Raw genomic sequence first — 257,517 nt, forward strand, 5'->3', positions numbered from 1 at the left:
TGATACTTTTTATACATGTCGTCCTACTCCAAGCTGTATAGGCTGAGAGCCAACTACCAATTAAGTAAATCAGGCGATGTGCATCTCTGTAATGAGGAGGGGTGCGGTGTAATGACATCAACACCCTATATAAGGTGTGTTTAATTATTAGGCAACTTCTATTCCTTTGGTAAAATGGGTCAGAAGAGAGATGTGACGGGCTCTGAAAAGTCCATATTGTGCGATGTCTTGCAGAGGGATGCAGCAGTCTTGAAATTGCCAAACTTTTGAAGCGTGATCACCGAACAATCAAGCGTTTCATGGCAAATAGCCAACAGGGTCGCAAGAAGCAAAATAGGCACAAAATAACTCCCTATGAATTGAGGAAAATCAAGCGTGAAGCTGCCAAGATGCCATTTGCCACCAGTTTGGCCATATTTCAGAGCTGCAACGTTACTGGAGTATCAAAAAGCACAAGGTATGCCGTACTCAGGGACATGGCCAAGGTAAGGAAGGCTGAAAACCACCACCTCTGACCAAGAAACAGAAGATAAAACGTCAAGACTGGGCCAAGAAATATCTTAAGACTGATTTAGCAAAGGTTTTATGGACTGATGAAATGAGAGTGACTCTTGATGGGCAGATGGATGGGCCAGAGGCTGGATCAGTAAAGGGCAGAGAGCTCCACTCAGACTCAGACGCCAGCAAGGTGGAGGTGGGGTACTGGTATGGGCTGGTATCATCAAAGATCAACTTGTAGGACCTTTCGTGTTGAGGATGGAGTGAAGCTCAACTCCCAGACCTACTGCCAGCTTCTGGAAGACAACTTCTTCACGCAGTGGTACAGGAAGAAGTCGGTATCGTTCAAGAAAAACATTATTTTCATGCGGGACAATGCTCCATCACATGCATCCAACTACTCCACAGCGTGGCTGGCCAGTAAAGGTCTAAAAGATGAAAAATAATGACATGGCCCCCTTGTTCACCTGATCTGAGCCCCATAGAGAACCTGTGGTCCCTCATAAAATGTGAGCTCTACAGGGAGGGAAAACAGTCCACCTCTGGGAGCAGTGTCTGGAGGCTGTGGTGGCTGCTGCACACAATGTTGAGCGTAAACAGATCAAGCAATGACAGAATCTATGGATGGTCGGCTGCTGAGTGTCATCATAAAGAAAGGGGGTGATATTGGGCACTCATTTTTGGGGGTTTTGTTTTTGCATGTCAGAAATGTTTATTTCTAAATTTTGTGCAGTTATATTGGTTTACCTGGTGACAATAAACAAGTGAGATGGGAATAGATTTGGTTTTTATTAAGTTGCCTAATAATTCTGCACAGTAATAGTTACCTGCACAAACAGATGTCCTCCTAAGATAGCCAAATCTAAAAAAAACCCACTCCAACTTCCAAAAATATTAAGCTTTGACATTCATGAGTCTTTTGGGTTGATTGAGAACTGTTGATCAATAATAAAAAAAATCCTCTAAAATACAAGTTGCCTAATAATCCTGCACACAGTGTACAGCACCAGAACCAAAAGCAATACCAAAATACATCACTAGCACCCAGTGGCGTAACTAGAGTTTGATGGGCCCCGATGCAAAGTTCAGATCTGGGCCCCCCTCCACATACACCGACACTTGGGGTACAGGATAATGACACTGACACTTGGCTCTTACCCTCAGCACCCAGATTTCCCATGATCTGAAATCCCTCTATCAGCACCCAGCTTTCTTATGTTCTGATATCCATCTTGTCCTCGGCACCCAGCTTCCCCATGCTTTGCTATACATCTTTCCCTCAGCACTCAGCTTTCCTATATCAGAGCATGAGAAAGCTGGGTGCTGAGAGATGTATAGCAGAGCATGGGAAAGCTGGGTGCTGAGGGAAAGAGCCTTTTTCCCCTCAGCACAAAACGTTCCCATCCCCTGATTGTATCTTTGTCCCCCCTCGTATATAGTTCTCCAAACACAATAATGGCCCCCACATAGCCTTCCATATAGTGTAAAGGGTCCCACATAACCCTTCATATATTAGAATGCAGCTCCATAGTTCTCCATGTATTATAATTCACCCCATAGTACATAATATATAATACTGCCCCACATAGTCCTCCATATATTATACTGCACCCCCATAGTTCTCCATATAGTATAATGCACCCCCATAATCCTCCATGTATAATATGCACCCAGCCCTCCATGTATAATAATGCAGCCAGCCTCCCCAGTCCCTTCAATTATTATAATTAATTTCTCATAGTTCTCCATATATTATACTACACCACATAGTCCTCCATATATAATATGCACCCAGCCCTCCATGTATAATAATGCAGCCAGCCTCCCCAGTCCTCCATGTATAATAATGCAGCCAGCCTCTCCAGGCCTCCATGTATAATAATGCAGCCAGCCTCTCCATGCCTCTATGTATAATAATGCAGCCAGCCTCCCCAGGCCTCCATGTATAATAATGCAGCCAGCCTCCCCAGGCCTCCATGTATAATAATGCAGCCAGCCTCCCTAGGCCACCAAGTATAATAATGCAGCCAGTCTCCCCAGGCCAACAAGTATAATAATGCAGCCAGCCTCCCCAGGCCTCCATGTATAATAATGCAGCCTGCCTCCATGTATAATATAGCAGCAAGCCTCCATGTATAATAATGCAGCCTCTCCAGGCCTCCATGTATAATAATGCAGCCTCTCCAGTCCTCCATGTATAATAATGCAGCCTCTCCAGGCCTCCATTTATAATAATGCAGCCTCTCCAGACCTCCATGTATAATAATGCAGCCTCCAAAGGCCTCCATGTATAATAATGCAGCCTCCCAAGGCCTCCATGTATAATAATGCAGCCTCCCCAGGCCTCCATGTATAATAATGCAGCCTCCCCAGGCCTGCATGTATAATAATGCAGCCTCCATGTAAAATAATGCAGCCTCCCCAAGCCTCTGACCACCGTGTACCCTCTCTCTTCACGTCTCCTCGTTCCCCCGCCGCTGCTCGTCCTCGCCGCTGCTCTGTCCTCGCCGCTGTTCGTTCCCCCGCCGCTGCTCGTCCTCCCCGCTGCTCTGTCCTCGCCGCTCTCCTCGTTCCCCCGCCGCCGCTCGTCCTCCCCGCTGCTCGTTCTCCCGGTGTTGCGGTTGGCGTCCTCCCGTCCTGCACTCTGTGCATTTAGCACAACAGTCGCACGGGAGTGACGTCACGGCGCAGGTACAGGGTTAGAATGATGATGCATAGCGCGGCAGCGCTATGCTTCATCATTACTGTGCGCGGTGCTGGGGGAGCCGCTGCAGCCGCTGACACCAGGCAGGGGGCTCCGGTTCTGCGGCTGACACCAGGCAGGGGGTCCCGATGCCGCGGCTGACACCAGGCAGGGGGGCCCGGTGTCGGCGGCGGCACCGGTTCAAATAGCAGCCGCGTGGTCTGCGGCAGAACAGCGCAGCTCCTCTCTCACTGACAGGAGCTGGCTGCTGATCTGCCTGGCGGGCGCCGGGCCCCTAACCTCCCGGGCCCGGTCATAATGACGACCGCGGTAGTTACGCCCCTGCTAGCACCCTCATCAGTAAACGAATATATCACCAGAACCACCAATACATGACTACAGTACCAAATTTACTACAACAATATATTGTAATGTCACATCCCCATATACATTTGTATCACATGAATTAACAACTCCCAGTATGTCCTTAACAATTGTAAGAAGATGCTGGGAGTTATCAGTATTTATGAAGCATTGAGTATCACAAACATACATTTACATCCAGGTACCTTGTAGGTGACATCTTCTCTGATCGGAGTCATCTTATTCTTTCTTCTCCATCTTGTCCAGACGTCATGATGACTTTTCACATCCACAGCTCCTCTCTGCAGACTTCCCGGGCCTTCTGCAGCACATCTCAACATTATGCCCTTATAAATAAATAGCAGAATGATTATAATGCTCCTAAATATAAATATATGACCTACGCTGTGCGCCTGAATAAATAATTGCCACTCACTGTGCTCCCTGCATAAAATGACCCACACAATGTCCCTCTTATGGTACATGGCCTCTTCTTTCAGTTCTGGGCCCCCTCGTCACACCGTCCTGTACATTGTGTCCCCACTATACTTCCAAATGTCTATACTGTGCCCCCTCCTCACACACCCCCTCCTGAGCTGTACCCTCACAATGTCCCCATGCTATCCCCTCTCTATACTGCCCTCACCCTCAGTATCAAAATCACTATAGTGCAACTCAATCTCACATTCCCCCTCCTCAGCATACTGTGTCCTCCATACTGTGCCCTCACACTGCCCACCATGCTGCCCCTTCTCTATACTGCCTACCTCCTTCACTATACAGTCACTATACCGCACCACAGTCTCACATTCCCCCTCCTCAGCATACTGTGCCCTCCATACTGTGCCCTCACACTGGCCACCATGCTGCCCCTTCTCTATACTGCCTACCTCCTTCACTATACAGTCACTATACCGCACCACAGTCTCACATTCCCCCTCCTCAGCATACTGTGCCCTCCATACTGTGCCCTCACACTGGCCACCATGCTGCCCCTCCTCTATACTGCCTACCTCCTTCACTATACAGTCACTATACTGTACCACCATCTCACATTCCCCCTCCTCAGCATACTGTGCCCTCCATACTGTGCCCTCACACTGCCCACCATGCTGCCCCTCCTCTATACTGCTTATCCCACCCCCCACTACCCACTCTCTATACTATGCCCCTCACACTTTTCTCCACCAATACTCTCAACTTACAATATTCTCCCACCATACTGCTGCCTCACTTTTTAATGGTGCCCCCCTGATTACTGTGCAGGGGCAAATATGATGCATGCCCCCCAAAGGTACGCTCCTGTACAGTGTACAGGAGAATACATGACTGGTACACAATATACTGTGATACAGACACCAGATGTTATACAATATACACATTATTATATACCATCTGATGTGTGTACATAGTATATCACACTACTCTGTACACTGGATGTGGTATATCATGTACACAGATATACAATGCCCTGCACTGATCACACCTGGATCTACAGGACAGGATGTAACATATTCTATATGTAATATGGGCCATATAGTGTAATGTGTGCTGCAGGCTCAGATGTGACCAGTGCAGGATCTGGGTAGTGATGTCTCTGCTGGAGCTCAGTGTGAGTTATTGCAGGGGAGGGATGAGGCCGATGACCCGGCACTGACAGCCCGACCTGATCTGCAGCAGAGCACACTCCTGCAATATCTCACACTGATAGCAGAGTGGCCGCTGACACTATGGAACCGGTCTGGTGTTATCAGCGGCGTCTGCTCCCTCCTCACTGCAGTCTCCTGCCTGGCCGGCACCATGATTAATGACCTCATACTTACGGGATCCACTGAGACCTCCGGTCCTCCCACAAGCTCCTCTACGGCAGGAAGAAGCAGCAGCAGGTGCGCGGTGACGTCATCCTGGCAGACGCAGCCCACACAGCGTGCAGTGGGCGTGTCTGCAGCACAGTGATGGCCGGGATTGAAATACCTTAAAGGTACAGTGCGGTCTTGAACCACTGCGGCATTAATAAAATGGCGGACACACAGATGGTGGTGGGGGCCCCCTCAGAGGCTCTTGTGGTGGGGGCCCCTGGGCTGAAGCCCCGTCTGCCCCGCCTATAATCCGACCCTGGGTAAGGGCATGCCTAATCAGGAGAACTACTGTAGAGGAAGCTCTGCTCACTGGTATATAGGTGCTCAGAGGTAATAATAGATAAAATTAGTGAGTAACCTCAGCACTCTAAATCTCCCAGACTAAGTCAGTAAGTCACAACGGATAGTAATGCAAAATCACTCTTTATTGGTCCGTATTAAGAAAATTTTTTTTTCATAAGCATATATGTTTTTGTCCAAAACAAGTTACAAATGACGTTTCGGCCTGAGCCTTCGTCAGATTGGACTTATCTGCATGTAATCATGAAAAATGACAATAATCAGTATCACATAAGAGTGAGAGAACAATAACATAAACTCGAACAATGTAGAGGTACAATTGGGATGCAGCAAAAAAATTGCAACACAGCAAGAAATGAAACACATGATACAAATGTCATAATACAGTACAAGGACAATATAGTAATGACAAATATGGGGTCAGAGTAGACTTAGACAGCTCTGGTACGAAAGAGATGTCAATCATAAAGTAACATGTGCAGTAGGTGTAGAGCTACACTATGCATGGCAGAGCTAATGGGTAGACCGACCATAGAAAAAGTAGAGAAAAAGTGGAGAAAAAGTGGAGAATAAGTGGAACATAAGAGGAGAAAAAGTGGAGAAAAAGTGGAGAAAAAAGTGGAGAAAAAGTGGAGAAAAAGTGGAGAAAAAGTGGAGATTAAGAGGAGAAAAAGTGGAGAAAAAAGTGGAGAAAAAGTGGAGAAAAAGTGGAGCATAAGTGGAGAAAAAGTGGAGACAAAGTGGAGAAAAAGTGGAGACAAAGTGGAGAAAAAGTGGAGAAAAAGTGGAGAAAAAGTGGAGCATAAGAGGAGAAAAAGTGGAGAAAAAGTGGAGAAAAAGTGGAGCATAAGAGGAGAAAAAGTGGAGAAAAAGTGGAGAAAAAGTGGAGCATAAGAGGAGAAAAAGTGGAGATTAAGAGGAGAAAAAGTGGAGCATAAGAGGAGAAAAAGTGGAGAAAAAGTGGAGAAAAAGTGGAGAAAAAGTGGAGCATAAGAGGAGAAAAAGTGGAGATTAAGAGGAGAAAAAGTGGAGAAAAAGTGGAGAAAAAGTGGAGAAAAAGTGGAGCATAAGAGGAGAAAAAGTGGAGAAAAAGTGGAGAAAAAGTGGAGAAAAAGTGGAGATTAAGAGGAGAAAAAGTGGAGCATAAGAGGAGAAAAAGTGGAGAAAAAAGTGGAGAAAAAGTGGAGAAAGTGGAGAAAAAAATGGAGAAAAAGTGGAGAAAAAGTGGAGAAAAAGTGGAGAATAAGAGGAGAAAAAGTGGAGAAAAAGTGGAGAAAAAGTGGAGAATAAGAGGAGAAAAAGTGGAGAATAAGTGGAGAAAAAAATGGAGAAAAAGTGGAGAAAAAGTGGAGAAAAAGTGGAGCATAAGAGGAGAAAAAGTGGAGAAAAAGTGGAGAAAAAGTGGAGAAAAAGTGGAGCATAAGAGGAGAAAAAGTGGAGAAAAAAGTGGAGAAAAAGTGGAGAAAAAGTGGAGCATAAGAGGAGAAAAAGTGGAGAAAAAGTGGAGCATAAGAGGAGAAAAAGTGGAGAAAAAGTGGAGAAAAAGTGGAGAAAAAGTGGAGCATAAGAGGAGAAAAAGTGGAGAAAAAGTGGAGAAAAAAGTGGAGAAAAAGTGGAGAAAAAGTGGAGAAAAAGTGGAGATTAAGAGGAGAAAAAGTGGAGAAAAAGTGGAGAAAAAGTGGAGCATAAGAGGAGAAAAAGTGGAGAAAAAAGTGGAGAAAACGTGGAGAAAACGTGGAGAAAAAGTGGAGAAAAAGTGGAGAAAAAGTGGAGCATAAGAGGAGAAAAAGTGGAGAAAAAAGTGGAGAAAAAGTGGAGAAAAAGTGGAGAAAAAGTGGAGAAAAAGTGGAGCATAAGAGGAGAAAAAGTGGAGAAAAAAGTGGAGAAAACGTGGAGAAAAAGTGGAGAAAAAGTGGAGAAAAAGTGGAGCATAAGAGGAGAAAAAGTGGAGATTAAGAGGAGAAAAAGTGGAGAAAAAGTGGAGAAAAAGTGGAGAAAAAGTGGAGAAAAAGTGGAGCATAAGAGGAGAAAAAGTGGAGAAAAAGTGGAGATTAAGAGGAGAAAAAGTGGAGCATAAGAGGAGAAAAAGTGGAGAAAAAAGTGGAGAAAAAGTGGAGAAAGTGGAGAAAAAAATGGAGAAAAAGTGGAGAAAAAGTGGAGAAAAAGTGGAGAATAAGAGGAGAAAAAGTGGAGAAAAAGTGGAGAATAAGAGGAGAAAAAGTGGAGAATAAGTGGAGAAAAAAATGGAGAAAAAGTGGAGAAAAAGTGGAGAAAAAGTGGAGAAAAAGTGGAGCATAAGAGGAGAAAAAGTGGAGAAAAAGTGGAGAAAAAGTGGAGAAAAAGTGGAGCATAAGAGGAGAAAAAGTGGAGAAAAAAGTGGAGCATAAGAGGAGAAAAAAGTGGAGCATAAGAGGAGAAAAAGTGGAGAAAAAGTGGAGAAAAAGTGGAGCATAAGAGGAGAAAAAGTGGAGAAAAAGTGGAGAAAAAGTGGAGCATAAGAGGAGAAAAAGTGGAGAAAAAGTGGAGAAAAAAGTGGAGAAAAAGTGGAGAAAAAGTGGAGAAAAAGTGGAGAAAAAGTGGAGATTAAGAGGAGAAAAAGTGGAGAAAAAGTGGAGAAAAAGTGGAGCATAAGAGGAGAAAAAGTGGAGAAAAAAGTGGAGAAAACGTGGAGAAAACGTGGAGAAAAAGTGGAGAAAAAGTGGAGAAAAAGTGGAGCATAAGAGGAGAAAAAGTGGAGAAAAAAGTGGAGAAAAAAGTGGAGAAAAAGTGGAGAAAAAGTGGAGCATAAGAGGAGAAAAAGTGGAGGAAAAAGTGGAGAAAAAGTGGAGCATAAGAGGAGAAAAAGTGGAGAAAAAGTGGAGAAAAAGTGGAGCATAAGAGGAGAAAAAGTGGAGAAAAAGTGGAGATTAAGAGGAGAAAAAGTGGAGCATAAGAGGAGAAAAAGTGGAGAAAAAAGTGGAGAAAAAGTGGAAAAAGTGGAGAAAAAAATGGAGAAAAAGTGGAGAAAAAGTGGAGAAAAAGTGGAGAATAAGAGGAGAAAAAGTGGAGAAAAAGTGGAGAAAAAGTGGAGAATAAGAGGAGAAAAAGTGGAGAATAAGTGGAGAAAAAAATGGAGAAAAAGTGGAGAGAAAGTGGAGAAAAAAATGGAGAAAAAGTGGAACACCCTTTGGTACCTTTCATGTGGCACTAAGGGGTGCTTAGCTTTGTATTTAGCCAAAAAAATGAAAAAAAAAATGACATAGGGTTCCCCCTAGTTTTGTAGCCAGCTAGGGTAAAGCAGACGGCTGCAGCCTGCAGACCACAGCTGGCAACCTCACCTTGGCTGGTAATCCAAAACTGAGGGCACCCCACGCTGTTATTTTAAATTAAATAAATAATTAAAAAAAAAAACACGTAGGGGTCCCCCAAAATTGGATCACCAGCCAAGGTAAAGCAGACAGCTGGGGCCTGATATTCTCAGACTAGGGAGGTCCATGGTTATTGGAATCTCCCCAGCCTAAAAATAGCAGGCCGCAGCCGCCCCAGAAGTGGCGCATCCATTAGATGCGCCAATCCTGGTGCTTCGCCCCAGCTCATCCCGCGCCCTGGTGCGGTGGCAAACGGGGTAATATTTGGGGTTAATACCAGATGTGTAATGTCACCTGGCATCAAGCCCTGGGGTTGGTGAGGTCAGGCGTCTATCAGATACCCGACATCACCAACCCAGTCAGTAATAAAAAAAAAATACACGACAAACACATTTTTATTTGAAAAAACACTCCCCAAAACATTCCCTCTTTAACCAATTTATTAGATTGAAAAACAAATCCAGGTCTGGTGTAATCCAAGGGGTTGCCATGACGATGCACACTGTCCCAGTCAATGAAGAGCAGGATGTTCCCCATTGGCTGGGAGAGCAGTGCAGTGACCTGAGCTAACATCAATGGGTCAGCCCAGGTCACTGCAGGGGGGTGACAAGTGCTGCTGTCAGTGAGGTACATTACCTGCGCTGATCTCCAGCACACTGACAGCCCCTGTCACTGAGGTCAATGACCGGCGCCTTCACATCAAGTATCGCGAGAGGTCCGTGACGTCACCGCCAGTGTCAGTCTCGGGTCGGAAGCGATAGGTGATGTGACAAGCGGCGGCCATGGAGGACAGTGACAGCGCTGAGGTCGGGATGGCGGGACTTCATCACCGCAGGTAAGCCGAGCGAGCGAGCGAGCGGGCGGGCGGGCGGGGGGGGGGGGGGTGGGTGTGTGTGTGTGTGTGTGTTTGTGTATGTGTATGTATGTGTACATGCCGCGGGCAGGAGGGGGTGGAGCGAGCTGAGCGGGAAAGTTTGGGCTTCCTGCACGTAACTAAGATAAACATCGGGTTACTAACCAAAGCGCTTTGCTTGGATACCCGATGTTTATCTTGGTTACCAGCTTGTGGCAGGCTGCCAGCGATGGCTCCTGCTCACTGTAGCTGTAAAAAGCCCTGCTTTTTGCTGCTAGAACCGTTCTCGAACGTATCTAGAACTATCGAGCTTTTAGCAAAAAGCTCGAGTTCTAGTTCGATCTCGAACAGCCCAAAAATCACTCGAGCCTAGAACTGGAGAACCACGAACCACGAACCGCGCTCAACTCTAGTGGACGGCCTGAGTGGAATAGGGTCGCCCACTTGGGGGTTGGTTAAGGGGGGGTCAGGAGTGTCAGGAGGAGTTCAGTGTAGTGTTGGAGGAGAGAGAGAGAGAGGAGGTCAGGAGCCGGGCTCCTTGGTTACTAGGTAGCAGATGTTGGTCTGGGCCTGGTAGGAGCTGGACCCTGGTCACAGGAGATCGTGACAGGGGGCACGGACTGTCGAGGAGGACAGCTGGTGGCCTTGTGCTATCACCGGGCAGGGGCCAGGGCACGACGGGGTACGTGGACCCTAGGTTAGGGAGTAGCTTCAGGCGTCCTGACAATTTACCCAATGAGGACGGAGCCTTCAAGATCCGTTCTCCACCCGCTCCAAAATTGGGGTACTAGCGCAAAGAGAGGGATAGCACTTTCCACTACACGGTCCAGAAAATCCAAAGCGTGAACCCTGAGAGCAAGCTCACCCAGTTAGCCACACTGGGGAGCGGGACCCGATTAGTTTCAGACTAAAGGGACCAACTAGAAGACAAGGTGCCACGGAGAAAGGTCACAGGCTAACAGGCAACACCAACAGAAACGGGACCCAGGCGTGCTTCCCCCTCAACGGCAGTGGTGTCCAGAACTGTGGTTTCCTACAGTTGTCGGTGTCAGCGTAAATTGGACTGAGTACGCAATTGACCCTTACCTCCTGTCACAAACCACCGGGGGGGTCACTCAGAAATCCCCCGCGCTGGCTACCAGTACGTCACAATCGGGGGGTAACAAGTGGGGGTCACCCCTCCTTTATACCTCCCGACCGACAGACAGAGCACGTGACGCGCTCTCTAGCGCCCCTCTTATAGTCAGGCCAATTATGGAATTGCCCGACCATAAGCAAGGAGGCCGCTATACTACTTATGCCGATTATTGAAGGGTCCCCGGTGAGAGTAAGGTATATATTCCCCCGACCTCCGCGGGCGGAATATATAAAACCTCCCCGAATCTCACTGGCCTCCCCACAATAATCCTTGGCACAAACTCGCTGCCACCAACCGCTTCACGGTAACTATTAGCCGAACACACGGACGTGGGATTCAAGATCGAGATAACAGAACAGCCCAAGATTAATTATATAATTTAATCAGCCTAAAGCACACTAGAAACTACAATATATACAATAGGGAATCTACAGAATATACATATGTCAGAGTACAGTTACAGTCAAAGCATGGGTTACAAACAGGCATACACAGTTCCAGCAGTTACCTTGTTGCGTCTGGCCACAGGGGGGCGCTGTACCCAGGTTTCTAGGATCCTTCCCACAGATGTTTCCTACACGTGCCCCCAGCGAAAAGAACCCTGGAAAATGGCCGAAGTAGGGTTATCAACCTGGGCAAATCCAGGTCCCCTCCTACCTTAGTGACCTCAGAGGGAGCACTGCTCCACCCCTGGCTTGAGTTATGGACAATCCACAACATGGAATATGGGCCATAACTTTGCCTGGGAGCGTCGTAGGCGGACGCCAATGCTCTCATTGTGACAGTTATGAATTTAGCTACAGAACGAGGGGACTCATGACCTGCCTGCCAGTTCCCCATTGGCTGATATCACGCCTGGGGCATTTCCCAATGTCCTGCTCCCATAAAAAGGGTGTGCCGGCATCGTCCGCATGCGGAGACACCATTTTTATGGTTGCCGTATTTATCGGAAATATGGCTTGCGAGATATGAACCATTTTTTACTGGAGTCGTTCTGTCTGCTAGTTCCATAGCCTTGCTAATGAGATACAACTCTTGTTACAGGGTGACGGCAGGGAGTCATCCTGTGTCCATTGTTCCCACACCACCTCATCTCCATATCACAGGAGATGGCCATGGGATTTGTTGCTAAACCAGTTGTGTGAAGGAAAGGGGGGGTGACACCAGGAGAGGGCTTCCTGACATACTTGAATATCATGATTTATCGTCATATCTCCGGATTTACCTCACACCTCCCCCCTTTTGAGGGCGCTAGGGGGCAGCACACTCCGGTGTTCCCCCGTGCGCCCGTCCGCGACCTCTCCTTGTCGGGACAGCCCGTCTGCGTTACCGTGGTCACGGCCCCTTTTGTGGCGAATGGTGAAGTTGTATTGCTGGAGCGCAAGGCTCCATCGCAACAATCGCCCATTCGTCCCAGAGACGGTGTGCAACCAGCTGAGGGGATTGTGGTCCGTCTCCACGATGAAGTGGCGCCCGTATAGATAGGGTTGCAGACGCTGCAGGGCCCACACTATGGCCAGGCACTCCTTCTCCATTGTGGAATAGGCCACTTCCCTCGGTAACAGCTTCCGGCTCAGGTACAAGACTGGGTGCTCTTGGCTCGCAGAGTCCACCTGGCTGAGCACCGCACCGAGGCCGAAGTCACTGGCGTCGGTCTGTACTACAAACGGCCGCGTGAAGTCGGCTGCCTGTAGCACGGGCGGGCTGGACAGGGCGTCCTTTAGGGCCCGGAAGGCTGTCTCGCAGTCCATTGTCCAATCGACTGCAGAGGGCAGCTTCTTCTTGGTGAGGTCCGTCAAGGGCTTTGCCAGGCTACTATAGCATGGAACAAACCTCCTATAGTACCCAGCGGTCCCCAAGAAGGACATCACCTGCTTCTTGGTCCTGGGGGTGGGCCAGGATGCGATGGCCTCCACTTTCTCAGGCTCGGGCTTCAGTGTTCTCCCGCCTACCCGGTGACCGAGGTACTGGACCTCGCTCATGGCCAGCTGACACTTTCCCGGCTTGATGGTCAAACCTGCCCGGTGGATCCGCCTGAGCACCTGTGCTAGATGCTCTAGGTGGTCCTCCCAGGTGGGACTGAAGACGGCAATGTCATCTAGGTACGCGGCCGCGTACCCTTCAAGTCCCTTGAGCAGGGTGTTGACCATCCGCTGGAAAGTGGCAGGGGCATTCCTCATCCCGAATGGCATCACCGTGGACTCGTATAGTCCAAATGGGGTAATAAAGGCAGAGCGTTCCCTGGCCTTGCGAGTCAGGGGGATCTGCCAATATCCCCGGCTCAGATCCATGATGGTCAGGTACTGAGCCCCGGCCAACTGATCGAGCAGGTCATCGATGCGTGGCATTGGGTACGCATCGGCGACCGTGACAGCATTGAGCCCCCTGTAGTCCACGCAGAACCGAGTGGTTCGGTCCTTCTTAGGGACGAGGACTACAGGCGAGGCCCAAGCGCTGTTGGATGCCTGGATCACCCCCAGCTTCAGCATCTCGTCAATCTCCTGGCGCATGTGTTGCTGCACCTCCAGGGAGACCCGATATGCTGAACGCCGGATCGGGGGATGATCCCCAGTGTCCACGTGATGGACAGCCAAGTCAGTCCTTCCGGGCTGGTTGGTAAACAACCCCCGGAAGGGGTGTAGGGTGGCCCACAGCTGGGACCGTTGGTCCTCCAAGAGCTGGTGGCCAACCTCCACATCCTCAATGGATCCGCCTGCCCTAACCTGGGCTAGCATATCCAAGAGGGTTTCCGCTTCTCCCTCCTCGGGCAGGTTGCACACGGGGAGCGCACATGCCTCCCGCTCATGATGTGCCTTCATCATGTTCACATGGAAGGGCTTCCGCCTTCCACGGGCAGGGTCCAGGGTGACCAGGTACGTTACAGGGTTGAGCTGCTGGTACACGAGGTATGGGCCTTCCCAGGCTGCCTGAAGCTTGTCCTGTGGTACGGGGACCAGTACCCACACCTTTTGACCCACTTGGTAGGTCCTCTCACAAGCGTTCTGGTCGTACCAACGCTTCTGATCGGCCTGGGCTTGAGCCATATTGTCGTGTACCAGTTGCGTCAAGGCCTGCATTTTGTCCCGGAAGCGCATGACATACTCGATAACCGACACTCCAGGGGTGGCCAAATCCCCTTCCCAAGCCTCTTTCACCAGAGCCAGGGGGCCCCGCACACGTCGCCCGTACAGGAGCTCAAACGGTGAGAATCCTGTTGAGGCCTGTGGAACCTCCCGGTAAGCAAATAACAGGCGTGGGAGATACCGCTCCCAGTCACGCCCATGGGAGTCGACCAACATCTTAAGCATCTGCTTTAAGGTGCCATTGAACCGCTCGCACAGGCCATTAGTCTGTGGATGGTACGGGCTGGCCACCAGATGTCGCACCTGGACTTGCTTACAGAGGGCCTCCATCAGCTGGGACATGAATTGGGTCCCCCGGTCAGTGAGCATTTCCTGGGGAAAACCCACTCGGGAGAAAATCTCCAGCAATGCGGTGGCCACCTTGTCAGCCCGAATGGACGACAAGGCCACTGCTTCTGGGTACCGGGTGGCATAGTCCACTACCGTCAGTAGGAAGCGTTTCCCGGAGCTGCTGGGGATGGCCAGCGGGCCGACCAGATCCACAGCCACCCTCCTGAAAGGCTCATCGATGATTGGCAGAGATACTAGTGGGGCTTTGGGGCGTGGCCCCGCCTTCCCCACTCTCTGACAGGTTTCACACGAACGGCAGTAGGCAGCCACATCGGCCCCCATTTTTGGCCAGTAGAAATGCTGGTTTAACCTGGCCTTGGTCTTAGCGATCCCTAGGTGTCCGGCCATCGGAATCTCATGTGCGATCCGCAACAACTCCGTCCGGAACGGATAGGGTACCACCAACTGTCGGTCCCTGGGCCACGCCTCCGGTGAACCCTGCTGGACCGTGGCCCGGTACAGCCGTCCTTGGTCCCAGACCACTCGCTCCGGGTCCGAGTCCGAGGGAGGCTGTGCCGCCTGCTCCTTAAGAGCTTTCAGGCTGTCGTCAGCTTCTAACGCTGCCTGAAACCCCTGACTAGATGTGGCCAGAATCGACGAGACTGTCACATCTTCAGTCAGTACCCCGGGACCTGTGTCCTGGCCTCCACCTGACTCGGCTGCCACTTGGTCAGAAGGGGAAGAGCTATCGGACCTCCGGGAGGCCCCTTGGCTTCCAGCACTCCCACTGCGGGTGACAGCGGCCACAGCCGCTGCGACCGTGGGTCGTGCCTGCTCCTCCTCCGTTCCTGACCAAGTCGCCGGTTCAGGCAGACCTACCTGGCTTCCTGACACCCCGGTTGTGGGGGAACCATGCACCGAGATCTTACCTGGGAGCACTTCCGCTCCTGGACCGGCCCCAATCTCACCTGCCTGTTCCCCTCCTGCAGCAACAGAACCCCGCTGTGAAATCTCTGGGGACCCCACATTTGCTGTGGTAGCCCCCACCCCACACACTGGTCCTCCCCCTGCAGCACCCTGCTCTCTGCTTATCCCTGCAGAGGGCAACAGATCCCAGCTCACAGGCTGGTTACTTGTAGAGGCATTGTCACACCTTTCTCTGACCCCCTCCCCTCCTGTCACAGCTGCAGCTGCGTGTGTGTCTATGGTGTCTGTGCAAGCAGAAATATCAGAGTTCACTCCCTCCTCCCTTACATCATTCATAGATAACACATTAACATTGTCAGGAGTCATGTCAGTACTGGCTGAAGGTTCAGCCCTTGGGGGGGGCCCAAACTGGGAGGTTATCTGCCCCAAATCTGTCCCAAGTAGCACGTTTGCAGGGATCCGATCAGTTACCCCCACCTCCCTCACCCCCCGCCCTGCGCCCCAGTCCACATAAATGTCAGCAACAGGCAGCGCCGGGTCAGTGCCTCCAATCCCGGAGACAGCGAGGGTTTTTCCAGGGATCAAGTCTTGGGGGGACACCATCTCAGGCCGCACCAGAGTCACCTCCGAGGCGCTGTCTCGCAGTCCTATGGTCACAGACCGGCCGACGGTGACAGGTTGGAAGCTGTCCAGGGACCTACCACCACCCCCACCCACACAATACACCTTGGGCGGCCCTTGGGACGGGGACGGAGCCGGGGCCTTGGGACGCTGAGGGCACATGGCCTTGAAGTGTCCAGGTAGGTTGCACTGGTGGCACCGTCTTGGTTCCGCCACGGGCCTGGAGAGGGGAGTTGAGGGGGACACCCCCTGCAGTCTAGGGGCAGGTGGGGCAGTCGCCGAATTCATCTTACCCCCTCTCCAGGTGCTGCTGGTGGCCGCTCTCCTGGCCTCAGGGGCCCGGTTGTTGGTGTAGTCATCGGCAAGGGCAGCTGTAGCCGTGGACCCCTTTGGCTTCTGGTCTCGGATGAACTGGCGGAGATCCTCAGGGCAGTTCCACAAGAGTTGCTCCGTGATGAACAAGTCCAGGATCTCCGGTCCGGTGGAAAGCTGCAGGCCTTGGGTCCAGTGGTCGGCAGCTCGGGCAAGTGCCCGCCGGTGGTCAGCCCAGGAGTCCTTTGGTCCCTTCTGTAGGCTCCGGAACTTCTTGCGGTAGGACTCTGGAGTGAGGTTGTACTGTTGGATCAGGGCCCGCTTGATGGTGTCGTAGCCCTGATCTGCCTCAGCAGGCAAGTCCCCAAGGATATCCAGGGCCTTACCCCTTAAACGGGGGGTCAGGTATTTGGCCCACTGGTCCTTGTCCAGATGGTGCTGCAAGCAAGTCCGTTCAAAAGCAGTCAAGAAAGAGTCCAAGTCTCCATCCTTCTCCAGCACTGGGAAGTCCTCAACACGGACCTTTGGAAGTTTGGTGTCTCGAAGGTCACATGTGGCTGATGAGGGCCGGAGCTGAGCTAGCTGCAGCTGGTAGTCACGGTCTGCCTGTCGCTCTCGCTCTTCACGCGCTGCCTGCCGCTCTCGCTCCGCAGCCTCACGCTCTGCGTGCCGCTCCGCAGCCTCAGCGTCACGCGCTGCCTGCCGCTCTGCCAGGAGTTCCTTGTAGCCCTTCTGGTCTCCAGCCTGGAGAAGGGCCATAGCCATTTGAAGAAGGCTATCCGAGCCTCCCAGGCTCGGTGGAATGGCACGTGGTGATCTGCGGCACGCTGCAGAGCTAGGCGATTCACTGTCCCTTTCAGAGCGGAGGGCTGGCATCTGGCTCGTTGAGGAACCTTGGGTGAGCTCCTCCTCATCTTGTCCAGCAGTGCCAGGTTGCGCAATGTCCTCGGCAGAACGGTTTTCTGGCGTCGAGCTCCTGGAGGACTCGTGGGCAACCTCCTCATTGCTGTCCACAGCACCGTCCTCCCTCTCTTCGGCTCCTGCCTTAGCATTGGCCAGTTGCATAGCTCTGCTCCTGGTGCCATCAGCCATTCTTGCAGACTTTTGGTCACTGACACAGAACTGACACCTGATGCCTCCACACACCTTACAGTATCTGCACTCTGACACTCTAGTGTTGAGCTAGTCTGAAGACCCCAGCAGCCACAGCTGCTGCAGGCAGTCTTTAGTGTCTGGGAGTATGGGTCTCACACTCACACACACTATTATCTCGATCCCACCGCTATGCCACCAATATGTCACAAACCACCGGGGGGGTCACTCAGAAATCCCCCGCGCTGGCTACCAGTACGTCACAATCGGGGGGTAACAAGTGGGGGTCACCCCTCCTTTATACCTCCCGACCGACAGACAGAGCACGTGACGCGCTCTCTAGCGCCCCTCTTATAGTCAGGCCAATTATGGAATTGCCCGACCATAAGCAAGGAGGCCGCTATACTACTTATGCCGATTATTGAAGGGTCCCCGGTGAGAGTAAGGTATATATTCCCCCGACCTCCGCGGGCGGAATATATAAAACCTCCCCGAATCTCACTGGCCTCCCCACAATAATCCTTGGCACAAACTCGCTGCCACCAACCGCTTCACGGTAACTATTAGCCGAACACACGGACGTGGGATTCAAGATCGAGATAACAGAACAGCCCAAGATTAATTATATAATTTAATCAGCCTAAAGCACACTAGAAACTACAATATATACAATAGGGAATCTACAGAATATACATATGTCAGAGTACAGTTACAGTCAAAGCATGGGTTACAAACAGGCATACACAGTTCCAGCAGTTACCTTGTTGCGTCTGGCCACAGGGGGGCGCTGTACCCAGGTTTCTAGGATCCTTCCCACAGATGTTTCCTACACGTGCCCCCAGCGAAAAGAACCCTGGAAAATGGCCGAAGTAGGGTTATCAACCTGGGCAAATCCAGGTCCCCTCCTACCTTAGTGACCTCAGAGGGAGCACTGCTCCACCCCTGGCTTGAGTTATGGACAATCCACAACATGGAATATGGGCCATAACTTTGCCTGGGAGCGTCGTAGGCGGACGCCAATGCTCTCATTGTGACAGTTATGAATTTAGCTACAGAACGAGGGGACTCATGACCTGCCTGCCAGTTCCCCATTGGCTGATATCACGCCTGGGGCATTTCCCAATGTCCTGCTCCCATAAAAAGGGTGTGCCGGCATCGTCCGCATGCGGAGACACCATTTTTATGGTTGCCGTATTTATCGGAAATATGGCTTGCGAGATATGAACCATTTTTTACTGGAGTCGTTCTGTCTGCTAGTTCCATAGCCTTGCTAATGAGATACAACTCTTGTTACAGGGTGACGGCAGGGAGTCATCCTGTGTCCATTGTTCCCACACCACCTCATCTCCATATCACAGGAGATGGCCATGGGATTTGTTGCTAAACCAGTTGTGTGAAGGAAAGGGGGGGTGACACCAGGAGAGGGCTTCCTGACATACTTGAATATCATGATTTATCGTCATATCTCCGGATTTACCTCACACCTCCCCAACGGCATGTCCCAGTCACCATCACCGAGTCCCGGGGCATCCCCCCTACCCGTGGAGGGGTTAAACACCTGGCTGCCCACACCATCGCCACCGGGTACTCCCACTCGCAGCGGTGGTACTTCACCTTACTACACACCACGGGTGGCGTCACAAACTTTCAACACCATCCCCTGTACATAATCCCCTCCTTAGTTTGAGGAGCCGCACGACCCCCCCTGGGTCCGGAGCCCTCTCGAGCCACCGTGGATCCGGATCCGAGTAGCCCAGCTGCTGACGCGGGGGCGACACATGTGCCCTCAGCCTTCATCCATGCCTGTACACAGGTTGTTTCCAGAGCTGAAGAGCTTTTGGAAGAAAACAACCTTTTTTTTTTTTCAAATCCTGAATAACCCCCTTCAAGGAGAATCTGTCGTCAGGTTTTTGCAATTTAATCTGAGAGCAGCATAATATAGGGTCAGAGATCCTGATTCCTGCAATGTGTCACTTACTGGGCTGCTTAGTGTAATTTTGATAAAAAATAGTTTATCAGCAGGAGATTATCACTAAAGGACCAGTAAACCTGCTGCCGTATAGTCCATCATATTCATGAGTTCTATATAACCCCACTCCCACCACTGATTGGCTGCTTTCTGTCTAGGCAGAGTGTACATAGAAAGCTGCCAATCAGTGGTGTGGGCAGGGTTATACAGAGTTCAGCTTTAGAGAACTGCTAGATCTGCAGCAGATTAACAGGGATTTTATAAAAACTACAATGAGCAGCCTAGTAAGTGACACATTGCTGGAAGCAGGGTTTCTGCAACCTACATCAGTGCAGAAAAGGTAGCAAAAAACCTGGTTATATTCCCTTTATGACCATTCTGCTTTTTTATTGTGTCATTTTATTATTTTTTACTTTCTAGTTTGGCGGCCAGGATATAAATCTTTCTTCTGTTCTAGGAGTATCACTATTCCCACAGCCGAGATCAAAGGACTCGTTCAGTCTGTGAGTAAAGGTCAGCGAAAGACCTTGTTTGTAAAATATGTAACAAGTGGATTATTTGCAGAGGTTCCAGTTAAATGTCACTCACATTTCAAGGTGACATTTTTTCAAGAAAAGCGTTATTCATTATGGCTACAGGAGCAATTTTGTACAGTGAGTCACAGCCAACTGTATACACAGCACTGACATTTACAGGACCTAGCCCAAGTTTGGAGACCCCAAGTAAGAACTTTGCAATAACATAACGTGCAAATACCACAAATGATAAGCAAATCAATGCTGGGTTCTGTTTCTTTACAGAGAAGTTTCCCTCAGAGAGCGAGCAGTAGGACATGGAAAAAATGAGAGTGGCCCTTTAAGGACATGGCTTACATGCTTTATTAAAGGGATCCTGCATGAGCACTTTATATCTCAAACTAATGGCATGTACAGTCAGGGCCAGAAATATTTGGACAGTGACACAAGTTTTGTTATTTTAGCTGTTTAGAAAAACATGTTCAGAAATACAATTATATATATATAATATGGGCTGAAAGTGCACACTCCCAGCTGCAATATGAGAGTTTTCACATCCAAATCGGAGAAAGGGTTTAGGAATCATAGCTCTGTAATGCGTAGCCTCCTCTTTTTCAAGGGACCAAAAGTAATTGGACAAGGGACTCTAAGGGCTGCAATTAACTCTGAAGGCATCTCCCTCGTTAACCTGTAATCAATGAAGTAGTTAAAAGGTCTGGGGTTGATTACAGGTGTGTGGTTTTGCATTTGGAAGCTGTTGCTGTGACCAGACAACATGCGGTCTAAGGAACTCTCAATTGAGGTGAAGCAGAACATCCTGAGGCTGAAAAAAAAGAAAAAATCCATCAGAGGGATAGCAGACATGCTTGGAGTAGCAAAATCAACAGTCGGGTACATTCTGAGAAAAAAAGGAATTGACTGGTGAGCTTGGGAACTCAAAAAGGCCTGGGCGTCCACGGATGACAACAGTGGTGGATGATCGCCGCATACTTTCTTTGGTGAAGAAGAACCCATTCACAACATCAACTGAAGTCCAGAACACTCTCAGTGAAGTAGGTGTATCTGTCTCTAAGTCAACAGTAAAGAGAAGACTCCATGAAAGTAAATACAAAGGGTTCACATCTAGATGCAAACCATTCATCAATTCCAAAAATAGACAGGCCAGAGTTAAATTTGCTGAAAAACACCTCATGAAGCCAGCTCAGTTCTGGAAAAGTATTCTATGGACAGATGAGACAAAGATCAACCTGTACCAGAATGATGGGAAGAAAAAAGTTTGGAGAAGAAAGGGAACGGCACATGATCCAAGGCACACCACATCCTCTGTAAAACATGGTGGAGGCAACGTGATGGCATGGGCATGCATGGCTTTCAATGGCACTGGGTCACTTGTGTTTATTGATGACATAACAGCAGACAAGAGTAGCCGGATGAATTCTGAAGTGTACCGGGATATACTTTCAGCCCAGATTCAGCCAAATGCCGCAAAGTTGATTGGACGGCGCTTCATAGTACAGATGGACAATGACCCCAAGCATACAGCCAAAGCTACCCAGGAGTTCATGAGTGCAAAAAAGTGGACCATTCTGCAATGGCCAAGTCAATCACCAGATCTTAACCCAATTGAGCATGCATTTCACTTGCTCAAATCCAGACTTAAGACGGAAAGACCCACAAACAAGCAAGACCTGAAGGCTGCGGCTGTAAAGGCCTGGCAAAGCATTAAGAAGGAGGAAACCCAGCGTTTGGTGATGTCCATGGGTTCCAGACTTAAGGCAGTAATTGCCCCCAAAGGATTCGCAACAAAATATTGAAAATAAAAATATTTTGTTTGGGTTTGGTTTATTTGTCCAATTACTTTTGACCTCCTAAAATGTGGAGTGTTTGTAAAGAAATGTGTACAATTCCTACAATTTCTATCAGATATTTTTGTTCAAACCTTCAAATTAAACGTTACAATCTGCACTTGAATTCTGTTGTAGAGGTTTCATTTCAAATCCAATGTGGTGGCATGCAGAGCCCAACTCGCGAAAATTGTGTCACTGTCCAAATATTTCTGGACCTAACTGTATGTACAGGAGCATCCATACCTTGATTTTAGAATTCAGCTTTGGCATTTCTCAGCAATCCAGCACTGAAATGTAATGCAAATTGCCACAAGTGCTCCCGGGTGAGACATTGCACTTGCAGCTCTCCCCTGCCTCCTCCTGTGTCAGACTGACAGGTCTGAATGGATTTTGAGAAGCGGATATGCTGCACTGCTGGCATCTCATCAGAGAGAGAAGTCAAAAACACAATACTAAAGCAGATAATGCCATTTTAATTTCTATGGGTCTTAACCCCTTCATGAACTTTGTGTGAATATTTATGTCATATGTCGTGTCTCTTGCTTTGATGCGGGCTCGCATGCCGAGCCTGCATCTTTCCCTGCACATGGTGGCTGATCTGATCAGCTGACGTGCAGTTAACAGCCATGTGGTAGGGAGGAAAATCAGAGATTTGCCTGCGGCTGTTAACCAGTTAAATCCCACTGTTAGCAGGATTTAACACGCACTGGCGGGGGGAGGGGGGGTACAGCTGCAACATTGCAATAAAATACAATAAGAAGCGATCAAAACATCGATCTACCCAAAAATAGTAGTGAAAATTCAGGGCACAAAGATTGCCACTAGGCTCTATTGGCCCTCTAGTTGCCATTGGATCGGTCCTGGTGTAGGTCCAGTGCTCCTGGTCGATCATGTGCAGTGCATTCTCTCCCAGCTGGCATCCTGCACCCATAGCTCGGCCTCCACCTCTGAAGGTGGCTTTACACGCTACGATATTGCTAGCAATTTCTAGCAATATCGAGCGTGTAAGCACCCGCCCCCGTCGCCCATGTGATATTGTGTGATCGCTGCCGCTGCGAACATTATCGCTACGGCAGCATCACACGCACTTACCTGGTCGTCGTCGTCGCTGTGTCCGCCGAACAATCCCTCCCTCAAGGGGGAGGGACGTTCGGCGTCACTGCGACATCACCGCGACGTCACTAAGCGGCCGGCCAATCAAAGTGGAGGGGCGGAGATGAGCGGGACGTAGCATCCCGCCCACCTTCTTCCTTCCGCATTGTGGCCGGCGGCAGGTAAGGAGACGTTCCTCGCTCCTGCGGTGTCACACATAGCGATGTGTGCTGCCGCATGAGCCATGAACAACATGGATAAACAACCCTTACCGATTTTTGAGTTTGGGACGACCTCTCCATGGTGAACGATTTTCACCATTTTTGAGGTGGCTTAAGGCCGCTGTTAAGTGTCACACACTGCGATATCGTTAATGACGCCGGATGTGCGTCACTAACAACGTGACCCCGACGACAAAACATTAACGATATTGTAGCGTGTAAAGCCCCCTTGAGAGTGTGTTCTACCTGTAAAATTCACACTATATTTCTGTCTGCTCCTGTACAGTACTCTGCCAGCCTGATTTTATCTTCTGCGATTTACATCAGCATAGCTGCCTGTGTATTTTTACATTACTGCTCTGTTAACTGGTTTACAGCACAGCTGAATTGTTCTGCACTCAGCTAAGCTGACTTTGATGCTTGCAGTAGACAGCTCAGTACTGTGAAACTGCAAATGTCTCTCTGTTCATGCATAGGGCAGAAGATAATCTTTTGTAATATGCATCAACAGAGCACTATTTGCAGTTTCATATCCTGATCTGCCAGCAGCAGGCAACAAACACAACTCAACTCTGCACTGTCTCCTACAAGAACAGTGCATAGGAATTGAGGTCTGAGAGAAGCCAGCTAACAATTATGTAAAACCACACAGGCAGTTATACTGATGTAGATGCCAGAAGATACAATCCTTAGAACAGCAAAATCAGTGGAAACGTCAGCTGAATACTAAATGTGAGTTTAATTGGTTTATCACCACCAGAATCACTTATAAGTCATACAAAGCCACACCAAACAAATACACATGTAGAGCTTCAAACAGAATACAGTTTGTGTTCTTTTATTATATCAATGATATTCACATTTAACAAATATAATTAGAAATCAATTGTCAAACCTGGATCGATGGGACTCCCGGCAAGTGACGCAACACAATGGAACAGCAGGGAAATAATAAAATGGAAAGCCCTGGTGCTAGGGAGAGGTTCACCTCTTAACACTCACCTGAGTCTGATCCCTGAACTCCCTCACATCCGTAGACGGGTCCTTCCCCTGTCTGCGGTTACTTGCCTAAGCCCTTGCTGGCCCGAAACTCACCCTGACTAGGAAGGTAAGACAAACAGGTAGGGAAAGACACATCAAAAAGCACTCCACAGCTTCTTCAGCAGGAACTTCTCAGCTGCAATAGAAGCAAAACCTCAGCTTCTCCAAAGACCGGCTCCTTCAAAGTGGACAGCATAGATATGAGTTATAACTAGCATAGGGAGGAGTAAGGACTGGATACTTACAGCAGAAGTAGCTGCAGCTGAGGTTACAACTACCTGTTAGATCACAGCAGGATAGAAAGGAACCTGAACCTATTCAGCACCAGATTGAATTAAATATGCTCCAACTCAGGACAAAAGGCGAAAAGGCACTAAAAGAATCTACGATCAACTATACGCTGTGACCCTCTGATCCCAGATCCCCCCGAGATCACATCAGACCGCGCCACACTCATGACATCTATATAGAGAACACTCCACAGATAAGTCTTGGAATACATTCCCATCTCAATTGCTGAAAATGGATAATAGATGGAACACTTATAATCTTTGTTAGATAGCTTTTTCCATTCATTGGTAAATCCAAAATGGTATTAAGTCAGCTGCGTGATACGGAGCGAGCTAAGGAGACATCGTAAAGGCAGACTGGCATATAGACACACCTGCGACCTTTCAGGGCAGACCCCTTTTTAAAGCAACTCAGCAATAGTGCATTATTATGTTATGGGGGCAAATTATTCTATAAGGGGGTATAATTACTTTATGAGATGGTACTTTATTGATGGGTTCAGCTGACATTGGTCTAATGTGAATGGAGGCCTTTAGATAATGCAAGTGATATCGTGTGGCATGCGTCAGGTATTAAGGCTGTAATAAATTAGTAGTGTTGCCTGATTAGATTACAAAGACAATGCAGGGGATACCATATGATTAGGATACTGAGGCAGTGCAACGGATGTAGTGTGGCATAGTGAGAACAGTGAGACAGTAGATGAGGTATTTAGTACCATGTAACAGATTAGATTTTGTCATGGTGAGGTTATAAGTTATTACAGTACAGTAATCCAACCACTCACAGGTGACATTCTTTCATTTTTCATGTGTCTTTTTTACTATCTGCTTTACTAGCAGCAAAGCCTTCTGTCCAAGTGCCTACAATGTACCATTCCATTAATCTCCGAGGTAAGCGACCACGTCAACCATTATCTATATAATAACAGGCTGGAAAATGGAATGAACAAAATAAACAGACACCAAAGCCTTTTTAAGATGGACGTCATTTATTGGTAATTTCTTAAAGAGAATCAGTCAGCAGGATTTAGCACTATAAAGTAAAGCCATGGCCATAATGGTGCTGTGATGCTAATTAAACTGATACCTGTGGTGAAGGAATCCAACCTGTGGTTGTTGAATAACCTTCCTCTAAGGTTGTTTTCTGATGATGTCTTCTGTGCATTCGTGTGCATCGGGGCAGGAGTTGGGGGTAGGGTCTTATGCTTCTCCACCCCTTCGCTGTTTCTTATACAGGTCACTGATTACTCAGTGAGCTGCCTGCTTTTTGAAATTCCACTCTGCCGCCATCATTCGGGTGAACGGTGCATGTGCAGATCAAGATCTCAGCTAAATGAGTCCTTCACTAAGGGGTGCTTCACACACAGCGAGATCGCTGCTGAGATCGCTGCTGAGTCACGGTTTTTGTGACGCAGCAGTGACCTCATTAGCGATCTCGCTGTGTGTGACACTGAGCAGCGATCTGGCCCCTGATGTGAGATCGCTGCTCGTTACACACAGCCCTGGTTCATTTTTTTATTGTTGCTCTCCCGCTGATAAGCACACATCACTGTGTGTGACAGCGAGAGAGCAACAATCCTGAATGTGCAGGGAGCAGGAGCCGGCGTCTGACAGCCTGCGGTAAGCTGTAACCAAGGTAAACATCGGGTAACCAAGGTGGTTACCCGATATTTACCTTCGTTACCAGCCTCCGCCGCTCTCACGCTGCCAGCGCCGGCTCCCAGCTCTCTGCACATGTGGCTGCAGTACACATCTGGTAATTAACCCGATGTGTACTGTAGCTAGGAGTGCAGGGAGCCAGCGCTAAGCAGTGTGCGTGGCTCTCTGCATATGTAGCTGCAGTACACATCGGGTAATTAACCCGATGTGTACTGTAGCTAGGAGAGCAGGGAGCCAGCGCTCAGTGTGCGCGGCTCCCTGCTCTCTGCACATGTTGCAGCACAGCGACGCGTGTCGTTATGATCGCTGCTTCGGCTGCTGTGTTTGACAGCTAAGCAGCGATCATAACAGCGACTTACAAGGTCGCTGTTACGTCACAGAAAATGGTGACGTAACAGCGACGCCGTTGTCGCTGTCGCTTAGTGTGAACCCAGCTTAAGCCAAAATCTCAATCTGCCTCCGGCAACATTTTAATGAAGACCGTCTGTGGAATCACACTGTGCATGCGCCATCCACCCCAATGACAGCGGTGGCATGCAAAACAATAATGCTAGAGACACTACCCAAGTGTGTCCTATATTGTGCACAGCACAATAAAAGTACAATCTTTTGTGCCTCACACAATAGTAGTGATCTTCTTAGTACCCCACAATAGTAACTGTGCTCCTCTTGGTGCCCCACATTGTAATAATGACCACCATTGCTTCTCTTAAAAATTAATAATGATACCTTAGACAGTAAAACTGCTCCATTGTACACCCTAAAAACAAATAATTCCCACTGTGCCCTCTTTTAAAGAAATAATCTTCTGAGTACCCTCTTAAACAGGAATAACGCCTCCTTAAGTAATATTGCCTCTTAAGGCCCCTTTACACACTGAGACTTTCAGCGATCCCACCAGCGATCCCAACCTGGCCGGGATCGCTACAAAGTCTCTGGTGAGCTGTCAAACAGGCCGACCTGGCCAACGACGCAACAGCGATCCGGACCTACAGAACGACCTAGCTAGTCATTGGGGACGTTGTAAAGCAGCTTTTTGAAAGGGAAGTTGCTAACAAAGTCGCTGTAAAGTCCCCTTTACACAATGAGACTTTCTAGCGATCATGCTGCACAGCGGGAAACAAAGGACCAAAGAATGGTCCTGAACGATTTGTAGAGATCAGCAACTTCACAGCAGGGTCCAGGTCGCTGATGTGTTTCACACACTGCAATGTCGCTGGGGAGGTCGCTATTACGTCACAAAACCGGTGACGTTACAGCGATGTCGTTTGCGATGTTGCAGTGTGTAAAGGTGGCTTAAGTGTCTGCAAAAAGTTATAATGCCTCCTATGTGTCCTCTCAACAAAGAATAAAGTCCCAAGTGCCCGATTAGGTTACATTGCCCCCAATTTAGTCATAGATGGCAAAAAGTAATAAGGCATTGAGTGTTCAATTAACAATCAATGTTTTGAGTCCAGGCCAAAAAGTAATAATGCCCCAAATTCCCTAAAAGTAATTGTACCCCAAATGGCTGTTTTAAAGGATTAAATGATTGAGGGAAATAAAAAAATAAAACTCATCTAACCCTTTATCCCAGGGGTGGGGAACCTCCGGCCCGTGGGCCGCATGCGGCCCGCCATGACCTTTTCTGTGGCCCGCAGGCAGATTTCCGGGGGCGGCAGTGCTACGGCCGCTGCCGCGGTATTACTGGTTGCCGGCCCTTTAAATCTCCACATGCGCTGCTTGCGCACACCAATGAGCGCTCTCGGAGGCAGGTGCCAGCGTGCTCAGGACTTACTTTGTGGGCGGGTATCGCTCTCCGATTCTGTCCCACATCACCTTTACCGCCTCCAGCATTATGCCGCCCACTCTCCAGCAATTGTGTGCCGCTCGCTGCACGGCGCTGTGTGCCGCCCGCTCCCCGCCCCTTCTCCGGTGCAGGATGCCCCCTCCACTGCTGTGTGCAGTTCCAAGTGCTGTGTGCAGCCTCCAGTCTCCTCCTAGTGATGTCTGTGCCCCCCCTTAGTGATGTCTGTGTGCCCCCCCTTAGTGATGTCTGATTGCCCCCCCTTAGCGAGATGTGTGTGCCCCCCTCACTGAGGTCTGTGTGCCCCCCCTTAGTGATGTCTGTGTGTCCCCCTTAGTGATGTCTGTGTGCCCCCCCCCCATTAGTGATGCCTGTACCCCCCTAGTGAGGCTTGTGGCTCCCTAGTAATGCCTGTGCCCTCCTAGTGATGTCCATGCCCCCCTAGTGCTCTCTGTGTCGCCTTAGTGATGTCTGTGCCCCCCCAGTGCCATCTGTGCCCCACAGCAATGCTTATGCCTCCCAGTGAACTAGTAATGTCTGCTCCCCAGCCCCTCTTGTCATGTATATGCCCCCAGCATCTCTTGTTATTTATATGCTCCCAGACCCTCCTGTCATGGATATGCAGCAGCATCTCCTGTGATGTGTATGCCCCAACCCCTCCTCTGATATATACATCACATTGGAGATGCTAGGAGCATATACATCCCAAGAGGGGATGGGGCATATACATCACACTGGAAATGTTGTGGCCATACATATCACAGGAAAGGCTGGGGGCATATACATCACAGAAAGGGCTGGGGAATATACATCATGGGAGGGGCTGGGCGTATAGATCTCACAGGTGAGGCTGGGCGCATATACTTCACAGGAGGGGCTGGGCACATACTGTATACATCAAAGGAGAGGCTGAAAGCATATACATCACAGGAGGGGGCTGGGGGCATATACAAGTCCTTAGACCCTCGTGTGATGTATGTGTCCCCAGTGTCTCCAGTGATGTAGGTGTCTCTTGTGATGTACAGTATATCCAGCAGTCCCAGCGTCTCCTATGTGATGTATATCCAGCAGTCCCAGCGTCTCCTATGTGATGTTGTAGACTGTGAGCCCTAGCGGGCAGGGACCGCTCTCCTCCTGTACCTGTCTGTGTCTTGTAATGTTTATGATTATTGTACTTGTCCCTATTATGTATACGCCTTTCACATGTAAAGCGCCATGGAATTGATGGCGCTATAATAATAAATAATAATAATAAGTATATACAGCAGTCCCAGCGTCTCTTATGTGATGTATATGCCAACAGCCCCTTCAGTCATGTATGTGTCTCCTGTGATTTATATACTCCTGTCCCTGTGTCTGTTGTGTGATGTATATAGTCTACCAATCTTATTATCACAAAGACTTGCCTGCGCTCCAGACCGTGACAAACTTGGAAAAGAGAGAAACAATATAAGTATCGCCGAACATCACAGTCGCACAAAACAGAAGCAGCTCTGGCCACCACAATAGGGGTGAGTTAATTAACTGTTTGATCAAATATAGCCTGTTCATTTTCACACTGATAATTTTGTGCGTCCCCCGAAGGTTGGCAGAAATTTCCAAATGGCCCCCGGCAGTAAAAAGGTTCCCCACCCCTGCTTTATCCCGACCAACCTTGTTCTTTTCCATACTGCTGTCCTTGTGAAGTGGGGAGGTGGTTGTGCACCCGTGCTGGAATACCGTCATGTGCGGTGATTCAGTATCCTCATATGTAAAGACCTATTTACATGGAATTATTTTTAATCCATTGATTTTTTATTATTATTATTATTATTATTATTATAGTGCCATTTATTCCATGGCGCTTTACATGTGAAAGGGGTATACATAATAAGGACAAGTACAATAATCATAAACAATACAAGGCACAGACAGGTACAGGAGGAGAGAGGTCCCTGCCCTGCCTGAGGACTCACAGTCTAGAGAAGATGGGCGAGAATACAGTAGTGAGGGTGGAGGTGGTCATGCGGTGCTATATCAAACTGAGGGTTACGGCAGGTTGAAGGCTTGTCGAAAGAGGTAGGTCTTCAGATTCCTTTTGAAGCTTGTCAAGGTAGGCGAGAGTCTGATATGTTGTGGCAGAGCATTCCAGAGTATGGGGGAAGCACGGGAGAAATCTTGGATCCGATGGTGGGAAGAGGAGATGAGAGGAGGGTAGAGAAGGAGATCTTGTGAGGATTGAAGGCTACGTGCAGGTAGGTACCGGGAGACTAGGTCACAGATGTAGGGAGGAGACAGGTTGTGGATGGTTTTGTAGGTCATGGTTAGGGTTTGGAACTGGAGTCATTGGGCAATGGGAAGCCAGCAAAGGGATTGGCAGAGAGGAGAGGTCGGGGAGTAGCGGGGGGACAGGTGGATTAGTCGGGCAGCATAGTTTAGAATAGATTGTAGGGGTGCGAGACTGTTAGAAGGGAGGCCACAGAGCGGGAGGTTGCAATAATCCAGGCGGGCAATAATAAGGGCATGCACTAGGGTTTTACATTGATAAATCAATAAAGCAGAGCAGTTTCTTCGCTTGGGACATCGGACAGTCTACCTAATTATGGATCTCATGAGGTGCATGTACTGTATAACTTTTGGATTGCTGGAAACACTGGATTCTTTACCTTCTAAGACATTTGGTCTTTACATAGGGAATCAGTGGAGCAAGGCAATATGTTCTTGAATTTGAGCACTTGATAAAAATTTGTTCCTAAATTATCCAAAAATAAAAACTGCATATTGTAAAAAACACAATTGGAATTCCTTTATTTTTACCCTCTTTCACAATATAAAGTGCAACACTGAAGCACTATGGAACCGTACAATTAATTTCCAGAAAACAGAACAGAGCAATTTTTTTTTCCCCACCCCAAAACATACACTATTGTACCCTTTTATCTCTGCAGACATCAGTGGCAGTGATTAGAAAATCATTCAATTTATGCTCCATGTATAATTTTATGCCCTTTTATTTCTTTGTCTTTTTTTTCTCAGTCCTCTGCCAAAGTACCATGACTTCATTGACTAAAATGGAGTCCATCGGAAGTGATTCGAGACCTTAACCAAGACCTTCATGTCTGTGATGTACAAAGTTCTTGATTTTGTTATGACCAAATATCATTGCTGTATCCTCTTGTTTTCTTCAGAAAGTTTAAGTATAAAAAAGTAAAGGTTCTGCCAAAAATTTCCTTTGAGGGAGTTTCCTGGTAGTTATTAAGGTATATCCAAAATAAAGTGCTTTGGCATTAAGATGTAACCCGTGTGCAGGTCATTATTTTTAAAAAATACATTCACAGGAAAAAAAAACAAAAAACTTGTACTAAGAAAAAAAAATCCAAAATTATTTTGTATCCTCTATACTCAAGTAATTCACATCTGATAGAAAAAAAAATCACCCCCAAAATATATATATAGTATATGGTTCTGTATTTTATGAGTACCATGACATTTCGGCAAACAGCTACTTTATTTGAACTTCCTTCTCCCAGCCAAGGATCTTAAGGGGAGGGATCCTTCAATCCATTCGTTTGGGGTCATCATCATTTCCTGCCATAAGGCCACCTCTTCCTGGGTAGAGTCCATCCAGTCCACAGCAATCCCATAACTGTACCCTTAATACAGAACATAACAAAGACTGATTAGATAACACAAATTACTACCTATAATCAAAATACATAATAAAGTAGTGGAAAAATATCAGATCTACAGGCGCGAAGGGAGAGATGGAACCAGGATCTGCACCATGGTGGTCTGTACCGCACTGTGACTATCCACGCTATCACCAGCCTTTACTTTGAATGAATGGCAAGATATGTCAGTAGTGTAGGTGTGCAATGTCATATAGAATAACAAACTCCATTATGACAATGAGAGATTTATCACTCAGGCAGCAATAGCGCCCCCTTTTCACCGACGTGCATTGCACCCTAGGCAGATGTCAGTTTTTGATCTATTTGCGTTTATCACGTCTTTTACCTGAACCAAGTCCAAGTCTTATTCCTCCGAGGAAATGATTGCTGAGTTTTTCATGATCCCAGACTGTCAACTCCACACATGCATCTTTTAGGTCCTCAGTGTGGAAGCCATCGTACACAATGGTGTGGTTGAATACCGGGTTTGAATCTTTTTTAATGACGCGCGTCTTTTGGTAACTCTTCTTGCTGGTATCAGGTAAGACGTAGCTACAAAGGGAATGAAAACATTGATTTTTTTTTTTAATAAATTAACTTTTTAAATCTTCCTTCATAAAGAGCTTTATATATTGTTAATTTACAGTAATGACTATTTGTGAAAAAGTGTAGATACAGAGTATATGCTCAAAACGTCTCAGGTACTGATCAATCATCATATACTGTTGTATATTTTAACAAAACAATGTTGATAAACTAAAGTTAAAAGGAATCTGCCTGCAGGTTTTTCCCATGTAATCTGATAGCAGCATAATGTTAGGGCAGAGAGGCCGATTCCAGCGATGTATCACTTTCTGGGCTTTTTTCTAGTTATTTGTTTCAATAAAAGTGTGTTATCAGAAGGACTAGTTGTCTCATGCCATGTAGTCCTTCTGCTCTGTATAACCCAGTCCTTATCACTGATTGGTAGCTTTCTTCCAATCAGTGGTGTGGGCAGGTTTATACAGAGTTTAGTATTCAGAGAACTAGTAGATCTGCAGCGAATAAAACCTTCATTTTATAAAAATGACAGCAAGCAGCCCAATAAGTGACACATTGCTGGAATCAGGGTCTTTGCACTTACATCATACTGCTCTCAGATTACATAGCAAAAACCTGGTGACAGATTCCCTTTAAAAAGTAGTGGGTAATAGATAAGAACTATCGGTTAAGGCTTATGTACACTGTTGTATTACAGATCTATACAACTTCATTTTTAAGAGTTTTTGGAGTATGACACAGCTCTACATATACAAATAGTCTCTTTACAGAGAGAAAAGACTGGAACTCTAGTGTCACCCACTGGATGTAGCAATTGTCAAAGTCGATACTGATCATTTGATGAGCCTTGCCACATGACTTTGGACCAACGAGGTTTCTTATCCTAAGCAGGAGAATTGGTTTGGCTGGGTGAGAGGCCTCTGACAGAGGTAAAGATTTTCCTTGTATAAAAAGCTTAGTTGCTGTAGGAAGACTACTAATGTCATATAATGCAAGTCTTTGAATTTTAAACGTCAAATAACCTTGTTAGAGAGGAACAGACAGGAGAAACCTTACCATTTTAACTACCTATCAGAAGCCTCTCATCCAGCCAAACCAGTATTCTAGCAAACACCATATGGGGTACTTCACACGCTGCGACATCGCTACCAATATATCGTCGGGGTCACGTCATTAGTGACGCATATCCGGTGCCGGTAGCAACATCGCAGTGTGTAACACTAATGAGTGATGATCAACGATCACAAAATCGTTCCAAAACAGTGATCAATCACACGTCGTTCATTTCCTCAATATCGATGCTGCAACCGGTACGATGTTGTTCGTCGTTCCTGCGGCAGCACACATCGCTATGTGTGACACCGCGGAAGCGATGAACATCTCCTTACCTGCGTCCACTGGCAATGAGGAAGGAAGGAGGTGGGCGGGATGTTACATCCTGCTCATCTCCGCCCCTCCGCTTCTATTGGCCGGCCGCTTAGTGACGCGGCAGTGACGTCGCTATGACGCCGAACGCCCCTCCCCCTTGAAGGAGGGATTGTTCGGCGGTCACAGCGACGTCGCCGCACAGGTATGTGCGTGTGACACTGCTGTAGTGATAATGTTCGCTACGGCAGCGATCACACAATATCGCACACACGACGGGGGAGGGTGCTATTGCGTGCAATATCGCTAGCAATTGCTAGCGAAGTCGCAGCGTGTAAAGTACCCCTTAAGCGGGCTTTACACGCTACGACACCGCTCAAGTGATCTTGTTGGGGTCACGGAATTTGTGACGCACATCCGGTTGCTTTAGCAATGTCGTTGCGTGTGACACCTATGAGCGATTTTGCATCGTCGCAAAAACGTGCAAAATCGCTCATCGGTGACATGGGGGTCCATTCTCAAATATCGTTACTGCAGCAGTAACGAAGTTGTTCCTCGTTCCTGCGGCAGCACACATCGCTCCGTGTGACACCACAGGAACAAGGAACCTCTCCTTACCTGCCTCCCGGCCACAATGTGGAGGGAAGGAGGTGGGCGGGATGTTCGTCCCGCTCATCTCCGCCCCTCTGCTTCTATTGGGCGGCAGTTCAGTGACGCTGCTGTGATGTCGCTGTGATGCTGAACGAACCGCCCCCTTAGAAAGGAGGCGGTTCGCCGGTCACAGCGACGTCGCAGTGCAGGTAAGTAGTGTGACGGGTCCGGGCAATGTTGTGCGACATGGGCAGCGATTTGCCCGTGTCGCACAACCGATGGGGGCGGGTACGCACGTTGGCGATATCGGTCACGATATCGCAGCGTGTAAAGCGGCCTTTAGTCTTCAAATAGAGTTTGTGGCTTGCCTTTTTATATTAAGTCATGTGGCGAGGCTCATTAAAGGGTCAATGTTGATTTTTAGAATTGCTACATCCAATAGGTGACACTAGAGTCCCTGTCCTCTTTCGCTCTTAGGCGACACGGGGATTACTGCAAGTGCTCGCATGACGCTCGCAGTACAGCGGGAGCCGAGTGTCATGCTAGTGTCATGCGACTGTGGTCCGATCGTATGATCAGACCACAGTTGTGAAGGGGAGGGCCAGCGCTACGGAGGAGAGAGAGGGATTTATCTCCCTATCTCCTCTGTTGCCGGCTGATGCGAGAATCGTACTGCTCTAGCGTTACACCCGTAGCATGCTGCGACTGTTTTCTCAGTCCGATTAGGACTGAGAAAATAATCTTTCAGGAGAGCTGCCCCATAGAGTAATATTGGTCTGAGTGGAACATGATTTTTTATCGCATTCCACTCGCTCCGCATTACTCGCTGTATGTGCTGACCCTTAGGAAGCTATTTGCAGATTCATAATCCCAGGTGGGCATTGTGTGGCTTATACGTCTTTTTAAGATAACGGGACAAGCTCCAAAAGGAGAGACTTTACTCCTTACACAGATCTATATAGAATGTGCCACATCACGTAAGCATTTGACATGTACCACACCATTCCTCAGAACATGGAGTCTCCGAGTCCATATTGAGGAGCTGAAGGAACGCTATCTATATTTGCACAAGCTCTGCTATGTGCATGAGGCAGTACATTGAGGGTTTTGGTAATGCTATATTGTCACCAATTGGCAAGTCTTTAACTAAAACAGAGTGTCCTTTGTTTTGCTAAAAGATGGCATGGTCTTTAAGTCACACAAGTCATTTATAAATGTTTTTGCCATTTTTTTAAATACAGCTGGTCATAGGTAGGAACATCTGCTCCCTATAGTGGCCTACATAGCACAGGAGCAAGGATCATGTCGACGTCCCTAGAAAAGATGGTGATTGGTCTAAGGACATTCATACAAAGAGTGAACGCCTTTACTCAGCTCTACTACGATCATATGTTATACTATTTAATATACCACCTATATTAATAAAGATAATGTCACAAATCACAGCGAACCCCACACATACAGCGATGTTCTTCCCATAGCAGAGCTATAGGTGCACAGCACTCTGCTTTTTCCCTAAGCAAATACTCACCACTTCACAAATGAGTCAACCCCAGAAGGTCTAAGTTGTGGTAAATCTTTAGTATCTTTCACCCAGATATGGACTTCTCCTGAGGCCGGATGCTTTGGACCTGAAGAATAAATAAATTTTTTCAACCTTTTTGTATGATGGACCACGGTGTATATCAGATTCTCCTGCTCTATAACATGCCGCCCATAGATTTCCTAGCATTTTCAAGCTGACAAGATACAGTGCCTACAAGTAGTATTCAACCCCCTGCAGATTTAGCAGGTTTACACATTCGGAATTAACTTGCCATTGTGACATTTGGACTGTAGATCAGCCTGGAAGTGTGAAATGCACTGCAGCAAAAAAGAATGTTATTTTTTTTTTTAAATTGTGAAAAGTTTATTCAGAGGGTCATTTATTATTCAACCCCTCAAACCACCAGAATTCTGTTTGGTTCCCCTAAAGTATTAAGAAGTATTTCAAAAACAAAGAACAATGAGCTTCGCATGTTTGGATTAATTATCTCTTTTTCCAGCCTTTTCTGACTAATTAAGACCCTCCCCAAACTTGTGAACAGCACTCATACTTTGTCAACATGGGAAAGACAAAAGGAGCATTCCAAGGCCATCAGAGACAAGATCGTGGAGGGTCACAAGGCTGGCAAGGGGTACAAAACCCTTTCCAAGGAATTGGGCCTACCTGTCTCCCTTGTTGGGAGCATCATCCGGAAGTGGAAGGCTTATGGAACTACTGTTACCCTTCCACGGCCTGGACAGCCTTTGAAAGTTTCCACCCGTGCCGAGGCCATGCTTGTCCGAAGAGTCAAGGCTAACCCAAGGACAACAAGGAAGGAGCTCCGGGAAGATCTCATGGCAGTGGGGACATTGGTTTCAGTCAATACCATAAGTAACGTACTCCACCGCAATGGTCTCCGTTCCAGACGAGCCCGTAAGGTACCTTTACTTTCAAAGCGTCATGTCAAGGCTCGTCTACAGTTTGCTCATGATCACTTGGAGGACTCTGAGACAGACTGGTTCAAGGTTCTCTGGTCTGATGAGACCAGGATCGAGATCTTTGGTGCCAACCACACACGTGACGTTTGGAGACTGGATGGCACTGCATACGACCCCAAGAATACCATCCCTACAGTCAAGCATGGTGGTGGCAGCATCATGCTGTGGGGCTGTTTCTCAGCCAAGGGGCCTGGCCATCTGGTCCGCATCCATGGGAAGATGGATAGCACGGCCTACCTGGAGATTTTGGCCAAGAACCTCCGCTCCTCCATCAAGGATCTTAAGATGGGTCGTCATTTCATCTTCCAACAAGACAACGACCCAAAGCACACAGCCAAGAAAACCAAGGCCTGGTTCAAGAGGGAAAAAATCAAGGTGTTGCAGTGGCCTAGTCAGTCTCCTGACCTTAACCCAATTGAAAACTTGTGGAAGGAGCTCAAGACTAAAGTCCACATGAGACACCCAAAGAACCTAGATAACTTGGAGAAGATCTGCATGGAGGAGTGGGCCAAGATAACTCCAGAGACCTGTGTCGGCCTGATCAGGTCTTATAAAAGACGATTATTAGCTGTAATTGCAAACAAGGGTTATTCCACAAAATATTAAACCTAGGGGTTGAATAATAATTGACCCACACTTTTATGTTGAAAATGTATTAAAATTTAACTGAGCAACATAACTTGTTGGTTTGTAAGATTTATGCATCTGTTAATAAATCCTGCTCTTGTTTGAAGTTTGCAGGCTCTAACTTATTTGCATCTTATCCAACCTGCTAAATCTGCAGGGGGTTGAATACTACTTGTAGGCACTGTATTATGATGCAGCTTATGTGCGGTTATGAATCCTTATTATTGATGAGTGGATCATTCAAAATTACAATTCATCTGTTTGTGCCGTTTTCCTTGGGTTTTTAACGTCCCTTATTATGTTTTGGGGTCTTACCAGATCCCTGAGCATAACAACTATGATATGTAAAAAATATTAAAAAATCTTCATACTCCGCTCACCTCTCTGGCACCTCTGCTCCTCACCGCCACCTGTCAGGTCTTTGTCACGTTCTCGGATCAGCATTTGTAATGCTGAAATCCATGGGTCCTCGGTTGCTAGACTGAGGCTTCTGCGTTTGCTAGGCCTGGGAGAGCTCTGGGCATGCAAAGGTGGTGTCGAACATTGTGACATCATGGTTGAGGCGCATGTGCAGGGCCTACCTTTGCGGGCATGTTTGCAGAACCCTTCTTGGCCTAGCAATCTTGAAAGTCTTGGCATAGTGGCAAACTCCCCGGGAGTTTCAGTGATGCCGAATACACGACAAGGACTGGAAGGGTGGCAGTAAATAGCGGAGGTGCCAGAGAGCAAGTATAAGGTTTCTTTTCATTTTCTAACATTTTTATAGTCTTTTATGGTTCAGAAAATGGAACCAGTAGTTGCAATTTTGCTGAATCTGAGCAGAAGCAAATTTTTGTAAAATTTGGGTATAACTCAATTCCACTCAATTTTTTTTGCTCATCTCTAAACCTTATGTTATGTCCATTTTTCCTCCGGCAGCACAGGTGTCACATGGATCACACACTGATGTGATCCATGTGACATCAGTGGGACACGTACTGGAGAAAACACGTGTCTTTGAAATAAAAAGATTTTCTATATTCACCTGTATCCAGCGCTGTTTTCTTCGGCTCTGCTGTCTCCTTCTTCTGACCCCCGCTTATTATGCTCATTGAATATTCACTGCACCTCAGACTTGGAAACAGGAGCATCGCCGCCGGGGACAGCATCGCCGGTGACAGGTGAGTATCCAGCAAGCAGTGTGTGTGCAGTGACGTCCAGGAGGTCATCCGAGTTCCCAGTGTACTCTGATGAACCCGTTAAGTCACCGTCGTGACAAACGCTGTAGCGTAGGTGTCGTGGGGGTGTCATCAGGAGGTCATCACAAGTCACTGGTATCTCCGATGACCTCCTGGACGTCACTGCACACACAATGCTTACTGGATACTCACCTCTCACTGGCGATGCTGTCCCCGATGCTATCTGTGGCGATGCTGTTCCCGGCGCTGTCCCTGGCGATGCTCCTGCTTCCAGGATCGAGGTGCAGTGAATATTCAATGAGCATAATTAGCGGGAGTCAGAAGCAGGAGACAGCAGTGCTGGATACAGGTGAATATAGAAAATATTTTAATTACAAAGACACATGTTTTCTCCCGTACGTGTCACACTGATGTCACACGTATGCAAACACAGATGTCACACGCGTGACACACGTATGAAAATACCCGTGTGTTTGACTTGTACCTGATTAAACACGGACGTCTGAAACCGGCCTTACTGTATTTACAAGCATAATTAACTGTATATGACAGTAAAAAATAGTCGCGCTACACGTTTGGCGCGCACATAATATGCAGTTTAAAAGGGGTTTTCCCTTTTGCACCTTTTCAGCTGCTTCTCGCAGAGTCCACCATGAGAAGTCCAGTTTGGTTGTCATACATGCACAGTATAGCTAGTTAGTGGCCAAACAGAGAATGGAGCTGCAACATAAACATCTATATATATAATTGCCTTATTCTGTCTGTCTGTCTGTCTTGCTCCAAAAGTCTGTCGTTACCGTGACAAGCGTCTCATTGGCCGCTCGCCTCGGCTCCGCCCACCCCGCACGGATTGGCCGCTCGCCCAGGCTCTGCCCCCCCACGGATTGGCGTCTTGCCCCGGCCCCCTGCACGCATTGGCAACTCTGCCACGCTCCGCCCCCCTCACGCATTGCACGCTCGCTCTGGCCCTGCCACCCGCACGCATTCCCCGAACCGACATGGAGCCCCGACTCCCAGGTGAGTGCTGTACCCCCGGGAGCCCACACCAGCGTACGCCGGCAACCCAGCCGACACATACCCTTGCATTGCTGGGGTTGCCGGCGTACGCTGGTGTGGGCTCCCGTGCGTGCGGGGGGCGGGGTACGCTGGTAACCATGGTACACATCGGGTAATATTGTGTAGCATGGTTACCAGCGTATGCCGGCTCCCTGCCCATTCAGATCGTTGGTCTCCCGCTGTCACACGCTGATGCGTGCTGCACAGCAGGAGACCAACAAGTGACCCAGCACTGTCTCTTTGAATACTTACGTGATGTGTACCATGCTTACTAGCATACCCCGACTCCCAGCACACGTACGCTGATAACAATGATACACATCAGGTAACTATGAAAACCACTTTGCATAGTTGCCCCCCTCGGCCACGCCCCCCGCTCGGCCACGCCCCCATGCTCGGCCACGCCCCCATGATTGCCTCCCCTCGGCCACGCCCCCCACACGCTGCCCCCTTGGCCAAGCCCCCACACTCTGCCCCCTCGGCCACGCCCCCACACACTCGGCCACCCCTCCCCGCTCGGCCACATCTGTCCCACTTGGCCACGCCCCCACACACATTGGGCCCCTATACACCTCCCCCCAGGACTACTCCACCTATCAGACACCTCTCCTCCAGGACTACTCCCCCTATTATACTCCCCTTTCCCAGGACTACTTCTCCTATTATCCTCCTCTCTCCCCAAGGACTACTCCTCCTATTATACTCCTCTCTCTCCAGGACTACTCCTCCTATTATACTCCTCACCTCCAGGACTACTTCTCCTATTATCCTCCTTTCACTCCAGGACTACTCCTCCTATTATACTCCTCACCTCCAGGACTACTCCTCCTATAATACTCCTCTCCCCCAGGACTACTCCTCCTATTACACTCCTCTCCCCCAGGACTACTCCTCCTATTATACTCCTCTCCCCCCAGGACTGCTCCTCCTATTATCCTCCTTTCTCCCCAGGACTACTCCTCCTATTATCCTCCTCTCCCCCCAGGACTACTCCTCCTATTATACTCCTCTCCCCCAGGACTCCTCCTCCTATTATACTCCTCTCCCCCCAGGACTCCTCCTCCTATTATCCTCCTCTCTCCCCAGGACTACTCCACCTATTATCCTCCTCTCCCCCCAGGACTACTCCCCCTATTATACTCCTCACCTCCAGGATGACTACTCCTATTATCCTCCTCTCCCCCCAGGACTATTCCTCCTATTATTCTCCTCTCCCCCCAGGACTATTCCTACTATTATACTCCTCTCCCTCCAGGACTACTCCTCCAACACACACACACACTGCACAAAACATACCTCCCCCCAAAACACACACACACACCCACACAAACCGTGCAACACATACAGCACCACACACACACAACGCTGCAGACACACAGCGCTCCACAAACACAACACACACAACGCAACACACAGCACCACACACACACAATACTGCAGACACACAGCGCTCTACAAACAACGCAACACACAAACAACACCGCTCTCACACACCCCCACCCAGACAACACCCAGAACATTTACAGTGCCCTACACAAATACTTGGCAACTACAGACAACATCTATATATAAATAACAAAAATCATACAGTAATTACACAATAAATTCTAGAATACCCGATGCGTTAGAATCGGGCCACCTTCTAGTAGGTTATAAACATCATAAGCTTGAACAACCCCTTTAACTAGTATAACACTGTGCAGACCAAGAAGAAAAACATCCTTCATGATCACATATATGTTTTACGAGGGGCTGCTGATAAGTATTTGGCTTTACCCAGAAAGAAACGAGATAAGATGATGAAACTTTACAATTATTCCACATACTCTCCACTGACGTCAACACAATTCTTACATCGGTATTCCAAGTTCTGTAAGCCTAGCAAAAAGAAGGATTTCGGCTGTGCCTCAAACCAGGCATTCGTAGCAGCCATGGCATCAGAAATCTTGTGAAATTTGGTACCCTTGAGGTGTTTCTTCAGGTTTGGAAACAGATGATAGTCGGAGGGAGCTAGATCTGGTGAATAAGGTAGGTGGTCAGCCAGCTGGAAGCCTAGCTCTGCCAGTTTTGCCGTGGTCGCTTGTGCAGTGTGAGCAGAGGCGTTGTCTTGCAGGAACAAGATTTCTTTTGGACAGCTTGCCGCGTCTTTTGGCCTTCAGAGCTGCCTTCAATTGGTCCAAAAGTTCAATGTTATACTTTGCATTGATAGTGGAACCCTTTTGAAGGTAGTCCACTAGCAGCATGTCCTTCTTATCTCAGAATACAGACGCTATCACCTTAGTGGCTCATTTTTGTACCCTGAACGTCTTTGGATGAGGAGAACCACTGTGCCTCCACTCTTTTTTTTGACTGCTACTTGTTTTCAGGGTCATACAAATAAATCCAGGTCTCATCCATAATGACCAGTAGATCCAGGAAGTTCTTATCAGTCCGGAAACGCTGACAAATGGACAGGGAAGTTTTCACTCGCATGCTTCTCTGATCTGTTGTCAAATATTTGGGAACCCACTTTGCAGATAGCTTCCTCATGTCCAAATGTTCATGGATAATGACACAAACACGTTCACGGGAAATCCCCATGATGTCTGCTATTGCTTTAGCTGTAATTCGTTGATTCTCCAGTATGAAATTGTGCACAGCATCGACGATCTCCGGAACAACAACCACTCTCGGTCGTCCAAGACGTTCCTCATCATTGGTGCTGAAGTGGCCTGTTTTAAATTTGGCAATCCAGTTCTTAACTGTGAAATATGAAGAGCATTGATCCCCCAATGCCTGCGACATATCACCATGAATATCATTCACGAACTTTCCTTGCAGAAGCAAGAATTTTATCTCTCCTCTGCTCTCAGTTGCTGTGAATATCGCATTAGACTCCGCCATTTTGATTTCCCACGTGCATAGAACACTGTTGCCATAAGCAACAAACACAAAATTTTAAAAACATATATATGACACATAAGGCTTTCATGTAATGAAACATTTGTTACTATAGAAACAAAAAAGATCACAAAGCCAAAAACTTATCAGCAGCCCCTCATATTTATCATGTCTAAGAGATGCTAATAAGCTCAAGAAAAGTCTTTGTTGGAGCTGAAACTGTGAAACGTGTGTGAATGCCAGCTTCTAATCTATTTTGAATATTTACTTATTCAGTACAGATAGTGGGAGTGTTTTGTATTTAATGAATGTTTTCATTTACGCAGACCTATGGTTCATTTAGGCAAACCAGCTGACAATCATCCAACCAATAAGCAAAATGTTCATTTTTTGGGTGATTGTATCGTTATGCCGGCATAAAAATTATCACCATCGGCAGCACATCACCAGGTGTAAACAGGGCATATGATGCCCACAACCGTATGCTATAAGGGGAAGGAATGACCCAATAAATGATTGCTCTGTTCCTATTGGTTTTCATCAGCTTGTGCACATAGTAAGGTAACTGAGCGCTGATCTACTTGTATATAGTCCATTGTTGCTCATTAAATCAAGATTGGTCTGTCTAATTGGGCTGATAGCCAATACCCTTAAACTAAAAAAATAAAACACTACCTATATAGTATCTTACCGAGACTTCCTGGAGGAATATACCTAATGGATAAATTCATAACTCCAAGATGATCCACACCATTCATTGCAGATAGACTCTGAAGTAAAAGCATAACACCACCATTAAATATTGTAACAGTATTCTGCATATACAGTATGTCCACCTACCCCACAGAGGATCGTTTCTACAGCGCACTTATGAAAATGGTACCACCTTATTAATATGTCAACATGTGATGAAAATGATTTGTTGCACTTTTGCAATATTTTTGCATTACATTATTGTGACTTCTCCGCAGTGTCGTGATGGACTACATTTTTTTGTAATTGGCACATAGTTATATTGCTGTCTTACAAAATATCTGGCTCAGATTATTTTCATTGGCCTCCACTAGGAGGTGCACCTATAATATCAGGTCTATTACATGGAAGCACAGTGAAACTTTCTATGGGCAAGAGTAACCATGATAGATTTGGCATCTCAAATCCTCACATCTGAAGGAGAAAAAAAAAGCTCCTTCTTCACCATACAGGCTTCTCCACCATACAGGTTGAGCGGTGCCGGTCACAAAGAGCATAGACGACAAACAAAGAATGTGAGAAATGTAGGACTAGGACAATTGGGGTTTGGTGATCTCTGAAGAAATGACCGCACTCAATATCCAGAAAGACGTCAAACCACATAAAAGACAATGGTCTAAGGGCCGTTAAATCATCCCAACTCATCCCGACAGTGTAAGTTGGGAAGGAGAGGAATGGGCATTATCCTTTTGGTCTCATTAGTGATCCCTATGGTGTCATGCCAGGGCCTACTCTGCTCTCCGCATTGAAAATAAACACACGCTCATGTACTTTCACACTTCTTACAAGGGACCTGTACACTTAAGTACCATACAGTGTGCCAACTATGTGGTGTACGATCTGTGGTAGAATGCTTACGTACCCGCGGCTTTAGGGTATACCAGTTAGGCTTTGTATTACTCCAATCCCAACTGGTCAGGTCAATCTCTAACTCTCCGAGAAAACTGTTCCTGCCAAGTGGGTCGTTGTGCCAGACAGAGAGATTAAGTTTCTGAATCAGTAACACCATTTTTTCAATTTTGTACTAGAATGGCAAAAAAACAAAGCATTTAATGTGTTAGCTATCAAAGATTATGGAAAATTTTATATAGTATAGCTTAATCAATAAATTAGGAATGCAGCTAGGGTGAGATGGCAGGGCACGTGTCTGAGATGGTGGTGTGGATATGGGATACATGTAAACCATGGCACTTTGATAAAGAGCTAAGACAACAAAACTTAAAGCCGATTGGTCACCACATTTCTCATTACAAACGGCATATACTATTACATGAATATCTAGAGCCCGATGAACTTGGTGTGGTTACCTTAAAAATCCATTTCAAAATGGCTGTAAAATCATGATAATAAATTAATAATTTTCTGAGTCCAATTGTAGAGTGAGAATGCCCACTTATCTCACTGTATTCAGTCTGTGGCCACACAGCCTGACTGACCGCTGCAGCTTGTACTGAACAGTGTGAGATCTCAGCAGATAGGAGGGACACTGAGTAGTTGTCAATGCATTTAGGAGTGCAAAGACTGAGTTTAAACTTTAAAAAAGGTTGTACATGTCAAGCTGCCACCAGGGGGAGCCGGAGCTCTGCAGCAGAAGACACTACATGGAGCAACAAGAAACAGGAAGTAGATACACAATGTGTGCTCGTACACTGCCTCACAGCACAGCTGGGGAGCAGAGCTGCGGGGCGTGCGAGGAATGGTCAGCCGGGCCGGGTCAAGCACAGTACAGGCAGAAGGAGGACTGGAGGAAAGAGCAGAAGCTGAGTTGAGGTCAGGCCGAGGTCAGTACCAGAGGAAGCAACCGAGTGGGGAGGTAGGAGAGAGGACAGAGGAATGGGGGGGGGGGGCGACTAGGGGACGGAACACAGACAGGGCACGGGGGGACAGGCACAGACGGATCAGGATAACACTTACAGGACCAGTAATCACAGGCAAAGCAGTGCTAAGCTTACAGTCGGCGCTGGTTCACTGGAGATGTCAGTTTTTAAACCATCCACGCTCTGGACGTGAGGCCCGGGAGAAGACTCTGCCCCCTAGCCATGTGGACGGGGAGGCGGAACCATGACAGTACAGCCATTCTGAGGTTCATTTTTAATGAAAGCACAATGGCATCATGAGGTATAAGAGATCAATTTAATAATATATATAGCCTTTATTGGGAAATCTGGTGACAAATCCACTTAAATCTTTGCATCAGGAGAAGGAAAACTTATGAACAGTGAGTGAGAATGTCACCATTGATGTTGTTACATGTTAAAAGAAATAATGACATGGATAAAACATTAAATAGTGAATTTCTAACTGATATAAAACCAATTAGATTGAGCTAATAGAGTGAAGGTGAAAGGATTGAAAACCTAATAGAGTTGGTGCAAAATGATTTGCACAACCTGATACACCAGCCATGTCAGTAATCTGTGGCCTCCAGACAGGATCATTGAGAACCACCTACCTGCAGCATCTGTGGTTCCTCTTATTACCGTGTTTCCCCAAAAATAAGACAGGTGTTTATATTATTTTCTGCTCTGAAAAAAAGCGATAGGGCTTATTTTCAGGGGATGTCTTATATTTGCCTGCTGTATTAATGCCCGAGGATTGCCCCACAATACTCATTATCTCTCCTGAGCTGACAGGGACAGGTGTGCAACAATACATGCTGTCACTCTCAGATCAGGAGTGCCACCACTGATTATTTCGGCGCCGGCTAATTAAGTGAATGCATATTCACCCTCTTCCCCACCCAGAATCTCATCCTCTGATGTGAACTCTGCAAGGTATCACTGTACCAGGATCACATCGCAATCCTTGGTGGCTCTACTGAGTTCAGAGTCACAGCTGCATAGACATATGTGGCGCCCCTGACCTGGTCAGGCACCACTGAGTACTGCACCCATGCTGGGGGCAGTACAATACAGGTAATCCAGAAGGCTGACCGAGGTGTGGTTACATAGGCACATAGTAACCAGGTCTCCCACTTTGACCTTTGAAGGGACCCCTGGGGAATCCAGGAGGGGGCGTGGCCTCCATCTCCACTCAAGGGGTGTGGTAGAGAGCCTGGTTGCTAAGGTGCGGAGGCAGGCACAGAGGGGAGGAAGTAGTGAGCGAGTCTGAAGTGAAGCTCAGGGAGAGCAGTCGCAAGGAGGAGACCTGGAGGCTGTCACTAGTCAGTCACCGCAGGTGCAGGGGGGAGAACGGTCACCTGGGAGTGCCTCCCGAAATCCACCCAAGGCTGGAGTGCAAAGGGGTGGCTGAGTACGGGGACTGCCAGGAGAGGACCAGGCCACACGGGGTTACAGGTCCCCAGTGCAGGGTCCCATTCAGTTGGCCTGCCAAACCTGCAGGTGGGGGTACTTCATACCCTCCACCATAACACCACAGAGTCCGGAGCCACGTAGCAACGAGATGCCCATAGTTCACAAGAGACAAGCAGCCGAAGTGACCTAGTCCAGGCTACAAGCAGACGGGCCGAAAAGGGGGAGAACAGGCTGAAGCAACTTCCCTGGGTGACCCCGTAGGACTACAAGTCTGGGTCACCACAAAAACACAAGGGCTAGGAAGGCGAGTCAGTAGCCACCCTCACAAGTCAGCCTGAAGGAATTCCTGGTTCCGCCTGGTTATCACAGCTTCGCCCGGGTTACTCACCCCCTGCCATCTGAAAGTGAGTAAAAACCCTGAAAGACATTCTTGCTGTGCGTGTGAGTCATTCTGCGACCTGTGATACCACACACCCAAACTGGGCCCTGGGGGCCAGCCTCACTCTTGGGAGGCCACTACATCTAACTGCATTCAACATCAGCCCCAGGCGTCCCCTAATCTGCAGTGGCGGTCGCCCTGACCGCAATACCGAGAGTAGTTTCATGAATCCTATAGAAGTCAACCTACCTGTGACCAGAAGGACCCAGGATGCGCCGTCCCTGAAGACCCTTAGACGACCTGAAGGTAATGGGGCGGCACACATACATGCTGTCACTCTCAGATCAGGAGTGCCACCGATGATTGCGATGAGCAAGCGCCGGCTAATTAAGTGAATGAATATTCACCCTCCTCACTCGTAATCCTGCCTACTGCTCTGAGTCCTGCATTGCATCCGCACTCTGCCTGTTGTTTTACCGGTACTGCCAGCCCGAGGATTGCATCTCAATCATAGGTGATTCTACTGAGCTGAGAGTGACAGCTGCATAAACATGCTGTCACTCTTATGGTCTGGCGCTATGTCATTATTGCTTATGAAACATCACACCAAGATGATCAATCAAAAAAAGAGCCATGGATACTCGCAGACAGGAGGTGGTTCTCAAAGCTCCCATCTAGCTGCCACAGACTACTGACATGACTGATGGACCGGGTCCTGGAAATTGACATGCACTGACTCTACTGACACTATTTTTTTTCTTTGAGATTGCTCTATACTCCCAGCATCACAGTATGTCATAACACAACCTATGGGTATGAAGGAACATGGGACGCATGTCAGAAAAAAACCATAACAGATTTTAGCATTTCCCAACTGACGCAATATAAAGCAAATGGAATGACATACCCTTAAAACTTCATTATAAATTGGATTGGTCGTCTTTCTTTTGACGGACGTTTTCCTCTTTCCCATCCTCGCCTTATCTGGTAGTAAATAAGTCTTGACATACCTAGTACAATTTTATTACATTCCAGTTAATACCATAATTGTCAATATTACTGAGAATTATATTATTTTTTGTTTTTTTTTCAAATAAATGACAGGAGAATATATTTCTAATAGAGGATAATTAAATGGAACACAAGACTATGGAAAGTAATCAACGTCAGGTTTACTGCTGTAATGTGTGAGTGAAATAAAGAAATCATGGCTTGCTATCACACATTTTGCACATTTGCATTTCCAAGTGGAAATTGGCCGTGCACTGGAATCCATCCAAGCATACAATATTCCTTAACATCTTCATACTTGTTATATACTCATTCTAGTTGAAAAAATAAAACAGAGACTGCTTCACTGAGATTCTAAACAGCAATTTTTATTTCCTGTGAAGTGGAATATAAATGAAATATTCATGTAGAATAAGCGCAGACACAAATCTACAAAGAATATCTGCATTTCAATAGTGTTTCGTTGGTGTAATTTTCTATTTTGTCCAGATGCTTTATATAACCAGGTTTACGGATACTTCCTGTTCCTTGCTATAAACTTCATATAAAAGAAAGCAGAAGTGATAATAGCAAACAACGCCACACTGACAGGTATCCGATACAAAGCTTTCATTGTCTCTGCCACAATCATCTCATACTTGGAAAGTCCCAGTTCAACAAAGATATAATTAGCATAAAAAGAATTAACTATGGGATTTATATTGTAGATACATAAAGGGGGATATTCTTTGGATATTCATGATTAGTGGACGGACCGAGACTGTAAAAGTCCGGATCCACGTGGTTTCAAGTGTACCTGAGTGCCGGGCCTGGAAATCTCAGGGAATTCCGGGTATTGATCCAGCACTCGGGTAATACAAAATATAAAGGAAAAATAAAGGAAAGAATTCTAAAGCAAGCGGCACTATACTTACCGAGGCTCCAACAGGCTATAACTGATCCTGCAGCTGCTCATTCACTTCCAGGGCCGCGCATTAGCCTTCATGCATATGTACTGCTTTCCCTGCCCATTGTCACCTGTGATTGGTTGGTTGGTCAGACGTGCCCCCACGCTGAGTGACAGCATCTGACTGCTTCCAATCACAGACACTAATTGTGGTAAGTATAGCCTCAGTGAGTACAGTGCGCTTGTTCCTATCCCCCTATACCTTCTACCACCACTTTTAATCTCCGAATTTTGGTCCTCATAGACTTATATGGGAACCGGCATCTGGTCAGATAACCGGCATCAATCCTGGGCTGGAACCGGATTTTTTTTTAATCCGGTTAGGTCCGCTGATCCCGGTTATCTGCGAGTCTGCCATCATTATTCATGATCAATCTTGTTGGGCAATGAAACGATTAGCAAATGGTTTCGTTTATTTTTATTAGTTTAAAGGGAATGTACCATCAAAACAATTACACATTGTTTAAATCGGGTTTTGTGTTATTTTTTTGTTTTAAATGTTAAAAAAAAAAAAAATTATATATATATATATATATATATATATATATATATATATATCCTGCTATTCTCACACTGGCCACTGTAGTTATCTTAGTCTCATACCTCTTGTTTATTAAGGAAAACATTTCAGAGATCTCATTATCATCAGAGGCAGTATTACAATGATGGATAACACCTCTATGCAGAGCTGATAATACAGGATTCACCAATCATATTAGGTGATATAACCGCTCGCCATGCTCCCCATGACTTATGCAGTAAAAAAAATAATCGTGGCTTTTTCACATGCAATCGGGGCTATTTTAGACTCATATTTCCAGTCTCATTATCAACACAGATAGGATTACAAATAAAGTTAGCAACCCCACATCCCACAGATAAGACAGGCTTCAGCATTTACAATGGATGATGTCATAGCTGACAGTACTCGCCTTCACAGTGAATTTTGCACACACTCATTAGATGTTTCAATACAATAGTTAGGGGTACTTTGCACACTACGACATCGCAAGCCGATTGCTGCGATGCCGAGCGCGATAGCCCCTGTCGCACATGCGATATCTTGTGATAGCTGCCGTAGCGAAAATTATCGCTACGGCAGCTTCACATGCACTCACCTGCCCTGCGACGTCGCTCTGGCCGGCGACCCACCTTCTTCCTAAGGGGGCGGGTCATGCGGCGTCACAGCGACATCAAACGGCAGGCGGCCAATAGAAGCAGAGGGGCGGAGATGAGCGGGACGTAAACATCCCGCCCACCTCCTTCCTTCCTCATTGCAGCCGGGACGCAGGTAATGTTCCTCGCTCCTGCGGCTTCACACACAGCGATGTGTGCTGCCGCAGGAACGAGGAACAACATCGTAATATCGGTCCTCCCAAAATTATGGAAATGACCGACGCTACACCGATGATAGGATTTTGACGCTTTTGCGCTCATTAATCGTATCAAAAAGAATTTACACACTACGATGTCAACAGCGACGCCAGATGTGCGTCACTTTCGATTTGACCCCACCGACATCGCACCTGCGATGTCGTAGTGTGCAAAGTACCCCTTAGAGTCTGAGTCACACTATTGCTGCTAATATACATGTGTGGTTTCTTGAAAGATCAGGCAGTACAGCTGTACAAGTCTAGAATAGTCTCAATAGATACTGTACAAAAAAATAAAAAATTATATATACATATATATTGTGAGGTAGCGACCACCAATGTGGTAAATGGTCGCTATATGTCAAAGTGGAGAAGGTACCTGCGATATTAAACTGAAGCGGTTGCTATGGGACTTGTAGTTCCACAAAGGCTTCTTTCTGCATATAAGGGTCAGGTTCCCTTTAATAATCCCAGTGTGCTGTGCAGGTCTGGAGAATCACAAACCTCCACCAGTGGGTGTGTCCAGTCTGATTTAGCAGGCTGTCAGTGAGTGTGAAGCAGTGTGTGGAGCAGCCCTGCATGAGGAGCAGCCTCAGGCAGGTAAAGAGGCTGCTATTCTCAGAGAGGTTGGAGCCTTTGGAAGGAACCTGCCTAAGGAAGCGTGGGTTGCCTTCAACCTTCTGGAACTGAGTGTGTGGAGGCTGAGGGAGCTCCACACTGACACTTGTAGTGTCCAAACCTGAGCGGGCGGTCCGCTACAAAGACTGACCAGTAATCCGTGTCTCCTGGGGAGACAGACATACCTTCAATATGGACATTTAAATGGACTTGAAGCCCACGGTATGTGAAGGTGTTTAGATTACCTTTTCCTTTAAGCCAGGAGAGTCTTCATGGTGTTTTGGAAGTGCAGTTTATGTTGGTTACTAATAAACTGCTGCATTTTTGAGAAAGACTGTGTTGCCTGTGTATGCCTAGGCTACCCTGCACCGCTGCAAGTGAGTGGAACCCCCCCAGGTTGCGGGGTGCAACCTTACAATATATAATGTGTGTGTATATATATATATATATATATATATATATATATATATATATATATATATATATATATATATATATATATACATATATACTGTATATACACACACTAACAAAAAGTTAGGGATGCTTGGTTTTCAGGTAAAACTTATGGAAAATGTAAAAAGTTCATGCTACAGTGACATTTTACATTAATAGTTGGGCACTTAAGTAGAAACATGCAATGGTGATTTTCTCATCTCATATCATTTGATGAAAAAAAACGATTTTGATTACATGAAGCACTGTCGTCCATGAAGATTAAATTAGGCCTGTGTTGTTCATACAGAGGCACAATGACCGGATTAATGATGTTATTCAAGTAGTAGGAGCTGTCACTGCACCATTCTAGACACACCTGCCCACGCTGTAACAGCAGAACCACCAAAGGCTCGTCTGGTGACAACAGTGGCTGATGCATAGCACTATTCTTGATGTATCCAACATCGTTGGCGGTGTTCATTTCTCCTCAGCGTGAATCGACTTTCATCAGTTAACAGCACTGAGGCCCACTGGTCCCTCATCCAGCAAGATGATGACGCCCGTTCTTGGTGGAGTGGTCAGGTACTCTTGCAGGTCTTCTAGCACGCAGACTACGATGATGTAAATGGTTTTGAATGGTCTGACGTGACACTTCATGCCTCTCACGTTCGTTAAATGTGGCTAGAGTTTTGTGGCATTCATCATCTGGTTCCGAAAGGCATTGTTCACAATCAAGTGTGGGATGTGGCCAAGGACATCCACTTCTGTTCCTTTCAGTGACTCTTCCAGTCTCTCTGTATTTCTGTTGCCACCTGCTGGTGATACTATGTGACACTCTAAGCCAGTGTTTCTCAACTCCAGTCCTCAAGACCCACTCATGTTTTCAGGTTTTCCTTAATCAGGTTTTCAGGATTTCCTTAATGTTGCACAGGTGATGGAATTATTCCCTGTCTAACATTGAGGAAAACCTGAAAACATGATCTGTTGGTGGGTCCTGAGGACTGGAGTTGAGAAACACTGCTCTAAGCTCAGTGGCCACTTCCGTCTGAGAACATCCTCCTTGAAGTCTCGCAATGGCAAGGTACTACTGATCAATTATTAGGTGTCGTCTTGGTGTCACGATGTCAAAATGTGAACAGCATAAAGATGACAACTGATAAATGCCAATTGTAACTGAACTCTGAAATGTATTGGGTGATTTATGGATAAAACACCTGTTGTGAATTTTTAAGAGAACATCAAGTTGTGCAAAATGTACCGAAACACTGAACAGTTGGATATGTGCATTCATAAGTTCACATGAAAACGTTAGAAGACATTTTAGGATCATCCTGAAATTTCACCTGAAATACATGTATGTGATATATACAGTATATATAAATATATATATATACACATATACTGTATCTAATATATAAAGCTGAATGTGTGTATGTATGTATGCGTGTATGTATGTCCAGGATCGGCATCTGCACCGTCGCAGCTACAGCCACAAAATTTTGAACACTCACACGTCTGGACCCAGAGAGCGTCATAGGCTATGTTGTGAGGCAAAATTTTAACCCCGTGCATTCCAATTTACCAATCAATTTTGCCCCTATCTACATAATGGGGAAAAAGTGAAACAAAAAGTGTATCCGCACCGTTGCATTTACAATCACAAAATTTTGCACAGACACCTCATGTGACCTAGGGAACGTCGTAGACTATGTTTTGACAGGAAAATTTAACCCCGCGCTTTACAGTTACTCTCCAAAAAACATGCCTCCATTAAAGTAAATGGAGCCTGGAACTACAGGTTATTAGTAGGAGCTGTGATTGGTTGCTATAGGAACTAAAGACATTCATAATATAAGAAGCTTATATGCGAGGTAATAAGATGTCGGTGGGGAGATGGATAGAGAGAGACAGACAGAGAGACAGACAGAGACAGACAGGGAAAGAGACAGACAGGGAAAGAGACAGACCTGGAAAGAAACAGACCTGGAAAGAAACAGACCTGGAAAGAAACAGACCTGGAAAGAAACAGACCTGGAAAGAAACAGACCTGGAAAGAAACAGACCTGGAAAGAAACAGACCTGGAAAGAAACAGACCTGGAAAGAAACAGACCTGGAAAGAAACAGACCTGGAAAGAAACAGATGGGGAAAGAGACAGACAGACATGCAGACAGGGACAGAGACAGACAGACAGGGAAGGAGGAGACAGCCAGAGACAGACAAAGATAGATGGGGAAAGACACAGACCTTGATAAAGACAGACGGGGAAAAAGACAGAGAAATAGAGACCGACAAGGAAAGATACAGACCGAGACAGGCAGACAGGGAAAAAGACAGACAAGAAAAGACACAGACAAAGAGACGGGGAGACAGACCTGGGAAAGAGACAGATGGGGAAAGAAACAGAGAGATAGAGACAGACAAAAAAAGAGGCAGACAGAGACAGGCAGACGGGGAAAGAGACAGACGGAGCACATTACTTGGCCAATTTAATAAATCTGTGTGGAATATCTGTGGTGTTGAAATACAGTCATATAAAAAAGTTTGGGTACCCCTATTAATGTTAACCTTTTTTCTTTATAACAATTTGGGTTTTTGAAACAGCTATTTCAGTTTCATATATCTAATAACTGATGGACTGAGTAATATTTCTGGATTGAAATGAGGTTTATTGTACTAACAGAAAACGTGCAATCCGCATTTAAACAAAATTTGACCGGTGCAAAAGTATGGGCACCCTTATCAATTTCTTGATTTGAACACTCCTAACTACTTTTTCCTGATTTACTAAAGCACTAAATTGGTTTTGTAACCTCATTGAGCTTTGAACTTCATAGGCAGGTATATCCAATCATGAGAAAAGGTATTTAAGGTGGCCACTTGCAAGTTGTTCTCCTATTTGAATCTCCTATGAAGAGTGGCATCATGGGCTCCTCAAAACAACTCTCAAATGATCTGAAAACTAAGATTATTCAACATAGTTGTTCAGGGGAAGGATACAAAAAGTTGTCTCAGAGATTTAAACTGTCAGTTTCCACTGTGAGGAACATAGTAAGGAAATGGAAGAACACAAGTACAGTTCTTGTTAAGCCCAGAAGTGGCAGGCCAAGAAAAATATCAGAAAGGCAGAGAAGAAGAATGGTGAGAATAGTCAAGGACAATCCACAGACCACCTCCAAAGACCTGCAGCATCATCTTGCTGCAGATGATGTCACTGTGCATCGGTCAACAATACAGCGCACGTTGCACAAGGAGAAGCTGTATAGGACAGTGATGCGAAAGAAGCCGTTTCTCCAAGCACGCCACAAACAGAGTCGCCTGAGGTATGCAAAGCACATTTGGACAAGCCAGTTACATTTTGGAAGAAGGTCCTGTGGACTGATGAAACAAAGATTGTGTTGTTTGGTCATACAAAAAGGCGTTATGCATGGAGGCAAAAAAACACGGCATTCCAAGAAAAGCACTTACTACCCACAGTAAAATTTGGTGGAGGTTCCATCATGCTTTGGGGCTGTGTGGCCAATGCCGGCACCGGGAATCTTGTTAAAGTTGAGGGTCGCATGAATTAAACTCAGTATCAGCAGATTCTTGACAATGATGTGCAAGAATCAGTGTCGAAGTTAAGGTTACGCAGGGAATGGATATTTCAGCAAGACAATGATCCAAAAACACCGCTCCAAATCTACTCAGGCATTCATGCAGAGGAACAATTACAATGTTCTGGAATGGCCATCCCAGTCCCCAGACCTGAATATCATTGAAAATCTGTGGGATGATTTGAAGCGTGCTGTCAATGCTCGGCGACCATCAAACTTAACTGAGCTGGAATTGTTTTGTAAACAGGAATGGTCAAATATACCTTCATCCAGGATCCAGGAACTCATTAAAAGCTACAGGAAGCGACTAGAGGCTGTTATTTTTGCAAAAGGAGGATCTACAAAATATTAATGTCACTTTTATGTTGAGGTGCCCATACTTTTGCACCGGTCAAATTTTGTTTATATGCGGATTGCACATATTCTGTTTGTACAATCAACCTCATTTCAATCCAGAAATATTACTCAGTCCATCAGTTATTAGATATATGAAACTGAAATAGCTGTTGCAAAAACCCAAATTGTTATAAAGAAAAAAGGTTAACATTAATAGGGGTGCCCAAAACGTTTTCATATGACTGTATATGTTGTGAAATGCTTCTATTAGCTTAGTTTTTGCCTTTTAATAATTACATTTCTATTTGTTTTGTGTTTTTTGTGTGCAGAATAAATTTTTGTTAATACATTCCATTTTGTTAACAACAGTTATTAACCCGGGTGGAGCCAGGTAGTACAGCTAGTATATATATATATATATATATATATATATATATATATATATATATATGCAAAAAGGAGGGGAGCCAGCACTGCCTATGAGTGCATGCAACAATGAGAAAGTAAAAAGTGTAATATTCACAAATTCATTCCTACTGTGACAATTCAATGAGATTTTTGGCAAATAATTGATGAATGATTTGAGCCCCCCTGCCCCGTCACGGCAAATCTCTATAAGGGGGGTCCCTACACTATATTTATAATTTATATACGTACCCTAAGGTCTCGTGTAATGCGCAGGACCGTATAAGAACATCACCTACCTGAGAAGTGTCAGAACCGCTCCCATGCTGCAAGGGCTGACAACTGCGAGTAAAAGGGCAGTCCAGGTGCCAGCGTGTGTGGCAGAACCACACACACCAGCACAATGTCAGAACTGGCCCCCACAGTGTCAGACCAGCAAACATGGATGAAGGGCGGAACAGCCCTAGGCAGGTGGTGCTTAAGTAATAATGCCTATGGAACAGGAGGCGGAGGCTGTGTGTGAACAGGCACCAACATAAATTTTGATGGTAACAGAAGGAATTTGCAAACCACACTGGGTGTGCAGTATATATACACACACACACACACAAATATAGAATATATACACATATACACACACGCGCACACACATTATATATATATATAATATATATATATATATATATATATATATATATATATATATATATACACACACACACTTTTTTATTATTATTTTCTATTGGAGGTCATGATATGATAAAAACCCCCACAAATTAAAGAGAAAACAAGAATAACATAAAAACCTGATGGAAACAGCTACATTTTCTGATAACACATTCCTTTTAATGAGAAACTATCATCTGAAAATGACTGATCGTTTCAATCAAGTTATGTTAAATGTTTGAGGTTTTTTCCAATAATGTTTTACATGTCACAATCTACTAAAAATAAAAAAAATGAAATCTTGCAATTTTATTACTGGACACTGAGGCTTTTTTAGACTGTACCTTCCTATAGTTTCAAGAAATAACACCCCTACATTAGAAAGAATGAACAGACTGTGGCCCTATGTTTTGTTTTAAAGCATCTAATGAATGTGTACAAAGGTCATTGTGAAGGGAGGGGGAGAGGGTCAGCTGTAACATCACCTATTGAGATTGGTGGATCCTGTATCATCAGCTATGTATAGACATGTTACCTGTCATTGTGCTCCTGCCTATAATGATAAGCTGAAAACTCTTCCTGAAAAAACAGGAACTATAAGTCTACAAGAGCCCCCCATTGGCCAGTGTGAAATCTCAAAGATTACCAATTTTATTTCTTTAACCCCTTCACCCCCGGGCAATTTTGCATTTTTAATTTTTTGCTCTTCTTCTTCCGAGAGCTGTAACTTTTTTATTTTTCTGTCAATCTTGCCATATAAGGGCTTGATTTTTGCGGGACGAGTTTTACTTTTAAATGAAACCATGCGTTTTACAGTGTACTGGAAAATGGCAATAAAATTTCTCTTGATTCATATGTTCATGGCAGTAATGCAGATTCCATTTTTCACATTTTCACTCTTACATATAGCTATTGGATTTTTCAAGTCAGTATTCACACAGCAGTTTCTGCTATTTCATGTATTCCCCTTACATAGTCACTGGTGTGCATACCTTATCTCCCCATAGTGATGTTTTTTTTAGGTTTTTGCACCCAGTTCGGACTTAGAATGGTGTTCCAAACATTATTCCTATTTGTTAGTATTTTTTCGTTTGTGAACCCTCCCCAACCACACCTATTGCCAATCCATATCATACGCATAAATAGCCTGGGTCTCAGCTTCCCATACACGGTAAGTTTTTTAACTGCATGAGAGGACACACACAAGCTAGGGACCCCAACGTAGAGAAATACTTTGGCGTAGTGTTGGGGCTCTATTGCATTGATCAATTCAGTAGCTAAATTTCTCTTGATTCATATGTTCATGGCAGTAATGCAGATTCCATTTTTCACATTTTCACTCTTACATATAGCTATTGGATTTTTCAAGTCAGTATTCACACAGCAGTTTCTGCTATTTCATGTATTCCCCTTACATAGTCACTGGTGTGCATACCTTATCTCCCCATAGCTTATTTTTTGTGTCTCGAGCTGACGTTTTTAATGGTACCATTTTTGGGCAGATGCTACGTTTTGATTGTCTGCTATTATATTTTGCGGGATTTTTTTTTTTATTTTACTAGTCCCTCTAGGGGACTATAAGGATCAGCAGTCTGATCGCTGAATAATTTCTGTTGATCAGAGCTGCACAGCTTTGATCAGCAGAAATGCTGTGTTCCTGTTAGAGCTGCTGGTGTGCCGGCTGTTACAGGAAATATGTCATGATAGCGACAGGAGTCATCACATGACCCGTCGCTACTAGGCAACCATTGTCTCCCCGTGATCGCATCACGGGGCCTCCAATGGTGGTGGGGAAAGGTAATTTCCTGCCGCGGCCATTTAAATTGCGCTGTCACATTTTGACAGCATGATCTAAGGGGTTAACAAGCCCAGGTGAATCGCGGATCCACCGTCACCTGTTAGCCGCCCATGTCTGCCATTCAATTCAGCAGACATGTGCAGGGATCGCTGCCGGCTCACCGCAGCAGCCAGTGGTGATTACCCCTTCAGGATTTAGGATGTACCGGTACTACCTCGGTCGTGAATGGGTTAATATAAATCATAGTCTAAAAAAAAATAAGACAATTGGAACACTTGACCATGGTACAATACATGGAACACAAAATCCTGATTTAAATGTCAGGTCATTTTCTGATGACATTTCCTGTAAAGCCATAAGTAGATTGCTTCATGCTATCACTGCACTTGTGTAAAACTAGAGAGAGTGTTACCCACAATAAACTGTTCCCAGCAATTATAATTACACATAATGCCTCTGTGTTTTTGTTTTTTTTTTCTGTTGGCACTGTCCGCGATGATCTTACTTTTGGCACTGTTATAAAAAAAATTAGCTTCTCTTAAAAGTAGACTGTTTGTACTTTGATGTGACAACAGTTGTCAAACAGGTTTCTCATGTGCTTGAAATATCCAATGTCTGATAATAGACATTTTCCCCTTTGTCGCTACCGATGAGCTCATAAGAAAGCTATACAATACATTGTTCTAGTTTAGGTATATATGACCTAGTCCAACCACTTGTATATATGTATAGCATGCGATTCTGAATTGTATGCGTGCACAAATTCACATTATCCTAGGATAATGTGCTGAATTAAATCATCCTAATTTTGAAAAGAAAGGAGATCAATTACACAAGCCGACTGCGGCCTCTAAACAACTACAGATCAGCAAAATCCAAGCCGATCGGTGGTCTTTAATAACTTGTGTAGACAGGATGATGAAAGTTCTATGCTCACAGATAGGTAGGTCTTATGACAGTATGACCACGGATAGCCTTTTGTACTCTTTAGCAACATCATATCCAGTGGTCATTACTCTGTTGCAAGGCTATGGGCCCAATACCATTGGCTTTTCATTAAATGCTAAATCCAGCAGATAAAAAGTACATGTAAGCTGTGAAAACCAGAAAATCACTTAAAGTACAAAAAGATAGACCGTATTTTTCGCTTTATAAGACGCACCTGATTATAAGACGCACCCCCAAATTTGGTGAAGGAAAAGAGAAAAATGTTTTTTTTTTAATGTTAAATGGGGTCCGTCTTATAATGCCAGTGTCCATCTCACAAATCATATAGGGTATATGTCCCTCATAGCCCCCCATCCTAAAATTAGCCCCCTTAATCTGCATATGGCCCCCTTATATTGAATATAGCCCCCTTGTGCTGGCACACGTCCCCCAGTGATGCCACATGTCTCCTATTGCTGGCACACGCCCCCTATTGATGGCACACGTCCCCTCTTTATGGCACACGTCCCCTCTTTATGGCACACGTCCTCCTGTGCTGGCACATGTCCCCTACTGCTGGCACAAGTCTCCTACAGCTGGCACAAGTCTCCTATAGATGGCACAGGTCTCCTACAGCTGGCACAGGTCTCCTATGGATGGCACATGTCCCCCTGTGCTGCCCATGGCCCCCCATTGGAAGGCACATATCACCCTGTGCTGTCCATGGCCCCCTATGGATGGCACATGTCCCCCTGTGCTGCCCAGGCCCCCTATGGATGGCACACATCCCCTTGTGCTGCCCATGGCCCCTATGGATGGCACACATCCCCTTGTGCTGCCCATGGCCCCTATGGATGGCACACGTCCCCCTGTGCTTCCCATGGCCCCCTATGGATGACACCCGTCCCCCTGTGCTGCCCATAGCCCCCTATGGATGGCATACGTCTCCCTGTGCTTGATATGGTGCCTATGGATGGCACACGTCCCCCTGTGCTGCCTATGGCCCCCTATGGATGGCACACGCCCCCCTGTGCTTGATATGGTGCCTATGGATGGCACACGTCCCCCTGTGCTGCCCATGGCCCCCTATGGATGGCACACGTCCCCTTGTGCTGCCTATGGCCCCCCTATGGATGGCACATGTCCCCCTGTGTTTAATATGGCCCCCATGCTGCTGCCCATAGTAAAATAAAAAACTCTTTCCTTACCTTCTCCAGCGCTGTCCTCCCTCGTGTGTCCCTCCGTGCTGCTGAGCTCCTGCACTTCCTGGTTCTCGGTGCCGGTCATGTGATCGGCACATCAGAGTTACATCATCTCTGCGTGCCTGATCACAGCGGCAGCAGGGAGACCGGGAGGGACACGCTGGAGGAGGTAAGTAAAGAGTTTTTTATTTTACTATGGGCAGCAGCATGGAGGCCATAACTAACACAGTGGGGGGGGGGCATGTGCCATCAAAGGGGGGCGCAGGCACATATAATATGCGCCGCTCCTCCAACCCATCACTGCGTTGCGGTTTCAGCACCACGGTGATGGACAGCAGCAGTGCATATTACATGAGTGGGAGCAGGAGATCTCCCGCTGCCTCCTGCAGCCTTCACAAGCCTCCACCAGCCTGCCTCAGCCTCCAGCGCTGCCCCCACCTCCCCTGGGCCCAAAGTATATTCAGATTATAAGCCCCACCACCTACTTTCCCCCAAAATTTGGGGCAACAAAAGTGCGTCTTATAAAGCGAAAAATACGGTACATTCTTTTCATATAGAAGAGCATCACCACTTTACGTATTACTGCATTGCAGGTTAATTCAGAGATCAGATATACTTGGTGTGGATGAAATACCCAGGAAAGACACAACACAATGTATATATGCAAAATAGTAAAACTGTAATACTAACGGATCCGATCGTCCTTTCTTCTCATCCACCACAGCCAGGTCCTTACACTGAGCCACGAAGATTTGGAATTCACGGTTTTTCTCATCATAATCTAAAGAAAACTGAACTGTTCCCTGAGCATCTACACTCCCAAAATCTCCGCTGTACACGCTGAGGACACTGTTACTGACCTGTAAGAAGAAAATAGGTTCAAATATATTTTAGACATAATTAATACTAGCAGTGGACATAATGGTTCTAATGAAAGCTAAAAATGCAGGTGTGAAATGTATATATCCCAATATATCACCCTCCTCGTTCTTGCACCTATGGGGACTCAGGGAGCTTAGATAAGCTGCTAGTTAGTCAGGTGCATATTTAAACATACTTTTTAGAGTAATTGTCATCTTAATATTTATTTAATTAATGATTATTGTTGTATCTGCTACTTTCACCTGTGTAATTAGTCTTTAAAGGGGTATTTCCATCTTCAAGATCCTATGCCAATATGTAGTAGGTGTAATAATAATAATATTAGCAAACACCTCCAATTAGAAATGTAGTACAGGTCTCCTAATATAGTCGTGCATTAACCTCATGTGCAGGGCATTGCAACTTAGGTATCCATGGTTACGACCATGACCAACTAACTAACTAACTATATGAGTGGATGTAGCCATGAATATCTAAGCCACAATGCCCTGCACATGAGGTAAGATGCACGATTACATCAGGAGAACTATACTACATTTCTAATTGGAGGTATTTGTTATTATTATTATTATTATTACACCTACTACATATTAGGATAGGATCTTTGTGATGGGAATACCCCTTTAACTTTAATTTCAAATGTAAAGTTTGTAAAATATCTGTATTCAGTGCAACCTTTCCCATTACTGAAATAGAAGATGGGAGCTAAAAGTAGACCCAGACATTCTGCTGCAAATTCTCCTGTACAGCAACGGTCCGCTGCTTGTTCTCCATAGAACTTCTTAAGCACCAACTGTCATCTCCTGTGTCACTAATGGAAAAATCTGTGTTCACTCAAGACAGATTTTACCTGTTAATTGAGAATCTAGAGAATGATCAGTCCAGGAGGACAACAAAGATACTGTGAGGTAAATCCTGGGATATGAAGAGGAATTATGACTAGAAGTCATAATTGCTCTCATCACTCCCTGGCAGTGCCCCCCCCCTCCCTTCTTGTTCTCAAATGTCCAGCATCTGTGAAGGTGTCACATCCCACTTACACCTCCAACAGCCATCTCCTCTGATATGGAGATGAGATGATGTGAGGACAATGGACCCAGGATGACTCCCTGCCGTCACCCTGTAACAAGAGTTGTATCTCATTAGCAAGGCTTGGAAGTAGCCAGACAGAACGACTCCAGTAAAAAATGGTTCATATCTCGCAAGCCATATCTCCGATAAATATGGCAACCATAAAAATGGTGTTTGCGCAGGCGGACGATGCTGGCACACCTTTTTTTATGGAAGGGGGAGCTTGGGAAATACCCCAGGCGTGATATCAGCCATATGGGAACTCGTAGACAGGTCATGAGTCCCCTCGTTCTGTAGCTAAATTCATAACTGTCACAATGAGAGCATTGGCGTCTGCCTACGACGCTCCCAGGCAAAGTTATGGCCAATATCCCCTTTGCTGGATAATTCTGATCCATGCAGGGGGAGTGGCAGTGCTTCCCTGTGAGGTCACTAAGGTAGGAGGGGACCTGGATCTGCCCAGGTTGATAACCCTACTTCGGCCATTTTCCAGTGTTCTTCTGCTCGGGGGCCTGGTTGGGAAAGACCTGTGAGGGAGTTCCTGGAAACCTGGTCTACAGCGCCCCCCTGTGGCCAGACGCACAAGGTAACTGATTGAACTGTGTATGCCTGTTTGTAAACCATGCTTTATCTGTAACTGTACTCTGACATATGTATATTCTGTAGATTCCCTATTGTATATATTGTAGTTCTAGTGTGCTTTAGGCTGATTAAATTATATAATTAATCTTGGGCTGTTCTGTTATCTCGATCTAGAATCCCACGTCTGTGTGTTCGGCTAATAGTTACCGTAAATCGGTTGGTGGCAGCGAATTGTGCCAAGGATTATTGTGGGGAGGCCAGTGAGATTCGGGGAGATTTTATATATTCTGCCCGCGGAGGTCGGGGGAATATATACCTTACTCTCACCGGGGACCCTGCAATAATCGGCATAAGTAGTATAGCGGCCTCCTTGCTTATTGTCGGGCAATTCCATAATTGGCCTGACTATAAGAGGGGCGCTAGAGAGCGCGTCATGTGCTCTGTCTGTCGGGAGGTATAAAGGAGGGGTGACACCCCCTTGCTACCCCCCGATTGTGACGTACTGGTAGCCAGCGCGGGGGATTTCTGAGTGACCCCCCCGGTGGTTCGTGACATATTGGTGGCATAGCGGTGGGATCGAGATAATAGTGTGTGTGAGTGTGAGACCCATACTCCCAGACACTAAAGACTGCCTGCAGCAGCTGTGGCTGCTGGGGTCTTCAGACTAGCTCAACACTAGAGTGTCAGAGTGCAGATACTGTAAGGTGTGTGGAGGCATCAGGTGTCAGTTCTGTGTCAGTGACCAAAAGTCTGCAAGAATGGCTGATGGCACCAGGAGCAGAGCTATGCAACTGGCCAATGCTAAAGCAGGAGCCGAAGAGAGGGAGGACGGTGCTGTGGGCAGTAATGAGGAGGTTGCCCACGAGTCCTCCAGGAGCTCGACGCCAGAAAACAGCTCCGCAGAGGACATTGCACAACCGGGCACTGCTGGACAAGAGGAGGAGCAGCTCACCCAAGGGTCCTCAACGAGCCAGATGCCAGCCCTCCGCTCTGCAATGGACAGTGAATCACCAGGCTCCGCAGCGGGCCGCAGATCACCACGTGCCATTCCACCGAGCCTGGGAGGCTCGGATAGCCTTCTTCAAATGGCTATGGCCCTTCTCCAGGCTGGAGACCAGGAGGGCTACAAGGGACTCCTGGCAGAGCACAGGGCAGAGCGGCAGGCAGCGCGTGATGCTGAGGCTGCGGAGCGGCAAGCAGTGCGTGAGGCTGCGGAGCGGCAAGCAGCGCGTGAAGAGCGAGAGCGAGAGCGACAGGCAGAGCGTGACTACCAGCTGCAGCTAGCTCAGCTCCGGCCCTCATCAGCCACACGTGACCTTCAAGACACCAAACTTCCAAAGGTCCGTGTTGAGGACTTCCCAGTGCTGGAGAAGGATGGAGACTTGGACTCTTTCTTGACTGCTTTTGAACGGACTTGCTTGCAGCACCATCTGGACAAGGACCAGTGGGCCAAATACCTGACCCCCCGTTTAAGGGGTAAGGCCCTGGAAATCCTTGGGGACTTGCCTGCTGAGGCAGATCAGGGCTACGACACCATCAAGCGGGCCCTGATCCAACAGTACAACCTCACTCCAGAGTCCTACCGCAAGAAGTTCCGGAGCCTACAGAAGGGACCAAAGGACTCCTGGGCTGACCACCGGCGGGCACTTGCCCGAGCTGCCGACCACTGGACCCAAGGCCTGCAGCTTTCCACCGGACCGGAGATCCTGGACTTGTTCATCACGGAGCAACTCTTGTGGAACTGCCCTGAGGATCTCCGCCAGTTCATCCGAGACCAGAAGCCAAAGGGGTCCACGGCTACAGCTGCCCTTGCCGATGACTACACCAACAACCGGGCTCCTGAGGCCAGGAGAGCAGCCACCAGCAGCACCTGGAGAGGGGGTAAGATGAACTCTGCGACTGCCCCACCTGCCCCTAGACTGCAGGGGGTGTCCCCCTCAACTCCCCTCTCCAGGCCCGTGGCGGAACCAAGACGGTGCCACCAGTGCAACCTACCTGGACACTTCAAGGCCATGTGCCCTCAGCGTCCCAAGGCCCCGGCTCCGTCCCCGTCCCAAGGGCCGCCCAAGGTGTATTGTGTGGGTGGGGGTGGTGGTAGGTCCCTGGACAGCTTCCAACCTGTCACCGTCGGCCGGTCTGTGACCATAGGACTGCGAGACAGCGCCTCGGAGGTGACTCTGGTGCGGCCTGAGATGGTGTCCCCCCAAGACTTGATCCCTGGAAAAACCCTCGCTGTCTCCGGGATTGGAGGCACTGACCCGGCGCTGCCTGTTGCTGACATTTATGTGGACTGGGGCGCAGGGCGAGGGGTGAGGGAGGTGGGGGTAACTGATCGGATCCCTGCAAACGTGCTACTTGGGACAGATTTGGGGCAAATAACCTCCCAGTTTGGCCCCGCCCCAAAGGCTGAACCTTCAGCCAGTGCTGACGTGCCTCCGGACAATGTTAATGTGTTATCTATGAATGATGTAAGGGAGGAGGGAGTGAACTCTGATATTTCTGCTTGCATAGACACCATAGACACACACTCAGCTGCAGCTGTGACAGGGGAGGGGGTCAGAGAAAGGTGTGACCATGCCTCTACAAGTAACCAGCCTGTGAGCTGGGATCTGTTGCCCTCTGCAGGGATAAGCAGAGAGCAGGGTGCTGCAGGGGGAGGACCAGTGTGTGGGGTGGGGGCTACCACAGAAAATGTGGGGTCCCCAGAGATTTCACAGCGGGGTTCTGTTGCTGCAGAGGGGGAACAGGCAGGTGAGATTGGGGCCGGTCCAGGAGCGGAAGTGCTCCCAGGTAAGATCTCGGTGCAGGGTTCCCCCACAACCGGGGTGTCAGGAAGCCAGGTAGGTCTGCCTGAACCGGCGACTTGGTCAGGAACGGAGGAGGAGCAGGCACGACCCACGGTCGCAGCGGCTGTGGCCGCTGTCACCCGCAGTGGGAGTGCTGGAAGCCAAGGGGCCTCCCGGAGGTCCGATAGCTCTTCCCCTTCTGACCAAGTGGCAGCCGAGTCAGGTGGAGGCCAGGACACAGGTCCCGGGGTACTGACCGAAGATGTGACAGTCTCGTCGATTCTGGCCACATCTGGTCAGGGGTTTCAGGCAGCGTTAGAAGCTGACGACAGCCTGAAAGCTCTAAAGGAGCAGGCGGCACAGCCTCCCTCGGACTCGGACCCGGAGCGAGTGGTCTGGGACCAAGGACGGCTGTACCGGGCCACGGTCCAGCAGGGTTCACCGGAGGCGTGGCCCAGGGACCGACAGTTGGTGGTACCCTATCCGTTCCGGACGGAGTTGTTGCGGATCGCACATGAGATTCCGATGGCCGGACACCTAGGGATCGCTAAGACCAAGGCCAGGTTAAACCAGCATTTCTACTGGCCAAAAATGGGGGCCGATGTGGCTGCCTACTGCCGTTCGTGTGAAACCTGTCAGAGAGTGGGGAAGGCGGGGCCACACCCCAAAGCCCCACTAGTATCTCTGCCAATCATCGATGAGCCTTTCAGGAGGGTGGCTGTGGATCTGGTCGGCCCGCTGGCCATCCCCAGCAGCTCCGGGAAACGCTTCATACTGACGGTAGTGGACTATGCCACCCGGTACCCAGAAGCAGTGGCCTTGTCGTCCATTCGGGCTGACAAGGTGGCCACCGCATTGCTGGAGATTTTCTCCCGAGTGGGTTTTCCCCAGGAAATGCTCACTGACCGGGGGACCCAATTCATATCCCAGCTGATGGAGACCCTCTGTAAGCAAGTCCAGGTGCGACATCTGGTGGCCAGCCCGTACCATCCACAGACTAATGGCCTGTGCGAGCGGTTCAATGGCACCTTAAAGCAGATGCTTAAGATGTTGGTCGACTCCCATGGGCGTGACTGGGAGCGGTATCTCCCACACCTGTTATTTGCTTACCGGGAGGTTCCACAGGCCTCAACAGGATTCTCACCGTTTGAGCTCCTGTACGGGCGACGTGTGCGGGGCCCCCTGGCTCTGGTGAAAGAGGCTTGGGAAGGGGATTTGGCCACCCCTGGAGTGTCGGTTATCGAGTATGTCATGCGCTTCCGGGACAAAATGCAGGCCTTGACGCAACTGGTACACGACAATATGGCTCAAGCCCAGGCCGATCAGAAGCGTTGGTACGACCAGAACGCTTGTGAGAGGACCTACCAAGTGGGTCAAAAGGTGTGGGTACTGGTCCCCGTACCACAGGACAAGCTTCAGGCAGCCTGGGAAGGCCCATACCTCGTGTACCAGCAGCTCAACCCTGTAACGTACCTGGTCACCCTGGACCCTGCCCGTGGAAGGCGGAAGCCCTTCCATGTGAACATGATGAAGGCACATCATGAGCGGGAGGCATGTGCACTCCCTGTGTGCAACCTGCCCGAGGAGGGAGAAGCGGAAACCCTCTTGGATATGCTAGCCCAGGTTAGGGCGGGCGGATCCATTGAGGATGTGGAGGTTGGCCACCAGCTCTTGGAGGACCAACGGTCCCAGCTGTGGGCCACCCTACACTTCTTCCGGGGGTTGTTTACCAACCAGCCCGGAAGGACTGACTTGGCTGTCCATCACGTGGACACTGGGGATCATCCCCCGATCCGGCGTTCAGCATATCGGGTCTCCCTGGAGGTGCAGCAACACATGCGCCAGGAGATTGACGAGATGCTGGAGCTGGGGGTGATCCAGGCATCCAACAGCGCTTGGGCCTCGCCTGTAGTCCTCGTCCCTAAGAAGGACCGAACCACTCGGTTCTGCGTGGACTACAGGGGGCTCAATGCTGTCACGGTCGCCGATGCGTACCCAATGCCACGCATCGATGACCTGCTCGATCAGTTGGCCGGGGCTCAGTACCTGACCATCATGGACCTGAGCCGGGGATATTGGCAGATCCCCCTGACTCGCAAGGCCAGGGAACGCTCTGCCTTTATTACCCCATTTGGACTGTACGAGTCCACGGTGATGCCATTCGGGATGAGGAATGCCCCTGCCACTTTCCAGCGGATGGTCAACACCCTGCTCAAGGGACTTGAAGGGTACGCGGCCGCGTACCTGGATGACATTGCCGTCTTCAGTCCCACCTGGGGGGACCACCTAGAGCATCTAGCACAGGTGCTCAGGCGGATCCACCGGGCAGGTTTGACCATCAAGCCGGGAAAGTGTCAGCTGGCCATGAGCGAGGTCCAGTACCTCGGTCACCGGGTAGGTGGGGGAACGCTGAAGCCCGAGCCTGAGAAAGTGGAGGCCATCGCATCCTGGCCCACCCCCAGGACCAAGAAGCAGGTGATGTCCTTCTTGGGGACCGCTGGGTACTATAGGAGGTTTGTTCCATGCTATAGTAGCCTGGCAAAGCCCTTGACGGACCTCACCAAGAAGAAGCTGCCCTCTGCAGTCGATTGGACAGTGGACTGCGAGACAGCCTTCCGGGCCCTAAAGGACGCCCTGTCCAGCCCGCCCGTGCTACAGGCAGCCGACTTCACGCGGCCGTTTGTAGTACAGACCGACGCCAGTGACTTCGGCCTCGGTGCGGTGCTCAGCCAGGTGGACTCTGCGAGCCAAGAGCACCCAGTCTTGTACCTGAGCAGGAAGCTGTTACCAAGGGAAGTGGCCTATTCCACGATGGAGAAGGAGTGCCTGGCCATAGTGTGGGCCCTGCAGCGTCTGCAACCCTATCTATACGGGCGCCACTTCATCGTGGAGACGGACCACAATCCCCTCAGCTGGTTGCACACCGTCTCTGGGACGAATGGGCGATTGTTGCGATGGAGCCTTGCGCTCCAGCAATACGACTTCACCATTCGCCACAAAAGGGGCCGTGACCACGGTAACGCAGACGGGCTGTCCCGACAAGGAGAGGTCGCGGACGGGCGCACGGGGGAACACCGGAGTGTGCTGCCCCCTAGCGCCCTCAAAAGGGGGGAGGTGTGAGGTAAATCCTGGGATATGAAGAGGAATTATGACTAGAAGTCATAATTGCTCTCATCACTCCCTGGCAGTGCCTCCCCCCTCCCTTCTTGTTCTCAAATGTCCAGCATCTGTGAAGGTGTCACATCCCACTTACACCTCCAACAGCCATCTCCTCTGATATGGAGATGAGATGATGTGAGGACAATGGACCCAGGATGACTCCCTGCCGTCACCCTGTAACAAGAGTTGTATCTCATTAGCAAGGCTTGGAAGTAGCCAGACAGAACGACTCCAGTAAAAAATGGTTCATATCTCGCAAGCCATATCTCCGATAAATATGGCAACCATAAAAATGGTGTTTGCGCAGGCGGACGATGCTGGCACACCTTTTTTATGGAAGGGGGAGCTTGGGAAATACCCCAGGCGTGATATCAGCCATATGGGAACTCGTAGACAGGTCATGAGTCCCCTCGTTCTGTAGCTAAATTCATAACTGTCACAATGAGAGCATTGGCGTCTGCCTACGACGCTCCCAGGCAAAGTTATGGCCAATATCCCCTTTGCTGGATAATTCTGATCCATGCAGGGGGAGTGGCAGTGCTTCCCTGTGAGGTCACTAAGGTAGGAGGGGACCTGGATCTGCCCAGGTTGATAACCCTACTTCGGCCATTTTCCAGTGTTCTTCTGCTCGGGGGCCTGGTTGGGAAAGACCTGTGAGGGAGTTCCTGGAAACCTGGTCTACAGCGCCCCCCTGTGGCCAGACGCACAAGGTAACTGATTGAACTGTGTATGCCTGTTTGTAAACCATGCTTTATCTGTAACTGTACTCTGACATATGTATATTCTGTAGATTCCCTATTGTATATATTGTAGTTCTAGTGTGCTTTAGGCTGATTAAATTATATAATTAATCTTGGGCTGTTCTGTTATCTCGATCTAGAATCCCACGTCTGTGTGTTCGGCTAATAGTTACCGTAAATCGGTTGGTGGCAGCGAATTGTGCCAAGGATTATTGTGGGGAGGCCAGTGAGATTCGGGGAGATTTTATATATTCCGCCCGCGGAGGTCGGGGGAATATATACCTTACTCTCACCGGGGACCCTGCAATAATCGGCATAAGTAGTATAGCGGCCTCCTTGCTTATTGTCGGGCAATTCCATAATTGGCCTGACTATAAGAGGGGCGCTAGAGAGCGCGTCATGTGCTCTGTCTGTCGGGAGGTATAAAGGAGGGGTGACACCCCCTTGCTACCCCCCGATTGTGACGTACTGGTAGCCAGCGCGGGGGATTTCTGAGTGACCCCCCCGGTGGTTCGTGACAGATACCTTTAATAAAGTATATTAAAGTTTCTTATTTTCATGCGTACTATTGTTTTGTGAGGACAAGGTTTTACATTGATGAAACTTTGCTTTAAGAACATTTAGAACGTAGCTATTAGCTATAGTAAGGTAATCTAGGAGCAGCAGCAACTTTTCCTGGTAATAACCGCTTTGCCTGGTAAGGATGTAGAATGTAGAGCTGTCATGATCAGGATCAACAGCAAAGTAGGGGATGTTTTGTTAAAGAAGCCCTCTAATGTTTTTTTTCTACTTAATCTGTCTATGTCATGTAGTGTATGTGTATTAATATACTCCCCTTCCATCCCCTTCTCCAGGATCCAACGCCGTTATGCTCCTCTTCTCAGAGACATTACTCTTCATTCTATCCAGCCCACTCTTTACTCTATGCATCAACCAGAAGATTTCTACAATGTAAGTCTATGTAGCCTTGTTTTCAGGCTACATAGACTTGTATTGTAAAAACCACTTCCGGGTCACGCTGAGCGGAGTGTGACCTATAGAGTCTGCAGAGGTGGTGACGTCACTGAGAAGAGGAGCAGAACGATACTAGGTGAGTAGATTAATACATTCACACTACATTACATGCACCTATGCACAGATTTGGTAAAAAATAAAGTCTTCATAGCAGACCTTCCTTTAGGCAAACCCATTAATAAATGTGTTTCCTGACCATGCTTACTTTGATGAATGTGAATGAAGAACTATGTACATAAAATTAAATATGTGACAGACAATATTGTATTGGGCCCTGCTGTTGTTAATCCTCTTTTAATGACCTTGTGTACAGAACAGAATGTGAAGAGTCAGTTTTTCCTGATGACACAAAACAAAATAGAATAAGTAAGACTTGTCAAGCTTGTTTAGCCGGGGAAAAGATATTTTACTGGTAATCTTTGACGTAGTCTAATATATAAAGCTGAGTGTATATGTGTGTATGTCCGCTAAAGGAATCCGCACCGTCACATTTACAATCACGACATTTTGCACAGACACCTCAATTGACTCAGGAAACGTCATAGACTTTGTTTTGAGGGGAATATTTAACCCTGCGCTTTACAGTTATTCGACCAAAAAGACTGCATACATTAAAGTCAATAGATCTGGGAGCTACAGGTCATTAATAGGAGCTGTGATTGGTTGCTATAGGCAACTAAGGACATTCTTAGTATAAGAAGCTTATGTGTGTGGTAATATGATTACAGTAGAGAAACGGATAGAGAGAGACAGCGAGAGGCAGACAGAAAAAAACAGCGAGAGGGAGACAGAGAGAAACATAAATACAGACAGAGATAGACGGATAGAGAGCCAAACATAGAGAGACAGAGGGACACAGACATACAGAGAGGGAAATAGAGAGAGATAGACAGATATAGAAATGGAGAGAGACAGAGGGAGATGGATAGAGAGACAGAGAGACAGCAAGACAGAAAAAGAGAGAGAGAGAAGCAGACAGGGAAAGAGACACAGAGAGAGAGACACACAGAGAGAGAGAGGCAGATAGGGAGAGAGACAGACAGGAAAACAGACAAAAAAGATAGAGAGGGACAGAGAGAGACACAGCGAGATGGATAGAGAAAGAGACAGACAGACACAGACAGAGAGACAGAAAGATAGAGAGAGACAGTTACTATCCCGGGCAACGTTGGGTACTAGAGCTAGTAATATTATAAAGTTCAACATAAAGAACTGGCATCTGTATGGAACGTAGATCGATTCTGTTAAAAAAAACAAAACAACACAATGTGGCTTAGACAGCACCAGAAATGGTAGACACATACTGCCTCCTTATGCAACAGTCAAACAATCCAGGTTACTGTCTGGACATGAATCGCAAAAGGTAAAATAAAAGTTACTCAACATTTATAAAAAAAAAACAAAACAAAACAAAACAAGATTTTTTTGAGATCCAACATACACCACCTACCAGTTTACTAAGTGTGCTCTAGCATTACAGTGTGGTTACTGAAAAATGTGGAATTTACAACCCTGAGGTTTAGACAGTTCTCTTGCGTATTGGTATTGGATGCAGGAATAAAGGGGTTTTACTGGTCTTCTTTATTTGTTTGCACTGGAAAAGGATGCATGGAAAAAAAGACGGTATAGTTATTCCCAAAATCTGCCCTCCTCTCTAGCACAGCCACTCCAACCATGGAAGTGATCATGTCTCGACCAACCGTTATCTGACTACCATGGCCGCTGATCGGCTTCAGGGTTAGGGCATCATCTCTACTGGTCTGGTGGAGATAGACAAAGTGGCAGCACTGGAACAGAAGCTGGATTCTGGAGGCAAGTACCACATGTCTTCTTATTTTCCTTTATAAGCATTCCTTCCAATTGCTAACATTTAAAAGGCAGGAAAACTCCTTTAAGTTAAAAGGGAAGGTGAATTATATTTAATTTATGTAGCAAAAATCATCTAAATACCTTCATTGGTTCTGGAGATTATTATCTTTACAACTCCTGGAACCCACAGTAATCTGGAGAATGAAAAAGCCACAGTGGCCAGTGCTCCTGGCCCCCAGATCTGCGGGGTACTGTAGCCAGGCGTTATGTGGAGTAGCATGCTGGCACTGATGACTTACAGCACTGGGGTCCTGGGTTTGAGTCTGATTGAAGGGAACATCTGTATGCTCATACCACGTTTGCTTTGGTTTCTTCCAACACTCTAATAGGATGCTTTGTCAATTAGATTGCAAGCTTCAATAGGACCAAGATAATAATACCCATCCCTATCACAAAGAGCATATTCCATCATTAAAGGGGTTTTCCCAAGAAGAATGTTAATTTCAATGTTGATTTTAATCAATATATCATATAATAATAATAATAATATACAGTTAGATGTGTTCAAAAAAACATGTTCCTATGCTGAGATGTTATATATGTGTCCCTGCTATGTACTGTGTAATGGCCGTGTCTGACTGTACAAGAACATGGTCTGATAATACCACAGGCAGGGGAGGAAGCAAAACAGAACATACAGATAACTCAGCACGGGATCATACCTGATTCTTTTTGTGAGGTAAAACATTTCCCTGCCTGTTCTTAAAAAATATTTTACCTCATAGAAAGAATAATTTGCAATACCAAACTATAATATCTGTATAGTTTTTTACTTCCTTCCTGGCCCAGAAGATGTGGAATGATCAGACCATGTCCCTGTACGGCTAGATACGGCCATTACACAGCACATAGCAGGAACACATACATAAGATTATCTCAGCACAGGAACATTTTTCTTAAACACATCCAATTGTATAAATTATCATTATTCTAAGATCTATTAAATAAAATCAACTTTAAAATGAACATTTTTTGTGGGAAAACCCTTTAAGCCTCAATCAAGAGAAGAAAGGAGGGAGGCACTTCACAGTGAGATTTTGCAGTTTTAATAACTTTTTGTAAACAGGTTACAAAATGTAAGGGGAGAGGGGAGTGCAGGCACACCGGATAACGGCCGTTTCGCACTAAGGCAAAGTGCTTCCACAGGTCCTTTAAGCCTCAGTTTACCCTTGTAAGGAAGCATGGGAAACGTATGGAGTGAAAGAGCAAACATATCCACGCCTACTTTCTCAATTCTATTGATTCGATGGTCCAGTACATGGTCCCTACATGCTCATTACATGTCTGGCAGCAGTACCTTACTGCCCTTTAGCATGTCCAATGTGTATTAGACATAATCACCGTTCATTTCTAAGGGAAATACATGAATTGGAAAGTTTAACCAAAAAAGTTTTATATGAATTGGAAAGTGCTGCAGATTATGTTGACAGTACTACACGGGAAAAAAAAAAAGATAGAACCCCCAGTAACATAGATTATTATTGAGCTGTGCTGATAATTCGGACACATTCCATCTGGACAGACATTGGTTGAGCTGGTTTTGGTAAGACACTTACAGAAGATACTGATGCCATATCTGAGGAGTTACTGCCACTGCTAAGGGTCTTCCGGTGTCTTTTAAAGTTAAAGCTGACTTCTGAGGCCGTGTCAGATTCAGTCTAAAACCAAAAAACGACAGAAGAAACATTACAGATAAATTACAAAAATAAGTGAATGATAAATAAAAATATAATGATGATGGCCACATTATGTACTGTGCTTGCCCTTACCTCTGAATGCAGGGCTGGAGTGGATTTGCTCAGCTCCTTGGCACGGTCCGGCTCCAGAAGTTGGTGACTTAACGTGTTCGGTTTGTTATATGCTTAGAGAAACACAAAAAAAAAAGGAAAGAATAGTGAGAAACAAAAAGGATACATCAAAATATATCAAATTGGCAACAAGTAATTCTGATGTGACCTTAGTTGTGTCTTAATCCATGGTCACACCACATTTGTTCTCCTCTTTTCTGTACAAGATCTTCTAAGACTGACGACAGTGTAAAAAATTGGTTTGATTGTTATCCAGAAAAGCGGGACAATTTTTTTCTCACTTGTGATCCTTGTGACGTCCGTTTTTTACAATAGCAATAATTGATTATTTACAGGAGTATCTACTATTCTAAGCAACAGAATTTCAATGTATTAATAAAGATGATAAAGATGCTATATTGTGGCATCTGATTTTTTTTCCTCGCACCCATAGACTTGAGTCTCATCAAATTTCCGAGGCAAATCGCACCATACTGCAATTTTTGTACACAGACAGATTCGGTCAATGAAAAAATAATTAACCTATCATTGAAAAATATTAAATAAAAAATCAGATAGCAGCTTTGCCTTTCTGTTCATTCCACTGCAGCGCATGGAAAACCTGCACCGAGAATATAACCGCAGCATGGAAGCTTGTTGACTACAGAGAAGCAAACAGCTAATAAAAAGTATCCTCTGAAGAATAACGCCAGCCATTTTCCAACTAAGTTTACAGTTGGTTATAATATAATAATATTTATTAATTTATATAGCGCTGTTAATTCCACAACACTTTACATACAATGGCAACACTGTCCCCATTGGGGCTCACAATCTAGGATCCCTGTGACCATGTTTCTGTTGTAGTGTGAGAGGAATCTGGAGTACCCGGAGGAAACCCACACAAACACGGGGAGAACATACAAACTCCTTGCAGATAGTGTCCTTAGTGGGATTTGAATCCAGGACTCCAGCGCTGCAAGGCTGCAGTGCTAACCACTGAGCCACCGTGTTGAGACATCTACAATAGAAATGTATATATCTTATGGTGATATGAGGTTACATGGAACTGTGACTTCACCCAATGTCCTAATAAAAGAGATGGCAGCACTTCTTCTCATTACTTTCCTTAGCTTGGAATAAGGATAGTCATTAACTTCAATAGAGAGATAGGACTTCAAAGTTCAATATAGGGCTGCATTTTTATCACAGATGAAAACCCATTGGCAGCGGTCCCTGAGAATCTGCCACCACAGCTTATTTTTAATGAAAGTGGAAGTTACCAGTGTGAGACATGTAGCTGAAGAGAGCCGACTGTCAGCCATTACATGTCTCACACTAGTAACGCTCCCTTTAAATTAAAATAAGCTCTTGGGTCAGATTCTACAGGAGATCAGTGTCCGGTTTATCTATCCTAATAGCTTATTTACAGATAAAGAAAAATGTGGATTTCTCTGGAATAAGTTATTGTATCAAGGTATTATTTTATTCAGCTTCATGTGACCTGTACGCCCGTATAGGCGGCTTAAGAGGGTTGCTCCTACTGATGGATTCCCTTTAACCATTTCATGATATCCGTAGTACACATTCGGCGCAAGTCAGAAGCAGGCTCACTGGGTAAGCCTGTTCCATACTCGGCAGGTGATAGCTGTGTATTATAACCAGGACTGGCCCCTAACAATCAGGGCTGGAGTGGAGCTCTGCCCACAATTATTAAGCTTTTAAATCATGCTGTCAAGCTCTAACACTTGCATTTAACACACTCCGGCATGGGGTCACGCCATGTTAAGTTCCAATCAGCGCACCCAAGACGTGATCATGGGTCGCTGATGTGGTGCAGCACAGCACGGGGTCTGTTGAAGAGCTCTGTGCTTTTCATCCCAGCGCTCCTTTGAAACTCTCCCTGTGACTGGGCTTCAAAGGAGACTAACTTTCACCATATCAAGCTATGGCATTGCGGTATACAGTGCAAGAGATCAGACATTCACAGGTTATAGTCCCCTAAGGGGTCTATTAGAAACAGTGAAAAGTAAAACAAAAACATTTTAGAAATATGAAAAAAATCTTAATTAGTTCAAACTACACCCATTTTTTCCAATTAAAAATAAAGATAAAATAAAAAAATACACAAAAAAAGTCTGATATATGAAAAAATAAAAATAACCTGATTAGCAAACACTGTAAATAAAAATTTCAAGAACACCAAAATTACGTTTTTTTGTTGCTGCAATATCACAAAAATAGCTGTAACAAGTGGTCAAAACGTCTTTTTTTTATCCCAAAATGGTATTAATAAAAACGTTGTCTAGCGATGCGAAATATAAACCATCACACAGCTCCATTGGCTGAAAAATAAAGATTTTACAGGTCTTGGACAATGGCAACACAACTCCCCAAATTTTGGGGGGCAAAACTCTTGTTTTTTTCATCACTGAAATAATAAAAAATGGACGTTTGGGATTGCCAAGATGGTACAGATGAGGAGAGACTTAATTGCAAGGTCAATTTTGCTACAAAATGTACACCGTAAAAAAAACTCCCAAAAACTCCATATCAATATTGTGTGTTTTACAATTTCTCAGAATTTTTTTTTTCTCTTAATTTCCAGTGCATCATGTGGTAAAATCAATGGTGTCAATCAGAAGTACAACTCGTCCAGCAAATAAAAAGAAGCCCTCATATATCTATGTGGATAGAAAAATAAAAAAGTTATGACTCTGGGAAGAAGGGGAGGAAAAACAAAAACACAAAAATTAAAATTGTCTCCTTCTTGAAGGGGTTAGTATAGTAAAATATATCGGATAGCGCACTTTATGCATTTCTTTTTCACTCTGTTGTCATCTATGTTTTTTAACTCTTCAATATCAAATAGATTAGAGTTAAAGGTGAACAACAATGGGTTATTATACCCTTTTTTTGCCACTTTTGGCAAAATTAGACTAGCACCTTGGAAAACACATCCAAATCCAAAGAGCTCCAGCGTGAACTAGGACATGTGCTTATGGATGCAGAACATTTTTCCATGCTGTTTGCATCAGTGTCTGCCCCTTCTCAAGCTGTCAACAGTTTTCTATAAAAGAACAAAGACCACGATGAAGTCTATTTTACACTCGACTCCACGACTTGTATCAGGAAAAGGATGTGGACGAACAAACAGAACATTTGTAAAGCAGAGTCAACATTATGGACTGAACGCTTGGTTTCCTAGGTACACGGAGAAAAGAGTGCTCTGACTGTGCTGTAATCATCGGTAACTGGCCTTTAAATGGACAATACACAAAAAAAGCTCAAAGCCGATCTGCAACACAACCGACATAGCTACTTTTGATCCTTGAAACACTCACTTTCTGTGGTTGTATAAATGTTCACCATGCTTCGTGCGTTGCTAACGCTGCTGGTCTTTGATGCGGTCACATCTTCAGGAGAACCATCAGCGCTCTGGTCTACAGAAGAAACCGAATACGTATCAGGTTCATGATCAGCATTAGATATCATTTGTTACTAGCTTAAAGAGGGCATACCACCAGTATTTTCACGTATAAACTAAAACCAGTGCTATACTGGCGCTATCATGCTGATTCTAAATATACATTTAGTTGTGAGATCAGATGTATAGTTTCTGAAATATAGGCAAGTAAAGTTTGTGAAATGCACTGTTATTTGATGAGAGGTGCAACAGAATATCTAATAGGTGGGTCGGGTTTTGCTAGGTATTACTGTCGCTCTCTGCTGCCTGTCCTTCCTCCCCCTTGTCCCTCCTCCCTCCTTCCTCCCCCTGTAATAACAGAGACAGGGGGAGGAAGGCCAGGCAGCAGACAGGGGCGGGAATAACTAGCAAAACCCAACCCACCTATTAGATATTGTGCAGCACCTATCAATCAGATAACAGTGCATTTCACAAACTTTACTTGCTTATATTTCAGAAAGTTTACATCCGATCTCACAACTAAAGGTATGTATAGAATTCAGCATGATAGCATCAGTATAGCACTGGCTTTAGTTTATATATGAAAATCCTGGTGGTTGGTTCTCTTTAAAGAGAAAATACAGGCAAAACTACCGTAATATGATAAAAAAAGGTAAAATGTATTACTGTTCCAGCATTGTATCTATTAAATAGTAATTAGTAGTTGTTATTTTAATGCCACATTTTCCCCACATCAGGAACATGTCAGCCATATCTAGTTACCAACAAGATTATGGGTGTTTTTTTGGGGACACTTTATGACTTCATAAAGAAATAACCAACACTCATCGTCCGAGGCATTAAACATTTCTTGAAATTTAGTTATTTTTGTTAGATTTTTATGTTGAGTGGTTTTCTGGACTCAGGTGATCAGTGGCACACCGTTGATCGCTCAAAATCAAGCAGTCCAAAAACTACGGCAATTAGTCCAAAAACTATGGATGACATCACAAGAGGGTTTCTGTATGAGAAGATGCTGTGAGAAAAGACGGGTTTCAGTTCTTTGCCGTGACATCACAGGTGGGTTTAGTCTGGTATTTTGGGGTAACAAGCTGTGAAAAAGTCTGAGGCTGCGAGATAACCTCCTGAGACATCACATCACTGTTTCCTCAGGTAAGTGATGTAATATTAAGTATTTCATTCATGAAAGCTTTTTTGACATCACAATGGGTGGGTTTCAGTCTAATCAACTGTGATATCACAAGGGGTTATTTTTTGTATACGTGACAGATTTATTTAGCTTTTTATCTAAAAGATATTCTTAATTGTTTTTGTATATCAGACCATCTGTTCTAGAACCTGATAGAAATGCCACATTGTCAATCTGGACTTAGTAGATAGTCCTAAAGTCTTTGAAAAGTTGCCAATTTTTGTGGGCAGCACAAAGTAGAGCACACATTTTCAAGCCAGTGTGAATGAGCTCTGCCAAAATGGGAGGAATTAGGACAGGACAGTGGCTTGACCACATACAGTACACCCATCAAATTCATGAAAAGTAGAAGCTTTTATATTCCAGAAATGCTACTCCAGTCACTGAGTGAAGGTCCATTTCTGGTGTAGGGCACAAAGGCACACGCCACTTAGGTGAGATGCCAAATTCATTATGTGGCGGGCACCTCTCAATGAATGTGGCATCTTCTACTATTGCAAAACTGGCATAGTGCAATTGTGAACTACGGTGGTCTTGTTGAATGGGTTGTTTTATCTTTAAGACAAAGGGAGAAAAATAGCAATTATTTCTACCAAACCCCCCCCCCAAAAATCCATCTTCCTCTTTATTACATTCCAGAGGTTTTCAATGGGGTTCAGGTCTGGAGATTGGGCTGACCATGACAGGGTTTTGATGTGGTGGTCCTTCATCCACACATTGATTGACCTAGCTGTGTGGCATGGCGCATTGTCCTGCTGGAAAAACCAGTTCTCAGAGTTGGGGGAACATTGCCTGAGCAGAAGGAAGCAACTGTTTTTCCAGGATAACCTTGTATGCGGCTTGAGTCATATGTGCTTTTGCAAAGTTTAATATGCCCACTTCCAGCCTTGCTGAAGGATCCCCAGATCATCACCGATCCTCCACCAAATTTCACAGTGGGTGCAAGACACTGTGGTTTGTACGCCTCTTCAGCTCTCTGTCTAATCATTAGACGACCATGTGTTGGGCAAAGCTGAAAATTAGACTCATCAGAGAAGATTATCTTACTCCATTCCTCTATGGTCCAATCCTTATGGTCTTTGGCAAACTTTAGCCTGGCTCTTCTTTGCTTCTCATTGATGAAAGGCTTTATTTCTAGCTTTATATGACTTGAGCCCTTCCTTAGGAAGCCTGTTACGAACTGTTCTTGCCGTGCACTTCACCACAGCTGCCATTTGCCATTCCTTTTGTAGGTCAGTGTCATGGCCAGCCCATTCTCCAGACCTGAACTCCATTGAAATCCTCTGGAATGTAAGCAAGAGGAAGATGGATTGTCACAAGCAATCAAACAAAGAACTGCTTACACTTTTGCACCAGGAGTGGCATAAGGTCACCCAAAACCAGTGTGAAAGACTGGTAGAAAGCAGCCAAAACGCATGAAAGCTGTGATAAAAATCATGGTTATTCAACAAAATACTGATATCTGAACTTTTCCTGAGTTAAAACATTAGTATTGTTGTTTCTAAATGATTATGAACTTGTTTTCTTTGCATTATTTGAGGTCTGAAAGCAATGCATTTTTTTGTTATTTTGAAATTCTCTCATTTTCAATAAATAAATAGAAAATGTATTGCTTGGAAATTCGGAGACATGTTGTCAGTAGTTTATAGAATAAAAGAACAATTTACACTTTACTCAAAAATATACCATTAAAGAGAAAAATCAGAAGAACTGAAATTTTTGCCAGAGCTGTATACTCACACACTAAATATATAGTTTTTGGTTTGATATCAATTAAGACATGAAATAACCAATGTTTAAAGTAAAACTATTGATGAACAACAAAAACAGTAATACCGTTTTCAGTTTCCAATGGTGCATGTCCCGTCATGTCTTCATTCTTGGGTTTCTTGGGTTTATGGTCTGTACCACCTTGTTCTTCATCAGAGGACACCGTATCAATTAAAATCTGAACCCTGCTAAAAAGTGACTCTGCTACTTCTGGTTTGCTTTGTGGAACAATGATTTCCTCCACAGAGTCTGTTACTTCTGGCACAGAAATGGGTGCCTGCTTGTCTTTTGGCGAAGAGGAAGTCTCCTTGGTGACTGAAGAAGCTCTAACTGGAAGCTTTGACTTCTTAGAAGAGCGGCTAACTCCACTATTGTCCTCACTATGCGACGTTGTCCCGTTACTTTCCGATACAGAGACACTTCTAGAATTAGATGAACCCTTGCTTTTGGCATAGGTTGATCTTGGTATTGAAGATGGAGTTTTTCGATGTGGAACTACATGGACCATTTCATCTTCGCTGGAGGACACAACTTGGGGTCTTTGTGAGAAGTGCTTCAATCGATGTGCATACTCCGGCAGAGACTTCTCCTCGATATTAACTTTTGTGGTGGATTGCACAGGAACAGAGTGATTTGGCTTTGCAGGAGACTCATCTAAATTCTTTGCATCTTCTGCTTCTTGCTCTAAATGGCTGTGACTTGCATTCCCTGAATTCCCGACTCCCTTTTCCCAAAACTTTCTTAAAGACTTAAATTGGTCTTTGTCTAGCATGGGCTCTTGGTCTCCTTGCAGCTCTTTCATTGAATGAACTTCAAAGTTTGCATTTGTTTTGACGTTTTTAGGCAAATCTATTTCGGGTGAGGATAATCCTGACTGTGCTGTTTCTGTCTTCTTGGAACTGACGCATGAATGATTCAATTGTGGTGAAATGTCAGTCTTTAATGCTTCCCTGCTTGTGCTTCTTTTGACTGGTATCTTACTTGGACTTTTACTTTCTTCTTTTGGACTTTTTTCAGAAGATATTTTTCTGGCAAGAGGTGTAGGTTTTGATACTGAATTTTTATTTCGTGCATTGCCCTCTTGCAAATTACTTCCATCTTCACCTGTGAAATTAAAAAATAATACATACTCACAAAACTAACACAATTTCACAAAGTAAAACATATCTTATTTCATGAAGAATACATAAAAAAAATTAACCACTTAATATTGCCATAAAGAATATAAGGGGAAGTATTTCACACAATTACAAATGAAAATTGGGTGGCAATTGGAAATCGTGGTGTGCACTTGGCCAGCCCAACTGTTAATCTGACGCATTTATAGAATAGCTAGGCATCAAGATAAAGCAGAGTAGAAGCTAAAGGAACTAATTTGATTAACTCTCTGCAATCACATTTTAAGACCTGTTTCACACGTCCGCGTAAAACACTCATATTTCACGGTCCGTGGTGAAAGTGCTTACCTGTGTGCATGTGTCTATGTGTGTTCTACGTGTACTGTCCCTTGTGCTATCCGTGTGACATCCAAATAGCACATGGACAGCATGAGCTGGTATACTTATCTGTTCCCAGCGCTGCTGTTACTTCCAGGTCCGCGGTCAGTGTAGTGAATATGCATGAGCTTAATGAATGGGCACGAAAGTAACAGCAGCTCTGGAGACAGGTAAGTATAAAAAAAAATCTTTATTTTTATGTCATCTGTATTTTCTCGGGTATGTGTCACACTGATCACATCAGTGCGCGGTCTGTGTGACACTTGCGCTGCCGAAGAAAAATGTACATGTCGCTGTGGGAAGCACATGGATTTGCATGTGGTCCACACAGACCATGTGAAACTCAAGACGTGTGCGCAAACCCATTGAATTTAATGGGTCTTTGTGAGTCCGTGTCTCCGGTATGTGTTAAAATGGACGTCATACGTACCGGAAACACGGACGTGTGAAAGAGGGCTAAGAAAGTACCAGTTACATTGTTCTTTAAGTTTTCACTTGTCCTACCTGCTCTTGCTACAATGAAATGCCTTACAAGAGTAAACAAATATGATGGCCAATTATATATTTTTATCCACTATTGCCACTCATAAATTTCTCTAGCATTATATATGTGGGTATACATGTATGTATATATGAGTATATATTCATACCTTTACATTGTGTGGATTCAGCTTACTATTTTTAACATGTATCTACTGACATTTTCTCAATAAAATGTATGATTTTTTCATAGTTATTGTTTGGTCATAGTCATGCTTTTTGTATATGTTATTCTCTGCATACTGAGCGGTGAAGAAGCTGCTCCTCTATGACTGAAAGCCGAAGGCTACCAGAAGTAATAAACTTCATTACCTCCCGGCAGCGGGGCTCTCATTGTGGCAGCTGCACAACTTTAGAACACTAATAACCTACACATCTACAGATTAATAACAGTTTTTTACTTGACAAGTTTCTTTTAAGATAAAATCAGGAAACTGTTAAAAGACTGTGAAACAAGAGGATGCAGGATAATGGGTCCTGTACATAATAAACTCAAGTCAGCTGAATATGCCAACAATCTAATGTGTATGGAGGCCTCCCGACTCTCCTTTGACAGAAGACATCTTCCACAAAAAACACAGGAGCATTCAGCCGGACAAAGTGTTCCTGTGTATGAAGCAGTCGGAAAAGATGGCTGCCGGTTGATCGATGTGTTGACTGACTGCTAGTTAATGTGTATGGGGTTCTTAAGGATCTTTATTCCTACAGCTATAAGCTAGAAGTGTTGTAGGGTCTTTCTTTCACCCTCGTCAGAAGATAATATGCACTCAGGATTGATAGGAGACTGTGTGTTACACTTGTGTTCTTCATAGGGCATGTACGAAATAGCCATAGCCAAAATCATAATAACCATAGTAAGCAGATAATCTCTATATAATGCATATAATACATACAATACACGTTACCTTGTTCTGGAAAGTTTCTCGTCTTAGAAGATGACGATAGGCCTCTATTAGTTACAGCATCTGGTGTTTTATTGTCATTTACGGTTCTCTGTAAAAAAAAGTTTTACAAATATTGGCTGTACAGGTAGCAGACACTTGTGTGGCTAACATTTCCTGGGACCTTATAATGTGGATAATTTCTATTATGAAAATTGGAAAAGTTTGAAGGGGTTTTCCAGAATTACACAAACTTTGCTATTGTTCCAAAAACAGCACCACTCCTGTTACCAGAATATGTATTGTTTTGAAGTTCCACCCGTGGAGTTCCAACAGTGCTGCCCAAAATCAATACAGGCATTAATCAGAGGCAAGTGTGGAGCTGTTTCTTGTAGAAAGCCGCCTTTGTTTTCTTAGGCAGTGTTCACATTCTGCACTACAAAAGCAAAATCACGCCACCTGCAGCAGTGAAGGAACTGAAGAGTTTGCAGGTTATACCTTACTCATCGATTGCTACAGGTGGGTGTAGCTGGTGGTCACATATGGCACCCGCATTGTGGAACCCTGAGGGGCACTAACCCTAGAATTGAACAGCTCCTGCATTACTTTTTTTTTACAGGCACTAGCATTGGAGGGGACAAATAAAAGGAGGCAAATTGGTGATACCTGGAACACAAATGGAAGACTATCATTTTTTACCTTTTCGACTATTATATGGGTCAAGACACAATTAAGGAAGAGGATGATCATGATAACTGAAATGATTGTTTTAGCTGTTTGTTTTGTTCTTTTCCATAAGATGTATAGACATCTATGTACATCTCGTCTGTAAGACTCGAGAATGTAGTTTCTATAAGCAGGTTGTGATCCTTACTGCCCAAGGATCCTATCATGGTAAGCAGCATTTTATACCTGAATGTTTTACACACCTCTAGCATAACGCATGGTTTGCCTTCAGAATGGTGCGACACTGGTCCTTTCCAATTATACTATCCAAGCAGAATTACCCATAAATCCAAACACATTTGTCCCATAATTACTTGCCTTTTCTGGTACATAATGAGAGGATGATTCAGGTTCTGAAGAGGAGTCTATCCTGAGCTCAGGCACCCTGGCAGTCCGATCATTATTACTGTCAATGGCACTGAAAATGATAAAAGATGAAAGATGTGTAGTGGCCCTGTCCAGATTGTGTCTGTTTTTTTAAGTACATTCTCTTATATGTAATATTATGCTATATGTTATAAGTAAAGCATTTTTCATTTGTTGTGTTCTAGCACCATCTACTGGTGAAAACTGTAAGAATCTGAAGTGTTCATTGGGTGTTATCCTATTGGCCAGTTATTGGTCACATGGCTCAACAGGTGGAGCTATTCTCCAGCCTCTGTCGGAAAAGAACTGGTTCTGGCTGAGTCTCCTCTGAGGGAAGACATTATGTGGAGAATCTCTTCACCACAAGACTCCTGCTAGGCCAAGGCCTAGAAATTCATCATTTCCTGACTTTTACAGCCAATATGCTGAAGGCTTCCTATCATGAATCCTCACTGGCCAGATATACATCTCTTCAGACAGTACTGCTTACTGAATATATACCAGACCCTACTGCATGCAGATTGGGGAAGTTTGAGGGTCTCCCGCCCCACTGCAATATTATTGGTTTTCATGCCATTGTCCACGCACTGGGCAACTATCTACATTTGCTTACATGTACTGCACGTGTCTGAACTAGTGACATTAGTGAAATTAACCCCAGTGAAATTAACCCCAGGACTCCAGGTCTGTACAATCTTATTATATCTACCCTCTAAGCTCCAAGAGACTCTGAACCTGCTTCTAAAGGCATACCAGTATAAAATCTGAAGCAAATCGTGCTCTTAAAGCTACAGAACCCTAATTACACTTCAGTATTCAACACCAAGCTATATTTGCCGTGGCCTAGCCACAAAAGACCGTGAAACATACAGTATATTCCGTGTTGTTTTCCTTTGTTCCTGCTGTATTAAAGCAACTGTTATCCCCAAGACCGTGTCTGTGAACTGTCCATCAGCTGTGGATACTGTGTGGGGGTGGATAGCAGGGAACATCAGGGCCTTGTAGACCACCCAGGGAACACGGCCCCTGCACCCTTGTGCCAGAACAGCAACTGTGACATATAGAACATTTGAGGTCCTCTGTCCCTGGGCCCTTACAAAGGTCGAATTTTGGCGTCACGAACAGGATTCGAACCTGTGCGGGGAAACATGGTCCTAATCCTTGTTTACACAAGACCCCAATTTGTGGGAAGGTAAAGAATATAAATCTGTGGTAAATGACACTACGTGTTCCTCGGCCTAAGGATCACCTTGTCGGTTTAACCCTGCAAGGTTATTACTGGATTGCAATACTGGTAGAAAATGTTTTACATACTCCATTGTAAAACTTGTCTAAAGTCATATGAGATAACCATTAACAAATATTTCACCCACCATGACTATATTACTAGCATTGGATTTGTATTCCCACCAGTATCTGCTCAAATTCAAAAGTTTACAGTAAAATCCCTTCCCCATACTGTCACTCCTTGCATTCCTGTGATGAAAAAGCATGGTGCTCAGTAGTACAGAGGTACAGCACGCCCACCGAACTAGCTCCCTGATCTCTGGTTTTATTAGATATTGGTAATCTAGATCAACTGTGTGGCACTACAGGTATGAAAGCAACTCTATAGTATCTATTCCCTTGGATCAAATGGGTTGTCCCATGAAGTAATGAGAGAAGATGTCTCATGAAATGTCATACAGTGTATTTCCCTGTCTAAAGTCGAAATGTCCAGCTGGCGAGGTTTCCACTGTCAAAAACATCTATGACTCTAACCCTAATCATGCACGACTCCGACCTTAACCCTAATCATGTGCGGCTCCTTAACCCTAATCATGCGCGGCTCCTTAACCCTACTCATGCACGGCGGCTCTAACTTGAATGGTATAGGTTTCTAATATGAGTGGAATATGGTTCCCTAATCTGAATGGTATACGGTTCCCTAATCTAAATGGTATATGTGCCGCCCAGGCACAGACTGGGGTGCTCGGATCTGGGGTGGTCGTGGCTCGAGGGGTCTGGACCAGGGCTCTGCACTCACTCCGATCCTTGAAAGGGGGATTATTTACAGGGGAGAAGTTTGTGACGCCACCTGTGGGTTGCGGTAATGGGAGTATCGCCGCTGCTGGAAGGAGTACCGGGGCAGATGGTGTGGGGCAGCAAGGTGTCAGTCCCTCCGCAGGTAGGGAAGTCCCCGGACTCTGGGATTTTTGGTGGATGCTGGGGAGCGCAGGGTGCAGGGGAACAGAGTACTCACTGTGGGTAGTCGTGGTGCAGGATAAGGATTATAAAGTAGACACTCACACTGAAGGTAAACCAAAGTCTCTGTGCATCACAGTCACTACGGGGAGGCCCATCCAGGTGTCCGCTCCCACGTGGTAATCCGGAGCCCACCTCCGTGCAAAATTTAGTTGTCTGTTGTGGCCCTTTGGCTTGAAGCTGTTAGGGCCCCGCTCACTATATTTAGTGTAGCTGTGCTCTTGATGGCTGGCACTTGGGATTTTAGTGGGCCGCTTTACTGGAAAGCCCCATCCCCCGTGGTGTGATGTCGCCTTCAATCTCTGAGCTCTTAGGGAAGTTCGTGGAGATACTCTCCCTCCCAGGTTAATTATCAGGACGTTGAATCGGTTCCTGACCTAGGGTCCAGTACCCCGTCGTGCTCGGTACCGGTCAGTTCTTTGGGTTCCTGGTGCCGACAGTCCCCCTAGACTATGTCAGTCGCACCCTTTCCAAGGTCACTGCTATCGGTCCCCGACTCCTCTGGTCCCGGACCACTGTCTGCGACCCAACCTCGGTCTAGCTCCCCGGGAGCTACCACTCCAGCTGCTCACTCTTTGAAGGCTCTCACTCAACTCTTCTCTCACTTTGAGAGCTGACTCTAAACTGACTTCCTCCCTCCCACTAGTCTGCCTGACCCCTAGGTGGGTGGCCCTATTCCAGCTTGACCAACCCACTGATGTGTCTGACAAGTCATGATGTGAGGTGTGATTGGGATTTGTGGTGCTGATGGTAGTGACACCGTTTTCTTAGGAACCTGGAACCATGGGGAGTAGGTCCTGTACCCTGGGTAAGGATTGCAGTTCCCTTTGGCACCCTGATATACTCAGGAGCGCCACATATACCGTTCTCTAATCTGAATGGTATACGGTTCCCTAATCTGAATGGCATGCGACTCTAACTTGAATTATATACAGTTCCCTAATCTGATTGGTGTGTGGCTCTAACTGGAATCGCGCGGCTCTAACTGGAATCGCATGGCGTGGCTCTAACCAGAATCACAAGGCTCTAAATGGAATCATCTGAGGTTCTAACCTGAATTGTCTAACCTGAATTGTCTGTAATTTAACAAGAACCATCTGCTGCCCAACCCCTTTCAATCACAAAGAAAAAAAAAAGATCATGTTTAAGGCTAGGTTCACACTTCCGTTAACTTGTATCAGTCACAATCCGCTGCTCTGGTAAACAACGGAATCCGTTTAGCGGATTCCGTTGTTCCCATAGACTTGTATGAGCGGCGGATTGTGACTGATGATTCTGCGTTGCACCCTCCGCCCGACTGATCAGTCGTGGAACGACTGACCGCCGGGCGGGAGGAACGCAGCCTGTAACGTTTTTTGAGCAGTGCAATCCGTCGGATTTCGCTGCGCATGCTCTCTCTGGCTCCCTGCACACGTCACCAGCTTTGCTTGGTTACCCGATATTTACCCTGGTTACGGTGCAGGGAGCCAGCGCTAAGCGGTGTACGCCAGTAACCAAGGTAAATATCGGGTAACCAAGGTAAACATCGGGTGCTTTGCTTTACCCGATATTTAGTCTGGTTACGTGTGCAGGGAGCAGACACTTCCCCGCTCGGCCCCGCCCCCTCCCCCACTCCGCACATGTACACACACACACTCACACACACTCACCTGTCCCCAGCCCTGCAGACCGCAGCACTGCCACTGACATCCTCAGCGCCTGGCCCCACTCGGCTCCTCCCCCTCCCGCACTCCGCATGTGTGCACTCACACACACACACACACACACACACACACTCACCTTTCCCCAGCCATGAAGACCGCAGCACTGCCACTGACATCCTCAGCGCCTGGCTCCGCCCCCTGCTCGGCTCCGCCCCCTCCCGCACTCCGCATGTGTACACTCACTCACACACACACTCACTCACAACACTTACTCACACACTCACCTGTCCCCAGCCATGCAGACCGCAGCACTGCCACTGACATCCTCAGCGCTCGGCTACCCCCCCCCGCTCGGCTCCGCCCCCTCCCACACACAACGGAGTCCGAAAATGACTGATACAAAATAACGGAAGTGTGAACTTAGCCTAAAATGGTCATCCTGCTTCTATCTAACGTGTAAAGCAGACACCATGTTTACTTCTCATTTTAGAGAATTGTAATTCCCAAAATATTTTGCAAAGCTGTGAAAGTTGCTAATAAATACCTTATATATCAGAATAATTTGGTCCCAGAAGTTTCAGAGCTACTGTGCTGGACTTTGTTAATTTTTGCATCTTTATGTGAAATTACCTTTGCTGTTCCTGAGAGTCGTACTCCACACGTGTGGATAGATTCAATATGGCTTCTTTAAAATTCTCTCCTTTCCCATTCTTTACACCTAATTGTAAAATAAAATATGGATGACATGGTAATAATTGAATTCTAGTATAATGTAGAATGAAAAGAAAGTAATATTTTTTAAATACAGATTGATGCACAAACATTTCATGAATCGCTCATGGATACAGCAATATAAGTGTCTACTCTGAGGGTCTCAAGTGTATCAGTTATGTACAGTACAGACCAAAAGTTTGGACACACCTTCTCATCTCTAGAACAACTGTTAAGAGGAGACTTTGTGCAGCAGGCCTTCATGGTAAAATAGCTGCTAGGAAACCACTGCTAAGGACAGGTAACAAGCAGAAGAGACTTGTTTGGGCTAAAGAACACAAGGAATGGACATTAGACCAGTGGAAATCTGTGCTTTGGTCTGATGAGTCCAAATTTGAGATCTTTGGATCTAACCACCGTGTCTTTGTACAAAAGGTGAATGGATGGACTCTACATGCCTGGTTCCCACCGTGAAGCATGGAGGAGGAGGTGTGATGGTGTGGGGGTGCTTTGCTGGTGACACTGTTGGGGATTTATTCAAAATTGAAGGCATATAAAACCAGCATGGCTACCAGAGCATCTTGCAGCGGTATGCTATTCCATCCGGTTTGCGTTTAGTTGGACCATCATTTATTTTTCAACAGGACAATGACCCCAAACACACCTCCAGGCTGTGTAAGGGCTGTTTGACTAAGAAGGAGAGTGATGGGGTGCTACGCCAGATGACCTGGTCTCCATAGTCACCAGACCTGAACCCAATCGAGATGGTTTGGGGTGAGCTGGACCACAGAGTGAAGGCAAAAGGGCCAACAAGTGCTAAGCATCTCTGGGAACTCCTTCAAGACTGTTGGAAAACGATTTCCGGTGACTACCTCTTAAATCTCATCAAGAGAATGCCAAGAGTGTGCAAAGCAGTAATCAAAGCAAAAGGTGGCTACTTTGAAGAACCTAGAATATAAGACATATTTTCAGTTGTTTCACACTTTTTTGTTAATTATTTTATTCCACATGTGTTAATTCATAGTTTTGATGCCTTCAATGTGAATCTACAATTTTCAGTGTTCTGAAAATAAAGAAAACTCTTTGAAAGAGAAGGTGTGTCCAAACTTTTGGTATCTAAACAATTACAAACCATAAGGATGGCTGCACGGAGCTTAACCCCTTAACGAATGCTGATATGTCTTTTCACAAGGGTAAAAGAAAAAATGGACCATACAATTTGTTGAACAATTTCTTCTGCATACACCAATACCCCATATGTAGTGGAAAACTACTTTGTGGGCGCACGGCAGGGTTCATAATGGAAAGAGCGCTATATGAATTTTGGAACGCCATTTAGGCTGGAAAACATTGCAGACGCCATATCAAATTTGAAGAGCCCTTGACATAGCAAAACAGCAGAAACCCCCACAAGGGACACCATTTTGGAAACTACACCTCTCGAGGAACTTATCTAGGGGTGTAATGAGCATTTTTCACCAACAAGCGAGTCACAGAATTGTATTACATTGTATTACATTTTTCCACTAAAATGTTGTTTTGGCCCCAAGTTGTTAATTTTGAAAAGTGGTAATAGGAGAAAACAAAAGGTACAATTTGTTATGCAATTTCTCCTGAGCATACCCATATATGGTCGAAAATTACTTTTCAGACAAAGTGCAAAGGTCAGAATGGAAGGAGTGCTATATTGCAGAGCAGATTTTGCAAGGGTGCCATGTCATATTGGCAGAGCCCCTGAGGTACCAGAACAGCAGAATCCCCACAAGTGACAACATTTTCCAAACTATACCCCTCAATTAATCTAAGGGTGCAGTGAGCATGTTGACACCACATGTGCCTCACAGAGGTTTATATCACTATAATGTTATTTAGCTCCAAGTGTTACATTTTTATAATGGCCAATAGAAAATAAATAGACCACACATTTTCTTGTGCACTTTCTCCTAAGTGCAACAATACCCACTATGTAAATCGGGAACTACTTTTGAGGCACAGTGAAACCCTCAGAAGGGAAGGAGTGAGATATTATAGTGCAGATTTTGTTGTTATGGTTTACGGTATGGATGCCTTGTTACATTGGCAGAGCCCCTGAGGTGTCAGAACAGCTGAACCCCCATAAGTTTCACCTTTTTACAAAACTCGCCCCCCTTGATGAATTTATATATTGGTACAGTGATCATATTAATACCACAGGTGTGTCACATAATTTTACATCATTGGGTGATGATGAAAAAAATTATTACATTTTTACCACAAAAAATGTTTTAGCCCCAGATTTTACATTCTCACATGTGAAAATGGGTAACAATGGAACCAAAATGTGTCATACAATTTCTGCTGAGCATGGAAATACACCATAGGTACACAACTGCTTAACCACTCAGCGAGATGTGCAAGGGAGGCAATTTGATCCTTGGAGCACAGATTATCCTAGAATAGACTCCCTATACAGAACCTCTAAGTGCCAGAAGGGAAGGATCACCCCTCAAGTGACCCCCATTTTGGAAATGACAGCTGTCTGTGAATTTAGCCAGTGTAGTGGCTATGTTGACTCGATGGATGGTTCCCAAAAACAAACAGTAAGGGATAATGGCAAGTGAAACTTGTAAATCTGTAATTGTACTGCCCAGACATTGTAGTGCCCATAGATTGTGCCCAGCTCACACTCCTGGAGTCATATACCTAGTAAATTAAAAGGGCTCTCCTCACTACAGAAATGCAAAACATTTGGATGCTAGATATGGTTTAGGCACACTATGGTGCTCAGAAGGAGAGGGGCATTGAGATTTGGGAGGGCAGATTTTGCTGGATTTGTTTTTTGGGGGGAGCCATGGCACTTTTCCAAAGCCTTTGGGTTACGTACGACGTGGAAGCATTATCCATTTCTATTGACAGATGACAGACTTGAGTGGAGTTTTTTTTGTGTGTGTGTGTAATGAGTTGAACTTTTTACATAACATTTTGGATCACATTTATCCTGTGCTCTACGCTGAGCACTCACTTTAGGATTCACATATAAATCTCAGAATGACGTGATTCAGATGAACCTCCAAAGGATCCATTCACTATAATTCTTTAATGAGACAGCAGAGGAAGGCCATGTGCGCACGTTAGCTTTTTGCATACATTTACGCAGCACTTTGCACTGCAGCGTAAACGCATGCATTGTGCGTCCCCAGCAAACTATGTAACTTGTGCAAATTCCATGAGCACGTTGCGTTTTAGAACGCAGCGATTTGCATGCTGAAATTTGTGGCCGAAACGCTGCGTTCTAAAAAGCAATATGTCACTTCTTTTGTGCATTTCGGATGCTTTTCCCACTCTGTATGGCAGAGCAAGCATCCAGAACGCATGAATTCTGCATCCATTCCGCATTCCAAAACGCAGCTTTTCGGCTGTGCTTTGAAACGCACATGCAGTGACAAAACGCTGCCGTATATTTGACAACCAGAACGCAGACGTGTGCACATTGCCTTACTCTGCACTCCATCAGGCCACAGTTCAAAGATGTCTGTCTTTTTAGAAGTGCACAAAATTGTTGGTGATTGCAATTTTATTAACTCTTAAAAAGATGGGCACAGCTGGACTATAGGCCAGTGTTATGTCGCGGACTGGGGAAGGTCCGATGTCAGGCCAAACACACAACTTAAAAGGGGTAACCCCACGACAAACAAGGGGTACACTAGGGACACTAACAGTGAGCTCTACCGCTAGTGGAAGGAAGATGGACACCTCCTCCACTTACCTGCCACTATACCCTGCACTCCTAGCCAGTCCTTACAAAGGTTCCTCACCTGTCGCCGAGAAGGAACTTGAAGGCCTGAATAAGCCTACAATAGTCCTGGCTAGTGAGTGGGCAGATAAGGGACGCTAGCAGCACCACTGCACTAAAACAACACACCAGGAAAGGAAGAGAGACAGGGGGAAAACACTACAATAAACTGCTGTAGTCAGCGCCAAGACTGCAGCCACCATAGCAACTTCAGCACAGGGTTACAGCAGCTCCTTCCACCTCAAGGATCAGCATCCAAATGGCAAAGAATAACCGGCACCCTCTGCTGATAGCAGAAGGTATATAAGGAGACTGGGAGTGGTCCCAAACCGGTAACATCTGATCAGATTCAGAAGCTGCTGTAAAGCAACCTAACATTAACCCTATGACTGGAAGAGGAAAGGGAATCCATTTAACATTGAGAGTCTAGCATGGAAATTACTCAAGTCCTGAATCTGTCACTATTTTTATAATGCAGAGAGACAGGCGTGACAGCCAGAGACAGTCCATAGTGTCTTCATCTGCCTCATTATAGTGAATGTGCAGCCGGGGATTCCATCTGAATCACAAATTTCAGTGATTTGCATGTAAACTGTGGTGTAAGCGTTCAGCAATAATAGAGGTTAGATACATTTTTTCATTGAATGTCTGATTTCTATTTTAATACTATGCGCCTGTAAGTGTGTGAACGGAGCCCTATGCAAGCCACTAGTGTGCAATTTTACCATCAAGCAATCACCCCCTCCATATTCTGGAGTTGTGTGAGTGATTTACTCCTATTGCACCTGTCATATTTCCATCTATTGGGGGTCTGGTTGCACCCTGTTAGTGCATTAGTGTTTCTTGGCCTGAGCAGTTCGTCACTGCCTTATCCTGCTGTGACTATTTTAATAAGCAAATTATTGCAAAAATGCAGATTTACTGATCCATACAACCAATGTTTGCTACTAATTACTTGACATCAGTCTCACTTCAGCTGATGTGTGATATGGGAAATAAAGCACATGCTCACAAAATTATTACTTATGCAGCAGATTCCTATCACATATGTGGTTATTGGTCTTTATTTCTGATTTTGTAAGCAGACATATGTATATATATATATATATATATATATATATATATATATATATATATATATATATATATATATATATATACACAGTCAGGGCCAGAAATATTTGGACAGTGACACAAGTTTTGTTATTTTAGCTGTTTACAAAAACATGTTCAGAAATACAATTATATATATAATATGGGCTGAAAGTGCACACTCCCAGCTGCAATATGAGAGTTTTCACATCCAAATCGGAGAAAGGGTTTAGGAATCATAGCTCTGTAATGCATAGCCTCCTCTTTTTCAAGGGACCAAAAGTAATTGGACAAGGGACTCTAAGGGCTGCAATTAACTCTGAAGGCATCTCCCTCGTTAACCTGTAATCAATGAAGTAGTTAAAAGGTCTGGGGTTGATTACAGGTGTGTGGTTTTGCATTTGGAAGCTGTTGCTGTGACCAGACAACATGCGGTCTAAGGAACTCTCAATTGAGGTGAAGCAGAACATCCTGAGGCTGAAAAAAAAGAAAAAATCCATCAGAGAGATAGCAGACATGCTTGGAGTAGCAAAATCAACAGTCGGGTACATTCTGAGAAAAAAGGAATTGACTGGTGAGCTTGGGAACTCAAAAAGGCCTGGGCGTCCACGGATGACAACAGTGGTGGATGATCGCCGCATACTTTCTTTGGTGAAGAAGAACCCGTTCACAACATCAACTGAAGTCCAGAACACTCTCAGTGAAGTAGGTGTATCTGTCTCTAAGTCAACAGTAAAGAGAAGACTCCATGAAAGTAAATACAAAGGGTTCACATCTAGATGCAAACCATTCATCAATTCCAAAAATAGACAGGCCAGAGTTAAATTTGCTGAAAAACACCTCATGAAGCCAGCTCAGTTCTGGAAAAGTATTCTATGGACAGATGAGACAAAGATCAACCTGTACCAGAATGATGGGAAGAAAAAAGTTTGGAGAAGAAAGGGAACGGCACATAATCCAAGGCACACCACATCCTCTGTAAAACATGGTGGAGGCAACGTGATGGAATGGGCATGCATGGCTTTCAATGGCACTGGGTCACTTGTGTTTATTGATGACATAACAGCAGACAAGAGTAGCCGGATGAATTCTGAAGTGTACCGGGATATACTTTCAGCCCAGATTCAGCCAAATGCCGCAAAGTTGATCGGACGGCGCTTCATAGTACAGATGGACAATGACCCCAAGCATACAGCCAAAGCTACCCAGGAGTTCATGAGTGCAAAAAAGTGGAACATTCTGCAATGGCCAAGTCAATCACCAGATCTTAACCCAATTGAGCATGCATTTCACTTGCTCAAATCCAGACTTAAGACGGAAAGACCCACAAACAAGCAAGACCTGAAGGCTGCGGCTGTAAAGGCCTGGCAAAACATTAAGAAGGAGGAAACCCAGCGTTTGGTGATGTCCATGGGTTCCAGACTTAAGGCAGTGATTGCCTCCAAAGGATTCGCAACAAAATATTGAAAATAAAAATATTTTGTTTGGGTTTGGTTTATTTGTCCAATTACTTTTGACCTCCTAAAATGTGGAGTGTTTGTAAAGAAATGTGTACAATTCCTACAATTTCTATCAGATATTTTTGTTCAAACCTTCAAATTAAACGTTACAATCTGCACTTGAATTCTGTTGTAGAGGTTTCATTTCAAATCCAATGTGGTGGCATGCAGAGCCCAACTCGCGAAAATTGTGTCACTGTCCAAATATTTCTGGACCTAACTGTATATATATATATATATATATATATATATATATATAAAAAATAATATATATATATTCAATAAAGACAAGAAGGACAGACCCGTTGAAGCACCAGTATAGGGTGCGAAACGGCCGTCGTCTGACGTGCTGTCCCGTCTCACTCCCTCCCCGGTTTGCCTACAGCATGTTAACTAGCACATGTGAATAAAATACCCACCTCTTGCACAGCAACTATCGGTGAGTGCTCACAAGCCTGTCACAAATCTAATGTTATTTATTTATCTTACTCACTTAGGCCCCCTTCACATGTGTAGAGAAACACTGACGTTTTGCACGGCCGTGTTGAAGGTGCGTATCACTATCGTGTGCCGTGATTTTGGCACACAGGTGTCTTCCGTGTGCTATCTGTGATGGCACACGTGTGTTCTCCATGTGCTATCTGTGAAAGCACACGGAGAGCAGGAACTTTTTACTCACCTGTCCCTGGCGCTGCTGTCTCAGTCACTGCTGATTCTGGGTCCGCAGTGCAGTGAATATTCATGAGCATAATTAGCTGGCCCGGAAGCAAGTGACACTTGTGCCGAAGGCAGCAGCGCTGGAGACAGGCGAGAATAGAAAATAATTCTATTTCAAAGACGTGTTTTCTCCGATATGTGTCACATCAGTGTGTGGTCCGTGTGACATCAGTGCTGCCGATGAAACACGGACTTGGCTCCGTGCGGAATATATGGACACAGATGAAAATGGGTGAAAACGGGAGAAAACACAGATGTGTGAGAAGACCCATTGATTTTAATGGGAATGTGTATGTCAGTGTCTCTGGTACGTATGAAAACGGAGATCATATGTACTGGAATCACGAACGTGTGAAGGGGGCCTTATATAGCGGCATTATATCCACAGCGCTTTACAGATACACACAAATTCCTAATGGCAGTGCCTAGATACATTGAATTCCATGCTACCTTTTATGTACAGAAAATCTGAAGTTTCTTTTGCTGCTTTTAGTCGGAGGCATAGGCTTCTTGATCAGTTTATTGCATCCTTGCCTGTGCATATTTGCAAAACTATCAAAAACATGTAATAAGTGACAAAATGCAAAATGCAGATATTTACCATGAGCATACAGAATATTTTTCACTGCGGCACGGCAGAAATATTATGCCTTATGGGTTAAAATGTCATCAGCTTGTCAGCCTGATAGCACTGAAGCTAATCCTCTCCAGGACTTTGGGTTAACAACTTCCTGGTTAGTTACAAAAGTCACCTGATATGGACAAACATAGGAGGAGGCTAACAAACAGAATAGAGCAGCCGGTACTGTTTATACTGGCACAGGCCCAGTGCGAACTGGGAACCAGAAAGGAATACAAACTAAAACTGGTACTTCCTTGTGACAATGTTTTTGAGGGCATGAAATTGATGGTTATATGGCAATAGTCATATAGCCCTAAAGGGAATCTGTCATCAGGTTTTTGCTCCCCCATCTGAGAGCAGCATAATGTAGAGACACAGACCCTGATTCCAGCCATGTGTCACTTACTGAGCGGTTTGCTGTCATTTTGATACAATTAGTCTTTTTTCTGCTGGAGATCTAGCAGTTATAGAGCTTATGAATATGCTGGACTACCTGGCAGCATGTCAAGTAGTCCTGTAATGATAATCTACTGCTGATTAATCAGTGATCTATCACAACTACACTAAGCAGCCCAGTAAGTGAGACATCGCTGAAATCAGGGTCTATGTCTCTATATTATGCTGCTCTCAGATTAGGTGTTAAAAATCTGCTGACAGATTCCCTTTAAATAAACTCTAAATCTAAAAACAAACAAATAATATACTAAAAAGGTACACAAACCATGGTAGCTATCTTCTAGCAGGTAATAGGGTTACTTCTCAGATTTAATCCCCCTTCCAAAAACAGTATATACCCCATTTGTAGGGCTGCGTCCTTTTACTGGCAAATAAGTTTAGAGGGAATCTGCCATCAGGTGTTTGCCACTAATGTCAGAGCAGTATAACAGACAGATAGAAACCCTCATTCCATCAATGTGTCACTTACTGGACTGCGTGCTGTATTTTTTAAAAGTCACAGTTTTATCAGCAGGAGATTATCACTAGAGGACTAGTAAACCTGCTGCCATACAGTCCTCCCTATTCATAAGCTCTGTATAACCCCGCCTCCCAACACTGATTGGCTGTTTTCTGACTATTCACAGTGTACATAGAAAGCAGCCAATCAGAGGTGTAGGCAGGGTTATACAGAGCTCAGCAATGGAGAACTGCTAGATCAGTAGCAGAGAAAACAATCATTTTATCAATAATACAAAACACAGCCTAGCAAGTCATACAACACTGGAATCAGGGTCTCTGCCTCTACATTATGCTGCTCTCAGGTGGGGTAGCATCAACCAGGTGACAGATTCCCTTTAAAAGGGGCATAAAAACCTCAGGAGCTTCATACTTCATAGTTGGTGGCTCTTTTATATATTTCAGCTTTTGCACTGGAGACTAGGAGCTTAATTTTTTTTTCTCCAAAATCCCTTTAATATATCTTTACGGTTTATATTGGATCTCCGGATCTCTGTATGTAAACAAAGTTTTAATATTGGTATCAGGCCTTCTGATGGATTGATCACTATTTATAGCAAAACATCCAAGGGTCCATGAAAGCCCCAATGATACTGTCATGCAGGGTTGGGATTAAAATTTGTAACAACAGGTTCTCTATAAACCCCGCCCATTTGAAAACCACACCCATTTTGTTAGCCACACCCATTACATAACTACACCCATTCTGTAACCACAACCATTCTGTAACCACACCCATTGTCACGCACTTTCCTCAACCAAAAAATCCAAGTAATTTAAAGTAAAATCTCTTTCCCCTTCTTCTCCTCCTCTACCGTCACTCTCTTGTCCAGCACCAGCTGTTCCAGTCACGGTCAGTCATATTGTATTAAACGTTTTTTCTACAATTCTTAAAAATGATTACTAAAGGAGCCCTGCTAATCTTGGAATGGACGACCTTCCCCATACAGATCTCATCTCATGTGGCTGCTTTTCCAGTGCAGATCCATTCCCATTATGGCAACTTTCCCCTGCAGATCCCATCCCATTATGACCTCTTTCCCCTGCAGATCCCATTATGGCCCCTTTCCCCTGCAGATCCCATCCCATTATAGCCCGTTTCCCCTGCAGATCCATTCCCATTATGGCAACTTTCCCCTGCAGGTCCCATCCCATTATGGCCCTTTTCCCCTACAGATCCCATCCCATTATGGCCATTTCCCCCTGCAGATCCAATCCCATTATGGCCTCTTTCCCTTGCAGATCTCATCCCATTATGGCCCCTTTCCCCTGCAGATCCCATCCCATTATGGTCTCTTTCCCCTGCAGATCCCATACCATTATGGCCCCTTTCCCCTGCAGATCCCATCCCATTATAGCCCCTTTCCCCTGCAGATCCCATACCATTATGGCCAGTTTCCCCTGCAGATCCCATCCCATTATAGCCCCTTTCCCCTGCAGATCCCATCCCATTATGGCCCCTTTCCCCTGCAGATCCCATCCCATTATGGCCCTTTTCCCCTGCAGATCCCATCCCATTATGGCCCCTTTCCCCTGCAGATCCCATGCCATTATGGCCTCTTTCCTCTGAAGATCCCATCCCATTATGGCCCCTTTCCCCTGCAGATACCATCCCATTATGACCTCTACAGGCACACGGACGCTGGCAGGCGGCAGCAGGATGAGCAACCTCACCACGCTGCTGTGACCTCTGCAGCATCAGCGCGTCGCTGCACGCCAGGTCAGGGAGCAGACAGGCTACACTGAACCCGGAAATGCAGCGCGTACGGAGGTACGGGGATTCATTTGTGTTAGTGTCTTAAAGACACTAACACAAGTGAATACAGGGAACCGGATCGCCGGAGCCTTTTCCTGCCGGTTCGGGGAACGGGCTGCTATTTTAACAACCGATTGTCCGAACAGGACAGAACCGGCTGAATACCACCCCTGCGTACAGCAGTATACACATACATATAAACATCTACAGTCATGGCCAAAAGTTTTGAGAATGACACCAAAATTATATTTTCACATGATCTGTTGCCCTCTGGTTTTTAATTGTGTTTGATGTTTATATCATATACAGAAATATAATTGCAATCATATTATGAGTACCAAAAGGTTATATTGACAGAATGAGTTAATGCAGCAAGTCAATATTTGCAGTGTTGACCCTTCCTCTTCAGGACCTCTGCAATTCTCCCTGGGATGCTCTCAATCAACTTCTGGATCAAATCCTGACTGATAGCTGTCCATTCTAGCATAAGCAATGCTTGCATTTTGCCAGAATTTGTTGGTTTTTGTTTGTCCACCCGTCTCTTGATGATTGCCCACAAGTTCTCAATGGGATTAAGATCTGGGGAGTTTCCAGGCCATGGACCCAAAATCTCTATGTTTTGTTCCATGAGCCATTTAGTGATCACCTTTGCTTTATGGCAAGGTGCTCCATCATGCTGGAAAAGGCATTGTTGGGTGCCAAACTGCTCTTGGACAGTTGGGAGAAGTTGTTCTTGGAGGACATTCTGGTACCATTCTTTATTCATGGCTGTGTTTTTAGGCAAGACTGTGAGTGAGCCGATTCCCTTGGCTGAGAAGCAACCCCACACATGAATCGTTTCAGGATGCTTAACAGTTGGCATGAGACAAGACTGGTGGTAGCGCTCACCTCTTCTTCTCCTAATAAGCTGTTTTCCAGATGTCCCAAACAATCGAAAAGGGGATTCATCTGAGAAAATTACTTTGCCCCAGTCCTTAGCAGTCCACTCCCTGTACCTTTTGCAGAATATCAGTCGGTCCCTGATGTTTTTTCTGGAGAGAAGTAGCTTCTTTGCTGCCCTCCTTGAAACCAGGCCTTGCTCAAGCAGTCTCCGCCTCACAGTGCGTGCAGAAGCACTCACACCAGCCTGCTGCCATTGCTGAGCTAGCTCAGCACTGCTGGTAGTCCGATCCCACAGCTGAAACAGTTTTAAGATACGGTCCTGGCGTTTGCTGGTCCTTCTTGGGCACCCTGGAGCCTTTTTGGCAACAATGGAAGCTCTCTCCTTGAAGTTCTTGATGATGCGATAGATTGTTGACTGAGGTGCAATCTTTGTAGCTGCGATACTCTTCCCTGTTAGGCCATTTTTGTGCAGAGCAATGATGGCTGCACGTGTTTCTTTAGAGATAACTGTGGTTAACTGAAGTGAAACAATGATACCAAGCACCAGAATCCTTTTAAAGTGTCCAGTGGTGTCATTCTTACTTAATCATGACTGATTGATCGCCAGCCCTGTCCTCATCAACACCTACACCTGTGTTAATGGAACAATCACTAAAACAATGTTAGCTGCACTTTTTAAGGCAGGAATGCAATGATGTTGAAATGTGTTTTGGGGGTTAAAGTTCATTTTCTTAGCCAATATTGACTTTGCAAGTAATTGCTGTTAAGCTGATCACTCTTTATAACATTCTGGAGTATATGCAAATTGCCATTAGAAAAACTTAAGCAGTAGACTTTGTAAAAATTAATATTTGTAGCATTCTCAAAACGTTTGGCCATGACTGTACACACAGCATACAGCCATATACACATACATATACACACAGACAACTACACACACCGTACAGCTATATACACATACATGTATACAGATAAAGTCACATAGAAGCGTATACCTATTTGAAAACATTCACAAACATATAATCATACACACACATGTAGACAGACACAATCCTATACACACACATACTGGGGGGCTTTTACTGTTGATGATGGGGGACGCTTCTTCTCTTATCTACCATGCGGCCCACAGACTTGTTTGATGGTAAATTCCAGTGTGGTAAAGGACCTGTGCTGATCTCATTCCCATGTAATCAAAAGGGGCGGGGCCTCAGTCAACACAGCTGATGTCAGAAAGAAACTCTAGGCTATGTGCGCACTAGGCGTTTTTTTGCGGCATTTTTGCACGTTTTTCGGGAGCGTTTTTGGGCTCAAAACTGCATGACTTTGCTTCCCCAACAAAGTCTATGACTTTTCATTTTTGCTGTCCGCACACATCTTTTTTTTTCAGCTGCGTTTTTGAGCTAAAAAAAAAATGGACATGTCAATTCTTTCCTGCGTTTTACTGTTTTTCACCCATGCAATGCATTGGAAAAACACAGCAAAACGCAGTGATCAAAAACACAGCAAAACGCAGCAAAAAACACACCAAAACTCAGTAAAAATGCATGCGTTTTTTTCCGGTGCGTTTTTGCCACGGGTGCGTTTTCTTGCATTTTTGTGCGTTTTTACGGCCAAAAACGCAGCGTCAAAAAAACGCTGTGCGCGCACATAGCCTAAGTCGTCCTGGAGTTGTTTATAAGTGAAGCGAGGGTCTGAGGTAAGATCTCCAGATGGGGGGGGGCGAAGCCTGCATGATTATAGTGGACGGGAGGAAGCATGGCCGCGCCCACTAACAAAGCCGGTCACACCCACTACCCAGGCAGGTCCTCTAGCCACTGGGATGTAGCAACTGATGTGGCTGGATGGAGGCAGCGTGCGCTGCAGGAAGCCATTATAACACACATGGCCGCGCACTGTGAACTGCGTGCGGCCGTGTCTCCTGTACAATGCAGCCAGTCAGCACTGTCTGCGCCTGTAATGTGTCAGTGTGCCCGGCCACATCACAGTACAGGAGACACGGCCGCGCGCAATTCAGTGTGCGAGGTCATGTGTGTTATAATGACATTATGCAGCAGGCGGCCGGCCCTGTACAACAGCTGGGAGAGCAGCCCAGGGAGCAATTGCCCGCCTGCCTCCCGGAGAGAGAACCGGATTGCACCTCTGGGATCTTCCCGGTTAGGGAAATGGGCTCCTATTTTAACAACAGGTTCCACCGAACCAGGGAGAACCGGCTGAATGCCACCCCTGCTGTTATGTGTTCTCACATCTGCGCTATTATATCATTTATATATCTATCCATCTATCATCTATTATCTATCATCTTTCTATTTATCATCTCTATCATCTATTATCTATCATCTTTCTATCTATCCATCATCTATCTACCCATCTATCTATCTATCCATCTATCTATCCATCTATGTATCTATCTATCATCTATGTATTTATCTATCTATCTATCTATCATCTATGTATCTATCATCTATCTATTCATCTATCTATCCCTTCTATCTATCTATCTATCTATCTATCTATCCCTCCTATCTATCTATCTATCTATCATTTATCTATTATTTATCTATCCATTTATCATTTATCTATCATTTATCTATCCATCTAGCAGTTTCATGCAGTCTTCATGTTGTTTGGTTTGTACGTTTTATTTTGCTAGCACTAGTAATTGTCAGATCGGCTGTACACATTGTTGGTTGTACACATCGGTTGACCTGTTAAGTATAAAACTTATCTTTTCAATGTTTCTCTTATTTACACATTTTCTGTGTTAAAAAAAAACAACTAAAATAAGTAATGCTTGGTTAAATGAGAAAAATTATCTTTTTGTTTTTTGGACACTTTTCGTTCTATTGGATGCGCCGTACCTTCGCCAGCCGGACAGCTTAGTCTGCACAAATAATCTGGCTGCCAAAAAAACAGAACTCAAAAGTAAACTTGACGGAGCGCATTATAATTCAATATCCAAGATTCATCATCATCTGACTGACACTGAAGCTGCAGTATCTGCCTATATGGCTATGATCTGAGGCTTTGCCTCTCTTATCCGTCAGCTGAATCTTCTACTGCAGTCAGTGAGTCTGAGCCACCGGACCGGGGACAACCCTGCCCGTTACATAAGGTGCTTATGGCACCAGCGTGGATGAGTGTCCAAAGCAATAATTTCTTAGATTTCCCAATTTGTTTTCTGAGATTTGTGATGTGAAAATATAATGGAATTCACAAACTAATGTCAGTTTCTGGTTAAAAAACTGTGTTTTGAAAAACGTAATATTTTTGCTATTTCTACTTTTTGTTCTTTTCAGATCACTCACTATATTTTAAGGGAATCTGTCAATAGGATCAACCTTCTAAAGCCATGTGTATGGGCATGTAGGTCATAGGAAGCTGAATAAAGTGATACCTTGATATCTGCGATCCAATGTCTTATTCCAGATAAATCAATGCTTTCTTATATGTAAATGAGCTTTCAATCAATAGGTTGGACATAGGTCTCCCAAGAGTCTGCCTCAAGAGCTTATTTTAAATGAAAGGATGCATTACCAGTGTGAGACATGTAGATCAGGAGAGCAGACTGATAGTCATTACATGTCTCACAATAGTAATTTCCTGTCGTTTACAATAAGCTCTTAAGACAGACTCTCAGAGAGATCTACGTACGGTCCATAGCTCATGTAGATGGCTTAGGAAGATTGAGTCTACAACAGATTCCATTTGAAAATTTGATTTAAAGGTGGGCAATGTTTATAGGAGGGGTGTGGCCTATACAGACCAACATATTCACCATAGTTTATCCCAGAAATTGGCATAAATGTATAGTGCATATTTATGCATTCAATGAGCAGTCATAGATTTCTGTGTCGAATGCATGGATAGGCAAAAATGCATGGAATTTAGAATGACATTTGCACCTTTTCATAAGTTTGCTGTATTTTACTCCAACATACATGGTTTAAAGGGAACCTGTCAGTCGATTCATGTTGCCCACAGTTAGGGCACAGCCAGACTGCACAACTGCAGCCAGGTATGTTTTTTCTCAGAAACACTACGGCATTTCAGAGAAGATATAGCTTGAAGACCCGTCTGGGAATCATAGACAGAGAGGAGACTAGCCCTCCTCAGCCCTGGCTTCTCCCTTCACTGCTCTAGGTGATTGACAGTCCTCTGTGTGCATTTATCGGGAGAGACCTGTTAAAAATGTAGAGCATGGAGACGTCAGCTGTAAGTGTCACTGTACTAGTCAGGTCTCTCCCTATAGTTCCCGGCTGGATCCTCAAACTATAGCTTCTCTTAAACACCGAAGCATTTCAGACAAAAATAAAGATTTGTTTGCTCTCACTGTACACTCTTGTAGCCTTCAATGGGGTCACAGGAACCATGGATAAATATGTTGCCACATTGAGGCTGCCACTAAGAATACATCTTTAAAAAAAAAAACCCTGATACCTCCTCTCCAGACAATTGGGAAACCAATACCCAGTTATTCAGTTAGTGCAAAATCCATATGTGGAGCATAATGGGACTGAGCTATCCACGAGGGAGGAAGCCGGATGCTTCTGAAACGCGCGTCGGGAACCAGTTCAGTTCATTGAAAGTGAGAACAGCACCCTAGCAGGACATTATGAAGGAAGAAGTTGGGGTATAGCCTGTACCAGGACTTTAGCAAGCTCCACTTCAGCAATCTGGTATCTGGATCTACTATTACTTCATTGGCAAATGCACTCATCAAACTATCATTATTTTTCAAGTGCGACACAAACCAGCTGAGCGCCCCATCACGGAGGAAGACTGGTACACTTTCCAAGCCAACTACACTGTAATCACCTGATATCGACTCCGAGTGCTTCACTGCCACGTAGACAGATTTGTCAAGAGGAGTATAATGACAGAACAGGGGCTCCTAGGCTGGCCATCAGACTTTAGACCCTGCGATGTCCCTTATCTCAGAGGTAGGCACGATGGTAGCCAGGTCTGAGCTCCCAGTGGGACCCTGACTCCTATCCAAGCCCTGATTCTACTCCCCCCACCCTGGGAGCGAGCCGTAGAACCAGTAACAATACCCCATAGAAAAGATCCTAACAAGGGAGAATGAAAACTTGCATACACTGCACGCAAACAGAAAGGAGAGACTATATGTGTACTAGGGAATAAAGAAAATGGAAGGCAATAAACGCACAACAGGGGAACTTCCACACCACTCCAAATAGCAACTACAGATTACCATGAACTGGATAACTCAAAAAATTAGGATCGCTGAAGCTATCTCTGGCGATCCCCTAGCACACTCTCCAGCCTTAAATAGGAAGAGGCCAGCTGTGGATGGTAATCAGCAGCCTGGCTCTCAGAAGAGTTGCACACTGCTCCAAATGGATTAACTCCTGCATGGCTGGGAGCAGTGAAAACAACTCAGCCGATGCTCAGCAGATTGCCTGTCAGACTCTGCAATGTGAACAGGGTCTGATGCCGTTGTTCTAATCTGCAAATGCGGATCTGGACAGCGCATGACAGTATCTTACTGATTAAATGGAAGCAGCAGCATGGACTATCACTGCTAACATCAAAGGTGCATGAGGAGTCACCACATTTATTACAGTGTACCAACGTGCTTTTGTCATTTTCATCAACCAACAAAACAGATCTTCTGGTGGATGTAGCTTTTGGAAAAACTTAACTACAATCAGGAATAACGCACGCTTATATCTGAGCCATAGCCACTGGCCGGGGCATCACTCAGTATCTTCAGCTGACGGACAGAGCACCTTTTTTAGTCTAGTATAAAGTATATTTTAAAGTCAATGGAATTTCTGTTGTAAACTATACTGTGGCTGTATATTTATATATTATCCATAAAGCTATTTATTTCAAGCAAGGATTGGAGATTACTGTAATCTGAAAACTTTATATTAGCAAGGAATTAAATAATTATTATTATTAATTGAAATAATTATAGAGGACTTCGTGCTAATTTTTCATTTGTATTAAATGTTTAGAATAGTTCAAACCAGAATATCAGGAATAATCAATTAAAACATATGTTTTCAAGAAAATAAATTCCAAAACCCTGACACTACAATGTTACTTACTTTGATTTGAATTCCGCTTCCTCCGAATTGATGCTCTAAGTAAGTCAGAGCCTTGCAAATCCTCCTTGAAGCGTCGAGACTTCACATCGTGGAACCATTCTCCAGTCACAAATTTTTTCTTTTTATCATCTTTCAAAGATCCCTGAAGACGTCTAAATGAGGAAAAAAAATGTTGTATCCAACAGTATCCATCATATCAATATCTGTTGATGCATTTACTTTCTTCTACATTTACCAAAATTAACATTTTGTACAATAATATCAACATAAAAGTGGAATTTGAAGTGTACACTTCCCAAAAAAGTAGCGTTATATGACAGATATATAGGAGGAAGATAACAGTAATATGGGCAAACAAAACACTTTATGATCTAATTTTTTCCTTGGTCTTTACCATTGATCTGTTATTTGATAATAAAGATGATAACAGAGAGTAGTAGAAAAAGGGTTTTCAACACCGCGCCAATGACCCAATCGGATTCAGAAGGAGATTAATGCTTCTTTATTTTCATGCACAGGTCAACGCGTTTCAGGAGTCTAAGCTCCCTTCATCAGGACACAGGCAAAAGATCATCAGATCAAATTATTTGATAATAAAGCAGAGAAACTGACAAGTGTCCAACGTAAAGGCTTCTATACACATTGAACGACTTAACGTAGAGTGTTGGAATGATCGTTTTAGTTTCAGCTCAGATCGTCATTGTTTGAACTGAAGTCGGATGTGTGTCTTTTTTGGCTGAAAGATGGACTAGAGATGTCACTCAAAGAAAGATTGCGCATCCACGACCCATCATTTGTTGAAAGATTATTCATTTGTCACACGATTTTACTGAGCACGTATGGCAAGGATGGGCAACTACAATGGCCAATATGGACTAAAATGTATACGACTCTTGATTATTCTTTAAATAACTGTTTTTTTAAACATCCGTTCAATCAGCAACACATGTTAATCGAATGTGTATGGGGCTTTTACTGTCCTGAATTAAGATGAGGAGGGATGGTTAACATCTGATGAACAATGGAATAATCCAACTTCACGTTTCCATAAAAACACAGCTTTAATGAAAAACTTTTTTAAAATACAAAGAATATTTTTCTTGTAATAAAGATAAGCCACAAAAGTATACTATCTCTGGGTCAGGAAAAATCTAAAGGTTCTGTAAACCGCACACCAGATGCGTTTTGAGCACATGGCTCTTAGCACCCTTCTTATGTTACTTCCCTGGTCATCTTCCTGTGCTGACTTCTCACCTGCTTGTCCCGCGCCTACGCACACAGTGTCCTGAGCTGGTGTCCGCAGACCCTACGGGGTGGCTTGAAGCTCTGTCCCTTGGCCCTCTATGGTCACCTTCCAACAGATTCGTGTGAAAAGTTGGCTTCGGTACTTGCAGTTTCCTTAGCCTCCGGTTTTACTAGCTGAGCACGTTGGTTATTCTCCTCTAGTCTAGGGATCGGATCCCCGTCTGCGGCCAAGTCCCTCCACTCAAATATGTCGTATGTAGAACGAGACCACGGATGTATGCGCACTTCCCGTGGGCTCTAGTACCCCTTCTCTCTTGTGCCTGGGCCGAGCTGCACCAGCTCCAGACCACAGGTCTTCACTCCTCCACTGCTCCTTCTCGACTGTCTCACTTTCCACAGGCTGCTGCCACTAACTAGACTCCACCCCCCAGCGGCCGATATTACCCTGGTCTGATGCAGTGTTACTGAGTGAGAGTGTCTGTGTTTTGTGTATACTGGTGGATTACCTCTTCCTTACCCAGGGATGGGATACCACACCTCTGGCTGAGATGCAGTACCTCTTTGGCGACTGAAGCCTCAGGGGCGACACATGCCCATGGTCTTCTAAAAACAGTAGTGATAGCCATACACACAGTGCCTTTGCAAGACAATAACACAAAGCCAAGGGGATATTTATTTTAAGTGTCTCCTCTTACTTATCGTGGCGTAATCCTGCCTGTCTAGGCTTCAGTAGTGTATTGCCTCTTCTTTTAAAAGTGGGATCACTCTTTAATTAGTCTGAATACAAATAGGTGTAAAAAAAAACTGCTCCAAAGACAAGCTCAGTTTTCCAGCATTCTCACTGATCAGCTGATTGGAGAGGCCGCAGCCATTGTCATGTTCCCATCATTGTTTATCCCACACAGCACTGTGCATTTTGTAGTGGCTGTGCCTGGTACTGCAGCTCACACATTCAATGTATAGGACAGCTGCAATACTACCCATAGTTGGTACACTACACTCTGAAGGTTTTTTGTGAGGGGTGCACCATGCCACTAGAACAGGGTTTTACAAAAGATCCAAAGGTAATCAACATCAAACCTTTATTTTGCCCAACACATGATGATCAAAATTAGAGAACAGCAATGACTGTAGCACAGAGAAAGATTATAACTAAATTTTCTGAAGGTAACAACAGTCACCAATCAGTAGGACGTGTACAGGCCTTTGCTTTGAATGACTTCAGCACATCTGCGGCCACAGGACATAACTAGTCTCTTACATTGCTCTGGTGTGATTTTGATCCACTCTTCTTCCAGTCTCTTGCATAGTTCTTTGACTGTTGTGGGTTTCTTGGCCATAACTTTGTCACCAAGGATTTTCTAGAGGTTTTCAATTGGATTTAGATCAGGACTTTGGGCTGGCCGTTTCATTGTTTCAATGTTTTCTGTTTCAATGAACTGCTTTACCAGTTTTGCTGTGTGACAGGGGACATTGTCCTGCATGAAAATTGCTGGCTGATTGAATCATGAGCGCAAGGTAAGGAACCACATGGTGTTGAAGAAGGTTCTGATACACACTGGCATTCACTCTGCCATGTAGCTGTATGATTCAACTTCTGCTACAGAAAACATTCCCCAAACCATGACACTTCCACCACCACCTTTCAATTACTTCTTATCAAACTTTGGGTTCAGTCTTTTCCCAGTTTGTTGATGAACACAATGTTTCCCATCAGACCCAAATAGATTAAACTTGCTTTCATTTCATCACTAAAATGACCTGTAGACCACTTCTCTGTCCACACAACATGCTTCTCACCAAAGGTGAGTCTAGCCTTTTGATTCTTTCTGATAATGGGAGGTTGGTCACTGCAGAGTGGGCTTTCAGTCCAAATGCTCTTAAACGTCATAACACTGTATGAAGAGACAGATCCTTACCCTGTTCAGTGCTGAACTGCCAAGCAATTCAAGCTGCAGTTGTTGCAACGATTACTCATGGAGCTTCTCCGCATTATCCTGTCCTCTTTTGCATTTGTATTTCGAAGGCAACCATCCTTTTTGGGGAACTTGAAAGAGTTTGTGATGTTGTAAAGATGCAATGTTCTTGAAATCACAGACTTGGAACAACCAAATTCTCATGCTATGGCTGACAGGGCCAACCCTTTGGTCTTCATCTGGAGAACCTTCTGCTGGAGGGTTTTAGTCACTTTGGAACGGTACACCATTTTTTCAAAGTCACTGCAAACTGGAACGTTATGCTGCCAGTTAAATAGAGTTTGCCAGATAATTAAGGAAATTAGTACCAGATGTCAGATTAACACCAATAACTTGCAGGTATATGAAAGTGTTCTCTAATTTTGATCAGTATTCTTTTTCATTTATCTCATTTACATTTTTATTATGTACTTTTGAAATAAGCTTAAAATACTGTGAGTTTACTCATGTTAGGATATAATCACATAGGACTACACAATGACCACAACATTTAGGAAATTGTGTGTTGTTCTCTAATTTTGATCTCCAGTGTATGTACATAACTATGCCAGGTACACAATAGAGGGGATGTGTCGATTGCCAGAGTGCCACGGTCTCTTCCTTTAGCAGATTGGTGGGAGTGCAAGTAAAGGTCCAGTCACACTAAGCAACTTACCAGCGATCCCAACAACGATAGGGAGCGCTGGTAAGTTGCTAGGAGGTTGCTGGTGAGATGTCACACTGCAACGCTCCAGCGATCCCACCAGCAACCTGACCTGGCAGGGATCGCTGGAGCGTGGCTACACAAGTTGCTGGTGAGCTCACCAGCAACCAGTGACAAGCCCCCAGCGCCGCGTGGAAGATGCTGCGCTTGGTAACTAAGGTAAATATCGGGTAACCAACCCGATATTTACCTTGGTTACCACCGCACGGAGCTACACGTGCAGAGAGCAGGGAGCAGCGCACACTGAGCGCTGGCTCCCTGCTCTCCTAGTTACAGCACACATCAGGTTAATTACAGGATGTGTGCTGCAGCTACATGTGCACAGAGCAGGGAGCAGCGCACACTGCTTAGCGCTGGCTCCTTGCTCTCCTAGTTACAGCACACATGGGGTTAATTTCCCGATGTGTGCTGTAGCTACATGTGCACAGAGCAGGGAGCAGCGCACACTGCTTAGCGCTGGCTCCCTGCTCTCCAAGCTACAGCACACATGGGGTTAATTTCCCGATGTGTGCTGTAGCTACATGTGCACAGAGCAGGAGCCGGCACTGACAGTGAGAGCGGCGGAGGCTGGTATCAAAGGTAAATATCGGGTAACCAAGGACAGGGCTTCTTGGTTACCCGATGTTTACATTGGTTACCAGCCTCCGCAGAAGCCGGCTCCTGCTGCCTGCACATTTAGTTGTTGCTGTCTCGCTGTCACACACAGCGATCTGTGCTTCACAGCAGGACAGCAACAACTAAAAAATGGCCCAGGACATTCAGCAACAACCAACGACCTCACAGCAGGGGCCAGGTTGTTGCTGGATGTCACACACAGCAACATCGCTAGCAACGTCACAAAAGTTGTTCGTTAGCAGCGATGTTGCTAGCGATGTTGCTTAGTGTGACGGGGCCTTTAGACTCCACTTATCTGATATTGATAACATGTACAGTGCCTACAAGTAGTATTCAACCCCCTGCAGATTTAGCAGGTTTACACATTCGGAATTAACTTGGCATTGTGACATTTGGACTGTAGATCAGCCTGGAAGTGTGAAATGCACTGCAGCAAAAAAGAATGTTATTTCTTTTTTTTTAAATTGTGAAAAGTTTATTCAGACGGTCATTTATTATTCAACCCCTCAAACCACAAGAATTCTGTTTGGTTCCTCTAAAGTATTAAGAAGTATTTCAGGCACAAAGAACAATGAGCTTCACATGTTTGGATTAATTATCTCTTTTTCCAGCCTTTTCTGACTAATTAAGACCCTCCCCAAACTTGTGAACAGCACTCATACTTGGTCAACATGGGAAAGACAAAGGAGCATTCCAAGGCCATCAGAGACAAGATCGTGGAGGGTCACAAGGCTGGCAAGGGGTACAAAACCCTTTCCAAGGAGTTGGGCCTACCTGTCTCCACTGTTGGGAGCATCATCCGGAAGTGGAAGGCTTATGGAACTACTGTTAGCCTTCCACGGCCTGGACAGCCTTTGAAAGTTTCCACCCGTGCCGAGGCCAGGCTTGTCCGAAGAGTCAAGGCTAACCCAAGGACAACAAGGAAGGAGCTCCGGGAAGATCTCATGGCAGTGGGGACATTGGTTTCAGTCAATACCATAAGTAACGTACTCCACCGCAATGGTCTCCGTTCCAGATGAGCCCGTAAGGTACCTTTACTTTCAAAGTGTCATGTCAAGGCTCGTCTACAGTTTGCTCATGATCACTTGGAGGACTCTGAGACAGACTGGTTCAAGGTTCTCTGGTCTGATGAGACCAAGATCGAGATCTTTGGTGCCAACCACACACGTGACGTTTGGAGACTGGATGGCACTGCATACGACCCCAAGAATACCATCCCTACAGTCAAGCATGGTGGTGGCAGCATCATGCTGTGGGGCTGTTTCTCAGCCAAGGGGCCTGGCCATCTGGTCCGCATCCATGGGAAGATGGATAGCACGGCCTACGTGGAGATTTTGGCCAAGAACTTCCGCTCCTCCATCAAGGATCTTAAGATGGGTCGTCATTTCATCTTCCAACAAGACAACGACCCAAAGCACAAAGCCAAGAAAACCAAGGCCTGGTTCAAGAGGGAAAAAATCAAGGTGTTGCAGTGGCCTAGTCAGTCTCCTGACCTTAACCCAATTGAAAACTTGTGGAAGGAGCTCAAGATTAAAGTCCACATGAGACACCCAAAGAACCTAGATAACTTGGAGAAGATCTGCATGGAGGAGTGGGCCAAGATAACTCCAGAGACCTGTGCCGGCCTGATCAGGTCTTATAAAAGACGATTATTAGCTGTAATTGCAAACAAGGGTTATTCCACAAAATATTAAACCTAGGGGTTGAATAATAATTGACCCACACTTTTATGGTGAAAATTTATTAAAATTTAACTGAGCAACATAACTTGTTGGTTTGTAAGATTTATGCATCTGTTAATAAATCCTGCTCTTGCTTGAAGTTTGCAGGCTCTAACTTATTTGCATCTTATCAAACCTGCTAAATCTGCAGGGGGTTGAATACTACTTGTAGGCACTGTATGTGCTATTCCATATTCACCTGGTTAAAGAGAACTTGACAGCTGATTCAATCTGCTCGAACCACAGGCATAATGATTCAGACACTGGATGCGGCGTTCCAAAGAAAACATATGACTGATGACCATGCATTTCGGATGACTAGTCCATGAGGTGGATATACAGTGGCTTCTCTTTATTCAACTCCTCATGATTGACAGATTTCTCCTAATACACAGTCAGTCATGGGAAGCGGGGTGGGGAAAAGCCACCATGGACTAGCCTCTTGGACAAGTCATCTGAGATGCATCGGTCCTGGCTAGCTTTTTAAAGTATGTCGGTGTGTGATTCATACTGGCCGTAGGTCTGTCAGCATGAAACATATCATAGGTTCCATTTAAAGGAAACCTGTCATGAAAAAAAATTCTATTAACCTGCAGATTATTAACGTTGTGATGCCATGCAGCTGTAAGACTAAGAGCCCCACCGCTATGGTAAATGATCTTTATTCTTCCTGGCAGCTCAGGCTATCAGTCATAGGGGTGCAGCCAGCACAAATTTAGTCACCGTGCAGTGCATAAAGAATGGGGCTACAAATGCTCTCTCGGCACTGACTGACAGCCGGCTCAGCACTGATGCTATACTGTGATGTTGGAAATGTGCATGTCTAGCAAAGGCACAAAGTGATGATAGCATGTTCTCTTTCAATATAGAGCAGTACATCTGTGACTTCATGATACATCAATGAAATGTAGACCCCTGATACCAACAGCACTCATGCAGCTCCACATAAGGACACTGCCACCACCAAGTTTTACTGTAGGCACTATGCATTTTTCTAAATTAATTTGTCTAAATGCCTGGTGCATACAGTGAAACATGGTGGCAGTGCCCTTTTGCAGGACTGCATGATGCGGCTGGTGTTGGGGAGCTACATTTCATTGGTGGCATTATAAATTTACAGATGTACCGCTCTATGCTAAAAGAGAAGATGATACTATCACTCCATGCCTTTGTTAGATGTGCATAATAATTGAAAACACAAATCTATTGCATTTTTGAAGAAGAATAGGGTGCAAGTGATTCAGTGGCCAAGTATATCTCCTGATTTGAATCCAATCCAACACTTCTCAGGAATTCTGATGAGACAAATTGTCATCACTCTCCATACAGCATCCAGGCTCTAAAATAGATTGTTCTCATTGAATCATAGAATGATAGAGTTGGAAGGCACCTCAAGGGCCATCGGGTCCAACTCCCTGCGAGTGCATGTTTTCTAATTCTTGAAGAATGGAAAAGGATAGATGTTGTAATAGGTCCCCAACTTCTTGATCCCATTCCTAGAAGACTTAAGGCTGCTTTACACGCAGCGACATCGTCGCTCGTGAAAGCACCCACCCCCGTCGTTTGTGCGTCACAGGCATATCGTTGCCCGTGGCGCATAATATCGCTAGTGCCCGTCACACTACTTACCTTCCTAACGATGTTGCTGTGGGCGATGAACAGCCTCCTTTCTAAGGGGGCGGTTCGTGCGGCGTCACAGTGACGTCACACGGCAGGCGTCCATTGGAAGGGCGGAGAGAAGACGCATGAAAGTCACGCCACCTCGTTGCTGGCTGGACACAGGTACGGTGTTGTTCGTCGTTCCTGAAATGTCACACATAGCGATGTGTGCTGCCTCAGGAACGACGAACAACAAGTGTCCCGAACCAGCAACGATTTTATGGAAATTAACAACGTATCAACGATAAGGTGAGTATTTTTGATTGTTAGCAGTCGCTCGTACATGTCACACGCAACAACGTCGCTAACGAGGCCGAATGTGCGTCACGAATTCCGTGACCCCAACGACATCTCGTTAGCGATATCGTTGCGTGTAATGGGGCCTTTAGTCCTGCCTTATAAATCATGGAGGGCATACAAAATACTAGATGTAGTAGTTTTTGATGTGGGGTGTATTCAGGGTTGTCAACCAAAATTTCCAGGACAGTCTGTAAAAATGAAGCACTTTTTTTCCCTGTCCATAAAATAAATTTAAGGTGTCCGTGATTATTTTGGAGATGAAGGAACTTATACAGATTAATCGGACTTTAGTTCTCATTTTACAGTTCACAGTGAATGCAGTTAATGTTTTCATTTCAGAATTATGGGCTGTAGACGAATATCACTTATAATCAATGATTTTGAATGTTTGTCCAATCTGTCTGTAAAATAATATCTGTCTGTTGATTTATTTTTTTTTTAAACTGTCCAGAAAAAATAATGAGTCAAGTTGGTAACCCTGGGTGTATTCATTTTTGATTCAACTAATTTGAGTAAAAATGTACATTTTTTTTAAAAGTTATATTATTAACCTTACTTTCATTTTATGGGTTTAAAAAATGTTGTAAGAAACAGCCTTGTCAAAATTTCTGAAATTGTTCCTGAGCAGGCGTATACCTGGAAAATGCAAAATTAGAAAGCTAAACCCACCCTAAAACTATAGATATCGCTTGTTTAGTTTACATTTCCAAGGCACACACTTGGGGTACTGCAGGATATAATGTGCAATAACACAAATACTGTCTATGAGTCTGTACGGTCTACAAATTCTACATCCAGGGTTTGTTTTTACTTTTTTTACATTTTAGAAGACTATTTCAAAATAACTACTTAAGGATATTCTGCAATAATTACTTTACTGTACATACAAGTGAAGATAAGGAAGTTTATTAAAAGCAATAGACATTTTAGAGCCTACGACATTATAGTATATGTTTCTGCTTACGCCCTTGTTGACCGATAAAGGGTTAAATCTATTAATTTTAAGCAAGTATTACAGGATATGATGTGTGGTTTTATGATGATTTGTTGCACCCTGGGTCAGTATCTATGGTAGGGTCCTACCTGATGCGGTCACTGTCCTTCTTCTGCAGGTCAGCATCTCTTTGCAGGACTTTCATGAGCTTGTCATACTCCTCATCTGTCAAGAAGCTGAGGTCCAGCATGGTGCCTGAGCTGTTCTTCATTGCAAATAGAACAGAAACTTCTAGTTAAAATAAAGCTGGTAAAGTTTAACCATGGAGGCACCAGAAGTAAGGATGACTTCGCCTGGAAGAATGGAGTTAGCAGGAGCGGAACATGTGGAAATTTGGCAGCTTCATCTTCTCAATTTAGCTGCTATCCAAAAGTAATGAAGGTTAATTTCCATCCACTTTCCCCAGCGCAGTCACTGTGTTTCCAAGGAACGCGCGCAGACTACAGTGGTCCCCATTGTCTGTAGTAATAGGGTTTAGGGTCCATTTCAGATGTCACAATTTTTCCTATGAAGAAAAGAAGAATTGTAAACTGGACTGGTTACAGCTCGGAGAAAATATTCCTTCTAGATTTAGATGATCATGACATACGGCGAGGAGTGAATGTGTACTATGGGGGCGGAGGATATTTATTCCTCGGAACACGTTCCAAAGAAAGCGACAGAGCTTGACTTATTCCAGTGGTGCAGGCAAATTCTGCCAAGGTAACAGTATGCGGTGATATCAGCCCTGTAAAGTAAGGGCACGGGAAAAGCAAACACCGGACGGCCAGGGCGTGCTGATTACGAAAAAAAATAACTGTGTAAACATGGAGCATAGAGCTTGTGGCTAGAACAAAGCCGAGGTCATTTGTCAAATTCCAAGGTTACCTGGAACTTTTGTTGGGAAAGTGATCTCAAGTAGACTCGGGAAGCCAGTATGGGCACACGTTACCTGTCCATATGTTCTCCGCGGATCTCGAGAGCAGAAATAGACTGCGGATGGGAGTGTCTACCTGTCCTACCACTTTCCTTTACCATTCTGCACACCAATAATTCCAGTAACCCTTTTACTCATCTCATCGTCCCCTGGGGACAGAAATATATTGTGAAACCACCCTTTGTGGACACACTGTAGTGACAATCGCTGTGTTAGTATAGATTCCTGACCTAGCCAGCCCAGTTTCCTTAAAGCTATAGTGAACAATTGCTGGAAAGGAGCCAGCAGTGCCTGTTATTGGAGCCTGGTATGGAAAAGGTTACATAAATAGAACTATTTCACCTTCTTGTCTTTAGCGCTTCACAACATGCATACAAGTATCAGGGCGTATTGTGATCCATTTACAGCTCCCCATTGTCCACGGGCGGCTACATTGTTTCCCTAACAAAACCTCAAGTCTTATTTACATTTGTTGTGCAGTTGGATGTAATTTATTGTTCCCTGTTATCAGCGATTTCATGCAGGGGATAGCTTGATTGTAATGGTTGTCTTAAATGACATGAATTCTAATGACTGATTGCTCCAGTGATAATTGCTTTTCCCCCATTTATTTCCAATTCTGGCAACCTCCATATATGTGAACCCTTAGGCTATGTTCACACAGGGCTTTTTTGGTAATTTTTTTTTTCCTGACCTAAAACTGATCTTGTGGCAGGAAATCTCCTTTCAGTCATCTGCGTTTTTAGTGCGTTTTTCATGCGTTTTTTTTAGTGGCGTTTTTGCTGCAGATTTGCTGCTTTTTTCCTACAAAATAGGTTGTATCAATGAAAAAAATGCAGCAAATCTGTAGTAAAGAATTGACATGCTCACTTTCCGTTTATGCGTTTTTGTTTTTTGCTCCTTTTCTTCCGAGCGCTGTAACTTTTTTATTTTTCCGTCAATCTTGCCATATGAGGGCTTGTTTTTTGCGTGACGAGTTGTACTTTTAAATGAAACCATAGGTTTTACCATATATTGTACTGGAAAACAGCAAAAAAATTCCAAGTGTGGAAAAACTGCAAAAAAAGTGTGATCGCACAATAGTTTTTGGGATGTTTTATTCACCGTATTCACTATATGGTAAAACTGATGTATCTATGTGATGCCTCAGGTCGGTGCGAGTTTGTAGACACCAAACATGTATAGGTTTACTTGTATCTAAGGGGTTAAATAAAAATCACAAGTTTGTCCAATAAAAGTGGCGCACGTTTTGCGCCATTTTCCGAAACACGTAGCATTCTCATTTTTCGGGATCTATGGCTCAGTGATGGCTTATTTTTTGCGTCTCAAGCTAACATTTTTAATGGTACCATTTTTGCGCAGATGCTACGTTTTGATCGCCTGTTATTGCATTTTGCGTAAAACATGCGGCGACCAAAAAACGTAATTTTGGCGTTTGGAATTTTGTTGCCACTACGCCGTTTACCAATCAGATTAATTGATTTTATATTTTGATAGATCGGCATTTCTGAAAGCGGCGATACCAAATATGTGTATATTTATTTATTTTTTAACCCTTTAATTTTCAATGGGATGAAAGGGGGGTGATTTGAACTTTTAGGTGTTTTTTTTTACTTTTTTTTATTTATATTCAGCAATCCGATCGCTATTATCTATCTGCTGATCACAGCTATACAGCTGTAAACAGCAGATACAGTCACTTCCGGTTTCCCTCTGCTCCGTGCCGAGGAAAAACGAAAGTGAAACTTCGTAACTGCAGGCGTCATCACATGACCCTGTGCTACGATAGCAACCACCGAATGTCACGTGATCACTCACGTGACTTTCGGTGGGGGCGGCGGTAAGTAAAAAACATGGCCGCGCGCATATAGATCTCGCTGCCAGACTTTGGCAGCGAGATGTAAGGGGTTAAATGTTGCGAGTGGAAGCGATTCCACTCGCAACATGCAGGCACACATGTCAGCTGTTGAAAACAGCTGATATGTGTGCAGACAGCCGCCGCCTGCCTGCGGCAGGGGGCGGGGCTTAACGGGACACGATCCTTAACGGATAGATCCGTCCAAGGTCGTGAAGGGGTTAAAAACCTGACCAAAAACACAGGTATTTGACAAAACAGTCAGGAAAAAAACCTGATGTATTTTTGTGTGTGTGTGCATGAGATTTCAGAAATCTCATAGACTTTGCTGGGACTGTAAAAAGTAGCTTTTTATTAGCATGGATTTGCATAAAACCAAAGCAAATCTGCAGCTAAAAAACGCAGCAAAAACTTACCAAAAAAGCCCTGTGTGAACATAGCCTTAGGCTCCCACACACGTTAGACTGGTGCCAGCTGAACCTGCTGATATTGATGGGTTCGGCCGACTGTCTAAGGGTATGTGCAGACGCTGCAGATTTGGTGCAGAAATATTCTGCATGAAATCTATACCTTGTGGCAGTAAAATGCACTAAAAAACGCACAGAAAAATGCATGCTTTTTTGTTGCGCTTTTTTTCCAGGCGTATTTTAATTAAGTCAATGGCTGGAAGGGCTAAAAAACATAGAAAAAAAAACGCCCCAACAATTGACATTCTATCTATTTTTTCTGCACCAAATCAGCAATGAAAAAAAAAACAAGTGTGCACAGCACTTCAGAAATCTCATAGACTTTGCTTGCTTCAAGATTGTCATGCAGATTTTGGTGCAGATTTCTCAAAAAACGCATGGAAAACTACATAAAAAATGCACTGTGTGCACATAACCTAATGTGTACAGGAGCGACGACCAATTGTTCGGGAGAAGTGTCTATCACCCATGTCCGATTGTTGATTGCCATCAGCCGACAAGTCAGTCGGCAGCTTTTGTTGCACGAGGACAATAAATGAAGTGCATGTGAATGTATACAAAGTGCAGCTCAGACCTTTTAGTTTTAATGGAAGGCGGCTATATTTAACTGTAATACATGAACTATATCTAAGGGTACCGTCTCACTAAACGACATACCAGCAATTTCGACCACGATATGACCTGGTCAGGATCGCCGGTGCGTCGCTACATGGTCGCTGGTGAACTGTCAATCAGGCAGATCACACCAGCGACCAGTGACCAGCCGCCAGCCAGCAACGACTCATGGAAACGATGCTGCGCTTGGTAACGAAGGTAAATATCGGGTAACTAAGCAAAATGCTTTGCTTAGTTACCCGATATTTACCCTGGTTACTAGAGCACACCGCTTAGTGCTGGCTCCCTGCACTCGTAGCTAGGGTACACATTGGGTTACTAAGAAAAGAGCTTCACTTAGTTACCCGATGTGTACTCAGGCTACGTGTGCAGGGAGCCAGAACTGGCAGCCTGAGAGCGGCGTACGCTAGTAACCAAAGTAAATATCGGGTAACCAAGCAAAGCGCTTCGCTTAGTTATCTGATGTGTACCTTGGTTACCAGCGTCCGCAGCTTCCAGACGCCGGCTCCCTGCTCCTTGCACATTCAGATCGTTGCTCTCTCGCTGTCAAACACAGCGATGTGTGCTTCACAGCGGGAGAGCACCGTCCAAAAAAATGAACCAGAGCAGTGTGTAACGGGCAGCGATTTCACAGCAGGGGCCAGGTCGCTGCTTAGTGTCACACACAGCGAGATTGCTGATGAGGTCACTGGTACGTCACAAAACCTGTGACTGAGCAGCGATCTCGCTATGTGAGAAGTAACCCTAAGGTAGCTACAGGTACACATTAAATTGGCTATAGTTCAGTCTACCTTGTTGGTTTAATTTCTCCAAAATGAGAAAAAAAGCCAGAAGTCACTTTAAAAACTTGAAGCCAGTTTTAAATCTTAGATATAAAATGTTAAAGGGCCACTTTTGACTTTTAGGATTGCTACTTCCAATAGGAGGTATAAAATGCAAAGTACAAAAAAATGTTCCTGTACTATGCAGACACTGCTCACAAATCCTTTAATACACCACATGTGTATTTTAAATATTTGACAAGTGCCAATTGTTTGCTTCAAAAGGTGTAGGCTATTGGCATTACATCTGTTACCTACTGGAAAAATAAAAAACAAAATACAAATTACTAAATTTAACTATGTTGATGCCCGCATTGCCAACACCAAGTGCGCACTTCACTGTAACCTTCCAGAAAACCAAACCACTCTACTTTAAACATGAAATGGGTGTTCCAATATTCTGCAGAGAATGCACATACAGCTCTGGCAAAAATTAAGAGACTACTGCAAAATTTTCAGTTTTTCAGATTTTTTTCTTTACAGGTATATTTTTGAGCAAAATGTAAATTGTTCATTTATTTAATAAACCACTGACAACATGTCTCCGAATTTCCAAGCAATACATTTTGTATTTATTTTCTGAAAATGAGAAATGGTCAAAATAACAAAAAAAATGCATTGCTTTTAGACCTCAAGTAATGCAAAGAAAACAAGTTTACAATCATTTAGAAAAAAACAATACTAATGTTTCAACTCAGGAAGAGTTCAGAAATCAATATTTTGTGGAATAACCATGATTTTAATCACAGCTTTCATGCGTCTTGGTATGCTTTCCATCAGTCTTTCACACCTTATTGGTGGCGGATTGGTGATGATCTGGGGATGTTTCAGCAAGGCTGGAATTGGGCAGATTAAACTTTGCAAAGGACGTATGAATCAAGCCGCATACAAGGTTATCCTGGAAAACAATTGCTTCCTTCTGCTCAGGCAATGTTCCCAAACTCTGAGGACTGTTTTTTCCAGCAGGACAATGTGCCATGAAACACAGCTAGGTCAATCAATGTGTGGATGAAGGACCACCACATCAAAACCCTGTCATGGTCAGCCCAATCTCCAGACCTGAACCCCATTGAAAACCTCTGGAATGTAATCAAGAGAAAGATGGCTAGTCACAAGCCATCAAATAAAGAAGAACTGCTTACATTTTTGCACCAAGAGTGGTGTAAGATCACCTAAAAACAGTGTGAAAGACTGGTGGAAAGCATGCCAAGACACAGTTATTCCACAAAATATTGATTTCTGAACTCTTCCTGAGTTAAAATATTAGTATTGTTATCTCTAAATGATTATGAACCTGTTTTCTTTGCTTTATTTGAGGTCTGAAAGTAATGCATTGTTTTGTTATTTTGACCATTTCTCATTTTCAGAAAATAAATACAAAATTTATTGCTTGGAAATTCGGAGACATTGTCAGTAGTTTATAGAATAAAAGAACAATTTACATTTTACTCAAACATATACCTATAAAGAGAAAAATCAGAAAAACTGAAAATTTTGCACTGGTCTCTTAATTTTTGCCAGAGCTGTATTGTATATATTATAACCCCAGCCTATCTTAGAAAACTTCTCTAGCCCATCCACTGTGCATTCACGTGAATGGGGATCTGTGTGCCTAAGATAGCCAGAAGTGGCACTATGCAGTAGTGTAACCTCAAATTCATTTTACCCAATGCAACATATCCAACAGGGCCCCCATCTATCGTGTTTCCCCCCAAAAAAGACCTACTGTTACGGGGGGCTGTCTGATAATAACCGAAAGGAGTATCAGACAGTCAGGGTCCACCGTGCAAAGACTTTGCTGCAGACTATGGCAGAGTGCAATACCTCTGTTAACTCACAGAAGGATATAATAAGAAAGTAAAGCAATTCCTCCCTTACTTGGAGGGTGTGTGGAATGATCTCTGTTAATAATCACAGAGACAAAGGCAATGTGTGCGAAATGGCACCTACCTAGGTCCGCTCTTCTAGTGGTGCAAAAGAGACGAACAGCAGCGTAAGCCGCACAAAGCTCCTACCTGCGTTCGCTCCACTAGTGTGCGAGGACACGAACCACTAGATATGGCACCTGCCTAGGTCCGCTCTTCTAGTGGTGCAAAAGAGACGAACAGCAGCGTAAGCCGCACAAAGCTCCTACCTCTGTTCGCTCCCCTAGTGTGCGAGGATACGAACAACTGCCAGACGCAGTATAAGGAACGTTACCCTAGCGGCAACGTCCACCTACGAGTAGAATCACAAGGCCCAGCCAGACCATGTGCCTCAGGCACCTGCCTATGTCCGCTCCCCTAAGAGGTAAGGATACGGACAGCAGCCGAAGCTGTAAGGTATAAGAACGCTACCCTGCCGGTAGCGCTCACCTAGCATAGACAGAGGAATGCCTAGAGGAACGCGCACAGAGCGTCTACTCATATGCATGAACCAAGAGGACTGAGCACCATGCGGCGTGTGTCAGGGTCTTATATAGACTCTGTGCCTCATTCAAGATGGAGGACACCAGAGCCAATCCGCTGCCAGAACGACAGGAGTGACGTCATGCTGGCCTATCACCGAGCAAGACGTCACAAGCACATGACCAGTGACCAATCGGCATAGAAGGTGCCAGAGACATGTGACCTCGTGTCAGCGATGATGTCACCCGCACATGTGCAATGGCTCCAAGATTGGACTTAGTCTCCAGCGCTCGCACATGTGCAGTAGCAAGAAATCTGGACATAGTCTCCAGTGCTCGCAGCAACCGTAACACCTACCCTTAAAATAAGCCCTAAAATGATTTTACTGGATTTTTAGAGTGTGCTTGAATTAAAAGCCCTACTCCAAAAATAAGCTTTAGTTACCGTCAGGACCGGCATTAGGGGGGAGTCAAACTGAGCAATTTCTCAGGGCCCCACTTTCCTAGGGACCCCAACATCTGTATTCCAAGGTTAAGTTTGTTTAGGGACCTTTGGTGACTTCACAGTCATGTGACCATGATGTAACCAAAGGTCTCTTAATTGCAGGAGTATAAAACAGCTGATCTGGAGACAGGCTGGTATGCAGGACTGGCATTAGGGGGAAGGAAGTTCAAACTGGGCAATTTCACAGGGCTCCCATTCTCCTAGGGCCCCCAGCATTTCTAGCCTGATATGGTAAGACTGCTTAAGGACCTTTCTGACATTACGGTCATGTGACCATGTTATCACCAAAGATCTCTTAATTGCACGAGTCTAAGGTCATGTGCGCACTTTGCGTTCAATTCCGCAGCGTGTAAGTCACTGCCTGTGCGTCTCAGAACGCAGCCGAAAAAGCTGCGTTCTGAGACGCATTCGGCAGAACACAACGTGCGCACATTCCTGGAGAATTCATGCATTATGGATGCTCTCTCTGCCATAGACAGAGGGGGAAAATCATCCAGAACGCACATTTTTGACAGTGCGGTCCCACATGTCTCTGCAGCATCCCCATAGACTTGCAGCAGAGCCGAGTGGGACCGCACTGTCAAAAAGAGCATGGCTGGCTGCGACACAGTGCCGCGCGATCAGAATGAACTCGGATGAACTTCACCCGACTTCATTGTGATTGCGCGGCTACATCGGAAGCTGACAGGAGTGGCAGTAGAACACCGCCGTTCCTATCAGCTCCGTGCAGCAACTGAAGTGAGTAGCGCGATCAGCTGTGCTGTCACTATGGTTACTCGCAGCCACCGCTCTCAGATGGAGGACTGCAGCTGTGGCCGCGAGTAACCTGAGTGAAAGCACAGCTGATCGCCCGGCTCACTGCAGTCACTCAGGGCATTTGCGATCACAGGTGAGTCCTTCACGTGTGACCGCAAATCACGCGCATTTTCAAAAGAGAAGCCACCACAGTGTGAACACCGTGCAGCGCCATGCTGGTGGTTCGTGGATCGGTGAGTATGAGAGAGGGGGTGGGAGGGAGAGACCGACATGGACAGAGAGAGAGATAGAGACATAGAGAGAGAGAGAGAGAGAGACCGACCGACCGAGAGAGAAAGACAAAAGACCTGCCTTTCTTATGTTAAAAATACATGCGGATCGCAACAATAATGCAAGGCAAACGCACTGCTTCACATTTTGGCAGCGATTTTCTACAACTCATTGATCTCAATGGGTGTAGAACTCAGCCAAAATGGCAAAAACAATTGACATATTGCTTCTTCAAACGCATGGGTTTTTGACAAATTTTTGACAATCAAAACGCTGCATTTCAAAAAGCATCGTGCGCACAGATTTTGCATGATTCTCATAGACTTTGCTGGGGAATCAGAACGCATGCATTTTGTCAATGACACAGTGCAGTTGTAAAAGCAGCCAAAACGCAGGAAAAAACGCAAAGTGCGCACATAGCCTAAAGCTGAAGTGGAGACAAGCTGGTATGTATGCGCAGTGTTTGTATGTATATGATACACCTGTTACACACAGGGTTTAGAGAGTTATGTTGATGTTCCAGAATGTGATATGATTATATTTAAATAAACGTTGATTTATTTTTTTTTGTTCAAGAATAAATGTGGATTGTAGGTTATGGGGAAAAAAATAACACATCCCCTGAAAATATATACATAATATAAGACCCTGTATTATGGATAATAGCAATGGTCTTCTAATTATAAAAAAAAGGAAATACACATACAAAAAAAGATCAATTGCACTGCCTAGATGTAAACAATATAGATACCATATTTATTATGTAACAAACCAAAAATCAAGACCAATCAAATAAAAAAACATTTAAAAATACACCATTGTGCTAAAAATTGTTTCCTAGGTCAATAACTGGGACTGGGATAAAACCTATATAACTGGCATTACAATAAATAAATAGAACCATATAAATGAAATGGATATCTGGAATAGCTATGAATAGACACTAGCCTTAAATTGTTGTCAAGTAGTGTTCAATAAAGGAGAAAGATGCCATGCACGGGTACAGATAATACATCAATAATGCAGTATCGAAAGAATATAAGAGGAAAGAATGCTGTGCAATAAAGTGCCCTCTGCATAGTCATCCAACTAAATTGGCTCATAGAAAAAGCATCATAAGGGAATGACAATCCCATGCATTTTACCACAAGGGGAGGCTTCTTGAGGGCGAGAATCTGTCTCCAGCTGGCGTCTCCAGCTGGCGCTAGGCAGATCCAGTTACAGCGGGTAACCTCAGTGACAGCTCAGCCGATTGCGCAGCTGTCTTCATTAGCTGTGTGGAGGTGACAGGAGCGGCGGTGTTTTCTGCTGCTCCTGTCACCTGCATGCAGCAGAACTGGATGCGACGCTGGAGGTCTGTGGATTACGCCGGACATGGAGTGCTTTTTGGGGCTGATTAAATTGGTGATGAGGGAATTTGTTTGTGTTTTTTATTTCTAATAAATGATTTTTTTCGTGTGTGTGTGTGTGTGTTTATTTACTGTAATTTACAGATTAATCATGGAAGGTTTCTCGGGGAGACGCCTGACATGATTAATCTAGGACTTATTAGCAGCTATGGGCTGCCAATAACTCCTTATTACCCCGATTTGCCAACGCACCAGGGCAAATCGGGAAGAGCCGGGTACAGTCCCAGAACTGTCGCATATAATGTATGCGGCAATTCTGGACGGCTGCTGACTGATATTGCTAGGCTGGGGGGCTCCCCATAACGTGGCGCTCCCCATCCTGAGAATACCAGCCTTCAGCCGTATGGCTTTATCTGGCTGGTATTAAAATTGGGGGGACCGCACGCCGTTTTTTTAAATTATTTAATTATTTATTTCACTGCACAGTATAGACACGCCCACCGGCTGCTGTGATTGGGTGCAGTGAGACACCTGTCACTCAGTGTGGGGGCGTGTCTCACTGCAACCAATCATAGGCACCTGTGGGCGGTGAAAGTAGGGAATACGAAATTGTTTAATGAGCGGCCGGCTTTTTCAAAATAGTAAAAGCCGCCACAGCAGTGTGAATGCCGTGCAGCGCCGCGCCAGGGATCGGTGAGTATGAGAGAGGAGGGGAAAATGACCGACAGACTGTGAGAGAGGGACAGAGATAGTGACGGACCGACAGAGAGAATGGACGACGTGTCAACAATCAATGATTTGGTGAGTATTTTGCATCGTTAGCAGTCGCTCGTACGTGTCACACGCAATGACGTCGCTAACGAGGCCGGATGTGCGTCACAAATTCCTTTACCCCAACGACATCTCGTTAGCGATGTTGTTGCGTCTAATGGGTCCTTTAGAGAAATTTTTAAAATGTATTTTTACTGTACGATATAGACGCAGATCGGGTCTGTGATTGGAAGTGTCAGACACGCTGTCACTCAGTGTGGGGGCACGTCTGACTGCAGCCAATCAGAGATGCCGATGGGTGGAGAAAGCAGTGCATATACAATGAAGGTAATGAGTGGCACCGGAAATGAATGAGCAGCCAGGAAGCAGTTACAGCCGTGACGGAGCCACGGTAAGTACAGCCCGCTTGCTTTATTACTTATTTCTTTATTTGTTTTCTATTTCCTGAGTGCTGGATACGGATCAATAGCCGGAATTCTCTGAGAATTCCAGGCCCAGCACTCAGGTACATTTGAAACCACGTGGATCCGGACTTTTACAGTCCAGGTCTGCCCATCACTATTAATGACCCATCTTATGTATAGGACATCAGTTTTTCAGTGCATGACTACCCCTTGAAACCAGGGCTGTGGAGTCGGTAAGCCAAACCTTCGACTCCGACTTAGACTCCTCAATTTCCCTTGCACCGACTCCGACTCCACGACTCCGACTCCCACATATATTGCCTATAGTTAATTGAAAAATGTATTGTAGTACAATGTGAACATCAGACATTTAATCATTTTTATGATACAATAATCAAGATATTTAGATAGAACATAAAATATATTTATTGGAATACAACTTTAGAACACAAAAAACTGTAATAAATTGTAAATTTGTAATACACTATGTAATATACAGTAGTTTGCATATATATCTTGTGTGTGTGTGTATGAATATATATATATATATATATATATATATATATATGTGTGTAATTGCATATTGTATTACTTATTTACAATTTATTACAGTTTTTTGTGTTATAAAGTTGTATTCCAATAAATATATTTTATGTTCTATCTAAATATCTTGATTATTGTATCATAAAAATGATTAAATGTCTGATGTTCACATACACATGTTCATGTACTACAATAAATTTTTCACTTAAATATAAGCAATATACTAAATATTATTTAGTATGTTTTTGTTGATAACTGTTTTTTGCCACTTACATAGTAGTGTATTACATAGTGTTATATATATATAACACTATGTAATACACTATGTAAGTGGCAAAAAACAGTTATCAACAAAAACATACTAAATAACATTTGTGCACAGCACAGCGTATGTGATGAATATGAAAGTGTTTTGAAGCAGCTTCAACAAGATCATCTAATCCTAAAGAATCATTTTGCTGTTCTTCTGTTGTAATATATGTTTGTTCCTCAGTTAAGGTACCGTCACACTAAGCGACGCTCCAGCGATCCCACCAGCAACCTGACCTGGCAGGGATCGCTGGAGCGTCGATACACGGGTTGCTGATGAGCTGTCACACAGGCAGATCTCACCAGCAACCAGTGACCAGCCAGCAGCACGCGTGGAAGCGATGCTGCGCCTGGTAACTAAGGTAAATATCGGGTAACCAAGAAGCCCTTTCCTTGGTTACACGATATTTACCTTCGTTACCAGCGTCCGACGCTCTCACGCTGTCAGTGCCGGCTCCCTGTTCCCTGCACTCCTAGCCAGAGTACATATCGGGTTAATTACCCGATGTGTAGTCTGGCTATATGTGCAGGGAGCAGGGAGCCGGCACTGACAGCGTGAGAGCGGCGGACGCTGGTAACGAAGGTAAATATCGGGAAACCAAGGAAAGGGCTTCTTGGTTACCCGATATTTACATTGGTTACCAGCGTCCGCAGAAGCCGGCTCCCTGCTCACTGCACATTTAGTTGTTGCTCTGTCGCTGTCATACACAGCGATGTGTGCTTCACAGCGGGAGACAACAACTAAAAAATGGTCCAGGACATTCAGCAACAACCAGCGACCTCACAGCAGGGGCCAGGTTGTTGCTGGATGTCACACACAGCAACATCGCTAGCAAGTTGTGCCTCAGCAGCGATGTTGCTAGCGATGTTGCTTAGTGTGACGGTACCTTTACATGAACAGCAGTGTGGCTCCATCTCACACATACTAAATCCTAAATTTTCTTCTAGCTGTTGTTCATTACTCTCATTCATCAGTTTAATTGTAATTTGAAGCACTGTCCACTACAATAGCAAGAACCTGTTCTTTTTTGCGTTCCTAATCTTGCAGAACTTTTTCCACTAAGGCCTGGAGAAACTGGCTGTTGTGACGAGCTTTACTATCTTTTACTGCCAGTGTCTTACTAACAATTTCTTTCTTGTCACAAATATATCGAACATTGATGGCAAAATAATTCAGTGAAATGCAGTGACTCTGGGCATCCCAGCAAAGGCAATGGGTTTCAAGATAGGACATTCAGACACATCGTTTTGTAAGGATCCTCACAAAGAATGAGCATGTCAGTTTGTGGTGTTTTTCTAATCTGCTTTTGCTAATGAAAGCTTTATTTATGAGCTCAAAAACCTTTCAGGTGATGCAGTTTTTTAGAAAGCTGATCTGCTTTTGCAGCTAAAAAACGTATCCTCAAAAAACGCAGCAAAAACGCTGTGTGAATATAGCCTTAGATCAGGAATAGAACAGACATTTATAGGACATTTCATAACTTTCCCAAATTCCTATGAAAAAATATTCAGTACATTCTGCATTACACTACTGTCCCCAATTTATTATATATTTTAGGAGTCGGTGCATTTTATATCGACTCCGACTCCACCAAAATGAGCTCCGACTCTGACTCCACGACTCCGACTCCACAGCCCTGATCGAAACTAAAATTGCTGGAATTTTAAAAGGTATTGAGTAATAATTATTCATTTACACATACAAATATTGGAATATGATTACATTACAACTAAATGTATAGTGATGTAATAAAAACAACATATGAATAAAAACAACTTCCACACAACTCATAAAAACCTATGGGTACATTATTGGATATGTTTGGAGACTTTTTTTAATCATAAAAATATATTTTTTAAATAGCCCATAAACATGTTGTAAAAAGTGTGTACATTTGTATTACTCACTTTTACTGGAAATGTTTATAAAGGGTAATGGCAGGAAATTTTGTGATGAAGGTATATTTTTAATCTGACAATTTCCATTTTTATAATTTTCATGCGCTTGCTCTTTATGCAGTGACATTTTATACGGGCGCTGAGCAGATGGTATATATATATCCCAGTAACTCAGCGGCTGCCTAGAGATAAATATTTTTTTAGCTGCTTTAACAGGAAGATGGTTTCTTTTCATTCACTTTCGGAGGAGGTTCAGACCCATCTGTCGAAATATATTTTTCCTAGTACAAAGTTTTTCTTCAAGATGTTGGTTTCTTAGATAAGATTTTCTGTATGTGGAGGAGTAAAAAACCTCAGCCCGTTTACAGGCATGCGTACAAGCTGTTTTTATCAATATTCTGGTCTATATTATTGAATACAGGATATATGGTTAATAAAAGATCCAATTTATTGCTAAAGGCCACACAGTTGTTAAATATTGCCACTGCCACACTGCTGTGACATTGTTAATAAAAACATAATCAGGTAGGTCATTATGTCAATATGGAACTGGTTTTTGAAAATGACCTCCCTAAAGTGTAGGATCACCTGCGGTTAGTCTACAAGAACTCACTAACACACATACAGAGCTAGATTATTTGCATCTGGTATTTTATAAAAACTTCAAAAAAGGAAAAAAAATATATTTCCGGGACATTGACATTAAATGAAGCCCCGATCAATGAATTTACACAGCGCTAGAAAGGCAGTCACCAAGTTCCGTGTTGCTTCCACCTCTACAGTTAGAGAAGTCGGAGTTGGCTGCGGTTTCTTCTCACCTGTGCAATCCACAAGAATGGCAAAAATATGGCTGTATAGCGCTAGAATTGCTATAATTATAGGTTCGCATTCCTGAGGTCTAGACCAGTGAAGTGATAAATAACTGTATGCCTGGTAGCCTAGGGGAGAAAAGGATTTACTGCCTACATCAGTGATGGATGAGTACTAAAATGCTCGAATGCTCGTTATTCGATTTGAGCTGATCGGATGAGATTGACACGAATAACGAACATTAGGGAAAGTCAATGATTGTGCCTGTTTGGTTCTCCCCCCATGTACAGCCGGCCATACACAGAGGGAGGGAGTGTTTTTTTGTTGATGGTCACACTATGTCCAAGAATGTTGTTCTATCCCCTAGGAGAGCCATTCAGAGACTGTGAAAGAATCTCCCTGGGGGGCCTGCTCACATCATGCAGTGAAGCAACCCTGTGCATTTGTGCATTGTGGTTGTTGTGTCCCAGACAAAAATATCTGTGCACCGACTATACTCGGCTGAGCTCCGAGAGTTCCCAAGCACACTAATACTCAATCGACTAGTGCCGAGCACATTTAACCATCACTAGCCACATCCCTGTGTGGCCTAGAAAAGTGAAGAGGTCAATGTCAGTATCCCTGGCAGCACAGGGAAGAGAAAATAAACTAATGTCTGTATCTCTGATGATTTAAAGCTGAAAAAAATGGATATTGCAAACTTGGTGTCCAATGTGTCACTCACTCCGGCAGGATTCTGCATTGTCCATGTAGCAGGAAGGTTGGCACTAGAATGGACAAACATCCATTTCTCACCCAAATTGCTCCTCATGAGATCTATAGTCTTCCCCCTCTCTCAGAGACTGCTCTACTCACCCATCCATGCCCTAATCTGATCTTTCACAATGATGGCTTCCTATGCCCCCCCCTCACACATACTGCTACTATGTCACTCTTCTTACACAGAGTGCTTCATGCCCCTATATCACTGCTTCTATTACAGACTACTCCTCAAGGGATTCATCTCTTTGTGTTCACCATGTCCCATTCTCTTACATCAACTTTATCACTTCTCCCAACAGCCTCCATTTCTTAAACAGATTGCCCCATGGTCCTCCTCTTACCCAGATTCCTATCATGCCCCTTATTCCTTAGAAACTACTCCGCAAGCCTTCTTCGTTACAGAATGCATTTTATGCACCTCTTTCACAGACAGATAGCTCTTCATACCTCCTCAACAAAGTTTTTTTTTTGGCTCCATATAGACCCATACTTACAGTGCCTACAAGTAGTATTCAACCCCCTGCAGATTTAGCAGGTTTGATAAGATACAAATAAGTTAGAGCCTGCAAACTTCAAACAAGAGCAGGATTTATTAACAGATGCATGTTGCTCAGTTAAATTTTAATAAATTTTCAACATAAAAGTGTGGGTCAATTATTATTCAACTCCTAGGTTTAATATTTTGTGGAATAACCCTTGTTTGCAATTACAGCTACTAATCGTCTTTTATAAGACCTGATCAGGCCGGCACAGGTCTCTTGAGTTATCTTGGCCCACTCCTCCATGCAGATCTTCTCCAAGTTATCTAGGTTCTTTGGGTGTCTCATGTGGACTTTAATCTTGAGCTCCTTCCACAAGTTTTCAATTGGGTTACGACCCATCTTAAGATCCTTGATGGAGGAGCGGAGGTTCTTGGCCAAAATCTCCAGATAGGCCATGCTATCCATCTTCCCATGGATGCGGACCAGATGGCCAGGCCCCTTGGCTGAGAAACAGCCCCACAGCATGATGCTGCCACCACCATGCTTGACTGTAGGGATGGTATTCTTGGGGTCGTATGCAGTGCCATCCAGTCTCCAAACGTCACGTGTGTGGTTGGCACCAAAGATCTCGATCTTGGTCTCATCAGACCAGAGAACCTTGAACCAGTCTGTCTCAGAGTCCTCCAAGTGATCATGAGCAAACTGTAGACGAGCCTTGACATGATGCTTTGAAAGTAAAGGTACAGTTAGGTCCAGAAATATTTGGACAGTGACACAAGTTTTGTTATTTTAGCTGTTTACAAAAACATGTTCAGAAATACAATTATATATATAATATGGGCTGAAAGTGCACACTCCCAGCTGCAATATGAGAGTTTTCACATCCAAATCGGAGAAAGGGTTTAGGAATCATAGCTCTGTAATGCATAGCCTCCTCTTTTTCAAGGGACCAAAAGTAATTGGACAAGGGACTCTAAGGGCTGCAATTAACTCTGAAGGCATCTCCCTCGTTAACCTGTAATCAATGAAGTAGTTAAAAGGTCTGGGGTTGTGTGGTTTTGCATTTGGAAGCTGTTGCTGTGACCAGACAACATGCGGTCTAAGGAACTCTCAATTGAGGTAAAGCAGAACATCCTGAGGCTGAAAAAAAAAGAAAAAATCCATCAGAGAGATAGCAGACATGCTTGGAGTAGCAAAATCAACAGTCGGGTACATTCTAAGAAAAAAGGAATTGACTGGTGAGCTTGGGAACTCAAAAAGGCCTGGGCGTCCACGGATGACAACAGTGGTGGATGATCGCCGCATACTTTCTTTGGTGAAGAAGAACCCGTTCACAACATCAACTGAAGTCCAGAACACTCTCAGTGAAGTAGGTGTATCTGTCTCTAAGTCAACAGTAAAGAGAAGACTCCATGAAAGTAAATACAAAGGGTTCACATCTAGATGCAAACCATTCATCAATTCCAAAAATAGACAGGCCAGAGTTAAATTTGCTGAAAAACACCTCATGAAGCCAGCTCAGTTCTGGAAAAGTATTCTATAGACAAATGAGACCAAGATCAACCTGTACCAGAATGATGGGAAGAAAAAAGTTTGGAGAAGAAAGGGAACGGCACATGATCCAAGGCACACCACATCCTCTGTAAAACATGGTGGAGGCAACGTGATGGCATGGGCATGCATGGCTTTCAATGGCACTGGGTCATTTGTGTTTATTGATGACATAACAGCAGACAAGAGTAGCCGGATGAATTCTGAAGTGTACCGGGATATACTTTCAGCCCAGATTCAGCCAAATGCCGCAAAGTTGATCGGACGGCGATTCATAGTACAGATGGACAATGACCCCAAGCATACAGCCAAAGCTACCCAGGAGTTCATGAGTGCAAAAAAGTGGAACATTCTGCAATGGCCAAGTCAATCACCAGATCTTAACCCAATTGAGCATGCATTTCACTTGCTCAAATCCAGACTTAAGACGGAAAGACCCACAAACAAGCAAGACCTGAAGGCTGCGGCTGTAAAGGCCTGGCAAAGCATTAAGAAGGAGGAAACCCAGCGTTTGGTGATGTCCATGGGTTCCAGACTTAAGGCAGTGATTGCCTCCAAAGGATTCGCAACAAAATATTGAAAATAAAATTATTTTGTTTGGGTTTGGTTTATTTGTCCAATTACTTTTGACCTCCTAAAATGTGGAGTGTTTGTAAAGAAATGTGTACAATTCCTACAATTTCTATCAGATATTTTTGTTCAAACCTTCAAATTAAACGTTACAATCTGCACTTGAATTCTGTTGTAGAGGTTTCATTTTAAATCCAATGTGGGGGCATGCAGAGCCCAACTCGCGAAAATTGTGTCACTGTCCAAATATTTCTGGACCTAACTGTACCTTACGGGCTCGTCTGGAACGGAGACCATTGCGATGGAGTACGTTACTTATGGTATTGACTGAAACCAATGTCCCCACTGCCATGAGATCTTCCCAGAGCTCCTTCCTTGTTGTCCTTGGGTTAGCCTTGACTCTTCGGACAAGCCTGGCCTCGGCACGGGTGGAAACTTTCAAAGGCTGTCCAGGCCGTGGAAGGCTAACAGTAGTTCCATAAGCCTTCCACTTCCGGATGATGCTCCCAACAGTGGAGACAGGTAGGGCCAACTCCTTGGAAAGGGTTTTGTACCCCTTGCCAGCCTTGTGACCCTCCACGATCTTGTCTCTGATGGCCTTGGCATGCACCTTTGTCTTTATGAGTGCTGTTCACAAGTTTGGGGAGGGTCTTAATTAGTCAGAAAAGTCTGGAAAAAGAGATAATTAATCCAAACATGTGATGCTCATTGTTCTTTGTGCCTGAACTACTTCTTAATACTTTAGGGGAACCAAACAAAATTCTTGTGGTTTGAGGGGTTGAATAATAAATGACCCTCTGAATAAACTTTTCACAATTTAAAAAAAAAAAAAATAAAAAATAAATAACATTCTTTTTTGCTGCAGTGCATTTCACACTTCCAGGCTGATCTACAGTCCAAATGTCACAATGCCAAGTTAATTCCGAATGTGTAAACCTGCTAAATCTGCAGGGGGTTGAATACTACTTGTAGGCACTGTATACCAACCCCATTACCAGACACAGGTTGCTCCCTCATCCCACCTATTACTTTAAATGCCCTTTCAGCCTTCTTCAATGACTCCATGGTGTTGCGTCCGTAGCAAGAATCTGAACTAATTGTTCAGCTTTCAATTTCTTCTCTGACCTGAACATAAGGATAAGTGCTGGGAAATAGAAAGGACGGTGTAAAAAAAAAAAAGGACATTTTTAAAAAACAGTATGATTATACTTACCGCCCTGCTACGCGTCCTGTAGGCCCGCTATCTCCCGGCCACTTCTGTTTTTGGGTCCGATCATTAACTTCCGGTATTATGCACTGCACAGCTCGTCAGTCGGCAGTTTTCGGCCATGTTCGCGGTGACATCAGGGTTCACCCGAGTCCATGAGCCATGGACTGGATTGAACTTTGACTGTCACTGTGCGAGTGTCGCATCGGCATCACCCGCCATGGCGCACACTCTCCTTACAGGAGCGGGTCGGCTGCATGTATTTCCATCACTAGATTGGACCTCTCAGTAGTTTCTCTTGTGGAGTCATGGTATACCTAAACTTTCAATATAAGGCACACATTATAAATGGAAAAGGAGTGTTGTTACAGTAGTAAGAAGCTCATCATGAGGAGACAGTCTTGAAACTGCTACCATTTTTTACCTGAAATTAAAGCACCACTCCAGCATTTGTTTTTTTTATTGCACCACTGGAGTGGTCCTTTATATGCAAGTCCTCTGACCCCTGTCTTATCACCTTTCGGCGGCTTCACGCCCTTTCATCACCGCTCCGCTGGTCTTTGGCGATTTGTGATCTTCCACGGCGCTCCAGTGTTTAATTGAACAGGAAGTCACAAACTAATAGATCTTATGAGAGCCTCGTTCTGGCTCTTATCGAGTTGTATTGACACCTTGTGAAGTAACTTCTGATTTCCTGCACAGTCAGAAGTCACAGTCAAAAGATGGTGCCACGAGACTGGAGCAGCGTGGGTAAAAAGCGGGACAAATGGAAGGCGAGTATATGACAAGGGGCTTAGATTTAAAGCGCCATTCTAGCTCTTAAGAAAATGTAAAATCACTGGAGTGATGCCATATTACAACTACTTCGTAAATCGGCTTGAACCACAAAATTTACTGGCTAAGCCAGTGATGGTGAACCTGTGGCACTCCAGCTGTTGCAAAACTACAATTCCCATCATGCCTGGCCATTCAAAGCAAAAGCTTTGGCTGTGAAGACATGATGGGAATTGTAGTTTTGCAACAGCTGGAGTGCCACAGGTTCGCCATCACTGGGCTAAGCTATAAAAATTACTTTAAAAAAATTCTGATAATCATGTCTGGTAATTTTGTGGGTATACAGTGCCTTGAAAATGTATTCACAACATGAATTTTTCTACATTTTTTTCACGTTTACACCAACAAAAATAAATTTATTTTATTTATATTTTATGTACCGTACTATATGAACACTAAGTAGCAAGTATTTGTGAAGTGTAAAAGAAATAATACATGTCTTTCTGTAGGCAGATTCCCCTAAATAAAATCCTGAGTGACGAAATTGGCTAAAGAAGTCACCTAATTAGTAACTTCAGGCCTGTGTGTAATGTATTCTCAGTATAAAATAGTGCTGTTCTGTGAAATTCGTAGGTTTGTTTGAGAATATTAAGGATCAAACAGAATCATGAAAAGCAAGGAACACACCAGACAGGTCAGGGATAAAGTTGTAGAGAAGAGTAAAGCAGGTTTAGGTTATAAAAGATAGCACAAGTTCTGAACAGGTTACTGTGCAATGTACAATTCTTCAACCAAAAATGGAAAGAGTATGGCAGAATTGCAAACCTACCAAGACATGGCCGTCAACATAATCTGACATCGCAAGCAAGGAGAGCACTAATTAGAGAAACAGCCAAGATGTACATGGTCACTCTAGAAGAGCTGCGGAGATCCACAGCTCAGGTGATAAAATCTGTGCACAGGACAACTATTAGTCGTATAGTCCATAAATCTGGTCTTTATGGAAAAATGTCAATAAGAAGTCCTGTTAGTTTGCAAAAAGCCATGTAGGGGCACAGCTACAATGTAGAAGATGCTTTGGTCAGATGAGACCAATATAGAACGTTTTGGGCTAAGTGCAAAATGTTATGTGAGGCAGAAACCTAACCCTGTACATCACCCTGGAAACACCATCAATACCGTCAATCATGGTGGTGGCAGCATCATGCTGTGAGGAAGCTTTTCTTCAGTAGGGTCTGGGAAGCTGGTCAAATTTCATGGTAAGATGGATGGGGCTAAATACAGGACAAACTTGTAGGGGCTGCAAAAGATTTGAGAATGGGGTGAAGCAGGACAACGACTAAAACATACTGCCAGAGCCACAATGGAAGGTTTAGATAAAAAAGTATTCATGTGTGTGAATGGCCCAGTCACAGTCCAGACCTAAATCCCATTGAGAATCTGTGGGAAAATTGTTGTTCTCAGACGCCTCCATCCAATATCACTACCTTTGAGCTATTTTGCAAAGAAAGACAAACATTTCAGCCTCTATATTTGCAAAGCTGGTAGAGACATATCCCAAAAGACTTAAAGCAGTAATTGCAGCGAAAGGTGGTCCTACAAAGTATTAACTCAGAGGGGCTGAATACAAATGCAAGTAACAATTTTCAGATTATTTTTTTTTAATATTTAGAAACACCATGCATTACTTTCTTCACACTTCACAAATACGTTCTACTTAGTGTTAGAATAGCACATAAAATCACAATAAAATACATTTAAGTTTGTGGGTGCAACATAAAAACAAATGTGGAAAAGTTCACGGGGTATGCATACTTTTTCAAAGCACTGTACGTATAGCAAGTGTGCTGACTATGAGTAACCTTTTCAGGACATCTAAGAGACTTACATTTCAAGTTTAGCAACACGATAAGCTATAGGATAAAAAACTGAGGTGGAGCATTCAAGTGACAAAAAAAACTGGAACAAAAAATCAGTGTGAAAAAAAAGGTCTGTATTACACACCTGGGGCACAATGGCCTAGAGTCCAATAAAGGTTGATTGGTTTGTCCAGGACTGAACAAAATTGGGGAAAAAGCAATAATGCTTTAAAACAACAAAACAAGCTGATACTGACTGCCAGTCTTGCTTTATACTCCAGGAGCACTGCCCCTTAGTGAGTGGTCCCTTCAGGGCTTAAGTCCAAACCTAGCGCAAAATGGGATTCATATGTATGCTCCAATGGGGCCATGGACCATACTGGTGCAGGCGGAGCCATCGTGTGCTCGATTGTGCACCTTTTTCAGACGTATACACCGACTGGAGGCAGACACCCAGACATTGTAGACTATATAGCTATATTTAAATGTTGTTTTGTTTCCTTTGGTCCTGAAGTAGATAAATGTCATTTTTTTTTCTGCTAGCAGCTTTCCTGCAGTTAAGGTCAGCTGCTGCTGCTCTGTAACCATGCTCCCTTGTGTTTAAATAGTTAGGTTTCCCGGCAAGCTTTGCTGAAGATACAAAACCATTTGTATACTAGCCGACTTGGTGGAAGGAGCTGCTGTGGATTTCCTAAAGTCGTATCCTCTCGATTTTGGTTGTTTATACAGTTTGTCTCCCCTATCCTCTTGTCTTATTAGTGCAGTGTTTGGTCTAGTGTACCTCACCCACCTCTCACTACTCAGGGCATCTATAGGGTTTCCCAGGGTCTCCTGGTGCGGCTTGGTGACAGTTGAGGAGACTGTATAATGACTGGCTAGGAGAATAGGGACAGCTACAGATGAGGATAGCAGGTGTCAATCTACCCTCTCACTAGCATCAGGGTTCACCATTGTTATTTTTTCCCCAGTGTCACCCTTGTCTGTGGTGTTGTTGAGGTGAGTTTTTTGTTGTGCGTCAGGCTTCAGTTGGTCTGAATGCACCCACCACGCTTGCTCCGTGACACACGCATATAGAGCCAGTTAGTTAGTTGCTTGTGGCCGTAACCATGGATACCAAAGGTCCTGCAATGCCCTGCACATGAGGTAAGAGACATAGCTAATCAGGAGAACTATGCTACATTTCTAATTGGAGTTATTTGCTAATATTATGTATAATCTTTGTTTATTAAGAAAAATACAATACAAATGACAAGAACCAAAGCATAGGATCAAATATTGCATACAAATTTGACTTACAAATCAATTCCTTAGAAATACAAAAAAGAGTCATGTAGACATATATCCTTCTGGAAAGTAGCAAAAGGCAATAACAGAGGGAAGGGAAGAAAGGAAGGGGACATGCATATCTCAAGATCTTTCAATTACGAATGTTATCTGCCCCTCTCCCCCCCTCCACATTTGTTTGACTCTACTCCCTCTGTTTACTTTGGATAGGGTATTATTTCAAAACCAAAATATAATGAGAGGGAGTCTACGTACCCACTTGACTCGTATACCAGAACATTAGGCACTAAGAATGCAACTTAAGGTCCGGAAACAGGATGGAGAAAAAAAAAAAAAAAAAAAAAAAAAAGTGGGGGGGGGGAAATGAGCTAGCAGTGAAGATAGTAACGACATAGAGAGAGAAAGAAGGTGAAGGGTGGGTAAGTCCGAGGGGGAGGGACGTCCATGTTCTCCCAGGTGCGGCTGTTGGAGAAACCAGGCCCGGCCAGTATTCCCCTTCTATTCAAGGACCAAACAGTTCTCTATACGCATTTGTCTCTTTGAAAAGGATCCAAGGTTGCCAAATCTTTAAGAATTTCTCGCTGTCCCCTGTCACCTCCGCAGAAAGCTCCTCCATATAACATATGGAGGAGAGTTCCTGCTGCCATTCTTGCATAGAAGGAGACGTTGTCTTCCGCCAGTGTCTAGGTACCACCGAACGGGCTGCCGAAAGGCAGAATCTAAGTAAGTCTCCTTTTTGTGTCTTAATTGAACCGGGCAACATGGACAGCAGAGAGATCTGTGGGGAGGGCAACACCCTCTCTCCAGAGATATTGGTATATGTCCGAAACACCTCTAGCCAGAAGGGTTTAATTAGCGGGCATTCCCACCATATATGCAGCATTGTCCCCGGGGAACTTCCACACCGCCAACACAGCTCAGATACAGAGGGGAAAATCCTATGCAGCTTCGCTGGGTACAGGTACCATCTTGATAAAATTTTGTAATTCTTTTCTTTCGCATAGCCTGCCGTGGCCAGCTTATGGGTAAACAGATATGCTTTCCGTTTTTCTTCTTCAGAAAAGGTGGTGCCCAATTCTATCTCCCATTGTGACATGAAGTGTGGATCCGTATCTGCCTCAGGAGCTGCCTGACTCAACAATTTATAAATTAATGATATTAAGTGAGAAGGTGGGGACTTCTGCATGAACAACCCTTCAAATGGGGTCAAGGAAGGGTTGGGTAGATGTTTCCATTTTCTCAATCTATTGCTTACAAATGAGTGCAACTGTCTGTACTCTATCCATGATAATGAACAAGGGGGATCCAGACCCTGCAGATCCCCAAAGGACATGATGTCATTTCCTTTTAATACATGATGAATCCTAACATCATCATCTTTTCCCCAGCGCAAGAAAGTGGAACGGTCAGATCCCGGAGCAAATTCCGGATTGGAAAGGATCGGGGTGAGCAGGAGTGGAGGACCAGATAACGAACTTTTTTGTCGGATCCGATCCCATTCTTTTAGCGTAGCCTTTACCAAGAAGTCAGCCGTAGGCAACTTTACTCCCTCTCGTGACTCCAACCAAGGTAGATACCGCAAGGGTACATGCGCTCCCCCTTGCTCTAATGCTACCCACTTCTTATGTTCAGCAAAAAAGTGCCAGTCAAACATGCGCATTAATAGAGTAGCCTGATGGTATCTACGGAGGTCTGGCAGTCCAGCCCCTCCCCTGTCCGTCGGTCTGGTTAAAGTATGATATTTTATTCTCGCCCTCGAGTGTCCCCATACAAACTTGATCAACGCCGATTTGAGTGTGCGGAAAAAGCTAGCGGGTGGAGATATGGGGACCGCTTGAAAAACATATAGAAACCGTGGGAGTACGTCCATCTTGAAAGAGTTGATACGTCCAAACCACGAAATAGGTTTTTTGTGGTATGATAGGAGATCTTTGAGTGTGCGTGTCAATAGGGTTTGATAATTTAACGCGTAGAGGAGAGAGAGGTCAGCCGGGATCTGTATGCCCAAATATTTAATTGCTTTAGTTTGCCACCTGAATGGGAAATTCTGTTTAGCCAATGCCACTTCGTGGGATCTTAGGGTGACACTCAGTGCTTCCGTTTTTGAGTAATTCACTTTGAAATTGCTTACCTCTCCGAATCTCTCAAACTCCTTCATCAAAGAGGGTAGTGTAATGTGGGGTTGAGAAACATAAATCAATAGGTCATCAGCATACAGGGAAGTCTTATAAGTCTCCTCATCCACCCGTAGACCATGTACACTGGGATTCCTCCTTATAGCGTTAGCGAGGTGCTCCATCACTACCACATACAGCAATGGCGAGAGAGGGCACCCCTGTCTCGTGCCATTCCTTATCGCAATGGGTCGAGACAATGCTCCATTGACCTTGATCCGTGCCGAGGGACACGTATACAACGCCAATATTTTTTGTAAAAAGAGCGGGCCCAAGCCAATCTTTTGTAACGCGGTTCGGAGGAAATCCCAATGCACCCGGTCGAATGCCTTCTCCGCATCCACAGATAAAAGGCCAACCGGTGAAGAAGAAGAGATCGCATTAGCCATGAGTAATAAAGTCTTATTCACATTGTCGCGGGCCTCCCTACCTTGAACAAATCCGACCTGATCTGAGTTAACAATTGAGGGGAGGAGAGGGGCCAGTCTATTGGCCAGTGTTTTAGAAAACAATTTCACATCCACATTTAATAAAGATATCGGCCTATAATTGGTAACCAGAGATGGGTCCTTGCCGGGCTTCGGCAAGACTGTAATGAACGCCTCCAGGGACTGCGCCGCAAATGGAGTCGTGTCTGAGACCGAATTGAAAACCCTTGTAAGGAATGGGGCTATCAATTCTCTAAATGTCTTGTAAAATGCCGGGGAGAACCCATCCGGGCCCGGGCTCTTTCCTGCAGGAGAGCTTTTAATCACCAGCCCCACCTCCTCCTCTGTAAACTGTTCTTCTAATTGTGAGACCTCCTCCTCCCTCAACGGTGTGGATGCCGTGTCTGTGATGTACTCATTAATCCTCTCCATCAGTTTACTCTGCTCCATATCCGCCAGGCGTCCCTTAATGTTATATAGATCAGAGTAAAATGTCCTCATTTCCTCCATGATCTCCACCGGGTTACTCGTGTCAGTGCCGCCACGCCGCTGTATTCTCGGTATGAATGATGTGCTGTTGCGGGGGTGAAGAAGGCGTGACAGGGGCCTACCACATTTGTCCGAGTGTTGATATAGGAAACGTTGGTAATGAGAGCGGTATTTAAGGTATTTTTCGTTAAGAAGCGTCTTCAAGTCCTCTCTATTTTTAACGAGGTCTGCTAAGACCCCAGCTGATCTGTTTCTTTTATGTGTGGTTTCCAACCTATGTATCGCATCAAGTAGTGTGCTAATTTGCGAAGTCTTCAACTTCTTAATACGTGCCCCATGTTTTATTAAAACTCCCCGAATTACGCACTTGAATGCTTCCCACTGAAAAGGTAGGGAGGTGGAGTCCCCGGCGTGTGTTGCCAAAAAGACCTCTATTGCTTCCTTAACATCATTTGCGCACAGTGTATCCTTCAATAGATTGTCGTTAAGTTTCCATGTCCACTCACGCGTCTGACCCCCCGGGGGCGAAACTGTTAGGAAAATAGGTGCATGATCGGACCAAACCACGCTTCCGATCTCAGCAACTGGGTGCCATGTGAGGACGTGTTGACTTACTAAAAAAAAATCAATACGGCTATATGAGCCGTGTGGGTTTGAGTAAAAGGTATAATCCCTTCCCGAGGGGTTTAATACCCGCCACACGTCCGTCAATTGAACCTGATGCACCTCCCGCTTAAAGGACCGTAAGTGGGATAAGGGGATCGCGCTTCGGCCAGTTGAAGTATCCACCTGTGGGTCTAGGGGCATATTAAAGTCTCCCCCCAAGATGACCACTCCCTCTGAGAATTCTGTAAGGGTTCTGAGAAATCCCCGTCCCGCTTTTGACTGGTCTACATTGGGCGAATACCAACCCGCAACCGTGAACACATTACCTGAGATTCTCAATTTAACCATAACGTATCTGCCTTCTGGGTCCAACTTCATGTCTATCAGGGAGTGACTCAATGATTTATGCAAGGCAACAGACACCCCCCTGGATCTAGAGTCTGCGTTAGTACCATGGTACCAGGTCGGGTAGTAACGATTTTTCATGTTGGGGACACAACCAGTTTTATAATGAGTTTCTTGGAGAAGAAGAATGTGCACCCTCTGCTTGTGCATATCATAAAGAATTTGGGTCCTTTTTTGGGGAGTATTAAGTCCCTTCACATTCAAAGAGCCGAATTTTAGTTCCGCCATGGTTCCGCACCTAGGGTCCAATCAATCACCTGTGTTTGGAGAAAGGATAATAGGGAAGTTGGGGAAGGTTGTAGGAAAAACAGAGAAAGACAAAAAAAAAAAAAAAAAAAAAGGGGGGGAGGGGGGGGAAGGGTGAAGAGGAGAAAGAAAAAGAGGAAGAAGAAGAGTTAGAAGAAAAAAAAATGAAAAGAAGAGGAGAGAGAAGAGGAAGTAAAATAAGAAGAGTTAGAAGGAGAATTGGAACAATTAGAACAGAAAATACTTCAGCACCAAGAAAGGGCTAAAGCGTACCGCCAAACCTGACGGAGTTAATGGGGTAGAACTATATAAAGCTGCACCTAGGCCAGCCAAGTGCAACAACCCCAATAGAGAAGCGGACTGCACACGGAAGGCAGCTCCGCCTGACCCAGAGCATATTATTTTAACAACTTATATCAGCAACCTTCATTTTAACGTTACGCCGCCCTTCAGCCTTTAACTTTAGCACCGAGTGTGTTCTTCGCGGGGGCTTGGCGGCCAATTAAGATGTTCTCACCATCCCCACGACGACGCACACTCAGGCCCCAACCTTTAGACAAAAGGCAAAAGGAGGCCCCTCCAACCCATCCTTGGTAATGCAATATAACATTAACTGTCAGTGGTGTGTTAACCTGTAATGAGAAAAATCAAACCACATCTCTGCAGTAATATGACTTATACGCCTTATAAACCTTCATAAATCTTCGCCTCCTTGTGAATGTCCGACCTCAGCCACGATCTTCAGGCACTTCTTCCTGGTTTCTCCTCCTCTCCCAGACCGCCGCAGGGTGGACGCCCCCTGGTCCCCCGGGGGGCAAACACGGCCAGTCTGTGATGGTCACCTCCGGAATCCGTAAGGCCGCTGTAAACGCTGGAACCCCCACCGGGTGGCTCAATAGGTGCACCCTGCCCGCCTGCCGTACCCGCAGGCGAAAAGGGAACCCCCACGTGTACGGGATATTCCGTTGGCGCAGCGAGTCCAGGAGCGGGCGTAATGCCCTCCTTTTCTGGAGTGTCCATCTGGAGAGATCAGGCAAAAGTTGTATCCTCCGTCCCTGGTGTCTTAGATTCTCTGCCGAGCGGGCCCGCCCCATTATGGCGTCCTTGAGTTGGTATCTGTGTACCTTGCAGATGACATCCCTAGGACGGTCCGGGTCCTGAAAGCGGGGACCCAAAGCTCTATGTGATCGGTCCAGCTCCAGGGGAGAGTCTAGTGGGACTTGTAACAGAGCATTAAAAATGTGGCGTAGGGTTTTGTCCAAATCTACAGATTCAATCGATTCCGGCAAGCCACGGACCCTTATATTGTTTCGTCGGTTGCGGTTTTCAATATCGTCAATGAGGTCAGTCAGATACTGAAAGTGAGCATTGTGGGAAGAAATGCGGGAATCTTGCTCTGTTATTTTAAGTGATAGGGATTGTGCTGCAGCTTCAACAGCCCCCACTCTTTCCCCCATCTGCTGTACTTCGTCTCTCAGGCCTGAGAGCTCTGCGCGATAGGAGCTTTCCAATCTAGTTACATATGAGTCCATATCAGCTTTTGTAGGGATATTTTTGATGTGACTACTGAGGCCCTCTAACACCCTCCACATCTGGAGCAAAGGCTGATGATCTGTGTGGCCTATTCCCCCGCTGGTGCCAGGGTGCCCGGCCTCTTGAGCAGCACTATTAAATGTAGCACCTGAGAAACACAGGCTTGCAGGGGGGCTCCCTCCAAAGAACACAGTCCCAGCGGTTCCCATCTGCACAGGGAAGACGCACAGCTCCGTGCCTGCAGCAGCACAGTGGTCGGGGGAGGCAGCCCTCCTTCCCTCCCCCCTCCGAGTCTCCAGGCCCAGAGTAGCTGGCGATCCTCCAGTGGAAGTGGGGCCAGATGAATCCTCCAACATCATGGACCCCCCCGCATCACTGCCCTCCCCTCCCGCTCCAGTCATGGTAAGTGCCGCCTGGGTGCAGACTGAGTTTTCCGTCACTGTCCCGCCGGCGTTCTGGGCCTCGGCGCCATTTTGCCTTCCCGCCTGAGGAGCTGCTCGAGGTGCCGCTCCGGCCTGCCCCTCACTGACCTGTGCCCGCTCTTCATTGCCGCCTGTGTCCGAAGCCGGAGCCCGGTCGTCAGCTGCACCCTCCGGGTCCTCAGCCGCCACTGCCGCCGCCACGGCTGCGCCCAGGGAGCGGCCGCTTCTCGTATGCCTCGCTGCGTCCGCCATCTTGTGCTCAGGGGCTGCCCGCTCCGGATCCCACAGATAGCTCCTGATATCCCGCGTAGTGGTGGCCGGTGTTTTAAAAGTATGTCGGGGGCCTCCTCCCCTCCTCCTGTTGCCCATCCGCTGCTCAAATCTCCGTTTATGTTGCCCTGGTGTTATAAATGCCCGGGTCAGGGCAGGAGCAAAGACACTTCACGTCTCTATCCCTCCATGTCCAGGCCACGCCCCCCATTTGCTAATATTATTATTATTATTATTATTATTATTATTACACCTACTATATATTGGGATAGGATCTTGAAGATGGGAATACCCTTCAAGTATTTGCTGCAGACATTTCTGCATCAGAAACAAGTCTCTTGGTAGGAACAACGGAGCATAAAAAATGTATTTCTCTGATTTTGCATGGACAGTAAATTGCTGCACAAAAAAAGTCAAGTGTTAACATACCCTACAGCTTGTATTCTATAATCCCATAGTTGTATCCTGTTTTGTGGAGGACCCCATGTAAACATTTTTGTATAGGAAAAGGAGAGTGATACTGCCCTAATATCGCCCTTTTTCAGGGCTAAGTTGTAAGGGTTACTTTATCTCTGTCCCTGCTTCTTGACAAATGGTGTTGCCAAGCTGTGTGTGTGCACATCCTGTCTGATCACACAGCAAATGGAAAGAGCTTAGAGGACGCAGCGCATGACTGATTTTATGTTTTCTCTGGTTAGGTGTGCAACAGACTCTGGGAAAAAGCCTGTCAAACAGCAGCGGCTTGTTAAGGCCCCGTCACACTAAGCAACATCGCTAGCAACATCGCTGCTAACGAACAACTTTTGTGACGTTGCTAGCGATGTTGCTGTGTGTGACATCCAGCAACAACCTGGCCCCTGCTGTCGTTGGTTGTTGCTGAATGTCCTGGGCCATTTTTTAGTTGTTGCTGTCCTGCTGTGAAGCACAGATCGCTGTCCTTGGTTACCCGATATTTACCTTTGTTACCAGCCTCCACCGCTCTCACTGCCTGTGCTGCCGGCTCCTGCTCTGTGCACATGTAGCTAGCTGCAGGACACATCGGGTTAATTAACCTGATGTGTGCTGTAAGTAGGAGAGCAAGGAGCCAGCGCTAAGCATTGTGCACTGCTCCCTGCTCTGTGCACATGGAGCTGCAGCACACATCAGGTAATTAACCCCATGTGTGCTGTAAGTAGGAGAGCAGGGAGCCAGCGCTCAGTGTGCGCTGCTCCCTGCTCTCTGCACGTGTAGCTCCGTGCGGTGGTAACCAAGGTAAATATCGGGTTGGTTACCGATATTTACCTTAGTTACCAAGCGCAGCATCTTCCACGCGGCGCTGGGGGCTGGTCACTGGTTGCTGGTGAGCTCACCAGCAACTCGTGTAGCCACGCTCCAGCGATCCCTGCCAGGTCAGGTTGCTGGTGGGATCGGTGGAGCGTCGCAGTGTGACAGCTCACCAGCAACCTCCTAGCAACTTACCAGCGATCCCTATCGTTGTTGGGATCGCTGGTAAGTTGCTTAGTGTGACTGGACCTTTAGAGGTGGAATCATTTACATTGGCCTTTACACTGCAGTAAATTAGTGTAAATTTGCAAGACAAATCGTCTTTAGTATAAAATCTGAAGCTGTAAATCCAACATTTCATTTTAGTGCAGAGCTACAAAAAAAAAAAAAAAAAAAGATCGTTCCATTCTTATTTCTCCTTTTAGTAGACTTTGTCCAAAGAAAAGTCCCATTTTAAAGGGGTTGTCTATTGTTATTACATCCCATTTTTAAATGCATGAAAAATAAAATTACCTGTAGTCCCCTCCCCCACCAATACCAGCAGGGGCCACGTAACCTTGATATGCCACGTGAGCACTGCAGCCAATGAGCAGCCACTAATGAGCTGCCGTGTTCTCACTTCCTTTGAACATCCAAGGTTCATCTGAAGAAAGAGTGGAGCGGCTCAATAGCAGCCACTGATTGGCTGCAGCGCTCATGTGGCATAACGTTGTCATGTAGCCTCGAAAGACCCAGTGCCATGGAATGGTGCTGCTGTAGTAGTAGCCATTTGGGTTTTTTTTCTACAAGGAGGAATATAGTGTTTAAGAAGTGGTTTCCTAGTACGGGAAATTGCCTTTAACACAACTATTCTAAACTTGCAGATCTAAATCTAAATCTAACTGGACTGAGACATGACATCAGAAAAATAGTACTAACCTATGAGCCTGAAACCTCCTTCATAAATCCGTGTCATGTCCGTTTTCACACATAACAAGCCTACAACCTACAATAGCCCTCAGTCCAGTACACCACTATGCAACCAGCTCTGTCCTCACCTATTGTACCATCACCCATTCCCTGTAGACTGTGAGCCCTCGCGGGCAGGGTCCGCTCTCCTCCTATACCAGTCTGTTCTGTACTGTTAATGATTGTTGTACATATACCCTCTTTCACTTGTAAAGCGCCATGGAATAAATGGCGCTATAATAATAAATAATAATAATAATAATAACGGAGACACGGGCACACGTAGACACATTAAAATCAATGGGTCTGTGTGGATGTCCGTGTGTGTGCTCCACATGGCGACATGTCCATTTTTCCATTTTTCTCCATCAGCACAGGTGTCACACGGACCGTGATCAGTGTGACACGCACTGGAGAAAACGCAGGTGACATAAAAATAAAGAATTTTGTACATTTACCTTTCTCCGATGCTGCTGTTACTTCTGGGCCTGCTCATTAAGCTCATGAATATTCACTGCACTCACTGACCCGGAAGTAACAGCAGCACCGGGGACAGGTCAGTATGCCAGCTCATGCTGTCTGTGTGCTATCCAGATATCATATGGATAGCACAGGAACAGCACACGGAACACACACAGGTGCACACATACGTACCTTCACCACAGACCGTGAAACACGTGTGTTTTACGCGGACGTGTGAAGGAGGTCTGAATAAGGAACTGCAGTATGTTCCCAACTTCACTCCCAATTAAAAGGAAACCTGTTACCTGCAGAAATACTATTTATCTGTATAAAGTGATAATCTGCAATTAAATGGCATTTAAATAATTTCTGGGAAATGTTTTGGAAGTGCAGCTACATACATACATACATACATACAATTATGTTTCAATCATTGTGGAGGTGCAGGGAGTGGTTACTATATAGTGAGTGTAAATATTAAACCCCAAAAAGAAGAAGATGCAGGCCTATAAAAGAAAAAAACAATAACATTGAAAAGGCATATAAATGAGACAAAACACGTAGGGACAAAATAGAAACACTGGGAGACACCTGGAAAGTAATGCTCAAAATTGTTACATAATTCCAGCATGCATGCAACTCAAACATATATTGTAGTAATTGAGCTGGCATATATACTGACATGATATACCAGAAATTGTATGATTGGATCCAAACAAAATAAACCTCCTATGCGAAGTACTGACAACAGAAACAAATTCCCTGTATCAGGACAAGTATCCATAGAACGTAAGGCACAGGAAACCAGTCAAAGTAATTGAAAAAATACTAAATATAAAGGCCAAAACAACCGAATGGTAAATCAATGAATGACAAAATTCAAGTAGTGTACATTGTATAAAATACCCACATAGAAAAAAACAGAAACCAGGAACCTAAGAGGAGTAGAGAGGCAGGGTCCCACCGTACCTGACACGCGTTTCGCATAGAAATGTTCATCCAGGAGTCGAAGCATATCTATGCGAAACACAAGTCAGATGCTGTGGGACCCTGCATAGCCTCTGAGCTGGGGAGTTCATGTGAGCTGTCAATCTGAGGCTACCGTGCAGCCACAGAGACTGAAACATCAGTTGAAAGTGAGAAGCACGGTGGCTCAGTGATTAGTACTGTTAGTACATACCATCTATGACATCTGCAAGGAGTTTGAATGTTCTCAGTGTTTGTGAGAGTTTCCTTGGGGCAATCCAGTTTTCTCCCACACTCAAAAGATAGAATTATAGGGAATTTTGAGCCCCAGTAAGGACAGCGATGATGACATATGGAAATCGCTGCAGAATAAAAGGAACAAACCAGCAGGATTTTCACATATACAGTAAAGGCAGTGACTTAAGGCCCCGTCACACTAAGCAACATCGCTAGCAACATCGCTGCTAACGAACAACTTTTGTGACGTTGCTAGTGATGTCGCTGTGTGTGACATCCAGTAACAACCTGGCCCCTGCTGTGAGGTCGTTGGTTGTTGCTGAATGTCCTGGGCCATTTTTTAGTTGTTGCTGTCCCGCTGTGAAGCACAGATCGCTGTGTGTGACAGCAACAACTAAATGTGCAGGCAGCAGGAGCCGGCTTCTGCGGACACTGGTAACCACGGTAAACATCGGGTAACCAAGAAGCCCTGTCCTTGGTTACCCGATATTTACCTTTGTTACCAGCCTCCGCCGCTCTCACTGTCAGTGCCGGCTCCTGCTCTGTGCACATGTAGCTGCAGGACACATCGGGTTAATTAACCCGATGTGTGCTGTAACTAGGAGAGCAGGGAGCCAGCGCTAAGCAGTGTGCGCTGCTCCCTGCTCTGTGCACATTTAGCTGTAGCACACATCGGGTAATTAACCCGATGTGTGCTGTAATTAGGAGAGCAGGGAGCCAGCGCTAAGCAGTGTACACTGCTCCCTGCTCTGTGCACATTTAGCTGCAGCACACATCGGGTAATTAACCCGATGTGTGCTGTAACTAGGAGAGCAGGGAGCCAGCGCTAAGCGGTGTGCGCTGCTCCCTTCACGTGTAGCTCCGTGCGCTGGTAACCAAGATAAATATCGGGTTGGTTACCCGATATTTACCTTAGTTACCAAGCGCAGCATCTTCCACGCGGCGCTGGGGGCTGGTCACTGGTTGCTGGTGAGCTCACCAGCAACTCGTGTAGCGATGCTCCAGCGATCCCTGCCAGGTCAGGTTGCTGGTGGGATCGCTGGAGCGTCGCAGTGTGACATCTCACCAGCAACCTCCTAGCAACTTACCAGCGATCCCTATCAGGTTGGATCGTTGTTGGGATCGCTGGTAAGTTGTTTAGTGTGACTGGACCTTTACCGTACTTGCAATAGCATGGTGAATCCAATTATTCCTTCACTCTATAGATTGGATTGCAGAAAAAAACCTTATCAATAGTCCAGAAATAGAGGGGAGGCAGGCAGCCAGGGGAAGAATCATTACTGGACTGGACCCACAGTGTCGCGCCCTGCTGCACACGCCTCTCAACCAATACACAAATTTTTAGACCTTCGATAACGTTTTATTCTGCAATCAAACATCCAATCTGAAAACTGAAGGAATTATTTCATTTGTCATCCTAGCACCAGTATGGCACTGCCTTTACTCTATGTGCGCACTTACCGGATTTTGCCGCGGATTTTCCGCGGATTTGCTGCATGTTTCGCTGCAGAAAATGTTCATAACATCTCTGCAGTGAATCACCAGCAAATCCTATGGAGAAAAAAAATCCTGTGCGCACTAGGCGGAATTTGACAGCTGTATGTTTTGCTGCGGAAATCCCGCAGCAAAAACAAGTGCATGTCACTTCTTTTCCGCACATCGCTGCGGGATTTCACTCCATTGACTCAATGTTAATCATGAAATCCCGCAGGGAATAACGCAGGCAGCAAATTCTGTGCGGTTCACTGCGTTTTGCTGCGTTATTCCCTGCGGTATTTCGCGGTTTACCTCCGGTAATGTACATCACTTGCTGCGGTTTTGCAGGGAAGTGATGTCATTACAGGAAGAGGAAGCCGTGCACAGAGTAAACACACACACACATCACAGACATAGAACACACAGACACAGACACATAGAACACACATAGAAAGAAAACGGAAATATAGGAAAAAAAGAACGTGGGCTCCGCTGTATATTTACCTTCCAGCCGAGGTAAGCACACAGCGGCGGCACGGTATTCTCAGGCTGGGGAGGGAGAGGGGCAGGGTTAATGTCCCCTGCCTCACTCCCCCTCCCGCAGCCGAGAATATCAGCCGCAGCTGCCCCGGGACTGTCGCATGCAATATGCGGCAGCACCGGCGTGTCCTCGGCTCTTCTTGCCACCGTGTAGCAGTGGTGGCAAGGTAATACAAGGGGTTAATGTTGGTGGGGGACCACCGCCATTAACCCCAGGCTTGATCATGGCAGCGTCTATGTGACAGCTGACATGATCAACCCGTAAGTAAAGTGAAAAAAACACAGACACCGAAAAATCCTTTATTTTAAATAAAACCAACAAGCCTCGTTCACCATTTTATTAACCCCCCCAAACAAAGCTCCGGCGTAATCCACCGCTCCGACATCCACAGCTCCGGCTCCGGCGTCCTGCACTGCTGACATCCAGCCGCGACTGTCACAGACACAGGCTGAATGCAGCAGACAGCAGAGGTAATTACCGGTCATTTCCCACGGCCGGTAATGTGAACTCACTGCCGACCGTGGGAAATGTAGCGATCTGTCCTCTATCTATCTATCTATCTATCTGTCTGTCTATCTGTCTGTCTATCTATCTATCCCTCTATCTATCTACTATCAGAATTAAATGTATTTTTTTTTTTTTTTTTCTTCAATGTGCTTTATTGCATTGAATGCAATAAAGCACATCCCAACCCGCACGCGGCAATACCGCGAACAATACCGCGGTAAAACCGCAGCAAACCGCGGCAAACCACATGCGGTTTTCGGATGCGGTTTCCCGCGTTTTTTTACCGCGGGTGCGGTAATCTTTGAGAGCATGCGGAATTTTCTCAAGAAAATTCCATTTCCCAGTGCGCACAGAGCCTAAGTAAAATAAAAACAAATAACTGGACCACAGGAAGGGCAAGTACTATCTTTGTTATTTTGTATTACATGAGTCTTTTAGGTCCACTTTTCTAAAAGTGGAAAACTCCTTTAAATTTCAAGATGCAATGGCCACCTGGCTCCTGGGCTATTTCTAGCCCCAATGTACAGGCACAGCTGAATCAGGCCTGCACAGGGCACACCACCTCAATTATGCTATAATTATATAAATAGATTAACTGCTTAGAGCAAAGGAGCTAAGAACCTTGTAAGCCTAAAGGAATTTGTCACTTAACCCTTTAGTAAACAAGACAGGGTACATGATTGACATTGTCATTTAATGTGTTCACAATGTAACAGGGTGTAGCAAGATGTGTGTTGAATAACAACAGCAAAGTCATACGTTATTGGTAGTGATGAGCGAATAGTAAAATATCTGTGCTTGAATTATTCGTACAGAATACCTAGTACTATTCCGGTATTCATCACAAATAACAAATCTAATGCAAGTCAATGGGGAACCCGAGCATTTTTCTTGAAGATTTCCCAGGAAAATGCTCTTTTTTGCCATTGACTTGCATTAGGTTCGTTATTCGTGAGGAATACCGGAATAATAGTTTGGCATTCAGTACAAGTAATCCGAACATGAATATTTTGTTATTTGCTCATCACTAATATTATTCTTGTTGGGTGTTAATATGATAGTACATAAAAATACAAATCAAAAACAATTGGCCTAGGACTATTTTTATAGATGACCATACTCTTCAGCCTAAGGCTATGTGCGCACTAGAAAGTGCCATTTTCTTAAAAAAAAAAAGAACCCTCTGGAAGAAACCCGCACCTGCGGTAAAAAACGCGGTAAAACTGTACCCGCGTTTTTGCCGCTATTTTGCCATGGATTTACCACGGATTTTCCGCAAGTTAGTCCCCGCGGTTTTTACCATTATCTATGGCATAACCCACAGGTACCTGCGGAAAAGAAGTGACATGCTCATTAATTAAACAGCGGAAAATCGGCGGGTAAATCCGCGGGTATAAAAAAACGCAGTGTGCGCACAGCATTTTTTAAAACCGCGGTAAATCCGCAGCGTGAGCACAGGGCCTAAATGTGTTCTCAATATGAAGAGAATTAAGACCTCCATATAAGGCTAAGTTCACACAGGGCATCTTTTGCTGAGTTTTTGAGGTCACAAAGATGCACCAAAATGCATGCATTTCCTTCTCCCAGCAAAGTCTATGAGATTTCAATTTTGCTGTCCACACTGGGCATCTTTTGTTGGCTGCATCTTGGCTGCATTTTTCAATGCAGGTGCACTACAATACTTTGATCTGCCCTGTTCAGGGCAGATCAAAGTGCACATGCACAGAACCTGAATGAGTGTATGACGTAGGATGCGTTATGCACCCCGGCTTCAGAAGAAGGATGACAAACATGGCCCCACACCCAGAGAAAGGAGCCACCCATCTGACCCGTCTGCACCGTACCGACTGTTTAGGTGAGTATTATAATGTCATTTTTATGTTCTACACAGCGGCCTGGGCTCTTATATACAGCATGTTAGAATGCTGTATATAAGAGCTCACTGGTGGCAGCCGCAGCTTATAGGCCCCAAATCTGGTGACAGGTTTCCTTTAATGGGTATGTGTTCTATCCATGAAAAACACAGACAAAATATGCATGGCTGAATGAGGCCCAATATGTAACCTCTTCCAAACACCTCTGATGGCGGCTTATCCCTCATAAGTGAAAAGTGCAGGACATATTGAAACACAAAATGCTTCTTCTTTCTCCTATACAAATTTGACAGGTGTCCTGTCTAGCCAAAATCTGTGTATTTCATATCACAAAATGATGATTTTTCATCTCTATTTTCATTTAAAAATGTGGGTTTTTTTACATTTACAGTATATGCCCTCCATTATTATACATCAACAATTAAAAAAATGATACAAGGCCATATGGCATCCATTATTATTGTTTTTAAACATACCATTGAGTTTAATGGGAGAGTCTGATCTGAAAAAAGAATCATTGAATTGCATGTTAGAAAATGTTCCCTTGAACTACCCTACTTACTGACTTGAAAAAGTATGTGTGCTGTAATCATATGGACAAAAAATACCCAATGTAATTGTTGTTTTAATTTTTATTGCATAAATCATTAGTACATAGGAAAATAATCAACTCTGAAACATATCTTACCAGACAAATCTGCTTCTTTCTCTGCCAGAATTGATCAGTTATTATCAAAATTCTCAGTTCTGAGGTAAAGTCTGTATTCAGTGAAGACTTTCCCATTACCGAGATAGGAGATGGCAGTTAGTGCTGACGAGATTCTATGAAGATGGGAGGAGCTAGATGCAGAGAGAGGCGCTAGAGGCAGAGGGAGGAGCTACACTCCCTGAAAGAAATTCTGTCACTTATCCATGTTATGTAAATAAAAGCTTATACCTGACTTTAAATTCATCCATTGGTTTTATAAATTACGCTTTTGAAAGCTGAAACCCTCACAAATTTGGTTTAGGTTATGAAAATAAAGTTGCTGCAAAGCTGAAATATTGATCATTTAATAAACACAGAAAGGTCTTATTTTGGCAAGACAAACATTTTGTCGCCCTCAGAAAGTAATGTGAAATTCAAACAAATAATTAACTTCTAATACAAAGAGATGTTGCATAACATTGGTGAATGAAGTTGTGGTGCTATTAGAGCCATATTTAATATTTTGTGTGACTTCCATGAGCTTAAAGGACTGCATCCATGCGGTTCAACAATGATTCATACAATTTATTGATGAAGTCATCAGGAATAGCAAAGAATGCAGTCTTACATGCCTCCCTGAGTTCATCTAGATTCTTTGGTTTTGTCTTCCAAGCTTCCTCTTTCATCCTACCCCAAACATGCTCAATGATGTTCATGTCTGGTGACTGGGCTGGCCAGTCCTTGAGCACCTTGATCTTCTTTGCCAGGAGGAACTTTGTTGTAGAGATGGATGTATGAGATGGAGCACCATCCTGCTGCGCAATTTGACCCCTTTTATGATTGGGAATGTAAGAGGTAGCTAATACTTATTGATATTTTAGGCAAATGTTTTGCACACCCCCATACTGAATGCAACCCCAGACCATGATCTTTCCACCACCAAACTTAACTGTTTCTGGGTGTATTTTGGATCCATACAGGCTCCAGTAGGTCTTCTGCAGTATTTGTGGCGGCTGTGGTGTAATTCAAGTGAAGATTCATCAGAGAAATCCACCTTCTGCCACTTTTCCAGCGTCCATCTGTTTAGCAGGCTGTGGGACTTGGCAAATGCCACACGTTTTTTTTAATTGCCTTTTGTTTAGTGCTGGCTTCTGGGTACTGATTTGACCATGGAGGCCATTTTGAGGCCTGTTAGGGGCTGGCTTTGGATTTTCTAACCAACAAACGTTCCTCCTGAGCAGTTGTCTTGTGGGGTCTGCCGAACCTGGCCTTGTCAGAAACATCTCCAGTCTCTTCAAATCTTTTTTTAATTTTTTGTACTTGACGCTGAGACACATTATACGTGCCAGCCACCTCTGCAGTGGATCTGATCTTCAGCCTCTTGATAATCAAGGCTTTGGTCGCAGAGAAAATTTTTGGCATGTTGTCAGAGGTCAAGTTGCAGTTCTAGTGAAGGTCTGGGGTGCTGGATTTCTTTTTATACACACCCACTAATTAACCGATCATTTAGTGAGCACAGGTGAGGATGTAAACTAAGATTGGGTGCATTATATGACAAGGCGACAAAACTTTTGTCTTGCCAAAATCTGACCTTATTGTGTTCATTAAATGATCAATATTTCAGCTTTGCAGCAACATTATTTTCATAACCTAAACCAAATTTGGGAGGGTTTCAGCTTTCAAAGGAGTAATTTATGAAACCAATGGATGAATATAAAGTCAGGTTATAAGCTTTAATTTACATAACATGGATAAGAACTTCTGTCAGAGAGTGTAGAGGCAGAGGGAGGAGCTAAAAGTAGAGAGAGGAGCTAAAGGGAGGAGTTAGAGGCTAAGAGAGGAGCTAGAGGCAGAGGGATGAGGTAAAGGTAGAGGGAGGAGCCAGAGGGAGGAGCTAGAGGCAGAAGCAGAGCTCCGCCCCTCCTCCCTCTTCTAACTCCATAGAATCTCATCAGTAACAGCTCTCATCTCCTATCTGAGAGAAAAAAGCAGATTTATCTGATAAGATATATTACAAAGTTACTTATTTTCATGTGTACTATTGATGTATGAAATAAAATTTTAAACAACAGATACACTAACCATTGCCTTACACTGACGGGACAATGCTGGAGTAGCTCTGCGCATCTTTTTAATTTATCCGTGCACTGTGGTAGCACGGTGAAAGCGACCAAGTGCTACACCAAGGCCAATCAGACAGTGGTGACATAATCCTAGAAATATGCCATCACATTTTGGGATTTAAATATTATTACTGTAGTACTCTCTGCTGTGGATAAACACATCTATGGTATGTTTTGACACCAGCACAGATCTACTGGTGAATCTAGTATAAATGTTGACAGTGTGATAGTGAAATTATCTGTCCAGATTATTTTTGTGATCATACATGAAGACATATGCATGAATGAGCCACAATCTGCGGTCAAACGCAAGCTACACTTCACCCGAGTACTCAAAAACTAAGAAGGAAAACAGCAGGAAATCTTACAGAATAATAAAGGGGTTACTTGTTCAGAGCTTGGACAACTATTGATATCCCTTAAAATGAAAATTCTTATTCTGGCATGAATGCTGATCTAACCTGATGGGAATAATGTCTATTACGGTATGTCATAACATGTCATTATTTGATCCCAACCGTCAAGAAGTTTTGCCTATTATTATGCTATGAGTTGCGTTAAGAAAGAAAAGTCATGTTTGGATTCATGCTGGTAAAATACCTAAAAAAAAAACAAAAAAACCCAAACAAAAATCATCTATCTAATCAATCTAGTAAAAACCTAGAATTCATTTTTTAATGTAAAGAACTGATATTCAAGTAGAAGGGGCTCTGAAGATAACCTCGTGGTTCCAAACTGATTAGGGTACTTTCACATTTCCGTCTTTTACCCTCAGTCACAATCCGTTTTGTGACTGATGTGACTGATCCGTCGTAGATAGTGGTAAAAATGATGCGACGGATCCTGTGAAAAAATGGATCCGTTGTACTATTTTTTTTCTTGGGAAGGGTTATGCACCATAGAACCATGAACCCATCGGGGGAGGAGAGAGAGGGAGAGAGAGGAGAGAGAGAGAGAAAGAGAGAAAGAGAGGGAAAGAGAGACAGAGAGAGAGAGAAAAAGAGACAGAGAAAGAGAAAGAAAGAGAAAGAGAAAGAGAGAGAGATTCATGACCGGAAGTGAATTTACAAGACTTCTGGGCATGCCCAGATATAAAACACAGAACCGGTCGAGGGATACGTCATTTGACGGATGATGTCGGATCCTGCGCCCATAGGCTTCCATTACAACTCAGGTTGGACGGCGACGGATCCTACGCTGTCTGATTTTTCAACGCACACAAAAACCGTTCCTATGGACGTTGTCTCCATCACAGTTGTCGACGGATCCGTCGTATGACGGATGTAACGTGAGGCCATCCGTCGCAATCCATCACTAATACAAGTCAATGAGAAGAAAACAGACCCAGCGCTGGATCCGTTTTTTTCACATTTCGACGGATTGTGACTGATGGAAAAAAACAGATGTGTGAAAGGGGCCTAAAAGACGGAAATGTGAAAGTAGCGTTACAGATATGGATCTGTAAAAATATTACAGTACTACTGGGAGATCAGATGGTCGTGTGTACAGAAATCCCGTCTATAAAGCAGGAGAAACTCCGAGACCTTGTCCAGGATATCTCACAATTTCTTAATACCCTGTTTTGGTATAGACATGAAAGATCATGGCAAAAAAGATACATTTACAAAATATGGGCAAGATAAGTACAAATAAGTACAGAAAAAAAACAAAGAAATGAACGGGAGCACGTTAGTATAGGTGCAATCTGTTGATGCAGAGTCACACAATGGTCATAAACACACATAACCTGTTTTAGTTTCTTGTACATACAGGGTTGTGTCTGTGTCTGTAGTTTATATAGCTTTCCATGGACGGGTCTTTAAAGGGAACCTGTCAGGTGCAATATGCATCCAGATCCACGAGCAGTTCTGGGTGTATATTGCTAATTTCTGCCTAACTGTCCCTGTATATAGTAACATAGATAAAGAGATCTTTAGAAAAAGTATCTATAAAGATCTTTTATGATATGCTAATGAGCGTGGGCACTAGTTACAAGGGCGTTAGTTCCTGTGCTCATTCCACCATCTTAGCCACGCACATAGGGGCGTGCTAACATGTTATTCAATGCCCACTGCCCAGCGTCATCATCGGTGGTGATGCACGTACCTGTCCGTTGCAACAGCCTTAGACGTCGGACACTGTGCAAGATCAGGTCGCCACACTTCCTGTCATACGCACTATGAAGCCGGGTGTACATGTCCCGGCTTCAGAGAGGTCTAGTGCGCATGACCAGAAGTAACTTCTAATTTTGCGCGCTGCTCGGCATCTAAGGCTGTAGCAACGGACAGGTACGCACATCACCGGTGGTGATGACGCTGGCAGTGGGCATGGAATAGCATGTTAGTTTCTTAGCCATGTCTACAAGGGCGTACTGAGAGGGTGGAATGAGCACAGGAACTAACGCCCTTGCGACTAGTCCCTGCACTCATTAGCATATCATAAAGGATCTTTAGAAATTCTTTTTCTAAAGATCTCTTTATCTATGCTAGTGTATACAGGGACGGTTAGGCAGGGATTAGCAATATACACTCAGAACTGCTCGTGGTCCTGGGTGCATATGGGACCTGACAGGTTCCCTTTACCTTTAAACAGTCAGGCCTAGGACCTACTCTACTGAGACCTGCTGGCACTCCGAATGGTTTAATACTAGAATTATGGTCCTGATTGGGGTACACCTTATCGTGGTGTGATGGCTTTTACGCTCTTTTGATCAAAGTAGAGACAACTAAGTACCCTATGTTATTTACAACTATTATTACTATTTAGTAACTGCAGGGTATTTGCTCATTTTGTTTTTATCCTAGGTTATGTTTGTTTATGGCCAGATTTTGAACGTGCACTAACACAATGCACTTACACCAATGTGCTCCAGGTCATTTTTTTGGTTTTGCAGCAGGTACTGTTGTAAGAGTTCAAGAAAATAACAGTTTGTTTGTCCAGTTCCATCTAAAGACAAAATAATGTATCTTTTATAATTCATTGAAATGCATATCAAAGTGGTAAGCAGGATATAATAACCACCAGCAAGTGCGTTTCAAACATTACAATCATACTTAACCTTGGTTTACACCAATTTTAAAGATACATAGATTTTAAAGGGAATCCATCTCCAGGTTTTTCTTATCTCATCTGAGAGCAGAATGATATAAGGGCTGCTTTCTCCAGATTTGTTAAAATCAGTTTCGTCTGCCTCAGATCTACCAGTTCTCTGACTGCTAAGCACTGCTTTAGCCACCTACACCACTGATTGACAGCTTTCTGTGTACACTGTGCACAGGCAGAAAGCAGTCAATTAGTGGTCCTCTACTGATAATCTCCTGCTGTTAAAACAAGGATTTTATCAGCACTACAGCAAGCAGCCTAGCAACACTGGAATAACAGTCTCTCCTCTACATTATGCTGCATACTGAGTTCATACCCATGTGACCAGAGGGGCGGGGCCTCAGCCAACATAGCATATCAGGAAGCAACATTTTCCTATTGGCTGAGGCCCTGCCCTTCTGGTCACATGGGTATGACCTCACCAGAGGTCCTGGAAGAGAAAAGTTACATCGATTGTATAATACTTCTGCTAATTCTAACAGGGGGAGGGTATAACTATGAATTCCCCCCAGATATTATCTGATCCTCAGCTGCTGTCACTCAAGCAGCTGCCGATTTTATAAATTTTACTTTCTTGGATTTCAAAACCTAAACATCGGAGCTGACCACTAAAGGCATGTATAGAATCAGCCTGATAGTGCCAGTACAGCACTGGCTTTAGCTTATATATGAAAATCCTGGTGATTGGTTCCTTTTAAAGGGGTTGTCCATTACTGAGCAATGCCTTACAAAGGTGCAATCTGGTGCACAAAATACCTTCTGGGCTGGCAATGTTCCTGTGATCTTCAGGCTGTTATGACAGTATAATGAAAGGCTACAATGCTCATGTGACATAATGCTCACTGGTTGGCTTAGTGAGAAGGTCGCAGGAGAAGAACTAGTCCAGAAGGTATGTACTTTTTTTTTTCTTCATTTAAAGGTAACCTTTCATCAGATTTGTCCTTTATAAGCTGCGGCCACAACCCGTGAGTTCTTATATACAGCATTCCAGAATACTCTACATAAGAGCCCAGGCCGATCTGTAGAATGTAAAAAAGCAGCTTTTATTAGACCTTTCCCTGCACATTACAGTTCTTTGCTCTGCCCGCATCAGTGTATAGAGAAGTGCGTGACGCACCCACGTGGTCGGGGTTTACTCGTCACCAGGCCGCGGTGCTTCTCCTGGGACATTCCGTGACCCCAGGTGTCAATAAAATGGCTGGGGATGGGGACGATGGGGGTAGTTGTTTGTGACGCCACCTGTGGTGCGTGGCCAATATTAGCCGCCGCTGCGGCGGATGACAACGTAGCTCTGATGGTTCAGCTCTCCACAGGAAGAGCTATGGCCCCAGGGAGGATGGTGGTGGTAGTAGTCTCTCAGGCGCTGATGGCGCGGTGGCGCGATGGGGAGGGCGTCGGCAGTAACTGGACGACACAGGCGGAACAGTTCAAGGTCTTTTACTCACTGGTCACACACACTACCGTTGGAGCACTGGGCTACGCTGTGATGGGCCTCAGCCGATCCCGGGTACTTCGGAGGTTATAGCCGGTGGTTCCTTCTGTGCATCTCATTCCAATGGTTTCCCTCTACCCCAGCTCCTGGGCCGTGGAACGGGTCACGGGTGCCTTCTGCACTCCCCATGAACCCTGGAATCACCCTTCTTTCCTAAGAACCCGGGTCGAGCCTCCAGCTCCGCACCACGGGCCCCGAACCTTCCGCGTCTCCATCTGCCCGTCCTCTCCGGAGTCCGACCTGACTTGGATGCTGTGTGGCGCCAACTGCCTATTGTCTGTGAGGTGGCTCCTAACTTCCCCTGTGTGGGTGCCCTGCCTCCCGGGTCCCTGAACTAGTGGGCATGAGGACCCATAACCTCATGATGGCCACCCCAATGCCTACCCTAGCCCGGTCCCAGTGACAGAACCCCCATGTTATGTGTTGGTTGAGTGTGCTTGTGGTTGTTACCGGTGACGACCTCCTCCGTATCCGTGATGAATACTGCACCTTGGGTGAGGTGCAATACCCTGTGGCGCCTGAGGCCGCAGGGGTGCCACATACACGTGCGCAGGAGCACAATGGAGGACTCTGTGTAAATTACGTAGGATGTGTCATCCACACGGAGCAGGGAAAGAGGACGGCGATGGAAGGAAGAGAGGAGGCACTGGACCAACATCAGCGACCACCATAAGACCGTACAGCCCTGCAGTTGAGTATAATAAAAGATGTTTTTTATGTTATACAGAGCAGCCTGGGCTCTTATATACAGTATTGTAAAATGCAGTATATAAGAGCTCACTGGTGGTGGCCGCAGCTTATAGGTGACAAATCTGGTGACAGGTTCCATTTAATTACTATCATTATTTTCTTCTCCAAGCTGCACCTATTAAATGGACAGCCCCTTTAGGCCATATACTGTATGTATATATACTGGGAATAATATATAACTAAATGTATCACTTTGGACATTTACATAGTAATGGAATAATAAATTCTATTTACAGCAGGAAATGCATGCACAATAGCTGTAGACGCGTCCCACAATATTGTAAATGCTTCTAAATTTCATTTACAGCCATCAATAAATGGCTTATCGCTGAGAATGTTTAATCATTATCACAAGTGTTTTACATTACACGCCACCATCCTAAACACAGCAAATAAACATCTAATGTATCCTGAAGTTCCAGTATGGGAAGCGTTACACCGGTGAGGCTAAGTAAACACGGTGTCACCTTTACCCACATAATGGACCAAAACACGTTCTCTGCAGGACGTCACTCTGGGCCATGGAGAATAATTGGTGCATTCCCGTGGCTAATCGCTTGCACGGCTCGGGATATTAGCACCTTAGCTATTTGTAAGCTCGGAAAGTAGTTTGCTTTACATTCTGTAGTTATTACACGAAGAGACACACTATTTGTTTTGAGTAAAATATAACAGCAAAGATTCCTTTTCATTTCCTTTTTGTTTTAGATTTCTAAAGGTGAGAAAAAAACCTGTTTTTATTAGAGTATTTTATCAAATAACATTTGGTATATGCAATTTTCCTGGTGTTTTTTAAGTCCTATGAAGAAGCCTATGGAAAAGAAAAAAACCTCAGAAAAAAATGGCACATACAGAATGTCCTGAGGCCATTTGAAAGTTCCCCCAAAACGCTACCCACCAAAGTGATTTGTATGTAGTTTGGTTTATATCACTACAGAATTTAATCCAACATCTAGCCACAATAATAATGAAAAAAACAAACTAAAACAATAAAACACAAGGGAGTCTATCAGAACAAAATGACTATGCAAACCAAACACAAACACATGCACTTGATGCACCCATGACGTGTCCAACTAGTCCTGTGTCCCTTCAACAGGGTTAGGATCATCCAAGGGGGCCCCCTGTGAGACCCTGCACACTGTGGTTTGGTGGGCCAGCAAATCCATGGGCTACCTTTCTTTAGCAACCAAAAATGTCTCTTATAATGACAGTTTTGCATTAGGACCTCAGGTGATATCGTGTCACATTGTCAAAGGCCCATCACCCTGCGGGAGTCTGCAGAAGCTGAAGAGGAGGAGGAAACCTGCCATGTTCTCTAGGAGACTAGAATGGAGCTACTAGAAGTAGGTCCTCCACCTAAAGTAAAGGGGTTGTCTGGTCTAAATCCACAAGTCTGAAGTCCCTCTATGTGTCACTCTATTTGTATGCAGACTTGTGAATTCTCATATTGCATGTACTGTGTGCCGTCAGGATTCACCGATGTCAGAGCCAGGAACGGCGATCAAGTGGCTGCAAGAGTGCCTACTCCTGTCCAGAATCCGACTAGATGGGCACGCCATGCCACCACTGTTGCTGTTGGAGGCGCATGCGCATTGCCACAGTAATTATGTCTTCATTAAAATGGCTCTGGAGTCCGCGCACATGCGTTCTGCGATCTACAGTCCCATTTTATTGAAGAAACTGTGGGGAGGACTATGAGTGGCATTGGCGTGTGTGAAGATTTTATTTTATTTCTTACACCTGTGCACGCGTCCCTGCCGCTCATAATTTTTTTCTGCAGTGTCTTCAATAAAATGGTGCCGAGATCATGGTATGCGCGGACTCCTCCATTCTAAGGAAAACGTCATTACTGTGACAATACACACACGCGCCGCCAACAGCAGCAATGGCGTTGTGGTGTGATATTTAAATAAAGAAAAGAGGGCACGCCATAGAGGACGCTGAAAAAGGACTTTATAGGGAGGACCTGACCCACAAAGACCCATGTCACTCAAAGATGCAAATTTGATTACAGATATTTCAGCAATCAAGCATCGCATCTTCAACAAAAGGTATGCTTGAATTCAACATCCTAGTGCCAGTATGGCACTGCCTTTACTTCATATAGCAAAATCCTGGCGGTTGATTCCCTTTAAAGAGTTTTCTACAAGTTTTGAAAATTAGTACTAAAGGAACCCTGCTCAAATTGGAAAGGATGACCCACTAGCCATCTGTAATCTCAACTGTCTGCTGCACCTAATCTCTGGCTTCATATGCACGAAATACCATCACACCGTGACCAGACCACATAGTACCACCAGATAGTGACCTAATAATACCACACACAGATGACAAATACCATCACACTGTGACCAGATAACATATTACCACCACATAGTGACCGAATAATACCCTATTCAATGGAGAAATATTGCCACTCCATGATCAGACCATATATTACCATCACATTGTGACAAATAGTACCAAATACAAGGGACAAATACAGCGGCATCATGATCAGACCACATATTACCACCACATGGTGAGCATATACTACAATACTGATCATTAATAAAAAAAAACCCACAATACTAATAACATTATTATAATCAATGCGATTATACACAGGAACTCTGTACATAGTATATAAATGTACAGGTAATACAGTGATCATGGTGACATACTAAGGAGCTCGATATATTGTGTCAATGTACAGATAATACAGTGATCACTGGTGACATACACAGGAGCTCTGTATATAGTGTATAGTTTAAGTGTACAGGTAATACACTAACTTACCAGTGACGTCTCTAATTGAAGTAATTCATCTTCAGTTTTCCTCTTCATCGGGCACAGACGCTATCGCTGCTTCCACTCAGGACACGTCTCTGCAGAAAATAACACACAGTTATTTATAGTTGATTGCTTCTAGTACACATTCCCCACAAACATCTACACTGCACCAAATGAAGAACAAAGTCACAGTGTCGCCCTGCACAATAACATGACCTCCCTTTTGTTCCCTTCATGGAAAAAAATATCCTCAAAAGTAAAATACAGTATATTTCGGCAGTAAGAAGGTCCCCTAATTGGCCCCTACACTAATTATTCCCGACCTGCCACCAAAAAACAATAATCTATGTTTCTCATTATAACCCCCATAAAATAATTATGCCACCCATCCTGGTCACTTCCTGTAATAACGTCGCCCATCCTATAATAATTTTGCTTCATCCTGGTCCCTTTCTGTAATAATGTAAGTCATCTTGGGTCCTCATGTCACTCATCCTGGGCCCAGGATGGGTGATGTGAGGGCTAGGAATGGGTGACGTGAGGACCCAGGATGACGTACATTAGTACAGGAAGGGGCCAGGACGGAGCATATTATTACAGGAAACGGCCAGTATGGGTGACGTGAGGGACCAGGATGGGTGACATATGGGCCCAGGATGAGGTACATTATTACAGAAAGGGGCCAGAATGGGTGACGTGAGGGACCAGGATGGGTGACGTGAGGACCGAAGATGGGTGACATATGGGCCCAGGATGAGGTACATTATTACAGGAAGGGGCCAGAATGGGTGACATGACCCAGAATGGGTGACATAAGGGCTCAGAATGTGGGGCATACAGTATGTCCCTATCCTGAGCCCTTATGATTGCTATCCTGGCCTTTATGTTCCCCATCCTGGACCCTTAGGTCCCTCGTCATGGGCCTTATATTCCTCATACTGGCCCTTATGTCCGCCACCCCAGTTCCCTCTGTAACACCCATACACGAAAAATATTCTTCTTATCTCCGCTCACCCGTGGCGTTGTCTTCTTGCACTATCAGAAAAGGCTGGCAGCTGGGCAGCTGGCGTCAACATGCACGTCGGCAAATAGCATCACTGCGATGCACTGGCAATGTGCGTGACAACGTCAGCTGCCAGCTTCTGATAGGCCAGCCGCATTTTAACTATTGCGGTGAGGGAAGCCGGTGGCATTCCGTACCACAATACATTACAACTGAATGTGCATCTGAGCTGGGACCCCAGTCTGTAGGACCAGAACTGGGCATCACCTCTTGCGTATTCAGGAAACCAGTGGTAATTTGAACAACCGGTTCCACTTGACCACCGTTCCCGTCTCCGACAGCGGAGAATCCTCAGCGCACAGTGCATGATGTGAGGATTCACAAGTGTGCAGTCACATAGAGTGACACATAGAGGGACTGCAGAATGGTGGATTTAGACCAGACAACCCCTTTAACATATATTTATCAGAATGTAAACAAAACAACAAAAATCATAACTCACTAAGAAAAAACCTAATAAGTCAACAAGAAGTGAGATGCAAAGTAACCATTCTATATTGATTCAACATGAAATAGCAGTCTAACTGGTTGAGCCTGGTTATTCAAAGCCATTAATATATTTATTTTAGCAGAAAACAAATATGTTACAAAACAGAGAATATTGTGGTCTGAATGAGTACTTCTAATGCGTGTACCACTTGTATATGACCATCACAATGACATATCTGCATTCAGTAAGAAACGTGAGTAATCAGAGAGAAATTCATTCTTTAATTAGTTTGTGTCTCTATGTCATGTAGGGCTCAGGAGGTTAAAAGCACACGCTGCTGTGTATTTAGGGAAAACTTTCCTGTTTTTAGTTTCGGCTGCTGGATCCTGACCTACCCCACCATCCTTGTAACATCTTAGATTTTCCTGATTTTTGTGCCAAGTGTGCAGTGTACATTTTTAAATTTCGCCTTCTCTTTCTCCAATACACTCAGGTGCCAATATTCATGTGGGCAAATTGAGACTGAAGTTAGACTTCTGTTTAAAATGCCAAGACAATTAATCACACTCAGACCTGAAATCTGAATTACAATGTGTGAATAAAGCATTGAGCAGAAGAAAAAAAAAAAATCATTGACATAAAAAGTAAAAAAAAAGAACCTGCTCAGGCCACTTTTCCAATGGGGAAAACCTCACACATTAAAACCTCAGTCTAGATTTTTATATGAAGTGTTGCAGTTTTCCATAAAAAAAAGCAGTTCACAATATTTACGAAAATTAACTTCATCTGACTGAGTTCATTCTTTTTAGGCAGTGTTCATACAGCTGTGTGAATAAAATGGTCCGGTCATATCCTGAAATTGTGGCTGTAGCGCCGGCATCCCTGCACTGCTCAGCCTCTCCCCAGCACTCCCACGGATGTCCATGTACTCCTTTGCCTACTCCTCCCAGGGCCTGTGCAAGCCACACAGGTCCTCCGAGCATACGCTTAGGGCGTGCACCCGTACGACTGCCCTGCTCTTAAAGGGCCGATGCACCACTTCCTGGAAGTACCTGGCAGCCTATGGCTGAGAGGCACTAGGTATTTAAGGCATCTTTCCACTAGGGGAGGTGCCTGTGCAATGCAAGTGAAGAAGAAGCAGCGCAGCCGGTGTCTGTCCGGAAATGAGCAGCGATGGGGGCCCAATGCAGAGAAGAAGCAGCCACAGGGCCCTTATGGAGAGAAGCAGTGATGGGGGCCCCGTGCGGTGAGAAGCAGCGGCCGGGGCCCCTACTGGAGAACAAGCAGTGCAGCGGGGGTCCGTACAGAGAGGCCTGAAGAGGGGTCAATAAGGAGGGAGAGGTGAGTGGTGACTAATATTACAGGTGTAGTATATGGGGGGGTGTAGTGATGTATATTACAGGTGTAGTATATGGGGGGTGTATTGATGTAGTATATTACATGTATAGTATATGGGGGTGTAGTGATGTATATTATAGGTGTAGTATATGGGGGGCGTAGTGATGTAGTATATTACAGGTGTAGTATATGGGGGTTTAGTGATGTATATTACATGTGTGGCACCCCTGGGCTTCAGGCGCCACAGGGTATTACACCACTTTTCAGGGGTAATATCTATCCCGGGTCAGGAGGAGGCTAACCTGTTGATGTCTTCACAAAACACACACAAACAGCAGGTGCTTACTCACAGGGGGTTGGACTAGGGCAGACAGGAGAGCCAGCCATCACGAAGCATGGGACTTACCAGTTGCTAGGACAACCACTGGGGGCGGGCACCACATGGGGTAGAAATAGGCACAATCAACAGACTTCAGAGAGAACCTTCCTGGGCACAGCTTGGGATAACACTAGCACTGACACAGGAGTTAGTGTTTCTCTCTCTTCGTGGCCCATGGCTTGGAGCAGGAGGCTCGGCCTGGGTTCCGGATAGCAACTGAGGGACACTTCACTAACAGACTTTCACGGGCACCGGCTGTGACCGCCAATGGACCCGGGATCGGCTGGAGCCCATCGGGGCAGAGGATAGTACTCTGAGGCAGCGCCTGAACAACCTGTGAGTAAAAAGACTTGGAACCGCAGCCCCTGCCTTTCCTTTAACCAGCGCCGGCGCCTAGCGCTGCGGCGCCAACGGGGACTACCACCACCTCCGCCATCCTCCCCGGGGTAATCCCGCTGTGTCTGTGAGGGGCGACACCGGCTGCACCTGACATCTGGCCCGGCGAGAGAGCCTGCAGTGGCGGCCCTCATCCCGCGTACCACAGGAGGCGTCACAATCCTAATAGACTTTCCTAACCTCCGACTACTACCTCCATCCTCCCTGCCACCCTCCTATCCTCCTTCCTGTACGCCTCAGTGCAATGGAACTTGGCCAGGCAACCCCGTGACGACGCATAGAATCTGCACCCCCCGCCCAGCGACGAGTAGGTTAAGACACCTGCCCTGTGGGGTGCTACACGTGTAGTCATACCTCCCAACCGTCCCGGATACAGCGGGACTGTATCGGATTTGAGCGGGTGTCCCGGTATCACGATCGTGAGCCATGTGTCCCGTGGCTCCGCCCACCCAATCTCTCCCCGTCTGACTTTCTCCCCCTCCTATCCACATGAGCAGAGCCGAGCGCTACTTCACTGCTCTGGCTCTGTGTGCTGCCGCTGTTATGGGTTGGCGGCAGCAGCACTTTCCTGGCTGCCGGCGCTTTAAATCCGGCACCTCCAGCCCAGTGCACTGCTCTCAGCTGGGCTGCTTGTGTACGTAAGTGCATCTCTGGGCGGAGCTACTGAGAAACATGCTGAGCTCTGTCCACAGATAAAGAGACTGGAGGGAGAGGAGCTGCAACAAACACCAAGGAACGCTGTATGTGACCCCCCACCTACCCAGAGCTGTATGCCCCAGTCCCCTCCTCACCAGAGCTATATATATGCCTCCAGCCACCCCCCACCACATCTACATGCCCACCAGCCTCCTCATCAGATTTGTATGCCCCCCCAGCCCCCTCACCAGATTTGTATGCCCCCCCCAGCCCCCTCACAAGATCTGTATGCCCCCCAGCCCCTATACCAGATTTGTATGCCCCCCAGCCCCCACACCAGATTTGTATCTCTCCCCCCAGCCCCCTCACCAGATTTGTATGCCTCCCCCCAGCACCCTCACCAGATTTGTATGCCCCCCAGCCCCCTCACCAGATTTGTATGCCCCCACACCAGATTTGTATGCCCCCCAGCCCCCACACCAGATTTGTATGCCCCCCAGCCCCCTCACAAGATCTGTATGCCCCAGCCACCCCCCCACCAGATCTGTATGCCCCCTCACCAGATCTATATGCCCCCAGCCCCCCCTCATCAGATCTGTATGCCCCCAGCCCCCCCTCACCAGATCTGTATGCCCCCAGCCCCCCCACCAGATCTGTATGCCCCCAGCCCCCCCACCAGATATGTATGCCCCCAGCCCCCTCCCACCAGATCTGTATGCCCCATCTCCCCTATCGGAGCTGTATGTGCCCCCAGAGCTGTATAGGCCCCAACACCAGAGCTATATGCCCCCTAGTAACATCTATGCTACCAGTAATTTGTATGCCCCACAGTAAAGTGTATTTCCCCCAGTAATGTGTATACCCCTTGGTAACGTGTATGCCCCTCAGTGAAAAACACAGACGTTCTTCACTGACATGTTAAACACGCATATGTCCCTTCATACTCCGTGATTCACGGCACACAGTGGTTGTCCCTTGTCCATGTGCAATCCGTGATACGTGATCCGTACTTCGTGATTGCACATGGACATATACTCACCTGCCCCCGCTCCTGCTCTCTGTGGTGCTGAAGAGTCCCGCGATTCAGCATCCAGCCGCCGCTTTCTCACCTCTGCAGCTGCTTCCGGGTTGGCTCTGGCTGCATAAATGAATATGCATGCCATAATGAGCCAGGCAGGAAGAAGCAGAGAGTAGCTGCCGAACTCAGCATCGCTGGAGAAGGTGAGTTGAAAAAGCTTTTTATTTTCAATGTTCGTGTTTTTCTGGTACGTGTTTCACGGATCACACCATAGTGTGGTCCGTGGGACATCAGTGATGCCAGAAAAAAAAACGGACATGTTTCTGTGCGTCAATCACGGACACGCGTGTACGCCGCAGGGAGACACGGTCAGTGAAAAATCACTGTGTGTGCAGACCCATTGATTATAATGGGTCAGCATAGGTCAGTGAAGCTGGTACGTATGAAAACTAGCACATACATACCAGAATCACTGACATCTGAAACAGGCCTAATATGTATGCCCCCTCAAGTACTGTCTATGCCCCAAGACCCTCCTGTGCTGTATATATTGTAGCCCCCAGCCCCTCCTGTGCTGTATATACTGTAGCCCCCAGCCCCTTCAGTGCTGTATATACTGTAGCCCCCAGCCCTTCTTGTGCTGTATATACTGTAACCCCAGCCCCTCCTGTGCTGTATATACTGTATCCCCCAGCCCCTCCTGTGATGTATATACTGTATCCCCCAGCCCCTCCTGTGATGTATATACTGTAGCCCCCAGCCCCTCCTGTGATGTATATACTGTAGCTCCCAGCCCCTCCAGTGATATATACTGTATAAATAGTGTGTATGTATATATATATATATATATATATATATGTATATATACACACACACACCATATATATATATATATATATATATATATATATATATATATATATATATATATATATATATATATATATACACATATATACAGTATATATATATATATATATATATATATATATATATATATATACATATACATATGCACAGTATATATATATATATATATATATATATATATATATATATATATATATATATATACATACAGTATATGTGGCGCCCTGGAGGACAAGCCAGGACGTCACAGGTACTGCAACAACACACCCCACACCCCGGTTAGGAACATCTAAGTCAGACACAAATTCTTGTTGCCTCCCTCCAGGGGCTGATGTCCACACCAGGTGGGGCAGAGCCAGGCGGTTGGCTCCTCCCAGCGAGGAGTTCACAGTCCTGGAGGCGGGAAAAGGAGGCAGTTGAGTTTAGAGGATGAGTTAGGGAAGTAGTAGTGGAGGAACTGTCTAGCCGTGTCCGGGTACGTGGCCCGGGCACAGAAACAGCAAGGTTGGCAGACGGTGGTGACTGTCTGCAGGAGAGGCCGATTGACGCACAACCGTAAGGACCGGGGACGGGCGGTGGCCCGCCGGTACCGGATCGGGGAGCGAAGAGAAGCCAGCACCATCCGGCAGGGCCTACGGACCCCGACCAGGCTAGGAGTCGCAGTTAAACTGGTCAAATCCGTCAGCGACGGGAACCTCCGGGGTTTCCCAGCAGTAAAGACCCGACTGAAGGCAACCGTCCAAACCGTGAGGGAGATAAAGCTACCGCCAGAGCTAGAGCTCCCAGGGCCAGAGCCTGCAGGCAAAAGGGGCTCCCTTAGCCAACATACCGCTGGGGAGCCATCGGGGCCGAGAACATAACACCGGTGCAGGGAGAGACAGTTACCGCCAACCTACCGGGAGTGACCGTCGCAGCCGTCTGTGGGACTCGTCCATCCAGCCGTTTGTTTTACCAGAGACTCCGTGTGCGTTACTGGCTGAGTAAGTACCACCGTGCCGTCTGGCACTGCGCTGCCCCGCGACCCTGCACCTGGCCAAGCCCCGCAATCCACCAAACAGATAACAACTCCGGGCCCCGGGACTACCAAAATCCCCCTATCCACGGAGGGGAGAGAAACATCCCTGCTGCTCACTGTCATCGCTCCCGGGATCCCCGTACAGAGCAGCGGTGGTGCCCCAACCTCACCACACACCGTGGGTGGCGTCACAAACCAACATTCCAAACACCAACAAACGACCCCTTTCACTCACGGGCGAGGAGCGCCGCTCGGGTCCCCGGGATCCGGCCCACCGCTCGAGCCACCGAGCAGCAGCAGCAGCGCCGGACCCGAGCGTGGTGAGCTCAGCGCCCCGCCACCCGCGACATTATATATATATATATATATATATATAGTATAAAACCCCCATCCTCCCTTGTGATACATACACAGCGGTGTCAGTGTACACTGTGCGTGGCTAGGTCTGTTAAAGTGATGCTAAGTGATCGCATGCCGAGGAGGAGCTGGACAGAGACAAGCAGGGTAGGTGAGTGCGGCTGCTGCCGGCTTCCCCATATTATAATCTCCAATGTGTGTATATGTATGATGTATATATCACATTTAGTGCTGGCTTTTTGTTTTTTCTTCATTGAATTGGTCGGTGGCTGACCCCCACCCTGCTATGCACCCCAATTTGGGTTGTATTCCACCTGTCTAGATTTTGGCGGTTGGTGACTGTTCACATTCAGTCATCAGGCCCTGTCCACAGGCTATTTACTTCATGCAGCATTTGCTTGGACCTGTCCCGCCCACAGCCATGACTCAGTCATGGGTACGGGATTGAAATAGACCAGGTGAGTGCTGCTAAGAGCAGTTCTACTATTCACATGTGAGGCCGTATGGCACATTTTATAAAAATATTTTAGTGTAGGACTGCCCCAAATGAGATTTGCCGTGACGTGGCGAGGCAGCTCAAGAAATTGCATTTTTTTGCCAAAAATCTCAACATTTTTATAATAAGTACAGTTTGGAATTTTTAGTGCTGAAGTGCACATTTAGTGCTGGCTTTTTGTTTTTTCTGATGTATATATCTATGTATGTCAGTGTAGATGACTGTGTATAGATTTGTCTGTTTATATTTATTTTAGGGAATTTGTCTTCAAATATGTACCGTATATGTGCGTATGCCTGTACCCATGATCAGGACTCACTGTGTCCTGGAGGCAGCGCGTCCTGACCTGCGGGGCTGCACGTCTCCTCCGCAGGAGAACGCAGGAGATCGCAGCTGCCTGTGCCCACGATCAGGGTTCAGTTCACTGCGGTCTCTCGCTTGTGGTCTCCCTACGGAGGACGCATGCAACTGCAGCAAACAATTGATATGCTGCAGTCTGGAAAGACGCTCCGCAGGTCAGTGTTTGCTGCAGAAAAAACAAGCACAGTGGGCACGGGATTTCTAGAAATCCATCCGCTGTGCTTGTACTGTACAACGCAGCGTTTTTGGACACAGCAAAAACACGCTACATCCAAAATGGTGCAAATACTGATCGTGGGCACACAGCCTTAAACAATGTGATCAGCAGTGCTGAAAAGGATTGAATGTGGGCGTGACAGATTGCAAAATGGGTGTGGTTAGGGGGCGTGGCCTAAAATTGCCGCGTATATCTGCAGCTTTGTTGCCATAGAAAAAGGGGTGGGGCAAGTACAATTTCTTGCACAGTGTCCGCCCCTGCACCAGGGTATATGTCCATATTATTTTCATCTTGGCTTTTCTTTATCTTATGGCCAGTGTGAACATGCGCTTATAAGTTGCATGTATACCAACACATGCTCTGGCTCATTTTTTTTGGTTGATCTGTGAATGAGCCTTACTGATGATTACTGCACATGTGAACTTAGCCTTAGTGACACGCCATCACTAAAAAGATGAGAATAGACTTTTTAGGGAGTGAAGAATTGATTTACTTTTGTTTGCTTATGCTTATTTTTCAAATTCACATTTTTATTTAGTATTTGCAAATTACAGAGACAAAGCTATACGGAAATTACTGGAACAAAAATAAAAAGATAGATGAGTCCTCGTTTTCAAGAAATGATGGAGAAAGTGGTGCGTGGCTCACATTTACTGTATCTTTGTGCTCTTCCCAATCACATATTTGGCTCATATAATTCAAAAGATAAAAATCGAAGCCACAAAAGTATGAGCAAGTGCTGTGCAGTTCCTGTAAATGAACAGCAGAGGGCGAGAGAGTAGTGCAGGTATATAGGAGCACAGCCTGCTGGAGAGGGGAGCACATCCTGCACATGTGGAACTTTTGTTTGTGGACAGATCTACATTTCCTATGAGAATAAACATCACAATTCAAATAAAGGACAATATTTCAACGTGTGAGCACAAATGCCCTTAGATCGTGTGCGCATACTATTCCGCGTCACCGGCATAATAGCTGTTAAATGACAAATCAGCAGTGAAAGCTTTGGGTGAGGCTAAATCTTTATGGTATGCAAAAGATGTCGATGAAAGATAAAGGCTCTAAAAGAAAAAAAAACTTCCTTAAAGTGAAAGGTTTATGCATAAGATACAAAAATAAACACATTTTTTCTGATTAGCAAAGTAAAACCCAAACGTTTTAATACTTGGAGAAATTTAATATGTTATATGAAAATCAAGAAAATGACAAAGTTGACACATTCCTTGCTAATTTATAGCACTGTATCGTATAGTATCTCAGTGCAGAAGAATACAGAGCAAGGCTGGTCATTGTGATCCGTCACATGGAGGATTTATGGAGGGGCATACAATGCGCTGTCTGTAGCTCTTTCCTGACCTCATTCAGCCTCAACAGAATGAATCAGCATTTACTCCCAGCCAGGGATCAGCATTTTCTATAGTAATACAAAGTGCCACGACTGCCCTAGGCCCCATCATCAAAATAAAGGGAACCTGTCACATTGGAAAAAGCTTTTACCCTGCAGATATAGGGTTAATCTGCAGGGTAATAGTGTTTACTTTTCACTGCACCTTCCCACCTGCTTGTTTTCCCTTTATCTCCGCCCTTCTCAGGTGTTCTATGAAGTCAGAGCCGTCAATCAAGGAAGAGGGCAGGGTGGAGATTGGAGGAAAACCAGCAGGTGGGATGGCTGTCCACCTCTTTTGGCTCCGCTCACCAAAAAGAGTCGATTCTTTGGATTCTAAATGAATCCCTATTAAAAACCGTTCACCATTTAAAATGAAATTTAAGCAGTAGAACCACCACCTACCCATGGCGGAAACCCCACCTACGTGCAACCAGCCAATTAAAGTGATGCATGGGTGGGGCTTGGTTGGGGTGGACGGGGTTTCAGCTGCCAAACAGTCATTTTATGCCCAGTGAGAGCCATTCAGAGAATTTAGGGTCTTTCACTGGAGGGGCGACTCCTATGGTTCCCAGTAGGATCGGATCTTGGATCTGTCAAAAACGACCCATCACTAGATGGTGGAGATAAAGCAGGAGGGAAAGTGCACTTAAATGTTTGGCCCTCACCATGATGCACCGAGCGCCTGCTGCCAGAGTCCCTTTAAATGATTAAAGAGGCACAAGCATAAAAGTCACTATTAGGCTATGTGCGCACGCTGAGTATGAAATTTCTGCATCTCTTGGCAAAAAAACGTGCGTCTTTGCCATGTTTTTGATGCATTTGTTTTAGTCATTCTGCTGTGGAAAAACACTGCAAAAATGCTGAAAGAAATGTGGAAGAAAAAGCACATGTGCACAAAACTTCATGATTGACTTTGCAGTCATAAGGATAGGCATGCAGTTTTGTGACTAAAAAAACACATCAAAGCACGTGATAAAAACCGCACTGTGTGCACATTCCCTTAGAACTATTTTTATTCCAGAAAAAAGTGCAAAGACAAGAGACTGCTGATTGGCTGTATGGCTCATGTGACAAAGTCATGACAGCCCAGGTGGCGAGCGCAGGCTCTTTACATGGGAAAATACAGTAAATGAGAAGGGGTTGTGGAGGTAGACAACCCCTTTAAGTCTTTTCGAACTACTTTTAACGTGTACAGGCTTCCAAATACACAAAGTAGCTAAAAGAAATGACCGGTCCTATCTTTTGGCGGCTTCCTCCTAAGAAGGGTTATACAGAGCTCAGCATTCAGAAAACTGGTAGATCTGCAGTAGAGAAAGCATTCATTGTGTCAAAACTACAGCAAGCAGCAAAGTTAGTGACACATCACTGGAATCAGGGTCTCTGCACCTACATTATGCTGCTCTCAGATGAGGTAGCAAAATCCTGGAGACAGAGTCCCTTTAAGCCCTTCACGACCATGGACGGATATATCCGTCATGGAACATGTCCCGTTAAGCTCTGCCCCCTGCCGCGGGCAGGCGGCGGCGGTCGGCACACATATCAGCTGTTTTCAACAGCTGACATGTGTGCCTGCTAGCCGCGGGTGGAATCGCTTCCACCCGCGGCCATTAACCCCTTAAATCTCACTGCCAAAGTCTGGCAGCAAGATCTAAATTTGCGCGGCCATGTTTTTTACTTACCGCCTTACCCCACCGGAAGTCACGTGCGTAATCACGTGACTTTCGCTGGTTGCCATCGTAGCACAGGGTCATGTGATGACGCCTGCAGCTATGAAGTTTCACTTTCGTTTTCCCTCGGCCGCGAGCAGAGAGAAAAAGAAAGTGACTGAATCTGCTGTTTACAGCTGTATAGCAGTGATCAGCAGATAGATAAGAGCGATTGGATTGCTGATCGCTATAGGCCCCCTTTCCCACCATTGAAAATTAAAGGGTTAAAAAATAAATAAATATACACATATTTGGTATCACCGCGTTCAGAAATGCCCGATCAAAATATAAAATCAATTTATCTGATTGGAATTTTTTTGCCACTACGCCGTTTACCAAACGCCAAAAAGAAACGACAGCTCGAGACGCAAAAAATAAGCCGTCACTGAGCCATAGATCCCAAAAAATGAGAACGCTACGTGTTTCGGAAAATGGCGCAAAACGTGCGCCACGTTTATTGGACAAACTTGTGAATTTTTTTAACCCCTTAGATACAAGTAAACCTATACATGTTTGGTGTCTACAAACTCGCACCGACCTCAGGCATCATACCCACACATCAGTTTTACCATATAGTGAACACCGTGAATAAAACATCCCAAAAACTATTGTGCGATCACACTTTTTTTGCAGTTTTTCCACACTTGGAATTTTTTTGCTGTTTTCCAGTACACCATATGGTAAAACCTATGGTTTCATTTAAAAGTACAACTCGTCCCGCAAAAAACAAGCCCTCATATGGCAAGATTGACGGAAAAATAAAAAAGTTACGGCTCTCGGAAGAAGGGGAGCAAAAAACAAAAATGCAAAAACGGAAAGTGCCCCGGGGCTGAAGGGGTTAAGGCCTCAAATTGCAGCACAACTTTGGGTCTCATGACCTGAACTAATAGCATCAGTTATACCTGTGCGGCTGGTAGTTCAGGTTACATGACGACTAGTTATGTTGGGAATTGTATAGTGATGTACACACAGTGCAGTAATTGATATCCATATATGAAGAATGCTACGTACAGGATAATATCACTGATGTACATACAGCGCAGTGCATTATATACATACAGTCATGGCCGAAAGTGTTGACACCCTTGAAATTGTTCCAGAAAATGAAGTATTTCTCACAGAAAATTATTCAATTACACATGTTTTGTATCACGTTTATTTCCTGTGTGTGTATTGGAACAGCACAAAAAAAAATAAGAAAAAAGGCACATTGGACATAATTTCACACAAACCCCCAAAAATGGGCAAGACAAAATAGTTGGCACCTTTCCAAAATTTTCAACTTTGTTTCATTTATGTAATGCTTGTTCAAACTCCCCTGTGACAAGTAACAGGTGTGGGCAATATGAAAATTACACCTGAAACCTGATAAAAAAAAGAGACGTTGACTCAATATTTGCATTGTGTGTTTATGTGTGTAACACTAATCATGGAGAACAGAAAGAAGAATAAAAAGCAGCCTGAGGGATTCAAAAACAAAATTGTTGAAAAATATCAACAATCTCAAGGTTATAAGTCCAACGCCAGAGAACTTGATGTTCCTTTGTCTATGGTAATAACATAATCAAGAAGATTACAACCCATGACACTGTAGCTAATCTCCCTGGACATGGAGGGCAGAGAAAAATTGATGAAAGGTTACAACGCAGGATGGTCCGGATGGTGGATAAGCAGCCCCAATTAAGTTCCAAAGAAATTCAAGCTGTCCTGCAGGCTCAGGGTGCATCAGTGTCAGCACGAACGTTTGTCGACATTTGAATGAAATAAAATGCTATGGCAGGAGACCCAGGAGGACCCCACTGCTGACACAGGGACATAAAAAAGCTAGACTGCAGTTTGCCAAAATGTATGTAAGTAAGCCAAAATCCTTCTGGAAAATCATCTTGTGGGCAGACAAGACAAAGACAGAGCTTTTTGGTAAAACACATCATTCTACTATTTACCGAAAACAGAATGAGGCCTACAAAGAAAAGAACACAGAACCTATTGTCAAGTATATTGGAGGATCAAAGATGTTTTGAGGTTGTTTTGCTGCCTCTGGCACTGGGTGTCTTGACTATGTCCATAAAATCATGAAATCTGAAGATTACTAAAGGATTTTGGGTGGCAATGTAGTGCCCAGTGTTAGAAAGCTGCATTTACGTCCCAGGTCATGAGTCTTGCAGCATGACAATGACCACAAACATACCCCAAGAAGCCCCGAGAAATAGGATGGAAACAAAGTCCTGGAGAGTTCTCAAGTGGCAGCAATGAGTCCTGATCTAAATCCCATTGAACATCCATGGAGATATCTTATAATTGCTGGTGGAAGAAGTGCAGACTCAGCTTTTTATTTGAGGAAATTCACATCCTCAATTGGAGTAAGGATTTAGGAATTACAGCTCTTTAACAAGTAGCTGCCTCTTTGTCAAGGGACCAAAGGTAATTGGACAATTATCTCAAAAGCTCTTTAATGGGCTGCATGGGCTATTCCCTCATTAATCCATCATCCAATAGGCAGGTAAAAGGTCTGGAGCTGATTCCAGGTGTGGTATTTGCATTTTGAAGCTGTTGTTGCAAACCCACAACATGCGGTCAAAGGAGCTCTCAAAGGAAAAAAAAACAAACCATCATTTGGCTGAAAAAAAAATAAAATCAGCCAGAGAGCAGAAATGTGAGAAGTGGCCAAATCAAGTTAGGTAAATTCTGCAAAAAAAGAGCGCACTGGTGATCTTCGGAACTCAAAAAGTCCTGGACGTTCCCGGAAGACAGTGGTGGATGATGGCAGAATCCTTTCCTTGATGAAGAAATATCCACCCAAGCGAATAACACTCCAGGAAGTTGGTGCTTCAGTATCTAAGTCTACCATAAATAGAAGCCTTCATAAGAGCAAATACAGAGGGGTCACCACAAGGAGCAAACCATTAATCAGTCTAAAAAATAGAAAGATTTGACTTTGCAAAAGAAAAATCATAGAAAGAAACCAGCCCAGTACTGGAAAAGCATTAATATATAGGAATTACAGGCTCTACGACATATACTAGAGGTTCTTTGGGGATAAAGAATCATATAGTAAAGTAAATCCCAGCACTCAAAATGAAGGCAAAGGGGGAATAATGCAAAAGTGAATTTATTGACTAATACACTGCAAAAGGAACCTAACCAGAACAACAGCACCAACGTTTCGGCATAGAGCCTTTCTCAAGGTTGTTGCATCACTGGTCAGAGTAAGGAAACACGGGTCTGGAAGGACAACCGGAGGTTTGCAAATAAAGGTAAGGTTCCACACGTTTTTGCAGAGTATGCTCGTAGGTGAAGGGGTGACAGGATCACAATGTGAGGTGAGAAGACGCCTGCAGTGGAGATCCGGAACCGGCATCAGTGGCAAGGAGAGAGGCTGCAGCGGCGATGAAACTAAGATCAATCTGTACTAGAATGATGGGAAGAAGAAAGTATGGAGAAGGCTTGGAACAGCTCATGATCCAAAGCACAGCACCTCCTCTGAAACATGGTGATGGTCGGGCATGCAGGACTTCTAATGTCCGGGCATGTAAGGCTTCTAATGGCCTTGGTTCACTGGTGGTTATTGATGTGACTGAAGAAAAAAGTAGACAGATGAATTCTGAAGTGTATAGGGCGATACTTTCTGCTCAGATTCAGCCAAATGCAGTGAGGTTAATTGGATGATGCTTAACAGTACAGACAGACAATGACCCAAAACATACTGCAAAAGCCAAGAAGTGGAATATTCTCCAATTGCCGAGTCAACAACCAGATCTCAACCCCATCAAACATGGATTAACACAAGCTTAAGCTAAAACTTAAGGCAGAAAGACCCACAAACAAGTGACGACTGAGGTCAGCTGCCATAAAGGCTGACAAAGCATCACAAAAGAGGACACCCAGTGTCCGGTGACATCCATGGCTTTCAGGCTTCACGTAGTCATTGTCTGCAAAGGATTCTCTACAAAGTATTAAAAGTTTATTTATGGTAAAGTAAAGGTGTCCAGTTTCTTTTGAGCCCCTGTAATAATGAGGTTTTGTAGAAAAATTGTTGCAATTCCTAAACGTTTCACAGGATATTTTTGTTCAAACCCTTAATTAGTCCTGAAAGACTCTACTTCACTTACATCTCAGTTGTTTCATTTTAGATTAAAAAAAAAAAAAAAAGTGGCCTGCAGAGCCCAAATAACAACAATTCGGTCACTGTCCAAATATTTCTGGACTTAATTTTATAATATATTGTATACACACACACACACACATACTGTATATATATATATATATATATATATATATATATATATATATATACATACATATACATATACATATATACAGTACAGACCAAAAGTATGGACACACCTTCTCATTCATAGAGTTTTCTTTATTTTCATGACTCTAAATCTTGTAGATTCACATTGAAGGCATCAAAACTATGAATTAAACATGTGGCATGAAATACTTCAAGTGTGAAACAACTGAAAATATGTCTTATATTCTAGGTTCTTCAAAGTAGACACCTTTTGCTTTCATTACTGCTTTGCACACTCTTGGCATTCTCTTGATGAACTTCAAGAGGTAGTCACCGGAAATGGTTTTCCAACAGTCTTGAAGGAGTTCCCAGAGATGCTTAGCACTTGTTGGCCCTTTTGCCTTCACTCTGCGGTCCAGCTCACCCCAATCCATCTCGATTGGGTTCAGGTCTGGTGACTGTGGAGGCTAGGTCATCTGGCGTTTCACCCCATCACTCTCCTTTTTAGTCAAATAGCCCTTACACAGCCTGGAGGTATGTTTGGGGTCATTATCCTGTTGAAAAATAAATGATGGTCCAACTAAACGCAAACCGGATGGAATAGCATGCCGCTGCAAGATGCTGTGGTAGCCATGCTGGTTCTTTATGTCTTCAATGTTGAATAAATCCCCAACAGTGTCACCAGCAAAGCACCTCCACACCATCACACCTCCTCCTCCATGCTTCACGGTGGGAACCAGCCATGTAGAGTCCATCCGTTCACCTTTTCTACAAAGACACGGTGGTTGGATCCAAAGATCTCAAATTTGGACTCATCAGACCAAAGCACAGATTTCCACTGGTCTAATGTCCATTCCTTGTGTTCTTTAGCCCAAACAAGTCTCTTCTGCTTGTTGCCTGTCCTTAGCAGTGGTTTCCTAGCAGCTATTTTACCATGAAGGCCTGCTGCACAAAGTCTCCTCTTAACAGATATTCTAGAGATTAGAAGGCGTGTCCAAACTTTTGGTCTGTACTGTATATGTACATATATATATATACAGTATATATACTGTAATATTATATATATATATATATATATATATATATATACATACACACACACACGTACAGGACAATCCCCTCCTCCCCATTCCGTGCTCTCGCCCCGTGCTTACACCTTGCCCTGCAGGGATCCTATGTATCCGCGGTGTACGTGTGTCGCCTTCTCCTTAGTGACGCACATGACGATAACAATCTGGTGTATGATACATAATAGTGAGAAATGTCACACTCAGCCTTATACCTGCGCATACACTTTTCCCATATAATGTTTGGGGATCATAACTTGTGCACAGTGCGGCCACATTTACATTACAGCCATGTTTACAGACATTTTACTGCAGAAAAGTCTAAGAATTTGTAAAACTTAAAGCTATATGTAGCTTTATAAATAATATAAATACCTGGTCTCCTATGCCACAATCCCCCTATGACTAGGAGACGTTATGAATGTCGCATGGCTGACATAATCTATGCCCTTTTTATTCAGCACTCCTCCACTCATAACTTATATACACTACAGAGTGTAGGACCACCGTCTTATAGTCACCTATATGCAGAAGTGGTATAGTCCTGTAAAGTGCATTTTATGTATATGAGAATAAACCACTGCCAGTTAGGGGTGGTGCAGCTGAGTGACATGTCCCCTCTCTGTGCAGCCTCTTACCTGTGTGCTCGGCAGCAGGTGCGGACAGTGTGTGACCAGCCAGCACTGAGCACTGTCTCCGCGCCACACACCGGCCTGGAGTGCACGGATCTGGAGGCTGCGGCTGAGGAAACCCCGGAGGCCGGATCACTGAGCAGTGCCGTCTGGCTGCCGGCAGGGGCGCACTGTGCACACTGATGGACAGCTCACCTCAGGCGACGCTCAGCTCTGACTGCAGGGGGCGACAAACGCACAAAAAGACGTCTCCCCCTCTGCAGATTTTTCATCGTTTTCCTTTTCTTCGGATTTTTGTGCAAAATAGGGGAAAACCTTGCATCAATTAATCGTTTTCTGTGCACTACTATGCGGTTTTTTTTACACTATTTTGCAACAAAGCCATAACATTTTTGCAATGTTTCCACATTTTTTCAGTTTTTTTTTCACATTTGCCAAAAATTAAGCAACTTTGCAATATACTTGTTTGCTTTTTATTACCTAGGTTACTAGCCACCTCTGCACTTTTTCAGGGTGGTCTACTAAGCAAGAAGTGCAGCATTTACAAACTTTTCTATAGACCTTATGAGCGCAGCTCTGAAGCACAATGCATTTTTGGTCCCATCCAGTTTCAGCTTTGTCTGGTGGCAGTGTGTGAGAATGCACAGTACCGACAAGCGGCACAAAGCACAAGCAGGAGGGCACTATGCACTGTAACCAGTTTACTGTAACATTAGAAGTTCCTAACGTCAGTGTCGTAATGACTGCGGTCGCAGAGGTCACCACTGCGACCAGGCCCGGGGTGCAGGGGCCCGCTGGCCCCAGCCCGTGGTCCAGATAGATGTGTGTTGGAGGCTGTGTGTGACACTGACACACGCTGGTCAATGCCGACATGCCAGCGTCGCAGGAGGACGCCGGGGGAACGCAGGGTAGGTGAGTACCATGGCCACCAGTCGCATGGGACCCCTTCCAGGAGACAGCAGATCGGGCCCCGCAGGGAGCAGCAGATCACTGTCATTTGCTGCTCCTGTGGTGCACAGGCTCCAGCACAGGGCGGCCTCCCCTCCTGTGTGCTCTGTGTCCTGTCTACTCCCATCTTCACGACACAGAGAGAGGGGAGGGGCGCCTGCACTGCTGTGGGAGGAGAAGCTGCTTCTAAAGACCCTCTGAACTCCAGGAGGCCAAGAAGGAGTTGAGTATAATGTGAATCGTGTTATGTGCTGCCTGTATGTGTTATGTTTATGGTATGTGTGTCCTGTATAGTGTGCAATATGTAGCTTTGTGTCTATTTGTGTATACTATCTGTCTGTGTATACGGTCTGTCTGTGTATACTATCTGTCTGTGTGTACTGTCTGTCTGTGTGTACTGTCTGTCTGTGTATACTGTCTGTGTGTACTGTCTGTCTTTGTATACTATTGTGATGCCCTGGAAAATCCAGGTAGTCACAGATAGGCCCCTGCATAACACCCTTCCCTCACTTAGGAAACACACAGCAGACCTGAAACCCTAGTCACCCCCCTTAGGGAAAGATAGACACACCAGTGGGCGGGACCAGGCAGTTGGACACGCCACCCAGGGGTCTAGACAGCCCGCGGCGGGAAAACAAGGAGACAAGTTTGTAGTTTAAGTTGAGAGGAGTGTGGGCTGGAGCTAGGTGTAGCTCCAGCAGAGGAGGTTCAAGTTGAACGGTGCCAGGGTAGGAGCCCTGGTGCCTTTGGCTAGGTGGCAGACGGTGGTCTCCGTCAGCAGGAGACGGGAAGACGGCTCGGCAGAACCGAGGTGGACCGGAACAGGGTTGTAGCCCGCTGGTACTGACACGGGGAACCGATCCGAAAACCGGAGCCCAAAGGGGGGTACTCGGATCCTGAAGCCAGGACCGGAAACCAACAGCCTGGTTAATTAACCGATTGAGGCCAGGACTAGAGGTCCTGTCCAACCCAAAGTCCTTCATAGAAGACAACAGCCCACCAATAGGGATAGGAGGTCACCGCCAGGGCCCATAGATTCCACGGGCCAGCGTCTGCGGGCACGGCTCCTTAGGCCACATCCAGCTGGGAGAGGACTTCTGAGTTCCAGACCAGGCAGTCCACCATACACAAAGTCAGTGCAGAGGAAAAGGACAGAGATCACCAGCCGGAGCGGGGGACTCTGAATGCAACCGGTCGCGGCGGCCGACCACCAGCACCTTGGTTTACCAAAGACTCATGTGTGTCATTTACTGTGAGTAACCAAAACGATCCCCTGTTGTTGCTATACCCTGCACAAGGACACTGGGCCCCGCGGCAACCATCCCTACCCACGGAGGGGTTAACATCCAGCTACCACTACACCTTCCCCGGGTGTCCCATAACAGCAGCGGTGGTGTCCCACCTCACCACACACCGTGGGTGGCGTCACGAACTTAATACGGCCTAGCCCGTACATCTTCGCCCCCCTTTTTATTCGGCATGCCCGCGAGACCACCGGGTCCGGAGACCCTCAAGCCTCGGCTGCTGGCATGGGGTGGCACACTATTTGTCTGTGTATACTGTCTGTCTGTATATACTGTATGTCTGTGTATACTGTCTGTGTATACTATTTGTCTGTGTATACTATTTGTGTGTACTATTTGTCTGTGTATACTGTCTGGGTATACTGTCTGTGTGTACTGACTGTCTGTGTATACTATGTCTGTGTATACTGTCTGTGTGTACTGACTGTCTGTGTATACTATGTCTGTGTATACTGTCTGTCTGTGTATACTATCTGTCCGTGTGTACTGTCTGTCTGTGTATACTATCTGTCTTTGTGTACTGTCTGTGTATATATCTGTGTATACTGTCTGTGTATACGATCTGTGTGTACTGTCTGTCTGTGTATACTGTCTGTGTATACTGCCTGTCTGTGTATACTATCTGTCTGTGTATACTATCTGTCCGTGTGTACTGTCTGTCTGTGTATACTATCTGTCTGTGTATACTATCTGTGTATACTGTCTTTCTGTCGGTGTATACTATCTGTCTGTGTATATTGTCTTTCCATCGTATCTGTCTGTCTGTACATCCATCCTGTCTGTCTGTCTATCCTATTTATCCATCCTAATTGACTGTCTGTATATCTGTCTATCCATCCATCCTATCTATACAAAATTCCATATGCCTCATTATGAAAGTAAACACATAGTACAATCGTTTTTTTGTTTTTTTGTTTTTTTTTTTACTGTGTGCGGCGTGGTGGAGGGCTATATACCAGGATGAGTGGGCTAGTCACACATCAGATGCATACACTCATACATCAGATCACACACCACATATTGCTCATAGAATCGCACCAGCACACACTCGCCACATCCAGTGATACCACTTACTTCCGGCCAGCAGGTCCCGGAAGCTCCACTGCGCATTGCATAGCGTTACAGGTCCTTAAGCCGCCCAGAAGCAATCAATATGGCGGGATGTGGTGAGTGTGTGTTTGATCTGATGTTTGTATTCCCCCGCAGGTCCAGATGCGCGCCGCTGCTCCCGGTCGGTGTCTGGTGAGTATGATCGCTGGGTCTTCTTTTTTGTGGTGTGTCTGCTTTATATAATGAAGTTTCCTGCAGTATCTTTAACTTTTTTAGCTGCATAGACACTTCATTATTGAACCACAACTAGGTCTTATTTTCGGGGGATGTCTTATATTTAGGCCTTGCTTGCTGAAAACTCCTGCTAGGTCTTATTTTCGGGGGAGGTCTTATTTTCAGGGAAACACGGTAATACCACCACTGTGCTCCTTACATGGTAAAATGCCTCCTTTGTGCTCTCTAGATGGTAATGTGACGCCGTGGCAAAGCCAGGTTGTCACAGAAAGAGTTAATCCTCCTTGGTAACCTGATCCCACACCGGTGCAGCAGGACAAACCACATCCCCCAGTGTAAGAGAAAAACAGAGCAGAGGGGAGGGGCTGGAGAAGAGTGTGTGGAGAGACAGACAGAAGAGGAGTCTGGAGTTGTAGCTCCCAGGCTGATAGAGAAGCGTGCTCCGAAAGGGCCGGGACAGGCTGTTAGTGAGGAAGGGGCCAGAGGTAGCCGGGGCAGGGTAGTGGCCCGCCGGTACCTAGGGTGACCCGGATCACTGCAGGGGAGTGGACTCCCCGTTCCCGGCTGAGGAGAAAGAGGAAGAGAGTGGAGAGAGAGGCACCTGGCTGCAGGGAAAGAACAGGAGCTGCTGCACCGTGTGTGGGACACTAACACCCTCCGTACCGAAGGCTGCGGACTCCGGCAGTTTCTGGTTAATTCCTGACTCTGTGTGAACTTTCTTGCAAAGCGAACTGTGAGTAACAACCTCCCCCAGTCCAACCGGACGCACAGCTCGCAGACCATCTCCATCTCCTCCCTGTACCACCTCACCGGGGTCCCGGGACACCAACACCCTACCCGTGGAGGGAAATCACCAACTTGCTGCCCACCACCATCCCCGGGATCCATTAACCGGCAGCGGCGGTGCTCCGTTACCTCACCGCACACCACGGGTGGTGTCACGGACAATCTCCCTTACCAAATCCCCTTTTACTGTGGAGCCTGGGATCACAGACCGGGTCACGCTACCGTGATACCCACAGAAGTGACCTCGTGGCCCGGATCTGAGTAACCCCTGGTCCCTGGGCGACACATTTGGCGTCACGAACAGGATCGAACCCATCCAGTTACCTGGAGGAAGCGCGCCTTGTTCTGGACTGTCAGCGGTGCTCCGCTGCAAAAACTTTGAAAGTCGCCATCTTTGCCGCCATTTTGGGCGCGAAAATCTCCCACCCAGCGCCTTCTTCCCCGAACGGTGGGCGCGAAAAAGAGGCTCTGCCCCCTGAGAACGCGGGCGGAAGTGAAGCTCCAGAGGACCGGAAGCGAAAGGAAAACTTTAAAAAGTTGCTAGAAGGACTGCTCCCGAGTACCAAGGGGGAGCAGCAGGAAGGAACTGCAGTTCATGTGACCAGGACTGTAAAGGCAGGGACGCCAGGACTTTGCCTAAATTCCGTTCCTGGACAAGCAGTAGCCGCAACCCTGATGACATCCCACCCGGCTCCGGCAGTCCGCCCGGCCGCAGTGGTGATGACGTCGGCCCCGGCAGTCCGCCCGGCCGCAGCAGAGGCGACACACCCGACCGGAAGCCTGCCCCAGATGCGGCGCCAGCCGCTCCCAGGTACCCCGTCCCGGCTGTGGAGCAGCCGGAGTGCACCTGCAGGGATGAGGAGCAGGCCACTGAGCGATGGGGCCCTCGGCAGTTAGCGAGGCCGGTTGTAGCCGGCGCAGAGGGCATCCGAGTGGGCCTGGCTCCTGAGCAGGAGGCAGAGCACGGGACCCGTGCCCCGTACTGGGAGTGGCGGCAGTGGCAGTGGTAGCGGAGCATGGACGGCTACCTATAAGTTTAAAGTTGACTGTTTTATGGACTGTCACCCCTGTTCAGCGTCCTCAAGTTCAGGAGGAGGCCATCTGCACAGCAGGTGGGGGCGGCAGAACAGTTTAGAGTTTAAGAAAACGTATCTCCCGATGTGGGAAGATGTATGATTGTAATGTGTTGATTTTTCCTTTTTCCAGTTTCAATAAATGTTGGTGCCCAAACAGCCCGAGGACGGGCTGTGTTTTACCAAGGGGGTGTGTGACGCCCTGGCAAAGCCAGGTTGTCACAGAAAGAGTTAATCCTCCTTGGTAACCTGATCCCACACCAGTGCAGCAGGACAAACCACATCCCCCAGTGTAAGAGAAAAACAGAGCAGGAGGGGAGGGGCTGGAGCAGAGTGTGTGGAGAGACAGACAGAAGAGGAGTCTGGAGTTGTAGCTCCCAGGCTGATAGAGAAGCGTGCTCCAAAAGGGCCGGGACAGGCTGTTAGTGAGGAAGGGGCCAGAGGTAGCCGGGGCAGGGTAGTGGCCCGCCGGTACCTAGGGTGACCCGGATCACTTCAGGGGAGTGGACTCCCCGTTCCCGGCTGAGGAGAAAGGGGAAGAGAGTGGAGAGAAAGGCACCTGGCTGCAGGGAAAGAACAGGAGCTGCTGCACCGTGTGTGGGACACTAACACCCTCCGTACCGAAGGCTGCGGACTCCGGCAGTTTCTGGTTAATTCCTGACTCTGTGTGAACTTTCTTGCAAAGCGAACTGTGAGTAACAACCTCCCCCAGTCCAACCGGACGCACAGCTCGCAGACCGTCTCTATCTCCTCCCTGTACCACCTCACCGGGGTCCCGGGACATCAACACCCTACCCGTGGAAGGAAATCACCAACTTGCTTCTCACCACCATCCCCGGGATCCATTAACCGGCAGCGGCGGTGCTCCGTTACCTCACCGCACACCACGGGTGGCGTCACGGACAATCTCCCTTACCAAATCCCCTTTTACTGTGGAGCCTGGGATCACAGACCGGGTCACGCTACCGTGATACCCACAGAAGTGACCTCGTGGCCCGGATCTGAGTAACCCCTGGTCCCCGGGCGACACAGTAAAAAATATTAATGGTAGAAAATATTAATGCCCTGAGCAAGTGCCCTAGAAAAGTGTCCACATTTTGCTCCTAGGAAAGTGATAATAATAATGCCCCATATGCTTGTGCCGCCCCCCACGTCAGCAGTCGGGCTGCTCGGATCCGGATCCGCAGTGGCTTGAGGGATTTCCGGACCCCGGGGTCGCGCGGACACTCAAATAAAAAGGGGACGTATATGTACGGGATTGCTGCAAGTACTTTGTGACGCCACACACGGTGTGTGGTGAGATGTAGCACCACCACTGCAGTTGGGGAGCACCCGGGGGCGATGGGATGGCAGCTGGATGTTAACCCCTCCGTGGGTAGGAATGGTTGCCCCGGGGCTCAGTGTCCAAAACACGGGGAGTGATGTAGGCCAGAGGTGGCGCGCCGGGCCGAACCCGGGAGTGTTGGTGTACTCACTGCGGAATGATTGCACACAAGTCCGTTGGTAAACAAAGATGTCAGTGGCTGGCTGCCGCGTTCATGTGTACTCGGGTGCGACACCCGGGCTGGTGTACCGAAGTCCCTTCCTCCGGCACTCTGCAATGTTCTTGTGTTGATTTAACCCGTGTGGAACAGGAGAAATCCGCTCCCGGTATCTTGTGTACCTGAGGATCCGTTGCCCGCGAACACTGACCCTTTTGATTTCAGTGGGTGATTTCGGATACCCCATCCGTGCGGTGGGCTGCCGGTCACTCTATCTGGGCTAAATGTCTGGAGCTCGGCTTGAAACCTGCTTCTGGCCTGGTGAATTAGAGAAGGGGCTTGCAACCGTCTTCTAACTAGGGTCCAGGTACCCCACCTGTGCACGGTTTCCGGACCGGATCTCCGCTGTCAGTACCGGCGGGCTACAACCCTGTCCCGGTCCACTCTGGATCTCCCACGACCATATTCCCGTTGCCTTTGGACACGGTCCACTGCTTGCCACCTAGCCAGTCGACCAGGGCCACTACTCTGTCCACCCTCACTAGGTTCAGCTTTCTTCCTGACAGTCTGTCACTGTCACTCCTCTCCACTTGACTTCCAACTTCAAAACCTAGACTTCAACTATTGTGTTCCCGCCCCCGGATCCTCAAGACCCCTAGGTGGGTGCTCCCAATCCGACTGGTCCTGCCCACTGGTATGTCCTTCTTACCGTGGGGAGGGTGGCTAGGATTTTGTGGCAGATGGAACCCTTGTGTGGGAAGGTGTTATGTAGGGTGTTATGTACCTTTGTGACCACCTGGCGGCGCCAGGGCGTCACATGGTCCTTTGTTGGTTACAATACCCTGAGTGCCCCTATAACATTAATGGTTCTTAAGTGCCTTCTTAACATTTAATAATGTCTCCTAAGTCTCCCCATGTACACTTCCCCTATCCACAGTATGAGGCAACTACACCTCCACCATAGTCAGTATGATGGATCCACAGCTCCCCCAAAAACAATAGTCCACACACTGTATAATGGCCACCACAGTAGCCGACACACTGATTGTCCCAACAGTAGTCCCCACATTGTATAATAGCTTCTAAAGTAGTCCCCACACTGTATGAGAACCCCCAAAGTAGTCCCCACAGTATATGACAGCCACCACATTAGCTCCCCTCCTGTATAAGTGCCCCCTACACTGTATAAGTGCCCATTGCACTGCATAACTGTGAAGGGGGATCTTCATTTCCTGGGAGGTAAACTTACCCCAAACCATGTCTCCCCGAAAAGAAGCCCTCCCCCGAAAATAAGACCTAGTGCTTTTTTCGGAGCAAAAAAAAATACAAGACAGTGTCTTATTTTGGGGAAACATGGTATGTGGGGCAGTAAGAGGAGCACGGTTTTTGTCCCACACAGTAATAAGGACACATATGGCAGCATTGGCTCAGTATTGGGGTATCAGGAGGGTGAGGAGTTTGTGCAGGTTGGGAACAGATGGGACGGGGTCGGGAAATGGAGGTCAAATGTGTCTTTTTTTGTAATCTCTGCAGATGAGTTGTTCCTGGAAGAAGTTATGTCAGTCTGGACCAGATGGAAAAGATGGGAAAAGTGAACAATTCCATCCGAAAGAACGTCAGCTGTAAGTCACTGCACTGTGATCTCTTGTATGTCCTGCAGCACCGATATCTACCACTATATAGTCACCATATGGCGGTAATATCAGTGTCATCTGCTGAGGTTCCACTATACCCACGAATAGGCTGTGCTACTGTAGTAATCATGATTACCTGGTAAGGGGCCCACTCTGATGTTTCACCCCCCTTGAGCTGAACCCCTAGCTACCTCTATATTCTAATCATGAATCGTGGTATCTGTTAAAGGGGCCCACTGGGAATCTTTCCCCCAGGGCCCACAAAAACCTGGAGCCGGCTGTGCATCTGGCATTTGCCAGAGTTGCTAGATGGCCAGTCTGGCCCTGATTACAGCTCCTGTCATTGTGCCCCTTTGCTACTGCTCCTGATGTCGCGGCCAGGGAGGGTGCTGCGCTCTCCAACGCTCGGGTCCGGCGCTGCTACTGCTGCTGCTCGGTGGCTCGAGCGGTGGGCCGGATCCAGGAACCCGAGCGGCGCTCCTCGCCCGTGAGTGAAAAGGGGATGGTTTGTGTTTGGGGATGTTGTCTGTGACGCCACCCACGGTTGTGGTGAGGTTGGGACACCACCGCTGCTCTGGACGGGGATCCCGGGAGAGATGACAGGGAGCAGCCGAGATGTTTTCTCTCCCCTCCGTGGGTAGGGGGATTTTGGTGGTCCCGGGGCCCGGTGATGGTAACTGTAAGGTGGATGGCGGGGTTTGGTGAGGTGCAGGGTCGCGGGGGCAGCGCAGTGCCAGGCGGCACGGTAGTACTCACTCAGCCAATGACGCAGACGGAGTCTCTGATAAAACAAACGGCTGGATGGACGGGTCCTGCAGCCGGCTGTGATGGTCACTCCCGGTAGGTTGGCGGTGACTGTCTCTCCCTGCACCTGTGTTGTCGGCTCCGATGGCTTCCCACCGGTAACCCGCTCCCCAGCGGTGTATTTGCCAGAGGAGCCCCTTTATGCCCGCAGGCTCTGGCCCTGGGAACTCTAGCTGTGGCGGTAGCTGTATTTCCCTTCACGGTTGAGCGGTTGCCTTCAGTCGGGTCTTGTGCTGCTGGGAAACCCCGGAGGTTCCTGTCGCTGACGGATTTGACCGGTTTAACGGCGACTCCAAGCCTGGTCGGGGTCCGTAGGCCCTGCCGAATGGTGCTGGCTTCTCTTCGCTCCCCGGTCCGGTACCGGCGGGCCACCGCCCGTCCCCGGTCCTTACGGTTGTGCATCAATCGGCCTCTCCTGCAGACGGTCACCACCGTCTGCCAACCTTGCTGTATGTGCCCGGGCCACGTACCCGGACACGGTCAGTGTGCTCCTCCACTACCACTTTCCTCCTTCATCAACTCCAACCCTCCTCAACCCCAACTCTCTTCAACTACCCTGTCCTTTCCCACCTCCAGGACTGTGAACTCCTCGGTGGGTGGGGCCAACCGCTTGGCTCCACCCCACCTGGTGTGGACATCAGCCCCTGGAGGGAGGCAACAAGGATTTGTGTGTGACTGGTGTGCCTAACCGGGGTGTGGGGTGTGTTGTTGCAGTCCCTGTGACGACCTGGCTTGTCCAGGGCGCCACACTGACATTGTGCTCCTTTTCTACTGCGTCTGACATTGTGTCCCTTGCTCCTCTGATACTGTCCCAGGCATTGTGCTCATTGTGCCGCTGCTGCTGCGGCGCCTGGCATTGGGACCCTTACCCCTTTGCTACTACGCATTGCATTGTGTCCTTCACCCCTCTGCTACTGCATCTGTCAATGTTCCAGTCTTTCACTACTTGCGCCTGGCAGGGTGCCCCTCTGCTACTTGCGTATGGTAGGGCGTCCCTTGCCCCTGCGCTTTTGAGCCAGGCAGTATTCCCCTCGCCTCTTCGCTCTGGTGTGGCAACTGGCAGCACGTCTCTGCTACTGCGCTGGGTGGCGTGTCGCTTGCCTCTCTGCACCTGCACCTGACAACGTGCTCCTCTGCTACTGCACCAGGCAACGTGCCTCTCTGCTATAGCACCTAGCAACACACCACTCTGCTGCAGTGACTGACAGCGCCCCACCTCTTACCCCTCTCCTACTGCACCTGGCAGCACACCACTTGTGTGGCACCCCAGGATCTGGTTGCAACAACAGTGTTGCCGCTCCAAAGTCAGTCTGTTAGGGAAGTTCAAGGAGAGAGCAGCTGAGTAGTGCGGTCTTGTGAGCTGGGGTTTGGAGCTAGGTTAGCTCAGCCCAGAAAAGCAGGAGCCGTAGCGAGGCACGGAGAGAAGAACTCACTAAAAATTAGACATCGGAGTCTGTGGTTGCCAGGGTGTTAGACTGTAGGTCTCCTGGCCCCCAAAACAACCGAAGGTACAGCTGCAATACCAGGGCCCGGTGTGGACTCCAGCAGAGAAGCATCAGAGAGGGCCTGCGCAGCCTATCCTACGAGAAAGGGACGTACCACAAGTCCCAGCAGCAAGAGGGCCATTGCTAAATCCAGAGTGCAGGGTCCTGTAGAAGCAAAGGAAGAACAGGGAGTAGGCCTCAATACTCGACTGGCCAAAGGGATCACCCCAGGTACTTCCAGGCCGACCGGATCCCCTTCACCACCTGTGACGGTCTCCCAGGACTGAACTGTTGCAAAACTAAAAGAAAAGAAGGGAAAGAGACTGTTGTTTGTGTCGGTTCTTTACACTACCTGGTTAGCCCTGCACTATTTCCAAGGCCCCATAGACTTTCATAAGCACCAACGGTTGCCCCAGGGTACCGCTCCACCTGTGGGGAGCAGAACCATCCCAGCTGCTAATCCATCAGCCCCGGAGGTCCCATCCAGCAGTGGCGGCCCCATAGCCGCAATCCACAGGTGGCGTCACGAATATATATATAATTCCACAAACTTTATTATTAATCACCACCGCCATAACTGCCAACTGACTACCCCCGGACTAGTCCGGCCCGACACTGGGTGTCCCATAGCCCTGGGGTGGGCGAGTCACTTGCGCCTGGCAATGGTCCCCTTTCCCTCTGCTGCTTGAGCCTGGCACTGCAGCCCACACCCCTCTGCTACTGCGACATACCACAGGTCCAGGGCTGCATCTACAGAGTAGCTGCTGGCCAGAAGAGTGAGCTTGAGGCTAGAGTGGCTGAATCAACCCTAAATGAAAAAACGGTTTACTGCGACTCTCTTGTTAGGACCTGTAGAGGCCGTCGGCTCAAAAAGGCTTCCTCAGACTTGACACTAGCCACTCTATCCTACAGGTTCCAAAGGAACCCTGGCCTTCACTTTTACACCCCTGTACAGAGATAGAGACTTACCACAGGCAATGGGTTGCATCTACAGAGTAGCTGCTGGCCGGAGGAGCGAGCTTGAGGCCAGTGATTGATTCAACAATAAGTTAGCAAACTAAAAGGCAACAGTATTTATCTGCCCAGGTCACAGAAACTGATGCACTCACAGGATACAGCAGCCCTCCTTGATAAAGATGAAGGCAGCACAGGAGCAAAATACTGATAAGACTATCACTCACAACCTACCAATTCATGGAGCTGGAGATTGCTCGGTATTAAAATTGCACAGGCACTATGCTTGTATACGGGGCGGGTAATTTAGTGCACAGTGCGCCTGGCTTACAGCCTATTACTGAAGCCCCTACTATTAGATCAAACGGACTACCCAGCACTCTATCATTCCACTCCACCGGGACAGACGACCTACGCAGCACTCTAAAGGTACCGTCACACTAAGCAACTTACCAGCGATCCCAACAACGATAGGGATCGCTGGTAAGTTGCTAGGAGGTTGCTGGTGAGCTGTCACACTGCGACGCTCCAGCGATCCCACCAGCAACCTGACCTGGCAGGGATCGCTGGAGCGTGGCTACACGAGTTGCTGGTGAGCTCACCAGCAACCAGTGACCAGCCGCCAGCGCCGCGTGGAAGATGCTGCGCTTGGTAACTAAGGTAAATATCGGTAACCAACCCGATATTTACCTTGGTTACCACTGCACGGAGTTACACGTGCAGAGAGCAGGGAGCAGCGCACACTGAGCGCTGGCTCCCTGCTCTCCTAGTACAGCACACATCGGGTTAATTACCCGATGTGTGCTGCAGCTACATGTGCACAGAGCAGGGAGCAGCGCACAATGCTTAGCGCTGGCTCCCTGCTCTCCTACTTACAGCACACATCAGGTTAATTAACCCGATGTGTCCTGCAGCTAGCTACATGTGCACAGAGCAGGAGCCGGCAGCACAGGCAGTGAGAGCGGGGGAGGCTGGTATCAAAGGTAAATATCGGGTAACCAAGGACTGGGCTTCTTGGTTACCCGATGTTTACATTGGTTACCAGCCTCTGCAGAAGCCGGCTCCTTCTGCCTGTACATTTAGTTGTTGCTGTCTCGCTGTCACACACAGCGATCTGTGCTTCACAGCAGGACAGCAACAACTAAAAAATGGCCCAGGACATTCAGCAACAACCAACGACCTCACAGCAGGGGCCAGGTTGTTGCTGGATGTCACACACAGCAACATCGCTAGCAACGTCACAAAAGTTGTTCGTTAGCAGCGATGTTGCTAGCGATGTTGCTTAGTGTGACGGGGCCTTAACATTACACTCCACTGGGACAGACACCCTACCCAGCACTCTATCATTGCACTCCACCGGGACAGACACCGTACCCAGCACTCTATCATTGCACTCCACTGGGACAGACACCCTACCCAGCAGTCTATCATTGCACTCCACCGGGACAGACACCCTACCCAGCACTCTATCATTGCACTCCACTGGGACAGACACCCTACCCAGCACTCTATCATTGCACTCCACTGGGACAGACACCCTACCCAGCATTCTATCATTGCACTCCACCGGGACAGACACCCTACCCAGCACTCTATCATTGCACTCCACCGGGACATACACCCTACCCAGCATTCTATCATTGCACTATACTGGGAGACCCCCTACCCAGCACTCTATCATTGCACTCCACCAGGACAGACACCCTACCCAGCACTCGATCATTGCACTCCACTGGGACAAACACCCTGCCCAGCACTCTATCATTGCACTCCACTGGGACAAACACCCTACCCAGCACTCTATCATTGCACTCCACAGGGACAGACACCCTACCCATCACTATCATTGCACTCCACCAGAAAAGATACCCTAGTTTACAAGACCAACATAGATGGGATTGGCTGTAATCGAGAATCGTGTACATAAAAATATAAATAAATGAGGTATTGGTTAATATTTTGGCCAAAATATGCAAGTTCACAACCCAATGTAAAGGGTCTTCATTGTTTTGTGAGTCCCTATACTAAAAATATAAGCAAAGCCACAGAAAAATTTAAATTTCCCAAAATTTCCTAATTTCAATATAGCAAAAAAATACTGTTGTATTTACCTGCCCAGGTCACAGAATGTAATGCAGTAACCGGATGGAGCAGCCCTCCTTGATAAATATGGAGGTAACCCAGGTGCAAAACACTGATGAGACAACCACTCACAACCTGCCAAATCATGGAGGGGTGATTGCTCAGTATTATCATTGCACACAGAGAAGGCCTGTATAGGGGGCTGGTCACACATGAAGTGCACAGTGCCTGGATTACAGCCTATTAGTGACGCCCATAGTATTAGATTAGGTGGGCTACCCAGCACTCTATCAGTAGACCCCACAATCACAGACACCCTAGTTTACAAGGCCAACATAGATGGGCTTGGCTGCATCCTGCATAAAAAGAGATGTAATATTCAAAAATATATAATAAATTTATGTGGCATGGGTCAATATTTTGACCAAATATACAAGCTCGCAACCCACGTCAAGGGTCCTCATTATCTTGCGAGTCTCTACCTAAAATTAAATGCAAAGCCACAGAAAAAGGAATTAAAATTCCTCGAAAGTTCAATATAGGAAGAAAAAAACCTAAATCTTTCTGTGGCTTTGCTTTCAATTCACCCTTAAAGGGGTTTCCCCACGAATAAAGTTAACCTTAATCAATTAAACAGGATCACAGCTGATTCTTTTTGTGAGGTAAAACATTTCACTACTTGCTTTTAAAAAATCTTTTTCCTCAAAGAAAAAATAATTTGTGATCCTGTGCTGTAATGTCTGCATACTTTTTTAAGTCCTCCCCTGCCTAGGAGTATGATCAGGATATGTCCCTGTACGGTCAGACACATCCATTACACAGTACATAGCAAGGACTCATATATAGGATTATCTCAGAACAGGAACATTTCTTTTAATTACATACAATTCTGGAAATTATTATTATTCCAAGATCTATTGATTTAAATTTATGTTAAAATTAAGTTTACTCATGGGAAAACCCTTTTAACTAACTAAAGCTTTTTCCCCCCTAAATGTTGGGATCTGTCTAAGGGCATCAGCTCAAAAAGGCTTCCTGGGATAGACTCGGCGCAAAACACTCCTTTAATGCTGGTCCCAAAAAAAACCCGGCCTACACCCTTGAGCCTCAATACAAAGACAGTTTCATAGCTTTAAGATTGAAAGACACAAGTCCATCAAGTTCATTCTAAAAGCTAATGTGCTGATCCAGAGGAAGGCAAAAACCCCATGAGGCATATGCTTATTGCCCCATATTAGGGGAAAAATTCCTTCCCGACTCCACATATGGCAATCAGACTAGTTCCCTGGATCAACATCCCATAACAAAATCTAGTAACAATAACCTGCAATATTCTATTATTCACAAAAGGCACATTCATGCCATCCATGAACTTTTTTCTTTTAGCCGGGGTAGTAATGGAGGTGTCTAATAGACACCTCTCTATTACTAACCCATGGGGTTGATGCCAGCTGTCAATTTACAGCTTACATCAACCCCAAAAGTATTAATCCGATTGCCATCACACAAGGACAATCAGGAAAAGCTGGGCAAAGCGCCAGAATAGGTGCATCTAATGCATGTGCCACTTCTGAAGTGGCTGGGGGCTGCTATTTTTAGGCTGGGAAGGGCAAAATAACCATGGGCCTTCCCAACCTGATTATACCAATCCCTCGCTGTCTGCTTTGCCTTGGCTAGCTATAAACATTCTTTTAAAATGTATTTATTTTGTTCACAGCAGCATACAGGCATCTTCCCCATGCAATAAAGTTTGGTAATTGGTTGCACTACAGCCTTTCAATAAACTTTATTAGCAAACGAACAGCATTCAAACTCGGACACAGGCTTTTTTTTAAAAGTCTGTGTTGGAGTTCGAGCCCTGAACACCCAGTGTCTGGTATGATCCCCGAACTTTACAGTTTGGGTTCGCTCATCTCCAATCATAACACAATATATTATAACTGACATGCAGACACTTAGCCAATATAATATTAGAACTTGTGAAATATGTTAATCCGGTACCTTGCAATTTAGTATAAGATATAACATATCTGTTGATAATAACACTCAAGGGTAATTTACTTCAGTACTTAAGACAATGTCTCCAGCAACAGACAAGAAGAATGTACAAGACAAGATGATAAAAGTTCCCTCGCACTCCTAGACCTGAAGTGCTGAGATAAAGTCCAATGACACCGCCTCTTTATATCCAGAGACTTCCCGTTCTTAAAATCAGGTATTCAAACCACCACCGGCGCGGACTCTACTAACTCCACAGTGATCGTGACAAGGTCCCACTCGACCGCCACAGGTCTAACCCTGTGCTCACTTTTGAAACGTGGAGGTTTCAGTCACTCAGTGTTATTAGTAGAAATCCACATATAACAGTACCTATATAGGTGTATAACACAACAAGAAATATTATGTATAGGGGACCAGGGGGCGTGTACCTGGGGTGTAGTGTATAATACCCTATCATTCGTCTTCAGTCCACAAATGACTGTTGACCACACCTAGTTGGACTCTACTACTTTATAAGTAATCCGTATACATTCACTCAAGTTTCCATTCAAGGAGCCTCATTGTAAAATAAAAGAGATATTTTATGGCGTTTTTAGTTTTACAATTTTAAAAGACGGACAAATGGAAAAGATACAAATTACCAGGAGACAAAATCCAATAAAGTACTGAAGGCAAAATCCAACAAGGTACCGGAATAAAATATATAAAAATTCATCTTATTTTGGGTTTCTTAATTAGTATTATGTTTTCTTGGTTTACATAGGTGACATCACCCATTATTAGTCTGCATGTTATATAATACACTGTGTTACAAATTATTATGCAAAAAAGATTTTTTCATATTTTCCTAAATTAACTTTATGAATTGCAGTCATTGTTATTTTGCAGTCATCTACTATTCGAGTATAATTGAAATGTTTTTGATCAAACTGTCTATGAAAACAGTATATTTTTAAAAATAATAAACACTCAAAATGCATTCAAAATGCATGTTCCAAATTATTATGCACAGCAGAGTTTTCAACCTTTTTATTTTTATTTTGAAAAACAAAATGGTCTATTGTGAAGTTATAAGCATTATCAGCTTATTACAAAATGAAATCAAACAGTTTTCAAGTCAAAACTTAATTCTAGGTGATGTTACATTTGCACATAGGATCCCTTGTTCGAAAGAAGCTTCTGAACTCTCTCGTCCATTGAATTTGTCAGTTTTTGAATGGTTTGTGCTTCAATTGTTTTGCATGTGGACAGAATACCCTCCCAGAGCTGTTGCTTAGATGTGAACTGCCTCCCGCCATCATAGACACTCCTTTTGATGATGCTCCAGAGGTTCACAATGGGGTTGAGGTCAGGGGAAGATGGTGGCCACACCATAAGTTTGTCTTTTTTTAATGCCCATAGCAGCCAGAGATGCAGATGTGTTATTTGCAGCATGAGACAGTGCATTATCATGCATGAAAATGATCTTGCTGCGGAATACACGGTTCTTCCTCCTGACCATGGCAGGAAGGGCTGTTTTAGAAACTCCACATAGATTATGGAGTTCATCTTTACCCCTTCAGGGATCCTAAAGGGGCCGACAATCTCTCTCCCCATGATTCCAGCCCAAAACAACACCTCCTCCTTGTTGGCGCCTTAGCCGTGTTTTCATGGGGTGTCCATCAACCAGCCATCCTCCACTCCATCCATCTGGACCATTGAGCGTTGCACGGCACTCATCGGTGAACAAAACAGTTTGGAAGTCAGTCTTCATGTATCGTTTGGCCCACTGGAGCCATTTCTGCTCGTGTGCAGTGGATAGAGGTGGTCGACAGGATGGCTTACGCACAGCTGCAAACCTCTGAAGGACCCTGCATCTTGTTGTTTGGGGGACGTTGGAGGCACCAGCAGCTTCAAAAACTTGTCTGCTGCTGTGACAAGGCATTTTAGCTGCTGCTCTTTTAACCTGAGGCAATTGCCTGTTGGAAAGAGTCCTCAATTTTTTCTTATCAGCACGCACACGCGTGTGTTGTGAATCAGCTACATACTTCTTGATTGTGCGATGATCACGATGAAGTGTCTTGGCAATGTTGATTGTAGTCATGCCTTGACCTAAATACTCCACAATTTGTTGCTTCTCAGCAGCCGACACATCCTTTTTCCTTCCCATTTTGGCAAAAAATGTAGGCTGCTTAATAATGTGGAACAGTCTTCTTAAGTAGTCTTGCCTTTATTTGGACCCACCTTCCAAACTAATTTGCACATGTATCTGCAATTGCTTTCAGTGATATGAAGATCCCTGACACACATCACCATCAATGAGTTTAAATGACAAACAAATAATTTCTAACCTTATCACTCCTAAACGTTTTTGCATAATAATTTGGAACACAGTGTATATACACCTGTTGTACTGTAATAACATAAGAGTACGTGCCCCCGATCAGAACCCGCTGTGTCCTGGACTCAGCGTGTCCTGACGTGCGGGGCAGAGTCTACTCTGTAGGAGAACGCAGGAGACCGCAACGGCCTGTGCCAACAATCAGGGTTCAGGGCACTGCGGTCTCTCGTTTTTGTTCTCCCTACAGAGGACACTTGCTACTCTGTAGTAAACAATTGACATGCTGTGGCTCAGGAAACTTGCACTGCAGGTCAGTTTTTACTGCGGGACGCACAGTGGGCACGGGATTTCTAGAAATCCCATCCACTGTGCTTGTACTGTACATCACAGCATTTTAGACGGAGCTGAAGCACGCTGCATCTAAAACGCTGCTAACCCTGATCGTGGGCACGCAGCCTAAGAGTTCACTCCTCAAGCAGTTTGCACCAGAAATTTTACAAGGGGAACTATTTACTTTAAAAGGGTTTTCCCATCATGGACAATTATTTTAATATATTTAATATATAATAAAATGTCATTTTTGTCTTAAAGGGGATGTCCAGGCTTGAGGTTAACGACAGACTTTTGAATCCTAACAGGAACTGTACTGTGCACTGCGAGGATTCGCCTGTGCTGGTATCGGGCAGTCGTGACCACAAGTATGTGACTTGTATACATGCGTTCAGGTGCTGACACCTAGAGCAACTGCAGACTTTTACCTCAAGCCTGGAAAACCCCTTTAACAAACCTGAATTAAAATTCTGTAAAAAAAAATATTTACCCATAGATTTTTCACAGGACTTATCACCAGAAAGCTCATAAAAAAAATCGCTAATTGTTTTGCATATTTTACACTGCACCCTGTACATGAGTCTCCCAAGGAGCTGAAGATACTGGGAGAAGTCACAAAAGACCCTGATCCCAGCGATGTGTCACTTACTGAGCTGCTTGCTGTCATTTTGATAAAATCAATGTTTTCTCTGCTGCAGATCTAGCAGTTATACAGAGATCATGAATATGCTGGACTACCTGGCAGCATGCCAAGTAGTCCTGAAATGATAATCTCCTGCTGATTACACAGTGATTTTATCAAAACTACACTAAGTAGCCCAGTAATTGACACATCAATGGAATCAGCATCTCTGCCCGTACGTTATGCAGATTAGGTGGCAAAAACCTTCCCTTTAAAACAGGGGTGGGGAACCTCCGGCCCGCGGGCCGCATGCGGCCTGCCATGACCTTTTCTGCGGCCCCCGGGCAGATTTCCGGGGGCTGCAGTGCTGGGGCCGCTGACCCTTTAAATGACCACATGCACTGTTTGGGCGAACCAATGGGCTCTCCCGCTGTCCAGTGTTAGCGTGATCAGCGGTGTGTGCCCGCCCCTCTGCCCTCCGGAGCGATCTGCCCGCCCCTCTTTCCTCTCTTGGGGTGTGCCCGCCTCTCTGCCCTCTGGAGCGATCTACCCCTTCGGAGCGATGTGCCCGCCCCTATGTCCTCTCGTGTGGTGTGACCGCACCTTTGAACTCCGGAGTGGTCTGCCCGCCCCTCTGTCCTCCAGAGCGGTGTGCCCGCCCCTCTGCCCTCCGGCCTGCACTGTCTCTGGCGCACGGCTGCATTCTGCTCCCCGTCCAGTTCTTTGTGTACCATCCCCCCAGAGTTGTGTGAAACAATCAGTGCTGTGTCCCTCACCCCATGCTGTGTGCGCCTCAGGTGTTTGTGGCTCTCCAGTAATGTCAGGGCTCTGCACGTGCTGAGTGCAGAGCCCTGACATTACTGGGGGGCAGTGCTGTGTCCCTCCCAATGCTGTGTATCACCCCCAGTGTTCCGTTCCCCCTGTGATGTCTTTGCCCCCAGCCCCTCTTGCGTGGTGTGGGCCCCCCAACGCCTCTTGCGTTGTGTGTGCCCCCCAGCGCCTCTTGCGTTGTGTGTGTCCCCCAGCGCCTCTTGCGTTGTGTGTGCCCCCGAGCCCATCTTGCGTTGTGTGTGCCCCCCAGCGCCTCTTGTGTTGTGTGTGCCCCCCAGCGCCTCTTGTGTTGTTTGCCTTTAGCGTCTCCTGTGACTTATACATCACATTGAAGATGCTGGGGCATATACATCACAGGAGACACTGGGGACATACACAACACAGGAGGGGCTGTCGGCATGAGTCGCCCGGGGACCAGAGGTACTCAGATCCGGGCCACGGGGTCACTTCTGTGGGTATCACGGTGGCGTGACCCGGTCTGTGATCCCAGGCTCCACAGTAAAAAAGGGGATTAGGTAAGGGAGATTGTCCGTGACGCCACCCACGGTTGTGGTGAGGTTGTGACACCACCGCTGCTCTGGACGGGGATCCCGGGAGCGATGGTGTGGAGCAGCTAGGATGTTGTTTCCCTTCCGTGGGTAGGGGGGTTTGTTGTCCTGGGGCCCGGTGATGGGGTAGGGAATGATGGCAGGCGGGCTACGGGGCCTGGCGAGGTGCAGGGTCGCAGGGGCAGCGCTGTGCCGCACGGCACGGTGGTACTCACTCAGCCCAATGATGCACACAGAGTCTCTGCTGAAACAAACGGCTGGATTTCCCCTGACCCCAGGTTGGTAATGTAAGTCCTTTCCTGCACCTTCCGTACGCTCCTCCTGCGCTCCGGTTTCCAGCTGGCTCCCCGATTCAGTAACGGTGGGCCACCGCCCAGCCCCGGCTACCTACGGTTCCACCAACTGTCTGCCCGGCTCTCTGCAGACGGCCACTACCGTCTGCCTCACTCTGCACGAGGGCCCTAGGCTCCAACCTAGGCCCCAGTCTGCATCTGCCTCTCTGCAGACCTCCTCTCTCTTCCTCTCCTAGGACTTGACTGGACTTGTTTCCTGCCTCAGGCCAGCTAAACTCCTGGGTAGGTATCTCCATCTCCTGACTCCGCCCACCTGGTGTGTCTGTCTGAGCACGAGGAAAGGAATCAAGTTTCACTGGGGATGTCTGCTGTGAACTGCTGGGGGTGGGTGTGTGTGTGTGTTGTTACCTGTGGCCCCTGGCTTGTCCAGGGCGCCACATTCCCCCTTAGCAAAATGCAGACCGTCCGCGGGCTGCCCGTCCATCACCGGTTTTGTTTTTCTTTTAACTGCAAAAAGTAGAAAGGCATATCAAACATTAAAACACAAGCATTACTTTTTAACTTCCCATAACGGGATGCACATTACTTTAACGTTGCAACAATAAACACTTTTAATAATGGCAACGGAACGGGTCCTTTAGTCACCCACCTAAACAACCTGGCCCTGATGCTGCCCCTAAGAAATGGGCAGCATCCCTTGACCCCAGTCCAGAACCAGGCTGCCCAGATAGTTAACGGGATGGGTGCTTCGCTGCGGTTGCGGCCGGGCGGATTGCCGGAGCCGTTGTCATCGGCGGTACGGCTGGGATGGAAGCCGGGACCAGTGGCAGGGTGGTGACGATGGTAAGGCCTGGGCCCTCCCTCACAGACGCTGCGAGCTCCGCTACCGGTGACAGAGGTAACGGGTCGGTCGGGGCGTTGGCCGCGGGCACGGGCACTGAGGTTTCAGCGGTGCCGGACGGACGGGACATCTCGTGCAGCGGTGTTCCAGGAACCAAACACTGGCAGAGTCCTGGCGTCCCTGCTTCCACAGCCGCGGTTCACATGCGGCCGGATGCCATCCCGTCCCCCTTAGTCTCTTTTTGGCACTTCCTTCTTCAGGGGGCGGGGCTCCACTTTCGCGCCTTTCCTGCTCGGGGAAGACGCTCGCGCGGGAAATTTTCGCGCCCAAGATGGCGGCTTTGCAAAATTTTCGGCCGGACACCTCCGGCGGTAACAAGGCGCACCTCTACCAAATGGCAGAGCGGTAGGATCCTGTTCGTGACGCCAAATGAGTCACCCGGGGACCAGGGGTACTCAGATCCGGGCCACGGGGTCACTTCTGTGGGTATCACGGTGGCGTGACCCGGTCTGTGATCCCAGGCTCCACAGTAAAAAAGGGGATTAGGTAAGGAAGATTGTCCGTGACGCCACCCACGGTTGTGGTGAGGTTGTGACACCACCGCTGCTCTGGACGGGGATCCCGGGAGCGATGGTGTGGAGCAGCTAGGATGTTGTTTCCCCTCCGTGGGTAGGGGGGTTTGTTGTCCCGGGGCCTGGTGATGGGGTAGGGATTGATGGCAGGCGGGCTATGGGGCCTGGCGAGGTGCAGGGTCGCAGGGGCAGCGCTGTGCCGCATGGCATGGTGGTACTCACGCAGCCCAATGATGCACACAGAGTCTCTGCTGAAACAAACGGCTCGATGGACGGGTCCCACAGGCGGCTGCGGTGTTTTTCCCCTGACCCCAGGTTGGTAATGTAAGTCCTTTCCTGCACCTTCCGTACGCTCCTCCTGCGCTCCGGATTCCAGCTGGCTCCCCGATTCAGTACCGGTGGGCCACCGCCCAGCCCCGGCTACCTACGGTTCCACCAACTGTCTGCCCGGCTCTCTGCAGACGGCCACTACCGTCTGCCTCACTCTGCACGAGGGCCCTAGGCTCCAACCTAGGCCCCAGTCTGCGTCTGACTCTCTGCAGACCTCCTCTCTCTTCCTCTCCTAGGACTTGACTGGACTTGTTTCCTGCCTCAGGCCAGCTAAACTCCTGGGTGGGTATCTCCATCTCCTGACTCCACCCACCTGGTGTGTCTGTCTGAGCCCGAGGAAAGGAATCAAGTTTCACTGGGGATGTCTGCTGTGAACTGCTGGGGGTGGGTGTGTGTGTGTGTGTTGTTACCTGTGGCCCCTGGCTCGTCCAGGGCGCCACATTTACATCACAGGAGGGGCTGGGCGCATATATATGTCCCCAGCTCCTCATGTGATGTATGTGCCTCCAGTGTCTCCTGTAATGTATATAGAGCAGTCCCAGTGTCTCCTATGTGTTATATGTGCCTCCGTCTCCTGTGATGTATATACAGTGTCTCCTATGTGATGTATATGATTTACTAAATATTATTATGACTAAGAGTGGACTGCGCTTCAGACCGAGACAAACCTAGAAAAGCAATTGTGAAAAGCAACATGATTAGTATCACCAAACATCACAGCCGCACCAAAGAGAAGTAGCTCCGGCCGCCACAGTAGTGGTGAATTAATTAATTGTTTGACTAAATATAGCAGGGTCATTTAAACATTGATAATTTTGTGCGGCCCCCGAAGGTTGTTAGAAATTTCCAAATGGCCCCCGGCAGTAAAAAGGTTCCCCACCCCTGCTTTAATAGATGAGTCAAATTCATTAAGAGGAAATGAATTTGGTGCATCTTACTGCAACGGGCGCTTTATGAAGGTTGGTATAGAAAAACACCAGCCAAGATTAAACGCCACCAAAGGGTTACATGACATTAGCAGATATAGAGCAGGGGAGGGGTATACGTCACCAGGTTCACATCATGGTCCTTGGTCGTCCTCCATCGGCTCTTTTTTTATTCTGATGAAAATGTAGCATTCTTATCCAGTTTCTCTCCAAAAAAGGCAATAAGGGTGCAGGGCTCCACGATTTATAATCCAAAGGCTCCACGGTTTATAATCCAAAGGCTCCACGGTTTATAATCCAAAGGCTCGTTCTCATCCTTTGTTCTATATAAGAAAGTAATATTGTTGCAGGGCTCCAGGTTTATATTCCAAGAGCTCCACTTACGTCTTTCTGTCTGCCATGGTTCGGCTCTATCGTCCTGCCGCTATAGTTAAAAAGTGAGAAATGGCTGTTAAGCTCCCAGGAGCGGTTTGTTTAGAGCCTTTGATCATTGTGACATCACAAAGTGATGACATAGGCAAGTGGGCGGGGCACTTTTATTAGTCATCGGGTGTGGTCAGATGCAATTTGCATATTTTATGACGTTGGATGGAAGTTGCATATTTCACGATGCCATAAACCTCTGATGTCCCCACAATGAGAACAGACATGAACATTGCATTTGGGGCCCGGCCGTCATCATCATCTGAACCATTCATGACTGCGGCGCACAGATGTCAGTGTTCAGTTTTCTTGTCTAGTTACAAAGTAGAGGACTATAAAAAGCGAATGTGCGATCAATGGTTCCCCTGAATTCACAGCTCTGGAGCCGGAGGATCAGCCACTAAGGATTCTGGGAAAGTTGACTGACAGATGTTAAACTAAATAAAAGCTCAGAATTTTTAGAAATCCGGGAGAGACCCTGGAGATATAATGGGGGCCGCATCTTGTGTTATACAGCCTTGTACGAAAACCATAAAATATATAAATGGTACGCTCCAATAAAATATAATATGGGTGTAGTGTCTCACAACAAGTCTCGTTTTGGTGATTTTGGTTCTGCGGTCATGCTTTGCACAGTATATATCTCTTATCCCGTTATATACAGCTACTTACCGCAGCAAATCACTCCTGTCAGCCCCATCCTGCAGTACATGGCAACTCTCATTTATATACAGCCTCCTCCTCTAGTACATGACTCCTCTCATCTAAATACAGCCTCCATCTCTAGTACATGGCTCCTCTCATCTCTATACAGCCTCCTCCTCTAGTACATGGCTCCTCTCATCTCTATACAGCCTCCTCCTCTAGTACATGGCTCCTCTCATCTATATACAGCCTCCTCCTCTAGTACATGGCTCCTCTCATCTATATACAGCCTCCTCCTCTAGTACATGGCTCCTCTCATCTATATACAGACCACTCCTCTAGTACATGGCTCCTCTCATCTATATACAGCCCCCTCCTCTAGTACATGGCTCCTCTCATCTCTATACAGCCTCCTCCTCTAGTACATGGCTCCTCTCATCTATATACAGCCTCCTCCTTTAGTACATGGCTCCTCTCATCTATATACAGCCTCCTCCTCTAGTACATGTCTCCTCTCAACTATATACAGCCCCCTCCTCTAGTACATGGCTCCTCTCATCTCTATGCAGCCCCCTCCTCTAGTAGATGGCTCCTCTCATCTCTATACAGCCTCCTCTAGTACATGGCTCCTCTCATCTATATACAGCCTCCTCCTCTAGTACATGGCTCCTCTCATCTATATACAGCCTCCTCTAGTACATGGCTCTTCTCATCTATATACAGCCTCCTCCTCTAGTAAATGTCTCCTCTCATCTCTATACAGCCTCCTCTAGTACATGGCTCCTCTCATCTATATACAGCCCCCTCTTCTAGTACATGGCTCCTCTCATCTATATACAGCTTCCTCCTCTAGTACATGGCTCCTCTCATCTATATACAGCCTCCTCCTCTAGTACATGGCTCCTCTTATCTATATACAGCCTTCTCCTCTAGTAAATGTCTCCTCTCATCTCTCTACAGCCTCCTCTAGTACATGTCTCCTCTCATCTATATGCAGCCCCCTCCTCTAGTACATGGCTCCTCTCATCTATATACAGCCTCCTCTAGTACATGGCTCCTCTCATCTATATACAGCCCCCTCCTCTAGTACATGGCTCCTCTCATCTATATACAGCCTCCTCTAGTACATGGCTCCTCTCATCTATATACAGCCCCCTCCTCTAGTACATGCCTCCTCTCATCTATATACAGCCTCCTCCTCTAGTACATGGCTCCGCTGCCTAATCCTCCCCCTTGTGCAGGACAGCGCCGCTATCAGTTCCTCTTCAGAGCAGTTGAGCCCGGCGCTGTGATACAGGAGGCTCCGCCCCCTCCTGCGACATCATCATCGCTGTAGCCACGACCGAGCTCCTGCGCTGTTAGGTTCACTTTCCGGTAGTAAAGATGGCAGAGCATATGGACACAATAGTTAGCGGGTAAAGTGAAGAAAACCTTCTCTATGATCTGCTGATAAACATAGAGTGGCCTCTGGACCCAATGAGCAGGTGAGTGGCTGACACCAGAGAGTTGTGATCAGTCAGCAGCTGTTCCCAGTGCGGACAACACATTGGTGGACCGGACAGGACGCGTAGCGATGAAATCAAAGCAGTCTGGAAGTTGTAGTTCCAAAGTTTGATAAGTCTACCTGTGTCCATAGGAAACACAGAAGTGTACACTTGGTATAGCGACTGCCTGGGACACCTCCTGGTCAGCAAACCCCTCACCCCCCACTGCTGCGGCCAGCAGTGCCTCGCCCGCCTGAAACTGTCTCTGGCAATGTGTCTCCTCATCCCTCTGCAACTGTGCCTGGCAATGTGCTCCTCTGCTACTGTGCCTGGTATTGTGCCCATCTCCATCTGCAACTGCATTTAGCCTTGTGCCCCTTTGCTTCTTTAGCCTGGCAGCACGCTCCTCAGCAACTATGCCTGGCAATGTGTCTTTTGCCCCTCTGCAACAATGCCTGGCATTGTGCTCCTTGCACCTCTGCAACTGCACCTGGCATTATGCTACTTGCCCCTCTGCTACTGTGCCTGGCATTCTACCTTTTGCCCCTGTGCTACTGCACCTGACATTAGGCCCCTTTTCCCCCTTGCTCTTTGCACTTGGCGGCACGCCTCTTTGCTAGTGCACCAGGCAGAGTCCCTCTTGCCCATCTGCTACTGCGCCTGGCGGCTTGTCCTCACCCCACTGCTGCGGTGCCTGACAGCGCACCCCTCTGCTTTGGCACCTGGCAGCACACCCGTCTGCTGGGGCCCCTGGCAGTGCGCCTGGCAGTGCCCTCCCCCCAGCTGCAGCGCTCCCCCTGTTGTGGTGACTGGCGCTCCTCACCCCTCTTTTACTATGCCTGGCAGTGTGCCCCTCTGCTGCAGCACCTGGCAACACGCCCCTCCGCTGTGGTGCATACTAGAGCACTCCTCACCCTCTGTTACTTTTTCTTGGCAGCACGCTCCTTGCCTCCCTGTTACTGCGCCTGCAGCGTGTGACTCACCCCTCTGCTACTATGCCTGGCAACATGCCCCTCTGATACTGTGCCTGGCAGCTTACTCCTTACTCCTCTGCTACTGTGCCTGGTAACATGCACCTCTGCTACTGCACCTTACAGCTTGCCTCTCTTCTACTGCGCCTGGCAGTCACTGGCAGCACACCACTCTGCTACTGCTCCCAAATCCCTCTATGGCTTATTTTTGGGGTAGGTCTTATTTTCAGGGAAACAGGGTAGCTGTTGGCCGAATGACAGCTGCAAGTTATCTCTTCAGACTCTCCCACACACAGGATAACTTGCTCAATTGAACTGTCCTGTGTTTTATATGAGAAAGCTGCTTCCGAACAACTTTGGTGTTGGCTTATCTCACTGGGAACAAAAGGAACGGCAGTCCAAAATCAGACATGCCGGATTGTTAACGCCTGCCATCACTAATCTAGGACTTAGTGGCTGCTATGGGCTGCCATTAAGTCTTTTTATTACCCTGATTGCCACCGCATCAGGGAAATCGGGATGAGCTGGATAAAGTTCCGGGACTGTCACATCTAATGGATGTGGCAATTCCAGGCGGCTGATGGCTGATATTTTTAGGCTGGGGGGCTCCCAATAACGTGGATCTCACCAGTCTGAGAATACCAGCCCCCAGCTGTAAGGCTTTTTCTTGGATGCAAGAAGAAACGTGTTCCAGCTCACCGCTCTGGTGTATAAGTCTGAGGAGTAGACCAGCTGATCCTGCACGGAAATCCCAGGCACAAGGGGATAATAGCAGATACAAAGTAACAAAATCCAGCGGATCACAGGTAGATGAATTAAAAACTTTCCTTTATTTTCATCGCTTTGAAAATAGATAGACAGCATCCACAAGGCACAGTTCATCCAACGCATTTCAACATAACGCAGTGTCGTTAGTTCTTATTCATGAATAGGAACTAACGACACTGCGTTATGTCGAAACGCGTTGGATGAACTGTGCCTTGTGGATGCTGTCTATCCATTTTTAAAGCGATGAAAATAAAGGAAAGTTTTTAATTCATCCGCCTGTGATCCGCTGGATTTTGTTACTTTTTTTCTTGGATGTGTATCAAATTGCGGAGGACTGAACGCCGTTTTTTTAAAATTATTTATTTATGTATTTTTTTGTACGATACAGATCCGTCCACCGGCGTCTGTGATTGGTTGCAGTCAGACAGCTGTCACTCAGCGTGGGGGTGCGTCTGACTGCAACCAATCATAGGCGCCGGTGGGGGGGGCGAAGCAGTGTATATGAAATGAGCCTAGTGAGCGGCCAGCACTTTCAGAAGCAGAAGAGGCCGCGGCAGCAGTGTGACAGTCACGCTGCGCCGGTGATCGGTAAGTATGAAGCGGAGAGAGACAGAGAGAGAGGGAGAGAGAGTGGAGAAAAGTTGTTGACCTGCGTTTTTGTTGCCAAAAATGCATCCAAAATGCAACCAAAATGCAGTGCAGCTAACAGCTAACAGTTTGGTTGCGTTTTGACACACTCATTCATCTTAATGGGTGACAAAATGTGAGCAAAACGCAAAAAGAATGAACATGCAGCTTTTTTTGTCAAAGATTTTGACAAATATTTGTCAAACAAAACGTGCGGATGGAAATTGTGATTTCTCATAGACTTTGCTGGGAATATGTGGCGCCCTGGACAAGCCAGGACATCACAGGTACTGCAACAACACACCCCACACCCCGGTTAGGAACATCTAAGTCAGACACAAATCCTTGTTGCCTCCCTCCAGGGGCTGATGTCCACACCAGGTGGGGCGGAGCCAGGTGGTTGGCTCCTCCCACCGAGGAGTTCACAGTCCTGGAGGCGGGAAAGAAGGACAGATAGTGAAATGGAGTTCAGAGTGTGAGTCAGGGAAGTGGTAGTGGAGGAACTGACTGGCCGTGTCCAGGTACGTGGCCCGGGCACCTGACAGCAAGGTTGGCAGACGGTGGTGACCGTCTGCAGGAGAGGCCGATTGACGCACAACCGTAAGGACCGGGGACGGGCAGTGGCCCGCCGGTACCGGATCGGGGAGCGAAGAGAAGCCAGCACCATCCGGCAGGGCCTACGGACCCCGACCAGGCTAGGAGTCAGCGACGGGAACCTCCGGGGTTTCCCAGCAGTAAAGACCCGACTGAAGGCAACCGTCCAAACCGTGAGGGAGAGAAAGCTACCTCCAGAGCTAGAGCTCCCAGGGCCAGAGCCTGCAGGCAAACAGGGGCTCCCTTAGCCAACCTACCGCTGGGGAGCGGGTTACCGGTGGGAAGCCATCGGGGCCTAGAACATAACACCGGTGCAGGGAGAGACAGTTACCGCCGACCTACCGGGAGTGACCGTCGCAGCCGTCTGTGGGACAAGTCCATCCAGCCGTTTGTTTTACCAGAGACTCCGTGTGTGTTACTGGCTGAGTAAGTACAACCGTGCCGTCTGGCACTGCGCTGCCCCGCGACCCTGCACCTGGACCTAGCCAGGCCCCGCAATCCACCAAGCAGATAATAACTCCGGGCCCCGGGACTACTAGAATCCCCCTACCCACGGAGGGGAGAGAAACATCTCAGCTGCTCCCTGCCATCGCTCCCGGGATCCCCGTACAAAGCAGCGGTGGTGTCCCAACCTCACCACACACCGTGGGTGGTGTCACAAACCGACATCCCAAACACCAACAAACCACCCCTTTCACTTACAGGCAAGGAGCGCCGCTCGAGTCCCCAGATCCGGCTTACCGCTCGAGCCACCGAGCAGCAGCAGCAGTGCCGGACCCGAGCGTGGTGAGCGCAGCTCCTCGCCGTCCGCGACAACTTGGCGTGACGAACAGGATCCTACCGTTCTACTGCCTGGTGGAAGTGCGCCTTGTGTCCCGCCGGAGGTGTCCGGCCAAAAATTTTCGAGGGCCGCCGTGTTGGGCGTGAGAGGTCCCCGCTCGGGCGTCTTCCCGAGCAGTGGAGACGCGAAAGTCGAAGCTCCGCCCCTGAAAAGGAGGTGCCAGAGAGACACCAAGGGGGCACGGATGGCGTCTGGCCGCATGTAGACCGCGGCTATAAAAGCAGGGACGCCAGGAGCCTGCGGCCATCTTTTGGTCCCTGGAGGAGGCCGCCGCAGCGATGCACCGTCCGACGAGCAACACCGTAGCCCCCACGCCCGGCACCGCGGCGTGGGTGGAGGTCCGGACCGCTCAGCTACATAGTCGACTGCAGATTCGAGTGCAGCTCCTCTTGGAGGAGCGGGAGGCCGACATGGCGGATGTGGTGGCGGCCATACAGAGACGCGAGGTGGAGGAAGTTTCGGAAGAGCGGGTAAGCGACCCACACCCCTGTAGCCCTACAGGGTCAGCCATCGTGGCTGAGGAGCCCGGTCTGTGCCCGCTCGCCCTGCTGCCTCCCCCGCTGCCTGTGTTGGCTGCTGCCCCGCCACTAGGCCCGCTACCACCACAACCGGTAGCGGTACCCTGCGAATCTGCCCAAGTGGACCAACCTACAGCAGAAGCCCGTGACCGTCCTGAACCGCTTCCCTGGAAGCTACCGGAGACCGTGCCCGTCAGCGGAGATGTACCGGAGGTACCTGCCGTGATCGTGCCAGGTTTCGAGCCCGCGCCCGGGACCGTGGCGTGGATAAAGGCCCGAATAACTAAATCCCACCGATGTCATCGGGACCAGATACGTCTCCTGACGGAGCAGTGGACCACCGAGGTGGCAGCGCTGGTGGCGACCGCCCAGGTGCATGAGATGGGAGCCGACGAGACGGAGCTGGTGAGTGACCCACGCCTCCATGTCCCACAGGGACCGGCCACTGCGGCTGGGAGACCCGGTCCGATCTTGGCCCTCGTACCGTCCCTGCCATTACCCGTGGGGCCCCCCGGTGTTGACCTACCTGACCTGCTGCCCCGTGCTACCACGGTGGGGCCCGACGTGCTGAGTACTGGGGGGCCCGGAGACTGCGACAGCTGGCGGTAACCCGCCTGGCGCAGGGACATGTGATAGTGACTCCGGCCCTGACACCGAGCCCGTCTCAGAGTCCGAGGAAGCGAGTGAGAGCCTTCGCTACTACGGCGGACCGGTAGTTTTCTATAGCCCGCGCTCCGGTGGAAATGGATACCGGGCACCCCTTCCCCAACGGGCCTGTCACCGCATGTTTGACATGCTGGTAGCGGAGGATGAGGCCACCTCAGCAGGAGAGTCGGAATGATGGCAGCGGTCCTCCGCTGCAAGTGTCCCCGTTGGGACCCCCAGCTCCGTGTGATGTTCTTGTATGTTGTTGAATGTAACCGAATGATAAGAAGAAGCAATCAACCGAACTGTGACCAGATTAGCACCGTGATTGAACCGGCCGTTGCCAGCAACTAGTCCCCATTGGGACTTTCTGCACCGTGCGTAAGGAACTACTTACGGACAAGCCCGAGAACTCGCAGGGCAACCACAGACTTGTGGCGTGTTGTCAGGGCCAGGTGGACGGGCAGACCCAGGAGGTGGATCCACTGGGCCGAACTCCTAGATGGTGGTAAGGGGTCCGGTAGCTGGAGCACTATAGACAGCAGAACAGTCCGTGCACACGAGGATAACGGAGAAGTCCCTGGGACCACGGAGTCACTGGTGGTAGTCCGGGTGACGCAGCTCAGGTTCGGAAGCCGAGATGATGTCAAGCGGGGTCCGGAACCTTTGGAGCGAGATGACGGGTCACCGCAGGGATCCGAGATGGTACGGACTGTCAGGATGGCAGATGGACAGCGTTCGGGGTTCGGGATTCGGTCAGGACCGGATGGCGAGGCAGGCACGGCTCTACAAGAGAGATAGGTGAGTATATCACAAAAACACCAGGAGACCTGACTCCTAGCTTAAGAAACACGAAGATCAGGCCCCGCCCCCTTGGACAATAAACCCCTTTATACCCTGTACCTGTTTTGCATCATTTCCTGTTAATGGACGCTGGCCCTTTAAGAAAGGGTCAGTGACCGCGCGCGAGCCCTAATGCGCATGCGCGCGGCCCGGGTGCCAGAAGCCAGGGAAGGAAGCTGAGAGGAGGACGCAGGGGAGCCGGCCAGGACCTGGGAAGCCGTCGGGCGCCGGGAGCGGAGACCAGGGGGCCTGGGAAGGACGGGCACCGGAGGCTGGAGAGCGGGGAGCGTGGCAGGTGAGCCGGGGAGCGGAGCTGAGGACCCGGGGAGCGTGACAGCACCCCCCCCCCACGCCCCCCTCCCCGCAACCGGGACATGAAGGCACGGATCAGAGGAGTGCCCACGTTCTCCCTGGGCTCCCAGGACCTATCCTCAGGACCATACCCCTCCCAGTCCACCAGGAAGAACTGTCGACCCCGTACGGTCTTCATGGCCACGATATCCCTTACCGCATAGATGTCATCATCGGCAATAGGTGGAGGAGCCGGACTGGCAGCAGCGGAGAAGGGACCAAGGACAACCGGCTTGAGCAGGGAGACATGGAATGAGTTGGGTATCCTCATCGTGGCCGGGAGCTGTAGCTTGTAGGAGACCTCATTGATCTTGTTGAGGACTTTAAACGGCCCGATGTAGCGAGGACCCAGCTTGTATGATGGTATCTTCAATCGGACGTACTTGGAAGCAAGCCAGACGAGATCTCCAGGAGAGAAACACGGAGGGTCCAGACGTCTCTTGTCTGCGTGTCGTTTCATCCATAGGGAAGCACGCCCAAGGGACGCCTTGACAGAGTCCCAAATGGTTGCAAAGTCACGGGCTACAGTATCAGCAGCAGGGACATCCGAAGAAGGGGATACAGGCAATGGGACAGAGGGCTGGAGTCCGTAAACGACATGGAAGGGAGAGCTGGAGGACGACTCACTGATGTGGTGGTTATGGGAGAATTCAGCCCAAGGAAGAAGCGTGAACCAGTCGTCGTGATGGGCGTTGACATAGTGACGTAAAAAAGAGGTCAAGATTTGATTGACCCTCTCCACTTGGCCATTAGACTGAGGATGGTATGCAGATGAAAAGTCCAGAGTCACTCCCAGATGTTTGCAGAGAGCCCTCCAGAAGCGGGAGGTGAACTGAGTTCCTCTGTCGGATACGATGTGTAATGGAAAGCCATGCAAGCGGAAGATGTGATGTATATAGGCATCCGCGAGTTCTTGAGCAGAGGGCAGTCCAGCCATAGGGACGAAATGAGCCATTTTAGAGAACCGATCCACCACGACCCATATGACTGTGTGCCCGGAGGACAATGGCAAGTCCGTAATAAAGTCCATCGCTATGTGTTGCCACGGAACTGAGGGTATCGGCAGAGGCAGAAGACGGCCATATGGCAGGTGTTTGGGCGTCTTGTTCCTGGCACAAGAGGAGCAGGCAGAGACAAAAGCAGCGACGTCCGTGCGAAGGGATGGCCACCAGTAGTGACGTACAATCGCACTCCAAGTTCTCTTCTGACCAGCATGACCGGCTGTTTTCGAGGCATGACCCCAGTGTAACACTTTTTGCCTGTCTGTCTCAGAGACATAGGTCTTCCCGGGCGGTATCTGGGCCAGGGTGACAGGGGCCACCGGAATGATTTTGCTAGGACAGATGATGGGTTGGGTAGTCTCTTCCTCCTGCTCCATGGGCATGAAAGACCTGGACAAGGCATCAGCGCGTACATTCTTGTCCGCGGGTCGGAAATGGAGCTGGAAATCAAACCTGGCAAAGAATAAGGACCACCTGGCTTGCCGTGGGTTCAGTCGCTGAGCGGACCGTAGGTATTCCAGGTTCTTGTGGTCCGTGTAAATAATCACGGGGTATACTGCTCCTTCCAGAAGGTAGCGCCATTCCTCCAGAGCCAGTTTGACTGCCAAGAGCTCTCGGTCACCGATGGTGTAGTTGCGTTCAGTCGCTGAGAAGCTCTTGGAGAAGAATCCGCAAGTCACCATCTTCCCGGAGGAGGACTTCTGCATGAGCACTGCTCCGGCTCCTGAGGAGGAGGCATCCACCTCCAAGGTGAACTGGCGATTTAACTCCGGACGGTGGAGTACAGGAGAGGAGGCAAATGCCCGCTTCAGAGAGCCAAACGCGGCGTCGGCCGCAGGGGACCAGTCCTTGGGATTAGCCTCTTTCCTGGTCAAAGCGGAGAGAGGAGCAGTCAGAGCAGAGAAGTGAGGGATGAACTGGCGGTAGTAGTTGGCGAATCCCAGGAAGCGTTGGATTGCCTTCAGTCCAGAAGGAGGAGGCCAGTTGAGAATGGAGGAGACCTTCTTTGGATCCATCTGCAGTCCAGTATCAGAGATGATGTACCCCAGGAAGGGGAGAGAAGACTGCTCAAAGACACACTTCTCGTACTTGGCGTACAGGCGATTCTCTCTCAGTCTTTGTAGAACCAGTTGTACGTTCTCTCTGTGGGTCTGGAGGTCCGGTGAGAAGACAAGGATGTCATCCAGATACACTACTACACAGACGTAAAGAAGGTCCCGGAAAACGTCGTTCACCAGTTCTTGAAAGACTGCTGGGGCATTACACAGGCCGAAGGGCATCACGCAGTATTCATAGTGCCCATCGCGCGTATTGAACGCGGTCTTCCATTCGTCCCCAGAGCGGATGCGTACCAGATTGTAAGCACCCCGAAGATCCAGCTTGGTGAACACACGAGCTCCTCTAAGCCGGTCAAACAATTCGGGGATGAGCGGCAGAGGGTACTTGTTTTTTACGGTGATTTGATTCAAACCCCGGTAGTCTATGCATGGGCGTAAGTCGCCCTCTTTCTTCTTGACGAAGAAGAAACCTGCTCCAGCAGGAGAGGAGGATCTCCGAATGAATCCCCTTGCCAGGCTCTCTGTGATGTAAGTAGACATGGCCCTTCTTTCGGCTGGAGACAATGGATATATCCGTCCTCGAGGTGGTGTTGTTCCAGGGAGCAGGTCGATGGCACAATCGTAAGGACGATGTGGCGGAAGTACCTCGGATTCCTTTTTATCAAAGACGTCTGCAAAGGACCAATAGGCCGAGGGCAGCCCCGGTAGGTTCTCTGGAACCGGAGGTCGTCGGATGGGTTGTATAGTCTTCAGGCACTTCTCATGGCACGAAGAGCCCCATCGGGTGATTTCGCCAGTGCCCCAGCTGACTGACGGTTCGTGTGTCCGTAACCAGGGAAGTCCCAGCAGGATTTGATGGGACATGTGTGGGAGGACATAGAGAGCGATGTTCTCGGTGTGCAGGGCACCGATACGCAGTTCCACTGGCTTGGTGATCCAGGAGATGGTGTCAGAGAGGGGTCTCCCATCCACAGAGGCAATCACGAGGGGCTTGTCGAGTGGAGTAACAGGCACCTGGTACTTGTCCACCGTGGCCTGCTGGATGAAATTGCCTGCTGCCCCGGAATCGAGGTATGCCTCAGCCGTGAACCGCGTCTCTCCCGTTGTCACTTGCACAGTCCACGTAACCGAGTCTGAGAGAGTCCCAGCACCTAGGGTGGCCTCTCCTACCAACCCTAGGCTTTGGAGTTTCCCGGCCTCTCTGGACAGGAGCGTAGCAGGTGTGTGTCCTCTCCGCAGTAAAAGCAGAGGCCCTTGGCGAGCCGCTCAGCTCGACGTTGTTCAGACTGCCGCACTCTGTCGATCTGCATGGGCTCGTGAATGGGAACCCCAGCTGTCGATGACTGAAGTACGGCGGGCTTCTGCGGAGGAGAGGAATGCCGTACCGGACGTCTCTCACGGAACACTTCCTTGGATCGCTCCTGAAAACGAATGTCCACTCGAGTCGCTAGGGCGATCAGGGCATCCAGGGTGGTCGGTACGTCACGACCCGCCAGCTCGTCTTTAATTCGCCCCGAGAGTCCTTCCCAGAAGGCGGCGGTTAGGGCCTCGTTGTTCCACCCGAGTTCTGAAGCCAAGGTGCGAAACCGGATGGCGTATTGGCCCACCGTCAGAGTCCCCTGACGTAACCGGAGAAGAGACGAAGCGGACGCGGAGGCGTGTCCGGGCTCATCAAAGGTGCCACGGAATGCCTGCAGGAACTCCTGGATGTTCGTGGTCACAGGATCCCCCTTCTCCCACAAGGGGTTCATCCACGCCAGTGCCTCACCCTCTAGATGGGACATGATGAAGGCGACCTTGGCTTGGTCGGAGGCAAACAAATGCGGCAGCTGCGTGAAATGAAGGGAGCATTGGTTTAAGAATCCCCTGCAGGTCTTGGGGTCTCCGGAGTACCGGGGTGGTGAGGCCAAACGAAGTCTGGAAGTATCTGAAGATGTCGCCACGGGAGCTGGAGCCGTGGACTGACTAGTGGAAGCCCGGGATGCTGAAGACGTAACTGCCGCTTGTAGCGTGTTCAGGCGGGCGTCCACAGAAGACATGAATTGCAGCATGCGGGTCTGAGTCTCACGCTGGCGTTGGAGTTCCTCCTGTACGGCTGCTAGTGCTGCAGCGGGATCCATGGCCTGATCTTACTGTCAGGGCCAGGTGGACGGGCAGACCCAGGAGGTGGATCCACTGGGCCGAACTCCTAGATGGTGGTAAGGGGTGCGGTAGCTGGAGCACTATAGACAGCAGAACAGTCCGTGCACACGAGGATAACGGAGAAGTCCCTGGGACCACAGAGTCACTGGTGGTAGTCCGGGTTACGCAGCTCAGGTTCGGAAGCCGAGATGATGTCAAGCGGGGTCCGGAACCTTTGGAGCGAGATGACGGGTCACCGCAGGGATCCGAGATGGTACAGACTGTCAGGATGGCAGATGGACAGCGTTCGGGGTTCGGGATTCGGTCAGGACCGGATGGCGAGGCAGGCACGGCTCTACAAGAGAGATAGGTGAGTATATCACAAAAACACCAGGAGACCTGACTCCTAGCTTAAGAAACACGAAGATCAGGCCCCGCCCCCTTGGACAATAAACCCCTTTATACCCTGTACCTGTTTTGCATCATTTCCTGTTAATGGACGCTGGCCCTTTAAGAAAGGGTCAGTGACCGCGCGCGCGCCCTAATGCGCATGCGCGCGGCCCGGGTGCCAGAAGCCAGGGAAGGAAGCTGAGAGGAGGACGCAGGGGAGCCGGCCAGGACCTGGGAAGCCGCCGGGAGCGGAGACCAGGGGGCCTGGGAAGGACGGGCACCGGAGGCTGGAGAGTGGGGAGCGTGGCAGGTGAGCCGGGGAGCGGAGCTGAGGACCCGGGGAGCGGAGCAGAGGACCCGGGGAGCGTGACACGTGTAAATAAAAATGTTGGCTTGTTACTGTGACCGCCTCCGGAGAGGCTGATTTGGGAGGATGGGCCTGGAGGAAATGGATGGCCCAGGCCCGCCACTACCATAACCGGTGGCAATCCTCTGGGGGTCAGGGGTTCTCCATGGACATGGGTCCCCTGAAAGAGACAGTACCCGCTCGGGCAATTTGGTTCTGGACTGGGGCAAGGGGTGCTGCCCACTTCTTAGGGGCAGCATCAGGGCCAGGTTGTTTGGGCGAGGGGGAGAGCGGAAGCTGTACCGTTAATAGAATGTTGGTAACGTTAAAGCACTGTGCCTCCCGTTATGGGAAGTTTATAAAATGTTTGTGATTTTACATGTTTTACCATTTTCTACCTTTTTCAGTTGTGAAAATAAAACCGGTAATGGACGAACAGCCCGCGGACGGTCTGCGTTTAACCAAGGGGGAATGTGGCGCCCTGGAGAAGCCAGGACATCACAGGTACTGCAACAACACACCCCACACCCCGGTTAGGAACATCTAAGTCAGACACAAATCCTTGTTGCCTCCCTCCAGGGGCTGATGTCCACACCAGGTGGGGCAGAGCCAGGCGGTTGGCTCCTCCCACCGAGGAGTTCACAGTCCTGGAGGCGGGAAAGAAGGGCAGATAGTGAAAAGGAGTTCAGAGTGTGAGTCAGGGAAGTGGTAGTGGAGGAACTGACTGGCCGTGTCCAGGTAAATAAATGCAATAAACATCCTCTGTCTAAACATTATTTATTAAAACATGGAGGATCGTTTAGGGGATCAAAAATTTGGGATCTTCAGAAAATAATAAGAGACTGGAGGGGGGGGGATTTTATAAAAAAAATGTCCAGAGCTGAAAGCCAGTGGATCTTTGAATTGAACACTTTAAAACCCAATGGACTAAATAATGATATTAAACTTTTTGCTTTTAATTGATTAAATCCCCCCCCATTTTCAGGACTTTGAGATTTATATCCTCACCTATTTTTACCATTTTTTATTTTTATTTTTAATCTCTAATAATATACTGTGGACTTATAGTTATTGCTTCGTTTTAACAGTAAAAAGGAAAGAAGGTCTTCATTGATTATGATGGATGTGTTTGTTGGTATAAGTATATGGTATATATTCTTTGTTCTTGTTTTTTCCAGTTTTGGTGTTTTTTATTATTCGTTTACATTTTTTTTAAACAGTTTTATGCATTTATCGTATCAATTTATTTATGACAAATCTAGTTTTTAAATAATTGATGCGTATATTTTATGGATTTATACATTTTTAATTTTGCTACAATGGATTGTAATTAAATTATGTTATAAATAGGGTCTCAGTGAGTGGCTGTGCTATCCTTGAGGAAGGGGACCGGTAACGCCCCCGAAACGCGCGTCGGATTAAGCTCAGCCCACATGTTTTTCTATCTGCGGTGAAACAGCCAAAGTGTCTAATTCATTCATTTAAAACTTGAAAACTTGCCTAACGGGTGGACGCCCAAGTTAATCCCTCTATCTGTGTCTCGGAAGGATTTTGTACCTCGGAGTCTAAAACCAACTGCTGTCTCTCAAGAGGTGTGACCGCGGTGTGATCTGACACAGCCTCGGTGGTATCTCCGCTCCAGTAACCAAGGAGCTCATACAAGGGAGAAACCTGCTACATCTCCGCTGGAAACTCCGTGCTCAGGTACTAAAAAAATACATAGCGCAGAGACTGCAATTGCCTGCCAACCTGAAACTCCGTGCTCAGGTACTAAAAAAACCCATAGCGCAGAGACTGCATTTGCCTGCCAACCTGCTATACTCCTGTAAATATCTGTAGCGGTAATACGCTAGGAGTGCAGGAAAATTTAAATTTATCAAGAAAAGTGTGGCTTATGTGGAGCGCATGGCTCATAGCAATACCTGAAGGTCCTGCGTTATTGCAGTATAACAATCCTATATACTTTTCAGATCGGAGGTTGTTCCTGTGAACTTCTTAGAATTCCCTGGATTGACTTATTTATTCATTTATCCCTCTCCTCGTGGTTAATATATAACCCCTTTTTTTTTAAAAAAAAATAAATATAAATTGCATACAAGTACTTGTATTTTTCACTTTTATTTTTAGCAGATGGTAGCCGCCGGCCGGGGCTCCACATGCATAAGTGTTTTTTTATAGTGTTGCGTGAATGCAGAAATGTATGTGTCTTATTCTTGTAAATTACTAATCATTAATATTTTTTCTTGCGAGTGGAAAATAAAATACTAATTATAAACAAAATATATATTGTTTTTGGTTCAGCGCAGTTTTTTATATATATAGGAATTTATTTCTATATACCTAATTCATCTATTTTTACCTAGGCATTAAGGGGGTTTTTTGCCTTAAAATTCTAGCTGCAGAACCATTAAAACATTGGGTTTTAGTGCTGACCTTTTTTCTATTGATTGAGATTTTACAAATGTCATTCATTTTGCTGTGCTGTAAAAGTCACTGAAGCAAGCCATTTGTTAGGGCCAGGTGGACGGGCAGACCTAGGAGGTGGATCCACTGGGCCGAACTCCTTGATGATGGTAAGGGGTCCGGTAGCTGGAGCACTACAGGTAGCAGGACAGTCCGTGCACAATAGTAGAATGGAGAAGTCCCTGGGACTACGGAGGCACTGATGGTAGTCCGGGTGACGGAGCTCAGGTTCGGAAGCTGAGATGTTGTCAGGCGGAGTCCGGAACCGATGGAGCGAGATGACGGGTCACCGCAGGGATCAGAGATGGAACGGACTGTCAGGATGGCAGATAGGCAGCGTTCGGGGTTCGGGATACGGCAGGACCGGATGGCGAGGCAGGATCGGCTCTAGAAGAGAGAGAGGTGAGTATCTCACAGAAACACAAGGAGACCTGACTCCTAGCTTGGGAAACACGAAGAACAGGCCCCGCCCACTTGGACACTTATCCCCTTTATACCCTGAACCTGTATGCTCAATTTCCTGTCAGTGGCTGCTGGCCCTTTAAGAAAGGGTCAATGACCGCGCGCGCGCCCTAATGCGCATGCGCGAGGCCCGGGTGCCAGAAGCCAGGGCAGGGAGCGTTGGAGAGGAAGCAGCAGAGCCGGGCTGGGGCTGGGTAACCGACGGGCGCCGGGAGCGGAGACCAGGACGCCTGGGAACCACAGGCAGATGAGGCTGGAGACCGGGGAGCGGCGGAGACCGGACAGAAGAACCGGGGAGCGACGCAGGGAAGCCGGGGAGCGTGGCAGGTGAGCCGGGGAGCTGAGCAGGGGACCCGGGGAGCGTGACAGTACCCCCCCCCACGCCCCCCTCCCCGCAAGCGGGACAGAAAAGCACGGATCAGAGGAGTACCCACATTCTCCCGGGGCTCCCAGGACCTATCCTCAGGACCATACCCTGCCCAGTCCACCAAGAAGAACTGCCGGCCCCGTACGGTTTTCATGGCCACAATATCCCTTACCGCATAGATGTCGTCATCGGCAATAGGTGGAGGAGCCGAACTGGCAGCAGCGGAGAAGGGACCCAGGACAACCGGCTTGAGCAGGGAGACGTGGAAGGAGTTGGGTATCCTCATCGTGGCCGGGAGCTGCAGCTTGTAGGAGACCTCATTGATCTTGCTGAGGACTTTAAACGGCCCGATGTAGCGAGGTCCCAGCTTGTAAGATGGTAGCTTCAATCGGACGTACTTGGAAGCAAGCCAGACGAGATCTCCTGGAGAGAAACACGGAGGGTCCAGACGCCTCTTGTCTGCGTGTCTCTTCATCCGCAGGGACGCATGTTCAAGGGACGCCTTAACAGAGTCCCAAATGGTTGCAAAGTCACGGGCTACAGCATCAGCAGCAGGGACATCCGAGGAAGAGGATACAGGCAATGGGACGGAAGGCTGAAGTCCGTAAACGACATGGAAGGGAGAGCTGGAGGAGGACTCACTGACGTGGTGGTTATGGGAGAATTCAGCCCAAGGAAGAAGCGTGGACCAGTCGTCATGATGGGCGTTGACGTAGTGACGTAAGAAGGAGGTCAAGATCTGATTGACTCGTTCCACTTGGCCATTAGACTGAGGATGGTAGGCTGAAGAAAAGTCCAGAGTCACTCCCAGATGTTTGCAGAGAGCCCTCCAGAAGCGGGAGGTAAACTGAGTTCCTCTGTCAGACACAATGTGTGATGGAAAGCCATGCAACCGGAAGATGTGTTGTACATAGGTGTCAGCGAGTTCCTGGGCAGAGGGCAGTCCAGCCATAGGGACGAAATGAGCCATTTTGGAGAACCGATCCACCACGACCCATATGACTGTGTGTCCGGAGGACAATGGCAAGTCCGTAATAAAGTCCATCGCAATGTGTTGCCACGGTACTGAGGGTATAGGCAGAGGCAGAAGACGGCCATATGGCAGATGTTTGGGCGTCTTGTTCCTGGCACAAGAGGAGCAGGCTGAGACAAAAGAAGCGACGTCCGTGCGAAGGGATGGCCACCAGTAGTGACGTACTATCGTACTCCATGTTCTCTTCTGACCTGCATGACCGGCTATTTTCGAGGCATGGCCCCAGTGTAACACTTTTTGCCTGTCGGTCTCAGAGACATAGGTCTTCCCGGGCGGTATCTGGGCCAGAGTGACAGGAGTCACCGGAATGATTTTACTAGGGCAGATGATGGGCTGGGATGTCTCCTCCTCCTGCTCCATGGGCATGAAAGACCTGGACAAAGCATCTGCGCGTACATTCTTGTCCGCGGGTCGGAAATGGAGCTGGAAATCGAATCTGGCAAAGAACAAGGACCACCTGGCTTGCCATGGGTTCAGTCGCTGAGCAGACCGCAGGTATTCCAGGTTCTTGTGGTCCGTGTAAATAATAACGGGGTACACTGCTCCTTCCAGAAGGTAGCGCCATTCCTCCAGAGCCAGTTTGACTGCCAATAGCTCTCGGTCACCGATGGTGTAGTTGCGTTCAGGCGCTGAGAAACTCTTGGAGAAAAAACCGCAAGTCACCATCTTCCCGGAGGAGGACTTTTGCATGAGCACTGCTCCGGCTCCCGAGGAGGAGGCATCGACCTCCAAGGTGAACTGTCGGTTTAACTCCGGACGGTGGAGCACAGGAGAGGAGGCAAATGCCCGCTTCAGGGAGCCAAACGCGGCGTCGGCCGCAGGTGACCAGTCCTTTGGATTAGCCCCCTTCTTGGTCAAGGCGGAGAGAGGAGCAGTCAGAGCAGAGAAGTGAGGAATGAACTGGCGGTAATAGTTGGCGAATCCCAGAAAGCGTTGGATTGCCTTTAGTCCAGAAGGAGGAGGCCAGTTGAGAATGGAAGAGACCTTCTTCGGATCCATCTGCAGTCCGGTATCGGAGATGACGTAACCCAGGAAGGGAAGAGAAGATTGATCGAAGACACACTTCTCGTACTTGGCGTACAGACGATTCTCCCTCAGTCGTTGTAGTACCAGCTGCACGTTCTCTCTGTGGGTCTGGAGGTCCGGAGAAAAGACCAGGATGTCATCAAGATACACCACAACACAGATGTAAAGAAGGTCCCGGAACACGTCGTTCACCAATTCCTGAAAGACTGCTGGTGCGTTACACAGGCCGAAGGGCATCACACAGTATTCATAGTGCCCATCGCGAGTATTGAACGCGGTCTTCCATTCGTCCCCAGAGCGGATGCGGACCAGGTTGTAGGCACCCCGAAGATCCAACTTGGTGAACACACGAGCTCCTCTAAGCCGATCAAACAATTCGGGGATGAGCGGCAGGGGGTACTTATTTTTCACGGTGATTTGGTTTAATCCCCGGTAGTCTATGCATGGGCGTAGGTCACCTTCTCTCTTCTTAACGAAGAAGAAGCCTGCTCCAGCAGGAGAGGAAGATCTCCGAATGAATCCCCTTGCCAGGCTCTCTGTGATGTAAGTAGACATGGCCCTTGTTTCGGCTGGAGACAGCGGATATATCCGTCCTCGAGGTGGTGTAGTTCCCGGGAGCAGGTCGATGGCACAATCGTAAGGACGATGAGGCGGAAGTACCTCTGATTCCTTTTTGTCGAAGACATCCGCGAAGGACCAATAGGCCGAGGGCAGTCCCGGTAGGGCCTCTGGAACCGGAGGTCGTCGGATGGGTTGTATGGTCTTCAGACAGTTCTCATGGCAAGAAGAGCCCCATCGGGTGATTTCACCAGTGCCCCAGCTGACTGATGGTTCGTGTGTCCGTAACCAGGGAAGTCCCAGCAGGATTTGATGGGACATGTGTGGAAGGACGTAGAGAGCGATGTTCTCGGTGTGCAGGGCACCGATACGCAGTTCGACCGGCTTGGTGATCCAGGAGATGGTGTCAGAGAGGGGTCTCCCATCCACAGAGGCAATCACGAGGGGTTTGTCAAGTGGAGTAACAGGCACCTGGTACTTGTCCACCGTGGCCTGCTGGATGAAATTGCCTGCTGCCCCAGAATCGAGGTACGCCTCAGCCGTGAACCGCGTCTCTCCCGTTGTCACTTGCACAGTCCACATAACCAGGTCTGAGAGAGTCCCAGCACCTAGGGTGGCCTCTCCTACCAACCCTAGGCTTTGGAGTTTCCCGGCCTCTTTGGACAGGAGCGTAGCAGGTGTGTGCCCTCTCCGCAGTAGAAGCAGAGGCCCTTGGCGAGCCGCTCTGCTCGGCGTTGTTCAGACTGCCGCACACGGTCGATCTGCATGGGCTCGTGGACGGAGACACCAGATGTCGTTGACTGAAGTACGGCGGGCTTCTGCGGAGGAGAGGAATGCCGTACCGGACGTCTCTCACGGGACACCTCTTTGGATCGCTCCTGAAAGCGAATGTCCACTCGAGTCGCTAGGGTAATCAGGGCATCCAGGGTGGACGGTACGTCACGACCAGCCAGCTCATCTTTAATTCGACCCGAGAGTCCTTCCCAGAAGGCGGCGGTTAGAGCCTCGTTGTTCCACCCGAGTTCCGAAGCCAAGGTGCGAAACCGGATGGCGTATTGACCCACCGTCAGAGTCCCCTGACGTAACCGGAGAAGAGATGAGGCAGACGCGGAGGCGCGTCCGGGCTCGTCAGCAGGAACTCCTGGATGTTCGTGGTCACAGGATCCTCCTTTTCCCACAAGGGGTTCATCCACGCCAGTGCCTCACCCTCTAGATGGGACATGATGAACGCGACCTTGGCTTGGTCGGAGGCGAACAAATGCGGCAGCTGTGTGAAATGGAGGGAGCATTGGTTTATGAATCCCCTGCAGGTCTTGGGATCTCCGGCGTACCGGGGTGGTGAGGCCAAACGAAGTCTGGAAGCATCCGAAGAGGCTGCCACAGGGGCTGGAGCCGTGGATTGTCTAGTGGGAGCCCGAGAAGCTGAAGATGTAACTGACGCTTGTAGCGTGTTCAGGCGGGCGTCCACAGAAGACATGAATTGGAGCATGCGGGTCTGAGTCTCACGCTGGCGTGTGAGCTCCTCCTGCAAGGCTGCTAGTGCTTCAGCGGGATCCATGGCCTGTTCTTACTGTTAGGGCCAGGTGGACGGGCAGACCTAGGAGGTGGATCCACTGGGCCGAACTCCTTGATGATGGTAAGGGGTCCGGTAGCTGGAGCACTACAGGTAGCAGGACAGTCCGTGCACAATAGTAGAATGGAGAAGTCCCTGGGACTACGGAGTCACTGATGGTAGTCCGGGTGACGGAGCTCAGGTTCGGAAGCCGAGATGTTGTCAGGCGGAGTCTGGAACCGATGGAGCGAGATGACGGGTCACCGCAGGGATCAGAGATGGAACGGACTGTCAGGATGGCAGATAGGCAGCGTTCGGGGTTCGGGATACGGCAGGACCGGATGGCGAGGCAGGATCGGCTCTAGAAGAGAGAGAGGTGAGTATCTCACAGAAACACAAGGAGACCTGACTCCTAGCTTGGGAAACACGAAGAACAGGCCCCGCCCACTTGGACACTTATCCCCTTTATACCCTGAACCTGTATGCTCAATTTCCTGTCAGTGGCTGCTGGCCCTTTAAGAAAGGGTCAATGACCGCGCGCGCGCCCTAATGCGCATGCGCGAGGCCCGGGTGCCAGAAGCCAGGGCAGGGAGCATTGGAGAGGAAACAGCAGAGCCGGGCTGGGGCTGGGTAACCGACGGGCGCCGGGAGCGGAGACCAGGACGCCTAGGAACCACAGGCACATGAGGCTGGAGACCGGGGAGCGGCGGAGACCGGACAGAAGAATCGGGGAGCGACGCAGGGAAGCCGGGGAGCGTGGCAGGTGAGCCGGGGAGCTGAGCAGGGGACCCGGGGAGCGTGACACCATTACAAAGAGGACATTGGCTTGTACACTGGCAGTCGAAATTACACAGCAAGATCCACAGTTAAAAAATCTGCAGGAAATTGTTTGGATTTTTTTGTTGCAGAAATGTAATCGAATTTGCCACAGATTTCACCTTCTGCGTTGCAAAGACTAAAATCCACAGTGATTATCCACTAAATGCAGGTGATATGTCAATATTTCCGTTGTAAATTTTCTCAGGAAATGGGTGGATGAGTTTTTATAAAATCTCACCCACAATGCTATTACTTTATTCAGTAGGGATGTCCCCCTAAGGCTACATTTACATGACCATTCCGTTTTTGCGGTCTGCAAAAAATTTTCCTGTTTTTTCACGGATGCATCCGTGTGACATCCATGTGACAACCGCATCGGTTCTGTTCTGTATACGGTCCATGTGTCATCCGTGTAACTTCCGTTTTTTTTGGGGACCACAAAAAAACGGAAGGAGAGTTACATGCAGTCGAGGGTATCTGGTCCCCATATAAAGTCTATGGGGAATAGAATCAGGGGCAAAGGGGTAGGAGCAAGCGCTACATACTCACCGATTACCGCCATGGCTGTCACACTGCTCCCGCAGAAGCTCTTTGATCTTCCCAAGGCGGCCACTCATTAGGCTCATGTATATTCACCCCTCCCCCATCTGTGATTGGTTACAATCAGACGCACTCCCTCGCTTAGTGACAGCTGTCTGACTACAACCAATCACAGCCGGTGGGCGGGTCTAAATATCGTACAGTACAATAAATAAATAATTTAAAAAATCAGTGTGTGGTCCTCCCCAAATTTGATACCAGCCAAGATAAAGCTTCACAGCTGCTGGCTCGTATTCTCAGGCTGGGGAGGCCCACGTTATTTGGAACCTCCCAAGCCAAAAATATCAGCCAGCAGCCAGCCGGAATTGCCACATCCATTAGATGCGACAGTCCCGGAACTTTACCCGGCTCATCCCATTGCCCTGGTGCAGTGGCAAACGGGGTAATATATGGGATTGATACCAGATATGTAATGTCACCTGGTATCAAGCCCAGAGGTTGTGATGTCATGATGTCTATCAGATACTCAACATCACTAACCCATTCAGTAATAAAAAAATAGACGACAAACAATTTTTTATTTGAAAAAACACTCCCCAACACATTCCCCCTTTCACCAATTTATTGGAAAGAAAAAATAATCCAGGTCCGGCGTAATCCAATAAGGGGGTCCCACGATGATCCATGCTCACTGTCCCAGTCAATGAAGAACAGAATGTTCCCTATTGGCTGGGCGAGCAGTGCAGTGACCTGAGCTAACATCATGAGGTCAGCCCAGGTCACAGCAGGGCATGACCAGCACTGACTTCAGGAGGTTAGTTAGGTACATCACCTGCGGTGATGGAAGCCGCTGCACTCCTGACGTCAGCGCTCGTCACTGAGTTCATGACCGCTGCGTTCAGAAGTATCGTAAGCGGCCTGTGACGTCACCACTAGTCACAGTCTCGGGCCGCCCGTGAGAGGTGATCTGAGAATGCGGCGGGCATAGAAGTTAGTGACAAGCACTGACGTCAGGAGTGCAGGACTTCATCACACCAGGTAATGAACTTTACTAATCTCCTGACGGCAACATTCATCATCCCCGCGGATGCTTGCACTGCAGTGTGGGCAGCTGCTGACACTGCAGTGCGGGCAGCTACTGACACATTGCAGTGTGGGTAGATGTTGATGCAGTGTGAGCAGCCATGGGGCTGGCGCTGGTGCGGGACAAAGACACTGCAGGGGCACCCGATGGAAGTCACACGGAAGTGCTAATGTGACGCCCTGGCAAAACCAGGTAGTCACACATTAGGCCCCCGCATAACACCTTCCCTCACCTAGGAAACATACAGCTGACCTGAAACCCTAGTCACCCCCCCTCAGGGCAAGACAGACACACCAGTGGGCGGGACCAGGCGGTTAGGAAACGCCCACCTAGGGGTCTAGACAGCCCGGGGTGGGAAAACAGTCAGACAGAGATCTGTTCAAATTCAAGTTGGGAGTGGAGGTCCCAAGCTGACAGGCGCCAGGGTCGGAGCCCTGGTACCTTGGCTAGGTGGCAGACAGTGGTCTCCGTCGGCAGGCGACGGGAAGACGGCAGCCAGAGATCCGAGGTGGACTGGGACAGGGTTGGAGCCTGCCGGTACCGACACCAGAGACTCGACCCATAAACCGTGCACAGAGGGGGGTACTCAGACCCTGAAGCCAGGACCGGAACTAACGGCCTAGCTAATCAACCGATTGAGGGCAGGATTTTAGGTCCTGTCCCAACCAAAGTCCCGAAAAGTAGACAACCACCCACAGAGAGGAATGGGGCCACCGCCAAGGCCTGTAGATCCCACGGGTCAGCATCAGATGGGCACGGCTCCTCAGGTACACAAAAGGCCAAACAAACAACAACAATAGTGCAGAGGAAAAGACGGCGACCACCAGCCCACGTGGGGGACCAGAGTACAACCGGCTGCGGCGGCCAGCCACCAGCACCTTGGTTTACCAAAAGACTCGTGTGATTCATTTAATTGTGAGTAACCAAACACCCCCTGGTACGTCCGGGCGCGCAGGCCCCTGCCATCGCCATACCCCGCACAGAGACACTGGGTCCGGGGGCAACCATCCCTACCCACGGAGGGGTTAACATCCAGCTGCCACTACATCTCCCCCGGGTGTCCCACAACAGCAGCGGTGGTGTCCCACTTCACCACACACCGTGGGTGGTGTCACGAACCGAATACAGCCAAGGCCGTACAACTACGTCCCCTTTTCATTTGGCGTGTCTGGGTGACCCCCGGGTCCGGAGGATCCCTCGAGCCACACAGCGGGTCCGGATCCGAGCAGCCCGGCTGCTACAGGCGTGGGGGCGGCACACTTCCCTCCTGATATATACTGTCCCCCTCCTGATATATATACTGTCTCCCTCCTGGTATATATTGTCCCCCTCCTGGAACCCTCCTGGTATATACTGCGCCCCTCCTGGTAAATATGTCTCTGTTCTAACGCAAAAAAAACCCATTGTATTCACCCTCCCCGGCTCCCATGTCGCACGGCGTCCTCCTGTTTAGCCAGTAAGGAAAAGCCAGCAGCTTTCATTGGCGTCCATGCTATGGCAATGCATGACATCATTGTCATGTGCCACCTTCAGTCACTGGGACGCCGATGAAAGCTGCTGGCTTCTGTTTGGCCGGCAGCGTGTATCGTAGAGCAGGGACCCGACGAGTCCAGGGGGGAGACAGTATATACCAGGATGGGGACAGTATATACCAGGAGGGAAGCAGGAGGGGGACAGTATATACCAGGAGGGAGACAATATATACCAATATGGGCCCGGGTGGGAGACAGTATAAAACAGGGCGACATTATGTACCAGGAGGGGGACGATATATACTAGGAGGGAGACAGTATGTACCAGGAGGTCCCCAGAGGGGGACAGTATATACCTGGAGTGAGACAGCATATACCAGGAGGGGGACAGGATATACCAGGAGGGCCCCAGGAAGAGGACAGTATATACTAGGAGGGAGACAGTATATACCAAGATGGGCCCAGAAGGGAAACAGTATAGGATAAGGGAACAGTATATACCAGGAGGGAGGCAAGATATACTAGGAGGGGGACAGTATATACCAGGAGGAGGACCGTACATATCTGGAGGGCCCCAGGAGGGGACAGCATAAACCAGGAGGGGGACTGTTGTGAATACATTTTCCAGTTTGGGGCTCCCTCTTGTGGTCAGTGCTGGCTGTGCAGTTTACTTGTGGAATGAGAGCCAGACACCTGTGGAGGACTGGCAATCAGGTTTTCAGATTGCGCCTATATAACTGAGTAGTTTTCTCCTGTTACTTGCCAGTGCTCAATGGATCTCCTGTGTGCTAAGGACATTTTGAAACATCCCTTTTCTCTACCAGAACTCCTCTCAGATAAGTTGGTCTTTGTACCTCTGTTTATTGTTTCCACTTTCTTTGTGTTTTTTCTGTTTTGATACTAATGCTTGATTCGTATTTTGCCTGTGTGGAGTTCTTGGTGGAATTGGATCATTCCCTGCTGGGAGTGTCTGTATACTTAGCTATGTATGTATGCTATGTATTGTGTTTTGTCATGCTTGGTATTAAATTTAGTCCCTCATCTATATTACTGGTTTTGGATCCCAGTAACATCAGAGTACTGATATTGTGGGGGACAGCCTGTGTGGGCTTGGGGGCTTTCCATATCAGGCGTGCTGAGATTCATTAAGGTTTTTATGGCTGCAGGCAGTGCTCTTTCCTATTCTTTCCTATAAAAATAGTTTGGGCCTCATCTTTGCTGAATCTGTTTTCTGGCTTTGTATTGTGTTTTCCTATATCACCCTAGTCTTTACATGTGGGGGGATATCTATATCTTTGGGGATTGCTCTGAGGCATATTAGCTTTTCTTATATTTCTATCTGTAAGAATATTTAGTTCTCCGGCTGTGTTGAAACGACTAGGTCATCATAGGCTCATCCCACGTCTACTTCTAGTTGTGTGTCAGGATTAGGTCTGCAGTCCGTTAAGGTTCCAGCCACTCTGGTTACTTTTTGGGTTTCTGCATTTTTGATCCTCCTCGGTCACTGAATCATAACAGGGAACAGTATATATCAGGAGCGGCTCAGAACGGGGACAGTACATACCTGGAGGGCCCCAGGATGAGGACAGTAAATACCAGGAGGGGGACAGTATATACCAGGAGGGGGGCAGTTTATACCAGGAGGAGGACAGTATTTTCCAGGAGGGGCACAGTAGATACCAGGAGGGGGATAGCATATACTAGAGGGGCCCATAGTGGGGACAGTATATACCAGATGGGAGGACATATATACCAGGATGGGCAAAGGAGGGGAAAAGTATATACCAGTAGGTGGATATACACACCAGGATAGGGGACATATATACCAGCAAGGAGCCCAGGATGGGGTAAATTAGAACAGTATAGGGGACATTACTACATAAGGGAGAAGAATCACAACTCGTATGTCTTTATAGGGTTTAGATCTGGGGGGGGGCAGGGTCCAACTTTTGCACCGGGGCCCATCGAACTCTAGTTATGCCACTGCCCATGGGCAAGATTATATTTTCCCTGGACATCTCCGTTAATGTGACTTCTTGTCCTCAGGTATTCAAATCATAGAAAGCACCCTGTGTTGGAGATAAATCTTATATTCACATTTGTACACACAAGCTGATCTGATTTATTTGATAGGTTTGAATTACTATTTGGAAGAATCTGAATGCACTAAATAAATTCAAATGTTTTATTTCAAGATCGTCATCGGAAATGAGTAAATAATCCTCATTAGGAAAATTGTGACTCAACATTTCATAATAAAACTCATGAATATTTTATTGAAACGTGAAGAAAAATAAGCTATTTTTAAGCGTAATATGCTAAATTTAGGTTATGATTAATTTTCTTACATTAGATATTCTAATAAAGCATGTTATTTATGTAGATCTGCTGTGTTATGGGCTCAGTGGTCCAATTTGTCAGCAACCTATATGTGTATACTGTATATACAATCCTCAACATTGAAATTGCTACACCAAGAAGGAATAGTTGTGACATTATGGAAAGTATTAATGATGATAACGTTATTAATATGTAAATGATGACAAAATTGAAGCAAAATTCTCAAAACATTTCAATTTATTCAGTATTGAGTATGAGCAGAAATCCCACACTAAAGGCCCTGTCACACACAGAGATAAATCTTTGGCAGATCTGTGGTTGCAGTGAAATCATGGACATATTGGTCCATTTGTACATAGCCACAAACCTGGCACTGATTGTCCACAATATCACTGCAACCACAGATCTGCCGCAGATTTATCTCTGTGTGTAAAGTGGCCTTTAGGGCGGCATTACACGCACTGATTTATCGTGCGATCTCATGAGTGATCACACCCGCCCCCGTCGTTTGTGCATCACGGGCAATTCATTGCCCGTGTCGCATAAAGTCGTTAAACCCCCGTCACACGTACTTACCTCCCTAACGACGTCGCTGTGAGCGGCGAACATCCTCTTCCTGAAGGGGAGGGACGTTCGGCGTCACAGCGATGTCACACAGCGGCCGGCCAATAGAAGCGGAGGTAACATCCCGCCCACCTCCTTCCTTCCACATTGCCGTCAGGATGCAGGTAAGCTGTGTTTGTCGTTCCCGGGGTGTCACACGTAGTGATATGTGCTGCCTCGGGAACAACTGGCGCGCAGAAGGAGGAACGACTTTATGAAAATGAATGACGTGTTGACGAGCAACGATAAGGTGAGTATTTTTGCTCTTTCACAGTCGTTCGTAGCTGTCACACGCGACGATATCTCTAACGATGCCGGATGTGCGTCACGGAATCCGTAACCCCGACGACATATCGCCCGATATATCGTAGCGTGTGACGCCGCCCTTAGTGTCTTTTGCTGCTGTCAGTGAGGTTATTCATGGTTGTTTGAGGTTTGTTCTGCTGCTGAATGAACTTGGGAAAATCATCAAGATCTGCTGCTGGCAGCTAATGTCAAATTGCTGACCTATGGCATTTCAGATGTCCTCAATGGGAGGCAAGTCCGAAGACGCTGCAGGTAATGGTAGCACATTTATGCCATGCAAGCTGCTAACAGTACCAGGAGCATATGACCTGGTGCCATGTTGAAAAAGGGCTCCTGGGATTTTTTAGAAATGGACACATCACTGGTTTCACAATCAAATCAATGTAAGGGCTCGTGCGCACGTTGCGTACTTACATACATTTACGCTGCGTTTAGCACTGCAGCGTAATTGCATGCGTCCTGCGTCCCCTGCACAATCTATGAAGATTATGCATGATACATGCGCACGTTGCTGTTTTGAACGCAGCGATTTGGGTGCTAAAATTTTGACCTAAATCCGTGCGTTCAGAAAAGCAGCATGTCAATTATTCCGTGCGCTATGGATGCAGCTCCCGCTCTGTCTATGGTGGTGGCAGCAGCCGCAGCGCATGAAATCAGATTTTTTTTTAACAAAAATACTGCATTCATTATGCAGTGTTTCTGCAGCGATTTGAAGCGCACATGTGCTGTCAAATCGCTGCAGAATATTCAGCAGTTACGTGCGCATGAGCCCTTAAGCTGAGCTGTTATGCCTGGAATGAAGACCAGAGGGGACCATCTACCATACATTATACCACTCCACATGAATTCTAAGGCATCATTGCGTCAAAGACCAAAAAACGGGATTCACAGCTGAAGTAAATAAACCTCCTATTAAGCCATCATTGGCATTTTCCTCTTTTTTTCTTTTTAGGCTTGAAACACACGTCCTTGAAAACCACGTGCGTGTAATACGGGTCGTTTTTCTGGTCCGTTTTCCGTTTTTTTAGGTCCGTTTTTATGGTATGTGTGGCCTGCGTGTGTATCCCGTGCTAGCCGTATGTGCGTGTGAAATGTCCGTGTGTGCGTGTGAAACTTAACTGACATGTGTTTGTGTTTTCCGTGAGAAATGTTGCGTGTGTGAAGCAAAAAGTCATTACTACATGTCGGCTGACAGCAGACAGAGTTGCGCGATGAGAATGAACTCGGGTGAACTTCACCCGAATTCACTGTCATGCTGTGGCTCTGTCTGTGTGCCGCGTAATGATTAGCGGTCACCCGAGAAGGATTCACCGGTGACCACTAATTCCCCGAGTGACGGAAGTGAGCAGCCCTCTCTCATACTCACCGATCCCCGATCACCAGCGTGGCGCTGCACGACATTCACACTGCTCTGGCGGCTTTTATTATTTTGAAAAAGCCGGCCGCTCATTAAACAATCTCGTATTCCCTGCTTTCCCCGCCCACTGGCAAATATGATTGTTTGCAGTCTGACACGCCCACACGCTGCGTGACAGGTGTCTAACTGCAACCAATCACAGCCGCCGGTGGGCGTGTCACTATGGAGCAGAGAAATAAATAAATAAATTAATAAAAAAAACGGTTTGCGTTCCTCCCCAATTTTAATACCAGCCAGATAAAGCCATACGGCTGAAGGCTGGTATTCTCAGGATGGAGAGCTCCACATTATGGGGAGCCCCCCAGCCTAACAATATCAGTCTTCAGCCGCCCATAATTGCCGCATATGTGACGCCCTGGACTAGCCAGGTAGTCACAGACATAACACCTTACACACCCCTTCCCCTAGACAATTACACCAGTCAGACAAAAACCCTTGTTGCCTCCCTCCAGGTTCTGATGTCCACACCAGGTGGGGCGGAGCCAGGCAGTTGGCCCCACCCACTGAGGAGTTCACACCCCTGGAGGCGGGAAAAGAGACAAGTTTCGTTCAGGAGGTGAAAGTGAGAGGAGAGAAACGTCCGCGTGTGCCTGGGTAGGAGCCCAGGCACTGACAGCAAGGTTGGCAGACGGTGGTGGCCGTCTGCAGGAGTTAGTGGAACTCTACAGAGCCGTAGGACCGGGGTCGGGCGTTGGCCCGCCGGTACCGAACCGGGGAGCGGAGTGAAGCTAAGCACACAGGCAGGGCCATCGGATCCCGACCAGGCTTGGAGCCGCCGACAACAGTCAAATCCGAGTGTGACAGGAACCCCAGGGGTTTCCCAACAACCAAGACCCGACACAAGGCAACAGTCCACACCGTGAGGATATACAGCCACCGCCATAGGCTAGAGATCCAAGGGCTAGCGCCTGCGGGCAAAACGGGCTCCTACGGCACCTATATGCCGGGGAGCGGACTACCGGTGGGCAACCACAGGAGTCAGAACATTCTAACAGGTGCAGGGAAAGACCCATCAGCCATCCGGGGAGAGCACAACAACACTGCAGCCGGCTGCGGGACCCGTCCATCCGGCCGTTTGGTTTACCAGAGACTCGGTCATTGATTGTCTGAGTGAGTACACCAGTGCCATCCGGCACCGCACCGCGCTGCCCCTGCAACCCTGCACCCCAGCCATTCAGCCTCCCCGTTACACCATCAGGCCCCGGGATCACCAACCCCTACCTACGGAGGGGGACAACATCCTAGCTGCTCCCTACCATCTCTCCCGGGATTCCCGTCACCAGCAGCGGTGGTGCCATCATCACCACGTCCCGTGGGTGGCGTCACAAACTCTCTCCCCAAACAAACCATCCCTTTTCACTCACAGGTGAGGAGCGCTGCTCGAGTCCCCGGGTCCGGCCCACCAGTCGAGCCACCGAGCAGCAGCAGCAGAAGCCCTGGACCCGAGCGTGGCGAGTGCGTCCCCTCCGCCCGCGACACATACATTAGATGCGACAGTACGGGGACTGTACCCGGCTCTTCCCGATTTGCCCTGGTGCGTTGACAATCGGGGTAATAAGGAGTTAATGGCAGCCCATAGCTGCCACTAAGTCCAAGATTAATCATTGCAGGCGTCTCCCCGAGATACCTTCCATGATTAATCTGTAAGTTACAGTAAATAAACACACACACACATTGAGGATTTGGAAAGTAGTTATACCTGTCACCCCTCAGGCCTGTTTGTTTCACTGTATAGAAGCCCCTACGGAAACTGACAGAGCAAGTGCTCACATTCCAGGTGTAATACACGTAGTATTGCTTGTAGTTTAGAAATGCCTACTTAGGAATTGGCTGATAAGACAGACACCAAGAAATACACAACTACTGCCACTAAATCCTAGATTAATCATGTCAGGTGTCTCCCCGAGATACCTTCCATGAGTAATCTGTAAGTTACAGTAAATAAACACACACACCTGAAAAAATCCTTTATTTGCCATAAAAACCACTAACAAATACCCTCATTCACCACTTTATTCAGCCCGAAAAAGCTCTCCATGTCCGGCGTAATCCACGGAGTTCCAACGTCGCTTCCAGCTTTGCTACATGGAGGTGACAGGAGCTGCAGAAGACACCGCCGCTCCTGACAGCTCCATGCAGCAAATGAAGAGTCGCGCGATCAGCGATAACGTCAGTCAGGTAACTCGCGGCCACCACTGGATCATACAACTGTGACACCAACTCACCTGTGACTTCATCGCTGTCACTCGGGCGACTTGCTGTAACAGTTGCTTCCAGCTCTGCTACATGGAGGTGACAGGAGCTGCAGAAGACACTGCCGCTCCTGACAGCTCCATGCAGCAACTGAAGACAGCCGCGCGATCACTGATGATGTCACTGAGGTTACTCGCGGCCACTGCTGGATCATACAACTGTTACAGCAAGTCACCCGAGTGACAGCGATGAAGTCACAGGTGAGTTGCTGTCACAGTTGTATGATCCAGCGGTGGCCGCGAGTTACCTGACTTACGTTATCGCTGATCGCGCGACTCTTCATTTGCTGCATGGAGCTGTCAGGAGCGGCGGTGTCTTCTGCAGCTCCTGTCACCTCCATGTAGCAGAGCTGGAAGCGACGTTGGAACTCCGTGGATTATGCCGGACATGGAGAGCTTTTTCGGGCTGAATAAAGTGGTGAATGAGGGTATTTGTTAGTGGTTTTTATTGCAAATAAAGGATTTTTTCAGGTGTGTGTGTTTATTTACTGTAACTTACAGATTACTCATGGAAGGTATCTCGGGGAGACGCCTGACATGATTAATCTAGGATTTAGTGGCAGCTATGGGCTGCCATTAACTCTTTATTACCCCGATTGCCAACGCACCAGGGCAAATCGAGAAGAGCCGGGTACTGTCCCAGAACTGTCGCAGCAAATGGATGCGGCAATTCTGAGTGGCTGCTGGCTGATATTGTTAGGCTGGGGGGCTCCTCATAACGTGGGGCTCCCCATCCTGAGAATACCAGCATACAGCCGTATGGCTTTATCTGGCTGGTATTAAAATGGGGGGGGGGACCGCACACCGTTTTTTTTAATTATTTATTTATTTATTTCTCTGCTCCATAGTGACACGCCCACCGGCGGCTGTGATTGGTTGCAGTTACACAGCTGTCACTCAGCGTGTGGGTGTGTCTCACTGCAAACAATCATATTTGCCGGTGGCCGGGAAAAGCAGGGAATACGAGATTGTTTAATGAACGGCCGGCTTTTTCAAAATAGTAAAAGCCGCCGGAGCTTTTATAACAGCAGTGCAGCGCCGCGCCGCGCCGGAGATCGGGGAACGGTAAGTATAAGAGAGGGGGGGGAACTGAGCAACAGACAGCTAGAGGGACAGATAAGACAGAGAGACCGGCCGACAGACATAGAGACCGACTGACCGACGGACTGAGGGAGAGAACGACACAGGAAAAAAAAAAAAAAAACGACATCACATGAAAAAAGCACAAAACGTACACGGAGCATACAGAGATGCGTCCGTGTCACTTAGGCGTGCGCACAGACCCATTTACTTTAATTGGGTCCATGTGTGCGTATTCTGTGATGAAAACGGACATGCTTCCGTGCAAAACGGAGACACAAACATAGCACGCACACGGACACACGGACCTTAATGAAAAACGCACATGTGTCCTCAAACATTAAATAACATTGGTGCACGCTTGCCCGTGTCTCCGGTATACAACGGAAACGGACCAAACACGCACGTATTTCACGGATGTGTGTTGGAGGCCTTAAACATGTTTTATTTGATGTCAGCAAGCACATATCATCAACAAGAGAGCATGTTGTTACATTCCATAAAATTTCTGCGGATTGTACAATGCTTCTGTTACATCATTTTCTTTTTCATTGTCACAACAATTTCATCTCCATGGAATTAGCTTAACAATAATTTCCTTTAACTTAACAAACTAACATATTTGTTCAATTCAGTTGGTCCTTTGGATGCTCCCCATCTTCAGTGTCCCTAGTGTCCTTGCAATGTCTCCCAAACAATACCAAGACGTGTGTTCAAATGCTTTAATTAACTGGGTGATTTCCGTCTGTGTGAAGCTTTGCTCAATAAATGTTCACTTTTTGAAGAATCTTTTAGTGGACTTCTCCTTATGTTTCTCCAAATCCAGTTTGTCGTACATCATTATTGCTTTTAGGGTATCAAGTAGTTGTGAATTTCTTGGTGTCTGTCTTATCAGCCAATTCCTAAGTAGGCATTTCTTAACTACAAGCAATACTACGTGTATTACACCTGGAATGTGAGCTCTTGCTCTGTCAGTTTCCGTAGGGGCTTCTATACAGTGAAACAAAAAGGCCTGAGGGGTGACAGGTATAACTACTTTCCAAATCCTCAATATGTACACCACCGCTTCCTCCCATACATGCGGGCTCAAGAAAGTAGAGCGCCGCTTGACCAGTCTGCACCGATCCAGCTATCGGGATCCGTCCTCGACCAGGCCGTGTCACTGCCAGAGAGACCAGAAGTGGTCACATCACCTTCTCCGCTGGAGAAGTACACAGTGTACTAAGTCAATATTTTAAGGTTTTAACATATAAACAATATGAAAAAAGGTAAAAAAAAGAAAACAAATATAATTATTTAAATCATAACGAAAATAGTTATATTTAATGAAATTATAGCGGTTTTATACTATTTATGGCTAAAATAACAATAAATTAATATTTTTCATTAATTTAATTGTCAGACTATGTGTGTGTGTAAAGAGACATATCATTCCATTATTTTGATGTCATAAACGCATGCATTTATTTAGTCCAAAACGCGTTTTCTGCACCTAAAAAGCATGTAAAACGCTGGAATTTTGATGTTGGTTGCTTTTTGCTACTTCTCATTGACTTCAATGTTAGCAAAACGCAGCCCAAATGGCAAAAACAATTGACATGCTGCGTCTTTGTACGCTGAGTTTTTGACCAAAAATATGCAAATTAAATGCAGCGTTTTGAACTGCAAAGTGCGCACAAGAAATCCCCATTTCCCATAGACTTTGCTTGAAAATCAAAACGCATGCATTTTGGCATGAAAACGCTACAGTTCAAAACGCAGCTGAAACGCAGGTAAAAACGCAAAGTGCGCACATAGCCTTAAGGATACTTCTCACATAGCGAGATCGCTAGCGAGATTGCTGCTGAGTCACAGGTTTTGTGACGTACCAGTAACTTCATCAGCGATCTCGCTATGTGTGACACTAAGCAGCGACCTGGCCCTGCTGTGAAATCGCTGATCGTTACACACTGTTCTGGTTCATTTTTGGGTCGTCTGGCTCCCGCAGGGCAGCACACATCGCTGTATTTGACACTGTATGGCATGGTCCCAATGACCGCCGAGATTGTTGTACAGGTCGCTATTGCGACCTCTATCGTTACTACGTCGTTGGTAAGGTCTGACTGTGTGACATCTCACCAGCGACCTCCCAGCAACTTACCAGCAATCCTGACCAGGTCGTATCGTGGTCGGAATCGCTGGTACGTCGTTTAGTGTGACGGTACCCTTAGGCATGCTTTACACGCTGCGACATCGCTAGCAATTGCTAGCGATATCGAGCGCGATAACACCCGCCCCCATCGTACATGCGATATCTGGTGCTTGCTGCCGTAGCGAACATTATCGCTACGGCAGCTTCACACGCACATACCTGGTCGGCAACGTCGCTGTGACCGCCGAACAATCCCTCCTTCAAGGGGGAGATGCGTTCGGCGTCACAGCGATGTCACCGCAATGTCACTAAGCGGCCGGCCAATAGAAGCGGAGGGGCGGAGATGAGCGGGACATAACACACCGCCCACCTTCTCCCTTCCACAGTGCCGATGGACGCAGGTAAGGAGATGTTTGTCGTTCCTGCGGTTTCACACACAGCGATGTGTGGTGCTGCAGGAACGACAAACAACATCGTATCTGCAGCAGTAACGACATTATGGAACTGAGCGACAAGACACAGATCAGTGATTTTTTACGCTTTTGCGCTCATTCATCGTCGCACCTAGGATTTACACATTGCGATGTCGCTACCGGCGACGGATGTGCGTCACTAACGTCGTGACCCCAACGATATATTGGTAGCGATGTCTCAACGTGTAAAGCCCGCCTTAGCCTCTCACCTAGCCCAAATCAGATCTCATACTTTGCACTGATTAGGGGCAATACGACAATACACGGTATCTGCAAATTGAGATTCTGGTTTGTCTTATATCCTAAGTCGATATTGACTTTTAGGATTGCTACTTCCAATAGGTGGCACTAGAGTTCAAGTCCTCTTCCTCTCTGAAGAGGCAATTTGCATATTTAGTATCCACTTTGGTCATGTTTATCCAAAGGACATTGTTTCAGAAGTCTTTTGGCTTGTTCATATGCAGCTTCACAAACTTTAGCCATGCTGCCATGTTCTTTTAAGGAAAAATAGGCTTTTAGTTTTTCTCATGATTGTAAATATATTCTAGATTTTAAAGAGAACCTGACAGCATAATATGCAGCCCTATCTGCAGGCCTCTTCTCTCAGAGTAGGGGAAGCTGAGCAGAATGATATATAATTTTGTGGCAAAAGATTTGTACCGCCCCGCTGGCTCGGCCGGCTGCCGAACCGCTCGGATCCGTGCTCGCACGGTGGGTGGCTCGAGCTCTTCACGGACCCGGGGGTCACGTCGCTCTGTAATGGGGGGTTGGTGCTACACGCGGGGACTTTGATAGGGAGTAGAGATCAGCGAACCGGTCGCGGTTCGGCTCAAGTTCGGTTCGCCGAACGGAGGTCTCATTCGAGTTCGGTTCGGCGAACCACTCGAACCGCATAGGAAACAATGGGAGGCAATCACAAACACATAAAAACACCTAGAAAACACCCTCAAAGGTGTCCAAAAGGTGACAAACAACTCACAACACAACACAAACACATGGGAAAGTGACAAGGACATATACTCATGCAAAAACAAAAGAGCTGGACAAGGAAAAAGAGGAGGAGACACAGATATAGGCATGGCACGCCCTTCTAAAATCATGTAAAACACCGCAAGGTGACTCCAAGCGGAGTCTCCCTTTTTTCCAAAAATTGGGCCCCACACACACCCACCCCTTCAGTGGCAGCACTTGTGCCCCAGTTGTACACTTCACAGCTAGATTTGCATCAAACACATTCAAAAATACGCCATACTTAACCGTCACCAGGATGACACCGGGGTAGGTAGCAAAGTCTTTCCTGGTCCCAGCTCTGTGCATCTTGGATCATTTTTAAAAACAATGTAAGCAAGGGTTACTCCAAGCGGAGTCTCCCTTTTTTCCAAAAATTGGGCCCCACACACACCCACCCCTTCAGTGGCAGCACTTGTGCCCCAGTTGTACACTTCACAGCTAGATTTGCATCAAGCACAAAATCTCCAAGGCGTAAGTGGAGAGCTCTGGCCATTTTTCAAGATTTGAAGCCCAAAATGAGCAAGGCTCCATTTGCAAAGTCATGTCATCGATGTTCATTTGGAGATACTCTTGTATCATCCTCTCCAGCCGTTGACTATGTGTCAGACTTGTTGTCTCTGGTGGCCTTGCAAAGGAGGGTCTAAAAAAATTATGAAAATATTCAATAAAATTGCTGTTACCAGCACCAGATACGGTGCTACTGGTATGGGTAGACTGTTGAAGATGACGAGACCGTCCCATGTTTGTCAAGTTACAACTGGGAGATTCACTCCCTGCACCTGCACGGTTGTTTGGTGGAAAAGCCGAGCTAAGATCGAGTAACAGCTTCTGCTGATACTCCTGCATACGTGCGTCCCTTTCTATGGCTGGAATTATGTCACAAAATTTGGACTTGCACCGGGGATCTAATAGAGTGGCAAGCCAGTAGTCATCATCACTTCTAATTTTGACAATACGAGGGTCATGTTGGAGGTAGTGCAGCAAGAAGGCACTCATGTGTCTTGCGCAGCCATGCGGACCAAGTCCACGCTGTGTTTGTGGCATAGAGGTGCTAACCGTTCTTTCTTCCTCTGACATCTCCCCCCAACCTCTTTCAACTGAAATTTGACCAAGGTCTCCCTCATCCGCTGAGTCTTCCATGTCCATGGACAGTTCGTCATCCATTTCTTCATGTTCTCCTGCACCTTCCTCAACATTTCGCCTGCTACCATGCGCCCTTGTTGAGCCCTGTCCCCCATGGTCCCATGCCTGCCGCGTTGGTGATGATGAACGTCTGGACCTTGGTGATGTTGTTGTCCCTTGCGCATATGAATCCTCCTGTAGTTCCTCCCCTTCCTGTTGTCCCACCCCCTGACTCCGAATAGTGTTTAGCGTGTGCTCCAGCATGTAAATGACTGGAATTGTCATGCTGATAATGGCATTGTCAGCGCTAAACATATTCGTCGCCATGTCGAAACTGTGCAGAAGGGTGCATAGGTCCTTGATCTGAGACCACTCTATCAGGGTGATCTGCCCCACCTCTGCATCTCGTTGGCCCAGGCTATACGTCATGACGTATTGCACCAGGGCTCGGCGGTGCTGCCACAGTCGCTGTAACATGTGGAGAGTCGAATTCCAGCGTGTCGCCACATCGCATTTCAGGCGATGAACCGGCAGGCCGAAAGACTTCTGGAGCGGTGCAAGTCGCTCAGCAGCGGTGGTTGAACGGCGGAAGTGAGCAGACAGTTTTCGTGCCCTGTTCAGAAGGCCATCTAGGCTGGGATAGTGTTTTAAAAATTGCTGGACAACAAGGTTCAACACGTGAGCCATACAAGGCACGTGTGTCACCTTGCCCAGGCGAAGGGCCGCACCCAGTTTTGCAGCATTGTTGCACACGGCCTTACCAGGCTGCAGGTTGAGTGGAGACAACCATTTATTAAACTCAGTCTCCAGAGCTGCCCACAACTCAGCCGCTGTGTGACTCCTATTTCTAAGACATGTCAAGCTAAAGACCGCCTGATGCCGTTGCGCTCTGCTGCCAGCATAGTAATGAGGGGTGCGTGATTCCTTCTGCGCAGTGAGAACGCTGGTGGCCTGACCAGGCAAGCTTGGGGCGGAGGTGGAGGACCCAGATGAGGTGGAGGAGGCAGAAGCAGTGGCGGAACTTGGACAGACAGAGGATTGACACACAAGTCGTGGGGACGGCAAGACTTGTGCAGCAGACCCTTCACCATCTATCACCATAGTTACCCAGTGGCCAGTCAGCGACATGTAACGTCCCTGTCCATGCTTACTGGTCCAAGTATCGGTGGTGAAATGCACCCGTTGACACACAGAGTTTCTCAAGGAAGCCGTGATGTTGTGTGCGACATGCTGGTGCAGCGCAGGCACACCTTTCTTAGAGAGGTAGTGGCGACTGGGCATCTGCTACTGGGGCACAGCGACAGGCATAAGGTCTCTAAAATCCTGTGTGTCTACCAGGCGGAAAGGCAGCATTTCGGTAGCCAAGAGCTTACAGAGGGATAAAGTCAACCTCTTAGCTTTGTCATGGGTCGCAGGAAATGGCCTTTTATTTGTCCACATCTGAGGGACAGAGATCTGTCTGCTGTGTGTAGACGGTGTTGAGTAGGGTGTCCCTGGAAAAATGCAGGTTTGTGAGGAAAGTGCAGGCGTAGACATGATGTTGCCTTCATCCAACGCTGGTGCTATCGATGTCTGAGAGAGCTGTACACACGCACTTGTTTCCCCTTCCAAACCAACTGACAACCTACCAAGCAAACTGCCTGTTGCGGTTACAGTGGTGGAAGTTGTGCGTGGAAAACCAGGTGTGACAGCTGTCCCCACAGTCCTAGAAGATGAAGAGCGCGCGGATGCACTGGAAGGGGCAGGCGGTGGATGGTTCGCTCCGCTAGGCCGCATTGCAGCACGGTGAGCTTCCCACTGGGACATATGATATTTATTCATGTGACGATTCATGGAAGAAGTTGTCAAACTGCTGAGGTTTTGCCCTCTACTAACAGAATCACGACAAATTTTACAGATCACATAATTTGGGCTATCTTTTGCTATGTCAAAAAAGGACCAGGCTAGGCAAGGCTTAGAGGGCATGCGACCTGCTGATCCACCCCGACTAGTGCTCAGAGGCAGAGTGGTGGCTGAGGATGCAGTTGTAGACGTGCTACCAGTACTCCGACTCTGTCCAGGAAGGCGCAAGGTAACTTCGTCGTCAGTTGCATCCTCCTCCAAAGTCTCTGTTGACCTCCTCGAGGGCCTGACTGTGGGTTGACAGTATGTGGGATCTAGAACTTCCTCATCAATTGTTGTGTTTGCACTCCCCTCCCCCTCAGACCGAGCCTCTTCTTGCCCTGACCGAATATTTAAGTTGTCATCCCAATCTGGTATCTGCATCTCATCGTCATCAGTATGTTCCTCATTGTCTATTACAACAGATGTTTCAGTTTGTGAATAAGGGTCAACATTATGCTCAGAAACTTGGTCATCATGGCCTGAATCTGAGTCACAAAGGTTCTGGGCATCACTGCAGACCATTTCCTGGTCTGTACTCACTGTAGCTTGGGAGCAGACCTCTGATTCCCAGGCTATAGTGTGACTGAACAGCTCTGCAGACTCAGCCATCTCAGTTCCACCATACTGTGCAGGGCGGATGGAGACTTCAGAGCTGGGAGAAAGCAAGTGTGATTGGGATGACAACTCAGGACTGGTGTTTTTTGGATGCGGTAGTTGAGGTGGAGGAGAGGGCACTTGTTGGACCACTTGAGATCCATTCAAGCAGTTTCTTTTTTTGGCCATCATCTACCATTGTTCCAGTTGTTCGTGTCCGTAAAAAAGGGAGCACATCGGATTGTCCACGGTAAGTAGTAGACATCTTACTTTTGCTGGAAGATGGTCTATCTTCAGCAGATGTTAATGGAGCTTTGCCACCTTCCCCACGGACAAACCCTTTTTTTCCTTTTCCAACACGCCTCTTCCCCTTTCCACCAGGATCTGTCATTTTGCCACTCATTTTGATTGCGACAAGATTGTGCACTTAAAATGTGGTAGTAAAAATTGAGAGGTGGTGTAGATTGCAGCGGTGGTCTATCTTTATTAACAGCAGAATAAACAACAATAACTATCCCTGACAATGCAACTACGGCCCTTAAACTGGCAGCATAGTTTGCTAGTATAATGGCTTAGTAACAATGAGTTTGAGTGTGCAATGCAGAGGTGCTGCACATAGGTTTGCACCAGTGGGACACTAATGGAAGTCCAACAGCCACTTTTAGGATGCCACTAAGTTTACTCAGTGTTTGCTAGTATAATGGCTTAGTAACAATGAGTTTGAGTGTGCAATGCAGAGGTGCTGCACATAGGTTTGCACCAGTGGGACACTAATGGAAGTCCAACAGCCACTTTTAGGATGCCACTAAGTTTACTCAGTGTTTGCTAGTATAATGGCTTAGTAACAATGAGTTTGAGTGTGCAATGCAGAGGTGCTGCACATAGATTTGCACTAGTGGGACACTAATGGAAGTCCAACAGCCACTTTTAGGATGCCACTAAGTTTCCTCAGTGTTTGCTAGTATAATGGCTTAGTAACAATGAGTTTGAGTGTGCAAAGGGCAGGAGGGTACAGTGGCAGGGTTGTGGGTCTGGGTAGAGGAAAGGAAGCCTCCCTTTCTATCCCTCCTAATGGGGAAATGCAGCGAGGACATCCCTGACCTTAGCTACACAGACGCTGTCATCTTGTGTAGCTGTTAAAATCTGTTTTCACGGACCTGTCTGTCACCTATGGCTCTGACCCTGCCGGTATGCCGGTATTACTAATAGAAACTTCTATCCCTATTCTGTTTAGCGCTGTGTATAGAGCGTACACAGCAGTATCGGAGACAGGAGCTACGCCAGCAGTGACTGACACCAAGACGCAGAAGGCAGATAATGGCGTGCTGGAGGAAAATGTCCGTTTTTATAATGCATGGACATGTGACATGGACATCCTATCACACATGCCGTTGCTTCTCTGGCTAAAAGTTCACTTAGCTGTGTGCGTGTCTGGGATTGGCTGACATGCTGGCCCGCCCCACTACACGCGCGCGCTTAGGGAAGGAAGACAAGGAAAAAAAAAAATGGCGATCGCCATTATCCAAACAGCAGTGATCTGAATGCGCTGTTCCTGCACACTATACGCTGAAATTTCATAATAGTGTGAGTCACAGAGTGACTTACACTATTACAGCGGAACGCCAGCTAGGAATTAGCTTGTCTTTTTGCTGCTAGAACCGTTCTCGAACGTATCTAGAACTATCGAGCTTTAGCAAAAAGCTCGAGTTCTAGTTTGAAATAGAACAGCCCCCAAAATCACTCGAGCCGCGAACTGGAGAACTTCGAACCGCAAACCGTGCTCAACTCTAGTAGGGAGTTCCACGGCTTGGGCCGCAGTGGTTTGTAAGGGATTTTTAAGTTCATGACACCACCCACGGGTTGTGGTGAATGGATGGACACCACCGCTGCCGTTGACTAGGCCTCCCAGGGACGGTGTTGCGCAGCTTGGTGTTGACTCCTCTGTGGGTAGGGGAATGTTGGTCCCGGGGGCCCAAGGGAGGCGCTGAGGTGGGAGATTGAATAGGTGCTGGGGTGTCGGTGCGGTGCAGCGCGGTGCGTGGCCAGAAGGCACTGGTGTACTCACTATGACACAACACACTGGAGTCTCTGGTAAACCAAACGGGATGATGAACGGGGCCCGCAGCCAGCTGCAGCTTCTCCCTGAACAGGTTGGTGGTTTCCGTCTTTCTCCTGCACCTCCTTAATGTGAATGTTCTGACTTCTATGCCTAAGCAACGGTAGTCCGCTCCCCTAAAAGGTTGGGCTGTTGTCTTCAGTTGGGTCTTGTGTGGGAAAGATCCTAAAGTCCAGTCCTCAATCAGTTGATTCAACTTAGCCTAGTGGGTTCTGGGCTTCATACTGGGTCTGAGTACCCCTCCTGGTGCTCCGGTTTCCAATCGGTTCCCCGGTTCGGTACCGGCGGGCCACCGCCCGACCCCGGTCCCTACAGTTCCACCGGCTGTAATCCCAGCTCCTGAAGGCGGCCACCACCATCTGACTGGGCTCCAACCCAGCCACCTGAGTAGACTATTGGCAGGCCTTGTCACAGGTCTGCCCTTGAACTCGACTTCTCTCCTCCACTGTCAAAGCTACTCTCCAACTCTCTGTTTTTCCCACCTCCTGGCCTGTGAACTCCTTGGTGGGCGGAGCCAACCGCCTCGCTCCACCCCCCTGGTGTGGACATCAAACCTGGAGGGAGGTGACAAGGGTTTTGACGTTTGGCTGCTGTCACCCTTTTAGGGAGGGGGTGTGTGTGCATGGGGCTACCTGGGACGACCTGACTAGTCCAGGGCATCACAGATTCAATATACCTTGTGTTTTAATTATCTAGACTTCTCCTTCTGATATGTTTGATCCAGTGGGCGGTGCTATCGGTGACTGAAAGCTATATTTGTAGGCATACAAAGAATGCTGTCAGTCATCGATAGCACCGCCCACTGGACTGAAAATCCCAGAAAAAGCAGAGGTTTATAGATGACTAACTGTAGTACCCGGGCGTTGCCCGGGATAGTAACTGTCTCTCTGTCTCTCTCCCAGTCTCTGTCTGTGTGTCGCTGTCTGTCTGTCTCTCTAGATGTCTCTTTCCTTGTCTGTCTGTGTCTATGTCTCTGTCTGACTATTTCTATTTCTGTCTGTATTTGTATCAGTCTATCTGTCTCCATCTCTCTGTCTGTCTGTCTCTCTCTATCTCTGTGTCTGTTTCTGTGTGTGTGTCTGTCTGTCTCTTTCCCCATCTGTCTCTTTTCCGTCTGTCTTGGTCTTTCTCTTTCCAGGTCTATCTCTTTCCCCGTGTGTCTCTTTCCCTGTCTGTCTCTTTCCCCGTCTGTCTCTTTTCAGGGCTGTCTCTTTCCAGGGCTGTCTCTTTCCAGGTCTGTCTCTTTCTCTGTCTGTCTCTTTCCCCGTCTGTCTCTTTCCCCGTCTCTCTCTTTCCAGGGCTGTCTCTTTGCCCTGCTGAATCTTTCCAGGACTGTCTCTTTTCAGGGCTGTCTCTTTCCCCGTTTGTCTCTTTCCAGGTCTGTCTCTTTCCAGGTCTGTCTCTTTCCCAGACTGTCTCTTTCCTCGGCTGTCTCTTTCCCCGGCTGTCTCTTTCCAGGGCTGTCTCTTTCCAGGGCTGTCTCTTTCCAGGGCTGTCTCTTTCCCCGGCTGTCTCTTTCCAGGTCTGTTTCTTTCCCCGGCTGTCTCTTTCCCTGGCTGTCTCTTTCCAGGGCTGTCTCTTGCCAGGTCTGTCTCTTTCCCCGTCTGTCTCTTTCCCTGTCTGTCTCTTTCCAGGGCTGTCTCTTTCCCCGTCTGTCTCTTTCCACATCTGTCTCTTTCCACGTCTGTCTCTTTCCAGGTCTGTCTCTTTCTAGGTCTGTCTCTTTGCCCGTCTGTCTCTTTGCCCGTCTGTCTCTTTGCCCGTCTGTCTCTTTCCAGGTCTGTCTCTTTCCAGGTCTGTCTCTTTACCCGTCTGTCTCTTTGCCCGTCTGTCTCTTTGCCTGTCTGTCTCTTTGCCTGTCTGTCTCTTTGCCCATCTGTCTCTTTCCAGGGCTGTCTCCTTGTCTGTCTGTCTGTCTGTCTCTTTCCCCATTTGTCTCTGTCTGTGTCTCTGTCTGTCTGTCTTTTTCTGTCTCTCTATCCATCTCTCCACCGACATCTTATTACCTCACATATAAGCTTCTTATACTAACAGTTTATTTTGTTCCTATAGCAACCACTGACAGTTGCTATTAATAACCTATAGCTCCCACCTCCATTCAGTTTAATGGCGGCAGGATTTTAGAGACTAACTGTAAAGCACGGGGTTAAATTTTTCTGTCAAACATAGTCTGTGACGCTCCCTGGGTCACATGAGGCGTCTGTGCAAAATTTCGTGATTGTAAATGCGACGGTGCGGATTCCTTTAGCAGACATACACACATACATACACATACATACACTCAGCTTTATGTATTAGATTAAATACAGGTTATACTGAACATTTTGCCACAAAACTATATATCAAGCTTGTCAGCTACTCTGGCTCCATAATATGCAGATGGACCCCATTTTCATGGTGACAATTTCCCTTTAAATCACAAGCTAATGTACAATAAGGCTGGGATTGACTATTTGGTGCCCAGTGCAACCTTGCAACATGTGCCTCTGACTACAAAAGGTAAATATCCAGCACCTACCTTTAATACCACATAATCTCAGAGATTTATTGCTCACTTATTTATTTGTCCCCTACAGCTTAGTGCTTTAATGACAGGTATTTTGCATCAATTGGTTTACAATCTATTACTGTATTTTCGTATGATTAAATGGTTGAAACGCCTTCGGCTTGCAAGACCAACATGGTCAAATGTATAATTGTTTATTCCAGGATTCCCCCTGGCTTAATGCTCAGCCCCTGTATCATCTACTTTAGGTGCCTGAGGTTAATTGGCTTAGTATTGGTCATTAGTGACGGTCATTTTCCTATAATATGCTGATTCTGATTGGTTCAGAGAGGTATGGGTGCACTGTGACGGGGGTGTTCAACAGAGCAAAGGATGGACGAGGCCGAGGGACGATCCAACAGGTTTATTAACAGGAATGCAAGAACAGCACACGATAAGTCCACGTAAAACAGATTCGGGGGCCCTTCCTGACAATCCTCGGACCGGATTACAAAGCAATCGTCCTTACAGTAGTCCAAAGAGTTCCACACAATCCCACGGGCCGCCACACAGGCCTAGCTCCGTCCGTGTCCACAGCCACACAGGCTGGAGCTCCTGCTCCCTTCAAGTTTCAGCTCACTCTGCCTGAATCTCCCAGGTAAGCAGAGTTTACACTAGTTGGACTCTAGGCCCACCTCCCCCTACTCCCAGGGATGGAAGTGCCTCAAGAGGATATAACCTTGCATTTTAGGGGGGTGATTACCTACAACAATAGAAATGTACACAGAAGTAGTTGAAATAAGACAATGAACCCAGCTTGAAATAGGAATCTGTACAGCATATACAGTGAGAGGGTAAATTACATCTTCACAATCCCTCCCCCTCCCAACTTGTGTACGTACTAGGGACCTCTACAGGTCACTGGTTAAGTACACACAGGCAGAGCGTTACTTACATGTGGCTTCATGCAGCCACGAATTGGCATCGTAGCTCTCCCACATCATTGCCCAGGAGAACAGCTGCAGGCAGACCACCCATCACCCCAACCACACATCGCCTGACCCCAAAACCAAAGCTCAGATCCACAGTGGCTGTGGGAATAGTCCTCCATTGTCCACCAGCCAGTTCAATGACAATCCCAGGTCCTCTATGGATTGCCTCAGGCCGAACCACTCGGGGATCAGCCAGTGTGAGGAAAGCACCCGAGTCACAAAATCCAACAAGTCTCTGTCCATCCAGCACAACCTCCTGCAAGTGCTTACCTCGATGAGCAGAAGTCGTCATAACTGCAGGTCGCACCCCGTAAACTCCTGGTGGTGCAACATGGGCTGAGTCACTAGGCCAGTCCTCACATAGCGGTGCCACATCTTCCTCCATGGCGCTGGGCTGTAAATAATTAACAATCCGATTGGGCGCAGGATCAGTCCTCATTTGAACAGCTGGGCAGGAGACTTGCCGATGCCCTGGCTGTCCACATTGATAGCATCTGAGCTGGGTCTCCCTCCATCCAAGGCGTCCTCTTGGGTAAGGGGTAGGGGAACTTGGAGGCCGGCTCCCACCTGAAGGTGCTGTAGGGGTTTGAGGATGATTCCTCCATGGCCTGGCTGGGCATGAGGCCTGCAAATGCCCGGGATGCCTACAAACATAACACCTGCGCTCTGTTACTTCCTCTCCCCGGCGTATTCCAGAAAGTGCAGTAGAAGCAACTGGAGGCACATTAACACGGGTATCAACATGTGGTGGCTTAGAGGAACGGGGAACAATGGGGACAGAATAACTGGGGGCATCCGGTGTTGTGGAGCTGTTAGGCGTCTCTCCATCCTCCAACAGAACCCTCCACTGAGGCTTGATGGTGAGCACCTCATCAGCTAGAGCAGCAGCTTCCTCCACTGTCGCTGGTTTTCTCTCACGCACCCATTCCCGGATCTCAGCGGGGCACTTGAAGTAAAACTGCTCTTTTAGGAGGACCTGGAGGACGGTCTCCAAGGTTAAGGCCTCCTCTGCCTCCAACCAACGATGCCACAGATGTTTGAGTTTGTGGGCATACATCTTGAAGGACACTTCCTCATCACATGCTAGAGTACGGAACTGAGTCCTGTAAGTGTCTGGCGTTACAGCATAATGTTCTAGAATAGTCTGTTTAATATCCGCATACTCACAGTTCCACCGATGGTCCATAGCTCTATAGGCTGCAGCAGCTCCACCCTCTAAGAGCCCAACCAGATGCCGGACGCGCTCCCTTTCTGGGACTTCCATTAATCGACACTGATGCTCAAAGTCCTGGAAGAAGCCCTCAATGTCTCCAGCAGCCTCATTAAACTGCTTGAAGTCTTTGCGGGACACTCTGGGAAGTTCCCTCATGATGGGTGCTGGGGTTACAGTCTGTCTGGAACCTCTCGCGGCTTCCACAGCGAGCTGCTTATCCAGCAATGCCATCTCCTCCATCCTGCGCTCCTTCTCTTCAGCTCCACGCATGGCCTCCCTCTTATCTTCTATGGTGGCCTCATCTCCAAGCAGTGCCATCTTTTCCTTGTACCACACAACCCATTGACTTTTTTGGGTATTCACCTCCGGCTCCCGTCTTTGCTCCCCTTGCTGTGGAAATTGTTCCTCGGTGCCATCTTGCAGGCAAGCGTGTTCCAATGCCTCAATTAGTTGCTCCTTAGAGAGTCCTTTGTAGCCGACACCTAATTCACGGGCCTTTGTTTGTAGACTCGCCACAGTCCAGTTCCTGTATCCTGAGGTTCTGGTTTCAGACGTCGATTGGCTGTTGTCCTCCATTTCTTTTGCTCTGATCCCACCGCTGCCACCAGTTTTGTGACGGGGGTGTTCAACAGAGCAAAGGATGGACGAGGCCGAGGGACGATCCAACAGGTTTATTAACAGGAATGCAAGAACAGCACACGATAAGTCCACGTAAAACAGATTCGGGGGCCCTTCCCGACAATCCTCGGACCGGATTACAAAGCAATCGTCCTTACAGTAGTCCAAAGAGTTCCACACAATCCCACGGGCCGCCACACAGGCCTAGCTCCGTCCGTGTCCACAGCCACACAGGCTGGAGCTCCTGCTCCCTTCAAGTTTCAGCTCACTCTGCCTGAATCTCCCAGGTAAGCAGAGTTTACACTAGTTGGACTCTAGGCCCACCTCCCCCTACTCCCAGGGATGGAAGTGCCTCAAGAGGATATAACCTTGCATTTTAGGGGGGTGATTACCTACAACAATAGAAATGTACACAGAAGTAGTTCAAATAAGACAATGAACCCAGCTTGAAATAGGAATCTGTACAGCATATACAGTGAGAGGGTAAATTACATCTTCACATGCACCTGTGTATATATGATGTCATGTGGAGGCATACAAAGGTATTTCTAATCCCAGCATAATAAGCAACCTATGAGAAAATGAAAGTAGTATATTTTACCACATGCGACATCACAGAGGTATCATGTACAGTTGAAACCAGACGTTTCCATACACTGTCTATAAAGACACATCTGCATGTTTTTCTCACTATCTGACATGAAATCAGAATAAACCTTTCCCGTTTTAGGTCAATTAGGAACCAAAATTATTTATATTTGCCAAATGCCAGAATAATGAGAGAGAGAGAATGTTATAAGGCATTTTTATCACTTCTGTAAAGTCAAAAGTTTACATACATTTCACCAGTATTTGGTGCCATTCCCCTTACACTGTATGACTTGGGAGAAACATTTTGGATATCCTTCCACAAGCTTCCCACAATAGTTGGTAGGAATTTGGGCCCATTCCTCCTGATAGAACTGGAGTAACTGAGCCATGTTTGTAGGTCACCTTGCTCACACCGGCCTTTTTAGCTTTGCCCATATATTTTCAATAGGACTGAGATCAGGGCTTTGTGATGGCCACTCCAAAACATTAACTTTGTGATGCTTAAGCCAGTTTGTAGCCAGTTTGGCAGTATGCTTCAAGGCATTTTCCATTTGGAACACCCATTTCTGCCCAAGTTTAAAGTTCTTAGCTGATCTCTCGAGATGTTGCTTCAGTATTGCCACATAAGCTTCTTTCCTTATGATGCCATTTATTTTATGAATTGCACTAGTCCCTCCTGCAGTAAAACAACCCCACAACATGATGCTGCCACCCCCGTGTTTCACAGTTGTGATGGTATTCTTAGGCTTCAAAGCTTCCCCTTTTTCCACCAAACGTAGCGATGGTCATTATGGCCAAACAGTTAAATATTAGTTTTGTCAGACAACAGAACATGTCTCCAAAAAATTAAGGTCTTTGTTCCTGTGTGCATTTGCAAACATTAATCTGGCTTTTTATGTTTTTTTTTGAGTAATGGCTTCTTCCTGGCAGAGTGGCCTTTCAGCCATAATTGTACAGTACTCGTTTCACTGTGGATAATGACACAATGATACCTATTAATGACAGAATCTTACTAGCTTCTGCCAGCATCTTCACAAGGTCTTTTGCTGTTTTTCTCGAGTTGATAGAGCAGCAAAAATGCAATAAATAATGAGAACTCATAAAATGCTCTCCAGTGTTACTCGAAAATGTGTTTCCTTGCCATCTGCTGAGTTTGCCCCCTTATCTGCTATGATTAGTTGTAAATATGGTTCCCTGGGTTAGGTACCCACTCAGATGTGTTTTGCACCCCCCTCTCTTGTAATGAACTCCTAGCTACGGCTCTGTCTCATTTCATTTGTGGGGAAAGTTGGAAGGCCCCTGTATATATTAAAATATGTCACCAGTTGCAGGATAATTAGTGGCTTTAACCAACCTGAAGCTCGCTTTACACACTACAATATATCTTACGATGTGTCGGCGGGGTCACGTCGTAAGTTACGCACATCCGGCATCGCAAGGTACATTGTAGTGTGTAACAGCTACATGCGATTGCGAATGAACAGTAAAACGTTCATTGCACGCACGTCGTTCATTCCTCATGAATTGAACATCAGGTTGTTCATTGTACCCGGGGTAGCACACATCGCTGTGTGTGACACCCCGGGTACGATGAACAGAACTTACCTGCGACCTGCTGCTCCCAGCCAGCAATGCAGAAGGAAGGAGGTGGGCGGGATGTTTACGTCCCGCTCATCTCCGCCCCTCCGCTTCTATTGGCCGGCTGCCGCGTGACGTCGCTGTGACGCCGAACGTCCCTCCCATTCCAGGAAGTGGACGTTCGCCGCCCACATCTAGGTCGTATGGACGGGTAAGTACGTGTGACGGGGGTTAATCATTTGTGCGGCATATTCAACAAAATTGAACGTGCCGCACATACGATGGGGGCAGTTACGATCGCATACGATATCGTATGCAGACTTGTAACATGTAAAGCAGGCTTTAAGGTCCATTTACACTGCACGATTATTGTGATAAGTATTCCTATTAACTCTCATATCACGATAATTGTGCAATCTAAACAGACGGACGATCCCTGGATGAATGAGCAAAACATTTGTTTGTCTGGTGAAATGATCTTTTGTGCTGCACACAATATTAATGTGTCGTGGGCGGGGAGGACGCCGCTGCGCTCGCTAACGCTCTGGTCCGGCGCTGCTGCGATGGCTGCTCGGTGGCTCGAGCGGTGGGCCAGATCCGGGGACTCGAGCGGCGCTCCTCGCCCGTGAGAGAAAGGGGTGGTTGGTTTGGGGGATTTAGTCCGTGACGCCACCCACAGGTCGTGGTGAAGATAGGCACCACCGCTGCTGAGGACGGGGATCCCGGGAGCGATGGTAAGGAGCAGCAGGGATGTTGTTTTCCCCCTCCGTGGATAGGGGTCGATGGTCCCGGGGCCCGATGATGTGACGGGGAGGCAGGGTTGGTGAGGTGCAGGGTTGCAGGAACAGCGCGGCGCGGTGCCGGATGGCACGGGTGTACTCACTCAGCAAGAAAGGTACAAAGTCCTCTGTAAACCAAACGGCTGGATGGACGGGTCCCGCAGCCGGCTGCAGTGTCTCTCCCCGGACAGGTGATGGCGGCTGTCTTTCCCTGCACCTTAATGTTCTCCTTCTGACTACTATGGCTTCCCAACGGTAGTCCGCTCCCCGGTGTATGGGTACCGGAGGAGCCCGTTTGCCCGCAGGCGCTGGCCCTTGGGTCTCTAGCCTTAGGCGGTAGCTGTATACCCTCACGGTGTGGGCTGTTGCCTTCAATCGGGACTTTTGCTGTTGTGAAACCCCTGGGGTTCCAGTCACATTCGGATCTGACTATTGTCGGCGGCTCCAAGCCTGGTCGGGGTCCGATGGCCCTGCCTGTGTGTGCTGGCTTCACTTCGCTCCCCGGTCGGTACCGGCGGGCCGTCGCCCGACTCCGGTCCTACAGTTCCGCGTTGCTCCACCACTCCTGCAGACGGCCGCCACCGTCTGCCAACCTTGCTGTCAGTGCCTGGGCCACAAACCCAGACACCCAAGTGCTTGCTCCTCTCACTTCAAACTCCAACACTCAACTGTCACTTTTCCCACCTCCAGGCCTGTGAACTCCTCGGTGGGTGGGTCCAACCGCTTGGCTCCGCCCCACCTGGTGTGGACATCAGACACTGGAGGGAGGCAATAAGGGTTTTGTGTTTGGCTGGTGTCCCTGTCTAATGGGGGTGGGGGTGTTTGTGTGTTATCTGTGACGACCTGGCTAGTCCAGGGCGCCACATTCCCCCTTGGTGAAATGCAGACCGTCCGCGGGCTGCCCGTCCATCACCGGTTTTATTTTTTTCAAAAACTGTAAAATATAAATTAACATGTAAACATTTCAAACATAAGCATTTTTGTTAGGTCACTTCAACGTTGCACATATAAAAACATTTTTAATAATGACGGACGGACGGATGTCTTCTGCTCTCCCACCCAAGCAACCTAGCCCTGATGCTGCCCCTAAGAAGTGGGCAGCACCCCTTGACCCCAGTCCAGGTTCAGGCTGCCTGAGCGGGAACGGGTACGGTTACTCGCACCCGGCTGTCACTTCAGGGGACCCCACGTCCTTGGGGGACCCCTGACCCCCGGAGGATGGCCACCAGTCCTGGTGGTGGCCGGGCCCCAGCCTGCTCTGCTGCGGGCCCTTTCTCCAATCTGCCTCTCCGAAGGCGGCTCCGATGGAAAATCACCCCTCAACTTATTTACAAGCCCACAAGTTCGTGGGTGGCCTGACAGTTCTCGGCCATGTCCATGAGTAGTCTCTCATGCAGGAGGGGTAAAAGCACACAGGGTCCCTCCGGGGACAACTTGCCGGCAACGGCCGGAATAATCACATGGACAATCAGATGAAGGTTCACGGTTCATTAAAGTCATTCAATCAAACTGCTGAGGGTCCCAACGGGGGA

At 46.9% G+C, this 257,517-nt stretch overlaps 1 protein-coding gene across 1 annotated transcript; it reads right to left on the reverse strand.

The window, feature by feature from the left end:
* Nucleotides 1-29,643: 29,643 nt before the first annotated feature.
* LOC142251279 (synaptotagmin-like protein 2) lies at nucleotides 29,644-182,038 on the reverse strand. The gene is made up of 18 exons (XM_075323924.1): nucleotides 181,957-182,038; nucleotides 164,356-164,444; nucleotides 115,497-115,912; nucleotides 106,195-106,346; nucleotides 88,743-88,830; nucleotides 84,178-84,277; nucleotides 83,158-83,245; nucleotides 80,283-81,320; nucleotides 77,175-77,273; nucleotides 73,813-73,904; nucleotides 73,600-73,701; nucleotides 60,631-60,800; nucleotides 47,533-47,635; nucleotides 43,855-44,016; nucleotides 42,931-43,009; nucleotides 35,507-35,606; nucleotides 31,826-32,031; nucleotides 29,644-31,461 (listed from the first exon to the last, which is right to left on the reverse strand). The coding sequence occupies exons 3-18, from the start codon at nucleotides 115,616-115,618 to the stop codon at nucleotides 31,316-31,318; spliced, it is 2,847 nt and encodes a 948-aa protein (XP_075180039.1). The 5' UTR covers nucleotides 115,619-115,912; nucleotides 164,356-164,444; nucleotides 181,957-182,038; the 3' UTR covers nucleotides 29,644-31,315.
* Between the last annotated feature and the right edge of the window lie 75,479 nt (nucleotides 182,039-257,517).

The sequence above is a fragment of the Anomaloglossus baeobatrachus genome, chromosome 9 (genome assembly GCF_048569485.1).
Source record: "Anomaloglossus baeobatrachus isolate aAnoBae1 chromosome 9, aAnoBae1.hap1, whole genome shotgun sequence".
Lineage (NCBI taxonomy): Eukaryota > Metazoa > Chordata > Amphibia > Anura > Aromobatidae > Anomaloglossus > Anomaloglossus baeobatrachus.

What these genes read in the sequence shown, in the direction of transcription:
- LOC142251279 (XM_075323924.1), bottom strand. Translation starts at nt 115,618, where the DNA reads ATGAAGAACAGCTCAGGCACCATGCTGGACCTCAGCTTCTTGACAGAT. An exon ending in GAGAAACTTTCCAGAACAAG is followed by an intron (nt 81,321 to 83,157) that starts GTAACGTGTATT and finishes TTAATTTCACAG; the next exon opens with GTGAAGATGGAAGTAATTTG. An exon ending in CTCCAGCCCTGCATTCAGAG is followed by an intron (nt 73,702 to 73,812) that starts GTAAGGGCAAGC and finishes TTTTGGTTTTAG; the next exon opens with ACTGAATCTGACACGGCCTC.